At 36.7% G+C, this 243,793-nt stretch overlaps 22 protein-coding genes across 26 annotated transcripts; 4 read left to right on the forward strand and 18 right to left on the reverse strand.

Annotated features, from left to right (window-relative positions):
• The first annotated feature begins 3,501 nt into the window (after positions 1-3,501).
• Positions 3,502-4,252, forward strand: LOC105398765 (pupal cuticle protein 27-like). The gene is made up of 2 exons (XM_011570988.3): positions 3,502-3,593; positions 3,882-4,252. Exons 1-2 carry the CDS (start codon positions 3,585-3,587, stop codon positions 4,212-4,214), a joined length of 342 nt encoding a protein of 113 aa, XP_011569290.2. The 5' UTR covers positions 3,502-3,584; the 3' UTR covers positions 4,215-4,252.
• Positions 4,253-8,083: 3,831 nt separating this feature from the next.
• Positions 8,084-45,995, reverse strand: LOC105398771 (DNA-directed RNA polymerase II subunit RPB1). Its single transcript, XM_048629007.1, has 5 exons — positions 45,700-45,995; positions 39,773-39,832; positions 11,165-11,327; positions 10,559-10,680; positions 8,084-10,096 (listed from the first exon to the last, which is right to left on the reverse strand). Exons 2-5 carry the CDS (start codon positions 39,800-39,802, stop codon positions 9,335-9,337), a joined length of 1,077 nt encoding a protein of 358 aa, XP_048484964.1. The 5' UTR covers positions 39,803-39,832; positions 45,700-45,995; the 3' UTR covers positions 8,084-9,334.
• On the forward strand, positions 17,126-17,838 carry LOC125490272 (larval cuticle protein 65Ag1-like). The gene is made up of 2 exons (XM_048629009.1): positions 17,126-17,255; positions 17,445-17,838. Exons 1-2 carry the CDS (start codon positions 17,247-17,249, stop codon positions 17,787-17,789), a joined length of 354 nt encoding a protein of 117 aa, XP_048484966.1. The 5' UTR covers positions 17,126-17,246; the 3' UTR covers positions 17,790-17,838.
• Positions 45,996-51,124: 5,129 nt separating the features above from the next.
• LOC119694918 (protein lethal(3)malignant blood neoplasm 1) lies at positions 51,125-61,123 on the reverse strand. The gene is made up of 3 exons (XM_038122490.2): positions 60,951-61,123; positions 52,812-52,943; positions 51,125-52,356 (listed from the first exon to the last, which is right to left on the reverse strand). Exons 1-3 carry the CDS (start codon positions 61,093-61,095, stop codon positions 51,488-51,490), a joined length of 1,146 nt encoding a protein of 381 aa, XP_037978418.2. The 5' UTR covers positions 61,096-61,123; the 3' UTR covers positions 51,125-51,487.
• An 11,034-nt stretch (positions 61,124-72,157) lies between these two features.
• LOC119690473 (endocuticle structural glycoprotein SgAbd-5-like) lies at positions 72,158-75,461 on the reverse strand. Its single transcript, XM_038105619.2, has 3 exons — positions 75,334-75,461; positions 74,444-74,556; positions 72,158-73,232 (listed from the first exon to the last, which is right to left on the reverse strand). Exons 1-3 carry the CDS (start codon positions 75,343-75,345, stop codon positions 73,049-73,051), a joined length of 309 nt encoding a protein of 102 aa, XP_037961547.1. The 5' UTR covers positions 75,346-75,461; the 3' UTR covers positions 72,158-73,048.
• A 4,807-nt stretch (positions 75,462-80,268) lies between these two features.
• LOC119690484 (endocuticle structural glycoprotein SgAbd-5) lies at positions 80,269-82,095 on the reverse strand. The gene is made up of 3 exons (XM_038105679.2): positions 81,938-82,095; positions 81,267-81,382; positions 80,269-80,477 (listed from the first exon to the last, which is right to left on the reverse strand). The coding sequence occupies exons 1-3, from the start codon at positions 81,947-81,949 to the stop codon at positions 80,285-80,287; spliced, it is 321 nt and encodes a 106-aa protein (XP_037961607.2). The 5' UTR covers positions 81,950-82,095; the 3' UTR covers positions 80,269-80,284.
• Positions 82,096-82,490: 395 nt separating this feature from the next.
• LOC119690485 (larval cuticle protein 65Ab1) lies at positions 82,491-104,858 on the reverse strand. Its single transcript, XM_038105680.2, has 3 exons — positions 104,659-104,858; positions 87,432-87,547; positions 82,491-82,912 (listed from the first exon to the last, which is right to left on the reverse strand). The coding sequence occupies exons 1-3, from the start codon at positions 104,671-104,673 to the stop codon at positions 82,726-82,728; spliced, it is 318 nt and encodes a 105-aa protein (XP_037961608.2). The 5' UTR covers positions 104,674-104,858; the 3' UTR covers positions 82,491-82,725.
• A 6,229-nt stretch (positions 104,859-111,087) lies between these two features.
• LOC119690462 lies at positions 111,088-113,305 on the reverse strand. Its single transcript, XM_048629226.1, has 4 exons — positions 113,188-113,305; positions 112,690-112,811; positions 111,723-112,044; positions 111,088-111,302 (listed from the first exon to the last, which is right to left on the reverse strand). Exons 1-4 carry the CDS (start codon positions 113,194-113,196, stop codon positions 111,228-111,230), a joined length of 528 nt encoding a protein of 175 aa, XP_048485183.1. The 5' UTR covers positions 113,197-113,305; the 3' UTR covers positions 111,088-111,227.
• Positions 113,306-114,720: 1,415 nt separating this feature from the next.
• Positions 114,721-116,770, reverse strand: LOC119690470. The gene is made up of 2 exons (XM_038105605.2): positions 116,413-116,770; positions 114,721-115,049 (listed from the first exon to the last, which is right to left on the reverse strand). Exons 1-2 carry the CDS (start codon positions 116,589-116,591, stop codon positions 114,854-114,856), a joined length of 375 nt encoding a protein of 124 aa, XP_037961533.1. The 5' UTR covers positions 116,592-116,770; the 3' UTR covers positions 114,721-114,853.
• A 3,811-nt stretch (positions 116,771-120,581) lies between these two features.
• LOC119690471 (flexible cuticle protein 12) lies at positions 120,582-121,604 on the reverse strand. Its single transcript, XM_038105606.2, has 3 exons — positions 121,446-121,604; positions 121,074-121,204; positions 120,582-120,923 (listed from the first exon to the last, which is right to left on the reverse strand). The coding sequence occupies exons 1-3, from the start codon at positions 121,452-121,454 to the stop codon at positions 120,698-120,700; spliced, it is 366 nt and encodes a 121-aa protein (XP_037961534.2). The 5' UTR covers positions 121,455-121,604; the 3' UTR covers positions 120,582-120,697.
• Positions 121,605-124,427: 2,823 nt separating this feature from the next.
• Positions 124,428-125,492, reverse strand: LOC125490326 (flexible cuticle protein 12-like). Its single transcript, XM_048629239.1, has 3 exons — positions 125,370-125,492; positions 124,897-125,024; positions 124,428-124,771 (listed from the first exon to the last, which is right to left on the reverse strand). Exons 1-3 carry the CDS (start codon positions 125,376-125,378, stop codon positions 124,546-124,548), a joined length of 363 nt encoding a protein of 120 aa, XP_048485196.1. The 5' UTR covers positions 125,379-125,492; the 3' UTR covers positions 124,428-124,545.
• Positions 125,493-133,833: 8,341 nt separating this feature from the next.
• Positions 133,834-137,489, reverse strand: LOC125490327 (endocuticle structural glycoprotein SgAbd-5-like). 2 transcript variants are annotated; one of them, XM_048629241.1, is made up of 3 exons: positions 137,436-137,489; positions 135,699-135,823; positions 133,834-134,054 (listed from the first exon to the last, which is right to left on the reverse strand). In XM_048629241.1, the coding sequence occupies exons 1-3, from the start codon at positions 137,436-137,438 to the stop codon at positions 133,859-133,861; spliced, it is 324 nt and encodes a 107-aa protein (XP_048485198.1). In that variant the 5' UTR covers positions 137,439-137,489; the 3' UTR covers positions 133,834-133,858. The 2 variants fall into 2 exon arrangements, with proteins under 2 accessions (XP_048485198.1, XP_048485197.1); XM_048629240.1 differs by lacking the exon at positions 137,436-137,489 and adding an exon at positions 136,367-136,472.
• Positions 137,490-137,838: 349 nt separating this feature from the next.
• On the reverse strand, positions 137,839-139,985 carry LOC105384941 (endocuticle structural glycoprotein SgAbd-5). The gene is made up of 4 exons (XM_011555239.3): positions 139,853-139,985; positions 139,467-139,618; positions 138,810-139,032; positions 137,839-138,092 (listed from the first exon to the last, which is right to left on the reverse strand). Exons 1-4 carry the CDS (start codon positions 139,853-139,855, stop codon positions 138,039-138,041), a joined length of 432 nt encoding a protein of 143 aa, XP_011553541.3. The 5' UTR covers positions 139,856-139,985; the 3' UTR covers positions 137,839-138,038.
• A 957-nt stretch (positions 139,986-140,942) lies between these two features.
• On the reverse strand, positions 140,943-143,564 carry LOC105384940 (endocuticle structural glycoprotein SgAbd-5). Of its 2 annotated transcripts, XM_038105399.2 has the most exons (5): positions 143,414-143,564; positions 143,060-143,214; positions 141,851-142,061; positions 141,442-141,509; positions 140,943-141,050 (listed from the first exon to the last, which is right to left on the reverse strand). In XM_038105399.2, the coding sequence occupies exons 1-4, from the start codon at positions 143,414-143,416 to the stop codon at positions 141,459-141,461; spliced, it is 420 nt and encodes a 139-aa protein (XP_037961327.2). In that variant the 5' UTR covers positions 143,417-143,564; the 3' UTR covers positions 140,943-141,050; positions 141,442-141,458. The 2 variants fall into 2 exon arrangements, with proteins under 2 accessions (XP_037961327.2, XP_037961326.2); XM_038105398.2 differs by lacking the exon at positions 141,442-141,509.
• A 9,630-nt stretch (positions 143,565-153,194) lies between these two features.
• On the forward strand, positions 153,195-169,913 carry LOC125490324. 3 transcript variants are annotated; one of them, XM_048629233.1, is made up of 4 exons: positions 153,195-153,320; positions 154,400-154,509; positions 154,954-154,999; positions 155,414-155,622. In XM_048629233.1, the coding sequence occupies exons 1-4, from the start codon at positions 153,264-153,266 to the stop codon at positions 155,510-155,512; spliced, it is 312 nt and encodes a 103-aa protein (XP_048485190.1). In that variant the 5' UTR covers positions 153,195-153,263; the 3' UTR covers positions 155,513-155,622. The 3 variants fall into 3 exon arrangements, with proteins under 3 accessions (XP_048485190.1, XP_048485192.1, XP_048485191.1); XM_048629235.1 differs by lacking the exons at positions 154,400-154,509; positions 154,954-154,999; positions 155,414-155,622 and adding exons at positions 168,687-168,793; positions 169,245-169,290; positions 169,710-169,913 and having other exon boundaries at positions 153,292-153,320; XM_048629234.1 differs by lacking the exons at positions 153,195-153,320; positions 154,400-154,509; positions 154,954-154,999; positions 155,414-155,622 and adding exons at positions 168,031-168,145; positions 168,687-168,793; positions 169,245-169,290; positions 169,710-169,913.
• Positions 169,914-176,827: 6,914 nt separating this feature from the next.
• On the reverse strand, positions 176,828-183,573 carry LOC119694938 (endocuticle structural glycoprotein SgAbd-2). The gene is made up of 4 exons (XM_038122618.2): positions 183,483-183,573; positions 180,637-180,770; positions 177,840-177,994; positions 176,828-177,485 (listed from the first exon to the last, which is right to left on the reverse strand). Exons 1-4 carry the CDS (start codon positions 183,489-183,491, stop codon positions 177,340-177,342), a joined length of 444 nt encoding a protein of 147 aa, XP_037978546.2. The 5' UTR covers positions 183,492-183,573; the 3' UTR covers positions 176,828-177,339.
• A 4,575-nt stretch (positions 183,574-188,148) lies between these two features.
• On the reverse strand, positions 188,149-200,390 carry LOC119690469 (endocuticle structural glycoprotein ABD-4). The gene is made up of 4 exons (XM_038105603.2): positions 200,348-200,390; positions 197,841-197,971; positions 197,429-197,600; positions 188,149-188,323 (listed from the first exon to the last, which is right to left on the reverse strand). The coding sequence occupies exons 1-4, from the start codon at positions 200,348-200,350 to the stop codon at positions 188,198-188,200; spliced, it is 432 nt and encodes a 143-aa protein (XP_037961531.2). The 5' UTR covers positions 200,351-200,390; the 3' UTR covers positions 188,149-188,197.
• Positions 200,391-204,252: 3,862 nt separating this feature from the next.
• On the reverse strand, positions 204,253-210,741 carry LOC105393287 (larval cuticle protein LCP-22). Its single transcript, XM_011565019.3, has 4 exons — positions 210,636-210,741; positions 207,887-208,290; positions 205,360-205,612; positions 204,253-204,949 (listed from the first exon to the last, which is right to left on the reverse strand). The coding sequence occupies exons 1-4, from the start codon at positions 210,645-210,647 to the stop codon at positions 204,851-204,853; spliced, it is 768 nt and encodes a 255-aa protein (XP_011563321.1). The 5' UTR covers positions 210,648-210,741; the 3' UTR covers positions 204,253-204,850.
• Positions 210,742-214,571: 3,830 nt separating this feature from the next.
• On the reverse strand, positions 214,572-220,551 carry LOC119691912. Its single transcript, XM_048629076.1, has 2 exons — positions 216,904-220,551; positions 214,572-216,785 (listed from the first exon to the last, which is right to left on the reverse strand). The coding sequence occupies exons 1-2, from the start codon at positions 220,549-220,551 to the stop codon at positions 214,572-214,574; spliced, it is 5,862 nt and encodes a 1,953-aa protein (XP_048485033.1).
• Positions 220,552-222,635: 2,084 nt separating this feature from the next.
• Positions 222,636-224,731, reverse strand: LOC105393285 (flocculation protein FLO11-like). The gene is made up of 3 exons (XM_011565018.3): positions 224,503-224,731; positions 224,114-224,290; positions 222,636-223,203 (listed from the first exon to the last, which is right to left on the reverse strand). The coding sequence occupies exons 1-3, from the start codon at positions 224,664-224,666 to the stop codon at positions 222,783-222,785; spliced, it is 762 nt and encodes a 253-aa protein (XP_011563320.3). The 5' UTR covers positions 224,667-224,731; the 3' UTR covers positions 222,636-222,782.
• An 850-nt stretch (positions 224,732-225,581) lies between these two features.
• On the forward strand, positions 225,582-227,908 carry LOC105393284. The gene is made up of 3 exons (XM_038105601.2): positions 225,582-226,888; positions 226,993-227,077; positions 227,307-227,908. Exons 1-3 carry the CDS (start codon positions 225,657-225,659, stop codon positions 227,478-227,480), a joined length of 1,491 nt encoding a protein of 496 aa, XP_037961529.2. The 5' UTR covers positions 225,582-225,656; the 3' UTR covers positions 227,481-227,908.
• A 146-nt stretch (positions 227,909-228,054) lies between these two features.
• Positions 228,055-234,927, reverse strand: LOC105393283 (endocuticle structural glycoprotein ABD-4). The gene is made up of 4 exons (XM_011565016.3): positions 234,836-234,927; positions 229,980-230,107; positions 229,447-229,621; positions 228,055-228,423 (listed from the first exon to the last, which is right to left on the reverse strand). The coding sequence occupies exons 1-4, from the start codon at positions 234,836-234,838 to the stop codon at positions 228,334-228,336; spliced, it is 396 nt and encodes a 131-aa protein (XP_011563318.1). The 5' UTR covers positions 234,839-234,927; the 3' UTR covers positions 228,055-228,333.
• Positions 234,928-243,793: the final 8,866 nt, after the last annotated feature.

The raw sequence follows: 243,793 nt of genomic DNA on the forward strand, positions 1-243,793 counted from the left end.
CACAAGCAATGAAAAGTTTCCGTTCTAGATATTTCCAGATGTCAGTGGCAGCTGGAACGTTTTCATTGCTCGTGAGTGTAAATTATGATGTATGTTGTTTGTATTATTGTACTCTGTAAAGTAATATTTTCCGCGAGTTTCACTTTCCTTAAAAAAACCCGTGGGATAAAGCTTCCTAAAATACCAAATTTCATCAAAATCTATTTGGTCGTATAAGAATAAAAAACATCTTTCCACACATAGTACCTAGTCCTTTTAGCATTTGTTATTCTATGCTATTAGCTGTTGCCCTCAATGTTCGCCTTTCCTGAAAAATTTTCTCATTAGATTTTTCTTTAAAAAGTTCCAGTGACATAATATGGTGGTAGATCAAACTTTTCATTGCTCGTGACTCGTGAGTATATTAGTTGAATAGCATAGTAGTACATCGAAGTAGAAAAAAGTAATTTGTATCCCATAAATATGGTGGAGATGGGTTTCATACATACCTATACCATAGTCGGTCCAGCCCCTTCAGTTCCTTGCTCTCTTCAGTAGTGACGGTCATCTATCCGATTGGGTTATGTATCAGTTACATATATCTAAGAGTCATGGAGTAGAAAGAGCTCTACTTGGGCTAAGTGGTTCGCCAATATTCAGGCACTAGCCATTCCTTTGACTCCTTCGCAAATTATTGCTGATATTACCCAGAGAACGACACACTTCTCTAATAATTTTGTAAAACATCATATAATAATGTACATCCTAATGACGAAAATCCTACCCTATTTTTTTATATTCTACGAAAATGTACTGTATTTTATACTGTGATACTGTGTATACAGCTTACTATCGTCTTGATTATGGTCATAGAATAATAACTAGTGCTATGGTCTAGCGGGCAGACGCCTAATACTTATCTCTTGCTCCCATAATATAATGATTATAACTTTTTAAAGTTGTTTCTACCATAGAAGTAGGTAGGTATGGCTAATTTCGATTTGATTAAAACGTATTGTCGTACTGTTCATTGTTCTACATTGTAATACATTGTACCAAGATAAAGTCAGAAATTCAGGATTACAAATAGGAGTGAAAGAAAGGAATCCGTTCATATAGGACTGTATTATGTTTTTCTTGTGAAATCAAGCTGCACAGCATGGTTAACGAAAATAATAAATACCATCAGGCTCAGTTAAATACTAAGTTCATTCAACGCACAAACACATTGAGGTACCTCTATCACAGGTATACTACATTTTAGTTACTTACATTTAAACATTTAAATTTTAGGTTCACACATTTATACACATTTGACTTTTAGGTAGGTACCTATTTACATTAAATTTAAACATTTGATTTCTAGTAAAGTGGTGTACCTACTTCTACATACTTCAAGAGGAACTGTGGCAAATAAGAAATACTTAGTTACAAATCTAAAACGAAACTCAAACCAACACAATACTCTATCACTTTGTTGTATTTATTCTTATCCTCTTGCAGTTAGCCCTTCACTTGTGTACTGGGAAAGCGTATACTCCCGCGCTAGGTCCAGAGATGAAGGCAGACTGAAGTCTGGGCACGAGCCCATGCAGCGCGGGCAGCGCGCGCGGGATCACTCGCTCCTTCACTATCTCTTGAACGCAATCGTGGGCGAAAGCCACTCCAGCTGGCGCGGGGGAATTCTCCACTACGATTTGCAGAGGTGCCTGCAGGATTATGGGGGATTGTCCGTGGAAATATCCAACATCGTACGCAGGAGCGGCGAATACAGGTGTAGAAACCGGCCTGACCGGCTCCGGAATACGCTCTTCCACAATAACATGTGGGATCTCAGGGGCGACGAAGGCAGGCAGCTGTGGTGCTGCAGGGATGACCACAGTATCCAGACACGGCTCAGCGGCCAGCACGGGTGCTTCCGGGACGATCACCGCAGCGGGCGCTGGCTCCTCGTAGAACACGGTCGGCAGCTCGGGCTGGACGAAGGGAGGCAGCACCGGGGCCTCGGGGATGATGACGGGAGCGGGCGCCGGCGCCGGGACGAACGCGGGGGCGGGCTGCTCCACGATCACTGGCAACTCCGGCTGAACGAACGGAGGCAGTACGGGCGCTTCCGGGATAATGACAGAATCTAGGCAAGGCTCAGCCGCCAGCACGGGGGCTTCAGGAATCAGGACTGGAGCGGGAGCTACTTCTTCGAAGAATACAGTAGGCAGTTCAGGTTGAACGAAAGGAGGTAAAACGGGTGCTTCAGGAATGATGACTGGAGAGGGAGCCGGGGCCGGTACGTAGACAGGGGCGGGCTGCTCAACCGGGACAATAACTGGCAACTCCGGTTGCACGAAAGGAGGCAGCACAGGGGCTTCAGGAATAACTACAGTGTCGTAGCAAGGTTCAGCGGGCAGCTGAGGTGCCTCAGGAATGATGACAGCTGCGGGGGCGGGCTCCTCATAGAATACTGTGGGTAGTTCAGGCTGAACAAAAGGAGGTAAGATAGGTGCCTCAGGAATGATGACTGGAGCTGGGGCAGAGACGGGCGCGGGCTGCTCGACCGGGATGAACACGGGCAGTTCCGGCTGGACGAATGGGGGGAGAACGGGGGCTTCGGGCACGTAGACTGGCGCTACTTCTGGAGTGAGCACCACGTCTTGGACGCACGGCTCCGGCGCGGGCTCCACTACAGTGAGCGCGGGGAGCTCGGGTTGAGTGAATGGCGGCAGTACGGGGGCCTCAGGGATGACCACGGGCTTGATTTCTTCGACGAACCTCGGTGGCTCCGGCACCGCGACTGACAGGAATGCTGGCGGCGGGTAGGGCTTGTCTTGCAGCACTATGGCAGCGGGCTGGTGCTGGGGAGGCGCGGCGTATATTGGGGCTTGAGGTATGATGATACCACCATGTTGGTCGCAGTCCTTGCTGTCTCCATTCACGATATATTGAACGAGAGAAGGTTGCAGATAGTTTGGTATTCCATATGGCACATAGCCGCCTTGTACCGGGATGTCGGCACGGATGTTGGAGACTCTTGCGGCATGATGGTGTGGGAAGGACCTGAGGACACTTGCTGACGCGATGGCAGCGCTGAACAGAAATACTACGGCTCCGAGAGACACCTGAAAAAAGAGAAAATATGAATTATCTGTTTTTTAGATGAGTATATTTAATTTAGTTAATTTACAGTTCTCTTAGTATTCGCAATATTTAAATAGGTCAAGGGATAACTTGTATTAACTTACCATGATGCTTGATTTGCAGACAATGGTCGTTGAATGATGCTTTACAAGAATTCTGTTGATATTTTATACCAAAGAGTTAGCTAAACTAACCAGTAGTAGTGTGATTAACGATAATCCGGTTAAATAATTGAAGTTGAACCTGTCCAAAAATGTATCAACTCAATCGCAAGTACAAAATATAACTTATCTATTTAAAATTGCGAAATCAGATCAATTAAAGACATTATCATTAATAATATTGCACATTGTCTAGTTGTGAATGTATTTAAACCTTATCCAAATTTATTTTAGTATCATTCAAGGAAGTAAAGCAGAAGTAGAACACTTCACTATACAAAAGCTTATTAAAACTTAAATATCAACTTCAAAATGGTTAAGGTAAGACATTAGTTATGTTATACCATTCATTCACTGGAACTTATTATATATAACATATTATATTATCTCTTGATGTTCTTGAGAACACCTTCTACCATATTCCAGTTCATGGTAATTCTCTGCATTTCTCTCACATGAAATATTTCTTAAGCTTATCTCAAAATCAAAATCAAAAATTTATTCATTACATTCCTTTTAAGTTCGAGATCCTGTATTAGGGATGATGTTAGTCCTGATTATCTGCTCAATAACATCGAGATACTAACCATACCTTTTACCATATTCCAGTTCGTGGTACTCCTCTGCATCATGTCAGTGAGCTACGCGGTGGGCGCGCCCAGCTTCGCCGCCACCGCTGCGCGCCGCGCCCTGCCCGCCCTTCAGCACGAGGAGATCCACGACTCCTTCGGCCAGTACGCCCTGCGCTACGTCACGGCTGAGGGCACCATCGTGTCCCAGCGCGCCCGCCTGGTGCCCAGCGGCGCCGGCCATGTGCTGGTCACTGAGGGAGAGACTACCTTCATCGGCACTGACGGCAAGACGTACGTCACTCGCTTCACGGCCGGGCCCGAAGGACTCAAGGTGGAGGGCGACCATCTGCCTAAGGCTCCTGTTGTTTAGATTTTTGTAATAGGTTTTAACAAATTGATAATGCAATAAAATATGGTTTTCTATATAATGTTTTAGTTTTCAACTTATCCTAAGTGGCGTGCCTCCTAATCCTTTGCTGCTGTTCGTCCGTTTTTTATGAAGCCGGAGAAGCTCATGGGCACAGGCACACAATACCACATAAATAAATGATTATTTATTTGCATAAAAAGGTCCACCTCTATTACTCGTAGGTATATTTTGGCTAACATAGCTTCAGAAATTTACTTATGCATACCCTCCGCGTTATACCTACTTGTACAAAAACTACTTGTTTTGAACGTAGCAAGTCGATTAATTAAATTACAAAACAAATCATCTAGTAATAAAATAGTAATTTTATCTACCGCAAATCGATTTTATATGGTTCATATGCAAGTTTTCTATCAATATAAAAAGAAAAGATTTTTAACTAAGGACATCATTGATCACGGCGAACTCTAAAGAATCAACGGTAAGTTTTAAATTATTATATTTTTTGTCATCATACATAATATATTCTTACTTCTCAATGTAACTAATTACTTATGTCTAATAATTACTTTTATTTCCAGATGTATCGCTACATAGGACTGGTGCTGTGCGTGGCAGGCTTTGCCTACGGAAGACCTAACCTGGCCCTGCAAGCTTCGTCATACGCCTACGCCTATATGCCCGAAGGGACCATTATTGCACAACCGGAGAGCTTCAAGGCTTTGGAACTGCCTTTAGATATCCCTTACATGAGCCATGTAGACCCAAATCTGCCAGCTGAACGTCCTGTAGTCATTGGCGAACTGCCCAAGATAAGTGCTCCATTGATGATCGAACCTACCCCCATTGAGGTTAAGAGCGAGCCGATATCTGAACCAATCGAGCCAGCTGAGGAGACTGAGACATCAGAGCCAGCTGAGAAGCCAGAACTACCTGAGCCTGAAGAAAAACCCGAGCCAATTGAGGACTTTAAGCCGGAAGAAAAGCCAATGCCAGAAATGATCAAGCCAAACGAAAAGGTGATGATCGCTTTCAGACAGCTGGATTCCTCAACTTTCCAGAACTACTTCCCGTGGTGGTCGCAGCTCCAGACCATCCCCACCACCATCCAGAACAACTTGCAGACGTTCACGACCAACCTCCAGACTCTGCAGAACAGGCTGCCGACTCTTCAAAGCATCCAGAGCTACATCCCGTCGTTCAGTACTGGAGCTCGCGTCTACTACATCAGACCCACCGCGGCCGCCATTGCCCCGGCCCCGGTTGTGGTGTACAAGTAAAAATGAAAAATAATTGTTGTGAACTGAGTAGTAACTACGATTGGCCTATAAACTAATAAATTTCGGCATTTGAAGACATTTTTTAATGGTTTTCTTCTAATTTTGAATAGAAATAAACGCTAGGAGGATACATGATAAACCTGATAACACAGGGTGGGCCAGCGAAAAGTTTAAATTTAAAAAATTCACAGAAAAAAAACTATAAGAAATATTTCAAAAAATCTTTTTTTAATATAACGTCAGAAGTCGGGTTTTTTTTTTTGAAATAATAATAGTGTTCATATGACCACCTTCGTGACTTCGGCATTCTTCCAAACTTGCTTGTTAGTGTATTAGTCTACCCAATGGTCATCCATTCTTCGCCAACTGTTACTTTAACTTAAGTTAGGTATATTCCAAATTAGAAAAAGTTGAACTTTTAAGATACGAAATAGAATTTTTTTTAAAAAAAGGTACCTAGATTCAACAAATTACCTCAAAAATTACTTTACAATGGTAGGCAATAAAGTAGTGGTTAAAAAAATAATGTACAAAACTACTATTGTTTAATTGGTTTTAAATTTTACTTTTCATCATAATTAGTGTTCTCGGTAGGTATTTGAAATCATTAAATTCAATAAAAAATCATACAAGAATATTAAAATGACACTGACTAAATTAAACATACGAAGTAAATTAAAAATTTCATCATAAGTATAGTTTTGAATGTATGTACCGAATGTAACCTGTAGGCTGAAAAAATAAAGTAAAGTTCATTTCATTATAGGAGTTTAACAACTGATGGATTTTTCTCTAGAATCACTCAAGTAGTTTAATTTTGTTCTTTGTACCTATCTATTTTGATAAAGTATTCATGTTGGAGTTGATTGATGCCCACAACAACGGGGTTGATAGTTAATGATAATTGATAGTTTGATAGGGTGAGTGCCGAACCGCCGCGTGACGTATGATAATGAAAAGACGTCGAGATTGTCGCTAAGTCTAAGTAGGTCGACACGTTTAAGTAAATGCAAACTAATGCTTAGATGTTAACTCTAACAATTCATATATTTTGGTTTTAGTGACTTCAATATAAAAGGCTACTATCACAACAAAATTAAACAAGAACTTTTTATTCTATCTATCAGGTTGTCTAAATTAGATTTCTGCATTGGTAGGTATTAAAAAATACTCAAAGTAGTAATTAATGTGTATATTTCACTCATAACCCTTCAGCTTCTACTTGCCGAAATTATCTCCGTACCAGGGAGACAAAGTGGGCACACTCGGGGGCGGCGTGTTGGCACCGACTGGCGCGCGCACCGTGGTCGTCTGCACTGACGAGGCGTCACTGGTCACGTCGCTCCAGTTGAACTTGTGCTGACCACGCCCGCTCTGACCACGAGCCCTCGACGGCCTGTGAGGTACAACCTCAGGGGCACGCGCTGGCTCTACATTCCAAGAAGGTTCTGGCACACGAATAGGCTCCGGAATCCTCGGCTGCTCCTCAACCCAAGAGTTCTGTTGAACGCGAGCCTCAGGCTGGTATGACGCTACAAAAGGCGCCCTAGTTACTGGCGGAATACGAGGCCTCACGGTGTACCTCTCAGGCTCATGCCAAGTCTGCGGTGGCTGAGTGGGGCGAGGCACGTACGGGCCAGCAGTCGGGATGTTGGCGAACTCATCAGCGTTAATAGTTGGTAGGCGCGACGGGTACTGCGGGATGGCTGGCTGCTCGTTGGCGACCACGTCTTGCCATCTCTGCACGGAGGGTTTCGGGCGTGGAGGAACCGTCACAGATGGAACATCCTGGTTCAGCTCTTGGTTCCATCGGCTGATAGAATCAATGTACGAGTTCTGAGAATGCTGCACAGGAGCCGGTGAAGGCGGGTAGTAAGGCTCCTGTCTCTCTGGGATGACCACTGGCGCGATGGTTGGCACGACGACAGGCCTGGGAGTGGTGGTCGTGGTACGTCTCCTGCCGAAGTATTTCCCGAGGCTCTCCTCCCGGTTCTCGACGTGCGCGGGCTGGTCTCGACGGACCTGCTGGAAGTTGTACACCAGGTGGGGGTTCTTCCAGTAGTCCTTCTGGTAGATGTCGTCAGTCGCGTCGATGGGTGGGATCTCGGGCGGGCTGGCAGGTACGTAGGGCGGGACTACCCGCGACGGCTGAGAACCGAAGTTGTAGTTGGCATTTTGAGCCAATGCCGTCGCAAACAACGACAACACTAGAATTAACATAGTTCTGAAATCAAAAGGGAAGGGTTTATTACTAACTATCGTAAAGTAGAATATTGAAGGGTTTATTGTAAGTAGTAAACTATCGTAAAGTAGAATGTTGTTAAAACTAAATTGGTGTAGAATTATTTCGAAAATAATTTACAATAATCAATACAATAATAAAATGCCTAGTAAAACCAACCTGTTTTGTTGAATGTTCCTTTATTATTGCAGCCTTTGCATAAACTCTTTGTATTTTATATATCGCCGATTTCGGAATGTAATCAGGTAATGAACTTTTGTGGCAAAACTTAAAATACTTTATAAGGTATTTTTGCTAATGGGCAAACTAGAAAGTACTTAAATACGGTACGGTAATGGTAGTCATGATGCTTGCGTAATAAACTATTTATTAATTCTCTATAAGTATTACTTATACGAATGTGGTGAAAATCACCTATAACACATACAAATACCCTGTGCACAGATCGTTGATGCATGGGTTATAAATGAAAAAAAAAACACATTTTCGTTAATATTTTACTAAACGAATGGTTAACATTTATAGACAAATAGTTACAAGTAAGATAATTATTATGTTACAGTAAATTGTATAGTATCTAAATTAAATAAAAATATTAGCTCCCAGAAAGTCATTTCAACAAGTTGCCATTGATTTCCGAAAGCATAGGTAGTATGTATTTAAGTTTAACAAGTAAATAGTAAGAAGTTAAAAATAACAAAATACCGTAAGTGACTGGAAAAAAATGGCAAATTATTCGTAACAACTTTATAACATACACCGTTTATAAGAGAAGTTTACAGCATACTGTCTTAAAATAAAAACCTTTATAAGGAAACAATCTTCTATCTAAAGTTGCATCAAACTACTAAAGCCCATATAAAAGGCTTGTTTGGTCCCATTAAATTAGGCCTACGCATTTTGCCTTTGCAGCATGTTTAAACATTTTATGACATCACAAGAGTAAGGTTGATGGCCTTTGGAGACAAATGAGATAAGATATAATGCTTAATACGGCTCTTTGAAACAGTTCTTACCTTTTCCATTGTTAAAAAATCTTTTTATTTTACATACGCATCAATCAGTGGTAACTTCTTTCACTTACCTACGCCTAATAGCTAAATGACACATTGAGTGAATTATAATGATAAAGTTAATTATTGCGTGCATTCATGCATAAATGAAATATTAAAAAAGTGAATAATAATAATGGCACTGAATTATTTAACACGACGCGACGTAAATAGGTACGCCACACACTGGTGTGGTGGGATCATAATTATTGTTATGTTATCGTATAAAATACCATTTGGTGTAAATTGTGCTATTGAAAGTACATACCTAATTCTATAAGTAGTTATAAAATAATACAATTTATTACACAATTGGCTAAGTTCGCTTCGTTCGAATATACACAATCGTTTGTATTTGCTTTAAAATACTGATAAATAATAAATTAGAGTCTCACTGGTTATAGACTACTACGGCCGTTCACCGATATGCCTACATTCAGCAGTTATACGTTTTGTTTCGAATTAGCTTTGCTATTCTCTCTGAGCAACGACTTCAACTAGCTGTCTATGTCTCGGTGATCACAAGCCGACATGTATTTGTCTGCATCAGTTGATAGGTCGAGGGTCGTAGGGGGTGGCGTCGTGGCCGACGTACCGGTTGTTCTTACGCACTTTGAACCCCTCATCCGGGGACGAGTTGTAATATATGACCCGCCTGATGCCAAACGGGTCCACGTACCCGAAGCTGCCAGTCCTCTCGTCTTGTTCTCCGCTGACTTCTTCGTGATACTGCTTTGGTAAGTAATATCGGAAGCCGTTTCTCCTGAAGGCTATTCCGTCGTAGTTGGGGTACTGTGGAGTGTATCCGTCCCCGATGTTGGAGGGCCGGTGTCGCCGCAACCAATCGTCCGAGTGTCGATAAGAGTTGGGATTGTAAATATCCAGCCTCTTGTAAGGAGTGCTGTCGCTTCCGTAATAATGATCCTCTATGGAGTTCTTGTTTGAAGGATCGAAGTCTAGAGAGTTTGGTGACGGAGAGGCTTCGTCTGCCGTGATGGGCGAGACTGTTGGCTTGAAGTTGAATGGAGATGAGTTGTCGATTGAGTTTGGCGAGACTTCGACATGTGGTCTGGCTGTCGAGCTGTGGTAGGGTGTCGGGGGGGTGATGGAGACCTCTGCCGGGTACCGACGCGGCGGCCCGTAGGTAGGAGAGGGCGGCGCGTAGGTCACCGAGGGTGGTGTGTAGGTGGTGGGCGTGATCCGGCCTGAAGGGGAGAACCTGGCCTGGCCGCGGTTCCGCTGCACGGGCGCGTGGGTCACTCCGTAGCCGGGGTCTGCTGGTGCTGACTTCGCAATCTTTATGGATTCCTGGAATGTAATATAAGAAATTTTAGCATTACCACATTTACCACAGAATAATACCTACTTAATTAGGTTGTTACTAGTAACTTGCATTAGCTGAGCCCCTAAAATATTTCAACTCTGATGTCGCAGTACGTCACTATTGCCATATTCTTTAACATTCCATATAATAATATAATATTTATATAATATGTGGCGACATCTCTCACACGGCCATCCGACTCCAAGCTAGGCAGAGCCTGTGTTATGGGTATCGGGTAGCTGATATATCTACACAAATACATAGATAGATACATATTAAATATAAATATCAACACTCAAGACCCGAGAACAAATATGTATCTGTGTTTAAACAAATATCTGCCCCGGCCGGGAATCGAACCCGGGACTTTCAGCACAAGAGTCAGAGTTGCTAACCGCTGACTAACGCCATCCGGTCGTCTACTAGTCTAGTAAACAGGTACGTACTCCGATAGGTCTGTTAACCCCCACGTAGACGGTCTTGGACTTGTAGACGCGGTAGCCCTGGTCGTCGGCGATGTAGTCCTGCAGCCGCAGCATGCCGTCCGCGCCCACCCACCCCGTCGTGCCTGGAACATGGGGAAATTAGGCAAATATAGCATCCGTCTCAATTTACAATCGCCTTAAATGGTGTGATTTATAATTGGTTGTAGTTTTTATACTTTTAAGATTGTTATAGTTGTCTGTATAAGCCAGTAAAAGATTTTTTTTGGCGAGGCTTAGCAGGCAACAGGCCTGCGAGCTCGGCCTCGCCATAAAAACTTCTCCCGTGGGGGTTCCAGGATAAAAAGTAGCTTATGAACTAATCCAGGGAGTCATCTTACTGCAGACAAAAATTTATGAAAATAACACATCTTTTTGAGCTGGTTTCAATTAAAGTATGGTTATCAATCATATCTGTCATCAATATGGTGGTCAATTAAAGTGTGTGTTGTTGTTTTTTTTTTCCTTTCAGTGAAATGTCCTCTTCAGTATTTAAAGTACTTCGCCTTCATCAAATATCACCGACGGAAACCTAATAATAAATCTAATTCTTTCAACTCATGATCTCACCAACAACAGATCCATCCTTCAGCCGCCTCTCCTTGCGGTACTGTCCGTTGTGCGTCTGGTACAGGAAGTATCGGTCGTCATCCTCGTCCGTCTGAATGTGGAACTGGTCAGGGTCCTGCCGCGCGCTGTAGCCGTCCAGCGCCGCCAGGCAGCACGAGCACAGCTGGAGGAGACGAGACCAAGGGTTAACACAATACCATACTTATACTAGTAGGTATAGCTGGAGGAGACCAGACCGGGGTTAACACAATACAATACGTGATCCGACAGAGAACTAAAGTCATCGACATAGTTTTGAGTGTGGCAGTGGGCTGGTCCAATGATAACCGATGGGGTAAAGGGGGTTGGAGTGGAGGCCGCGACTAGGCAAACGTAGTGTAGTATGCCCTCCGGTTATATGGGGTGAATTGATTGGGAAATAATTGTACAATATTATGTATTGTTATGCGTTTTGTTATCTAAACGTGTCGTAGGTTAAAGGTAAATCGCCATGTCACATAATTATGTACCATGGAAATAGATGGAAATTAAAGTACTTAATTGTTTTCATACGTGATCTTGTATTTTGTGTTGTATGTCTTTCCGCAATAATTACTTGTCCTAAGGCTAGTTTTTGTCTCTATTTAAAAAACATCCACTAAGGTAACTAGTGACAAAATTCCTCAAGACTTATATCATTGTTCCACAAAATCGAACCAGTTTGCATGATGTCATTGCAACAACAAGCGGTTTTATGAAAATGAATTGTAATTAAAAACTTCGATGATGGCAAATATTTCAATTAATGTTTTGATTTATAGAAATGAGAAGCAATATTTCTTCATTAAAGAACCATAAAAGCAAACGATTGTTATTACTACACATGGAATTTAGTTTGATTCTACTTATTGGCTGATAGCCGCGAGGTCGGAGAGGGTCTTGGGTGTAATGTACGACTTATATTTTTTGTAAGTTGTTGAATAAAATATGTTTGTTGAAAAGAAGTGTATGTTTTGATTATAGGGTCTACCTTTACAACCTAACTAAAGACAATTATCTTATCACATATAGGTACTAAATTGCTTTAGCTGTACAAAAATCAGCATGTGAAATATTGAAATTGAAATAAAAAATACGTTGAGTACATATGTACCCTAGATCTTTCCAAATGACGATTAATAACATCAATCTAGAATAAACCTAGATATGGATATGGATATGCTAAAATGAGAGACAATAAGGTAATTGAACTTAAATATGTAGACCGACGGTTTCCTAACCATGATCCTGTTAATTTCCTGTAATGTAATCATACTTTCTTACTGGTTTTATTTTGGTAATAAATTGCGGTAATCAGGTGCTAATATCAAACACCTACATACCGCGCAATGGTATAACGAGTTATGGAATTCCAATAATTTGATCTGATTTGCTCATTACGGTGTAAGCATAAATGTCTCATTTACATCCAATCTCCATGAAATGAGTGATGAATAGCGTTGTGTAACGTATTTATCGCGAAATATACATGTTTTATATTTCGCGATAATGTTTTATATTCACATGCTCGTAAAGTATGTATGTTTAAGATAACTGATTATGTCTGACTTCCGCTCTGGAAATACCTCAATAAATATAAATTTACTTCAATAAATAGAGAATTAAGTACTTACACTCACAAATAAAAGAAAAGACGGAGCGGAATGAACATGTATTTTTAATACTAGTTTTTGACAAAAAAAAATGTATATCTAAATAGCAGTATTCATCAACGTATCCTGGGAATATAAACTTAACTATAGGTACTTAGCTATCACCCATAATATAATTTTTCATTGAACCCAAGTGCTTAAACCATAGGATTCTGATAACAAACCTGCACAATGGATTAGAACAAGGCTGCAGTAACTAATAGTTACTTCAATAAGCACGGGTTAGGCGAGCGTGGGAGCCGGGTTGTACCTACGTACCTACAGACAGACTGACAAGTGTAGTTTATTAGTGGATGCCAAGGGCGCGCCGGTAGCGGGCGGTGCGAAATATTGCTATGACACCTGTTAACTTAAAGTAATGAAGAGTAAATTAATAATAAATTCTAGTAGACTCATTTGTATAAGAAATATGTTTTCCATCCCTAAAGCGTTAACTTTTAGGATCGAAAACATAATTATTTTAGTAAGACATCAAACAAATAAATTCATATTTTTAACCGACTTCAAAAAAAGGAGGAGGTTCTCAATTCGTCGGGATCTTTTTTTTTAATATTTTTTATGTATGTTCACCGATTACTTCGCCGTTTATGGACCGATTTTGAAAATTCTTTTTTGTTGTATTGTGTTGAGATTCCTGGTGGTCCCATTTTTTTTCAGAATTTTATCTCACCCCCTAGGGTGGGTAAAGGGGTAAAAACAGGGTATTAATTTCCATTTTGGGCACCTATTAACCGATTCTAATGAAATTTAGAACGTAAATATAGTTCTTATAACAAAAAAAACATGATGGTGACCTGGAGCTGATCTGATGATGGAAACGGAAGGCAGTTAAAGGAACTCCTCCTTGCATCTTACTTTTGATTGAATATTATTGAAAATTAACTAAAAACAATAAAATAAAATAATAATTTAGAAAATAAAAAACCGACTTCAAAAACCACTAAAATGTAAGAAATAATTTACACACAATTTTTTTTGGTTTTTTGAAGTCGGTTTTTTATTTTTTTAAATTATATGAGTATACTTTTAGGGTCTTACTACAAAATTGGTAGGCATACCTACTAAGCCGAATAGGGGTGACTCAAGGGGTCATTCTGAACACACCCATATATAGCTACACCTGCATTTATGTAGGTACCTACTGTTTTGTTTTGACGCTTCCAGCTCAGTGCCACCATTTGGGATGTTCATGAACCGTATAAAATCGGGCGTGTTATTGTGGGAAACAATGGGACCTACAAATTAAGTGACGGATTCAGTAATTCGCTAAACAATAGTTGTTAACTGAGGCCTGAAGGCCGAGTGTCGCAACATGCGTGGCGTGTGCACAATGTTCCGAGAACACGGAAAATGTATCTACATTAGACACGGGTACGATACAGTGGGGTTATTTTAGCAAGTCCATAAACGAACGAACGTTACCCTTTGAGGCATTGAGGTATGTTAAAGGCAACGAGATGGAGTAGTGGTTAGCGCAGCGTAGCAGCTTGGTTTTTTGTAAGCTAGAGTGACCCATCTATATATAATATTTCTATATATACTATTATTATCATGGTAGAAGCGTAGCAGTCTCAATAATTCTAATTAAAATGCAGCCGATACTGAGAAGAGCTTTTTTTAATGAATGACTTAGGTTTGCTGAAATCGGCTAGTATAACTTAGTTTACTTAACCTGTGGAGGAGGTGGCAGAGTGTAATGGCGCACCTTAAAGCTTAGTCTAGCCATGGATTAAGTATTAAATGACTCATGATACGTTAATAGGTAGCTACATGAAAATTTATCCGTAGTAAGCAACTCTTTCCCACGTTGAATAAAACGAAAATGCATAACCAAACATATGCTGCATCAGGAAATCGTCAAGCCAGGTGACGACACCTACTACAACCTTATTCATGGTTAGACAGATGAAGATGGAATACCAATGTCGTACTCATCAGATTTCCCGCCTTCATCCTTAGCATGGAACCTTCTACGTGGGAGGGGAACTAAAGACCTACGCGGAAACCAACACACTAAGTCCAATTGCAAATTAATGAAGATATCTAGATTCGCATGCCTGCCTTGTGTCGCTTTGCATTTGTAAGCATCTTCACAATGAAGCGAAATAATTAGCTTTGCCAACTTGTGGTGTCATGGAGAACAACTACACGGATATATATATACTAATGTATCTTTACAATACGCATGACCAATTTTACCAAATAATAGGGTATTAGCATCCCGATTATTATACATTTTGAAGCTGCTACAAACGTGCCCCAAATCATCCGTAAATTGACCAAAACAGGCGTGCAGGTTGGTGGCCAAAGGAGGTTGAAGGTGTTTTGAAAACAAAAGCGTTATGGTGGCCTAGTCCCCCATACAAGGGCCTTCCAAGCATTTAATGGTATTTTCTATGGCTATGTACCTATGAGGTATGAGTTGTAAACACGGCAAGCGTGAATAATCCTCACTCGTGAATTGATTTTCAATTGGGCGACCACTTATGAAAGACGTCATTCGAACCAAGACAATGAGACTAGCCGTTCTATAAATAGGTCATGTAATTATTAATGTGGAATGTTAATATCTGTCTACATTAGGGTGGTTACTGACCAAATACTGTGAAGATTTGACTGAGACAAAGTTCAAAGAAGATCCGTTTTTTTTGATACAGATATATGTAGTAACAGATTACAGATCTGTGTAGAGAGGTAGACAAATTATTGACAATATATGAACCATATCTACATTTACTTTTATAATTATGTATATATCCTGCGGAGATACCCAGTAGCACTCGCAATAATAATAATTACGTAATGTAAACAGGTTATTGCATAAATTACGTAAGATAAACAACCACTTTTAGATACTGTAACCATAAACGGCGGCGGTGGTTGTGGCTTTATAAGTGACGAGAGGAACAGCCGCGGTGGATCAACTCAGGGAACGTCTTTATCATAATACCTCTACATAAGAAGTATTAAAATAAGCTTACAACAGCTGATGAGTTTGTATGTGTAAGCAAATGATGATGATTTTTTCAGGAATATGGAATACAGAAATTATCATGATTTCAAATTTATGGAACCGTTTGTAGACACTTTCGATGTCTTCATTATTGCTGTACCTAAAAATATTGAGTCAAAGTAACAAAAGCCAGGATGGGGTTCAAAACTATTTGGTAAATGAAATAGTTGATCAGTTGTTTATACAACGCTTCAGAAATACCTACCATGATTTTTATTTCAGTTGCAGAAGTTGTTGGAAAAAGAAAAGTTTACAGTTTGAATTTGGTTTGAATTTAGTATGACATAATATTATTATGATCTATGGAAACTGTCTTCGCCCCCTTCGCCCCGTGTTCTAGCTGTCGTGTGTGTTGCACAAAATAAATATTATTATTTATCAGAAATCTCAAGTCTTGTAGGAATTGCAAGTACAATTCCTACAAAACCTCAACAGAAGTTATTTAAATGCTAAAAATCTCTAAGAAATAATAGAACTTATTAAATAGTAGTAAGTAGATACTTTTTAACTTGATGAAGGTATATAGCATTTTCATTAGCTCATGGTACAAGGTACATGGGAAGCGGTAATTCAAAATACACGCCTCTTTGTGTTCGGAAATTAAAAAAGATAAAAAAATCGCATTCAAAAGTCTGACAATCCACATAATGGGCAGTGACCTTACAATTATTTCTATGTGACTGTTGATTAACAATCAACTGGGTATTCATTAATACAAAGTTTACATGTGTTATGGGAATTGGCAAAACCAACGAGGTGTTTTTATGAGGAAGGATGAAAATGATGAATTACCTAGAAACTTGTGGCAAAAAGTTATGTTTAACAACGTAATAGCTTATTTTGCCGTAAACAAATATGCAAAAATAATCTCCTGACGTGTATCTTAAAACAATAATATGTATATCTAAGTATAAACCAACAGTATATTTGTATAGAGATTAGGTACCTACCTAGTTATTTTTAGCTTTAGAAGCTTCCAGGACGTAGTAGGCAAGGCGGATATGATGATAATACATAAAAATATAGTTAGATATTCAAAATAACGTATGGTATCTATTCATTTTGATCATCCAGAATTTTATTGCACAGGTCATCTTTATAATTCTAGTTGCAGGATCTACCGTGGCTTGAGGCGCGGTATCATTACGGTTATGAGGCGACTTGCATAGAAAATTACATCTAATTAATTAATGCCCTTTTGTGATCTCATTAAGGATTCTGGTTTAAGAGATTACGAAATAATACAGGTAACTATAGCAATTACCTTTTTGATGATATATATAAATTGGCCTGCCAATATTGAAGCATTATCAGTCAGCTGTCTCAGCAGTACAGAGCATCTTCAGTTCTTCCATCAACCTCCACTACCAAATTCAACATGAAATTCGTGAGTTTTCTTTTACATACTCGTAGTATTAGCCAAGCATATACTTCACATCTCAATAATAGCATTCTCCAATTCGAAAAACCCAACAGCACCACATTGATCTTTTAAAATCCTTCAAAGTAGCAATCACAGATTTCTCAAACCCAACAGCCATTCTCAACATCAACCTCATAAAATCCTCAATTCCAGGTAATCGTAGCCGTGTGCCTAGTAGCAGCAGCGTGCGCCGCGCCCGCCGGCCCGGCCGAGACCGCCGCGCGCCGCGCCCTGCCCGCCCTGCAGCACGAGGAGATCCACGACGCCTTCGGCCAGTACGCCCTGCGCTACGTCACGGCTGAGGGCACCATCGTCTCCGAGCGTGGCCGCCTGGTGCCCACCGCTGAGGGATCCCACGTCCTGGTCTACGACGGAGAGACCACACAGATCGGAGCTGATGGAAAGGTCTACGTGACTAAGTACACCGCCGGTCTGGACGGCTTCAAGGTCGAGGGCGACCATCTGCCCAAGGCCCCCGAGGTGCCCGTCGTTGTTTAAGCGTGATGAGAGTTATGAATGATCTTGTAAATACAATTTTGTAGCAAATTAATTTTTGGTATTTTCTTTAATTCTACATCACATTAAGTGTTATAAAACTAAATAGTTTATAGCCGTTTACAGACATTGATCAAACAAGAATGTTTTGTGACTCTGAATTCTAAGCTGCTAAAAAATGTATAATTTTATAGCTTCCTTGAAAAGCTTAATTAAACACCCATCATATAGGTATCCTAAAGCTGACTAATTGTTTTATTAGCATGCTGGAGCACAGACCGCAATAAAAACATTTATGTCTCGGAGGAGGTTATTTTCTCAGAATGTCTCAAGTTTAGGTGTAAGCGATGTCGATGACGCGATAGTCGTGATTCACTGCACACCACTTAGATTACCATAAATAGTCACGAATTAGCTCAGCTCGGGGTTCCGCCATGTTGCCCTGTTTGGACAGAATGTTCAATTTAACTTGTCCCTATAAAAGTCTAAAAAAGCTAGACTATTCTCTGTCCATTATATTATTGGTTTTTTGACATTAGAAATCCCATACATATTTGATGACTAAACAAAGGAAAACCAACTTTATAAATAAAAAAGATCTTCGTCTTCAACAAAGAAACTCTTTCTAAACAAGTATCGAAAATTATTATTTTATATTGCCATGTATACACGTATTTATTTATTTTATTGCGTACTTTTATAAGCGTAACCACTATAAATAATAATTGATAAATTATGCCGGTGACAAAATTGCGTCTCTAGCACCAACATGCATTGCAGTGGAGTCTAAAGTAAACTTTTGCGAGTAGAATGTCCCAGTGGACACGTGTCAGTAACCAGAGTACATTAGAAGACTCGGTCTGGCGCCGGACTAACACCCACTGTGTCGCATTGCGAATGTACTTGGAATTACCAGGCCTAATACAGGACAGGACCAAGATGCCTATTCTGCATGGGCACAAAGCAATTACGAACGAGATACAGTGAGGAATCTGATTCTAAACCCAGATACATTTTCTGAAACTTCCTTGACACTAGTGGGTTTAAAGAGGAGCTATACAAGTATACATATAAGTATTTATTTTAGCCATGAAGGCCCATGGAAATATACAACTTTTTAGCGGAAGCTATTCAATTTTACACCTATGCAGTTAGAAACACAACGATGTACTTATTTGACCATCGTTGTCTTTGATTACGGGTTGTTAAAGTGACGCTGGCACTTTGACAGCCAACGAGCCAACGTGTTGGTCGCAGTAAGAGGTTTAGCTAATGTACCTTACCTTTTGGTGTTTGCAGTATCAGTGGGTGGATGTAGGCAGCGCTAAATGCTGAACAGTTACTTGAATCTAAATTCACTAGGACTTGTAGACTTGCACCATACACATAGTACAGGTTATAGCTAAATAAGATATAGGTAACAGATAAATACTTAACTCAGATCTATTCAAATATTATGCACAATGTGTTTCGCATGAATTAATAGTTAAGGTCGTGATGTAAAGTACTAGGTAGTCTAACATTATACCTACTATGTATTATTTAATAGTGTTAAGTTTTGAAAAAAAAGCAAAGCATTTCGGAAATCATTACAAAACAGTTAAATCGACGTTAAGCTGCTGAATAATAAAAATGATTGATAGCTAAAAGATTTCTAGTAAAATATTTCAATAAGCTTCTAAGTTCTATTTGAAAATATTCATTGAAGCAAAAAAATCTCATACTTCCGCGTGGCCAACCAATTCAACGTCCACCTTATCATTTATTCAAATTCGCATATCGCAATTAACAATTAAAATATCAGTTGCCAGAATAATTACTGTGACAGAGTGGTATGTGGAATGAGATCAGCGGCAGCGCTCGCAACTATTCGTGTGGGAGACATTCGTACTCGTTTACATTCATTTCCATTGACTTTGAATTTCGTGACAGTTAAACTGTAACAAGAGCGGGTTATTTGTGTTTTTGTAAGGACTGGATTGTGTGTTTATGCGTTTTCTGCCACGTGGGAGGGACGCCTACGAGACAAGTGCGGCAAATCCGCATTGCGCTGTATGTATTAGTTTCCTTCATTACAGTTTGGCTTTAGGAAATTATTCACATTTATGTTAGATTGAAACGTAGCCCTTATTTCGACGCATGGTTGCAAACATAATTAATAAAAAATATTAAAGATAAATTAATAATTAGGTACCTACTTATGCTTGTTGACATTCAAACGACTAATTAAATGATCATTGAACTTCACACCTCCACACAAGTGTCTGTACTAGTTTTGAAACAAAAGCCGGTCGTCGCGTATTCACCACTGGTTACGTACGTTATTGCGCTGACTACAGTATATCGGAGATTTGAGGAACCAGGTTACTAGGTTTTAGTTTTTGTAAGATAAACCTAATATTCAACTACTTTATATGACAGGGTGACCGTGAAAGTATAGAACGAAAGAAAGGGGCTCTTTCTGAAAAAATAGATGTTTTTTTACTAAAAGTTACATAGATAGATATAGGTACTTAGATACAATGAAGAAGTACCTACTAAGGCGGATAGCAGGCCAGATTACGTGTTCCTAGATGTAACCGAAGTGATAATTTGCGAATGCTCCACAAACCTGATGCTTATGTATTGGATACCGTTAGCGCTTGTGGAATGCATTTCAATGGCTCTGGTTTCCTATTAGCGAAGCCATGCAGATTTCCGATTGTGCAATTCTATCAAGATTTTCTATCTCTTCACTTGACATCGCAAAAAAGGTGTGAAATCATATCACGTCACTTTAGTAAGCAAGTTTAAATATTAAAAAGTTGTTATTAATTAGACGAATATGGCTGGAGATGTTGGTCTAAAATATTCCTAAACAGACCTCGAACTAATAGTGTAAATAAATATTTAGGTTTTTTTTACCCTAAAATTTACGGCCAAGCCGGATAATGTATGAATGTTTAAGTACTTACATCCAAAGTTCCGTCCAGAAGATCTAAAAAAGGTCATGTGCTTATTGTGTAGGCAATTAGAAAAGTGAATACCCTTTACACATTAGGAGTATTAGGACAGAGGTTCCAAAGTAGAAACTGTTAGAAAGTTTTGCATTGAACTTCAAAGAAGGTTCACAGAGGCTTGGAAAAAAACCCATTAGACATGTTTTCCCTATTAAGGTTGCGACTAGTTACATACGTTTGACTTATATGGTTATAGCTCTTAAACGTATTTTTTCCTACTCAATAGCTGGAAATTCTAAAACGAATCTTGATTTCCTACTTGATTTCTGGAATTGAAAGCATTCAACTGACTATTTATAGATATATTTTATATTTATATTTTTGGCCTAGTGTGTTATTTAGTACACTATACAATACACTATTCTGAAAAAAATATCGTATGTAAAGTTTATTCAAGTTTATTCATTTGATTTTAACATAGTTTCAGAGTTCCTGTTCACATAACATAATGTTAATTTAATTACCATTTAAGAAAAACTGGACTTAAAAGTAATGTTTCCGCAAAAAGTAGACGTTCATTAGTAAGTTAATTAATCAGACGTCAACGTTCGTTCAATTTCCGAAAACTTTAGATAATTACTTGTTCTTTTTGACTATTAAAGCTATGTTTTATCTAATTAATGGCTGTTTTTATCATAAAATGATTGAATAAGATGAGCTTTAGTCATAATAATTTGACTGCTTACATAACTCAACATAACTAAATTATTAGGTAATTTAAAAAAAAATATAATGTTCTCAAATTTTAAAATAGTACATACGTATATGCATACATTATGCTCACGGCTGTAATCCCCGAAGGGGTAGTTAGAGGCTGTAATCCCCGAAGGGGTAGTTAGAGGCTGTTATCCCCGAAGGGGTAATTAGAGGTGCTTTTCGCTGTACATTTGTACTCACTTGATAGGTTGCGACCTTGTGGGCCGTATCGTATACACGTATAATATTGTATTAAAATAGAGTTTAACTACATACCAACATTAAGTAATGGATAAATAATAATCAAGTATACATATTTGTGACTGTGTAAATAATTCAATCCGGCTTTTTGTAACAGTAAATTTATGCAAATACCTAACTAAAATCATATCACTTATTAAGCTTCTAACACACAACACTTCAGAAACCTAATTATCTCCGGCCTGCAAAAGCGTAACAAAAGCGATGACAACAAAAGTGGCAGCAACAAAGAAACTATAGAAAATAAAGATAGATGCAACTGCAGAGATTGCTGAGAGGTTACTCTATACTGATGAAGAACTTGTGAACGAAAGCTACTACTACGTACGTACTAGTGAGATAGAGTCGTGGCTCACGCAGAGTTCCGTCATATGGAGTGACCCCGTGATGCCTCATGGTGATAGATGCCAGTGCGGAGATTGCTGCAACTGCGCTGGTAATGAAACCTGGAAGTGCGTCGGGTTCACTGCCACTCGTAGGGCTGCCAAGTGAATCCAAAATACCATAAATACGAGTGTTTCTGAGAATGTTTGTTTCCACATCAATAAAGGCGTGGATCTATAACTATCCTTGTTATTCTTTCAGGTACATAAGATCAATAAGGTTTTTATTCCAGAAATCTCACGGGAAAACCTTTCAAAGTAAAAAATATTGCGGGAAAAGCTTTGAAGGAAATAATGAAAAATATTGCCATCGGTTGAAGAATTTATGCTTTTCCCAAGGAGCACACTATTTGACTATAGACGAGACGAGATAGAAAGCAATGATATTTTTAATTTATAACCTTTTTAGTAGCCCTACATGTAGTAATATTAATCGCTAGGTATATCGCAATGAAAGTGATTCGCTACATTGTGCTCACACGGGACGAAAGTTCTGACATAACCTTTGTACTAAAAGGCTAAATTAACTAGACCTCTCGTGACTATGGGAAACGATATAACAAAGGTTTCATCTTGAATTGTAAAGCTTCACAAGTTCAGTATTACTTTACGAGTAATTACATTTATGCAATCCATCTCCCTTGATGGTTTTAATCTGAGATTTCACTTGGTTTAAGCTCTCTTGGGCATTGTTTTAAATTGTACCTACATAGAATTAGCCTCTTTATGGGGTATTTGGTGTGTTGTTATAATTGTATTACAGCATTAATTGACTGTCTGGGAGCAATGAAATACGTAACTCCATTGGCTAAGTACTTATAGTTAATTGCTTTTTAGAGTAAATATTATAAACAAAAACTTTTAGTAACATGTTTTCTTAACGAGCTTTTAGGTAGGTACATACTGGATGTACGTAAATATAGATAACAGCTACGATGGGTTTGAAAACGCAGAGCAGGGGGCAATTTTTTCATTTTTCACTTACTGTCGAGTTAGCGAAAATTCCTTACAGACGACATAAATCTAAATATTGTAGGTATGTATCTCGAGATATGTCGTGAGTAGAGATGATGTTGAGGGAGCAAAAACCTTGGGTTTTTCGGTTCCTAAAGTTGTCATAAGTTATTTTGCCTATTATATGCCATATTATCCTAACTAATATTATAAATGCGAAAGTAACTGTGTCTGTCTGTCTTTCTGTTACTCTTTCACGCCAAAACTACTGAACGGATTTGAATGAAATTTGGTATACATATAGTCTAGACCCAGGGAAAGAACATAGGCAACTTTTTATCCCCGAATTCCCACGGGAAAACTTTTTAATGCGAAGCGAAGCGCGCGGGAACAGCTAGTATTATACAGGGTGGCCCAAAGAGTGACGTCCAAAGGAAAATGTTTGATTCCTTAGGTCAAGGGGTAGCCAAATCACCCCCATGTATGTTCAGCAATTTTTAGTAGTTTAGGAGTTATGATTTTTTTTCCAATTTTTCTACGAAAATCGACCTCAGTGGATTAATTATGTTTTATTATTTTTTGTATAACTTTTTTAAAGCATTTTTTATTTTTGTGTCATCCTCTTAAGTTGTTCTTTTAACCATAAAAGTTTCAGCTTCCTAGCTGTAATGTAAGTTAGTAATTTTTTTATCGAAAGTTCGAATTATATCATCGAGCAAGACCCAAGTAACATTTTTGGTTTTAGAAAGGTTTTGAAAAGGTTCTAGAACCTTTGTATGGAAATCAACTCGTGAGACTTAGAAGGCTCGATAACCTTATATTAACCTTATATTAACCTCCTGAGTGCAAAAAGGGCCCACGTTTTAGAACCTTTCTGAGAGCTACAGCAAAACCTATAGCTCAAACCCAGAACCTTTTGAACTAATAACACAGAACCTAAATAAAACCTTCACAACCTCAATTTAACGTTAACATAACCTTGGAAGACAGCTTTTAAGTTCTAAATTAGTCCTGGATGTAACTCTACTATAACTTGTAACACATTTGATGGATATTTGTAATGCCTTTCCAATACTCTCGGGTTTTAAAATGTTTCTGTGTAAGATTTTATAATAATTATAATAAATGGCGCCATTACCTGACACTTTCCAAGACTCAAAATGGCTAACTTGTAAGTGTTGTATTAATAAAAAATATAGTAAGTAGTTAGGCTGAAGTCAGGAAATATGAAAACCTTGTGCGACTAGCACTTTATTGTGATACTTTCGGATAATAGTTCTGTATAAGTGACGGGCCTTTTGTAAATAATAAATTTGAAGATATTTTAATTTAAAAAAATAGATAATATTTTATGTTTGGTGTAAAGTTATATTAGAAATAAAAGTACTGTCTATATAAAAAACATATATTTGGAATAGTATAGCAAACGCTGCTGAATTTTCCCCTAATTAATTAAAATGTATCTTTTTGCCGAGTATTTTTTTTTATTTCAGTGAAAAAATATGGCGGCCGTTAGGAAATTACTAAAAAGCATTAAACATATTTTGAGGATGCCTCTAAAGCTTTAAAATATTCTTGAATGACTTAAATCATGCCTTTAGCTTATAGCCAGTGCTTAATGATTTTGGTTTTCACCAAGTAGTCCTAATTTGTTTGCCTAGACAACTCTCATCAACCTAAAGGTTTCAGATAGGTTTTTAAAAATACTTATAAGTGATTTCAATATTCCATAACTTTATGGTTGTATCAACGTTAAAAATTTAACCTTAAGCTCTCACTTTAGCATAATGCTAGCTTTTCTAGAACTTTTTCAGGAGTCTACGACAACTACAAGATCCTAGAACTATATGCTCTTGAAATACATGTTAAAATAACGTTAATATAAACTCTTATCAGCAGCTCCAAGGTTGTATTAGTAAACAATTAGTTTTAGGACTTAGTAATCATTCTCAAGTACTCAATATGACCAGATAGCAAAGCATTAACCTTTTCACAACCCTTATAAAACCTAAAGGCATTTCTTACAACCTAAGCTCGAATGAAATGTTACTTGGGGACTGCTCTGAATTTTCTACTTGAAATTAAAAATGGAAAAAGATATTCTCATGGTCCCTTATTAATTTTAAAAACTTCGCAAGGTTCCATAATTACATAAAAATAAAAATAAACTATTGCTTAATAGGGTATTATTTGCAGAAAAAAGCCTTATACACAACCTACATCTACGCAAGAAAATTTCTTGCGTAGATGTAGGTTGTGTATTGCTATGGGAGGTCGCCATTTTGAAAATTTATTGTGAGTAAATGTGTAAAATAATTATTAGAGTTTATTTACTTATTATTAATAATAAAATTATCTCATAAATCTTACTACTCAGACTAAAACATTTTTCTAAGAATTTACATTCAAAAATGTAACTTAAATAAAAAAAAAGTAAATAATTTAATTTTTTCTTTAATTTGATACATTTTCTAACTTAATTAGTCCTTAGTAATGACATAACAGGAATATTTCAACTTTCTGAAACAATTTACTAATTAGGTAATTTCCACCCAGGTACCTTTGAAGGCTTTTTTCTGCAAATAATACCCTATGAAGCAATCGTTTATTTTTATTTTTATGTAATTTTGGAACCTTGCGGAGTTTTTAAAATTAATAAGGCACCATGAGAATATCTTTTTCCATTTTTAATTTCAAGTAGAAAATTCAGAGCAGTCTAGCTCGATGATATAATTCGAACTTTCGATAAAAAAATAACTAACTTACATTACAGCTAGGAAGCTGAAACTTTTATGGTTAAAAGAACAACTTAAGAGGATGACACAAAAATAAAAAATGCTTTAAAAAAGTTATACAAAAAATAATAAAACATAATTAATCCACTGAGGTCGATTTTCGTAGAAAAATTGGAAAAAAAATCATAACTCCTAAACTACTAAAAATTGCTGAACATACATGGGGGTGATTTGGCTACCCCTTGACCTAAGGAATCAAACATTTTCCTTTGGACGTCACTCTTTGGGCCACCCTGTATAATTTTCAGTCATTTTTAACCTCAGTTATGTTGTAAGCAATATAAAGCAGATTTAATAAAAAAAAAGTGCTCTTATTTATTTTGGACGAGTACGGAATTATTCATGAACCTTGCAGAATGCAGCCTTGTGTACTTAGATTTTGGGTCAGTAGTCAGTCACAAACTCACGTCCGGTTAGCAGTTGCTAACTTATTCTTGCACGCTCGATCTAGGTTTTGTCAACAAGTCGAGATTATGTCTAGACATCATTATCAAACTTCACTCTCTACATAATCATACGTATCAAAATCAACATAAATTAAGTAAATAAAATTTTAAAAGCTAGAATATTACATTTTTTTAAATAAAACTACAGTAACGTAGTACTTAATGGTAACTTATATTATGTATTTCTAACTACGAACTATTTTGGAATACAAATATTAACATAGACATATTATGCATGTCTCGGGCACAATATTTAGGGAATTCGAACTTTTTACTTAATTTGGTGAATTAACAAACAAAATTGTCTCGTAACTCGTTACGTTGATAAGTGAAGCGCGCGCGCATCTACATACGTCGACAGCTCCAATCGGAAGTCCGAGCGGACTCCATTTTTATTGGACGTTACAGTGACGCAACGGGTTACACAACTGCGACAGTTTGACATGTTCCTAAATATGTGGCGCATGCGCACTTTCTACTCAGAGCTGACTGGATTAAAAACAATGTCGTCTATGACATGTCTAGTTACAGAGTCGCTCGACATCGGTATTTGTATGAGTATCGTTTCTGCATTCCACACCCGTAATTACAATGATGGATGTATTATATGTCTATAGTCGTACTATGACGATTATAAATCGAAAATAAATAATTGATGAGTTATTTGTTTCGGTAGTTATAAAAGCTTCCATATCATTGCGATTACATCATGTTACTGTTGTGGAATATTAAACCGCATGATTAAGTTAGTCATAGATAATTGAGTAAAATTAGTTTGTCGGTTAAGTATTTACGGACAATTTTATTGTATCAAATTATACGAAGCGGAGGTTTTCATTCCAGACAACAACTTTGTGAGGGGATTTATAAGGAGTACCAATCTTACAACACAAAGAAGTAACAAGAACAAGATTTAATTTGCAGATTTTTCTTGTTTGGTGTAATCGAGTTACCAAAACGGGCGCTGTAAGGGCGAGTCGGTAACTTTCACCCACGCCTAGTGATGGCTGCGTCCACTTTGTGTATGTTTACATTATACTCTTTTCGGCTGGTTTTATTATACCTACGTTTGCAATGGATTTTGTATTTTCCTCGAGTGTCTCTACTTCAGTTCCATACACGGCATATCGAAAACGTTCATTACCTGTATGGAACCAGTCCCATAAAAGTAAATAAAACTAGGTACTTGTATGGAAATGAAAAATACTTGTTTGGAACTGTTTCCAGAACTCCAGTTCCAAAGACAGCCGAAGCGATAATTTCAAAGGCGATAGTCCCATAACACCCATGATTTTACCAACCAGTCAAAAAACCGAAAGGCCGAAACTACAAAACACAACCACAACACTGCACGGGAAGGTCCAAGTCCATGTCGTCAAACGTCGCGACTTCCTTACGTAACGGCGTCGTGACCCGCGGGTCGTGGCTACAGGATCGAACCTTGTGGGAAACACCCGCGGTACAGACCTATCTCTTAGTTCAAAAGATTGTGAAGATAGTATTTAAGAAATGATAAGTTTGGCGAATGTTGTGAATTGTCTCAGTTTTGTGATACGAGACATTTGAATGAATTTTTTTTGGTAATTTATCTAATAAGAGAAATATACAAGTATATCCTTCATTCATACCTTCAGCAATTAAATCATTTAATACTTAAATAATTGTTTAAAACTTGTATATATTATGAAATGAGTTTTGTCTTAAAAAATATTTTTCGTTTATCTTTTGGTAGGTTCATGTTCTGACCTCCATTGACCACGACGTAATAAGTAGTTAGTTAGAATTTGTCTCATACTTTTTAGCACGCACCAAATGGGTTCATGATCACGATAATACATCTAATTGTAATATGACATTGAAATGCTTTTACACTTGTTCAGCCTTGTGCCTCATGTAACATGCAGAGCGAAAGAATGTAGTGGCCATTTTTCAAATCTATTTAGAGATAGGAGTACTTAGCAACTGTAAAAGTGAATCCTACATTAAATACCTAAATGGAAGATGTTAAATTATACCTATGTGCAGTGCAAATGTTGCATGTGGTAAGTAATAGATGTGCCTTCGTTAGTTATTGAATTACTAAACAAACCAAATAGTTATCAAACTATTGTTAACTAAACTTCAATGTTACAACTGAATAGGTGATATCTTATTTATACTTATTTAAATAATTGTCACAATGAAAATAACGCTGATGTTATTTCTCATCGATATTATTGAAATACGCCATTAACACAATTTCTGTCTATTAACTAGTGGGAAAGTATGTTAAGATTTGCATAAAGCTAAAAAAGCTAATTTTTACACTTTAGGAGTGGCAAATTAAAACCTAACCTGTATTTAATATCGAACGCCTGAGGATACATCAGTATTATAATATGTCCATCGATTCATTCTATTTTGTCATGCTGAAGCGCTTTTATGAAAAAGGTATTAAATTAGTTATTCCGACAAAAAGAGAAAAGGACACTCCCAGAAAATATGACTCACAACATTATTTAAAACTATTCATGACACCAAACACGCCATTAATTAGAATTAACATCCTATATGTTTATCTAGCACTAATGCTTTATTATCATATGCATTACATTGACCCGGAAAATACATGTATTAAATTTACTAGGATACCAGACACCCATAATAAAACAGTATCAGGCTAGGGCCAGACGTTTTAAAAGTGGGTGGATGCACAGTTGCCGATAAAATCTATAAATCATTTATGTGTTTGTCAGGTTACGAGATGTGACCTACTGGTGTTTCTTTCGAAAACGCATCGATTAGCCCAAAATCAAAACATGGTGGTTAACTTGAACGAGTTTTTTTTACTTCGTGTTGCAAAACTATGTGGTTTCGTCTGTCGCCTGGGGCCCGTTCCATATACGTAACATTTGTATATTTTTTTAGTAAAATAGTATCACGATATCACAAGATTTGATGGATGTCTTGAAAGGGTTTTTCGTAAAGCTTCCGAAGAGTATAGGTAGGTATACTATAAAAGTCATTCCGAATTCACACTGGTTTTCAGGGTTTCTCGTGGAAATTCCGGGACAAAACAGCCTAAAGATTATATAACATCCTATCTGTATGTCATATTTTACAGGTTTTTTTAAATTTTATTATAATAGGTCCCAAACTGCGGTTACAGTTAAAGTAAAGTTGCTAGTTTAAATAGTTGATAATAAACAGCATTAATTGTACTCGCTCACGTGCCGAAAGTATTTGGTAATGTTCCGTCATATTATGATTATGTATGGATCGATTACGTTTATATGCAGTGGTTAGGTGTTGTGCAGTGTTATTAAAATCCTTCTGTATATTATGTGTTTTAATTGATTTATAGATAATTTACTTTTCGATTCGCGGATTTAGTGACTTATGCACGATGTTTGATATTTTTCATAGAAGAGTGCTTGTTTTGTACTCGATCATAATTAGTAAATTCAAATCAATAAGTAGCAATCTTCATGGCACTGAGTTTGAATTGAAATTAGCCTACACTTACAGTATCTAGTTACTGCGATGTGGGCGGAGATGGATCGCAGGTGTCATGCCAAGTTTGATCGCACGTGGGTAATTCAGGAACCTTGTCTGATTAAGCTATTGTCGGTAATCCTTGAGGGAAAATGTATTTTTTATCATACCGTATTACAGACATTAACTGATGTTTACCTTAGTAAATCGAAACCATACATGAATTATTAATTGTACACTTATGTACCTACCTGTCATGGAACATATTACACCATGCCGTATATACTATAGGCCATATTAAATCTAGATTTAATGTTAAATCTCGATTTAAGCCATACATTTATATAGATTGACGTTTCTTAAATCGCGATTTCACAATAAATCTAGATTTAATATGTTTGTGCATGTCGTCCTAAGAGATTAGTAAAGGCACGAGTCACAATAAACTTAATAGAAGATAGAGCAGGTGCCATACATTAATATTCCGTTGATTTGGACAGAGATAGACTGGCTGGTAACATGACAATAGGAAAAGCACGCAGGATCGTGACTTGCGCGCACAATGCAAGTCACTCTTAGATGCGCTTGCCTTAGACCTTCATGTATTTTGCGTGTCACTAATAATACACAAGTATATTATGTACAAGGGAACTCGCTAAGCGTAACACTTCATAATTTGTGCCGTGGTTCAATTATGATTTGTTAAAGTGCATTTTAAAGAGTGATTTTTGAATTTTAGATGTCCACTGTATAAATAATAATTCTATTGCTGTTATATGTCATTTTGTGTGTGTAAGATACTCATAATAAAATATTCAAGAAATTGATAACTATCCTTACATGCTATGTAAAAAGATATATGATACATAATTTATTTTTTACAACTACTAATTACACTGTAATTAGGAGTTTACAGTTTATTTCATACAAAAGACATCAACGCGCGTCAAAGTTCTTTGATATCTGACCCCTGTTTGATGAGTTTACTCACTAATCATGTATTTAGTTATTCAGAAATCCCATCAATTACTAAAAAAATCTAAAATAATAATTACCTAACTATAACAACCAATACATAAATATTTTGTTATTGAATTATTTTGCACAGTGCCGCCCGCCCCGTTGCGCCAAAAAGTAAAAGTTGATCGATATCGGCTTCGCTTCGGTGAATTTCGGTAACAATCGGGAGTTGTCGGCTTACGCTTGGCCTTGACCGACATCCGCGGTCATCGGTACCGATCGCCGGAGGGTCACTCACTAAGTTTCAAGTGCATGCTTTTTTGCGCTCCCGCGACTTTCAAGTGAAAAAATTAATGATTTGATCGCAGTTCATGAGCGGTGGTAGCTCAGTCGGGTAAGCGCCCGCTTCTCACGCAAGAGATGCGGGTTCGAATCCCGGCGCTGACATGTACCAATGAGTTCTTTTCTGAATTTAAGTACAATGTATACCATCGCTATTACGGTGAAGGAAAACATCGTGAGGAAACCTGCATATCTAGATTTCGCACATCTAGATATGTGAACCCACCAACCTGCAGTGGACCAGCGTGGTGGGAAATGGTCCAAGCTTAGGAAGGCAGTTTAGACCTTGGGGATATGCACAAAGGTTCCATTCGAGAGAGCCAGGTGCAGGTACTGACACCCCCACAGAGAATAGAATAGAATAGAATAGATCGCAGTTCGTTGCGTTACGGGTTACAGGTCATTAGGTACACAGTGGAATTTAAAAGCAATAAATTTAACATTTATATAGCCAGAGGTCAATGTGTAAAATTTACTTATTTTAAAGAGGATACGAAAATTATAACAAATTTTGTTGAGATAAAGATAGCTAATGGTTATCATTATACATTTTCGAATGGTACATAAATAATGTGTACCATATCCTTTTATGTGTGACAAAAAACACTATACACAAACAAAATTGTAATCTAATAATTTATAAGTTACTTAGTAGAAGATGTATTGGAAACTCTTGTGCATATTTTAAATTACATTATGCCTTCGTTAAAACGTCCCCGCATCAAACATTGTTATCTGTGATCAAAGCCGTAGATACTATTGACTGATATTTGTAGCAATCGCATTATGCCAGCACGCAATATTGCCACAGATCGCAGGTAATATTGTGGAAACGGCTGGACTCTACCTTAAAGCTTAAAATCGCCTGAAGTATAATTATTATTATTTCGTTTATTTTCCAAAAACATATTGTAATAGGTACATAAGTTTACAACAAAAATCTGCCGCTTAAACGGTTTATTTGTGTGGCAAGTGCAGTCAGAAGATGTGCATTAAACAATTTTTGTTGGCTATAGTTATAAAATTTCCCCAGTGTTCACAAAAAAGTTGTAATAGTAGTAAGTAGTATACATAGGTTGAATACCCATACTGGCCCGCATGGTGGAGTAGGAGTAGTACCCTTCCTTCATTAGAAAGAGACCTGTCCCCAAGCAGTAAGGACGTGATGAGTTGTGATGATGATGATGATGAAATAAAATAAAACATGGCACAAGTTCTGGTTTTAGTCTGTTGAAACTGAACAGAAAGCATAATGATTTATTGACATCATCCGGTTGATTAGTTAGACAGCAATGTTTTAATGTTATATAATTTGAACCATAAATGGAGTAAGGAAAACTTGGAACGACGTGAGATGTGTGTAATTAGGCGGTTTGATGTAATCAAAGCTTATAAAGCGTTTAACATACCTTTTGTATAATGTAAATGAAAAATATTTCACGGGAGTACATAACTTCACACATCCTGTATTTCTTCTATGTTATTTCTGTTTTTAGCAGCATTTCAATTTCACCTTCTTAACATTTCATGTCTTCAATTCAAGGAGCCTTTTTTGTTCAAACATTTCACACCGAGCATAAATTCTCCTTGGAATTTACTTTTTTCCTCTACTAATTAAAGTACTTTTTCATATTTCAGAAGAAAAAACAAATGGCAAGTGCTTGAACAACTAACTAGGAACCAGAATATTAGTGTAATAAATTTCATAGACTCAATCGCACTTTAAGATTCGATAGTTTCTAGCCTGTCGAAATCACTTGGTTTGGCAACTAGGCTACAGATGTATTAGCAAGTACTTGACTATCGGTATAATATGAGATACGAGTTTCTAGCAAAATTAGTGGGTGTATCCTAATGGTCAATTCCTACGCTGGTCCAGTACAATCGTATCAGAGTAACGATACTTTATAGTGAAGAGCTAAGAACCACTTGCACAAACATATTATTAAATCGAGATTTAGTGTCAAATCTCGATTTAAGAAACGTCATCCATATAAATTTATGGCTTAAATCCACAGCTTTAAGATTTACTCTTATTTGGCAAAACAAGAAGTTTAGGAGAACTGCTGGGCTCGCCAAATTTCTATCCAGTTACATTAAAAGTACGTAGGTATTGCATTTTGATAACTCTGCAATATTTCACCTTACACTCAAGAAAATGTTTTTTTACGAATAAAACAAAAGATTTATATTCAAACTATCTGGAGCATTTTACTATCCTCGACGTCCATACTATACTAATAAGATACTGTTTTTCACAACATTGCTGGTTAGTCTATAGCCTTTCAGATACTAGGGCTGCCATTTTTCACCAACTCATGGTTATTGCAAGAAACTTTAGATATTTATTGTTTTAGTACTATTCATGAACAAAATATACAAATGCACAAGCAAAAAACTCATAACGTGCATTTCTACTTACCTGTTTTTTTTATGATTTTCTTTCTATTCGTACTCAAAATAGCTTCCAATTCAATAATACTGACGCTGTAAAATTATTATCATCATTACTATCAACGAGTCATCGAGTGCATCGTGTGGCAGCCCTGGGCAACTCTCAAGAGATTCGTGCATTACGAAAGGCACAAATCGGCCGGCCGCTTGCTCCACATTCGCTTTGTCTTACGATACCGGCCGGCACTGCCCTGCTTCAATATACACCAGCGACGCAATGTATGACATTTATGTACTTACTTAACTTCGTTACAGGCGGAATAATATTACTATTAAGCGGTCTTGCATGCATCCTATGCTTATCTGTGTCCTTTATTTTTACTATTTCATAACACCCTTACAAGTTTAAAGTAGGCCTCTTTTGTTCCGCTTAATGTGATACTTATGAGCACCCTGCTACGTCCTTTGTCATAAGATGGATGTGGTGACAAGTGGCCAAAAGATACCCAATAGATTCGTTTGAATTAAATCACTAACTACTGACATTATGCATGAATTAATTTATTTTAAGGTATAAAAAACAAGTTTCTTACGTCTAAAGCCTAAGCCCTATAAGGTCTAGCATCGTTTTTGCCAATCTCCCGGAGAGCCCACGCGTCACCCTGGCCTTCAGTACTTGTCGTCCTACGGACTTGGATTACGCTATTGTGAAACAATTTTGTGAGTCATGTGTTTTGGCCAAAATGTACACACGATGCTGTTCGCAACCGCTGGCTTTGCATCAAGGATTATGAGCTACAACTCTGTATCCGACGTTTAGACAGTCAAAGGAAATAAATCTTTATGTTCTTAGAATGGTGTTGTAACTTGTCTTAGAGCTCAATCTCAGTACGTAGATGCAAAAAAGTTATTCTCATAGAATATACAAAAAATATGCAACCCGAAATTGGTGCCAAAAATTAAAACATATTAAAAAAATTTAGATCTGCTTTTGAGACATCAATAATTATATTAATTACATTAGTTGTATACGTTGGAGTACATAATATTGCACTATATAATATTATTTTCCAATGACACGGCAGAATTGAATGTCCAACTTCCGAGCATACACCGCCGCGACCGTCGGCCAGGGGCGTATTTACCCTAGGGCTAAAAGGGCTACAGCCCGGGGCGGCAGGCGGCGAAGGGCGCCCCAGGGGCGGCCGGTAGGCCGCCCTTAGACTTTAGGTTGGAGGATTAAAAAAACACAGAACAATATTTTAGGACGTAAGCCTAGAACGGCCCAGAGCCATCTTTCCACAAATTGATTTCATGTTTTGAGAAATTTTATTAAAAGTACGAAATGTAGTCAAAAAAAAATCCGCCTCGATATTTTTTGGAGGAAATCTAAAGAAAAAAAAATGCCACACTCAGTCATCCTGCACAAGTTTATTTCTAAACGTTCTAAAATGAACTAGATATCCAGAAAAATCTTTTTTTTTTTCGGAAGTTAAATATCATCTTGCTCAGTGGATACCATTATCTATGCAAAGCTATCACCACAATGCGGCTGTGCCATTTCAAAAAACAGTAACAGCCAAGAGACAAAATTTTCAGGAGAGCCAAAAAACGTTTTTGTCCCTTCATTTCAATGCCCTGGTAAAACTATGAAACATATCTCAACGAATGTAAGCTTAAAAGAAGCGTCAGAACCAAGGCTTTACATACAATACATACATACATTTAATACAATTACATACATTTAAATATGACTAATATTGTTGCTGTAATGCACAAAAGAAAACACTAACTAGGTTTTAAATGGTTTTCTCACCCTAAAACCGCCCTCACTGATCATTTCATAACCTAGTAAGAGCCATTATTGTGTAATTTAAGACAAGTTAAGTATATTGAAATTGCAATAATTACGTTATAATTTATATGTTTTTTCATTTTTTATATGTTTGGGATCCTTCACATAATACCTATAAATTAAATTTTGCAGCACTTTTACACGACCGCACTATAAGTAATAGCTGAAATACCGGCATATTTTTAAGTTTGTTTTTTTTTGTTTTATCTATATTAACTAAATCGCCATATTAAGAAGGCATGTCTGACATGAATATTATTTATGGCTGCCTTAGAACTGCTGAATTAGACGATGTATAATGTATATTACAGAAAAATCTATGTTTTTATTTTTATATTGACGAAGCATGTTGTGGATTATTTATTGTTTGAATTTTTATATATATTTTTTTTTTGCATGATTGTATTTTGAAATTATCTTAATAAATAAAAATAAATTAGACAATATTTCCTAAATTTTGAGCTAAAATTAGTTTACTATGTTTGAGTTTTTTTTTGGTTTATGCAAAATAGGGCTAGTAGAAAGGTTCTGACGAGAAAGGTCTCTATGGCTTTTATAATGAAGACAAAATTTCCTTATGTTCTACTTTTAATTCAACTCGCTAGGTCTCATTGGTTCAAAGATACAGGTTCTGAAATATCTGATATTTTTTTTCGAAAAAAGTTTTTGTAATAATGTAAGTATGCCATTTGTGACTTCCTAAAATTAACGGGCGAAAATTTACCTTTGCTGACCATTTCAAAACCTAGTATGAGCCATTGACCATTTTAAAACACAGTAAGTCATTTCCACTTACTACGAGTATGTTTTAAAATGGTTGGTGGCTCTTACTATGTTTTAAAATGGTTTTCGTGGCATTTTTGATATCGCAGGGTGGAGTTACTAGGTTTTAAGAATTTTTATTTTCGTTTCTAAGCGGTTATTTGATATTCTGAAAATGCAGTTTTGTGCGCAATCGCTTAAAATAATGTATAAATCAAAGACCCGTTTTTTTTTAAAGTTGGCGCTTACTAGGTTTTGAAATGGCATAGCCGAATGTTCTTTTACATTGATGTAGGTCGGTAGGTACTCTACACTTCTTCTTTCGTGTCAGTGAACATGCGATTTTTTTAATTTGTCCAGACCAAAAAGAAGCAACTTTGATAGTAGCATTCTGGTTGGCCTGGAGTAAGTCTTCCCGAGTGGAGTGGTGGTGGTAGGGCACAGGGGACAGGAGAGTAAATGCTCTATAGTCTGGGGGGCGGTGCCAGTGCCACAGTCGCATAGGTTGGTACCAACGGTATAGCCCCACTTGCAAATATTGTCCTTGCAGCAGCATACCTCTGCTCGCAACCGATTTAGAGTCTTCCAAATGTGCCAGGGAAGACTGTTACCGGGAGCAAGTTTTTCCTCAAGAGGTAGGAAAGGATCATGGGGCTGCTTTTCCTCCCAGAGCCTTAGCCTTGCGTTTTGTGGGTTTTCATCCATTAAGGACACCTCACTATTTAGGAACGCTTTGCGGCTCTTTAGGCGGGAAGGTGTGGCAGTATGTGAGTTAAGTGGATGTCTGGAGTCGCATTCTTGTTTGGCTTTCTCAACAGAACATGCCACTTTTCGCCGTATGCTAGGGGGTGCTATCCCAGCCAGAGAGTAGATTTTGTAGAGCGGTGTCGGTTTGAGGCATCCCGTTACTATACGAACTGTGTCGTTAAGAGCAAAATCTACTTCTCTAGCATGCGCGGACCTTGCCCATATGGGGCAGGCAAATTCGGCAGCTGAGAACCAGTGCTAGGCTACTTGTTCGTAGAATTTGCGGAGAGGCGACTCAGCTGGTAGACGTAAGCGGTCGCAGAAGGTTGTTTCGGGAGCTGACTTTCTTCTTGGCAGTGGGTTTTGTACGTGAGGGATCTATCCAGGGTCACTCCGAGGTATTTTGGTAACGACCAGTGCTGGATTTTTAAAGTAAGAAAGCCGGCCTTTGTTCTTTTCTGAACCGGTGGAATAGTATACTTTTTTTGAAAAAAAATTGCCTCACTCAGTCGCCTTGCACAAATTTATTTCTAAACGTTCTGAAATGTACTCTATCCAGAAAATTCTATTTTTTTGTTCAAAAGATATCATTATTTATGCAAATCTATCACCACAATGTTCTTATACATATATTATGTAGGTCGGTAGGTACTAAACACTGCTCTTTTTGTTATCTTTCATTCCTTGATGGGGCGGAAAACTACAGGAGCCCAGGGCGCGCAATCTTTAAATACGCCCCTGCCGTCGGCGCCAGATATTAACCGCGATTTGTGCAAGTCGCTCTTGAGAAGTCATTGTTTGGTTTTTTCTCAACTCGAGCTCCACTTAATTGGGTTGAGTAGGCGCTAATATTTACTTCGACGCGAAGCTAAAGTGTTAAACGTTGTAGTTGCTTGTGTTAATGAAATGCAATTAATTTCATGAATAGTTTTATTTATTATATATAATACATATTGCAACAGCCTACATTGTAACAAAATCGGCGGTGGAAGACAAAGCCCAAGGTGTAAAAAATATGCTTCCTACGTATGTAGGTAGTAGGTAGGTATGTAGGTAATGAAGGTTTTATTTGAAGCACTATAATCTCAAACAACTGAAAACTGCAATGCCATTATTAGGTACCTATGTTCTGTTAAATTGTTTTTAAAGAGCATTATTTTTAATTTTGAGGCTTCATACCAGTTATCAAAGTAAACAAAATGTAATTCCAGTTTTATTGCTTCATTCGGTGTGAATGGTTATTCGTTATTGTTTTATCGACGATCAGTTCGCCGGTTCACTTTCACTCTCGAGATGCGAACAACAGCTGCTCACATCTCGCATCAGGCGCCGCCCTTCCTGACTTCCACTAAACCAGCTCTACGCATATTACATCATATCCTTCGTATAAAGTTATTCAAATAAGACTAAATACTTAATTACTAGACCTAAAAGTCTAGGTAAAGAAAGTCAATTTAGGTACTTGTAAATCTATTCAACATCAAAATAACCAGGCCTTTTCTTTTTCACAATGACTTTACAAACTTGCTGCCCTTGGCTGTATAAGCATCTGTATTTAGTACCTCCGGGCTCTTCTTTACGTCTGGCTCGGTCTAGAACTGGACCGATGAAACCGCACCAATTATCGATACAAGAGAACTTAAGCTGAACAATCCTGTCATCTGTCTTTAGCAGGACTTGGTCACTGACGGTTTTAGTCGTATAGTTCAGACCCTTTGTGTGAGGCACATAGGCGTTCAAATCGCATGTCACGTAATGCAAGTTATCTTCTTCACAGAGAAACTCATCTTGCGACAGAACGTTCTGATCACTTCTCCGAGCTCTTTCAGCCACGTCAATGAGTTCCGCGTAAGATCTTGCGTCTTTATTCTTTGTGCAAACGCGATAACTGTCCGAATAGACTAAACAATCGACTAAATAGAAAGACTTGTCCACTATGTTCTTAGATAGGAAAAGTAATTTATCGATGTTCTTCAAGTGATTGTATCTGATCGATTCACATTGGTAATCGACTGATTTTACAACGTAACATTGTTTGAGATCGAAGGTGGGCGCTACTATTTGTGTTAAGGAGTATAGTTTGAACTGCTGGCACCCCCGAGCGTTGGTGCAGTTGTAGAATAGGGCATTCTCGCGGGGAATGTAGACGTCATGCCAGGGGGTTCCTGGGTCTATGTCTATGTTCCGACGTGACACTAAAGGCTTAGTTTCACACTGTGGCTCTTGACCCTGTAATTAGATTTATGTTTACGTTTTTAGCTCGTTTATTTTGATTTTATATAGGTACTAAATCGTGATGAAAGATTTGTTCACATTAGTAGTCATATTAAGTGAAATTGACATGATTAAATAAGAGGTGCCTATCAAAAAGATAACCAGACATGTTTAAATACCTGATCAATTACGCACACTACTTCCCTATTGTAAACCTGAAAATGAAGAGTATTTTATGTAGTTGTGAAGTTTTAATGATCAATTGATCAGAATCATTAACTTATTATGTAATAACTAACCATATAAACTGTAAGCTTACCGAATAGACATTTGGAAGAATACAATAAAGGATGACTAAACAGTAAAAAGTGAAATTCATTTTGTTTGATAATACTTCACAGTTGCAACATGTTGAGTGGCCGACGGCGATGTCAGTAGTAGCAAGCAGATAGCTGCGTATGTAAGTTGTAAAAAATTTACTGCTCACCGGATCATTGAGAATAAATTAATTGCTAAATTGAAAATGATTGTTTCCGACGCCTACTTCGACGCCGAGTTAGATAAGTTTTAATAACGGATATTTCATTTGTGTTTTCTTTTGTTTTCTTACGTATGAAGAAGAAGAGACTTGACTTGGTTCATCCGAATTCTCTTAGTAGTATTATAAAGTATGTTTTATTGAATGCCAGAACTGAGTTACTCACCATTAGCAAGAGGAGGTCTTGTGTAAACATCTTTCATCACAGTGACGAGTAGCGTAGATCCTGAAAATAATGAATATAGCTATTACATTTCATATAATACAGTTATGTTAAATAGTCATTAATTACAGATAGAAATTATATATTTCACTCATGTTTATCGAGAGTATATGTATATCATAGCCACGATGTTATATTTATATGATGAGTAGACCTTTCACCACTTGTTTGCGGATTAATGTCGTTTCCAATAAAATTAGATTAAAGATTTAGCCCCAAAAAACTAAACCTAAACCATAATGTACTTATAGCTGCCAATAACCATAATCTATTTAAGCTTTAGTGCTCTTAGAGGTCCCATGAGTTAGGAAAGTTCTCACAGGTAGAGTCTGTTAGCAATGCTCTACATAGCAAGGTTACCGTGGGTGTTCGGCACTCGAGCTGTGGCATTGAACCAACTTGCTAATATACAAGTTACGTACTAGTTTAATGTGCTACTGGGTTATGAAAAATTAAGTAGATTCAATTTAGTTGTCAACAGATTGTAATTACTAATAATAAAATGTAAGATAGTGATCTAAAAATTTATTAATAAATGTTTTTTGAGTATTCAATAAGAAAACATGAACATAATATGCATTTAATTATTAATTGAGAGTGGCAATGGAATGAGTAAAGATACAGTTTTTACCGAGGTATATTCAGAAATTATATTCTCGGGTCTTGGATGTGCCCGTAAAATGGCAATAGGCTCGCCCCCTGTTACATTGGGACTAACATAACACTCTGGCGAAAAGTGGGTGCAGCAATGCACCTCTGCCTACCCCGCAAGGGAGTACATTAGTACAAGGCGTGAGTGCGTGTTTTTTTTTTTTATATTCAGAAATTACAGCTGTAAAAATAGTCGTACTATTTTTTAGACGTGCATGATATACATAATATATTGAAAAAAACTTCAACCTTTTTTACAGTGATCAGATTCCTATCTCACGTATTTAGATAAAAAAAACAATGGATCATCTCTAAACGAAATAAAGGAACTGTCTCCTTTTTCGGTATTCTCATAATCGCAATCCAATTTCCCGAAAACCAACGCTGCATACGTTTAACATTCAGAACACGGCAGCGACGGACAATCGTAATTAAATTCACTTTACTATGGTGAAGCTCATTTATAGAAAGTGTCGTATACAATAAGACATTGAACGATAGTGAAACTGTGTACGTTTTCTGCATACACTAAACACTTATATTGATGACAAGTAAACGTAATATGCGAGAATTTGATGGATTGGACCGCCTAAATTGTCCATACAGTGGTTATACCTCGTTTAGACTAAGATGATTCCTGTGTTCTTATTGAGACGTTTTGAGTTTGGCGGTTTTAGAGATCCCATAGTAAAGTTCTATAGATTTTATCTATCGACTTATTGTATGGGTCGTATCGAATGAAATGTAAAGAATTCACTCAGTTTTCGAAAAATTGTGAAATGTTACAAGAATCATCTCAGCTGATACGAGGTTTAGTAGGTAGGTGGTTTAATTATGAATAGTGTGATAGTGATGTCGATTCTGAAGGCAGAAATTCTAATTTTAACGCTGTCAAACTAAAAAATTTGCTAACATAAAGTGACATTTACGGAAACAATCATAGAGTCGAATTTTAAACAAAGAAATTAAGGTTTTGACAGCTCTAAATTTAGAATTTCTGCCTTCAGAATCGACATCAGTATTTGCTTTTTAGCTGTTGCACTAACTAGAGTTTCAAAATTGTACCTACCATAATTTGTAAAGATAGGAAACTACGCTTAGACAGGGAAAGGAAACGCGGTTCAGAAACCTAATACATGTTGCACTATAACTAGCAGCGGTTTTCTTCTACACCGCAAAGGATACATAAATCTGAAGTTGGTGTACAGATGCAGTTGACTACTTGCGTAATTTTTTAAAAGGTGTTTTTCGTTTCCATAGATTTGATCGACATAAAGTTTGCTACAAGATATAGTTTTAGGAAATAATACAAGAGCAACACATTTTTAAATTACATCTAAAATTAATGCATGTGTGCCAAATGTCAACCTAGGTATGTATACCTACCTGCATATTGTCATAGTCCATTGCAAAATATTGAAGAAGTTTTCAAGTGTAACGGTAACTAATTACACAATAGTGTGTTTAGATGCATTTACAATTTGTCACGTGGGCACGGTGTGTTAGCTTCTGTTGGGGCCTAATGTGCAAAAAGGTTACTTTACCTTTACAAAACACAACCGAAAGAAAGCTGTCATACAATGGGTACGTTTAATGCAGTAGGTTTTAACCTAGTACAGGGGCTGCAGCTTAAATTTATATCTATTTATTTATTTTATTTTATATTTATTAGAATTTAACAGCGATAACATTAGTGTAACAACAGCGATAACATTAGTGTGACAAGTACATATCAAATACATGGCCAATAATAGGATTCACTTAAATTAATTGTAGTATATTATATCTAGGTTGGATATAAAACTGTTCTTAAATCTATCTGTCTATTTTCATTTTCATAGTCATGGAGCGCTCCGATAGATTTTCGTTAGCTAGAGTGACCCCGAACCGGTCCGTTCTCTAGCCACAGTTTGTTTATGATGTCCGGTGACTAAGTAGTAGCTTTGTCCCGAGAGCTTTGCAAAGTCTTAAAAGGCTTTTTCGTGGGAATTTCTAGGTAAATGGATTTCAATGTGTTATTTTAGAAAAAAATAGTAACAACCTGAAAATTGTATTTTTAATGTGTAAGTAAATGCAATTTTGATGTTTTATATTATGAGTCCGTGGGAACTCGAAATAAATGAATTATTATTATTATTAGCAAGTGATAAAGTATGTAGGTATTAGGTGTGAGATATTATTATTATGACGTGAGTACAAAAGTTAATAGTGCCGCCGGGCGGTTTACTTGTTACTTCGGCCGCTACGTTAGTTACTCGTATACATTAATTACATACATTATGCACATTATGTGTTTTATACATTTTTTGTTTTTCATTATGTGTATATACTGTTAATTTACTTGTCAACATTATTTTTATTTTGTTAACGCTAAACAAAGAACATTATGAGCTTTTCCATCCTAACATGTTGTATACATATTAGGATGGAAAAGCTCATAATGTTCTTTCTGTGTTTTTATATCACTGATAATAATGATAAGATATGCGTCTGTAAATTGATTGATATCATTAATAAAAGTCGCGGTCTAACTTTGTAACACAAAAAGTCATACTAAGTTATATATCACCCGATTTATCAAAGTGTTACTACTTATCGCTAAAGATATCAAATAATCATTTATAATAATGTGAGGCTATCGATCTATCGTTAGTTTTTTAAAACAGATACCCAAGATTTTTTTATTTGTATAGGTACCTTTACCTACCTAGATAGATGTGAGTTTCTTACGCACATTCATGATTCGGAAGGCAAAAATGACACAACGTATGGTAAAATAATTTTATGAATTTATCTTTTGATAAATAACATAAAAAATCTAAACGAATCAGTTAATTTGAGTGTTACTATGGATACGATGGCAAATACGCACTTTCGTCTCTCCTTGGGGGTTAAATTCAAAAATCTCGGATCAGTGACCAGACCAGCATCCTAAATATTACGAGACGTTAAAAATAAATTCGAGCAATAAGTGTTAGTTTCAAAGAAGGTGGACAGGTCTGTCTAATATGGAGCTCGCTTCTTGCCTTTTCTGTTGATTATGAGGATATTGAACTTGCAACTGAATAAGAGAAACAGAATAGTGTTAATGAACTTCTAGAATTTACATTTAACGGAATATTGTCTGAGCTTTGGTTGGTAGGATAGTGATAAGATGATAACAGATATTACTTTCAATTGATTAAATGCTATCTTTAGATAGATAGATATAATATACACTTTATTTGTACACCAAAAAATAATAGTAAAATTAACAAGTTGTAACAAAATTAGGGTACAAAAGGCGGTCTTATCACAAAAATCTCTGCCAGACAACCTTTGCATGGAGGGAATGAGAGATTAAAATTGGGTGCAGTGTACATGTTAAAAAGCTTTAGCTATTGTTATCGGGAAATCAGGTGAAAAGTTGTTGAACACCTTACTAAAAACCATGACTTTTCTAAGCATTTTCCAGGTTTATAGCCAAAATTCGGGCTTATAACCCACGCTACAAAAACCTAATCGAAACAATGCAACAACGCATTTCCATAATAAATGAGTAACTTCGGTAACACATTACACGTTCATAACATAACCGTTTAGCATCGGCGAAATATGGGTTGTATTAAACTGATTGATTAGAATGACTTAAGTAACTACTTCCGAATTACTCAGCACGTATAATAGGAAGGAGCGGTCAAGTGTGAACTCTTGCGGAGCTGACCAATTAGAATCCTACAAGGTTTTTCATACTACAGTGCAGTGAAGTGAAAAGATGGCATGCTGCACGCCACTTGATAAAGCCGCGTTCACTATTATCCATAACCTAACTTGAACCTAGAGTGTAAACTACCGAAAAAAAAAAGCTTAGAAAAACATCATTTTTTAATATTTTACCGTATTGTTGAATGCTGAATTTATCGCAATCAAAATGTGTATAAGTAATGGTGCAAATTTTACCCATCATTTTAAAAGAGTCTCCCGTGGGAATGCCCTAATTATGCAGAATTTATGATGGTGAAAGTATTTTGGAGTTTGTTCAGTATTTTTTACTGCATTTGTTACTACCTACATTACGTACATACATAAAACTTTTCAATATAATTATATAGTACTTATGATGATTATTAGGTATAATTGAACTATTTTTTTTCAAGAACTGTAGCTTAAAATTTTAGTCAAATTTAGAATCTGTTACATCACGACCCATTACGTCCCCACTGCTGGGGCACGGGTCTCCTTCCAATCAAGGAAGGGTTTAGGCCTAGTCCACCACGCTGGCCAAGTGCGGGTTGGTGGACCCCAATACAAGCAAGCTTGTGCTGAGAGAGTTGTCGGGTAAGTGGGCAACCCAACTGTCAGATGTTTTCAAGTCGCCCGAAGGCCTCTGACTAGGCTTAACGACTGCTGCCGAAGCAGCAACCGGGACCCACGGCTTAACGTGCCGTCCGAAGCACGGAAGCGTCCAGAAAAGCACCACTTGAAATTGGTCACCCATCCAATGACTGACCGTGTCAGTTGTTGCTTAACCTCAGCGATCAGTTACGATTACTGAGGCCCGCTCGACTACGGACGCTTCTAATCTGTTACAATTAGTCAATTGTTTTCCATCAATGTGAACGTCGCTTTAGTAAGTTAAATGAAGTAGGTTTAATGTAGATGTTCTCAGTGACATACTGGCCACTTAGACAAACAATTAAATGCACCTTATGAATATTAAAATGGTTATTATAAGACGAGGTCTGTCCTAGAAATGTGAGGATGATTAGTGCAAGCAATTTATTATGAGGTTGTAGCTCTGTAATGCCATCTTGTTTTAATACTCATCATGATGCATGACATAAAATAAACACATCTGAAATATTTTACTGGAAGCTATTGTGTGCTTATTATTGCTGAAAATTTCACAAACGTTTAATTGCATTAATTTGTTTAATCTTAGGGTTAGGCCGATTGTAAAAGTTTGCAGATTGGCCTATAATATACCTCCCTTATAATTCTCTCCTCCTTCTCCTCCCTCATTTATACAAATTTAAATGACTTTATAATTATTATTATTATCATCAGATCTAGGCATATGTGACATTTTCGTGGTTATATTAAGTTGTTTTCAGTCATGATTTTCAGTGTTTTAGTTGCGGAGTAGGTAGCATGGATCATTATTTAATCAATTAGTAATACTTATAGTAATTTAGTTAATGATGCTGTTATAAATCTTCAGGTTGTGCTGAAATACTTACTAAAAGACGATCGGATACCATTCAAACTTGACCATTAATCCTGAAAAAAGGAAACACAAAACAAATACCTTCACAAAGCGGATTTTCGAAATTCAAAATTTACTAAAGCAGAACTAACACTTCTTTTGTGCCAGTGAAAAGCATAATTCACCGGGTGTCAAAGAAGGTACAAAGTGGAATGAGTTTCTTCACTGTTTCCATTCCAAAACAAAAGAATAAAGTTCGCGTTGTCTATGACATCGGGTCGAGCGGCGCGTGTGGCGCATGCGCGTGGCTGAGTGAGACTAGCCAGCTTCAGTTTACCGCCAAAACGTGCGATCGCGATTGCGCTACCCATTCATGCTGGGATTATGCAACTCTATCCTGTTTATGATAGTGCTTTGTTTTGGTCAGAGATGTCGGATTAAGGCCGCCGCCGCGCCGCCTCCGCCGCTGCAGTAAAGGCTGCTGAAGAGGATTCGTTTCAATTGTAATTGCTGTAGTATTCATTTATCATTAAATGTTTATGACCTTTATTGATACGTTATGATTGATTTCAAGATTACTAGTTAGTAGATAGATTATATTGTATTATATGCCTTGAATGTTTCAGTAAATGAATGATCATCAATCCTTGTAGGAGGAGATTGACAGACATAGCGTTCATGAGATGATGAGTCAGTCAGTTTTTTTTTCATAATTTTAACTCTTATCCAGTTTGTAACGTAAACATTGGTTAATAAAAACCTTTAATAAGTAAAAAAGTGTTTTTAGGTATTTTTGGCTACATTTCTTACACTTTTTAAATACACTCACGGGCAATGGCAAGGAGCAATTTGGTGATAAAAGATAAAGATAAGATAAATACTCTTTATTGCACACAAACAGAAACAGTTTCATAAACATAGACAAGAAAATAAATAGTACAATCGGCGGACTTATTACTAAAAGTGATCTCTTCCAGACAACCACATTGAAAGGAAATCGATAGTATAAAGAAAGGGGTAATGTGTGACAAGGCAAGAGATAATACGACATAATTACTTACTACTGATTACTTACTGATTTTCTCATTGGAACTTTTTCATTGCTCGTGAGTGTACATTTGCAATCTGCACGAGTTTTATTTTCTTTCTTTTTCCGCTAGAACTGATAACGGTCCACTGTATAAATAATATTATATTATGTGCCCCTAGCCCAAGCAGGTACTTGGATCATGGGTGTTAAATGTTGGGTATTAAAAGTATCCTACACTCCATCGTTCTCGTACAACTCCATCTCTTGAGTGATGCTGATTACATCTTGTGAGATCAATGATCTAATACATAATCCTCCACACCTTTAACGTTAATAACATATTCGAGTGTTAGTATGTTAGAACTTTATTCACGCATGTAGTTAGTGGTATGTAACAAAGATGGCGCTATTTAATGTGTTAAAAGAAAATGTTTTTTGAGACTTGAGACTATCAAGGAAAGTTTTATATTATATTAAAAGATAAGAGGAAAATAGGAGATGGTTTTTGTAGAAATTAATAAACTACCTCTCTCTCTCTCTCAGCCTTCTGTAGTCCACTGTTGGACATAGGCCTCTCCTAACGATCGCCACCCCAAACGGTCACCCGCCATCTGCATCCAGCGGCTTCCCGCTACCTTCCGCAGATCATCAGACCAACGGGTTGGGGGGCGACCGACACGCCGTTTGCCGACACGGGGTCTCCACTCCAGAACCTTTCTACTCCAGCGGTCGTCGGCTCTGCGGGCTACGTGGCCAGCCCATTGCCACTTCAGCGTGCTAATCCTTTTGGCTATGTCGGTAACTTTAGTTCTCCTGCGGATTTCTTCATTACGAATCCTATCTCGCAGGGACACGCCTAACATAGCCCTTTCCATAGCACGCTGAGCAACTCTGAGCTTGTGGATAAGCCCTTTGGTGAAGCACCACGTCTCGGCTCCGTAAGTCATCACTGGCAAAACGCACTGATTGAAAACTTTTGTTTTCAGACACTGAGGTATGTTTTCAGTGAAGATGTGTCGTAATTTCCCGAACGCTGCCCATCCGAGTTGGATTCTACGAGCTACCTCTTTATCGAAGTTGGATTTACCTAATCGGATCACTTGTCCTAGGTAGGGATACTGATCGACAACTTCGATGGTGACACCTCCTACAGTTACGGGCGATGATGAAACATGTTCGTTCGACATGACCTTTGTCTTGTCCATGTTCATTTTCAGCCCAACTTGTTTAGAGGCATCATTGAGGTCTGTGAGCATTTCGCCTAACTCCTCCAGCGTTTCCGCCATAATCACTATGTCATCAGCAAATCGTAGATGAGAGATATATTCGCCATTGACGTTAATGCCCAGTCTTTTCCACTCTACAAGCTTAAAAACATCTTCCAGTGCACAGGTGAACAGTTTCGGAGAAATAACATCTCCCTGTCTCACGCCCCTTTGCAACTGGATCGGTTTTGTGCTATGTTCGTGTAATCGAACTGACATTGTGGCAGCATTGTACATACATCTCAACACCTCGATATAGCGATAGTCTATATGGCACCGCTGAAGGGATTGAAGCATCGCCCAGAGCTCAATAGAATCAAAGGCTTTCTCATAGTCCACAAACGCTAGACATAAAGGTAGATTATACTCCTCGGTCTTCTGTATAACCTGCCGAAGCGTGTGTATATGATCTATGGTACTATAGCCTTTTCGGAACCCGGCTTGTTCGGGTGGCTGGAAGTCGTCGAGTCTTTGCTCGAGACGATTCGTAATAACCCTCGAAAACAGCTTGTACACATGGCTCAGAAGTGCAATGGGTCTATAATTCTTCAATAGGGCTTTGTTGCCTTTCTTGAAGAACAAAGTCACTACACTTCTGCTCCATGCCTCCGGGCTTGTGCCTTCGAGTATGACGGAATTAAACAGCCTCCGAAGTGCTATTAAAATCGGTCTACCGCCGGCTTTCAGAAGTTCTGTCGTTATTCCATCGTCTCCCGGAGCTTTGTTGTTTTTTAAGCTGTTTGAGAGCTATACTAATCTCGTCTAGACTGACGTCCGGAATATCTTCGGTATAGTGTCGGGTGAGTGGCGCTCGGCTGTCATGAGCACCGCTGGTAATAGGGTTTTGTGTTGTGGTGTATAACTGTCCGTAGAATCTCTCAATTTCTCCCAGAATTTCGGGCACTGATGAAACGGTGTTGCCAGTGTCGGTCTTCAGTTGGGTCAACAGAGTCTGCCGAACAGGTCGATCTCTAGCAAAGACTTTGGAGCCCTTGTTTTGCTCTATTGCGTCTTGAATGCGCTTGCAATTGTAGCGTCTCATATCGCAACGTCTTGCTTTGGCGATCTGTCTGTTTAGACGTCTGTATTCGACCATATCAACTGAAGACTGCAACCTCATTTCTCTCCGTTCTCTTATGAGACTCAGAGTCCCATCTGAGAGTTTTTGAGGTCCTCGGTTGGTTCGGGACGAAAAATATTTCGATCCTACCTCTCGGACAGTTTCCATAAACCTATTATTTAAATCGTCAACTGTAACGCAATTCTCTAAACATATCAGGCGGTCGCAAAGCTCAGACTGAAAGCTTTCGGGATCCTGGATTTGAGCAGGAGTAGGACGGAGCGTGGACTTCATTAGACGGGAGCGTTCTATTTTGCAGTTTATATTCAAAGTGCCTCTTACGAGTCGGTGATCGCTGCCGGTCTTAACCCTACTGATCACTGAGACATCATTGAATATGTGCTTCTTATCCGTCAATATGAAGTCGATCTCGTTTTTAGTCTTCCCATCGGGGCTAATCCACGTCCACTTCCTTTGTGGCTTCTTCTTGTAGAAGGAGTTCATCATATAGAGGCCCTCCTTCTCCAAGAAGTCAGCCAGCATTTGCCCACGATGGTTCCGGACTCCAAATCCATGTGACCCCACTTTCGTCTCGCCGCCTTCTTGTTTTCCGAGTTTCGCGTTAAAGTCTCCCATCACCACCGTGAAATGAGTAGTGAGCTTACGCAGGGCAGACGATACGTCTTCATACGCAAGTTCGACCTCATCATCGGTGTGCTTAGATGTGGGTGCGTAAACCTGTATGACCTTCATTGAGTATCGTTTAGATATTCTCAGGATGAGGTACGCAACCCGTGTCGACACACTTCCGATTTCAACGATGTTGTTGACGAGGGACTTGTTGACGATGAACCCGACACCCCCTTGGGACAGTTGGTCGCCCTCCCGGTGGTACAGCAAGTTTCCGGACTGGAGAATTTCCGTATCCTCTCCCTCTCGTCGGACTTCGGATAACCCTATAATGTCCCACATAAACTACCTAGGTACCTATAAATACATTATTTTTACTGGCTACCTGCAACATATTATTATAGACTGAAAGACAGATTGAGGATGTTTCAACAGAATTTCGTTGGAATCTTTCAGAAGTTAAAGGAAACACGTCGTTTTTCATTACAACTTTTTTCCTGAAATATAATATAATATATTATATATGTCGCAGGCATCTGGTTTAATCTCCTGTTTGATTGAACCGCTAGCCCGTTCATTGGATGACGCTATTCAGTTGTATGACTAGGCCGAACGTTGATTGTACAAGCGTCACAAAACGTCCAACTAGTTAGCGGACTTAAAATCAGTCAGGTGGTGAATAAAACTAATATGGCGTCTAACAGCGAACAGCTGACACAAAAATCACTTGTATTGTTATTGTTTGCAAATAAATTAGTTTTAAAGTGCGTTATTTATGTTAAAATAGTGTGACAACATGGATTTACCTATTATTACACCGCCGGCGGATAGTTTCAAAGAAAAAAATGTGCTGAAACTGGATAATTATGAACAACAATATCAAGGTACGTTTATTGTTATTGTTTAGTTAATTTGTGAGATGAGGGCTTTGTAACATAGTCTTTTTGTTGACTCTTGTCTGGTCATGTTCATCCTAACCAGACATTACAAAGTTGCTATACTATATCCCATTTAACGACTTCGCTGAATAACGTTCAGTCAAGACGTTGGATGTTACAGTCAACCACTTGACGAGTTGTTCTTTAGTCATTCAACTAAGTAGTGTCATCCAATGAACGGGCTAGCGGTTCAATCAAACAGGAGATTAAACCAGATGCCTGCGACATGTATATAAGACGACCGAATGGCGTAGTGGTTAGTGACCCTGACTACTGAGCTGAATGTTCCGGGTTCGATTCCCGGCTGAGACAGATATTTGTTTAAACACAGATATTAGTTCTCGGGTCTTGGATGTGCCCGTAAAATGGCAATAGGCCCGCCCCTATTACATTGGGACTAACAGAACACTCTGGCGAAAAGTGGGTGCAGCAATGCACCTCTGCCTACCCCGCAAGGGAGTACATTAGTACAAGGCGTGAGTGTGTGTGTGTGTGTATAATATAATTTATTTTATCAAAAAAAACAGAACGATTTCTTTTAACATATTTATTACCAAATTAAAGTAGTAAATAAACTAAAGTTCACATGTAATAAAATTTTGGCTTATGGGATTATGTATACTCTTTTGGCATAATAGTATATTATGTAATAATTATGTTTGATATTTCTTATATTTTATTGTGGCCGAATAATTTTAATAATCTGACAGCATTTAGCGTTTTCTCGAGAGCTTTTTCAGCTTGTAATATGTAGATATGACTTAACTTATTAAGACAATATTTACAAAGGCAGTGTTTAAACTTAGAACTAAATAAGGTAACTTAACAACTAAGTACTAAATACTTTTAACAAATCAAGGTACATTAGTTACTGGTAACGTTGGTTCACGGATTCTGACCTATCTCCTAGACTCGGTTGGATAGTACAGCCATTTGAATTCGTATCCTTTAAGTCCGTACTTCTCATCCTTTTCCGTTTCCTCCTTGGGTACTTCTTCGGACACCAGATCAAGGACTTCTTGTGTGATGACAGGACGGAACCCGTTCTCGTCAGCCTCATAATCCACTCGGGTCCTCACGCCATTGCGTCCTGTCACAAAGTAGTATCCCTTTTTCGCGCCATTCGTGTATCCTTCTTCATGATGACCGTGGAACCCTACAGTGTAGTTGAAAGTGTACAGTAACGTTTTAACTTCACTCTTCGACACGCCCTGAGGCAAGCCTTCCTTCTCGCCAGGTTTTCGAGCGTAGATATCGGTGTTTTTGTCTACGATTTGCATTTGCGCTGAAATGAGCTGCGGCTTGGTTGGCTGACCACCTTGCGGTCTACCCCCTTGTTGACCTCCCTGGAAGCTTCCTCCTTGACTTCCACCTTGCTGACCGCCTTGAGCTCCACCGAATTGTCCTTGAGGGCCACCGGGTTGCGCCCCGTACGCCTGCTCTTGAGAGTTGAACTGCTTAGGATTGCGCTCTCCGCCTCTTGGTGGCGTCTGTGGCGGGAAGTCTTGGTCTGCTGCTTGTTGGGAGCCGGGCTGGGAGGGGTAGGGCGCGTCGAGGTCCGTGCTGGGCGGCCGCGGGTAGTTCTGTGCTGTGTTGGGAGCTGGCGGGGGGTTGGTGCGGGGCGGCGGGGTGGGCGCGGGGATGGAGCAGCTGGAGCAGGTGCGCGCGGGGGACGCGGGGCCGGGGCCCTGCACGGGGGGCGGCGGGGCACGCGGGGCGGAGGGTGCTGCGGGCGGTAGCGGCAGTGCCTTTGCCTTTTTTTCTGAAGCTGAAAACGAAATGGTTTTATTTAAAGGAACAGGTTTATACTAAAACATTTCAACAATTATATTCCCTGGTTAAAGTTAAAGGATTTCACATAAGGTTAAAGGATTTCACATAAGAAATGAATAAATTCATGTATATAGTAAGTTTGGGCTGAGATAGTTGTCAGGTAAATGGGCAATACGACTGTCAGAAGTTTTCAAGTTGCCCGAATGGCTCAGGCTTATCGAGTGCTTCCGAAACAGCACCCGTGTAGCCAATGCTTAAGGTCACCGCACAATGTGTAACGTAAATGGTCGTCTCTTTTTCTTCTATCAACTAGTAGAACGTGAGCTGGCAAACGCCTGGTTGACAAAAAGAAAAAAGGCGATCCATTTACGTTACGCTTTTATGTGCTGAGTCGCTTATCGCGAATTTCTTAAGACTGCATACTACCAAGCCATAGACAACACTACTCACGTGGCATCCGTCGTATGTTCTTCATGGAGAGGATCTTGAAGTTCCCGTCCTCGTCGGTGGCGTACACCGTCACGTGGTACACGCCGTCCGCCGTCAGGAACCCGAACTCGCCCATTATGATGCCGTTCTCGTCTGGAATTCAATAAGATTTGACATTTAGTTTAGATGTTTTTAACAGCATGAGGATTTGATCGCGCACGCGGGATTGCTCTACACGCGTTCATACAAGTATTTGTTGTAATGCGTGGAATATGTACGCAAGACGCAGGAAAATAGTGCCATCCCGCGTGCGCGCATTAAATTACGAACATTTTCGTTCGCATTTTGTTAACTGTCAAACCATTTTAGGCCTGTGTCACTCCGCGCGTGGGCGGCGCAGGCGCCTGCCGCCTCGAGGGGGCAAATCTAGTCGGCTGCCGCAAGCGGAAGACACGCGCGCGCTATTTGTTCCTATTTCGTACTAGTTTATAAATGTCGTATTTAGGTATTTATTAAAATTTATGAATATAAAAATGGACATAAAAAGAAAAAAAGCAGCAAAAAAATACTGTGCCGTATTTAATTGCTTAAATACGGATCGTGATCCAAATTTTTTTTTTTTTAGATTACCAAAAGATGCTGATAGGTAAAAGTAATCTAAGTATTTTATTGATTTCTTCTACGTTCCTTATTTGAAATGAAATTAATCCGAACTACAAACCCTTTTTTTCTCCATGTTGAACAAAGTCTATTCCAATTTTGTTTTCGTTAAAGTATTAAATTTACAGACACAACTACCTTCAAAATGTATTAATGAATCGATTATAAAATGTGCGCTGAGTGGGATTAGTGCTTAACGAAACTAACACGTTCTGTATCATAATATAACATGTTTCCACAAAATTAAATGTTTTAGGTACTTAGATTCATACATATTTTATGTACTTCAAGATATCTATAACTATGAAATTGTTATTGTTTTTACTGGTTATTTCCAATAGAAAAAAAGTTTGGAATAGCTTTGTATTCTAAATTCAAATTAATTTTGTTTTAAAACATGACATTCTTTTTACAAAGGCAGTCCGTTGCTTAGTAAACCTTGTAGTCTGTGGTGCTGAGGCAACCCTAAGGTGGCTTCTTTTTCAATGCGTATAACCACGTATAACTTATTATGCACCGTAGTCCAGTGAAATAAGGCGCATATTTTTTTTTTTTTTTTTTTTTTTTTTTAAAGATTTTATTATCACTCCACAGACTTTATGTCCGTGCCTTTTTGAGAGATCAATATATTGTGAGAGTTTGGTTGTTTTTTATCTTCATCTTTTAACTACTCACTACTCAATGTGGAAGCTTATAATATATATATTTTATCTTTTATATATATATACCTATATATTATTAATAATTTTTTTTTTTTGCACTCCTGGAGGAAAATCTACACAGACACCTGGGAAGGGGACCCAGGTAGTGTCGGCCTTTAACCGACTAAAAACCCCCAGTTGTGCATTTCTTGTTTTTTTTTTTTTTTTTTTTTTCTTTTTTTTTTTCTTTGTTTCACACAGTCACACTTACAATTATAATGGCAACAAACATTTGAAGGGTAGGGCCAGTGTCAGCTGTCTTCAGAGAACTTAACAGACGCCTGTCAGTGGCCACACACTCCTTTTGTCATCGCTGTTGTTTTGCCTGGTGTTAATGTGTGACAGTGTTCTTAAAACTATCTTAATTTTATTGGTTAGTTCTTATACAGATAATATTAATTCATGATATACTATACAATACCTACATATCAAAACTATACAATACATGCTATATACTATACATATCAAAACTATAAAAAACATGCAATACTGTTTGGCCGTCAATATAAAATTAAAATCAAAATTCTCCTATTCCGCTCCATTTTGCGTTGCCAAAAGCCTTGATTGCTGGGCAACGACCTCTTTGTCCCGATTTTTTATTGCCATCTTTAGGTTGTACTCGAGGATCCGTTTCTTCGGTGCTGTTATTGCCGTTTTAGCGAGGTTGCCGATAGCGTCCTCGGTGTCATCCGCATAGTAGGTGCAGGCGGAGGTGTGCCTCGACAGCGCCACTACTGCGTGAGGTATGCTATCGTGCAACTTTATTTTGTCTTTTGTTTTTATGATAATGACGGATTCGTACGTCAATCCCTGTGCTTCGTGTATGGTTAAGACGCGTGATCCCATTCCTTCTCCAAACCCTTGGCTGGTCAGGGTCTCTTTTTCTTCCTGTGTATGCGTCAGGAATAGAGTGTTGGTTTGGGATTTTGGAATTGCTGCGTCTGTAAACCTTTTCAGCTGCAGGGATTGGATACGCGCTGTGGCTGCGTATATGCCTGAGTATACTTCTCTTAGGGCGTATGCAACATCCATGGGGTTTCTGTATGAGCACAACAGCTCCTGGGTGATGTTTGCTACCAGTGTTGGGCGACTGTACCTTAGTTCGAATAGGTTCTCTCTGTCTATGTACGGTAGCTGGTTGATGTCTCCGATTAGAGCAATATCACTGGCACGGGACAGGCGGGCGGCAATTACGATTGCCCCGAAATGGTTCATCAGGGCCTCGTCAATTATCAGGCGTTGGCATCCGACATGTTCTCTAAAGCCGTTTACTAGGACTGATGCCATCGTACGTACCCTAGTTCTAACCATGTCCCCGATCCTATGCGCTAGCCTGTTTCGTATATCGACGGCCGCCTCAGTTGTCGTGGTGATAATGGTGTCTTTGCTCACATCGAAGTTATTTACCACCCAGGTTGTCTTCCCACATCCAGGTACCCCGTTCACCCAAGCGATGGTGGGCATCGTCCAGCTATTCCAGGTAGCGTTAATGGTTTCCGCTTTTGCTAGGATTTTGTCCTCTAGCATAATCCTGGTACACTGAGCTACGACCACCATTTGGTTGTTGTGTGGGAGAGTGAGTTTCGGGATGTTGCGTTCCCAGGGCACGAATCCGCATTCCTCGCTATAAGCCGCCATATACGCTCCAGTCATTTTGCCTCTGAGGACTTGGCAACTACTGTTATCGTATATGCAGGCTTCGGCCTCCTCGAGTAAAACTTTTAGCCGGCTTTCGTTCTCTTGCCTGTAGGTCTGCATGATCGTTTTGCAGGACAAGAGATTTACCTGCTTTGTGGCGGTTGTAATTGCCATAAATTCGATGGCGGCATTCTCTAGATGGTCGTTTGAGGTGGTAGCTGTTTTCAGCTTCGGTGGGACCACCTGGCCCATATCCGCTCGTGTAATTTTCCTCTGGGCAAGCCTTTTTCCAGTTTTAGGTTCTCTGGAGATTTGGCGCCTCTCGGGTGTCCTCTGTGGTTTTCCTATAAGGCTTGAGGCAGCTGCTTTAAAAGCCTGGAGGAACCCTTGGACACGCCCTTGCGATGTTAAATTGTGCATCCTCCTTTCCATGTTCCGTTGTTCTGAAGCGGCGACAGCCCCAGCGGTCATCCTCTCCTGTAGGCGTTCAGATCCGGTGACCAAGTATTCGGCTTGTTGGTGGCAGTTGTCAATGCCCCTCGCAAGTATATGACCTTTGAGAAAGCTTAGATCTTCGCCTCTGTCCTCGTACACCACTATTTCATGATGTTTTGAGGCTTTTAGGCAACCCAGCTGGTCAACAATTTCGCCTTTCCTATACTCGATCACCATTGCGTCTACGCTTATTATCCTGGGGACGTTACTGTCTAGCGCTATCTCTCCAAGCTTACTGAGCCATGAGCATGCCTGAACGAACGGGGTGTCGTCGGCCCACTCGAATAGTGCGATGGTCTTGTTACGCCATCGCACTAGTCGGCAGGGCTGATTTCCCACTAGGGTTACTGGCAATGCGTCGTAGGCTTTACGCTTCATGGTAGCCTTCGATGTGCTCCCATTTAGGAGAGAGGCTAGGCCGGGTGATATGGCCACGCTCTTTCGCGCCCCTGAGATACAGAAGCTGATGCCGAGTCTTTCACTGCTTCCGTCCATGAACAGAGCCACGCTTCGGAGTCTTAGTCTAGCTTCTCCTTTTTCTCCACAATCCAACAGCTGATGTGTTGCTGTTTCTTTAGGAGTTGCTTGTGGTGGTGCTGTGATGGTTGTGACTGAGGCTTGAAATACTGGTATTGATTGCGGGTCGGGGCGGGGTATGGTGCTGTTTCTCCTGGCTGCTACTCTGAAGACACGATCTGAATATGATAGAAAATGAGGTCTATGCTTGGTGTCTGCCAGAATATCTTTTAATTCTGACTCCACCAAATTCCTGTCTATCAATGTCTCCAGATCTTGTCTTGCAGCAAGGAAACGGGGGCAGTCGAGAATTATATGCCAGACCGATTCAATGATGTTGGGGTCGCATTCACATTCTGGGCTTTCTTTGAGTTTAAATCTGTACAAATACTCTCCCATCCCCCCATGTCCAGTCAGCATTTGTACGTGAGCAGGGGTCAGTTTGGCACTTCGCGTAATCCGGTAAGCTTGGTTGACATCCGGTAAGAATTTACGCGTGACTGCTCCTGTACTGGATGTCGCATATCGGTCTTGCCATTTCCGGACCGATTCCTCTCTGATCTTTTTCCTGACATAGGACAGGGGGACTTTGTCATAGTCGTGGGAGGTGCTTTGTAGAGCTGCCGTTTTGGCGAGCTCATCGGCTCTTTCGTTCCCGGCAGTTCCAATGTGTGCCCTCAGCCAGAACATTTTTATCTCCCTGCCCTCGCACACGACCCTCGCAATGTTTTCCTTTATGCTTCTTGCCAGGGGGTGGCTCAGTTTCGGATTTCGGAGCAGATCGAGTGATGATCTCGAGTCGCTCAAGATGTTCACTTTGTTATCCGTACTAGAGCTCACCAGTCTTGTTGCCCTGTGAAGGGCATAAAGTTCCGATTGGAAGACCGTGCACGACGGGTGGAGACCAAAAGTCTCGGACAGTTTTTCTTTTCCATCCTCCCACCAACTTAGGGCGGCGCCGACTTTTCCCTCTATCTTGCTTCCATCCGTGAAGATTTGGGAACCGGTATGCAACGAGTTGGTGTTTTCAAAGAACTCGTAGTTGGTAGAGGTAAGTGTGGACGGATGTGGTAAGTCCAGGTACCCTACTTTCCGTTCGAGCTCTTTGCCTGGCGGGAGGTAGTCGGTTGACAAAAGTTTTTTGGATTTGTACAGATTTGCTGCCTCCTGTATTCTGAGATCGAGAGGCAGCAATCCCGATAGTGCCAGTGCAGATGTGAGCGACACTGTTCGGTAGGCTTTGCATATTTTCTGCGCGAAACCTCTTTAAGGCGCATATTCCATAAAAAAATAATTGGTAGGTAAGTAAATAAAAACGTGTGCGGCTGGAACGCGATCTAAATTAGATCTTATTGCTTATGGGATGGAGTCATATTTCTTTGCAAGCCATTGCGAAGATGGACTTCTGTACCTGGTACTAGTTATTATTCTGTGATTCAACCTAATGACAACCATTGTACCCAAGAATAAAGTCACAAATCTTCTAACCGAACCAATTCAAAATAAGAGCTCAGTAGTAGAAGTGGGGTGTTATATGTCGAGACGTTTCTTTTGCACTGACACTCCATGCTAGTTCGTATTAAAATATCGTTTACCATGTTTCGTTTGAGCTACGATCACACGACACCACGGTATCGGAACAAACCACGGTTCGTTTCGTTTGTTATTCCATTTTGATAGGCGCTTAAAAACTAAACAAGAATTATCGTTGTTTAACTACTATTTATGTATTAATGACTAGTGCTGGGGTGCATGTAAGGAACCTCCCCGAAGTACACCCTTGGCTATAAGATTGGCGAATCCTTTCACAACATCGAAAACCCTAGTCCAGCCCTAGCGTTGGCTTAAAATTTAATGATTAAATTAGTTGAATATAGGTTTTATAAATAATAGCCCGCAGAGCCGACGACCGCTGGAGTAGAAAGGTTCTGGAGTGGAGACCCCGTGTCGGCAAACGGCGTGTCGGTCGCCCCCCAACCCGTTGGTCTGATGATCTGCGGAAGGTAGCGGGAAGCCGCTGGATGCAGATGGCGGGTGACCGTTTGGGGTGGCGATCGTTAGGAGAGGCCTATGTCCAACAGTGGACTACAGAAGGCTGAGAGAGAGAGAGGTTTTATAAGAGGGTGTTGCGGTTAGTAGTAGTAGTGTCTATTAAAATGATGATTCTGCGATGTGTAATATTCTATAAATAAAATGAGCGAATTTAAATGACCAAAAACCTAAACTTATGACATGTGTAGGAAGTGGTTTGAACAAATTTACACATAAAACATCATATTCGTTTTGCTCAAAATTTGATTTGTTTTTAATGATGTTCCTAGTCATAAAGATATGGAAGCACGCAGGGTGCTGCAAAGGGGTGACTCAGAAGGTCATTCTAAACTATTTTTATTTCATAACCTTTCAAAATGTACAAAATAAATTTAGCTGATCCATACAAAGTTTTTGGTCATATAACTTGTTAAAATTGCATACATATGTATATTATGTACTGTATCCCCAAAGGGGTAGTCAGAGGTGACTTTAGGCCGTAAAATTTTTGCAATTAAAAGTTAATTTTTTGTTGATACCTTCAGAGAATTGCTTTGCCACACAAATTCAATTTTTAAGATAAAATAAGGAAACAAACACATCTTCACCAGGTGTTAAAAGAGCCGGTGTTTATGTTCTGACGTGTACAATATTAACGGATACCAAAATGATATTATAATAAAGCCAAATTTATGCTAATTCAAAACAACGTATGGATGAGCTTGTAACCTGTTGAGCCAATGTCCGTCTGTGGATTTCCGAATTAATACCCAAATTGTAGAAAAAAATCCTGGTAGCTCGTTCTGTATAAAATTTATATAAAAATTTATGTGTTCGAAATGTAAATCTTAGTTGTCGTTGTCTCACTTCAAACGTGATACAGAAGTTATTGTACATACAGAGGCCATGTATTTCTATTTTTGCATTAAGTTTACCTATTCATCATATTAAATAGATCCTTTATTTAATTACTGGTTATAAGAAACAAAAACTTTCAAGATATAACTGACTCTTAATAACTCTAAAACCTTTTTTTTTCTTAGTATGTTGGTGACAAACAATAGTAAATGTAAAACTAAATTACACTGTAGTCCCCCTAGCAAAATAAGTTACACCTGTGTCAGTTGTTGACTGCACTGTTTACGCTGGACAATCTGGACATTATGAAAGGCTCAGTTGGTACAGTTACTACACCACGTGTGTTAAAAATTTATATATGTTTTTTTTTAAGTAGCCATATTAGTGTCCCACTGCTGGCCAAAATGTTTAGCTTAATCTTAGTTTTATTATGACTCATACAACTGGTATCGATCAGACGAACGATTGATACAAATGCCGATGATTTATAGTTTTTCAATTAATAATAAAGATGCATTATTCACCTTCAGTCGGCGTGTCGTCGTCTTGTAAATTAAAATTAATAAGTCAAAAAGTTTACAGCCAATTAATAATCTATAAAAATAACATCTCGTGTGATTTAATATTATTGGATTTCAAATCGTGTCACATAAAATTATTATTTTGTGAGGTAAATACTCCTCCGCATTTACTGTAAGCTTTTTTGTACATCTGTAAAGCGGGTTCATTATTTCTGTTCACTGATTATCAAGTCAACTAAACATTTAAGTAGTTCAATTTCTTTCAAATGACACACAATGTGAGGTTTTTCATATTATCATGAAATAAGAACAAAATATGATATACCTATTCAACCAACTGATTAAAATCGGTAGGCCCGCCCGTAATATAGAGTATTTTAACGTAGGGCTACATTTTTCAAGGTCAGAAAAACCCGGATCTACATAAATTCCATAAATTTATCGGTTAATCACTAAACCTTGTTTTCAATAGTAAATTAAAATTTAAAAATATTATCATCTTGCCTTATCATAATTATAAAAGAAGCGAAGAAATGCAAAATTTTAAGTAAACATAGAGGTTCATTTATATTGGCCAGTAGTAAGAATAAGTCAGTACTAAAAACTCTTCAACTCTTCAGGAAACAAACGTACAGGAAGTTTTAAAAAGTAAATCTGAATTTCTTAAAACTACAAGGTACAGACTGCAGTTTATCTACATACTTAGAAATGTTTTCTAGGCATTCATTTTACAACTTTACCTTTCTTTTCATGCCGGTGCTGCTCTCCATCGATTTCGAAGCCAAACTCGTAAGGTCTGGTCTCATCTGTGTACTTGCTGGCTCCTTGTACTTGAAGGAACAACGCTGCTAGCGCCAGCGCCGTTAGCCGGTGGATAAGGGACATCTGGAATGTACATTTAATACAATTTAGAACGTTTCTTATGAAAATAGATATATAGGTTGGCTTTGTTGTTGTTTTTGCGCTTTAAAAAAAAATTCAGAAAATACATAAAACATCTTACTGCATAAGAACTCTGATAAGAAAATGGGAAAGATAAAAATTATATTATTATATTATATAATAGTTATATGGTATGTATTATTATGTAATATAGTATGTACTTCTATGTAAGTATATTTGTAATATTATAGTTAGTGTGTAGAATATTAATGAATCTACATTTCCTTTTAACATGTACACTACACCCAATCTCATGTCTTATTCCCTCCATCCAAAGGTTGTCTGGCAGAGATCACTTTTAGTGATAAGACCGCCTTTTGTACCCTAATTAAGTTGTAATTTGTTATTCATATGATTCTTTGTTGGTGTGCAAATAAAGCGTATTCTATCTATCTATCTATTATGCATGTTTTTTTTGTTAACAATACTAGATTTACTAGACTACACTACTAAAATTTAATATTTACGATATGACATGAATTCCTAGTTAACATCTTCAGCAATATGAGATATGTATTAATAACAAAGGAAAAACATATTTTCCGCCTCATACTTATCAACCGTGCTTATAAACCTAAATATCAAGTCCTCAACTAATAATAATATTTTTATCTTGGAATAGTTTCCATACAAAAGACATCAACGCGCTCTGAAGAACTTTAATTTTGCCGCACGGTGTGATATTCAACCGACACGTGGATAATATCTGTGTATGTATGGAAATTGTGGCTGAATCTCAACATTTTTATATAAGATTTTTTAAATTAATTTTATTTCTACATAGGTACCCCAAACTCATATTACTAAGCAAGTATATAGCTCATATTTTGTTAGAAATATGACTTTTTGAAGTTGTTTTTATGGATGTAATAAAATGATTGGTAAGTGCTGTTCCACCTTAAAATTAAACACTTCTAAAAGATTAGTTTATTAAAAGATATGCTTATTTTTTATAGTTAGTAGGTATATTTTATGAGTCGTATATTAAACAAGCAATACATTTATCGCGGTGAATGCAGTTTTATAGGTGTAAATAAATAAATACAGAGCGGTGGTGGCGTAATGGATAAGGCCTCGTCCTCTCAATCGAGAGACCGTGGGTTCAAATCCTGGCCTGTACCAATGAATTATTTTAATTGTATTTTCAATTAAGGAGTTTAAAAAACATCGTGAGGAAACCTGCACATCTAGATTCTAGATGTGTATCCTAAGTGCATTATCCCGAAAACGGCGATATGGTTAGCAACCTATCACGTGAGTACAAATGTGCTGCGAAAAGTGGAGGGCTCGCTTTGTGAGCCACCTCTGACTACCCCTTCGGGGATTACAGTCGTGAGTGCATATATATGTAAAATAAAAATACGCAATTAAGTAATTCAGTTATGCCGTAGACAAAACTATATGATACGCACATAACATGGTTATGATTATTTGTAGATCCAAAGGGCAATTACCAGCGCTAGTTAATACACAAAAATAAGACAATGTCTTAGTTTTTGTGATCAGGCCCAAGTATGGAGAAACGTTGGACCTTTCGGCACCAATCAATAAACACTCACTGTTTTCATTTTGAAGTGTACTTGTGTAAATATTTTCTAATGCATATAAAGATACTTGGTAATTGCAAGATTGAATCTACACCAAACATAATTTATATTGTTAGATTTTTTTATTGATCTGGATGAATGTACCAGTCACGGTCACTGACACGCAAAAATAAGACGTAGACTAATTTAGTTGGTAATACATATTTATAAATATTTATTATGTTTAAACTACTATTTGAAGCGTTATTTAACTAGTTTTATCTTATTCTTATAGCAAATTTCAATTAAAGTAGATATTTAACACATAAATAACCTATTTACCATGCATATTATGTACATTAATTTGATTCGAATTGTCATATGCTTACGAATTGTATACTAATGTATAACCACGGCTAATTTTCAATGAAGAATTATTATAAATAAGTAAAAAACATACCGGTTAATAGATTTGCGATGAAGTTTTTTTGAGATGAAATATTGTTTTTGAAATCTATATTTGCATTTTATTACCAAGCAGAGTCATACTGACTTCTTTAAAGTATTTGGTGACGTAAGTGTTTTATTTTTATTGGTAGATATACGCTAAATGTATTTATTTCTATGACCTATTTAAATTATTATAATTTTTTTTTTTTTTTTTGTATGCGCTCTCTCATATCTTATAGAACTACCTATACTCGTTTTACGACGGGCATGTGGTACGTTCCAAAACAACCAATTTAAGATAAAGTTCATGTTTGGATACAGAACTGCCGAAGACTAGGAGTAAATTTAAAAAACCATAAAACTGGTATAATAAATAAAAATCATTGCCTGATAAATTGTATTTATAGAATAGTTGCGAATGTTACTGAACAAAATCATAATATAAAAAAAATAAAATTAAACTGTTTATTTTAAGAAAATAAGTACTTTTTGAATTACAAGATCCAAGGACTTAATCTACTTACAAGGAAAGTAGATTAAGTCCTAAAAATTAAGCTGTTCAGCATCATCAATATAGGAATTATTTAATAGAAGGGGAAAATGTATGGAGCTTTTAGTAAAAACTAATGTTAAAGTTAATCAACGTGATTTTATATTATTGAAACAACGTTCCTTTGTGCGCTTTATCTTAAAATCGTAGATAAACTTTCGATACCTACCATTTTGGAAACCGGCTAAAAGTCAATAATAATATCTACTCCACGTCAGTTTTTCCCACAACAAGTGCTAATCAAGGCTAAGTATTTTTGGAATTTGCGTAATTTATAAAAAAAGTGATCAAGACATTTTATTATTTGCATTGCTTCACTTACTGACTTTGACAGATGAATGAATAAACACTCATCCCAAACTCATCCACATTTCAAAATTATTTCATTGCTAAATAGGGCCACCGGCCGCCAATTAAAAAAAATTACTACATTTTCTTTTCTATGGAGCTTTTCCAAAAAGTGCGAATACCAAATCTGGACATTCACATTTTAAAACTAATAACCTAGACCTAAAACCTTCATTTTGAGTTTACCTCTGTCCTTTTGGAAAGACTTCAGGACCCATTATGTGATCTATGGCTCTACCCATAAACCTTTAGAAGCATAAGATAAGCTTAAATGTTAATTTAAACTTAAAATTTTTGCTTAAAAAGTTAGGGTTACTGGATTAACAAGTTATACTACTTTTAAATATTAAGTATCTGTTGTTGAGATGATTTACATTTGTAGATACTTAACCATTGTGGGATGAACCAGTTAAACATGATTGGATTAATGTTCAAATAATTAACTACGTATTTTCATATTCTCTCTTATTATAGTATGATGTGTACGATTATAATTTTTATATTTTAACAGCTGTTTCCGCGAAGCTTCGCCCCTAAAAGTTTTCCCGTGGGAATTCCGGGATAAAAAGTAGCCTCTGTTTTTTCTCAGGGTCTATCTTCTTCTTATCGTGTCGACGACAAACCAACAAAGTCGCTGAATAATACATGCCCAGAACTGGGCCTCAGGGTCTATACCATATTTCATTCAAATCCGTTCTGTAGTTTTGGCGTGAAATAGTAACAGACAGACAGACAGACGGACAGACAGACAGACTCGGTTACTTTCGCATTTATAATATTAGTTAGGATAACGACTTTCATAGATCTCTCTGAAAGTTTGACAATGGTAACAAAGGAAAAGTTTCTGATGTTTTTTTTAACGAAATACACTCGCAAGTAATGAAAAAGTTCCAGTGATATAGCGCATGTCAATCTTTTTACTTGGGTTTAGAATAGTTTGCAATGACAAATAAAAGCCATTATTTTATTTTACTTTATTTCATGGGCAGAAATTTACAGGCTGCCCTACGGTGAACGGATTTATTGCAGACATAACAGACGTAGTTAATTAATTGCTCGGTTAAGACTTCAAATTTGAGTATAAAACCTTACAGTATCCATAATTCAGTCACTCACATGGCTGTATTTCATATTTAATTTGAAATTCTTAAATGAAAAACTGGACTTTTATTGTATTGTATATAGCTAGGTACAGTTATAATAGTTTGAACTATGTTTATTTAATCCTAATAAAAACTGGACTATTGTCTTTCTGTTTTAATTTGGTATATTACTCAAGTTTTATTTACACAAACAAACCTAGGCAATTATGTATCAATGACACAAAAGTTTGTCTACAAGTAAAAAAGTAAATACTTACTCGGTTGTTTTATAAAATCCACGAAAGCCGCAACGAGTGACATACATGACACTATGTTATTTCTGACTTATATGAAATAAAGAGACGTATAGAGCTAACGAGTCAAAGTTTGACATGTGCAAGGTTTCATTAATATAGTTCTTACCGTTTTTGGAATTTACTTTGAGGCCCAAGTTATTTTTTAATTTTATAAAAACAGTGGAATTTCCATGGTTTGTTAGTTGTTATATATTTAAGTTATCGTGGAATTTGTAATTTAGTATTGTTTTGTTTACCTTTTAGGTTATTTGTAGGTGGTATTTGTTGTGGTCTCCCGGCCGGGAGGTGAGGAACTGGCGCCGTTGCGCAACACTGAGCACGCGACTGTGACCGAAACCTGGCTGGACGTAATTTTATTGACGACGTGTCATAGAGCAAATAGACTCGCAGATGAGACACGTGAAAAAAAAAACGATTTGATCAGGTTCAGTCTTTGCCATTTGGCAACGGAATTATGGTAAGTACTCCTAAGATAAGCGTTTGGCACTAAGTTATATAACTATGAACAAAATTTTTGGTTCATTGAAACTGAATATAATGTAGCCATACTTACATATTTTTTGTATATAGCTGTATACTGTCACATCATACATCAGTAAATGAGCACTAGTAGTTCGCATTAAAGTATGCGAATTACATTATTAGCAAAAAATAAAGCCTATACTTACAGGCCCTCGAGTGGCATCATAAAATTCGTCTAAATCCGTCAAGACAATCCGAATATTGATTTGAATTACGAGGAACATAAATTTTGCAGATTACGCGATTAAATTTGAAGTGGCACTTCTGCGATGTTGTTCTATAACATTAGTTCAGATCTTAGGTTCCCTACTGTTTTATCTCAGGATCTAAGTATTTAAATACAATCCACGATCACGTGTTGACAATAAATTGTTATTTAATTACCAATAGTGTTTATATTTAAGTCGATTTCATTAATACTTTTGGATGTCAACGACTGCACTGAATTGATTTTAGATCACTATTGATAAAATAGGTTCACACAAAATTTAAAGAAGATAAAGTATTTTCTAATAAAATAAATACACATGGATAATTTCAATAATAATATTAATTACAATATTATGTAGCAAATTATTATAATCTTTACCTAAGCACTGACTTAAAATACTTCCTCTAATTCATTAACTGACTTGCTTAAAGAAGAATGGCGAAACCTGACCCGCTTTGCATAAGTTAGCAGCCACTCACCAAACCTATTTTAAGTTATTGATAAAAATGTCTATTATCAGGGAAAAATATTTAAAAAAATCTAAACCATGGGGTTCTTGAGATATTAGGGTTCAAAAGTAAATTAATTAAATATATTTTTTTCGTTAAATAAGATTTTGCTGAATGGTACACGCACAAATAAGTTTTATAATCTAAATCATGGGATTCCCAATTCATAGCGCATCACAAAATGTATTACATGATTTTATTTATGCAAATAATATCATAATTATTTTTGCACATTTCACACTCAGAAACCTATTTTTATAAAGAGACCAATTTCAAAAATTATTTCATTCTATTCAAGTTTCCGTTATCCCGAAGTAACATAAAATACTTTTTAGCCAGGAATTCCCACGGAAACACTTTTAAAATCAATTTTTAGCTCGAGGGTAACATCTAGTACAGTAGAAAGACTTGATCTTTCAGCACCTATATCTTCGTTCTCCCATGTCTCATAATAATAAAATTAATACCAGTATATGCTGTAGTCACGGACTACACATCAGTGTATGTTTCATCAATGGCCGCTCTGGGTCATGGCGCCATAGAGAAATGGCCATTCTCCTTTATATTGGTTGACGTTTTTTAAAGCGAGATTTGACACTAAATCTAGATTTAATATGTTTGTGCAAGTGGCCCTTCGCCATTTAATTGTTATCTAGCTTATTGCTTATTGCTAGATAACAAAGCCTGTGCCTTAAGTGATTGTCTAGGTTAGGGCTACATAAACTTGACCTGGACAATAGCAATATATGACGGTAAAAATATGACAACATTATATTAACTTCTTTACCAGTATCAAAGCTTCAGATTCCTCTAACTCTATATTGGTTATTAGATACTATAATTTGTAGCCAAATTCAGTAGCAAATAAAAAGAGTGATAATACTAAGGTTAGAACTGTCAAACAAAATATAATTATGCCGTAACCATCTTTTATGTTCCGCTGAACACTTAGCATATTTTTGGTAAAGGTCAATATTCTCGATTTGTTTATTTATTAAATTACAAAATGTACATTTGCGTTTGTAAGATGCGTACTTGGGCTGATCAATAATGCTAAATTTAATTGAAGCTCGAAAAAGACGAAGAATTTAAGGTGTGCGTTTTTTTCTATTTGTAAATTTGTATCTATTCATTCATTAATTAACATGTTGTGATGTTTTACTTCCTGGTACAATTTTTGTGAATGTAAATTGATTATTAAAGTAACCATAAAATATATTATTGCTTTTAAATAGTGTGTTTGCATTATCTTGTTCTACTCAAAGTAAAAATTATAGTAATAATGTTTAGGTTGTCATAAAATATTAGTTTCTAAGAGTTGTAAATTTAGTTAGGTTTACTATTTATTGGTTCCTTGACCTGCAGTTAACGTCTATTAACGTTGTTTGTTTGTCCTTGTAATAGGTCTGCATTGCAGTTATCTTTTTACTAAAACATACTCTAAATCTGATGATTTGCAAAATGATGCATTCAATCGTTGCTTTTTGAGTAGTGTTTGGCGTTTAAAAATATACAAGAGAGACAATTATAGCAACTACCATTTTCACAACTCATTATAACAGAATGAAAGTGTTCCTTGAATTGCAACATTCGCCCAAAATGTTTAAATTTCACTTTCTAGGCATGAAAATGTTCCACCTGCCATTGCCATGTACTCTGTGAAACTTTTTCATTGCAGGCGAGTGTATAAATATCAAACACAGTGTAATATTTACAAATTGATCGTATACAATTGTGATTTTGTTGTAATAAATACATATTATTATAAAAATAGATGTTGTTCCTAAGTTAATCTTAGCAAATCATTTGTTTTATTCATGAAATTGGAAATAATTCAGGAACTGAAGTCAGTCACGATCGACGGCGCACGTTTTCACAGTACTCACAAGCTATTTCAAGGCGCTGCATCTTGACAATTTAACTGCCTATTGTATTTAAATAATCGTAATTGATCTATGTATTTATTGCAACGTTTTGGCATTTATTGAGTTATTATCGATTAGAAATCTTTATTAAAACTACATTTAGGTATCTGTTATGTACACATAAGTAAATATGAACAGCACCGAATGCCGTAGTGGTTAGTAACCCTGACTACTGAGCCGGAGGTCCCGGGTTCGATTACCGGCTGGGGCAAATATTTGTTTAAGCACAGATATTTGTTCTCGGGTCATGATAAAACGTAGTGTTACTTGCTCTTTGGTCACGAAATGACAGGTTGTGATGTCAGAAAGGTTGAAAATAACTAATGTCACTCTGACATATTTTATCTATTCACGTAGCTTTGTTGTCATTAGTTAAATGTCAAATGATTGCTTTCTACCCGTGTGACATCACAGAAATGATAATTTTTAAACAAATATGACTGACACCGTTTTTGCCTGTTTATGAAAAGTAGAACTTTTTATTTAAAGTTTTGCGATTTGCAAGGTTCAAAAAAAGAATTATATATATATATATATAATTCTTTTTTTGAACCTTGCAAATCGAATATATATATCAAATATATATATAAAAAAATATAAAATATATGGCAAAAGGTAATAATGCATTAAAATTTCACGTTTTAGATCCTTGTTGACATGTATTTTAATAACTTTAGTGACGTAGTTTTAATTCTTTAATGATTTTATTTTGACGCACTTGAAGTTTAATAATAGCAATATTTTACTTACACGTGCTAGTGGTAGAGTATGGCAATCAGGCGCACAAAAACTAAGATGTTGCCGAACTAAATGTGTTTACTGTGAAGTGTAACATAATGTAGTACTAAGTACAGCACCACGCCGGTAGATGGCAGCAAAACTCGTTTATGCTATTGCTGCAGCTACTGTAATTTGTTATTTTCAAAAATATGTTTTATAATTAAGTCTAGATGTTATTTAAGTCTGATTTCTATTTAAGTTTGACTAGCTGCAAAAGATAAAAGAACTAAACGGCGACTATTATAAGGATGTATAGTACCTACTAAGAAAGTAAAAAAAACTCTCCGCAAAATATTTTCCATACAAAAGACATCAACGCATCCCTTAAACAAAAGTTCGGCGTCAAAAACAGATATTCTTTCTTAAAAAAAAATGCTTATGGCACTTTATATAGATTGGCTTGTTATCAACACGCTTAGTAAATAGGAAGCCCGTGTGTAGCAAAACTTTGCTGTGTGTTTTAATGCATTTCTTGAACGCATAATCTACAATATCTACCTACATCATCAAATAATTACATCAGTCTGTAATCTTCAACTGCTATTAGGTATTATATTCGTCTACCAAAGAGCGTCACAGCATTTTGCCCCCTCATCCTTTTTTTTCTTTACTTTTTTTTTACGAGGGGGAAATCTCTAGAAAGATCCCCGCCGCCCTCAGGGGAGGAAGGCGGGATATGTGGGATTTTTACCCACTAAAATCCCCTCGGTGGCGGCAAGTGGCTCCGGGATCTCCAGGGGAACGCACCGAAGCCACCTAACATGGTGCCGCAGCTCTTCACCGGGAGACTCAAGGTTTCCCCTCTCCTTCGCAGCCTGCGCGGCTGTACATGGCCACATGCACAGCCGCTCTTCCCGGGGCCGCTATTATGCGGCGGCTCGGACCCCCGTCCTCACCACCCACAGCCCCTAACCTCCTTTTGGTCACCTTCTACGACCAACATTGCCCCCCTCATCCTACCTATACCGGTTAACTTGTCGAATAAAATCGGTTCAGTGGTCCAGAGGGCGTTCCACGTTTCATGTCATGGTCATCGGTTATTAGGCATAATATTATACTTGCTACTTCAGCTTGCAGATTTATTAGCTATGTGGATTTTTGAGCTTCTAATCGTGGCCACATGAAGGCTAGAGACCACCAAATGTATGCAAATTGATCATAGTTAATTTGTTTTTGTGGTTTTTCCTACTGACTCTGAAGTGCATCTTGACCGAAACTGATGTAAAAGGTCAAGTTAACTTATGTTTTATTTAGCCTGTCAGTTGTATGATTGATCAAATATGTTAGGTAACTATCTAGTTATTGTTATAAAAAAAAATATCATCAGCTGCCGTGCCTACTTAGTTTGGAGGTTTGATCATTGAGGTTTTACCGAGCAAAGCATTTGACAACGTATGTAGATTTTGTAGTACATCCAGGTGGAAAATGAATGTAGCCATGCGCGTCTGGTCACCAAGACAGTTTACCACAGAGTTATTAGCAAATTGCTGTAAAAAGTTGTACAGTATATGTAGTATAATAAGTTCAACAAATGTATGTAATTCATGTTTCAACAGATTATTGCTTACTTTAAGATGAAAAAATAATATTATTGACTATTATAAGTTGCAAAAAAAGAGATTTTTGTGGATTTTCTAGAAATTGAAAATGACATTCAATATATAATTATTATGATGACGGTAGTGTGACGATTGCAAGCTTGCACGGCTTGCTTGCATCATTTGTGTAATTTCAAGACTGTATAATGGTATTTACCTATGAATATAACTACAATGCAAACACATTAATGGATTTCACACCTCGGCACGGGCACGGGGTATTAGAGGTGCAATATTGAAGAGGATTTTGGTTTCAACCATAGAGGGCCATCATACTGTATTTCTACAACAATGTTTCAGTATGTTATTCAATGCTCTGTCAGCGGACAGTGTTTTAAAACAATTAAACCTACTTATAACACTATAAAAATTAAAACCATTTGATAGGTTTAGGCCTAGTATCACCATAGTCTGTTAGATCATTAATACCCCTGTTACATCATCAGTATTTATAAGTGTCATCTTAAAAAAACCGAATTGACAGATGTGTCAAAAGTCAACCACTAATCCGTAACCACTAAACCTATATATCCCTTGTTATGGCGTAACAGTGATATTGATGTTCTAACAGAGTACTTATGGTGAAACAAGGGCTTATTTGTAATTTCATACTATCCAAAGTTTGGTTCTATGAGTGCAGCCAAAGAGTAATGCTACGTTGACTTACAGTGCCGCGGCTATCGGACTCTATCGGACTTCAGTGGTGGCGGACTTTACTGCTGAACGTTTTAAAACCCACAAACACCATTTTATACCTACGATAAAAAAAATAAGACCGATCGAAGCTCACTAGGTATGCCTATGCACGCAATATCTCGCCTTCATCTTTGTTTAGTTTCTGATATCCTCAAAATATAATTAAATTTACCTACTGTTGTTGTTCTTTTATTAATCAAAATTAATAACGTGACTGCAATTATCTTATGCTTATGTTGTTTTCGATATTGTAAGGTATGTTTGAAAGGTTAATTTGAATAAGTTTAAAAAATGACGTGAGTTACAATATTTTTATGCGAATTAAATTAAATATTCATGTTAATGTGTGTACCTAACTATATAATTAATCTATTGTGCGCAGAAGATATAATTTTGTGCATCAAAGTAAATAATAAACTTTACTAGCCACTTACTCAGATATGTTATTAACAGTAAGTATATAGGAAAATATGAATAGAATCATACACACATTTAGGTTTGTAATTATATATTTACATTCTGAATATAACTTGCTTACCTACTTACATTAAATTAATGATAACCTTCAAAGCGCACTTCGTCTAAGCACAATGAGTTTGACATTTGTACAATAACATGTAAGTACTTGAATTTTAAGGCCGTATTACTATCGTGTTATGCGAAGATTTCTCAAATAGATAATATTAAGTATGTGATTAAGTAATTCTTCATAACTTATTTTCATGTATAAAATATAAACATTAATTAATTTTATTATATAAAAGTACAAAATAATCGAAGACGAAGTGGTTATGGCACAGAATTGTAAGTGAAAAGTAGAAAATTGGATTGCAGTTTTTATAGTCTGAAATGTTGTCGAGATCGAGAGGCAGTTCGGTGTTTTAATGCCAATAAGATAAACCTTCATGGGTATAGAATGGTGGAGCATAAAATCCACAAGAAACCAATACAAGTAATGTGAACATACAATTTATAGTACGGAATTTTTAGAAGAAACACTAATATACAAAACTATAAAATACAATTAGATATTCGTTTATCTTATAGTATTTCCTAGCTGCAGTTGATTTAGTAAACAGTACGCTAGCACTTCACATAATAATAGAAAATACATCAGCAGTAACGTTACTTACTAACTACAATCTTATTTTCCTATCATCATTGAGACTGTTCAAACGTAACCACAAACCAACGCACCTAAGAAACATTGAGCAGAAAGTTTTAAAATTATCATAAAACCTTGTTACACCGAGTAGAAAGGCGAGACAGTATCTTCAGCCGATCTCCGACCAATCAATCAGCAATTGACCGATAGCTCGCCCGAGGACACTGTCACGCCACTCTACTCGTTAGATGTAATCAGGGTATTACTCTAACTGAATTTACTTCGATATGGAGGTCTTAGGTTGGAATCCGTTGGGTCCGGCGGTAAACGTGACGGTGTAGTGTTTGCCGTCGGGAGCCACATAGGAGTACTGCCCCGTCACGGTGAGGGCTGCGTCTTCCGACTGAGGGTTGTCGATCTTGCCCTCCTCTTGTCTCGAGGTGCCGTCGCTGGTCTCGTAACTGTAAGGAGTATGTGGATTAGTTTTGTACATTTAGTCAATGTGTTTCTAAAAATGTATGTATTTAAACCATTTCTATGCTACAAACGAAGAATTATTCTTGTGTAACAAAAAACTATCGTCGGTGTAGGTAAATTTAACATACATAGAGTCGTGGTTTGTGCAGCAGCTTTCGCATAGCGAAACTTATGGTATTTCGTATGATAGAGCGTCCTCTGTCGTTGTTTGTGGTGCATTATGTATAAATGTACTTAAAAATAAAACTTTACAGCAATTTTATCGTGAAAAAAATCTTACATTATGTTCAAAATAAATTATGTTTTATTTAGTTTTACGAGATTGACGAATTTGTTTTTTTAATCGAGTGAAGAAAGTTTTTTTCTTGGCGTATTAATCTTAAGATCATTTTTCATTCGTGTCTATTAACAGCCGTTAAACGGCGCAAATAAATAGTTTTAATATTTAAATGGCAGTATTATGCGCTTTATTATATTTATAATTAAATACTTAAATACAAACAATGCCAAAGCTCTATTGTTAGTTTTTCCGCAGAAACATGCAAGGTAATATAATTAGTTGTTATTGCAACATCATAACAGAATTATCCACTGTTAAATAACTTTAATAATAAAGGTTAGCAGTTCTACTTGTTGCTAAGTAATACTTTGCCTATGTACTGATCAAGGCATGTATAAGGTAAAAAATCGTTGAATATTACTTTAGCCATAGGACAAATATTTCATAAATATCAATTAGAAGCTGCTTCTTCATTCTTGTAAAAGCAAACTATGCTATAAAATATGTTTAAACATCAAGCATATAAATTCGCGACTAATGAAAAAGTTCCAGGAACATAGCACTAAATCACTCCTAAACGGAATGGCGGCTTAATGACGGCTTCTGCAATACTGATGTACATTTAACAGTGCATCAGAATATTACCAACTAAAAACTTAAATATTATATTCAAATTTTTTGTCGGAATTCTGTTGGTATTGGGGTTCACCAACCCGCACTGACCAGGGTGGTGTACTAGGCTTAAAACCCTTCGTTCATTGGAAGGAGTACCGTGCCCTAGCAGTGGGTACGTGATGGGTCGTGATAATGATGATGATTCTGTTAGTGAACTTTTTCACTCCTCTCCAGTATAATTCCACTTCACACAACAACAACAACAAAAACAACAACAACAACAACAACTGCGAAACTCACGCGAAGCTGTATCCGTCGGGCTGCACGTCGCTGTCGAAGCGCAGGATCTGCACGTCCTGCCCGCCCTGCGGCGCGCCCGCCGCCGCCGCCGCCAGGACGCACACTAGGGCCACCTGGGGGAGAACGGGACATTAAGTAATACTAAATATTTTTATACGTTGTGGTAATCGCTACACATTAAAGATAACCTACATAACGTTAAAACACTTGGACGCTCAGCACTAAAAGTAGCATAACTTTTAATTCGCTTGATTTTAATGAAATGTGGCTAAAAACAAAACTAATCTATGACCCAAAAAAAACAACTGTTTTAGACCTACGCTATCACAGATACACAGATACCTAGACACGGTGAACTTATAACACCCCTCTAATTCGTCGGTTTTAAAAACAAATCGGATTTGCACAGTGCACATCCAACTATCCGCCCTACGGCGAACCCGCGCTCTCAGCCGCCTGTTGCACAGGCCCTAATTAGATAAATAATATCTGCAGCCAAGGGATTGTGATGCACCAAAATGTCATCCTGTCCTGCCATAATGTCCTCATCAACTTAATGATCCAAGTAGAAACGAAAATATTTAACAGATAAATTGGTCCCGACATTTAAACCCGTAGCGTTGTGTTAAACTAAACAAATACATCAGTTCTATTACAGAAACAGATGCTACACTGCTTTAAGCGTCCAATAGGTGGTTGAGATCACATTGGGGTCACTAGCTGACCCCGTCGGGTCTAGTCGAGTGACACCTCGCCCATTGTTCCTTGAAGTGGCTATTTTAAACAAAGATACACCATACACCGCCTGGGTCACAGTTCAACTCAATTTCGCAATATGTCGAATTATAAATAAACAGCCTAGAAATGAATATTAAAATGTTTGGACTCACGTATTTAAACATTTTGTTGGGTACCGTCGTGAGCACAAACTAACGAATGAGTTAACTAATGTATGAGCATCATTTTATATGTTTTCCTTGGTGCAAGCGGCGTAGATGCAGTGACGTCACGCAAGGATGGACGTTAGAATTACTCTTGGTGCTATTTTGACGAAAGACCTCTGATTGAGATTCGGATAATGGTTTGATATTGTTCATGTAGTGACATTACCTAAAGTTGTAAATATAATAATAGTAATAAGAAAGAGGGTGATTCTGGGGCGGGTCATTCTTCAAAACATTTTTTGTTCTACGAATTAGCTTACTATCTGCTTTTTGTATCACCATGAAGATAATCTAGACAATACGCCACAGTGACAAATACTAGTTTACAGTAAGTGACACGTTAAAAAGAAGAAGACTGGATGTATCACGAAAGTTCCATCCCAATTTTTTCATGGTAGAGATTGTAAACGTACCTACATGTGTGTTTATAATTAAAATGATCTAGGTGTGAAGCAATAATGTCCAAATCAATAGGATTTCAGATTGTGATATAATTATTTTAAAATTTACAAAGTGTGTTTTTGCAATAATTAATTGTTGTTGTTTATAGCGCCACGGTTACATTCTAGGACGAGTCTCGACCATCATGATCACGCTCAGATACAGCAACAAGATACACCTTATAATAGAGATCCTTGGTAGGTATCTAAATATATTTTTTTTATACATAATTTTTTTTATGTTTGTCTTTGATTAGAAATCAAGTTCTTTAGGTATTTATAATTATTAAGCGGTGTTAAACAAAGGCAATGAATAAAAATAAAACGGACGACGTGCGGAAATCAATAGACGTAACGAAAATGTTCCAGAATGGTTATACCTATGTAACTTTTATGGGAGGTGGATCTTTTTCATTGCTCGTCAGTGTCTTTATCTTTCTCTATAGGTAATGAAGGCTGACGACTTGCGAAAGGTGGCTGGATATGATTGGATGCGGAAAGCTAAAGATCGCATCCATGGCGTGCTTTGGGAGAGGCCTACGTCCAGCAGTGGACTGCTATAGGCTAAATGAAGGGTTGGAAACTTAACCATACTTCTCGAATGGAATTTATTCGAGCGGAAAACATTTGAACTCTCAGCAATCACTACGAATTTAGAGGTACTAACTATAGTTCGAAAGCGCTTTGTGCCCCTGAATAGTTCAAAATAAAATTTTTGTTCGTTTACTGAATAAGTACTAAATATTAATCATCAGTTTTCTAATCAGATAATATGTGTATTTAGATACGTGTATCGGTCATGGTCATTTTTGACATATTTAGTAATAATTCTGACTTAGTACATAAGATAAAGTTGTATGTATTCATGCATTCTTAATATTACAGCCTTATTACAATACAGTATTATTGGATGCAGGTATGTAAATTTTTTGGGTCAAAGTATCAGTTTCTAGTTTTAGACCAGATTATTGTGTCAGTAGGGCACAAAAACAATATACCTAAATGCGATATCACTCTATTTTTGCAGGGATTTGTTCTACCATTATTAAATATAAATAAACACTTAGAAACACTACTCAGATAAATGTGTATTTGTGTATGTAAGTAGATATTAAATTAAATTTCCTAACAAATAAAACAATAAGACCATTAATGGCGACCTTCTTGCCGATTTCGTTTCGTACTTGACCGTTTTATTTTTTGCACCTCTCATCACGAGGTGCATCGCATTACCATAATGGCGATGTGATTCCGAAACGTGAACCATTCATTACTCACTGACGGTGGCCCGGGATGTGTACCTAGTTGCTCCGTCTGACTAACCGATGTCGTAGGGCTATGTTACTCATGTATGTAGATACTAAACATAACTTAATCTGTACCCTAGTACGGTGCAAGACGCGCACGTCCAGGCAAAAGCATTTTGTGGGATTAAGATTGGAGTTTATACATTGATAGATGATACGTAAAAAGAAGAAATGAACAAAGTATGCAGACCTTAGGCAGACGGTTTAAGTGGGTTAACTTATGCGCCGCTGCCGACGCCGATGCCAAGGGGGCTATTCTCGCTCGAGACAGCCAGAAGTTATGCAAAGCTGTCATCCAATAGACGGGCTTAGTGCAACGAGACAGAGCCGTGGTTAGCGAAGCAGCATACTGAAGTATCGTTTTCCTGAAACTAGGCTGACCTTTCTAACCAATGACACGATACGACGATTGACCAATCTCTAAAAGTATGTATTTGTGGACGCCTGTAAACTGTTTGCCTTATCATGATTAACACCTCCTCTGCCAATAAAAACTTCGAAACAGTGTTTTGTCAATACTGTAGCCGGTTATTTATAGCGCGGGTCCACGGGCAGACAGTTAGTTATACGTTCAGGATTACTTTAGAAACTTGTCTAAGGTCTATGAGTAAAGCAAGTAGGTACCTAGTACTCGAGTGACGTATCAGTTGTAAATGATATACCTAAATGCTTATTTTGGACTTTTGGCAGTCAACAACTGATATCTGATCTCACTGGCCACCACGGTGACAAATCCTAGTTCAGATCTAGTGTTTTTTACCCACACGATGAGAAAAAGTCTTCATTTGCCATTATTTTAGAACAGTTTGTACAAGAATAAGTAATAGTTTTTATGTAATTACATGATAAAGTCATAGCGTCGGTTAATACGATAAAAAAACTCCATCTCTAAAGCATAATGCAATATCAATTTTAATTGCAATTTGAATAGCTACTTACTAAAGGTTAAATAGGATGTGACATTAAAACCTCAGTTTTACTGTGTCATAAACTCCGCAAGAATCAATCACAGAAGATACTCGAAGTTTGTATGTACGTAGGTACTAAAACTTGCACAATAATTGCGCAGTGCCCATACGCTGCTTACTACAACGTTATCAACTAGATTGTATTAATATTATAAATGTCAAAGTTTGTAAGTACAGGATTTAAAGATGTAAGTATGTTTCTTTTTCAGAGGAAAACGGAATGAGAATATTTTCGTGAAATTTTGCATTTTAGAAGACACCCTGGATTAACGTCTATGTTACTTTCCCATCCTAATTCCTGACCATATCCCACCACTAAATCAATGCACATAAAAAGTGAAAAATAAAGTTATAAAAATAAACATGCGACTTTAATTTTATCCACCAACAAAATAATTAACACAGATAAACATGTTCACAAGTTTTTCATTCCAACACAACAATTAAATGTATCTTCGGTCACTTCGCAGTAATAAATATTAATTAATTAAATCAACAAAAAGTGGTTGTTGTCAATTTAAAACCGTTGGATTTCCCATTTACATTCTTCGAATGCAGCCAGGAAATAATTCAGACTTTCTAGATATTGGTGACAAGATTTAAAGTGACTTTTAATTTCACCAATTCGAAAAAAGGTATCTGTGAAATTGGGTGAGGTGACATACCATTGCATTGACTCAACGTAATTTCCTTTTACAGCGTTTTTACTCCTCTCAAACACATTATAATTTTTTATATCTTAACAAAAATAAGTATTTATGAAACTACAAAAGACGCTAATCAAATGAGTTCAGATCACACTATAATCATTTATTGGCAATTGTCTTAAGTTTTTATTATTCGACGCTTATTGATACTGGAAATTCAAAGACAGTAAACTTATCTAGGAACTTTAGCTATTCATAAAACGCCAGGCACTTTGTGAATAAAATGATTAGAGTTGAACGACTATGATAATTATTACTGGCTAAGACTGGAGTTAATAAAATTTGCCAAGTTCTCAATTCAACTATATCAGCAGAAGAGACAAGATTATGAATCATGCCTTCGTCACACCAAGTCAAGTCCTCTACCAGCAATTTCTAATCGAAAGAAAAGCCTACATTGTTAGAAATAGTATCTATACAAACAAGGTGCATTCCTATCCAAAATCAGTCGCTGAAGCCGTATCGTCCGGAGGACATTAGGGTAAATGCTTAATATATTATAAATGTCTCCTTACATAAAATTTAAGTAATCATCAAGACGTAAGCAGGTAATATTAAAAACATGAGTTCAAGTCAGTTTCTTAATAAGGTAACTTAATCTGATGGATCACTCAATTATTGTCACTTCACGTAACTTAATGAGATAATGAATGATATAATATATGAAACTTTCTCGGCTAAGGGCGTGGAAACAAAATGCACGCAAAAACTGTATAATGTAGTAATGTCTCAAGTGTCTGATGCGTTTTTCGATTTTAATGTATATTTTCCTTAATGTTACCTGCCTGTTATATAGATACACTCACGAGCAATGAATAAGTTCCAATAAAAATAGCATCTAATTACTCCTAAACGAAAAAGTAATACTTAATGACGCCGTCAGCAATATTCAACTACATTGAACAGGCATCATATTACCATAATAATCAAATAAATAAATTCCTTGTTTTGAAAATTTGGGGTCATTCGGTGTCAATATTTTGTAAAGGGAACTTTTTCATGGCTTGTGAGTGTATTTTATTTAGTTCTTTTAAATACTCAGGTACAGTGCTTCAAAATTGATAATGCGCATAGAAATCTTTGACAGATCGGTTGTTTTCGATTATGTGACACATGATATTGACTCCTATTTCTTTCGAACAAGGCGCAAAGTGCAAGTGTTTTTTTAAGGCTCTTACGATTTAATGATTCGGGTGTGAAGATCTGCATGTGCATTATTAATTTTGGACAAGTGTACTACTTTTGTCAATCGAAAAGTAGTGCATTGTGCGTCAGACACAACGTTTGTTGTTATATTTATTCTAACGTTACTAACATAAACCGTGTCTACTAACAATCTCTGTGTCTTGTTACGTGAATAAATTATATTAATTAATAATAATAATAGAGGAATAGGGCACAAGTTATTTGGCTATTTCAGGTAATATTCCCAATAGGTAATTGAATAAAAAAATCAATCTAACAATTTAAACTATTTATTGTCCGTGCTGAGGAACCAGCTGGAGGGTGGGCCTGTACCCTTTCTCGTCGGCGGTGAATTCGACAAGGTACTCCTGTCCGTCGGGGGCCACGAACGAGTAGGACCCTTTTACACCGATGCCCTGGTACTCGCCGACTGTGATCAACTCCGCTTCCTCCTTGCGGGATGTTCCATCGCTAGTTTTGAATCTAGAATTGAGAAAATTCGATTAGAATAATAATTATATGTAGACGTATAGATTGTACGTTAGACGGAAAATTGGAGGTGATATAGGTAAGTAGGTACATGAGTATTATTTGTTTTAATGTATTACATTTAGGGCCTGTTTCACGATGACTGGATAATTTCCACCTCGTATATCCTTCCTATTCCAGAAATTGTGTTACAGGCCCTTAATGTCATCTATAATTATGCACGGAAGAATGAGTAGGGGACCCTGATGTACATTGTACACGAATTACTCCTAGTTTAGGGACCCTGGTAACTAAATGTAAAAAGCCTTTGATGTTGAATAAAGATTTTTGAATTTGAATGTATGCACGTCTACCTGTTATGAACAGGGTGAATTCAATTCAGCTACGTTGTGAAAAGGTTTAAGGATGTCTTGCACAACAAAGTTACTTAATCAAAATTAAATCTATGACCTCTTGCTCTGACTTTATACTGTCAGAGCAAGAGACAAACTATTTAATTTTGTTTAACTTTGTTGTGCAGGACGCCCTAAGTATATTAGTTATATTATCATATCTTAATCACGTTTTAATATCTAACTCAGTCAAAGTTATTACCTGCATAAGATAGATAGATAGATATAATATTCTTTATTTGTACACAAGAACAGATTTTACAAAAGCTTATAAGTAAACAAACACATAGGTACAAAAAAGGCGGTCTTATCACTAAAAGCTATTTTTTCAAGACAACCTATGGGTGGAAAAATATTTATGTTCAGGTAGGATAAATTAGAAGAAACTTACTCAAAATGATATCCTTTCGGGTCCACAAAGCTGGTCTCCGTCAGTACCTCCACCTCGGGCTTGGCTGGCTCTTGAGCACACACAATCGCCACTGCAGCCGCCACCAATAGCAGTTTCTGAAAGTATCAATGTACCTATAGTATAGAGTAAGTAGAAATAGCTTAGAATTAATAGAGCAACAAATATAGTCTTAGAATAATAATATGCGAACAGAATGGAGGGTCAGATAAAAAATAGCAAACGATCTCAGTTTTTTTTTACATAATAAAATGTATCCGCCTAACTAAACCAGTAAAGGTTCTTCTAAAAATATTAAACTCTACCCGTAATTAAATTTTTATAATTAATTGAAAAAGTATAATATCATTACCATTATGTCCGCTATTTTGGTTCTATATGTCAGCAAATATCAAAAATGAGGGATGAGTTTTAAATTGTAGTTATTCATATTTGCATTAATTAACGGAAAGTAAAACTTAATAAACATAGTTTTATCTAGATACTACTTTAACAGTTAGACCCTGATCAACTCATTCATGAAGTACCACGATTATATATAAATGTAATATATCTAAGACACTCTGGTCTTATGGTAGTTATTTCTACAAGCACAAAAGTGCTTAAGTTATTATATACGAAATGTAAAACCTTATACTTTTTAAAATACTTACAAATCCGAACATGTTGAAAGCGGCTCCTCACGTTTTGTCTCCTATTTTAAAGTTTTAACCGATGTAACTGATTTGTAAAACATGGCTATTCTCCTTAAATACACATCTATTGTTTGCTTATAAACATCGATTGGCACAGACTAAGAAACAGGCACAGCGTGATAAAATTGCATTTGAAACTTTTTCACAGTAACAACTTTCCACTACTACATAATGATTGCATTTTGGTCGTATGAACCTTACTGTGACAAGGGGGCAAGAGTCATCTTCAATTGGTGATGCGAGTACGTAACGTAGGTGATAATTTCTTTGAAATCTTTTCGTATATAAACGTGAGATTTCATTGAACATCCCGCAGTTTGTGTAGGTATCCATATCAATAAAGAATCCTAGCGATTTTCTTCACCAATATTATGCAGGGTTTTTTTTCTATAGATGTACTCGTATGATGAATAGAAAGTTAGATACAGATTCATACTTAACTGAGTCTGGATACTTAACACTTTTTTCACTTATACACTCTACTGGATATTGATAATTAAAACAACAGAAATGTGGTTAATAAATTAATTTAATAACTAGATTTAAAGCCTAGACTTTCATCATTTACAATTATACTGACTCTGACATTTCCAGTTTTTTTCAGTCTTTCAAAATAAAATCATACCATGACGAATTCCTTAATAAGATAGCATTAAACTAAATTCAATAAATATTATTTACTGTACACTACTGGCTGGTAACAATCACTTTTAAGATGCCATCTTGGCATGCGTTCGATTTTCGAATTACGATTTTACTTTTTTAATAACAGTTCTGTAGCCTCGTTTGCCAGCTTTGTATGACATTTCATAGAGTTGCCCCTTGTCGTCGTACCAACGGACTGTTCCTAGGACGTCTAGGGCAGCTTGGTCGGTGCCTGGATTCTGGATGCCACCCTCTTCAGTACGCGATGACCCGTCACTATTGGCATAGCTGGAAAAAAGGGAAAATATCATGTTTATGTATATTTTATATTATGTACTAATAGATAGTAAGTACACTAAATTCATGGTACTTTTAAGTAGACCATCGAACGGATGATTGTTCAATATACAACAGTGCCAATGATCTTATTAGATTCAGACGTAAAATATAAGTATTTAAAACGGTTGATTGATTGACAGACAATAACGACACAGTACAATTCTGTTTAACTTGATCTACATAAGAATCATACTGTCTGTCACTAAATTGTATTTTCTCGTTAGTTAATTTTAAGTATTAAGTAGACACATATCCCAAACGGCATCGGCTGTATGATTTAATTGTAGAATGACGTAAACGAATAAATATCTTGTCTTTTGAGGACACCAACGGTGAAGATGATATCACTATTAAATTAAAGTTGTCCCAAAAAATATTAGCTTTTTGGGATTTTAAAAGTGTAGAGTGGGAGTTATCCAGATGAGTTAATGGTGGAACTAAAAGATACATAATTATTATTCTTGGCTTTTACAAAAGAAGGATAAAACGTTCCTAGATATTTCTTGATTACTTATAACTATTAACCTACCTTCCCATGAGGTATAAAGTTTTATACCTAGGTATACTATAACCTACTGTTATGTCAAAATAATAATAAAAAATAGAACAACATTAATTGATAACAATGCAAGTATGAAGTGATGAACACTACGAGTAATTTTGGGTAAAATTGCCAGATGTCTATATTCCACAAATACCTCACAATCTTATATAAACTCACTCTCTTCCATCCAAAGGTTGTCTGGTAGAGATTGCTATAAGCAATAAGGCCGCTTCTTTGTACTATTTTATTTTTTAGTTGTGTTTTTTGGAATTTTGTTCTTGTTGCAAATAAAGTGTATATATTATGCGATATTGCCAGTTGTGTGGTATTCATTAGGTATAATTCATTCGATTATAACGTTATGCCGAAAATTATGATACTTTCCTTTCACTTCATGATATTTATTTCTATTATCAAGATATAAATAAATTGAATAAAGGAGGTGTAAGGTAACATTGACCGATATTTTAATGATATCTACCTGCCATAAACTGGTTACACATAAAAAATCTAGGTTTGTGTGATTTATCTATGTAAATTTAAATTTTATTTATGTAAATAATTGTATGTAAATTGAAATTAAAGAATACAAGCCAGTAAAAAAAAAAAAAAAAAAATTTAAAGTTCCATCAATAAGGCCCAAAAAACTTAAAATCATCCTCACCTTTATTTTTACTGAATATAAAAATAGTCAATAAGTCTACTGAAAATTCGGTTATAAGAATTATATGCCTATTTTACACATTACAAAAACGTCAAGTAAACAGGAATAATCCATAATCATCCAGAAATATTAAAGTTTTCTCCCGTTTAGTTGTTTCATCTATCCATCGATAGATGAAACAACTAAATGCAATGTGCACATAAAATCTAAGTCAAAGTGGGACATCCTCGTGGCATAACGCCAATGTCCGCCCGCGGAAGGATTTAAGAACAGTTTGCTTTCCCTCAAAACAATGGCGACAAACACGGCCGTATAATGCAGCACGTATGATCAATAAATAATCGTATTTACATGAACTTGGCATTCCGTCACTCGAGCTGTGCTAATATTATGGCCCGATCTAGTCTCCGTACGTAGTGTGACTTTGAACTAGCGCGCGTACGAGTATGAGTCATAATGGGAATCTTTTCAAGAGTGACTTTTTTGTTTAAACAGAGGAAATACAGATAATTCATAGGTTTCATTGCGCACATTCCTTGGATATTACGCTTATACAATGTCTGCCAGCAAACTACACATAAAATAGTACCTATTGTAAACAAAGTGAAGGAAGGTATGGGCTGCGATGGAAGCTATAATTATGAGGATTCATAGTTCATCGCATCTAAAGCTTTTTAATTATTTTTTAAACTTGCTTAAAGTTGAAGAAATGATATAACGGTATTTAGTTATATACCTTAACTTATTAACATTGGGTAAAAATTAAGGTTACTATACTTTTCCACGAGGAAAGACAGCTGATACAAGCAAAAACTTCCCTTATTCGAATGTAATAAGGGTTCTGTCAGATGTCTTTCCCCGTGAAACAAGGTATAAACTGTTTAACCTTGGCAATGATCGCTATCGTAGACTGTTACGTAGGTCGACGAAAATGTTGATAAGTACTAGCAAAATGATCTGGTATTCCAGGAAATATACAGTAGTGATGTAACGAATATTCGCATTCGCATTCGCATTCGCGAATATTCGCACTTTTTTGGATATTCGCATTCGCATTCGCATTCGCAAAATTTGGTGCGAATGTTTTGCGAATATCAGTAGGGTACTTTTTAGAAAAAAACTATTTGAAAATAATGGTTAACAAAGGTTAGCAAAGTCAAAATCCATTCGTCGATAAGTAACTTTTTTATTACAAGTCACTCTCTTAATCAAATTAACAGTCTAACTTTATCATATTTATTTACTTTGGAAAATGAAACTTTAGATATAGGTAGTTAATAGTTTCATAAGACCTAAACATAAATAGCTTCTTTAAGCAATCAAAAAGGGTATTTTTACAATATAGTGTCACTGCAAGACAGCCATAGATTTAAATAAGGTACGTGCGCCAAAGATGGCCCTATTCCTAAAATGGCCCACTTACAAAATTTAAATCTTCTAAACGCCCGGATAAGTTGAAATTTTGCTCTAATGTTTGGTTAGTGGCATAGAAAAAATGGCTTACGATTTACAACCCAATGTTTACAAACTTTTTAGTAGTATTTCTTTAAAATAACAAACTATTATCGTTTTTTTTTTCGATACAGACTTTCGTAGGTTCAAGGGCATTCTGAAGAAGCTAAGCGTTGTTTGTATTCTTTATGTTTTTCAATAAATTTCATTAGGTCTCGTCACCGTGAAAACTTCATATGAAGGCCCACCACACGCGTTACCAAGATGGCCCGGGCCTTACAGGACTATACAATATCATAGTTTCTTTGGATTTTTTTTTTTTATAAACCTAATAAAGCCCACTAAAAATCTGTGTAGATTTTCCTCCAGGAGTGCAAAAAAAAAAAAAATTATTAATAATATATAGGTATATATATATATATAAAAGATAAAATATATATATTATAAGCTTCCACATTGAGTAGTGAGTAGTTAAAAGATGAAGACAAAAAACAACCAAACTCTCACAATATATTGATCTCTCAAAAAGGCACGGACATAAAGTCTGTGGAGTGATAATAAAATCTTTAAAAAAAAAAAAAAAAAAAAAGCCCACTAAAAATTGAAGCATTGTTTTTCACTCTAAATAATTGTTAGAATAACAGAAAAACATTTTTATTATTTTAATATCATTACAGACTTTTGTATTGAATGTAGATTTAGTTTTGCTAATCCACCGTACTATTAACGAAAATCGATAGTAATTGATTAATTAACAAAGAAGCTCATATTTTTGTTTAAGTTTTACGTAAAATGGTATGGTTTTTGTTCTGATAGAATTTATAAATTACTTACTTGACTAATATCGGGCCATGATAAGTGCCTATGTTCCTAAGAAGGCCCACATTAGAGGTTTTCAAAAATGATTGTTTCCGTAAAGAAGCTTGATTTAATCTGATGATTTATTTGTTGATTAATATTCAAAAATAAATGGAGAATATATTAATCAAGTTTATTTTCTTACATTGTTTAATTTTTTTTATTTATTTAATTATTGCAAAAAATGGGCCTTACAAGGCGCACGTACGGTGGCCTGCGCCTAAAAGTACACAGGCGGAGTTTTTAAAATAGCGATCCCTGATGATGAAGGGACCAGCTACATGTGTTATAAATCCGGGGACGTGTTGTGTGTGATGTGTGTAACAGTGGTGTTTATGTGGATGTGCTTGAGCAGCATGGGAGCTTGAGATCGCTATTTTAAAAAGTCCGTCTCGTGTAAGTCGCCCTCAGAAACCGCACACAGTCGCGATGTGTCGTAACAGTTACGGAGCTAAATAAAGTGTAACTACTTCAAAAAAAACTGCGACTAGTATTGGCTAGTCTCATTCGGAATGCGCCTAGAACGGAACGTACCTCGTTCAGAACAAGACTGCCACGAAACCATACAAATGACGTCAAATTTGAACACAAATTGAATATTCGCATTCGCATTCGCATTCGCGAATATCGATATCAGATATTCGCATTCGCATTCGCATTCGCGAATGTCCAAAAACACACATTCGCTACATCACTAATATACAGTACTTAGGAATCAAATATATAATATCTTTAAATAATACTGAATAAAATATCATCTTTAATTCACACTTTCCTAGCCCGCTCCTATGTAAGCAGACAGGATCCGATACCGCTCATTGGCTGCCAATGTCCGAGAGGAACCAGATCACAGGTTTACTCACAACAACAAACACCCGAACGGGCATTACTGTGCGTACGTTGTTAAGTTGACGCTGTTTCTTAGATCTAAAATAAAGGTGTATACTTACTGGAAGCTGTAAGAGTTGGGCATGTTGGCCATCTCCATCTGGAGTACTTGAGGGTCGGCCGGGTCCGCCCCCGCCGCGCCGCACAGCGCCGGCGCAAGGGCAGACGCGACTAATATCTGGAATAGTCGGGAGACCAGGTTAGATTTAGAGCCAACCATAACCATTAGGCAAATGAAGTGTCAAGGAAAATTTTAACTACTGGTTGCAAGTTTTGACCTATGGTTGAGTTAACTACTGGCTCTTATAAAATAAGAGTACCTATATCGAGGCGATAATGCTACTGGAAGATGCACTAAAGAAGCATCTGCGAGTGACGTATCCACTGTGTTTTGTATGATGCTATTCTGACTGGCTAATCTTTTCACCACGGTGATGAACTCTAAACTAGTGTTTGAACTGACACCCTTAAGAAGAAGAAGATGCATCATAAAAAGTACATTGCTATGGTTTTTCTGAGACCAGACGTTACATTTGTAACGGAACATAGTCCGTCCGTAGCAGACTTATACATTATTACAATATTTATGTATAGATGGGCGAAATTTTTATTATAAGCAAAATAAGACTATACGCTGGTTGGAAAACACAACCATACCGAGATGTAGAAATGCCACACTAGTGCCATCTATTGGGTTAGACTCGATGACGCATTTCCTTATATGGTAATGTTCGGGGGGTGTTGTGTCGTTCGAATCGACAGATACCTAGAATAAGTACAAGTCTTATTGTTGACGCTTAGAGTTTAAAGAGATATCATACTAGATTCGATTATATTATGTTTCAACCGTTTATACGGCTCTGTTAATTATTGTTTGATTATTGAAATGAATGACGCCATAGTGATAAGTTATTATTATGAGGATCAGATTTGCACAACACTAATTTACGCGACACTTTACGTACTACGCCTCCTTGACGCTCAACTGAGTATCTTTTAGTTCTAATTAATCGAATCAGGACTTGAAATTAGTAAATACTAGTTAAATAATAATAATATTAATTATCAATAATTATAGAACAATAGTCCATCGGTTTATTACCTTAAAAATATTTAATAGTTGTGTTATTGTCTAGCTCAGTGGCGCCACCTGTAGTCTAGGATCTTGGGGATGGAGTTGAATCGATAAAGTTCGATGGATGAACCGGAAAAGAAAGAAAAAAAAAAAAAAGGAGAGGGAGTGGATGGTCAGGAGAGGCGATAAATAGATTTCGGGAAGAAAACTCGCCCTTGGTCTTCCCGCGGGATTTCGTGTGATAACATCAAGCCTTTGCATTTTAGAGTTTTATTTAAAGGGAAAAGGGGATAGAGAATGTATTTTTATAAGTGTGTGGATACGGTGGATTGCAGCTTCGACCAGCCGGCGGCGGCGCAACAAGGAACCTCAGCTAAGTGTCGATTGGATTTTATAATAACCACTATTTCGAGGTATCACAGCATATTATTATCTATATTCCACTCCATTCATAATATCAAAATATCTATTTATTTTGTTCTGGTTTCAAAATTCGAATATTTCCTTAACCTAAAAATCCACTTGTTCCCCATTATTAATTGTTCAGCAACTTGGCCATTTTGAAATTGAAGGCTGCTAGGGTATCTAGGTTTATTAGGAGAGACCCAAGGAAACCACCTTTTACTTCATCAATCAGCCTTAAAGATTCTATCACATAAAACAATCAATTTACAAGCATAAGTACATTCGACTATGGGAAAATTACCCCACTTGTTTCATCAAGCTATGTTTGTTTACCTGGAAGGAATAAACTTAGTTACTTATATCAATATAGTACAGATATTGAATAGTATGTTCTATTGAGATGATGGCTAATGAGTCAAGTATTTAAGTATGTTACTTTTACTCACAGCAATCTATCTACCTGAAATTGTTTCACCCAGCAGTCTTTGCATACCCAGTAAAGAACAGTAATTAGCATAATACAGACCATTAGGTGTACCTATGTTTCATTGTGGTGGATCATAACCTATGTTCCAACATATTTGGTTTACAACCTTACTAGGCTTGCACAACAATCTGAATAAGTACCTAAGTAATAATAATGGATGATTCATCAGATATATAACATAATTATGTGGAATCCTATTCAGTGATAAGTGCTTGCAATTTAAGTAAATCTATTAGGTAACATATTAGATCATTCTGAAATTGTTTAGGTAACAAGAAGATTCATATTCCTAGGTAGTCGGTACTTATTTACTTATCTCCTGAGATACACTATATAAACTTATTTCTACCAACTCCATCTAGTTCTCATGTAAGCATGTACTTATCTATTCAGTCTTGAAACCAGAATGAAGAATATGCTTCAGGTTATTCATATTAAGCTATGAATCTATTTAGCAAAATTATATTCTTATTTGAATCAGCATTCCTATTTAGTACTTAAGTAATTTAAAATCTACAGCTAGCTCGACCTACTTTGATTCTCTAAGAGTGGTTATTATAAACATTACTTATTACTTGTATTCTTAATATTTGAAATGATTTTAAACATTTTTCCACCGGGATGAAAATTGGCCGGACCATATTTTCATAAAATACTATGTTTCTACTTGAATAATTATTGTGTGTACTTGTGTGATTCACTAGTTTAATGATTCTCTATGGTTTTATTATGGGTTTAGCTACACTTGGTAAATTCAGGTATTTGAAGTATTGTTTATCATAAAAGAAAAAAACATACTTAACAATTAGGCAGCAACAAAACCAACAAACATTTAAGTGTTGTATTGTTTGCAAAATAAATCTACTTTCAAAACATTAGTTCAGAACTAAGAAACCCAGATTCTTAATTTATACTTACTTACTAGGTACTTGATACTAGGAACATTGTGTAAAATGTGGGGTTGTATAAAATGCATTTCATCTTCAAACCACTTAGATGCTAAGCAGTTAGGTTTAGACTGTGGGAGAGTAGGTTATTGAATTGAAAACATGCTATCCTTTTGTATCTCATGTGTGGTGAATGTTATTGATGTATAGTTAGTGGATCTAGGCCTCTTACTCATTGATGTGATAGATATGATTTTGGTATTTACTTATCCACCTAAGTATGTAAAGTTTGCTTTATTGGAATTCAATAGGTATTTACTTCAGTACCTCAATTACTAGTTATGTATCAGAAAACAGAATAGAATTCATGTAATTTAGTAAGTATTCCTTTTATTCAATGGTTATATTGGCCATAACTTGTACCTGACTGACTGTGACTAAGACAATTCTTATATATTCAGCAAGTTAATGATAATTTATAATACTTAAAAACCTGCATTATACCCTTTTATTAATATAAATAAAGATTGATTTTGCTTTGGAAAAGATGTTAAGAATATTAAACAAAATTAATAAATAATAGGGTCAATGAGTCAGTTGCCGACCTAGTTGAGCACCAACTTTACTTTTACTAAAGTTATCTACTTGTCTGATTAAATAAAATAAATACCTTCAATTAGATACTTATACCCGTAGGGTCAATGTGTTGGATGGCGGCCATAGGAGCACTAACAATATTTTAAGTTAACTGAAATATTTGGAAAAGATAAAATAAATATTTCTATAGTGAATATTCATGCAATTTTACTTTTGAAGGTTAAATGGATATCATTGGCTATATATTATTGACTGTGACCATGACAATTTTTACATATTAAGTGATTAGTAATAATTTATTATACTTATTATTCTCCTTTAATTCTGCTAATATAAATAATTATTGATTTGGGTTTGGATAAGATGTTGATAATATTAAACAAAATTTATAATTAGGGTCATTGAGGCGATTGGCGACCATAAGAGTTTCAACTGTATTCTATTCTAAATAAAATTTATTAAGTTTTGAATAAGATAGGAAAATATTTTCATAGTACATGAGTTACTTACTACCGATAAATAAATTGAAATGACTTCTTATCAGCTTGGGTAAAGGAAAGCAGTTGCTGAATTGGATTCTTCTTACAAACTGACCAATATACATACTATATACAGGAGGAGATGATGACAGTTAGCTATTAATAAGTAATGATGAGCTTGACTGTGATGAAGTTAATTAGAGGCAGGGAAACCACCTCGAACAACTTGTAGGTACCATGGTAGACACAAGCCAGCATCGATAAAGTATTAATTGTCACATAACTCTGAGATCTACAATATAGAGATACATTTGAGTGATTGCTCTTGACACAAGCTGAAATGGGAGATAGTAATTATATTCTAATTATGTCCATTATTGGAAGACATTGTACTGTGACGATACTCATGAGTAGACTCAGGAAATATCCGTGTCGAATAAATGTATAAGTAGACTCAGGGAATATCCGTGTCGAAAATACAAGAGTAGGCTCAGGAAATATCCGTGCCGAATAACTATTACACATTATGGATACATAAGATATCCGTGCCAAATAACTATTACACATTTTTTAGTAGACTCAGGAAATATCCGTGTCGAATAAATGTATAAGTAGACTCAGGGAATATCCGTGTCGAAAATACAAGAGTAGGCTCAGGAAATATCCGTGCCGAATAATTATTGCATATTATGGATACAGAAGTAGGCTCAGGAACTATCCGTGCCGAATAACTATTACACATTATTGATACATTAAGTAGACTCAGGAAGTGTCCGTGTCGAATAAATGCATAAGTAGACTCAGGAAATATCCGTGTCGAATAAATGCTTAAGTAGGCTCAGGAGATATCCGTGCTGAATTGTGAAGCTGAATAAAATATTATTAACATCATCTGGATCCCAATCAATAGATCCTTTCCTAGGGACTGACTGACAAAAAAAAAATAGTTTGAATAGAGCCAGTGGGCTAGAGAAGGTAGATGGGTCTGGTGGACGGATCTGGTCGTCCTTCATAGGGTGTGCGAGGCGGGGCGCACCTTCTATTCAAATTAAAAACCCTTTTTTATAGATAATTTTGTATATATTTAAATTACTTTTGTTTAATTAAATCATGTATGTTTTAAGAAATAACTATTGCTTGAGCTTTGTTCTGTTGTCCTAACAAATAGATAAACTAGGGATTATGAACTAGGGTTCTAGGGATTAGTGCTAGGGTAGGGATTCTCTCAACCTCCTAAAAGAACTTGAGTTACTTCGGAAATGTAGAGTCCTAACCGCTAGACTAGACGATCACGTATTGGCCAAACGAATAATGCAAAACACGTATAGCGTTACAAGACTTCTTTTCAGTTCCGTTTCAGTTTAGTTAGGGCGAAAAATAAGTCTCAAATAGGTAGGTTAGAGTCCGAAGGTTCACTACAGGGGGGGGTATATTACAATTGGTGCCGTGACCAGGATAGGGTGATCAGAATTATTAGAAACAGGATCTGGTTATTAGGAACGTTATTTTATTTGTGTGTTGCATTATTCAAAAACTTAAAAGGCTTTTAGCCTACAATTGTTGCCGTGAAACGGAAGGAGATTGAGAGAAAACGTTAATAGAAAAATCATATGTGTAGGCGTACAATAAAATAGGCATTTAGAGGAAAAAAAATAATAATAATATAATGTGTACACTTAGGTAATACATTTTGTTTGAACCATTTAAAAGGTCAATAACTGGTAACTTTACCCTTTACATAAAAAAAATAAAAAAAAACTTAGCATAATATTTGTATACTTGTATACATTTTGCTTGAAACATTTGAAGTGCCGATATGTGGTACTTTTACCCTATTGTATACAAATTGTTGCATTCAAACTTAGTGTGCTTAAAATACGTGTAGGTTGCCTACAAATGCATTAGTAAAACAATCAAATAGGTTATAGGTAGCGTCCTGTCATTATTATTTTGGTAAAGACATGACATTGTGATTTAGAAGCTGCGCACACTTTACATGGTTCATTTATACCGATCTTACCATGGTGCACTTGAAACTGGTAGGTTTGGCGCATGGATGTTGCGTCATTTTCTGTAATTATTTCATTAAATTAATAAAGGAAAAGGGGTACCTATAGTAAAATAAAGTAGGTACCTACTAAGTAAACGAGGATAAACTAGTAAGGTCAAAGACCGTTCGAAGTTAGCGTGGTAGGTAGCTATAACTAACAGATGTTTTGGTGAATGCAAACTTTAGTAAGTACCTAAGTACTTGTTTACCTATTTAATTTTTTCTACGACTACGATTGTCTAGGCAATAGATTTTTTGTTATTTATACATACATATACACATATTATAGGTAGATAGTAGACACATTTTAATAAGTGTCAGTTTCACAGCGGCGGATGAGATATATCTACTCATGGCAAATTTATTTTGATTGTGTGCATCCGATTTTAGGTTTAATTCCAAGTGTACTGTCTGTCTACTGTTATTTTATACTTCTACTTACCTTTAAATAAAAGGTAAATAAGGATACAACAGGAAGAAGTTAGCTAGCTGTATTTGATGTTCGAACCTGATTACCTGTAGATATCAATGATTAATTGCAGTTCAAGAGTTTTAACACAGGTGGCGCTGGTATACATATTAAAATATTTTGCATTGTATAATTTTATTTTCTTACTCATTTATTTAGGTAGTCCGTTATGTGGGTTTAATTAAACCATAAAGGAAGAGTGTTGTTATAGGTTTGGTGTATGTTTATATGCTGATATATTTATACTTTCAACGCTAGAGAAAGGGGTGTAATGAGAATTAGTTATGTATGACAAATAAATTTTGCCAGCATAGGAAAGATAGGATTAGTGTTGGGTCTTATGTCAAGGTGACTTTTACCCACGATAGAGGGGATTGGTGTCATGAAGGTATTGGTATGTATGTAGGTGAGTTCTAGATACCTGACGTGTAGGTACCTTACGGACAAAGGAAAGGGCTGTTATAAGTTTAGCGAATATTATTGTTATGAGTTTTGTGGATTTTAGTAATAGTATATTCAGCTTTCGTGGGGTTAACTGAATATGTATATAGTTACCGCATTCGTGTCGACAAAATTAAAGACTGTTTTGTACAGGTTCAATGACCTTCATGTATGTACCTATTTAATTAGGCAATGATAGGTAATGTTACTTCTTATTATAATGTCAGTGACAAACAGCTGTCCAGCTCCAGTGATTGTCACTAAGGTGTTTGTCACCGTGGTTAAAAGATTATGTAGTGGGATCAGTTGTCGGTGGCTGTTTGCCGATGCCGAAGGCACTGTTCGTGTGTTGGGTACAGTGGATATGTCACTCCTTTCGTTGTACCTACTTCAATGGCATGTATGTAGTAGGTATGCGTTTTGCTAATACGCAGGTATAGGTAATTAGGTATATAATTGGAACTAGGAGGGGAAATCGATACCTAGCATGTGGAGAAAGAGAGGTTATGATATTATGATCTTATGTTTCTACATGTATGTAAATACTTAGCTGGCTACACTACCGAATGTTGTGGTGGATAGTGACCTTGACTACTGTCTCGAGTTCGATCCTCGGGTTTTTGGTGTTCAATGTGTGTTGTGGTGTTAAATTTATGTGCATGGAGATTGTGGAGGTGGCTCTCTGTTGTTGGGGAATTGGAGGAGGTTCGTGTCCTGCAGTGTATACCTAAATACAGGCTGCGCGTGAGTGCGTGCTAGCTACATATAGTATAGGTACTGGATTGCTAATTGCGTGTAGGTGCGATTGAGTATGGATTGATATTGTGAATAATGTGCACGACATTAGGGATATTATGAGATAGAGGAATGATAAGATTACGGTGTAAATAAAATGAGCTAGTGAAGGAAACTATGTTCGTATTTACATACTTACTTATATCTGATTTTATCAATGTGTTAAATTAGGGTGGCTTGGGTTCATCATCATCATCGGCCGTAACATCATTAGATTAAAAGTTACACACAAATAGGTATTCATAGGGTTACTTCAATGTCGTCATCACATATAGGGGGTGTTTAGGACTGTTCCCAGGAGAGGAAGCTGGAAGGCATAAGATAGTGGGGGTGAGCCTAGTGAATGTATGTTACAGTTCTTTAAAAATAGCTTGATTAGAATGACAGCTGTCAAATCCATACATTTTATTTGTCACTTCTTCGCTTTCAAGGGAAACCCAACTTTATTTAGCAGGCATAAGTCAAAGTCAAATGGTTTCATCATCAGCCAATAATCGTCCACTGCTGGACATAGGCCTCTCCCAAGGAGCGCCACAACACTCGGTCCTCGGCCTTCCTCATCCAACCACTACCCGCCACCCGCCTATGGTCGTCGGTCCGGCGGGCAGGAGGGCGTCCCACGCTGCGCTTGCCTGTTCGTGGTCTCCACTTGAGAACTCGTCTACCCCAACGGTTATCGGTTCTTCGGCAGATATGACCAGCCCACTGCCACTTCAGCTTGCATATTTTGACAGCTATGTCGGTAATCAAATGGTTTAGTCGACGTAAAACTTTACAATTATTTGTCGATAGTCATCTACCAGGAAGATCTGTCAATCAAACGTGGTATATTTTAAAGGGCTCATGCTATATTTTATAAACTATAATATGTGTATTAGATTATAATGATGTGTTAGATTATGATGGCCAAGATTCATAATCATCGGGCGGTTCAACATAATATTAGGTAAATGTCACAGAATAGGTATCCTTAGGGCTGCTCCGATTTTATAATCATCATCATCATCATCAGTAGGGGGTGTTTACGAATAGGTGACATAAGAGAGTGGGGGTGTCTCTTAAAGTGAGTAAATATGGGCTGCTCCAATTTTATAATCATCATCATCATCATCAATAGGGGGTGTTTACGAATAGGTGACATAAGAGAGTGGGGGTGTCTCTTAAAGTGAGTAAATATGGGCTGCCCCAATTTTATAATCATCATCATCATCAGTAGGGTGTGTTTAGGAATATGTGACATATGAGAGTGGGGGTGTGTCTTAAAATTAGTAAATATGGTTTAAAAATGTAGGAATGTTTATGAATGAGAGTGTAGTGAGGTGATTGAATTGAGTCAATCAATACTATAAAATAGGAAAGACGGTCGTGATGTGAATGTGGGTTAAGTATTGTTCTGTTGTTACACACGTGGGGGTGAGAGTATTCATCTACAGGAATAGATAAGAGCTTAGGTTATTTGACAATTTGAATGCATTTTAAATTTGACTGTCTTGGAGTGAACGAATGTGCCTAACTTACCTAAGTATTTCATCAACATAGATAAATATTTTAGAGTTGTTTAATTTTGGGGGTGATACACCATTTAAATCATTGGTACTCAACCTTTTTTATGTAAGGGCCACAAACACGTTTAAGTCATTGTACGCGGGCCGCAGGTTGAGTATAGCTGATTTAAATTCTCATTGCACTCCTTTAAATAACTAATTGATTTTGTAAAGGATTTTGGGTTAAACTAAAAGTTATGGATTGGAATAGGATTATTGTTATTATGATTAGTGATTAGGAGAGTGGATAAATTCTTAAATCAAGGGGGTGTGTTGTGTACTTACACAAGAGGGATAGTAAATAAGTTTCTACTTGGATTTAAGTTTAGGTACAGGTTATCTGAAGGTACAGTGATGATGGTCACACCGTGTAACCGTGTCATTTATTCATTGGCCCTGTAAATTTTATACTTTTGGGCGCGCTAATGTCGGTGACTATACTTTGGTATGGTAATGAAATGGAATGTAGTTTTGGAGTACTTCTTCCTATACTTAATAACTTTACCGTGATAGATTACATTTTATAATATATATTTTTTTGTGAAGGTGATAAGTGATGGTTTTTAAATACATACCTACTGCTGAACAGTTCGGATAAACTACTGATAGGCATATAAGACATTTGCCGAGCTTCTATAAGGGGGCTATCAAATGAGTTATCTAGTAGCATTGCTTATTGGATAATGATATCTTTGTCGTTTTTATTGTCTCGACCGACTAAGACTTTCTGCGATGGTCTACAGTGCGGGCTTTCAACGATCTCATATTTGAGAAGGGAATAGTGTGACTTTGGATCTCAACTCAAATATTTTTCATTAATGAGTTATTATTGATTTGCATAAATCACAAAGACATTGAGAAGGAACTAATTTAAATGTCACTCAATGCGCCGATCGTTCTAAGAAAGTACTGTGAGACATATAGAGCGTCTGGTGAGCTTCTATAAGGGGGCTATCAGATGAGTTATTCATTAGGCTAAAAATACAAGCCTCTTGAATAATGATACTTTTGTCGCCTTCGCGGGAGTGCTGGTTTGGTGGGGCGATATTAATCTGCAGTGGGGGATTCGAAGTTGTTCCGTGTTCGAGGTAGCGAAGGGCACAACGACTGTTATCTCGAATACTTTGTCTACGCTTACCACTGGTTACAATTTTAGTGTGCCGTAATTTATTAATTAATATTTACGTAACTAAGCTATAATTAAGAAGTACTTCCAGAGATGCATTTCTTTTCGTTAAAAGTTTCGTTCAGTTATTTGTTTTTCTTATAAACTTTTATCCTGTTGTCACTATAGCTTACAGGTTTACATAAAGCTAGGTAGGTTTAGTAAATGCTGAAGGTGATAAGACCCAGGGATTCTTAAATTTACCTTACAAAATTCTGTTGATAAAAGTGTTGTGAAGGTGTTGAAGTGGAGTTAATCCAAGTAGAAAAGTAAAACGATTCGGGTAAACCACTGATAGGCACATAGGGCATTTGGTGAGCTTCTATAAGGGGGCTATCGAATGAGTTGTTCAACAGGACTACTGATAGTGTAAGCCTATTGGATAATGATACCTGTGTCGTAGATGGTGTCTGCTTGACTGGACATTCGGTGAGGATCTACAGTGAGGGCTCTAATCGATCACATATTTGAGAGGGGATATGGGTCTCAACTCAAGTATTTAGTTTAACTTTGTTACTTAGGTTCTTTTCTTAATTGCAAAGACATTGGGAAGAAAACAGTAAGCAATTCACCCAATGCATCGATCGTATGGAGAAATCACTGAGAAACATATAAGGCGTTTGATGAATTCTTATAAGAGAGTTATCAAATGAGTTGCCTGATAGGATTGATTATGTGCACGCCTGTCGGGTAATGACACCTTTGTTGTCCTCATTGGGTGCGCTGGCCGAGTGGGTGGCATCTATCTGCAGTAAGGGGCCTCGAACTCGTTGCATATTCGAGATAGCGAAGGGTACAGCGACTGTTACCTCGAATATCCTGGTTTTAATATTACTAAGTGACAATAAAACACTGGTTACAATACTATGAATTAAGTAAATTTAATATGAGAGTATTGGGGTTTATCACCTTCACTAAGATATAGAGTTATCATTGTCTATCAAGTTAAGTAGGTAAATTTTTATCCAATTGCATTTCCTAAAAATTTAGGGGGTGGTTGTAACGAAACTTATTTGTATTGTAAGGTTCTGATATTAGTTTGTTATTTTCATGTACCGTTATTCATGTATAATGTATAAGTCTTAGATAGGTAAATTTTTATCCAATTGCATTTCCTAAAAATTTAGGGGGTGGTTGTAACGGAACATAGTCCGTCCGTAGCAGACTTATACATTATTACAATATTTATGTATAGATGGGCGAAATTTTTATTATAAGCAAAATAAGACTATACGCTGGTTGGAAAACACAACCATACCGAGATGTAGAAATGCCACACTAGTGCCATCTATTGGGTTAGACTCGATGACGCATTTCCTTATATGGTAATGTTCGGGGGGTGTTGTGTCGTTCGAATCGACAGATACCTAGAATAAGTACAAGTCTTATTGTTGACGCTTAGAGTTTAAAGAGATATCATACTAGATTCGATTATATTATGTTTCAACCGTTTATACGGCTCTGTTAATTATTGTTTGATTATTGAAATGAATGACGCCATAGTGATAAGTTATTATTATGAGGATCAGATTTGCACAACACTAATTTACGCGACACTTTACGTACTACGCCTCCTTGACGCTCAACTGAGTATCTTTTAGTTCTAATTAATCGAATCAGGACTTGAAATTAGTAAATACTAGTTAAATAATAATAATATTAATTATCAATAATTATAGAACAATAGTCCATCGGTTTATTACCTTAAAAATATTTAATAGTTGTGTTATTGTCTAGCTCAGTGGCGCCACCTGTAGTCTAGGATCTTGGGGATGGAGTTGAATCGATAAAGTTCGATGGATGAACCGGAAAAGAAAGAAAAAAAAAAAAAAGGAGAGGGAGTGGATGGTCAGGAGAGGCGATAAATAGATTTCGGGAAGAAAACTCGCCCTTGGTCTTCCCGCGGGATTTCGTGTGATAACATCAAGCCTTTGCATTTTAGAGTTTTATTTAAAGGGAAAAGGGGATAGAGAATGTATTTTTATAAGTGTGTGGATACGGTGGATTGCAGCTTCGACCAGCCGGCGGCGGCGCAACAAGGAACCTCAGCTAAGTGTCGATTGGATTTTATAATAACCACTATTTCGAGGTATCACAGCATATTATTATCTATATTCCACTCCATTCATAATATCAAAATATCTATTTATTTTGTTCTGGTTTCAAAATTCGAATATTTCCTTAACCTAAAAATCCACTTGTTCCCCATTATTAATTGTTCAGCAACTTGGCCATTTTGAAATTGAAGGCTGCTAGGGTATCTAGGTTTATTAGGAGAGACCCAAGGAAACCACCTTTTACTTCATCAATCAGCCTTAAAGATTCTATCACATAAAACAATCAATTTACAAGCATAAGTACATTCGACTATGGGAAAATTACCCCACTTGTTTCATCAAGCTATGTTTGTTTACCTGGAAGGAATAAACTTAGTTACTTATATCAATATAGTACAGATATTGAATAGTATGTTCTATTGAGATGATGGCTAATGAGTCAAGTATTTAAGTATGTTACTTTTACTCACAGCAATCTATCTACCTGAAATTGTTTCACCCAGCAGTCTTTGCATACCCAGTAAAGAACAGTAATTAGCATAATACAGACCATTAGGTGTACCTATGTTTCATTGTGGTGGATCATAACCTATGTTCCAACATATTTGGTTTACAACCTTACTAGGCTTGCACAACAATCTGAATAAGTACCTAAGTAATAATAATGGATGATTCATCAGATATATAACATAATTATGTGGAATCCTATTCAGTGATAAGTGCTTGCAATTTAAGTAAATCTATTAGGTAACATATTAGATCATTCTGAAATTGTTTAGGTAACAAGAAGATTCATATTCCTAGGTAGTCGGTACTTATTTACTTATCTCCTGAGATACACTATATAAACTTATTTCTACCAACTCCATCTAGTTCTCATGTAAGCATGTACTTATCTATTCAGTCTTGAAACCAGAATGAAGAATATGCTTCAGGTTATTCATATTAAGCTATGAATCTATTTAGCAAAATTATATTCTTATTTGAATCAGCATTCCTATTTAGTACTTAAGTAATTTAAAATCTACAGCTAGCTCGACCTACTTTGATTCTCTAAGAGTGGTTATTATAAACATTACTTATTACTTGTATTCTTAATATTTGAAATGATTTTAAACATTTTTCCACCGGGATGAAAATTGGCCGGACCATATTTTCATAAAATACTATGTTTCTACTTGAATAATTATTGTGTGTACTTGTGTGATTCACTAGTTTAATGATTCTCTATGGTTTTATTATGGGTTTAGCTACACTTGGTAAATTCAGGTATTTGAAGTATTGTTTATCATAAAAGAAAAAAACATACTTAACAATTAGGCAGCAACAAAACCAACAAACATTTAAGTGTTGTATTGTTTGCAAAATAAATCTACTTTCAAAACATTAGTTCAGAACTAAGAAACCCAGATTCTTAATTTATACTTACTTACTAGGTACTTGATACTAGGAACATTGTGTAAAATGTGGGGTTGTATAAAATGCATTTCATCTTCAAACCACTTAGATGCTAAGCAGTTAGGTTTAGACTGTGGGAGAGTAGGTTATTGAATTGAAAACATGCTATCCTTTTGTATCTCATGTGTGGTGAATGTTATTGATGTATAGTTAGTGGATCTAGGCCTCTTACTCATTGATGTGATAGATATGATTTTGGTATTTACTTATCCACCTAAGTATGTAAAGTTTGCTTTATTGGAATTCAATAGGTATTTACTTCAGTACCTCAATTACTAGTTATGTATCAGAAAACAGAATAGAATTCATGTAATTTAGTAAGTATTCCTTTTATTCAATGGTTATATTGGCCATAACTTGTACCTGACTGACTGTGACTAAGACAATTCTTATATATTCAGCAAGTTAATGATAATTTATAATACTTAAAAACCTGCATTATACCCTTTTATTAATATAAATAAAGATTGATTTTGCTTTGGAAAAGATGTTAAGAATATTAAACAAAATTAATAAATAATAGGGTCAATGAGTCAGTTGCCGACCTAGTTGAGCACCAACTTTACTTTTACTAAAGTTATCTACTTGTCTGATTAAATAAAATAAATACCTTCAATTAGATACTTATACCCGTAGGGTCAATGTGTTGGATGGCGGCCATAGGAGCACTAACAATATTTTAAGTTAACTGAAATATTTGGAAAAGATAAAATAAATATTTCTATAGTGAATATTCATGCAATTTTACTTTTGAAGGTTAAATGGATATCATTGGCTATATATTATTGACTGTGACCATGACAATTTTTACATATTAAGTGATTAGTAATAATTTATTATACTTATTATTCTCCTTTAATTCTGCTAATATAAATAATTATTGATTTGGGTTTGGATAAGATGTTGATAATATTAAACAAAATTTATAATTAGGGTCATTGAGGCGATTGGCGACCATAAGAGTTTCAACTGTATTCTATTCTAAATAAAATTTATTAAGTTTTGAATAAGATAGGAAAATATTTTCATAGTACATGAGTTACTTACTACCGATAAATAAATTGAAATGACTTCTTATCAGCTTGGGTAAAGGAAAGCAGTTGCTGAATTGGATTCTTCTTACAAACTGACCAATATACATACTATATACAGGAGGAGATGATGACAGTTAGCTATTAATAAGTAATGATGAGCTTGACTGTGATGAAGTTAATTAGAGGCAGGGAAACCACCTCGAACAACTTGTAGGTACCATGGTAGACACAAGCCAGCATCGATAAAGTATTAATTGTCACATAACTCTGAGATCTACAATATAGAGATACATTTGAGTGATTGCTCTTGACACAAGCTGAAATGGGAGATAGTAATTATATTCTAATTATGTCCATTATTGGAAGACATTGTACTGTGACGATACTCATGAGTAGACTCAGGAAATATCCGTGTCGAATAAATGTATAAGTAGACTCAGGGAATATCCGTGTCGAAAATACAAGAGTAGGCTCAGGAAATATCCGTGCCGAATAACTATTACACATTATGGATACATAAGATATCCGTGCCAAATAACTATTACACATTTTTTAGTAGACTCAGGAAATATCCGTGTCGAATAAATGTATAAGTAGACTCAGGGAATATCCGTGTCGAAAATACAAGAGTAGGCTCAGGAAATATCCGTGCCGAATAATTATTGCATATTATGGATACAGAAGTAGGCTCAGGAACTATCCGTGCCGAATAACTATTACACATTATTGATACATTAAGTAGACTCAGGAAGTGTCCGTGTCGAATAAATGCATAAGTAGACTCAGGAAATATCCGTGTCGAATAAATGCTTAAGTAGGCTCAGGAGATATCCGTGCTGAATTGTGAAGCTGAATAAAATATTATTAACATCATCTGGATCCCAATCAATAGATCCTTTCCTAGGGACTGACTGACAAAAAAAAAATAGTTTGAATAGAGCCAGTGGGCTAGAGAAGGTAGATGGGTCTGGTGGACGGATCTGGTCGTCCTTCATAGGGTGTGCGAGGCGGGGCGCACCTTCTATTCAAATTAAAAACCCTTTTTTATAGATAATTTTGTATATATTTAAATTACTTTTGTTTAATTAAATCATGTATGTTTTAAGAAATAACTATTGCTTGAGCTTTGTTCTGTTGTCCTAACAAATAGATAAACTAGGGATTATGAACTAGGGTTCTAGGGATTAGTGCTAGGGTAGGGATTCTCTCAACCTCCTAAAAGAACTTGAGTTACTTCGGAAATGTAGAGTCCTAACCGCTAGACTAGACGATCACGTATTGGCCAAACGAATAATGCAAAACACGTATAGCGTTACAAGACTTCTTTTCAGTTCCGTTTCAGTTTAGTTAGGGCGAAAAATAAGTCTCAAATAGGTAGGTTAGAGTCCGAAGGTTCACTACAGGGGGGGGTATATTACACATTGATAAAGTAACACTTTGCAATAATAAATATTTTTCACATAAACTCTACCATATCATATTTACGTGCAGTAGATAATGACAATAATAATGTATGTGATTTTCACAATATTAAATATTAACAAACATAAATATGAATTAAAGTTGTAATGCCTCTGGTGGTGTTAGGGTGACGTGTTTATGGTAATGTTTTGTTTATTTATATTATTTTGATATGGTGTAGTTTTTATTACAATCTATCTTTTTCTAAACGAATGAGGTAATCTTATAAGTTGACCTTTAAATAAAGAATGCAACACATGTTTTTTAGATCTTATTAGGATTCCTACATTTCACGACATCTAATATTTTGTAACGGATTATTATTCAGAATTGCATTTCACGTGTTCCAAACTTCCAAAGCCATTGCACAATTTCTATTATTATGCATTCGACATATGCAATTCTGCATGACATATTTTCAAATGAATCTATTCGTTGACATCACTAGCTTCATATACAATTGTAATTAAATAGGTAAAGTTAATTTCCTGCTAAAGCTATAATTAACATTATTAGTAACGGTCCTTCTACTTGCTTCTATGCTCTGATATTTAGACTTCTGTAGTCAGAACCCATAATTTTTCTAGCTAATTATGAAAATGCTACTAAGTATGTAAGTATATAAAATAAATCAAAAATCCTTCGCTAAGTAAACTTTGCATGACAAATGACAAGTCAATAGGCGATCACACTCGCGACTCTACAATATGGTATTTACAACTATACGACCAATAAACATACCACATAGAACACATACACACAGACACACACACACAATAACTAAACCAAATCCTAGCAATTGCAACACTAATGCAAAGGTCACCGAAGCCTTATTAAACACAATTTCACTGACACTCAATCCTTAAGTTGCCGACACTGACTTACCAGTGATAGCAGCATTTCGTTAAAAGAGTCGCCGGCGGCTTCCTGTATACTTCTTGATCGAATGTGACTGGATTGTCTCTCTGGGTGGTTTTATATCGAGTTGGACTCTCCCGGCGGTTCTCTCAACTACACCTCTGCACTACAGTCGACATCGCCCGCCAATCGACATATGAATGGATTAGGATTTCCAACTGCTACGTTTAGGAATCGCCAGTGCCTAATAAGGCAGTTTAGCGCTCGCGGTCTAATCACATAAACAAAGGAAGCTAGATTTTCTGGCCAATTTCAGATGGACGTAAGTGGGAGAATATTTGATAGGCTATCGCCCTAGACTATTACTCATTATGTATTTATCATAACAATATGTTGTGCATCCTGTTTAGTATCCTTTTGTTGAGTAAAATAGCGCTATTAGACGTAGGTAGTTAATTGATGTGAGTACATGACGTGTATTTTCAGGTAAAACCCCGTGAAAACTTTTTCATGACTTTTCATAATTTATAGAGTTGATAATTTGAGTAAAGATAGTATGTAGCCACATTTTGACGATCGAAAGGTGTAGTGGTTATTGACCCTGACTGCTATGCGTAAGTTCCCGGGTTCGATCTTCGGCTAGGGCAGATATTGATTAAAAGACAGATGTAAGTACTCGGGTCTTAATGTTTGTTGTTATAATAATGTATAATTTGTGTAGATATATCAGCTGTCCAACACCCATATCACAGGCTCTGTTTGGGATCGGATCGCCGTGTGTGAGATCTCCCCACATATTATAAGTAATTCTTGTTTTAAACATTACCTGATTCAATGAAATTCGTGTAATGAAAATGAAAATTGCTTTGTTTTCTACGTGAGTAATGGTAACAGAAAGAGTAGGTAACAAGTGAAAACTAGGCAGGAACTAGATTTGAGACTAGACACGCTAGATACGTAATACGCTTCATAAGATAAATTACCTACGATAAAACGCATTAGTAAACACCGTGCGTTAGTTTTATGGCCTTCTGTTGAACATTTTGGTATTTATTACATCATATCCGGATTTTCAGGACATGCCTACACTCCGTTACATTCAAGATAGTCCATTGTATTTGGGTATATGCTTAGAGGATGTTGTGGTAGAGTAGGCTGAAAGGGGGTGACTCAGATCACTTAAATTTTTCCATGAGGTGTTTTCAAGATGATATTTGTAGAGAAAAAAAGGAGATTTTCTTCCGATAAGCTGCTAGCAAAGCTAGACCTGTCAATGTCATTGATTGGCATTTGGTAAGAAAAGAAGAAGGTTATAAACAAAGTGTAAACAAAAAAAAATACAGGTCATGTATACCTTCACGCTATCTGTCGGACCTTTGAAAAAGATATTAGTGACATCTACGTGTCCTTGAAAATACCTAATTACTTTAAAACACTCACGTGATCAACAATGTTTCTATATAAGTATTATACTTGTAGAACAAAAATTGTTTTAATGACTTATTGAGTCACCCCCTATCGGCTTACTATTATTTTTTTTACACCATGTGTATACACATTTCCATATAAGTCGGTGGGTAATACCATGAATAGTTACATGAACATTATGTATTATTATTTACTTGTGGTCGAGATCTCACTATTATGTGAGGTGCATACTTATTTAAGTTTTGTAGGTAGGTATGTGCTGTTTGACAATATTATTATGTGCTGTTAAGTTAACCTTTAACTGCCGACGTGGTCTAAACGCGCCACTAACAACGATGTTACGTCTGAGAGACGTAGATATTTGAAAAATCATTTAAAAATAAAGTATTCGTTTTATTTAATTTATAACAACCCATAAAAATACTATAGTTAAATGGCTTATAATATATGGATAGTCAATATAATAATTAGTTAATTTAACAACAAATCAGCCTGTATTGATGAGACCCCAAATTTTATTTGAACATTTTTAGGAACTTTTATTAGACATATATATTTTTTTATTTATACACATATCAGAAGACTTTTTCTTATAATTTTACTCTTTTATAACTAATAAAATAAAATAAAAAAGAATCAGCACAAAAACTTAACGAACAAAAAAACTGACACACAATCAAGTTAGCATATTTATGGCTTGCAGCTATTGCATATTTGTAGGAAACATGTAAGGCACATGGGTTTCTTGCAGAGACAACATGAATATTTTGTGCGTCTTTTTAGTCGACTTGGACAAATTGCACAGGTCTTTCGAATACCCAGCTGTTTTTGAGCATTAGCTCGAGCAGGAGGCGGTGAGGGCATATCTGTAGGGCCAATAACTCATTCAATGGAACAACGTAGTTCTCGCGGTGGTCTGATATTTCATCGCCTCACATGACCTGTTTCCTTTCTCTCAGTTTCCCTTGATTATCAATTGCTTGATTTTTATAATCACTAGATAGTGTCCTCTTTTTTGATCCTGAACTACTACTTTCAGACATTCTGTAGGAATAAAACATATGATAATTACGATGTGACGACCTCAAGACACTAAGGTAGTACATACATTTACAACGTGGTGACGACCAAGAGACGTATCAAGTTTTGAACATAAACACTGTACTTACGTCTGTGAGACGTCTCGAGGTCCGCATAAAGCACCTGTGCACGCGCCGTAAGCGGGACGCCTACAGCAAGTAGAACACGCGGGGGGAGGAGGGTACTGAGCCGCGGGACCTTGGTAACGCTTCAGGTGAAAAAATATTGACAAAATAAAAACGCGGCCGTCTGTGAGACAGGTAGGTCGGCAGTTAAAGGTTAATAATATTATTTGTCGTAGACTGAATAACTCAGTGGTTAATGAATCTGACTGCGTTTTGGGTTTAATTCCAAACCGGGCGGGGTTCTTTAATATTACAATCATGATTGTGATATGTTTATGTTTGTTATCGTTGAAATAATTTCAAATTGAATATTTAATTATAATCTATTTTTATGCACCTACTTAACTAGCCAATCGGTAGGTAAATACAACATTTCATGATTACCATAACATATTGTAGTTTTAACTGAATACGAAAGTAATCTTTTTTACAGGGATATAAAGAAAGTGCAAAAACAGGGATATTATGAAAAAATAAATGTCAATTAAAAAGTTGCAAAGATGAATGTCGTTGCGATATTTCGCAAGCAAAGGCGATATACTGAGGTCACTCCAGTTTTTCTAAGGAAAGTTTCGATGCGCTGCTGCTTTGCTAATCACGACTCTTTGTCGTTGCATTAAACACACGGATTACATGACGATTTTTTCGTTTTTTAAGGCTAGCTAGAGTGACCTCTGGTACTCGCAAAATCGCACGATAAAGCCGTTATTTGGGAAAGCCAAAGCATGTTTGCTTTAAAAAGTTTAGCCAAGTTGCTGAATCTAAGACTTCATTATCATCAGCCTAGAGCTGTACTACTCAGCAGGTGCAAGAAATCCCGCTCATAATGCTAACAAGCTAATGAGATTTTAGTAAAGTTAAAATAAGTTCACTACTGAATGATATTTTTTATCTACTGAGTGATATCAAGTTTAAAAAAATAGATATTAAAGGTATGCCAAGCAATTAAAGGTATGCCTACCTAAAGTAGGAATCTTAATAATATAACCTGTACGGAGCACAACATAATAATACCTACGTCAACTAATACGTAATGTTTTATGTACAATATGTACAACACAATACTATTAAAATCCATAATATTCTTCCTGTAAAATGATACCATAAGCCTTTTATGGTCAATTATATTAATGAGTATGACTGAATCACTCATAAAAGTAATTCCTTTAAAGAAAATATGCGCATTTTATCTTTAAGTATACACATTAGATGAATCAATACTTACACATCTAGGTATTTTTGTAAAATTATCAGCTGATAATAATTATAATTCTTAGGAAGTACCTATGTATCAACGAACGCAATCGGCACGATTAATACCAAGATATAGAATTATTAACACCGCTCGATTTTTTATAGTTTTCACGTACTAATACTGGGAATTCAGAATAATGAACATAGACATACTAGTGCGTTTTATCTTAAAATACGTACGTCAGCAATTATTATTGCTTTACTTATTCCATTATTAGTGTTGGTCACGTCTTAATTAGAAGCCCACCTTCGATGTAGTCGTTGGCTTGTTTGCCCAGCACCACGCTTCATTGCTTAAACTAATTTACCGTAACGTATGCAGTTCGTGCCGGTTTATGTGTGTTTGTTTGTTTGTTTCTCTAGGTAGGATGTTATAAGGAATTGTTTTTGTAAGTTTGCGTTAGGACTAAGATAAATAAGTTTTGTGAAGTGCCTAGTCAAGTTTGTATAAGAAATTTTTGTTTCTGGATTTGGTGTAGTAGGTATATTTAAATGTACAGTTGCAGTCAGATGTTTATTTGAATAAATACAACTTCCCAAACCTCCACAAAAATATTAGATTTTGCATGGGTTCTTTTTTGTGATCAACTTATTTCCATTCCCCTGACGATGAAGATGATGAAACATTTTCTTCAGATTCTGACTTGGATTTATCCTGTCCAGTTTTCTGAAAAGTATAAAATATATCAATAGGTACCTTTGTACATTAAAACTTAATTCGTAGTAAACGTGTAAATTTGAAGCACGCGCCGAAGACCAGCCGGTAATAAAGATATTGTAATTACTTACAATGGCATTAATGGTTTCTTTAGCACCCATCTTCTGGCCTAAAAACAACTCTTCTGTTGGAGAGTTTCTTGTATTGAACAACTTGTGACAGGGTGTTCAAGACGAAGTTCGGACTTGCCAGCCACATAAGAGCACATAACAGAGTGTAGCAAGAGTCGCTGTTGTCCGATACGACGAAGGGGACATCATCATCATCATCATCATATATTTCCATAATACGGTCGTCGTGGTTCATGCAATATTGGTAGAGTTAGAATTTTCTATAAATGGTATTTTATAACTTTGTGTGCCATACGGCTTCTGGTCTTTAAAACTTGGTGTGCTATGGTAGAAGACTGGTCTTGGTATATACTTTAAGGTTCCATACGCCTCAGAATTTGACTCACTGAAAATATTATTTACCACCTTTACTAAGTATTCTCCAAAATCTATGAAAGTAAAAAAGGGCTGAGTATCCTAAACCAACTTTTTCTATTTTTAACCGACTTCTAAAAAAGGAGGAGGTTTTCAATTCGTCTGTATGTATGTTTTTTTTTCTCAATACTTACCTACTGCTCTAAAAGCTCCGGTCTGATGGACCAATGACCTAGAAGAACAGAGTGTTATACTTACTCCATGGGAGAGGCCTATATCCATGAGAGGGCAACTACGAGCTGATGATAATGATGCATAACGGCAAAACATGTTATATTAATTTCTGCTCTCTGTTATAATAAAATAAAATAAATTTTAAATACTTAAAGGATTTACTAATCTGTAATCTTATCAGAACCTGTTCCTTGCTTTGTCACATCGCCAATGCCAATTAAAGTAATAAAAATGAAAAGATTTATTGTGAGGTAAAAGGGAGATACTTTCCCTTCCAGTTCAAAGTAATATGAATCCGCTTTAATCCCATTGATAAGGAGCAAGTGACCGAAGACTAGTGACTTCAACCAACTTTCTTTTCATTTATCTTTAAAAAGCCACAATAACTTACGTAAAAGGGTTTTGATTCGGTAATGTAGGAAATAACTCGTATGGATTTTCTGCAACGTAATCTTGAAGTATTGGTGAACCGAATACTCCGTCTACACAAGATAGCATAAAACTCTGAAAGGAATCATAAATATGTAGGTTTTTATTGCTTCGTCTCTTAATTCGTGATTATATTTAGGACAACTATATAGGTACTTAACTAAAATTGTTTTGATTGTTCAATTTCAAAATAATTAGGTATGGTTGAGGTTTTTTTTCACATTATACCTAAGTATATACAGAAACATAGCAAAATTATCTTGGATTGGAGTTCTATGAGTGATGAAAGGCACCGTAGGAGAACCTACATACACCTACATCTGCGTGCGTCTCATAAAGCTCTTCAAGTTTTTTTTAACACAAAATTGGGGATGATTCATTTTAATACACCCACACTACTAGATAGGAATTATTAGGAATATCCAAAGTGGTTTTAACAAAGTCACTGTATCAATTTTCAAAATCAATAACTAACTTATTTTCTTATAAGTTTATAAGACACTATCCACTCTAGCACTAGCTAGTAAAATAGTGTATCATTTTCTATGCAAATACTTTTTTAATACTCAGTAAGCAAAGTACTACAGTAACTAGGTATAATATTAATTAGTCACATCTTAAGCAAATAAAGTATTTATTTCTGCTCTCTTAAAACGTTTACTAAAATTATAATTACGTACAACATGATAAAAAAGGGAGTCACAGGACATATTATTATTTAAAATTACATAAATCGTCGGCTCTTGCTTTTTAAAAACTAAACAATACAATTTCACACAATGCAGAAGATACAATAGGAGGCTTAATATTGCTAGAAGCGACCTCTGCCTGTAAACCTATGGGTTGATGAATAACTTTTTGAGTAAATGAGAAATATATATATAAATATATTATATATTTATATTATCCGCCAAGAAGACTTGCTACTACTCGCGGGTCCACGCCCAGTCGATTGCTTAAATCGTTTTCAAACGTCGTCTGAAAAATAAAGAAACGTTCATTTGTTTATAAAATAGCACTTTCAAGTATGTAGGTACACATAGTACAGTCGAAAAACTTCCTTACACATCGACTATTTCCATTGTCTGTCGTAGGTCCCATGACATTAAATTTTTTAACTGTATGCTACACTATTTTGATGCAGTTTTTTAAAACTGGATTCCTTTCACTTTTATCCTCATAGTGCCATAACAGCGTGCTGATTCGATCACGCACGCGGGATTGCCCCACACGCGTTCATACAAGTATTCATTGTAACGCATGGAATATGTACGCGAGACGCGGGAAAATGGCGTGCCATCCCGCGTGCGTGATGAAATCCGCATGCTGTTAAAAACAGCGTTACTCTAATCTCGATTTTCCTCAATTATACCTATAGTTAGGTATATCAAGACTCACAGTTTCATAGTCTTCAGTGGTCGTGCTGGCTCCTTCAGTCGATGATGGATACTCTGAGCTTCCGGAATCATCTCCTTGATTGGCGGGTTTTTTTGGGATGTCCTTGGTAGAATTATCATTATCTGCCAGGTGATTTTTTGTAGTAACCTCATTTATTCGATTGTTTATTCGTACGACGGCAGGCACTGTGTGCGTCACGACTTGTGAATTATCATCAGAGTACACTTCTTGTGTTTTAGCTTGAGCTAATTTGTAAGGTATTACGTTTACTGATGCTAGGTGCTTGACCAAATTGCCCATGTTGTATGGGTTGGTAATGGGTCTAAAAATAAATCAGACAGAGACAGACAGACACAGTTACTTTCGCATTTATAATATTAGTTAGGATTATGTGGAATGGTTAGACAAACAAAAAGAAATTAATTGAAGTAATTTCAATTGTTTGCCAGCAAATAGGGTAGTGTTGCAAGTCATCCCAGGTCATGATTTATTATCATTAGCCAATAATTAAATATGAGCAAAAATTATGTATATATAAATATAAACACTCACACCTTGTACTAATGTACTCCCTTGCGGGGTAGGCAGAGGTGCATTGCTGCACCCACTTTTTGCCAGTGTTTATGTTAGTCCCAATGTAATAGGGGGCGGGCCTATTGCCATTTTACGGGCACATCCAAGACCCGAGAACAAATATCTGTGTTTAAACAAATATCTGCCCCGGCCGGGAATCGAACCCGGGACCTTCGGCACAAGAGTCAGCGTTGCTAACCGCTGCGCCATCCGGTCGTCAAAAATTATGTCTATCTATCTATCTATCTAATAATGATTTTTTAACATATTGACTGGAATGACCCGACCCATATATCAGGGATATGTTGAAGATCTAGGTTAATTTCTCTCAACTTTGCAACAGCAGTGGGGTACAATACAATAATAGGCATAAAATAATAATAATGAAACTTACCTAGTAAACTGTAATAAACTCAGTCTATTATTTGTCCGTATGTAAAATGGAGTTACAAAGCTTGATTGATCCATGGGAATAACATGGGCTGACGTTGTAGCGAACAGAAAAATCCATAAAACCTGAAATAAATACAGTGAAATTTGGATAAGTAAGGAACCTCTACAGATAGTACCTATTTACTCATGTTGAGGTCTAGAGACTTTATTTAACATTAAAGAATAACCTCAGTAACTTGGTCAAATCAAACTTAACTATCTCTATAAAAAAATTGTCGTTTGGTCGATTTAAATCATTTTATACCTATTTTCTGGGCCAAATTCTTATAAAATACATATAAAACAATTTTCATAGTGTACCTACTTAAGAAGAATAAGAATAAGAATAATATTTATTCAGATAACTATAGGTAGTATTTTAACAATAGGGCAACTCTTAATGCTAAAGGTAGATATGAAATACTGCTCTGAACTAGGAAATAACAGACTTGTCACTTACCTTAACCATTTTTAAATCAAAACAATAACAATTTCAAAATAAACAAACAACGATTGATACGTATTTCAAACACAAAGTTCCAAGTTGATATATTAGTTGTCTGGTGTTTGCTGTTTCCTTCTACATAATACGGTTAACATAAAGATGAGGTTATCCTTAACAAAAACGTGTATTTATTTATTTACTACATATGAACATAAGAACTACCATTTGTTTAACTTTTATATTTCAGTAGATACATATTAAAGTTGGTTGTTTGAAATCTATAAAAGTTTACGTTTTCTCACATACAAAGAGACTATCATAAAACTTTTCCCAGATAATGTATGCAGATGACAGAAAAACCTAAACTTTTTTGTTTTCCTACATTGCAAAACGCGTAATAGTGGCTCTGGCATAATTATGCTGGGTACAACAAATCTAGGTAAGTTCAATTGGTCCAGGGGCAGTCTGAGCTTTAAGTGGCTGTTGCTGATACATTAACATTCGTCACATACTTTCTTTACTTCATCATCAGGTTATTTGATCTCTAGTCACTTATCAAACTTAGTAATTTTTTAATATTTGTTATTTTTTATGCTGTATGCAATAATTTAGTTAACGTAAGTCATGAAACGCAACTTATTAAGTAACGAATGTGAACGAGTCCTTATGATACTGTTTCATTCAGTTTTTTTGTCAGATAAGCTCAGTCTTTATAATTGGTTTTGATCAAAATATAAAAAAGCACAGGTAGTTACCAAAGTGTGTTTGTAATAGTCAGGGCCTTACAACTGATATTTGGTTTGCAGTATTAATTCGCAGATAATAAATACTAAGGGTCTGTTTCACAATGTCTGGTTAGTGGCTACCTGTCGGATAAAATACATGCTGTCACTCTCTGTGATTATTTTATAGACAGTGACAGCATGTATTTTATCCGACAGGTAGCCACTAACCAGACATTGTGAAACAGACCCTAAATAATATAATGTAATGTTATTATAGAAGGTAATTAGCTACTACGGAAAAATAAACTTCCGGAAAATGTTATGGGTACTTGCTGATATACTAACAACTTAATATTTTTCTTTCTTATTTACAATTTAAAATAGTTATTTAGAATCAGTTCAAGATAATTATAATTACAGAGCAGGAAAAAGCTCTAATTAATGAATCTATACCTAGAACAATACTTGGTTTTAACATAATTGTAATACCAAAACAATATAGAAAGGTACAAAAAAGTATTGGATCCGATCGTCCCTCCTGCCAGTGATAACGTGTGGTGCACTAACCTGAATTCTGATTGGTTGATCTGAAGGTTGGTTGCGTCCATCTATTTTCTATATGGAGAACTATGTACGATTGGGGTACGGCGAATCATATCGGAAGCTATAATATAATATATGTCACAGGAAAAATATCTCTATAAAAGACGACAATATCATGGAAGCCGCCTTAAAAGCCTTATCATGTAGCAGTGAACGTCTGAACATTAATGAAATTTTGCCTTACATAAGTTCATTAAATAAAGTGAAAAAAAGAACACAATTTACTTAAAAAAATATAATATATTATTACAAAAAAATGCTATCAAAATAAACATTTCACAAAAATTACAACACGTTCTGATTTTTCACTACTTTAGAATTTTCATTTTCAGATGCTGGGAACGCGATAAATTTTATTTTCTCTTCTTGACCGGAGAAGCTGAGCGGCTCCTGATGCGGAGAGGTATAGCCTTCGGCTGGTTAGCCTTCTTGGGTGCCGCCACACTCACGTTGCTTAGAGCCGGCGCGGCGAGGCCCGACATCTCGTTGAGGCGGTATCGGTTACCGGCGGCGTGAAGCAACCCTAATTTGGCTCCTCGGGTCAATGCTCTGGAAACAATAACAATATCATTAAATTTTACACTCACATGCAATGAAAAAGTTCGACCTGCCATTGACGGTGCATTGAGACGTTCCATATTATCACTGAAACTTTTACATTGCTCGTAAGTGTAGTTTGTTTCTGCGTGTGTTTCGTATCTATGATTAGGGATAAAAAGTCTAAACGGTATAAGGCCTCAATCATTGTTAGTAGCAACGAGTCATCAAAGTTATAATTTGCTACTAAAAATAACAGAATGTTTCTATATCGGCTGCGTATGGTGTTTCAGAACCTATTTGTGTTGTCGTTGAAATATAATAAAGTGTATAGCATTATAATAAAGTAATTACCTATCATATTTACACATTGTGTAACTTCAAAGTTCTTGTAAAATAATGGATTTGGAATAGGGGAAAATTAAAAGAGAAACAGAAATCAGAAGGAATAGAGATTTAAAAAGTCCAGTGTTAAGAAAACATCATAAATTCTTAGGGATCGAAGCCATGACAATCGCTCTTACTTGGGGCGTACTTGGTGCAGAGGATCTCCCTCGCAGTGCAGCATGGTAATGCTTTGGAACCTTTGGGTCGGGTGCGTCCTGGGGCGGGCTATGAGTATTTTAACTTATGCATGTTTGCTGACTTATTTATTTTATTTGTTAATGGACAAAGCATATCGCGGATGAAATTATATATTTTTTTCTATTTTTATGACGAAACATGTGGTGGATTATTTTATATGGCATTGTTAATTTCAAATTGGACTTGCATGAGTAATAAACAGAAGTGTTTAAAAATTATGAATTGTATGCACTTAAAATTGATAAACTCATCATCAGCCTATAGCAGTCCACTGCTGGACGTAGACTCTCCCAAATCACGGACTTGATGCTTTCCACCACCATCATCATCATCATCCACCACCAGCCACCTTCCGCAAGTCATCACCGCATCTTGCCGGAGCCCCAGTCAAAAAACACTGTTCATGCATAATTTATAATAGCATACAGTCATATTTAATATCGCGCCTGAAAATGTTTATTATTAAAACAACACGATGAAGTCTTTGCTAAGTGAAAGATTTTTCAAACATAATTTAAATGTTCCTAATAGTCTTAATAAACAGTCTTTCACTAGATACTAAAATATTATAACGAGTACCTATCTGGTATTATTTTGGTGACTAACGAAACTATGAACAAACTCATAATCTCACAAACGCCGTATCTTTTCCGTCATGGCCGTGGTTCTTCATTCTTCTGCATATCTTTTCACAACGCTACTCTCTAGGTAGTAATAATGTAGTGTTGGTCAGCAATATGCAGAAGAATGAATAACCACGCGAACCACAAACTATCACAGCAGCTATTACCTGCTAACATTCAGGCTCAGCTTAGGATCTGCAATGTTGTACTCCATCTTGATATATTTTATGATCGTCCTGGCGGTCCAGCCTGTGTTTTTGGTCAGATTCTTGATAGCTACTAGGACTAATTTCCCGGTCACATTTTCTTTACCCTTTTTCTTATTGTTATTGTCCTTTTTTCCCATGACCCTGACGGGGAATTTATTGTTCCGAAATATTAGTAGGTAGCTGTATTTTAAGTTAAAATGAGAATCAATAAAAACAGGCCTTGAATTGTAAATTATTATATATAATTTTAATGCATTTCAAGCTTTGTTCTAAAATCAAGTCTTTATTTATCTGTGTCTAAAATGTCGAAATGACGGCACAGCGTAAGAATGTAGCATAGATAATTATACATTTTATTTCACAACTTTGTTTGACTTTGACCAAAAATATTTCTCAGAATAATAATATAGGTTGTCTTTAGAGCAGAGTGATGGCCAAGGAACATAAAACTTCTCTAACGAGAAGATGGTGGCTTATAAAAGTGGGTACTGACCAACGCAATGGACTGTAATGTAACATTCCCAGCGAGTATGTGACAACCGGGTGAAGCACTCAACGCTCGAAGCAAGCAACGAGGGCTCGTTGCTCGCTGGTTTCCCCGTAACACTACGTACTGGAAGCACGGATATTCGCTCTGTAACATGTTACATTACACGTCGTAACGTTGGTCAGTACCCACCTTAAAAGTCGCGTCATGTAAAGTGTACGGTGTCGTACATAATTATTTATTATTAATATTAATTAGATATTTCTGATAGTAGTTTTCGCTTAGTCAGCTTTTTCTAGTGTCCATCTGAAGTGGAATGAATCATTTTCTGGATTCCATTCAATACCAAGGGTTTTTTGCGTCTCGTCATTTTTAAAGTTGAAGTTGTTTTTTGGTGCGATCTGGTCTTTGTTTAAGTTTTCAAGTAGCGACGGATGGTTCCCCGACCATTTTCTTAAGTTCAAGCCTCCTCTTTGTAGTAAGTTGATGAGGTCATGTTGAAGTTGTACGGCTTCCTCAAGGGAGTGGTGCCAGAAAACAGATCCTCGATACTGCAAAACGACCTTCAATCAACTACGTCACGAGATGCAGGACCTCGGGCACTATAACAACATACTGCTGTCCCCACACGTACACCTGAGTTCCAGCAGGAAGAAGCGAGGGTTGATCAACGCAGGAGGATACATTGCCAACAATCTCTTTGGCATATTAGATCAGCACTTCACCGACAAGTACCAGAACGACATCGAAGCGGTTCAAAACAACGAGGACTACTTGTTAGATCTAATCAAAAACCAAACGTCCATTGTAAAGCTACAAAACTCAGTCTTAAAGAGAAATGAAGTGCACATACAGCAACAATTTGAAATCATAGACGAATTCATCAATCAGACTAACTCAAACTTGATAACTGTCAAAGAAGATATAGAGATAGCAATGGCGACCAGCTACTTCAACTCTGCTGCAATGTCTGCCTACATGCTCATACAAAACTTAAAGAAGATACAAGAGATGCTCTACAACACTCTCACCGACGTATACAAAGGTCACATCGACGTACACCTCATCACTCCTACCAACTTGATACAGCAGTTAACATACATATCAGGACAACTTCCAAAGACGCTATCACTGCCTATCAACGACATTGAAAAGGATATTCGAGACCTCTACAAACTTCTCTACGTGAAAGCCAGAGTAACTGGAAGCTACTTCATCTTTGAGATGCATCTGCCACTTATATCAGATGAGGAGTTCAACATCATGCATATTATTCCTCTACCTATGAAAATGTCTCAAGAAACAGTTGTTGTCAAGACGAGTACCGAATATCTAGGTGTAAACTTCAAGAAAAATACCTACATATCACTTACGGGTGACAACTTGAGAAGGTGTACGAAACAAAAAGACGATAGCTACTTATGTCACAACAACATTCCTGTCTACAACTTACACAACGACAAAACGCCATGCGAAGCAACTTTACTCGGACATCCGTCAACCGTCAACATTGCCATGTGACGTCACACGCACGACATGTAAGGAAGAATGGAAGGAACTTCATGCACCGAACACCTGGCTGGCGATCTGCTGCGGCTCGTGCAGCTTACAAACCATCTGCAATACTGAAATATCGTCTTACATGTTAACAGCGTCGGCCATCGTCACGATAATTCAAATAACGATAATTTGATAAAACAAGGATGTATTCTACAGTCGAACGAGCTAACAATTTACGCTAACAACAAATACACAAGCAAAGCAAAGATAAGCTATGACATAATGCTACCCGAGACAATGAACTCAAATGTAAACAACATCGTGAACTTGACCTATACTAAGGTTCCCTACAAGCTGACATCGCAAAACGCTGACATATTGAAATTGGAACAGCAATTAGCGCATCAAACAGAAAGCGAACGCACACTACCAACGCGGATTACGAGTCATGACATTCACCAATATGTCATTGGATACTCTGCCCTATTCCTGGTGCTACTTGCTGGTGGTATTTGGATGGGGAAGAAGCTCCGCTGCAAACCAAGAGAGACCAAAGGAACAAGACCAGACAAAGATGAAATTGAACTGAGACAAATCAGGACGACATCCCAACTGGAGGCTGCGAGACGACCGGACAACCGCGCCACGGGACCAAGAAGACCTGATGACGCCGACCAGACGCAGCGAGACTTCATTATTGGAGCAAACAATTTAGCATTTAACTTTGACTAGCATTTGATTCTATTACCTAATGAAATATTTAATTTAGCATAACTTCTTACTTACTTTATTACTTAAGTACTTGGTACTTTTCTCTCGATATCTTATCTTTTACTTATTTTGTTTTTTGTTTTCTCCCTTCGGGTGCCCAAGATGTACGGTGTCGTACATAAATTCGCTGACTAGGTACATAACTGCAGTTCATTGCTACGATGACGCAAATACCTTAATTCTATTTATAGCTGCATTCTTTACATATTAATTCAATTGCAATAATAACTAACTACTGAGCAGTTCATATTACTTAACTTATCGAGAGAAACTTACCGAATCTTTCTATACTTATAACTTACGTGTATCGTGTTGTGGTGATTATAATAAACCTGGATAATATCACGGATCTTTCATCTTCTACCAACCTACAAACTTAAGTGTGCGGTAACACCGTACATAAAGCGTTTGTTTCTCACGATAGAAAAGCGAGTTCAAATCGGATGTTTGGAATGTTAATAATATGTAAACCATCGGTCTTACGGTGAGGGAAAACATCGTGAGTAAATCTGCATATTTACATAGTTGAGTAAACCCACAAAGCCACCAGACCGCGTGGTGGGCAATGGAAACTTAGGATGAGCGCTTAAATCTTGGGGGCATAATAGTTCCATGGAGGGATCCTATCATATTTGAGTACGAGTAATTTAAAAGCCTTGTATGGAACGATTTCTGAATTTATTTATGAAGTATTAATGTTCCTTGCTAAATAGAATAGAATTAAATTAAAATATTTATATATTGTTGGCATAGTGACTTCATAGACATAAAAGGGATCATACTTCAACACATTATAATAATAAGGATTATATTTTATAAACTAGCATTTCCCTCGAGCTTCACTTCACCTTGAAAGATTTTCCCGTGGGTATTCTGCGAAAAATTTAAGCCTGTATGTTCCGATGATTCTAAGCTTTAAGTTTTATCAAAATCCGTTTAGTTTTGGTAAGTATAACAAACCTACTTACAAATTTTCACGGAAGGTTTATCTATTGTAAATTAGTTATTTCATACAAATGTTTTTTCCCGCTGAGTAAGAATGGTGGAAATTTCAGGAATTCCTTTCTTAGTGCTTAACTATACTACCTACGGAACCTACATGCCAAGTTTCATGATTGCAGCTTGAGTTTTTTGGGCTGTGCGTTGATGCCCAATCAGTCACTTTCTTCTTTTATACCTATATACAGACATATTATTATTATGGTAGATGTTCAGAAACCAAATAGATACCTATATTAATATCTCTTATTATCCTATTTATGGATGGAGACAGTAAATGAATACATGTACCCAGTTAAATTACACTTCAGCATAGCACCCGGATGATGATTCCGCCCTAAAAGTCCACCAACAAAATCAAACAAAAACATACGATTCGGTGTTATTTAATCAGAGCACTTTTCAATACTTTCTTCAACATAAAATTTGTACACTTTTAATTCAATTGGACTAGTATTTTCTTATTCTAATGTTGCTTTTTTTAATTTAACCGAGGAGGGAGGCGACGACAGCCGGGGGCACTCCGCCGCCGGGGCCCTGCTCGATGGTGGGCTGGTAGCCGTTGTCGTCGGCCAGGTAGGTGACGGTGTAGGTGACTCCGTCGGGACCCACCCACGAGTAGGACCCGCGGACCACCAGCGACTCGTTCTCCTGTCCGGCGTTCTTTAGCTCTCCGGTCTCGTCGTGCCTCTGCCCGTTGGATTGCTCGTACCTGATGGCGGGAAGTGAGTTAGTCTATGGGTTTTATTGAGCTTTAAATGTTAATTCTGTTTTTGTTGCTTTGTTGGACTGCTTTTGAATATGGAGCCAAAGATCTAGAAGATCACCTACTATCTCTAATTTCTAAGGCGCATCGACTTACCCGTATCTGTATTGTCCGAGACCGATGTTGTCAGACTCATACCGCAGGGTCTGTACGTCGTCGTAGGCCTGCCTGGCGGACCTGTCCTGGGGCGCCGCCGCCGCTACCGCCACTAGAGCAAGGACTACGAACTGCGAACAAAACAATACGATAGAGCTCTTGCACTCCATCAGGCACTCAGGGTGCGTCAAGAATGATGATGACTCAAGGCCCTTGTCCACTGCATCATTAACATGTCGAAATCCGTGTCACATCCTAGCAATTTCAAGGATGCATTTAAGATCACTTTGTCACAAAAAATCCATTGCACTGAAGGTAATCATCCTGCGGTGTCGCAACACTTCATTTAGTCACATTTAAATCACAACTAACCAATTTCATGTTGATTTTGGAGTGATCGGGTGCTCTGAATCGAGGTAACTTGAGGAATGTGTAGCCATAGATCTGGGCTCATCTTTTTATACTCGTTAGAATATGGCATTTCGACACGCGGTCGGGCGCTGCGGCGCCGCCACTTCAAAAGCTGCGAAGGTAAGCTGTGTATCGGCTGAGGACACCGTTTACGTCTTTCCAAATATATTTGTCTAATTATATGTTTTTATTTTTTTGAATCAGTTGAGCGGTGGTTAGATTTGATTGATGAATTAATAGTGTAGTGAAATTAGACGTTAACAATGCAAAATGCAATCACAGTAATTTTTCAATCAACTTATCAAAGTGTTAGATTGTTTTTGACGAAATTTACTAACACTCCAGTCATTTTAAACATACCACATGAAAAAGTCCTCTGAGCGCTTTAGCGATGTTTCAGATTTTTTGCATCTAAAATTACAGTACTATAACTAAACTAATGATTTATAGTAGATAAATACCTACCTTCATTGATAGGTACTCTGAATTCATAGGTCCTACAAAAAAATAATGGAGTGTTTTTTTTAAATTGTAGCTTTACTTACCGCATCACGATTGCTATCAGGCAAGGAAATACGGAAGTGTTCCATTCCTGCACGTAAGCACTCAGGTATTGTAATACTTTTAATTAACAACTACTTATGGATATAGGTAAGACTATCACAGGCAAAATATTGACGTGCAATAAAATATGCAAATATTTTTTTATTCAGGAAACAAACAGTCACTTACTAAGTAATAATTTAACAAACATTTTTGTAGATAGACCTGGAGTTCCATAAAAAGATACACAAATATTACATTAATTCACACTACATACGCTTACACTTAAAGAATTATAATAAAAGTTTAAGTTTAGGTTAACAATAAATTTAGTAAATATAGGTACCTATATTATAATAACATTTATGTTTAACGAAACTCATCACATTTTTTTTAAATCTTTCTAAAACTTCTTTTTTGTATTGGCTTAAGGATAAATCAAAAATGTCAACATCAGTGAGATGCTTGTTGTAGCTATCTGCAGTTCGTCAAAAAAAGTATTTTTTGCATAGTTAGTGCTGCAACAGCTTGAAAAAAAGATAAATTTTGTACGAGAAGCGATTCGTGGTACTTTAATTCTACTTTGTTTAGTAAAGGAATTGAATCTACATGGTTGTTTATTAATTTATATAAGAAAATTGAATCTAAGTAAGATCGTCTGATTTCAAGGGAAATTATATTGTGTCGCTCACCTGAGATTTTGTAGTCTTGAAAACAGTTACCTAATCGGTAGTCTAATGATTTTAAAAATTTGTTTTGTATTTTTTTCTAATCTATCAATGTGAATCCTGTACTGAGAGTTCCATATCACGCTAGAAAAATCTAAAATGCTTCTGACGTATGAGTAATACAGTGTTATAAGTGTAGCAGCACGATTGAACGGTTTTGATACTCAAAAAAAAATCCAAGACTCCTATATGCTTTTAGAACAATGTTGTCAATGTGAATATTAAAATGCATTTTAGAACCGAGAGTCACGCCGATCCCTTATTTGGTTAACACGTCTTAATACTCTGTCAGAAAAATGGTAATCGTACAATATAGGATTATGTTTACGTGAAAAGGAGATTTCTCCGGATTTAAATGTAAATGGTTTTGATTACAGTAGTCTAGGAAAGAATCGAGATCAAATTGTAATTGGTTGCAGTCTTCTAATGTAAGTATAGCTTTATAATTTTAGTATCATCTGCATACAAAAGATGAAGTGAGTTATGCAAAAAGTTATCAATATCATTTATAAATAAACCAAATAGGAATGGGCCCAAATGCGATCCCTGCGGGACTCCTGATTCAATGGTAAGGGTCCTGGAAATATATCCTTTCAACGATACAGCTTGGCTCCTATTGCTAATATATGATTTTCGCAGTTTACACACCTACTAAAATTGTAACTTACACACAATGAATTAAAAATTTTGCAATGTTACTATAACTAGTTAATGAAGTTTTCTCCTGTTATTTACTTTATGTTTAACTTTTCGGCCCTCCAAGTCTATAAGTTTAGATTTAAGATAGCATGTATATTTTGTTTCCATATGACTGTTTGAAGCCAAAATAAAACAAAATAAAATAAAATAAAAATATAAGACGATATCCACCGAAACAGATTTCCGTGTATACCGATCTTTAATAATTTTTTTACAAGAATTTTATGATTTATTTTATCAAAACCTTTAGAAATATCGGTATAAATAATAATAATAATAATAAATAAATCTTTTATTAATCCCATAAAAAGTGCACAGTATACATGATACCCCAAACAACACAGTTGTTTCTCGGGGTTAATTAAAAGTATACACGGCATGCACCTGGCAACCAGCATCAAGAGCATTAAGAATATAATCTGTATAAGTAATTAAATTAGTTTTTACACTTCGGCCTCGAAAGAATCCGTGCTGGTTTGGTGAGATATGTGGTGATATGGTTTTTATTAATTCGTGTGACACAATTTTTTCAAATATTTTCATTAATATATTTTCAAATTGATTTATTTATGCTAAGGTCAGATTTTTCAATAGTAGAGATAAATGCATGACAATAAGAAACCTCGTAATCGTTAGTAATAGCTTATTACAATTATACGAGATATCATGGTGTTTTACGCTGGTCTACGGCAAGGTCCAGTTATGCAACTTACGTGCCAAGTTTCATGATGGTAGCTTGAGCCGTTTGGACTGTGCGTTGATGCCCAGTCACTTTCTTCTTTTATATAAATATACAGATAGATGATGGTAGATGTTCAGAAGCGAAATATATATATATATATATATATATATATTAATATCCCTTACTATCATAATTATTAACGGAGACAGTAAATGACTACATGTACCCACTTAACCTACTCTTCAAACTAGCACCCATAAAAATAAAAATAAAAAAATCAAACAAAACATATACAATTCGGTATTATTTAATCAGAGCACTTTTCTATACTTTCTTCAACATAAAATTTGTACACTTTTTATTCAATTGGACTAGTATTTTCTTATTCTACTGTTGCTTTTTTTTTAAGTTAACCGAGCATGGTGGCGAGGACATTCGCGGGCACTCCGGCGCCAGGACCCTGCTCGATGGTGGGCTGGTAGCCGTTGTTGTCGGCCAGGTAGGTGACGGTGTAGGTGACTCCGTCGGGACCCACCCACGAGTAGGAACCGCGGACTACCAGCGACTCGTTCTCCTGTCCGGCGTTCTTCAGCTCTCCGGTCTCGTCGTGCCTCTGCCCGTTGGATTGCTCGTACCTGGTGGCGGGAAGTGGATTTTATTGAGATTTTAATGTTCATTCTGTTTTGTTGCTTTGTTTGTACGACTGGTTTTGAATATGGAGCCAATTACTATCTCTAATTTCTAAGGCGATGCGACTTACCCGTATCTGTATTGTCCGAGGCCGATGTTGTCGAACTCATACCGCAGGATCTGTACGCCGTAGGCCTGTCGGGCCGACCTGTCCTGGGGCGCCGCCGCCGTCACCGCCACTAGAGCAAGGACTACGAACTGCGAACAAACATATATATGACATATAAGAATATTGTATACCAATTACCAACTAGTTTTAAGTCTTTTTTCTAAAAGATAGCTCAGAAGTTTCTTGATTCCGTTCTTCTCCTTAAAACAGAAAGAGCCCCTTAGTTTGTAAAAATTGTCGTTCATCAGAAAATTTTATATTTATACGATAAATAAAAACATTTGACTTTGACTTTGACTTTGACTTTGACTTTGACTTTGACTTTGACTTTGACTTTGACTTTGACTTTGACTTTGACTTTGACTTTGACTTTGAATTTAATGATCCTGCGGTGTCACAACACTTCATTTTGTCACATAAAAATCACAACTAACCAATTTCATGTTGATTTTGGAGTGATCGGGTGCTCTGAATCGAGGTAACTTGAGGAATGTGTGGCGATAGATCTGGGCTCATCTTTTTATACTCGTTAGAATATGGATATAGTATGCATTTTTTTTCAAATCAAATCAAATCAATTATTTTATTGCCATCAAGTGTACATTTTTGAATATATAAGTAGAATTTATGCATTTCAACACGCGTTCGGGGCGCTGCGGGACCGCCACTTCAAAAGCCAGCTGTGTATCGGCTGAGGACATCGTTTACGTCTTTCCAAATATATTTGTCTAATTATATGTTTTTATTTTTCTGAATCAGTTGAGCGGTGGTTAGATTTGATTGATGGATTAATAGTGTAGTGAAATTAGACGTTAACAATGCAAAATGCAATCACAGTAATTTTTCAATCAACTTGCAACAACAACAGTGTTAGATTATTTTTGACGAAAGTTACTAATACTCCAGTTATATGAAACATACCACATCGTAATGTCCCCTAACAGTACCTAGTGTATTCTGAAAATTGCAAACCCTGAAAACCTTGCTTATAATGCGCTTCAGCGATGTTTCAGATTTGTAGCGGCTAAAATTACACTGATTATTTTTAGATAAATACCTACCTTCATTGATAGGTACTCTGAATTCATGTCTAATAGCTAATAGGTAGGTCCTATAAAAAATTAACGGGGTTGTATTTTTAAAATTGTAGCTTTACTTACCGCATCACGATTGCTTTCAATTGGTAAGGTAATACGGAAGCGTACGTACGTACTTTTAATTAAGAACTACTTAAAAGTAAGACCATCATAAGCAAAATATTGACGTGCAATAAAATATTTAAATATTGATTTCCAAATTGATTTAGGTAGGTTAGTTATAGCTTTTTACAATTTGTATACGAGATATTAAGGTGTTTTACGCTGGTCATTCGTAATTTTTTTCTTGGGCAAGTTCCAGTTATGCAGAAAAGATACCTACATGTACAAAGGGTACTTGGACTTTACATTCGTAAACGGAAGCGATGCAGTTTGTGATTCATGGGATGGAAATGAGTAAACAGGACCGATGGCTCCCGCCACAAGCATAATAGAAACAATGTAAGTAATGTTTTTTTAAAGTAGCCATATATATTGTGTCCAACCAAAAAGAAGCTACTAGGGTAGCTTCTTATTTACATGTCGTATCAGCTGTACTTATTTATATGAACGTACGGGTCCAGTGCACCCTGACTAGTCAATGACTCACGCTATCTATCTAAACTATATAATTCTTTCACCAGCCCTGCCTAGACCTGCCCTAAACCCACAACTCTAGTGTTAGTCACCAACACGCTAAAAATAAGATTATGTGCCTAATCTCCACATTCATGTACGTACAGACACTAGTAGGTATGTGTACAAATAGAAGAATAATAGATAGCTTATTTCACATTATACATAGATAGTCTCAAATATTGACTTGACATATAACGATTTGACATACCATCAACGATTCTACGCGATAGGGTAATCTACAACGGACGAGTACATAATCTACCTCAAAACGAATATTGAAGTGAGAGGCTTTGTCAAGCATCATGAATGACGGTCCAAGGATGTTGTAGTTTTTCTCTAGTTTTCAAGTTGTCTAATAACTTTACTTTGCATATCTTTTTTGTAATTAAGTACTACCAGCATGGCTGGGGTTTGGTTGCTCAATAATTGAGGGGATTGTAAAAAAGAACCTGATCCTGATGACAAGAAACTGTTAAAGAGATTTTGTTATGAAAGTTATCAGCTATTGTCGAACAAGAAGTATAAAACAAGTTTTTATGTATATCAAGTTTTGATACATATTCAACCAACTTTAAGTTTGTAACTACTGAGCTTCGACAAAACATATATGTTCGTTAATATGGCTAATAGTTTTTTAGGGCAAAGCGGGCTACCCCCGGCAACCACTTGTATACTTTTTATTTAACCAAATCTAATATCAAAGCTCTGTTGTGTGTTACTGCTTCCCTTATAGAGACTTTTCACATCTCGCACTTTAAAACACGTGGTTTAAACAATAAAAAAAACAACAACTTGTTTATATATTTTATAAAAATATATTTGCTATTGTCGCTGCATTATTTAAACATAGCATTTCATGTACCTAGTATTTTGAATCAAACATCCGGTTAGTTATATATTAACGAATTTCGTCAGCTTCAGCGGGCGTCCAGTGGTGGTCCGCGGTCTTGGCCAGTTTTGAACCTATTTTCTCTCCTTCATCCCGATGTCCGTGGGTATTACCGTATCTGAAAAAATATATTATTTTATATAAATGTTATTATAATGCTTAAAACAATTATTAAATGAAAACCCCAAACACAAAAACATTTAAATATCAACTATGGGATAACAATACCATTTACCCAATGGACTATTTAAAGTATGTATGTATGACGGATAGCCAGTGCATAGCCTGCTGAATGAAATTACACTACATTGCACTAGATTACACATATATTCTTTACGGGAACACCCAAATATTCCGAAAAACTTTTTTCCGAATTTGATAACCCCGAATATGTAATTTACGAAATATTGCAATACCGATTTTTTTAAATACCGAGTTATAATAATCACGAAAATTATAATTTCGAATATTATAATCACGAATATTGATATTACGATTGTTAAATATACGAATGTTAAAAAATACGATTACTTTAATATACGAAAAATAAAATACCGATTTATTATAATCACGAAAAAGTCAAATCCCGATCGGAAATATGATAATTCGTGATTTTGACAAAAAAACATAAACGTCTTTAAAACTTTAGAACCAAAACCAAAAGATAGGTGCGACGACGAGCAAAGCGAGGAGGAGCGTGTTAGGTGCACATAGATATCGAAAAACAAAGCGGAGCGCAGCGAAGCGGAGCGGAGCGTTTCAAATATAGAGCAAAACAATTGTTAGGATTTTTATGGTGTTTAAACTTAAAAACCTTAGGACCTAAACCTAAAGATAGGTGCGACGACGAGCAAAGCGAGGAGGAGCGTGTTAGGTGCACATAGATATCGAAAAACAAAGCGGAGCGCAGCGAAGCGGAGCGGAGCGTTTCAAATATAGAGCAAAACAATTGTTAGGATTTTTATGGTGTTTAAACTTAAAAACCTTAGGACCTAAACCTAAAGATAGGTGCGACGACGAGCAAAGCGAGGAGGAGCGTGTTAGGTGCACATTGATATCGAAAAACAAAGCGGAGCGCAGCGAAGCGGAGCGGAGCGTTTCACATAATATAGCTTAAAAAATATTGTTTTTATACGCATTATGCTGCATTATTCATAATAGATAACCATTTCTTGTTAACTAAGAAACATTCGGGAATTTGTATTTTCGGAATATTAAAACTTCGGGATTCGTAATTTAAATAATTCGATATAATAAAAATCGTACTTTTGAAACATCGAAATAATAATATTCGGAAAATTGACTTTCGTCATTTTAATGAATGTGTTGTTTGAAATTTCGTTTATTAACTATTCGTGATTTTCGTTATTCGAAAACTTAAAATTCGGGATTGTGAATTATTCGGAACTATGAAATTCGAAATTTAAAAAATCGTTATTTTCATATTCGTAAAAAAGTAATTCGGAATTATGTAGTGTACCCATTCTTTACCTACCATCCTACTATTAAATAAAAATGACAAAGATATTTGTACCCTTACCCATAGCTGCTGACGTCTACTTGGTCATAAGGACTGGCCTGCTTCACTTGTCCCTCCTGCGGGTAGGCAGCGCACGCGACCAGCACCGCCGCCAGGGATAGTAGCAACACCTGGGAGAAAAAAACATAAATGTTTCATGTGATGTGATCTACAGATTTTAATCACTAATCATTTTAGTAGTTAGTTTATCATTAATTAGTTTATATGACTTTCGTTAAATATAGTCGTCGGTACAATTTTTTTTTAGTTTGTTCCTTTGAGCTTTGGGACCAAGTGACAGTAAAGCAACGCACCAATGGAGCCTCATCTTAACGGGGTCCGCAAGGCAGACGTATTTCCTATAGGAATACACAACAAGACAGAGTTACTCTATACTGACGAAAAACAAACGAACGAGAGCTGTCGTGCAATCTGCACATTTAATACAACGGGACAGAGCCGTGACTCGTGCAGCAGCGTTCCTACGTTTTCCGTGATATAGAATAAGAGTAAGTTCGCTTATCGCAACGGAAGCTTAAATTACACGTGTCTCATTTAGATGTAGATATCTAAGATATTTGCATATTTTGAGGACACTTTGTGTTGAATGTCGATAACATCGATACAGAGCTTCTTCTTCGGGAGATCCCAATTCTGACTGAGATTTTAAGCCGCGTTGGCTTAGAACTTAGGCTATAACGATAAAAACTACAAAAGGTCTTTCACTTACCAATTTCATGTTGATGAAAAATTCTTTTGTGCTAGGAAATTTTTTAAGATCTTGTCTTTTATACCTGTTTTTGTGTTTATTTAAATGATATTTCTTAAGTTTTCTGGTTTCTGTGCAAAATTTGCATTGTAAATGTCGACTTTGAATTTGATAAATGTGTTATACTTATTTTGATATAATTAAGTAGTCGTTTCTTAATGAAACATGATATAATACTTAAAATTAGATTGGATGTTATTTAATTTTAGCATTGTCAATGTCATTACTTAAAGAGCAATAAGTAGATACCTAAGGCGCTCCGCTCACTGCACCAGAGTCGAGGCGGAGTCGCGGCGGAGGCGATAAAAAGCGCTCCTACCGTATGTTTTCTATATGCGAGCCCACTTTGACGCTCACTGGAGAAGTCGAGGCGGTGGCTCGGCGCGGGCGAGGTACAGGCGAGGCGAGTACTTGACATTGTAAATGAGCCATTATTCATTGCGCCCTAAAGCCACTGCGACGCCGCCGCCGCGCCGCCTCGACTCTAGTAGGTAGTGAGCGGAGCTGTCTACAGTGCTTAAAATTAAATATTTTTGTGTTTACAGAATCACTCCTAATTGTCACTCGTTCAACCCGAGTCCGTTGTCTTTGTTATACGGGCCGATGCGATCCGTTTGCAAGTATAGATAATTCTGGCAAAAACTTCACATAGCAGTGGGACACTTACTAATTAGTGTCTTGTAGCAATACTTTAATTTAAAATGCAAAAAGGGGTAAATACTTTAGCTAATTAATTTGCCAAATGTATGCAGATAGATGTAAAGGTTAGTCGGCGTAAAACCTGCGTATCAAGCCGGTACTACCGGTGTACTGCGTAGTCGGGATTGAACAGCTGCCGTACCACCACTGACAGATAAGCGATTCAGAATCCATAAGCATCGTAGCTCGCCTGTCAAACATCTGTCAGATACATTGACAAAGGAATAAAGAGAGTACCTGGCATAAAAATCGGTACTTAAAAATATATCGTAGTCTCTTTTTAACTTATTGGTGTTATCCTACGTAAAAAAGGACAACAGTAGTTTTGTCTTTGCCTAAAATTACAACATTGCGACCGGTCGCCATGTTGATTGACATCCAAACACAAGGTACTTCAGTTGTCAAACAATTTGTTTGTTTACATTTTTCAAGAAAAAAGCCGCCATTTTAATTGAAACCAAAGTTTAGGTAGGCGCAATTTTTTCGTGGATATGCCATGTCCTCTCTTTATTCCTTTGTCAATGGTCAGATACATACAAGTAACATCAGATTTGACAAGCGAGCGACGCTGCTTATGGATTTTTATTACGAATGTTCGGTGGTGGTAACCCCACACAACTTTTCAAACGTAATGAAGTGCCAAACTCAGCGCTGAGTAACGCGTACATATATAGATAAGCACACGACAATACAGATATAGGTCTTTGGTAATGCCCTATCAGTTCATTTACTTCTACCTTAGCGATGTTATGGGATTTTGTGATAAATTTATATCATTACAGTGTTAAAATAGATATTAATTTGTCACCCATGATTGCGTGCAATGATGTTTAGGTGCATCGGTAGAGGTTTTAATTTAAATTCTATGTTATTTAAGTTTCAATAAAATTCTTACACGTACAACGCATTTAATCATGTTATTAAATAATAAATAAAATCTAGGAAACGTCTTGCAAATGCCTGCAGGTGTAGGCTACTCATAATGTTTTAACATTTTTGTGTGGTTGTGGGAACATCCATCATCAGATGCGGCCTTTAGCGTTTTCAATAGGTGTAATTCGACAGATGATGCACTTTTGCACTTCAAAATACTTAAATTAGCCACTGTATCTATCGAGGTAGAGTCTAAAAACGTTTGCGTTGGAAGCTTCCAAATAATTAAGCGGACGCACCACGTTTCATAGTCCGTAATCACGTGGAAAAGGCCAAGGTTTTCATTTTACGTACGTTTGTGTTCAATTGGTTTGTAATGGGTTGTATCATATGAGAACTGAGCACGCCTACTGATCCGCCTGCTAGTTGTTACGAGTATTACAAAGACTGATTAGTTGCATTTAAAGAATAATCATTTTATGTCTATCTATGTTTTGAAATTACACAATACTTAAATTTTACGTTCTGGTTACAAAGATTGAATGATTTGTCGATTTGAATGCTTACAAGTTTCAAATAAATTTTACGACAAAACTAATATCGTGTAAAACTACCTAATCTTTAATTTATAGCACGCTCGGTGGTCCATATCTGTGTTTGACCCAATAACCTCTGAACTACTTGCACCAGCATCTTGCTCAAATTTCTGATACTCGTATATAGCTTTCTTTCCTAACAAATTGCCAAATTGGGTATAATAAAATCAAATTTAAAGCATCTCGCTGGTGAATTGCAGCGCCTGTTCCCACCAAACTGCCTCCTGATTCAGAAATGCTCTGTTTCTGAAACACTATCGAGATTGCGACCTCTGCAAGTCTGCAAATCTCGAGCGATCGCCTTCGCACGGTAATAACCTACGTTCTAAGATTGAGAAATGATGAATCGGGTATCGGTTACGTCACAGAGTGTTGAACCTCAGAGCTCGGCGCTGACCTCCGACACCCATCGCTTTCCTCCACTGCACGTGATGTCACATATTTCAGACTCAATCCAAGTATCACGACCGTTTGTCCCACAGATGTGCCAATAGTTGTGGCTATTCTACTTTTAAAAGTCACCTGTCATTTGTCATGAAAAATCTAGGTTCTGAATGACAGCTTTTGTTAACAGCGACTATCCTTCTTGATGTTGACACAGTATCCAATTGTATTTAAATTGGAAAGAGCGTTTATAATAGAAAGCCCGCAAGCTCTTGGAAAGCTCACACAATAATCCCAATATGCAATAGAAAGAATGCAATCAGAAGGAATGTGCATGGCCAATTATATATTATTTTGGCTAATCGGCTTTCTTACATCATCCATACTTACTAGTTTTCTTTGATTCGGTACAAGGTTAAGAGAATGAATGAGTGAATAGTGTTGACATTTCGTATGCTAAAAGCTCTTACGTCCTACATATTTTATTATTTCACCGTAGTAGTAGTAAGATTAATTTACTCAATGATTAATACTACATATTTTTTTTAAAGTCCATAGTTTTCTAACATTATCTTGTTATAATTATTTTGGGTACGAACTTAGTGCATGAAACAAATTGATAGGAATCAGAACAGACGTTTATATGTTTCACAGAAATGACACACACCATCAAGATTAACGTACGGGAAACATTTGCATGGCTTTACATCTGATAGTCAGCTTATGTAACTCTATTGTATTGTATTGTATAAGTTTATTGTCAGGGCGTGATCGATAACTATTGGACAAGCCAACTCAAATAAAAGGCATGCAAATGTAATCGAGACATTATTGTGAACAAAATCAATTGGCTCAAGATTAGTTTAGTGATAAAAACCTCGGTATAACTTTCAAAATATTGTTTTTAATTATTACAAACCTTTAAGTATGAGATGTAACTTCAATTGTACCATGATTTCACATCATGACATCTGTGGATGTTCCTTTCGACACCTTCAACTCACAAATTATAGTACTTGACGAGGATATATTTCGACACGCTATCTGCAATATAAATAATTATAGAGTATCATCCCTCTAAGCGAGCAATCAAGTAATCAGTAATAAAAAGGTACTTTTAGTACTTGACATAGACTCGGGTACCCTCGGCAACATAGGTACTCTAAAAAGATTTCCTGATGGGATCATTTCTCACTGTTATTATTATTAGTAGTTTTATTATGATTATCCATGGTAACTTTTAGTGCAACGTGGTACGCTAATATTTTATTGATTGCATAATTTTATAGTTCAGATCCGTTGGTTTTATAGACTCGTTAAAATTTTGTGCAATGTGGTGACTGTTGATGTCTTAAAATTTTATACCTAAAATATTTCTTTATACATAAAGAAACAGCACTTTCATTCTGAATGAAATAACTTATTTGAAACTTATAAATTAAAACCAGAAAACATACTTAGAAAATATTTATTTAAACACTAAACAATCCTTCTATCATTGAGTCTAGTATCGCCTTCGCTAGGTAACGGCTGGAAGCCCTTATCATCTGCGACATAGAGCACAGAGTACCTCCGGCCCTGGGGGTCGGTGTAGCCGTACTCGCCCCTGACCACCCACACGTCGTTCACTACGCCGCCGTCCTCGCGTCTGTACGTGCCGTCTGAAGTCTCGTATCTGCAACATTGAATAGGGTTGAAGAGAGATTATATTCCAATGTCATTCTTGTAAAAAGTGGTTAAGAATAATGAACTGAATACCCCCATTTGCCTGTTTACCAATTTTGTTATAATAATATCTAGTGGATCCTGACGCCACTGCATATTTAATATAGCAGGACAAAAATACTTAGTTTTTTTTTTCGATGTCCTACTTATTGCATTCCAGGTAGGGTTTCGTTCCCGTCTTCCCGGGAATTCCCGTTCCCGGGAATTCCCGGGAAATTCGTCTTTCCCGAAACCGGGAAAAATAATAGCATTCCCGGGAATTCCCGGGTTTTACTTTTCATCGATTCTATGCTATATTTTCATCTTTATTTATCTGTTTCTCCTACCTAAAACTTATCAAAAGTCATAATCTACCACTATTTCACAAAGGCCCCGTCATTTCGCAAAGATAAATGACTCATCTACATCACTTTGTTTCACCTCTGATTCAATATTTTCATCTTTATTTATCTGTTTGTCCTACCGCCAGCCTAAAACCAAACAACAGATCGGCTTTTACATATATGTGACCAAAGAGTATGTAAAAGCTAACGCTAGTGGCGCCTGATATATTATATTTTTTATGTCCCCGTTTTGTGTCCGCGTTTATTTTTATAAAATTACTAACGCATAGAAAAAACCAAAATAAGAAGTAGGTTGAGCAATAAATCGTTGAATTAATTAATTTTTCTAAAGCATTAGCGTGTAATGTACAAGTGTAATGAATTTTGTATTTTAATTAATGTCATATAATAATATTATTTTCCTTTTCATTAAAATACCTTTGTTATTGTTTAATTTACAATTAAGAAAAACAAATGATTTTGCTTGTAAAACAAATAATTATAATTTTGGTTATAAATTTATCTGACTGTTGCTTTTTTCTACCTATACGAGTAATAAAAATATATTTGACTTACTTAATTGTGTTCTAATAGACTTTTAATACCCGAAAATAGCAAAAACTAGCATTTTACACAAATTCCCGTTTCCCGGGAATTCCCGGGAAATCTTGAAAAAAATTCCCGTTTCCCGGGAACAGAAAAATGTCGGGAAAAACGAAACCCTAATTCCAGGTGTTAAATTTTAGAGGTTTCGTCCCGTATGCGAAGTTATGTAGAAAACTCAACAATATGGCAATCTTTAACGGCTTCAATAGCATGAAAAGTATGTATGTTGTTGTAGTACATTACAAAAGAACAATAGATCTCTGTTACCGTATTTACATAATCTACAAGAGCTGAATTAATTAGGTAGAGCAATGGTCTATGATTCGTTATTATGACACTTGACATTTTAAGGTTTGACCCCTTGTTACCAAAGGTCGTGAGATATTTTTCTGGCTAAGATTTAGTAGAATTGTTGCGACTACTAATAATAAATTATTGCGACTCACTAAACAAAATAACAGAGATATCGAATTAACAGGATGATTTGTTTTGTCCCAATTAATCCAAAAAGTGATGGATTAATAGTATTGCATTATAGGTATTGTGTTAAATATTCACGCCATTATTTTAACATGTATTTTCCAGTAAATTATAATTGAACTTTAAGTAGGTCTGTGTATTTACCATAAATTATTATATCTATTATTAACAAAACTTGATCTTACTCAAAACTGTAGCTTCCGTGACCATTATTGTTGAATGTGTATTTTAGCAGATCCGTATCACTAAGACTTCTCGCTGTGCTTGTTTTGAGAACTGCGGCCACGAAGAATACCAGGAGTACCTGAATCTGCAAACAATATTTTAAATATATGTCAAGGCCTAAAACCTGTGGTTTTTGTTTTGGTAGTAGTTGTCGGTTTCACAACTGAGAATTTCAAATTAAGCAGAAGTTTAATATGGAATGCAGCGCTGTGATTGGTTGAATTTGTCTTTGAGTAGGAAATAAGAAGTTCATGCTTAGATAGATTTACTCAAGTGAAAAAATGGATATAAGTGACACTTAATGAGAACTCTTAATTAATGTTAATAAAGTGAAGTGATCTAAACACTTCCGCGTGCATAATAGTATGTTTATACATGATTAAAATTTATAAAATCGACATTGACATTAAATATTAAAGCTTGAAGATGTTACAACCTTGACCTTTATGACAAAAATATTATACTAATAATTTTAGTTCTAATAAAATTTGATGCGGATTTAACCCTGAAGTTATGTGGTGAGTTATAAACTCATAATGCGTAACAAGCAATTTTTATGTAATAAAGTTAAGTGCTGTCCTTCACTTTGAACAGATCTAAACGTTAATTTAAACTGTTGCAATCTTACCAATCTCATAATTTTATTTTGCGTAGTTTTATTAACGAACGAACATAAAAATACAAGGCGGACACTACCTTACAGATTTAATTTACAAAAGAAAATGGTCCAAAGTATGTGAGAAATAAATAATATTAAGTATTGAATACTTAATGAATTTGGAATCAAGTTTATAAATCGATAGTAAAGTAAGCTACTTTGTTATATTAAAAACCAAAAATGGCTTTGTAGAATTCATACTAAACGACAGTATGTATTAACATAACTAGAATTTAATCCAGGATGTTTTCTACTAATGATTTGAAGGCCATTTTAGTAACGTAAAAACGGCTAAAGTGAAAGAAATATGGTTATAAAGGACATTACAGTGCCACAAACTTATCTGTTCCGGTGACAGCTCGCGTAAATGTGTAATACTTCTTCATTTTATAAGATTTAAGTTTGCCAATAGTGGTAATTCGCTCTTGTGGTTTCAATAAACCCGTCTAACCTATATCAATATATATATTCATTAGTAAATAATGAGATATATTGATCAATTTAGTTTGCTCTCACCGGAACAGATAAGTTTGTCGCACTGTAAATTGTATTGACAACCACTTAATTAAACTATTATAACTTTCCAAGCTATAAAGTTTAAATAAAAAGAAAGATGTTTATTATATATAAACAATAGATGTTTATTTAAATAAAAAGAAAGATGTTTATTATAATAAATAATAATAATAAATTTTTATGTTTTCATCTTCCGGTAGGTCTGAAAATAAGTACCAGTTATCAAAGGATAGTGTTATTGTATTGGTACTGTTTTTTTTTTATCTCCGAAACTGTTAGTGTATAATTTAGGCATAGCATAATGAACATTATTAAAGATGCCATTCGTCTCGAAATGAGTGGCTGACCTTCAGTATAATAATATAAATATAAGTCAATGCCTACGGCTTATTATGTTGAGATTCCCTTAAACATTGAGTTTGTAAATTTTATGCGAGATCAATCCAATTACATTTTGAACAGCCCAAATTTTAGTTATAATTATTACTTAAACATCTAACAAAAATAATGTTTCAAAACTTACCATTTCTTGTTCTGAATGTAGGTAGGCGTTTCTTACTAACTAGTGTTTAAGGCTTTGACTGCGGTTTGAGGAGCGCAGCCCACACTTTAATACTTCCACTGTCACCTATTTCCAGTTTCTAGACCACGTTAGGTCTGGACCTCATTCCTGGGATTACAATGTGGGGGAGGGTGTCGTTGACATCATTATAGACTGTTCAATATACGCCGTAGATAGAGTTTATATTGTTTGTTCTTCTGTATAATAAAGTAGGAAAACTTCTATATTTTTTTTAACAATTGTTAACCATCATAACTTTCATAAGTGATGTTTAAAAAGATTTTTAATTTTAATTACGTAAGGTTTGTCCTTTCGCTTGAAGTGAGAATACCAAAATATTGATTGAGTAATAAAACAATCGTCATTGTAGGAGCGAATTTAATCTTTTGAGATCCATTACACAATACTTTTGTCGTTGTTGATCAATACATTTTGGTGTAGGTACATCTCATTTTTTGTTACACTATGGGTAGATAGAGATTTACTTATGGGCACTTCTTATCAATGTTAATGGTACTTCCATAGCGAGGTAATAATGCTCAAACCGATGTTTTCATATATTTTCTATCCAAGCAGAGTGGCCACCACATGACTGGACACGCCAGATTGAGGAATACCCTGAAAACAGCAAGATTTAATCTTATTTTACATATTCTTATACTTACTTCGATTTTGATTAGGATTTAGTGCCTATTCTATTCTATTCTATTCTCTGTGGGGGTGTTAGTACCTGCACCTGGCTCTCTCGAGTGGAACCTTTGTGCATACCCTCAAGGTCTAAACTGCCTTCCTAAGCTTGGACCATTTCCCACCACTCTAGTCCACTGCGGGTTGGTGGGTTCACATATCTAGATGTGCTAAATCTAGATATGCAGGTTTCCTCACGATGTTTCCCTTGACCGTAAGAGCGATGGTATACATTGTACTCAAGTTAAGTACGTCAGCGTCGGGATTTGAGCCCGCATCTCTTGCGTGAGAAGCGGGCGCTTACCCGACTGAGCTACCACCGCTCTAACTTAGTGCCTGTTCCACCATATCTGCATCATGCTTTTACTCTCTGAAATATTGTTTTAGATATGAACATTACCTATTATTTTTGTTGTTATTTAAATATTTTTTAAGAAATTTGAGAAACAGGCAAAAATATATTTTACAAAAGTTTGTATCACAGCACATAACTTTTATTTTACGAACTACTGTGTTCATCCTAAGTTAAACCAAATCCGATTTAAATGTTGATGAGAATCAATGACAATCTACAAAATGCGAATTATAACTTAACAAATATGCCGGAATAATAATAGTTAATACATATATTATATTATATGTACTCACAGGCGCTTGCAGCGTCGGTATTTCTTCAGCATCTACATTTATCTGGACGACATCCTCAGGAGACACCACAGTCGGGTGGTACCCAGTTTTGTCAGCGACATACGTGACAAAGTACTTCTTCCCATCGTCAGCTACGAAGGAGTAGAACCCTTCCACAATATACGAGCCGTCGTCGTCCAGCCGGCCAGACTCTGAGCGCTCGATGTCGTTTGTTGTGTGGAACCTGTAAACAATCGTAATAAAAATATATAATAAAGCACAATTCTCATTTTAGTAAATCTAACCTGACGCAATACGAAAGTATCAAATTAATTTATTCAATCACAGCGTTACAAGTGCCTTAACGTATTTGGTGAAAACCGGATACTATATATACATATTATTATTACGAATAGTTCATCTCAAATTTAATAGGTATAATAATAAATGAGTTGTGAAATAAAAAAAAAATAATAAGTATTCAAAAAAACAAAAAGAATAGGTGCTTGTTATTGATTAAGGACATCCCAAAGCCAAAATCTGACCTTGGGCGGAATTTTATCAAATTTCCCAATATGCGGTTTTACAGCATTCATTGATGTCACTCACCCTGTATATATTGGTTGTCTATTCTGCGCGACCACTGATAACATTGTCCCTTGTATAAAAAACACTTACTTGAATCTATATTGCCTGAGTCCGCTGTTATCATTCTCGTACTCGGTGGTTCTCGCTTTCGCTTCAGATGACTCTCTCGCGTCCTCCGCACTAAGTGCGTTTCTCTCCAAAGATAAAATAACAATAAACGAAATGAAATATGAGATCTTCATCTGGAATACAATAAAGTATATGCATTGTATTCATCATACAGTTATGTTTTTGATAAAAGTATAGTCATACATGCGGAACTATTAGTGGCAGACGAATTTGGTTAGGTTTACCGTGAATTAAGAACACTGATAAAATTACTCCCGGTAGAGACATCTTGCATGATGATCTAAGCATCAGTGCTCATTATGTGTAAGTAAACAAAATAAATATGTTACAATTGCAGATAAACTTACCATTTAGAATATAGGTTCACTTATGCAGTATGCGCTTAACTTTTGCTCTTAAAGTATTTAAATGAAACTAGTTTAGCCGCCTGGGACCCTGGTGATCAATGTCGGCCAACAGGTAATATTACGAGCTGTGAAGCCTCAACCGCAGTTTATACCTAGTCGCCATTATTATAAAGAAACAAACAAAATTGAAATCTTTTTTTGTTATTTATTACTTGTTTGTGAGCACAGAGACCGCCCTTTTCAGGCTTCCTATGCTATAAATAAGTATAAACGAGGTCAGTGTGAACGTCCCTTACGTTATAAAATCGAGCACAAGAAACGTGAAATAATCACGAATGATCAATCAATAAGTAAGTTTGTTTGAGAGAATAGATCAGGTCTGGATCTGAGGTAAAGTGGTGTTTGAACCTGGCAATAGAAAGTGAGAAGTCAACTGGTGCAATGGTATTAATAGTGGTACCAAATGCTTACAGTATGCACCTGGGTAAAGGCACCTATCTAAATGAAGCAGCCTCTCGGCGCCTGCTCCGCGGTAAAATTGAACAAGTCACATATGGTCGACTTTAACAAAATAAATAGTCATTGCATTTCAAAAAAAAAATGCAGTGTGCACTTCTTTTCCAAGTTTTTCTTATTTATAATGTTCACTTCTACAATTTTTATCACTAGTGTAAACCCCGCAGGATTGTTGATTGCTAATGTGTTAATGCCAGTGCGGATAATGAGATCTCATAGTTGATGGCTGGCAGATGCACGACTAGTGCATCCTCCTAGTTAATATTTCCCTCACGGTGACAGACCCTGGTCTAGCTTAGGAGAATATTCTAATTCAATTTCTGAATATTCTATTATTCAGTTGCCTTGGTCCAGCTACCTGCTGAGAGAGAGAGACATGTAGAAAGTTTTGAGGGTATGACACTCTTTAACTGAGCCTTCCATCTAGCAAACAAGTGGTGGCTTGTGAATAAAATTATCTATGACCTGTTTTTATTATATTCAGCACTAGACTTTGCAAATATGATAGCTGTGGCAATGGTGATGTGATAAATGTAGGGATATACTAGGTATACTAAAAATTAAATACTTCAAGTTTGTATTAACAAAAGCTTTATTTTACTTTTTAATGTTAGTAAATTGTTTATCCGCCTAGGAGCGAAGCCACCACGTTTGGAGGAAGAGCCGAAATCACAACGATATCCTGAAAATATAACGATAGTTATAGCTTCTACTCATTTGCCGAGCCTTGCCGAGGTAGGCTAATCATTATACAAAAAGAAAATAAATTATTATTATTATTGACTTAAATCACTGCACAAAGGGAGTAGTGAATATTATACGAAATTTAAATAGCCTTTACAATACATTATGTCCATTTTTCAATTTTAGTGTATAGATATTACTTAGATGTAAATTAAATGTTTTTGAATGGACTAGAATATAAACTAACAACATCTTTCTTTTACCACATACGCTATTTTGACATATTCTATATAATATATTGCATGTAGTAAATCATATAGCATTGGGTTTAGAAATTAGTATACAATAAATCCTTAGTAAATGAGATGGTTCAAATAATAATGATGTACCGATGATTTCCAAGCTGTTATCCCAGAAGTGTCGCGATAGCATGACTAGTGATGCTTTGAGGAACACCCTGAAAAGTTAAACATGAAAGGGTAACAAAGGTTAATATGAAAAATCTATGAAATTACACACATTGCACAGGCTAGAGTATTTGAGTATTAGCTTTTGGTGTGCAGATAAGTAATAATCTTAAACAGGATGATGGTGGATTGATCGTGTGTTGGATTATGGATAAGAAGTACGCCTATAGCAGTATACAGAAAGAACGCTTGTTACAAGCGCCGATAGAGTTTTCTATGAAGATTTTGTAAGCACTTATCAATGCAGTTTCGGAAATAGTATGAAACTGACAGCTTGGCGCAGGTAACCTTTAGCCAGCTTTCTTTCTGTATATAGTTTTTTGTCACTTACAGGAACGGGTGGTGATATCTCTTCCTCAATCCTCGTCACCTCAGGTACATCAATAACAGTCGGGTGGTAGCCAGTTTTATCAGCTACGTACGCAACATAGTACTTCTTTCCATCGGTTGCTGTGAACGAATAGAACCCTTCCACAACAAAAGTGCCGTCGTCTTGCAGTTTGGCTTCTTCCGAGCGCTCGATATCATTTGACGTTCGGAAACTGGAATGAAAAAAAACGCAAACTTTATGAAGACTTTAGCTATCTATTGAGTATAATCTCCCATTTATACTATAAAACAACTGAATATTCTGAACGTAAAATATGAAGGTATACCTAGTAATACATATACCTACGAAGAAAAATCTATCTATTTATCGTTAACCAATCAGGTTGGACCTGATTGATTGGTACGTATTTTTATTGCAAGTTCATTAACTTGCTAGGTAGAAGAAATGCCAATATGCTCTAGATATTTTATTTATTTATAAGAAAAAAATGTTTTGTCGGTGCGGGCTCCTTTCTTGATTGAATTGTAAAAAGGACGTACCAGTTTTGCAGTGCTCATAGCAACACATAAATGCAAGGAATTATAGGTCCTTTCGGACGTAACGAGTACCTACATTTTTATTAAATACTAAATGTAATTTCGCACATTTATTTGGTTAAAATTGGTCTAATTTTATGAAAAGCACTCCAAGGAGGATCACAATAATATACATTATTTTATAAATTATAATGGAAACGCAGTAATAAGATATCTATTTCAACAACGCTAGATGATTCTATAAGAAAACCGTAGGCTGATAAATGAAACTCATCAATCATGAAAAAGTCACGCATATCATGGCATTAGGACAGGACATTGACATTTATCTATGAGCCTACGATGATTTTATACCGAATGGATTTGACTAGAGACTGCTCTAAAATGCTTCAGATTGACTACACTGGTAAAAGAGATCAGCTAGGTGATTCTGTAAGAAATTCATCGAAGACTCATCGTTGTAGTATCGTTGTCATTATCAAGTGTATAATTTCGAAATAGACATTCACGAGCAATTAAAAAGTTCTAGTAACATTTAGAAGTTTTTCATTGCACGCACGTGAGTGTAAATCATAGAATACTACTGTACTTGTCATTTTATGGTGTAAATGAATCTACAATGTCGTTTTACAGAATCATCTCGTAGTAGTTTAATGAAATATACTTGACTTACTTGAATTTATATTCTCCTAGTCCACTATTGTCATTTTCGTACTCGATCGTTTTTGCTTTTGCATCAGAGGATTCTTTATTTTCCTCAGCTCCTAGTACATTTGTATCCCAGTATGATAATATTAAAACAAATGAAGCTAAATGTGTCAGTTTCGCCTGAAATAAAAACAAACGCATACAAATTGTGTATTTTATTAAAATTTATTTTACAATAACTTTAAACTCTTTACTTTAAAGTAATCAAAGGAGAGTTTTTAATGATATTTCACTTCTTTTATTACTATGAGGTACTCGTATTATTAACCACAATCAGAGTTCGTGTTTCTTAAAACCGATTGTATTTGCAAAAGCTTACCATTTTATAAAATCCCTTTTGTTATGCACTTCACTGTTTCCTCTCGGAATATTTATATCGAACTTGTTTTGCCGACTAGGTCCTGGCAGTCAATGTCGACCCGAGCCAAGTCTTCGAACTCGCTTATACCGGAGTTTATACCTACAAACCATAATAAAAAAAAAACTAAATTGAAGAAGTATTATACAGGTTTGTAATTACAGAAGCTTCCCTCTTCAGTCTTCCTATGGACAAGGCAGCGGGTGCAATCAAGTATATTTACTGACGATTCGCGCGCACGCTTTTGATACTACATAAGCTGGAAGGCACATAAGAGGCGACACTTGTAGTCAAATGTAACTCTTATGAAGTATACATTTAAAGACACCATACTTCAGTCAAAGTGGTTTACAAATGCTCCTACTATACACATACTTTTTGATGTTTGTACGATTATAGGTAATTGCAATCGTGAACCAATCATGAATCACCTAAGGACATTAATTTGAAACGGATAACCAACTAACATTTAACTAGTTTTTGTACTTTGTAGAGGAAATATTTGTATGAAAATCTATTTATTCTATATAACAATAAAAAATAAATGGCGACTATGGCGAGGCTTAGTCTTTGTTCGAGGTACTTGCCAGCCCTTGGGTCATCACTTACCTACGTATCCCAAGAGTCGATCAGCCGTGTTCCTTTTTTCATCAAATAAGTATGCATTTTTTCCCCTGACCCCACTCAAAAGGCGCAAACGCGTAACCCAGTCCTAGAGCTGCGTCTTTGCGCCCCCTGTCAGACTCGGCCACCGCCGCCGCCGCCGCCGGCACCCACCTAGTAAGTAAGCGCCCTACGCACGTATTGGACGTCTTTTCATGAATGTATAGAGGAACAGGCGCGGGCGTCGGCAAAGCTGATGAAATGGACGCACTCGTGTGAATTTCTATTCAGATTCAGTTACAATTAGCTACAGGGACTAACATAACACTCTGGCGAAAAGTGGGTGCAGCAATGCACCTCTGCCTACCCCGCAATGGAGTACATTAGTACAAGATGTGGCTGGCTGCTGTACATGGCAGACACTGAGGCAACAATGCTAACAACCTAGTATCTGCAACACCCTGTATATAAAATAATATAAGTACTTAATTTGATGATTCTCCGATAGTATTCTAAAGATTCATCAAATTGGCTATTGTCAATAAGTAGGCCACGTTATGTCATAATGCGAAAACCTTTTTGATCTTTGGGTGCGGCACCCATATTTGTACTTGTACTTGATTTATGACTGTGTCCCAAAAATGGAAGCGAAAGTTATAATTGGTGACAGATTCTTGTCAACACTAAATGCGTTTTTTTTGTTATTACAACATAAATGAATATGATTCTCCGACTTTTTGTGGTTTGCATTGGATGTTAACATAAGAGTATTCACTCTGCGTTAGACTTATCTATTTAAACGCGCGTTTTTTCACGCGTTTTTTTAAAATTAAAGGTACTAGGGTAAACTACCCAATTATTGACACTTTAAGACGAGTCGTCTGCAAAACTGGCCATAAATACGCATAAAATATTAGTATTGTGGTATTTTTTTCTGTAGCGGTCTCAGGTGTATATTCATTTATAATATTTTTGACAAAACAATGACCCTATAGTCTTAGTTTTTTATTATCAGCTATAAATTTGAAAGAACCCCTATTTCCCAATTATTGACACGAGTTTTCCAATTTATGACACCTCCTGTACCAATTATTGACATGCTTGATATTAGGTAATAAAAACCGTTTTTAACAGGAATTAAACCTTTAGGAGGGTACCATGGGTCCGGTTCTCTATTTGATATATCATGGTGATATATTGAAACACCATAAGTGTCACATACCATAAGTCGTCAGCTAGTTTGATTCTCTAGTTTGAGATCTCAAGATACAGGGTTACCTAGTTTGGGAGTCAGGGTTTTCATGTTTTATGTTTACTCTGCTTGTTTTCAATAAAGATTATTTATTATTTATTATTATTATTATTAGTTATCTGACATACCATATGTACTGCATCTAATACTGATGCTAGCAGACTAGTCCCACTGAGTTAGGCTGCTTCGTCTCATGATCTCCTGGGCATTTAATTCTCAAAGGTTCCAGCCAGTGCGTCCTGCCGCTGATGCCATATGGTTCAGAAACGTGGTCACGGCTGGGCTAACAGGTCCACCGATATAAAGTCGTAATGCAGACTGAAATGGGGTAATCAATCCATCAGATAACCAATGTGAGATGCCAATAGGCCAGCCACCCAAGAAGAAAAACAGTTGGAGTAATCGAGTTCTCGAGTGGAGGTAACGAACTGGCAAGCGTGACATAGAACGCCTTTTGGCCGTCAGGACCAAGGCTGATCTTAGACATGTACCTGGTAAGTAGGTGCTGGAAGAGAAAGGCCAAAGAAAAAGTGTGGTGTAGCTTTGTCGCATTTGTATTGATGAAGACATCATGAATCATGAATATGCCTCTGATATCTCCAGTTTATGCTCGCAGAACTACACGTAGCCTCCTTGAGTGTTGGCCTGTAGATAAACATGTTCAAGACTAAGGTAATGTCCAGTTTCCCAATCGAAACGCTACAGCTGGATATCATTAAATTTTGTGAATCTTAACACTATCTTGATCATTGTTTACCCGCCGGGTCAGAATCCCAGTTTTAACAGATTACGAGGTGGATTCAGCTGGGTGGGAAGTGTGCAGGACACTTTTGGCCAGGCAAAATGATGACAGGTGGACGTAGAGCAGTTGGCAGGCCACCTGCCACTGATAGTCAGACGACTTCGTATAGGTTGCAGGAAGGCAGTGAGAAGTGAAGCAGGAAAAGTTATTTTTTGAGTGTCATAGTATAGTAAGCTCCCATAAAAATATTTATCGTTTATGAGACTAATTATTGACACTTTGCCTATATATAGACATGTCAATAATAGGGAAATTGATTACTGACACTATGTCGATAATTGGATTTCACTGTATTGACACTGTGTCATGAATTGGAAATTCGTGTGGAATAAATGATTAAATAGTGTTAACGTGATCATTATAGGATATACTACCGGAAAAGGCAAAAATATTAACATGAAAACAAAAAACATTCTTTCCAATTATTGACCCAATATGTCAATATTAGGAAAATATACCGAAAGTGCTACCTATAATTGACACCACCTAAATTCGAAGTTAAAACCGAAAATAAGTGGTTTTTGAGGTAAGAAATGGAAAAGGAATTTTGTTCACTTTTCAGTCCAAATAACAAATTTATCATTTTTTAAAAGAAATACTAGCAAATTTCTTCCTAAAGTAGCCACTGTCCTTTGCAAAAAGCGATCCAAGATGGCGGAATTTGAAGAAGCAACTGAGAGGCACGAATTGTCTATGTTTTATTGGTCAGCCATTGCTGTAAAAAGGACTGCCGAGTGTTACCATTACAGAATAACTATTACTGCTGCATTCAAAGATAAATATAACTAAATAGAACGAAGCGTTGTCTTGTTTTCTTTAATTATTCCGCGCTGTGTCAATAAATGGAGGGGTGTCAACAATAGGGTAGCTTACCCTATTACTTTCTGTAAGAATCATAAGTTAGAAAATACACTCACAGGCAATGAAAAGGTTCCACTGAGAAAAGTACCAAATTACTCCTAAACGGAAAAAGGTATTTTAATAACGCCTACACTGCATTTAACAGAGCATCAGGACATTACCAACTAAAAATGTTAAATTAAGTCTCTGAAAAACTTGAGGTTGTTTGATGTCGAAATTTTGTAAGTGGAAATATTTCATTGCCCGTGAGTGTAATTATTCAAAATTACACTGAATCAATAAAAAGTATTTCTATATTTAATTGTGATTGTGCGAATCCCTACTACTTACCTATCCCTGAATACATTATACATACCCATTCAATTCAATACATAATGTAGTTACAATTAACTGTATTTATGTCATTAATTTTAGACATTATGTGTTCTCTATATGTATATGCGAGCCAACATTAACCTCAGGTCGGCAACAGTCATCATCTAGTTACGCAACCTGTGACCTTTGACTGTGAACAGGTTAAGTGACGTGTTGACCTTGACGGCATTTCTTTTACAACACTTTATCTAATATTTCATACCATTTTACTGATCACCCGTACAGAAAACAAACATCAGTTAAATGGATTTTCTGAAATGGAATTACTGCTTTGATTGACCATTTAAGTATGTAAAATTATTAAAGGATCTTTTCGGTATGATGGATCGTAAAAATTGAGCAATCCATTATAGGTTAACATGCAATTTTTCAAACGTGGGCTTTTAAGTGTTTGCTTAACACTTAAAAACGTTACAAATTGGTGTATTTATGAAGCATTATTTTAAATAATTCAAATTATCAAAATACTTTGTCGAAATAAGCGCGTTAGCGCGTTGAACTCTTTCGTATGTAAATAATGAAGTGGACTTCAATGGAGCTCACTATTCGTACTTATTTAAAAAAATTAAATATTACTTAACATGACATGTCATGAAAACGACTGAATGGCGTAGTGGTTAGTGACCCTGACTACTGAGCCGAAGGTCCCGGGTTCGATTCCCGGCTGGGGCAGATATTTGTTTAAACACAGATATTTGTTCTCGGGTCATGGATGTGCCCGTAAAATGGCAATAGGCCCGCACCCTATTACATTGGGACTAACATAACACTGGCGAAAAGTGGGTGCAGCAATTCAACTCTGCCTACCCTGCAAGGGAGTATATTAGTACAAGGTGTGAGTGTTTGTAAAAAAAACATGTCATGTAAATAAACACTGTCGGTAATCAGATTCATAAACCAGATTCTGTTAAAGAGCAAAACATGATCTCTTTTAATAAAACAGCGAATATGGATTGCAATCACGCTCAAGAATGCTAAGAAGTAAGTTTATCAAATTAAGTGAAGTAAATAATTGATATAAAAAAGAAAAAAAACATTGAATAATCTATAAATAACAGTCACGCGATCCATTTCATACAGCGACATCTTACGGGCAGGGACCAAGTTACTAGGTAAGCTCGCAAAGCTGCCAGACCTTCGTAATCGGCTAAATTAAGATAAATCGATTCTTACTACACAAGGCTTTGAGACATTAGTTTCAGCTTGATACTAAAGATGGCTGTTATGGATTGCAGATTAAAATAGTGTATAATTTTCTATTTAAAACTAGGGAAGAGTGACTTTCTAAAGCATACAATTTGTTAAAAAATATTGAAATAATCCATCCGATATAAATTGCGTTCTTTAAAGTATGAATAAAAAAAAATAACAAAAGTATTCTCTCCTATAGATTTAGGTTCTGGAATATTATTTCCTTTCAATTGACCAGCCACAGGCTACAACTATATTATCACCATCAAGATCAACTAGAGGAGAGTCACAGCACTGTGTGCAGAGGGCTTTCCACGCCACGTTCATGGTCACCACCACTCGTTCACTGGCTAACCCACCCGGTCATAGATTCTTTGACATGTACCTACGAGTATCAGGGGCCACTACTTTTATTTTAATCGTTTCATTTGTATTTTTCTGATAACTTGAATTACATATGCACAAACTTTACTAACCCATAACAGCAAAACAAAAGTGTTTTAAATATACTGTGTACTTGTGTAGATATGTGGCATCATAGTTCCCTAACGAATGAACGGATTTTAGTTTAAGTTGTCCCATTCAGATCAGAAATATTTGAGATTTCTTTAAGAAGTCGCTAATTCAAGAAAAAATAAACAATGAACGAATTTATGGCAATGCCTTATGGCATATCATTAGCGCCCAGGGTTTTTATTAAACTCATTAATAAGCTTCTAACATACATTCTGTGTAAAAAATCCAACTTTTGATCCGTATACGCCAAAAAAATATCCAATCATCTATTTTTTAAACGCTGTTTTCTGAGTTGTGTTTGGTACTCGCGGCGATTTTTCCTTATTGTCTTCTATCTATTATCTTGTATCGTTTCTGAAGGAACATGTTTTATTGATATAATCCCAATACTTTTTACACTGAGTAGTACATGAAACTCTTACCCTCTGACAGTGACAGCAACAATTTGATTCGACAGATAACATTTATTTGACTATTGAAAAGTCAGCCCTAAGATAAATTTTGGGTTTAATTTGGATCTTCCACGGTGGACCAACGTCATTGACGACAGCGATTAAAATTCGAACTATATAGGTATAATATAATAATTTATTCAAATAAAAATGTTCTGAATTTTGTTTACATTCTTTATGTCGTCAAGTTAGCCTAACAGAGATCCGATCTGCTCGGCCGGGATCCCAGAAGTAACGGGCGGGCTATCGCTCTGAAAATAAAAAAGTACATAATTATTATAAAAAAAGATGCCTTCGTTCTTGTTGTTCTTATAAGAAATTTCATTCAGTTAATTTTTATAAAAAGTTGTGTTGTGTGTAGGGGAATCCCATTGCTTAGGTATCCAAATTTCAAAACAATAAGACGAGCGCAACTCGTCGCGCACGTCGTGAGAGAGTGTGTGGTTATAGCTTTCTAAGCTTCACATCCTAATCCCTCATAGTACATAACTACCTAAAAAAATAAAAACAAAGAAGCTAGAAATTTAGCTAAGTTGCTACAATCATATTATAATAAACATAGATAAAATACTTACAAGAGCGACTGAAGCTTGAGCAGAATTGCCATTTCCGGTATACCTAAAATAAACAATATAGGTACTTTAAAAAAACTGAAAGCAACAATAACCAATCCTGATACATGTGCGTAAAATGGTAGGTATAGGTAGTAGTAAAGATTATAGGTAGGCGCATTGATGATTTAGTTATTTATTCAATATTTTATTGCACACATATAACATAATTAATTTAAGTGTAAAAAAGGAGGACATAATGCTAAATTCATTTCCTACCAGTCAACCTACAGGAAGTACAGGAAAACCAGTACCAGAAAGGTGCAAAAAAGGTATATGAAAGGAGAAATAACTAAATATAGGCTATCACGGTAATTTGATGATGATAAAATGTGTTTCTCCTTACTCGTTGTTGAATCCCGCGGGTTGCACGTCGGACACGACGGACTGGGCGGGCGCGGCGTCGGCGCCCTGGCTGCACGCGGCGGCGACCACGCAGGCGGCTAGTAGTACCTGCGCCAGACAGACACAAATATACGTCTCTGAAAGTCTCCGAAGGTCATAAGGGGAATAATTCGTACCTACATCAGATAAAGTTAGGTATAGATCTGAAGATTTTAGAATAACACCTGAGATGACCAGTGACCATAATATAATGTTGACGATGGAGAGCTTTGGGGCTACCACAGCCGAATATTGGCTATTAAGAATCCGTAAGCAGCGACGCTCTCTTGACAAATCTCATGTAACTTGTATGGATTTGACTGATGTTTGACAGGCGAGCAACGTTTCTTATCTATTTTTAATTGTTAATATGTCGGTGGTGGTACGGTAGCTGTTGGTACCAGATATAGAAGTGGCTCCTTGAGTCGCTACCCCCCGGGAGCTGCTGCACTCGGCAACCGCTGACGCAGAAGTCCGGGAAGTAATCGACTCAGAATACCAGAAAGAATTTAGACCCATAAAAAACCATTTATTTGTCTTTGGTATTATCTGTTACCAAGCATGGAATGAATCTATTGACAATGATGGTGATTTTATGTCTCAATATGTAGGACTGTATGTAATTGTTAAACTATATTTAATATTTAAAACACTCTTACCAGGAATTTCATGTTGAAGATGTGTGGTCCTGTGATATCCAAACACAACAGATGCATTGTCTCAGAATGCCGGCATTTTTATATCAAGTCGTAAACTTGCTGAATTTAATGTCAACTAATTATATGTAATTTAACTAGCGATTCTATAAATAAGTCGACCTTGTTTACGACTAGCATTTTCAAAAATATACTTACGAAAATCTTGAGTATCTGAATACCTACTCTGGGTTACCAGATTAAAATATTTTATACTTAGATATATTCTAAATAACACTAGGAGGTACATAAAAATATGTACATGTTAGAACCCAACAGCAACATTTCACATAATCATCGCACATAACCCAGTGGAATGAGCCTCACATAATCTCTATGTATATTATTTATTGTTGTATTGTATTTGTTATTTACAAAATTTTGCCGTATGAATGTCCAGGGTTTCTGGAATTCTTAAAGTAGCTCGCGAGCTAATGTTTAGGGCTATCAAATACAGCTCACTTTGATAGCCCTAACCATTAGCTCGCGAGCTACTTTAAGAATTCCACAAACCCTGCACATTCATACCGCAAAATTTAAACAAACAGATTAAAAAAGCATTTATTTCCTCATTCATTATCCTTAAATATTTTCGATCTGCTGCTATCATATCCTTAAATACAAGTCGGGTCACATTTATCTTCCTACTATTTGTCAGTGTTCTCACAGCTTCCCGTAGCTCTGCTCGGTCTGGGCGGGGTACGCGAGTACTCCAGGGAGCGCTGGCCGCGACGGGCCGGGGATGGCGGGCGCCATGGGGAGCACGTAGCCCTGGAAACCAATGACAGTCAGCGAAACTGGGGACATTACCCTGGAAACCAATGACAGTCACCGATACCGGAAAACTATGCACCTTGCTTTAGACGGCAGATGTGACAGGAAGTGTGGGAGTAAGTAAATGATAAAGAATGCCTTTCTTTTGGGCCAGAATAAGAACATTTTGATCAAGTGTTTCAGAAAGAACCTTCACTGTTTTATAGACTAAGGATGCATTTAGGACAAAGGATAGGGGCCAGAGTAATTAAATTTTAAATTATGTCCTACAATTATTTTTAAAATTCAATTACTCTAATAAACGAAGTAGGCAATGTATTCATCACATCGTCACAGGACTGTCGTAGGTATTTTGGGTATTTATGGAGGGTTTTAGTCTACTGCTCCCGCGGGGACCAGCCGTATTGGGAGAGTGTTCTATTATATTTTTAGCGTTTTTTCGTTTAGTGGAGAAGGTCGATAGTTGCTAATGTTCAGTAGGTTGATTGGTTGTTAAGAATGTTTTAATGTCAACTTTGTTTTTCTTCTTAGGCTGATTGTTTTTTTTTCTGTTCCTTTTTTCTTTCAGATTCTGTATCCGAGCTCTTTACTTTCTCTGGTGATTCAGGTAAGATCCTTTTCTTTCTGATTTGAGTTTCATTTAGTGTTTGAGAATCTCTCTCTTTGTTTGGTAGAGTTATTATTTTTCCATGACGTATAGCAGCTCTGTTTCCCAGCTCTATTTGGCGGTTCAATTTTTTTTAAATTCTTGGCCCTCTTGTAGTACTTTTTTCGTGAAAAATCTGTGAGTTATGTAGTTGTTTTTTATTATTTAGAAGCTCGATTGTTTTGCCCAAAGTTGTGAGTGTCAGTATGACTTATCTTGTCGCTTCTTTTTCCAAGTCGTCTTATTTTAATGAAGTTTAAATATTATATACATATTTAATCCATCAATTCACGATGTGCACAAATTCTTTGGCACAGAAGACAGTTTTCATCGCTAGCAACTTCTAACGGTCACTTCACAATTTTTTGGTTTTCCGACCTCGACTTTTTCCTAGTTATATCAAATTAACAGGGAAAAAATAAAGATTTTACGGAGACTTGTTGTTTATGCGAGCACACCAGCGCCCTCTCCCCTGAGGTAAACCGAGATTAGGTATTCAGATTATCAAGACTTTCGTAAGTATATTTTTGAAAATGCTAGTCGAAAACAAGACTTATTTATAGAATTGCTAGATAAATTACATATAAGTAGTTGACATTAAATTCAGCAACTTTACGACTTGATATAAAAATGCCGGCATTCTGAGAGAATGCATCTTTTGTGTTCGGATATCACAGGACCACACATCTTCAACATGAAATTCCTGGTAAGAGTTTTTTTAAATATTCGTTTAAAAAAATGCAAAAAGAATCTACTTGAACAATTGCATACAGTCCTACATATTAATGAGACATAAAATCATCATCATTGTCAATACTGATTAATTCCATGCTTTGCAATTCTCCTCTCTCTCTCATTCTCCATAATAAAAAAGTCACGTGACCAACAAAGTTTCTATGGAAAATGTTTTTTTTTTTCGCGAATTTTGAAATTCTGATTTCAGTTTCGGGCTGAGATATCCATGCTGCACATGTAGGTCGGCTTAGTATACCCTTTTTGCAACACCCTGTATATCTGGTACAAACAGCTACCATACCAGCACCGACATATTAACAATGGACAACATTTCATTTTCTTTACCCTATATTTTTATTAGCTATTCGGAAAGTTTTTAAAAAATTAGAGGATCCGTATTTTTTTATTTTGTGTATAGGTACATTAATTTTTGCATGTTATTTTTAGAGAGGTCATCTCTTAATACGTACTAATCATTTTATTTGATAAATAAGAAAAAAACAGTCAGAAAGTGTCAGAACAGAATTTATGAAAATGACACAAATAAACAACAACATCACGATAAAACGTCAACGTCAATCAAAAATGAAAGTGACAGTTACTTTGTTTTTAAATCTATAGGCTTTGATCAAAATGCATCGCACCTGATGCATGACGTCATCAGCATTTTTTTACTATTTTATTATTTTCTCGAAAATGATACGTCCAAAAATCTCGAAATGGTTTTCGATTTATAGCAGCTTTAGGTTTTTGAAATGTTGTCCATTAAAAATAGATAAGAATCGTTGCTCGCCTGTAAAACATCAGACAAATTGATACAAGCTACATGAGATTTGACAAGAGAGTGACGCTGCTCATGGATTCTTAATATAGCCAATATTCGGCTGAGGTAGCCCCAAAGCTCCCCAGCGTCAACATTATATGTTCAGGTGTTATTCTCCTTTAAACCTTCAGACCTATACCTACCTCTGTCTTATGTAGGTACGAATTATACTCCCTCATGACCTTCGGAAACCTTCAGAGAGCTATATTTGTGTCTGTCTGGCGCAGGTACTACTAGCGGTCTGCTTGGTCGCCGTCGCGTGCGGGCAGGGCGCCGACGCCGCCGGGCCGCCGCCTCACACAATAGCATCTTTCTTTGGGCGACACACCAGAAACGTGTAAGGGGAAACACATTTTATCATCATCATCATCATCATCCAATCACCATTATAGTCTGTATTTAGTTATCGAGCGCACATTCGTATCATTCAGATTCGAAAGGGGTATACTTTTTTGCACCTTTCTACTGGTTTTCCTGTACTACCTGTAGGTTGACTGGTAGAAAATGAATTTAGCATTATGTCCTCCTTTTATATACACTTAAATTATTATGTTATGTTTGTGCAATAAAATATTGAATAAATAACTAAATCATCAATGCGCCTACCTATAATCCATCACTGCTGGACATATCATGTGTCTCCCAAGGAGCGCCACACTCCTTCCTTAGCCGTCCTAACCCAGCCACGACCGCTGCGTGTCTGAAGTTCTTTGTTTCCTTAAGGCTGGAGGGCACATCAGGATTGGTTTCAGTTTTTTTTAAAGTATATTGTTTATTTTAGGTATGAAAGCGAAGATGGCAATTTGGCTCAAGCTTCAGGCGTTCTTGTAAGTAATTAATTTTTGTTTATTATAATGTGATTGTAGCAGCTTAGCTTAATTTCTAGCTTCTTTGTTTTTATTTATTTAGTTATGTACTATGAGGGATTAGGATGTGAAGCTTAGAAAGCTGTAACCACACACTCTCTCACGACGTGCGTGACGAGTTGCGCTCGTCTTATTGTTTTGAAATTTAGATACCTAAGCAATGAAGGTAAATAACATCAATATATATGACACTCTGACATTATTCGTACTATTTCGTACCCTTTACAGATCGAATCTGTATGGATTCCCCTATAGTACATCATTAGCACAGCTTTTAAAAAAAATGAACTGAATAAACCTTCTTATAAGAACAACAAGAAAGAAGGTATCTATTATATATATTCTTTATAAAAATTATGTACTAATTTTTTTCAGAGCCACAGCCTGCGCGTTACCCGGGCAGTGGCCAGAGTCAGAGGAGTCCCTGGAGGGGTGGATGCTGAGTTGAAAGGCGAGATAAAGAATGTAATGTAATGTGTTTTTTATCATTAAAAAATACCTAGGTACATTGAAACTGAAACTGTAAACAAAATTTAAAAAAACATTTTTATTTCAATAATAAATTAATATAAAGCTCGATTTTTAATCGCTGTCGTTATTTACGTTGGTCCACAATGGAAGATCCAAAAAAACCCAATTTTTTTTTTAGAGATTTATTTCCAATAGTGACATTTATTTCTTAAGTCTAATTATAAGTTGATTCTAACAGTGCAAGTATAGAAGTAAAGAAAGACAGGGTAATCGCAATCGCGGTGATTACGGGGAACGAAGCACGTTTTGCAATTCAGCATACTCGTGACCGCGGGCGACGCATGTCGCGGTGTCGGGGCATGCGGCGTCAGCGCGACGCTAGGCGAGCGCGAGCGTAACACCTCCCCGCGAAGATCACCAACTATTTGAGGGTGGTTCTCGAAAATGTCGCTGTCACGAAGTGTGGATCAACTTTCGCTTTGTCCTAGATTTCAGCGTATATCCCTTCTGGTACGTTTGATGTCTCTGAAGGTTACGCAGAATAAGTGCCATGATTAATGCACTTGCACTATAGAGAATGGCTAACATCGAAATAGTGGTGTGGTACAGGCTGTAGCTGTTCAGCTGTACCTACGTGATAAAGTTCTGCTTGGGTTATTTGTTGTTAATATATATTATCGCGCCACCAATTTAAATCTTCCAAAATTAAAGTTAAAGGATTGGTTTTGGCTTCATAATTATTCTTTTTTTTGTAATGCTAAGAATTTCTGTCATTCTAGTATTTTTCTGTATAAATATTCGTATTTAACTGCTGGACAGGCTGCGATCAGAACACCAATTAATTGAACAAACTCTCTAATAGTACACTTTCTAAGGTCGATTAACTTTTCGAGTAACTGCGCAATATGATTGCGTTTGTCTCATGGCAATGAAATCGATAAAGCTTCTGTATTGAATATGAAACCCAGGAATTTTCATATTTGCGAAGAGGATAAAGAGCTCTTTTCGTAATTGACTACGGAACCCAAACAGTGCAATAGCAATAGTTTAACCCCCTTATACATCATCGCTAAAACGGCAATAACAGCACCGAAGAAACGGATCCTCGAGTACAACCTAAAGATGGCAATAAAAAATCGGGACAAAGAGGTCGTTGCCCAGCAATCAAGGCTTTTGGCAACGCAAAATGGAGCGGAATAGGAGAATTTTGATTTTAATTTTATATTGACGGCCAAACCGTATTGCATGTATTTTATAGTTTTGTTATGTATAGTATATAGCATGTATTGTATAGTTTTGATATGTAGGTATTGTATAGTATATCATGAATTAATATTATCTGTATAAGAACTAACCAATAAAATTAAGATAGTTTTAAGAACACTGTCACACATTAACACCAGGCAAAACAACAGCGATGACAAAAGGAGTGTGTGGCCACTGACAGGCGTCTGTTAAGTTCTCTGAAGACAGCTGACACTGGCCCTACCCTTCAAATGTTTGTTGTCATTATAATTGTAAGTGTGACTGTGTGAAACAAAGAAAAAAAAAAAAAAAAAAAAAAAAACAAGAAATGCACAACTGGGGGTTTTTAGTCGGTTAAAGGCCGACACTACCTGGGTCCCCTTCCCAGGTGTCTGTGTAGATTGTCCTCCAGGAGTGCAAAAAAAAATAATTTATTAATAATATATAGGTATACATATATAAAAGATAAAATATATATATTATAAGCTTCCACATTGAGTAGTGAGTAGTGAGTAGTTAAAAGATGAAGACAAAAAACAACCAAACTCTCACAATATATTGATCTCTCAAAAAGGCACGGACATAAAGTCTGTGGAGTGATAATAAAATCTTTAAAAAAAAAAACCCCCTTACACATAAAAAAGTTCGTGGACGCTTTAGCTATTGAACTGTTTTTTCCCTCTCTGTCAAAGATCAAATTGCTCTCATATGTAAGAGTTTCATGTACTACTCTGTGTAAAGAGTATTGGGATTATATGTATCCATAAAACATGTTCCTTCAGAAACGATACAAGATAATAGATAGAAGACAATAAGGAAAAATCGCCGCGAGTACCAAACACAACTCAGAAAACAGCGTTTAAAAAATAGATGATTGGATACTTTTTTGGCGTATGCGTATCAAAATTTGGATGAATAACAATCATTTTTTGTTTTATTGATCTAATCCTGATACTTTTTACACAGAATGTATGTTAGAAGCTTTTTAATGATTTTAGTAAAAACCCTGGGCGCTAATGACAGGCCATAAGGCATTGCCATAAATTCGTTAATTGTTTATTTTTTCTTGAATTAGCGACTTCTTAAAGAAATCTAAAATATTTCCGATCTAAATGGGACAACTTAAACTAAAATCCGTTCATTCGTTAAGGAACTACGAAGCCACATACATACCCAAGTACACGGGTTAAAACAAGTGCGTCATTTGATTCTTAGGTAAATTAATGAAGGAGAAACTGAATGAAGGAGGATTGACTTACAAAGCGAGATTCAGCAATTCCGTAATAATTTTATGTTAGACTCCGAGTAGTATCGTCGATTATCGTGGTTGGGCTGATAAATTTGTTCCATGTTTTACGATCAATTATATCGGATCCTAGTAATGACTGCGGACCGTACTCCATTTAAAATCAACGGCCAATCAATTGAAGATGTTGACACCTTCACCTACCTGGGAAGCAAAATCACACCAAATGGTGGAACTGACGAGGATATCGGCAACCGCATCAACAAAGCCCGTGGAGCTTTTGCCATGTTAAGCCCAGTGTGGAGGTCTTCCGCATTCCGTCTCCAAACCAAGATCCGCCTGTTCAACGCGTGCGTAAAGACCGTTCTCCTCTACGGTTGCGAAACTTGGAAGAAAACGGTTCAAACCACGAACAAGCTACAGGTTTTCGTAAACAGATGCTTACGCAGTATCCTAGGGATCCGTTGGTTTGACTTTGTCTCCAACGAGGAACTTTGGCGCAGAACACATCAAAAACCTGTAGCAGAAACCGTAAAAGAACGCAAATGGAGATGGATAGGACACGTTCTAAGGCGTACTGAAGACGTCCCAAAGGAAGCGCTGACATGGCACCCCGAGGGCGGTAAACGAAGACTCGGCAGACCGCGAGAGACATGGCAGCGCTCTGTGAAAAAGGAAATGGGCCAGGCGGGGATGTCTTGGGCGGATGTCTCTGAGCTGGCCCAAGATCGTAAAGAATGGCGGCGCTTCACTTCGGCCCTTTGCTCCCCAGCGGAGATTGGGAATAACTGGAACTAACTGGATATCGGATCCTGTCATTTTATTAGATTTATGACTGAAAAGGTCATTTCTTTTCAATCTTTTGAATAACGGCAGGTGATAAATTAGCTGTCACTTTGTGAAGTTACTGCTTTTGCAACGTTCCTATTCTCGCATAGGCTTAATTGCGGTGAAAAAAAATATTAAATCGACCATCGCTGCTTTTTGAAGCTTTAATAAAATATTTTAATTTATTTTTTTATTGCAACTTCTTTCATATTTTTTTTATTCTTATTTTTTTTAAATATCGTACCTAGATTGAGTAAACTCCGTATTTTTTTTTTATTATTTATTAACACCGATGCATTTTTTTTTCACTTCTACGTGTTCTAGTTGATTCGTGCCATACTCTAAAATACTTACCCAAATAAATGTCAGTTAGCACAGCATAGCCATTTTGCCTCTACAACGCATATATTTCAAATCCTTCAAGTTGTTACAACCACGTGGGAGATTCGATCCGCGCCCTTATTATGCAACGTGCATGTAAGTAAACTGTATAAACCTAATAGTTCTGACTCATTCCGCTGGATGTAGCAATAGGACCTTTACTCCGACGATGTCCGTCAAAAGCATTTAGAATTGAGTTTATGGCTGAGAATTACCAAATGTAGAATGGGGACTACCGTTTTTTTGCTCACCAGTTGGCGCCACTGTTGACTGAGGTCAAGAGGTACCATAGCTGTCAAACTTATCAAAGGCGACTTTATCAAATTGGCGCGAAATAAAGTTTTAAAATCTTGAATCTCATAAGCTTATTAATTATAAAATTACTATAATCATAACGAGTTACTATGCCGTAATGTTGTGCAGATCCGTTATGTTCGGAAAGAAAAGGAGGACATATGTTACCAAGTGATAAAACTGTAAAAAAAAAAGTGGCTTGTGAATCAATGATTATCTGACGATCTCGTGTTTGTGAAAATCATTACTACCAATTCCAGAAAGAACATAATGTAAATAAGAATTAGGCAGTGTAGACGACCGAATGGCGTAGTGGTTAGTGACCCTGACTACTGAGCCGAAGGTCCCGGGTTCGATTCCCGGCTGGGGCAGATATTTGTTAAAACACAGATATTTGTACTCGGGTCTTGGGTGTTGATATTTATATTTAGTACTTATCTATCTATCTATGTATTTGTGTAAATATATCAGCTGTCCGACACCCATAACACAGGTTCTGCCTAGCTTGGGGTCGGATGGCCGTGTGTGAGATGTCCCCACATATTATATATATATATATATATATTTAATAAATACAATAAAAATAAAATAATAACACACTTATTTAACTTTTATTTATCACTGCTATACAAAAAAAATAACACATTAGTAATCCGGGTACATTACATAAATCCGAATTACTTTTTTACGAATATGAAAATAACGATTTTTAAAATTACGAATTTCATAATTCCGAATAATTCACAATCCCGAATTTTAAGTTTCCGAATAACGAAAATCACGAATAGTTAATAAACGAAATTTCAAACAACATATTTATTAAAATGACGAAAGTCAATTTTCCGAATATTATTATTTCGATGTTTTAAAAGTACGACTTTTTATTATATCGAATTGTTAAAATTACGAATCCCGAAGTTTTAATATTCCGAAAATACAAATTCCCGAATGTATATTAGTTAACAAGAAATAGTTATTAAGAATAGTGTGTTTATTAACAGCATAATCCGTATACAATTTAACAATATTTTTTAAGCTATATTATTTGAGACGCTCCGCTCCGCTTCACTGCGCTCCGCTTTGTTTTCGATATCTATGTGCACCTAACACGCTCCTCCTCGCTTTGCTCGTCGTCGCACCTATCTTTAGGTTTAGGTCCTAAGGTTTTTAAGGTTAAACACCATAAAATTCCGAGCAATTGTTTTGCTCTATATTTGAAACGCTCCGCTCCGCTTCGCTGCGCTCCGCTTCGTTTTTCGATATCTATGTGCACCTAACACGCTCCTCCTCGCTTTGCTCGTCGTCGCACCTATCTTTAGGTTTTGGGTCTAAGGTTTTTAAGACGTTTATGTTTTTTTTTGTCAAAATCACGAATTATCACATTTTCGATCGGGATTTGAATTTTTCGTGATTATAATAAATCGGTATTTTATTTTTCGTAAGCTTAAGCAATCGTATTTTTTAACGTTCGTGTATTTGACAATCGTAATAAGAAATCTTCGTGATTATAATATTCGAAATTATAATTTACGTGATTTTTAGAATTCGGCATTTTAAAAAATCGGTATTGCAATATTTCGTAAATAACATATTCGGTGTTTTCAAATTCGGAAAAAAGTTTTTCGGAATATTTGGGTGTTCCCTAGTAATCCACACAATGAATGCTGGTTGAGTTGTTAGTTGAAACTAAATAATGGTAGTATTACTATTCTATTATTTGTGGGGGTGTCAGTACCTGCACCTGGCTCACTCGAATGGAGCCTTTGTGCATATCGCCTTAACTCCACTCCTAAGCTTGTACCATTTCCTACCACGCTGGTCCACTGCAGGTTGGTTTCGAAAATCTAGATGTGCAGGTTTTATGACAATGTTTTCATTCATCGTAAGAGCGATGGTATACACTGTACATAAATTCCAAAGTACTCATTGGTGACAATATCTAGATCTGGAGTTTCATATTTAGTGTTCACACTACTATACAAAGTTTCTGAAGGCCACTCAACAGTATACACGAATCATTTTGTTGTATGATGCTGTCCTCTACGTTTCCAACCAAGTTACTGTTATGGTCATAGTGTTGGTGTCTGTAAAAAGAAAAAACATAGCTGTTACCTAAGCAAACAAGCATACACTTCGTTAAAAATAAGTTTGTAAATAGTAAACAAACTAACCTCTGAATTAGCTGCTCTTTGGGAACGCTTATTTTTGCGCCTCTTTTCTTTAATTCAGCTTCCAAAGCGTGCACATTCATCGACAAATAATCCATATTTGCGATATTTCGCGAAAAGAGATCACTTTTCAACAGGGAAATGAACGAAAATATAATTTATCACGAAGCCCGCCAAACAAAATATATGAAACTTAAAAATGTCACTTGACCTCAGTCAAAACCAGCGCCCCTAGCGGCAAATTCACACGCGTTAGCTCCCATTCAATCGAATGACTGAAAGTAAAGTGGCTAAATTTGGCATACACTTAAGTTGGTTAATCCGTTGGCTATAACATCATTCATGGCATAGACGTGCAATAAAATAAAAATCAAAGAAACTCTTATTTTTAAAAATCTGCACGTGTAGTAGTTATTTGAAAAGTGTTTGCTCAGTTTTAACTTATTTCAGGGGATAATATAGATAAGTTATTTTTTTAATTACTTAGAATTTATAATGCCTTTGTTCGTGCATCGAGCAATAACCATTCTCCACTGAGCACAGCCTCTTTAAAAGAAATTGTAATTAGATAACCCTTCTGATAAGCCTGCATGGTTATTGAAAATTCAGTATTCTAGTTTTATCTACAACGAAGTTACAGGTGGTCGAAAATGGCCTGAATTGCTTCGAGAAAAGGATGGTACGGCCGTGCCGCTTTTTTGCTCGACTTCGTGGGGGCACGCCCCAGATGAGCTATTTTTTTATTACTTAGAATTGATAATATTTCCTTTGTTCATGCATCGAGCTCTTACCATTCTTTACTGAGCACAGCCTCTTTAAAAGAAATTCTAGACAAAAATCTTTATATAATTTAGATGAGTTATTAGACGTAGATATTAGAGAGTACTATATGATATAATTAAAGTAGGCTCATATTACGCAAATAGCGAAGTAATACTAGTTTTTAAGTTCTAGTCTAGTTTAGTATCTAAGTATATTACCTATTCAAACTATTCACAATCCCAAATTTATTCCACGAATCCGTTGTTCCACCCCTACCTTATGTATGATTACGTGTACATGGAGACAGAATGTCCGAAGTTCAATCCATGGTATGCAAGCCAACCCGCATCAACCTGACCATGGAAGCCCACGAGCAACTCGACGAGAAACACTACACCTTGAGTTTCCCAAGGAGAGTCCACATATCCTGCAGTCAAGACGAATTCCACAACCTCCAAGGAAGCTCCTGAATTCGCGATCTCAAACCGAAACGATAGAATCAAAGGCCAAGTAGCTGATAAAATTTTACCAAATATTCCCTGAAAACTGGAATACCTCTAGACCAGATGGACTAACCCTGCAACTGCACTCGATAAATCTGGAAGCTCTACATGCAACCAAAACGAAACTGTCATTGCGAACCCCAGTTCAACCCGAACAAATAACGGGCTACAGCCTGTACCACACCACTATACCGATGTACGCTATTCCCTTCAGTGCAAGTGCACTAATCATTGCACTGATTCTTCGTAACCGTCATAACAAAGCAAAGATTGCTTAAAGGAAAGATAACCCAGAGACATCAAACGTACCAGAAGGGATATACGCTGAAATCCAGGACAAAGCGAAAGTCGATCCACACTTCGTGACAGCGACATTTTCGAGAACCACCCTTAAATAGTTGGTGATCTTCGCGGGGAGGTGTTACGCTCGCGCTCACCTAGCGTTGCGCTGACGCCGCATGCCCCGATACCGCGACATGTGTCGCCCGCGGCCACGAGTATGCTGAATTGCAAAACGTGCTTCGTTCCCCGGAATCACCGCGATTGCGATTACCCTGTCTTCACTTCTATACTTGCACTGTTAGAGTCAACTTATAATTAGACTTAATAAATAAATGTCACTATTGGAAATAAATCTCTAAGATAAATTTAGGGTTTTTTTGGATCTTCCACTGTGGACCAACGTAAATAACGACAGCTATTAAAAATCGAACTTTATATTAATTTATTCAAATAAAAATGTTTTTTAAATTTTGTTTACAGTTTCATTTTCAATGGTAGGAATTTATTAATAATAAAATCATATTACAATACATTCTTTATCTCGTCAAGTTAGCCTAACAGAACTCGGATTTGCTCTTTCTCGATGTCTTTGACCGATCGGGTAACGGGCATGCTGTGGCTCTGAAATAAAAAGTACATAATAAAATTATTATAAAGAACATGTAATAGATACTCTCGTTCTTGTTGTTCTTATAAGAACGTCCATTCAGTTTTCATTATTTATAAAAAGCAGATTCGATCCGTAAAGGATACTAAATATACCTACATTGCTTAGGTATCCATATTTATTTCAAAACAATAAGACGAGCGCAACTCGTCGCGCACGTCGTGAGAGAGTGTGTGGTTATAGCTTTCTAAGCTTCACATCCTAATCCCTCATAGTACATAACTAAATAAATGAAAACAAAGAACCTAGAAATTAAGCTAAGTTACTACAATCATAGTATAATAAATATAGCTGAATTACTTACAAGAGAGCCTGAAGCTTGAGCAGAATTTCCATTTCCGGTTTCATACCTAAAATAAATAATATAGGTACTTTAAAAAAACTGAAAGCAACAATAACCAATCCTGATGTGCGTAAAATTTTAATTTATCATCTGCAAGCAGAAGTAAAAAAATACAAATGAATCTCTTAAAGAAGCTATAACCGTTGTTGTACACGAGTTCTCCGGTAGAGACCACGACCAGGAAAACGTAGTGGACCAAACGCCCTCCAGCCTTAAGGAAACAAAGAACCTCAGACACGTAGCGGTCGTGGCTGGGTTACGATGGCTAAGGAAGGAGTGTGGCGTTCCTTGGGAGACACATGATATGTCCAGCAGTGATTGATTATAGGTAGGCGCATTGATGATTTAGTTATTTATTCAATACTTTATTGCACAAACATAAAATAATAATATGAGTGTACAAAAGGAGCACTTAATGCTAAATTCATTTCCTACCAGTCAACCTACAGGAAGTACAGGAAAACCAGTACCAGAAAGGTGCAAAAAAGGTATATGAAAGAAGAAATAACTAAATATAGGCTATCATGGTAATTTGATGATGATGATAAAATGTGTTTCTCCTTACCCGTTGTTGAATCCCGCGGGTTGCACGTTGGACACGCCGGACTGGGCGGGCGCGGCGTCGGCGCCCTGGCTGCACGCGGCGGCGACCACGCAGGCGGCTAGTAGTACCTGCGCCAGACAGACACAAATATACGTCTCTGAAAGTCTCCGAAGGTTATAAGGGGAATAACTCGTACCTACATCAGACAAAGTTAGGTATAGCTCTATATAGGAGAATAACGCCTGGGATGACCACTGAGCAGTGACGATAATATAATGTTGACGATGGAGAGCTTTGGGGCTACCACAGCCGAATATTGGCTATTAAGAATGCGTAAGCAGCGTCGCTCCCTTGACAAATCTCATGTAACTTGTATGGATTTGACTGATGTTTCACAGGCGAACAACGCTTCTTATCGGTGGTGGTACGGTAGCTGTTGGTACCAGATATAGAAGTGGCTCCTTGAGTCGCTACCCCCCCGGGAGCTGCTTCTGTCGGCAACCGCTGACGCAGAAGTCCGGGAAGTAATCGACTCAGAATACCAGAAAAAAATTAGACCCATAAATAAACCATTTATATGTGTCTTTAGTATCATCGTTACTTAACATGGAATGAATCTATTGACAATGATGGTGATTGTATGTCTCAATATGTAGGACTGTATGTAATTGTTCAACTATATTTAATATTTAAAACACTCTTACCAGGAATTTCATGTTGAAGATGTGTGGTCCTGTGATATCCGAACACAACAGATGCATTCCCTCAGAATGCCGGCATTTTTATATCAAGTCGTAAACTTGCTGAATTTAATGTCAACTAATTATATGTAATTTAACTAGCAATTCTATAAATAAGTCGACCTTGTTTTCGACTAGCATTTTCAAAAATATACTTACGAAAATCTTGAGTATCTGAATACCAAATCTGGGTTACCAGATTAAAATATTTTATACTTAAATATATTCTACATAAAACTAGGAGGTACATAAAAATATGTACATGTTATAACCCAACATTTCACATAATCATCGCATATAGCCCAGGGGAATGAGCCTCACAAAATCTCTATGTATATTATTTATTGTAAAGAGCTGTACTTTGATAGCCCTAAACATTAGCTCGCGAGCTACTTTAAGAATTCCAGAAACCCTGCACATTCATACGGAAAAAAATTGTAAATAACAAACATATAGATTAGAAAAGCATTTATTTCCTCATTCATTATCCTTAAATATTTTCGATCTGCTGCTATCATATCCTTAAATACAAGTCGGGTCACATTTATCTCCCTACTATTTGTCAGTGTTCCCACAGCTTCCCGTAGCTCTGCTCGGTCTGGGCGGGGTGCGCGAGTACTGCAGGGAGCGCTGGCCGCGACGGGCCGGGGATGGCGGGCGCCATGGGGAGCACGTAGCCCTGGAAACCAATGACAGTCAGCGAAACTGGGGACATTACCCTGGAAACCAATGACAGTCAGCGAAACTGGGGACATTACCCTGGAAACCAATGACAGTCAGCGAAACTGGGGACATTACCCTGGAAACCAATGACAGTCAGCGAAACTGGGGACATTACCCTGGAAACCAATGACAGTGAAACTGGGGACATAACCCTGGAAACAAATGACAGTCAGCGAAACTGGGGACATTACCCTGGAAACCAATGACAGTCAGCGAAACTGGGGAAATTACCCTGGAAACAAATGACAGTGAAACTGGGGACATAACCCTGGAAACAAATGACAGTCAGCGAAACTGGGGACATTACCCTGGAAACCAATGACAGTCAGCGAAACTGGGGACAGTACCCTGGAAACCAATGACAGTCAGCGAAACTGGGGACATTACCCTGGAAACCAATGACAGTCAGCGAAACTGGGGACATTACCCTGGAAACCAATGACAGTCAGCGAAACTGGGGACATTACCCTGGAAACAAATGACAGTCACCAAAACTGGGGACATTACCCTGGAAACAAATGAAAGTTAGTGAAACTGGGGACATTACCCTGGAAACAAATGAAAGTTAGTGAAACTGGGGACATTACCCTGGAAACAAATGACAGTCACCGAAACCGGAAAACTATGCACCTTGCTTTAGACGGCAGATGTGACAGGAAGTGTGGGGGTAAGTAAATGATAAAAAATGCCTTACTTTTGGGCCAGAATAAGAACATTTTGATCAAGTGTTTCAGAAAGAATCTTCACTGTTTTATAGACTAAGTATGCATTTAGGACAAAGGATAGGGGCCGGAGTAATTAAATTTTAAATTATGTTCTACAATTATTTTTAAACTTCAATTACTCTAATAAACGAAGTAGGCAATGTATTCATCACATCGTCACAGGACTGTCGTAGGTATTTTGGGTATTTATGGAGGGTTTTAGTCTACTTCTCCCGCGGGGACCAGCCGTATTGGGAGAGTGTTCTATTATATTTTTAGCGTTTTTTCGTTTAGTGGAGAAGGCCGATGGTTGCTAATGTTCAGTAGGTTGATTGGTTGTTAGGAATGTTTTAATGTCAACTTTGTTTTTCTTCTTAGGCTGATTGTTATTTTTTTCTGTTCCTCTTTTCTTTCAGATTCTGTATCCGAGCTCTTTACTTTCTCTGGTGATTCAGGTAAGTTCCTTTTCTTTCTGTTTTGAGTTTCATTTAGTGTTTGAGCATATATCTCTCTTTGTTTGGTAGAGTTATTATTTTTCCATGACGTATAGCAGCTCTGTTTCCCAGCTCTATTTGGCAGTTCAATTTTTTTTTAATTCTTGGCCCTCTTGTCGTACTTTTTTCGTGAAAAATCTGTGAGTTATCTAGTTGTTTTTTATTCTTTAGAAGCTCGATTGTTTTGCCCAAAGTTGTGAGTGTCAGTATGACTTATCTTGTCGCTTCTTTTTCCAAGTTGTCTTATTTTCATGAAGTTTAAATATTATATAGGTACATATTTAATCCATCAATTCACGATGTGCACAAATTCTTTGGCACAGAAGACAGTTTTCATCGCTAGCAACTTGTAACGGTCACTTCACTATTTTTTGGTTTTCCGACCTCCACTTTTTCCTAGTTATATCAAATTAACAGGGAAAAAATAAAGATTTTACGGAGACTTGTTGTTTATGCGAGCACACCAGCGCCCTCTCCCCTGAGGTAAACCGAGATTAGGTATTCAGATTATCAAGACTTTCGTAAGTATATTTTTGAAAATGCTAGTCGAAAACAAGACTTATTTATAGAATTGCTAGATAAATTACATATAAGTAGTTGACATTAAATTCAGCAACTTTACGACTTGATATAAAAATGCCGGCATTCTGAGAGAATGCATCTGTTGTGTTCGGATATCGCAGGACCACACATCTTCAACATGAAATTCCTGGTAAGAGTTTTTAAAAACATTCGTGTAAAAAAGTGCAAAAAGAATCTACTTGAACAATTACATACAGTCCTACATATTAATGAGACATAAAATCATTATCATTATCAATACTGATTCATTCCATGCTTGGCAACAGATAGTACCAAAGACACATGAATGGTTTATTTTTGGTCCAAATTTTTTCTGGTATTCTGAGTCGATTACTTCCCGGACATCTGCGTCAGCGGTTGCCGAGAGCAGCAGCTCCCGGGGGGGGTAGCGACTCAACGAGCCACTTCTATATCAACCAAACCATACTAACAGCTACCGTACACCAACCGACATATTAACAATTAAAAATAGATAAGAAGCGTTGCTCGCATGTAAAACATCAACTGAGGTAGCCCCAAAGCTCCCCAGCGTCAACATTATATGTTCAAGTGTAATTCTCCTTAAAACCTTCAGACCTATACCTAACTATGTCTTATGTAGGTACGAATTATACTCCCTTATGACCCACGGAAACCCTTCAGAGACCTATATTTGTGTCTGTCTGGCGCAGGTACTACTAGCGGTCTGCTTGGTCGCCGTCGCGTGCGTGCAGGGCGCCGACGCCGCCGGGCCGCCGCCTCTCACATCAACTCTCATTAAGCGACACACCAGAAACGTGTAAGGGGAAACACATTTTATCATCATCATCATCATCATCATCATCATCCAATCACCATTATAGTCTGTATTTAGTTATCGAGCGCACATTCGTATCATTCAGATTCGAAAGGGGTATACTTTTTTGCACCTTTCTACTGGTTTTCCTTTACTACCTGTAGGTTGACTGGTAGAAAATGAATTTAGCATTATGTCCTCCTTTTATATACACTTAAATTATTATGTTATGTTTGTGAAATAAAACATTGAATAAATAACTAAATCATCAATGCACCTACCTATAATCAATCACTGCTGGACATACCATGTGTCTCCCAAGGAGCGCAACACTCCTTCCTTAGCCGTCCTAACCCAGCCACGACCGCTACTAGTCTGAGGTTCTTTGTTTCCTTAAGGCTGGAGGGCACATCAGGATTGGTTTCAGTTTTTTATAGTATATTGTTTATTTTAGGTATGAAAGCGAAGATGGCAGTTTGGCTCAAGCTTCAGGCGTTCTTGTAAGTAATTAATTTTTGTTTATTATAATGTGATTGTAGCAGCTTAGCTAAATTTCTAGCTTCTTTGTTTTTATTTATTTAGTTATGTACTATGAGGGATTAGGATGTGAAGCTTAGAAAGCTGTAACCACACACTCTCTCACGACGTGCGCGACGAGTTGCGCTCGTCTTATTGTTTTGAAATTTGGATACCTAAGCAATGAAGGTATATAACATCAATATATTTTATATATGACACTCTGACATTATTCGTACTATTTCGTACCCTTTACAGATCGAATCTGTATGGATTCCCCTATAGTACATCATTAGCACAGCTTTAAAAAAAAATGAACTGAATGAACCTTCTTATAAGAACAACAAGAAAGAAGGTATCTATTCTATATTCTTTATAATAATTATGTACTTATTTTTTTCAGAGCCACAGCCTGCGCGTTACCCGGTCAGGAGTCCCTGCAGAGGTGCTTGCTGTGATGCGTGGCGGCTAACTTGACGAGATAAAGAATCTATTGTAATGTGTTTTTTATCATTAAAAAATACCTACATTGAAACTGAAATTGTAAACAAAATTTTAAAAATCATTTTTATTTCAATAATAAATTAATATAAAGCTCGATTTTTAATCGCTGTCGTTATTTACGTTGGTCCACAGTGGAAGATCCAAAAAAACCCAAATTTTTTCTTAGAGATTTATTTCCAATAGTGACATTTATTTCTTAAGTCTAATTATAAGTTGACTTTAACAGTGCAAGTATAGAAGTAAAGACAGGGTAATCGCAATCGCGGTGATTCCGGGGAACGAAGCACGTTTTGCAATTCAGCATACTCGTGACCGCGGGCGACGCATGTCGCGGTATCGAGGCATGCGTCGTCAGCGCAACGCTAGACGAGTGCGAGCGTAACACCTCCCCCCGAAGATCAAAACTATTTGAGGGTGGTTCTCGAAAATGTTGCTGTCACGAAGTGTGGATCGACTTTCACTTTGTCCTGGATTTCAGCGTATTTCCCTTCTGATACGTTTGATGTCTCTGGGTTATCTTTCCTTTAAGCAATCGTTTCTTTGTAAAGACGGTTACGAAGAATCAGGATTAGTGCACTTGCACTGAAGAGAATAGCGTACATCGGTACAGTGGTGTGGTACAGGCTGTAGCCTGCAGGATATGTGGTACACGTAATCATTCTCATGAATTGATGCATAAGGTAAGGGTGGAACAACGGATTCGTAGAATTAATTTGGGATTATGAATAGTTTGAATAAGGAATATACTTAGAGACATTCGGAAACTTAAAAACTAGTATTACTTCGCTATTTGCGAAATATGAGCCTACTTTTATTTTATCATAGTACTCTCTAATATCTACGTCTAATAACTCATCTAAATTAAAAAAAGATTTTTGGCTAGAATTTCTTTTAAAGAGGCTGTGCTCAGTGAAGAATGGTAAGAGCTCGATGCATGAACAAAGGCTAATATAATATCAATTCTAAGCTCATCTGGGGGCACGGCAGTGCCCCCACCAAGTCGAGCAAAAAAGCGGCACGGCCGTACCATCCTTTTCTCGAAGCAATTCAGGCCATTTTCGACCCCCTGTAACTTCGTTGTGGATAAAAGTAGAAGACTGAATTTTCAATAACCAAGCAGGCATTGTAAAGACACGGTATATTTCAAATTTCATTCAATTTGAACCAGTAGTTTAAGAATTATAATGGGTCAAAGTTTCTTAATTTTTTCACTGACTCACTCACTCACTCACTCACTCACTCACTCACCGATCATAAAAATTCTAAGGCACTTCTAGCAGACCTAGACGCTTCAAATTTGGAATATAAGTAGTGTTTGGTGTATGAACCAAGGAAAAACTAAAATATTTGTAAATACTCGAGTAACATTTTTCAATTTTGGTCCAGTTTTCGAGATAGGTACATAACTGCTTAAATAATTTCATAATCACATATCTGGGGGCACATCAAACCGGAGCCGGTCGCCGTTGGTGAGGCAACACTCGAAGTTGTGCAAGAATATGTCTACCTCGGGCAGGCCTGTGTCACTCCGCGCGTGGGCGGCGCAGGCGCCAGCCTGGCGCCTGCCGCGTCGAGTGGGCAAATCTAGTCGGCTGCCGCAAGCGGAAGACGATACACGCGCGCGCTATTTGTTCCTATTTCGTACTAGTTTATAAATGTCGTATTTAGGTATTTATTAAAATTTATGAATAGAAAAATGGACATAAAAAGAAAAAAAGCAGCAAAAAAATACTGTGCCGTATTTAATTGCTTAAATACGGATCGTGATCCAAATTTAATTTTTTTTAGATTACCAAAAGATGCTGACAGGTAAAACTAATCTAAGTATTTTATTGATTTCTTCTACGTTCCTTATTTGAAATGAAATTAATCCGAACTACAAACCCTTTTTTTCCCCATGTTGAACAAAGTCTATTCCAATTTTTTTTTTAAAGTATTAAATTTACAGACACAACTACCTTCAAAATGTATTAATGAATCGATTATAAAATGTGAGCTGAGTGGGATTCGTGCTCAACTAAACTAAAACAGAACATCATGATCAATTTCATCTCAATATTATCACACATTATGAAGAAAAAAAACATTTTTTGACTGAAGTAAATGTTTTACGTAGATATAGGTACCTATCTACCTCTTTCTTTTACTTTTACTTCAAATAATAGATCTATGAATAGGTCTTTAACTATTAAATTGCCGTAGCTTCAACTAGTCATTTCCAATAGAAAATAAGTTTGGAATAGCTTTGTATTCTAAATTCAAATTATTTTGTTTTAATATCATGACATTCTTTTTACAAACTCAGTCCGTTGCTTAGTAAACGTTGAAGTCTGTGGTGCTGAGGCAACCCTAAGGTGGCTTCTTTTTCAATGCGTATAACCACGTATAACTTATTATGCACCGTAGTCCAGTGAAATAAGGCGCATATTCCCTCAAAAATAAATTGGTAGGTAAGTAAATAAAAACGTGTGCGGCTGGAGCGCGATCTAAATTAGATCTTATTGCTTATGGGATGGAGTCATATTTCTTTGATAGCCATTGCGAAGATGGACTTCTGTACCTGGTACTAGTTATTATTCTGTGCCTCGGGCAGACTATTCGGCTAGGCAGAAGCAACTTCGACAAGGAGGCTGCAAGGCGCATCCAACTGGGTTGGGCTGCATTCGGGAAACTTCGTCACATATTCTCCTCGGCCATTCCTCAGAGCCTGAAGACAAAAGTCTTCAACCAGTGCGTCCTGCCAGTGATGACGTATGGTGCAGAGACGTGGACACTGACGGTAGGACTGGTCCACCGATTTAAAGTCGCTCAGCGTGCTATGGAGAGAGCTATGCTTGGGGTTTCTCTGATGGATCGTAACAGAAATGAGGTTATCCGTCAGAGGACTAAGGTTACCGACATAGCTGTCAAAATATGCAAGCTGAAGTGGCAGTGGGCTGGTCATATCTGCCGAAGAACCGATAACCGTTGGGGTAGACGAGTTCTCGAGTGGAGACCACGAACAGGCAAACGCAGCGTGGGACGCCCTCCTGCCCGCTGGACTGACGACCTTAGGCGGGTGGCGGGTAGTGGTTGGATGAGGAAGGCCGAGGACCGAGTGTTGTGGCGCTCCTTGGGAGAGGCCTATGTCCAGCAGTGGATGATTATTGGCTGATGATGATGATGATGATGATATCTGGGGGCACGGCAGTGCCCCCACCAAGTAAATATAGGCGCACGGTAGTGCCCCTGCCAAATCGAGCAAAAGATTCGCGTCATGCAAATTAAATCCGCAAAGGATGGATTACCTACTACGGACAAATTACATCAGGCTACCAGTGCTACCACTTATAGTGAAATTTTCTTAATGTACAATGAACTAAGGTTGAAATTTAATTAGGGAAATTTGATGCAGTACGAAGTATCAAAGTTACGTTTATTCATTACGTACATTCCGTAGCCAAAAATAAAGATTCTTGATTCTTACCTTAAGTTTGCGATTGATGTAGGTAGGCAACCTACCAAACTAAGTTAACGCACCTAATCTCTAATCATTAATCCCACGGAATTCTGACAATTATCAATTTTTGACATGTCAGAGATCACAAACCTTTTTTGGCTGGGTACTTTTTTCAATACGAGTCTGAACATCAGTTGTATCCGGACAATTTTCTATATTATATTTTTAAATACTTTTTAGAAAATTACTTTACGGTCTTTACGTTACGCGCCTTCCGGGGAAGGGCCAGGTTGTGGCTCCATAAAGTTTATAAAAATCAACAGACGATCACAACGCGAAAGGTCAACAATAAGAAACAGGCCAAGTGCCAGTTGGACTCGCTTACTGAGGGTTCCATACAAGTCTACTTACCTGAGATATTTTTCTTTTTAATTTCATCATTATGTACATCTATACGGAATAATTATTAGCTTGATATCTTTAACCGTTTCTAAGAAAAAGGGTGGTGACAGACAGACGGACAACATTAAGCGTTCCTTTTTTCCTTTTGAGGTACGGAACCCTAAAAAAGAATTGTAATAATCGGATCAATCGTTTCCGAGATATTCGTGGACAAACATACATACCTACCAACAAACATAAAAACATACTTATACAATTAAACAAATCATATTTGTTTATTAGGCTTAATATATTTATTGTCATATATGAATATGGTGCAGTTCCAATAATCTTACATACCTACATACCGAACATATTATTATGTACTTACCGAATGGGAGGTTTTCAACCATAGACAACGTCCATAGACAAAACCCGACAATAGATGGCGCTAGTAAATCTTCATACTGAACAGGACTGCATATTTTTTTATAGCCGGCATGGATTCGAGTCCTTTCAGCCAATACAAAAATCCATGTTTATTCCACAGAATAATACTATGATTAAATAGTTTGCCTACAAGTTGCCTATTAGGCAAATATTGCCAAATACAAATGATTTCGTAGCATAACTGGTATTTGTTGAGAACGTGCAAACTAATAATAATAAATTGCTGTTATATGTAGTTATACATAATATTAAGTGTGAACTAGTTGAGATCATCTGCATTCTCTGTCCATGTCCGAGGCGCGACCGCCGTGTGTAAGTATCATAATTATTCTGAGGCACGTTGGAAGTAATGATTTCTCTATGGTAGAGCAGACATTAGTAGGTGGATACTTAGTTTTCTCTACCCACACCACAAAACTAAAGTTTTCCGACTCTCTGAATAGCATTTATAGTAGACTCAGAGTAGATATGTCGTCGTGTTGTATTGTAGCTTACTGTAGAGAAAGGGGGTGCACAAAATTCCACAAAACGAAACAAGACGGGCAAAATGGATGGAAGCATTAAAAGAATTAAAGCCTGGATTAAACATAAAAAAGCATTCAAGAATATGCCCCGGCCACTTCAAACCATCAGACTACCTCTTAGGTAATACTACTTACTTATTCTTGCTCATTCAGTAGGTAGGTAATTAAAAAAGAAGCTGTTCCAAGTGTATTTTTTTGGGATTATTCAATCAAAAGAAGACCCAACCCAAAAAAAAACCTATGTTTTGCTTTGCGTTTTCGCAGCTCGTCTTTCAGGCGTACAGTTGACCATGATCCATAGTCTTTTCCCATGATTGTTTCAAGGTCCGGAGTACAGGCAGGGGTAAATCGTAATGGCAAGCAAGAGTCCAGGGGGAGTGCAAAGGTCGGTCGGGTATAGAAGTCACAAAAGTCCAAAAGAATAGGCAGAGTCGTCGAAATTATCACAAAACACAGCACCGGAGACATTCGCGTAGCTACAAGAGAAACCGAATGACATAACATTTGTTTTGTAGTAGGTCTGTGACATTTGTCATCTCCGTTTCCTCAGAAGAATGTAGCTCACTACTAAAAACGACAGGCCGAATGCCATCTATTGGTCGATTTTGGAACTACTGGAAAATCTCCCATTGAGAATCTTTTATTTGAAATCGATTAAAAAGGTTTGTTATCCCTGAATTTAGTAGCAAGTGATGCCAAGCTAAAGAATAAAATAAAGTTATTAAAATTAATTCGATACAATGGTCGTGAGTCGTTATTTTACTAAATATTATAAATGCGAAAGTTTGTGAGTATGTGTGTATGTGTGTATCTTTGTTACTTCTTCAGGTCAAAACGGCTTAACCGATTTTAATGAAATTTGGAATGGAGTTAGCTGACACCCTGGATTAACACATAGGCTACTTTTTATCGCGAAATTCCCACGGGAAAACTAATCAAGGTGAAGCGAAGCTCGTGGCAACAGCTAGTATTGAAATATTTGTTATTTTTGTATTACCTACTTCACTTGAGCAAGTAAATATTTAGATTTATTTTTTTGTATGAAAACATAAAAAAAATTTACTGAAATGGATACAATTTTTTCCTTTTTCGGTGAAGAGCTTTTTAGTGGTATCACTAATGAAATGTCAGAATTCCGCGGAATTAAAAATTAGAGTTATACGATATACGTACCTAGAAGGTACCGAAAAGAAAAAAAAGTAGAACTGTCTACAAAATACAAAATGAAATGAGATCCCATCAAAAACAATACTTGTCAAAAAAAACCAAGTCTCGTAACTCAGTTGTTCTACGGTAAAAAGTTGTGAGATCCATGTAATACCAAGTCTTATCCACGCACGCATCTCAATCTTTAAAATATTTAATGTTTTATATAAATAATATATTGACTTGGTCATCGCACTAAATAATTTAATTGCGTTACGAGACTTGGTTTTTTTTGACAAGTATTGTTTTTGATCTATATTATCCCCTAAAATAAGTTAAAACTGAGCAAACACTTTTCAAATAACTACTACATTTTTTAAATTACTTACTAGCTTTTTAGGGTTCCGTAGCCAAAATGGCAAAAACGGAACCCTTATAGTTTCGTCATGTCCGTCTGTCCGTCTGTCCGTCTGTCACAGCCGATTTACTCGGAAACTATAAGTACTACAGTGATGAAATTTGATGGGAATATGTGTTGTATGAACCGCTACAAAAATATGACACTAAATAGTAAAAAAAAGAATTGGGGGTGGGGCCCCCCATACATGTAACTGAGGGATGAAATTTTTTTTTTCGATGTACATACCCGTGTGGGGTATCAATGGAAAGGTCTTTTAAAATGATATAAAGTTTTCTAAAAAACATTTTTCTTAAAGTGAACGGTTTTTGAGATATCAGCTCTCAAAGTCGTAAAAAGTATGTCCCCCCCCCTCTATTTTTATAACTACGGGGTATAAAATTCTAAAAAAAATAGAGGTGATGCATGCTAATTAACTCTTTCAACGATTTTTGGTTTGATCAAAGTATCTCTTATAGTTTTTGAGATAGGTTGATTTAACTGTAATATTATATTTGCTGCTACGGAACCCTTTGTGCGCGAGCCCGACTCGCACTTGGCCGGTTTTTTCATGTTGATTTACTTATACTAATAGTAGTATTTTGTAAAGTAGTTGTTTTATGATTCTTCGTGCGGTTTTGAGTAGGAGCCCTATTGTCAATACAATAAGGACACAAATGTTATGTTAAAGTATGAGTTTTTATTGTTTCTCATATGTAGTAGCTCTTAAATATAAAATAAAATCACAGTAACAGATCGCTATCTTATGGCATTCAGCCTAGTTCATATTATTGAGAATTGTCTCACATAAATTTTCCAAGACATCATTGAATTGAGTATCATAAAAAAATTCGCGCTTTGGTCGGTGGTTCCTTTCAAGCCCACTTTAACTATTTAAATGATACAATACTCGTAACAGCATATTTCATACAATATCGTAAGAATGAAAAAAATACAAGAAAAGTACGAAACGAGAAGGTAAAACAATATATACCTACTAGATACTACGAAGGAAAAAAACATCGAAACATAGAGAAGTAAAAAAGGAGGAAGAATTTAAATCTAAAAACGAAGCGAAAAACTTTTCAATATTTTTTCTTTTTCTTGTCAGCGCTATTCGACCTCATTTTCTTTCCAGCCAGCCTGCATTGTATCATTTAAGCCGTTTGAACTTTAGGGCGGTAGATTCCATTTATCCACGGAAGGGCTGCTGGAAGGGCTGGGCTGGCTGGTACTGCTGCGGCTGCGGCGGCTGAGAGGCAATGTACTGGAGCGCGCGCTGGATGGCCTCCGGGATGGGGGGCGGGGTGGGGAGGTGCGCGCCTTGGGCCTGGAAACCTGGGGATGGGAATAGTAGAATAAGTTTTTCAGTCATTCAATTGGTTTCCATAAAAGAACGGAAGTAGTAATTATTGGTCTTAATACATTAATACGATTATCGTTATGATTATTAATATGTCGTTACCAAATAAAATTATCCTGAAATCTCATAGAAAATTATATCTCAAAACAAATCCACCACCAGAATAGCTATAGTAGTGAAAGTACTGTATTGTTGTTACGTTAATCTGATAAATAGAAGTTTTATTTATTTATTTTGGAACTAAATTACTCTTAGGCTTTACCTGAATACCAAATACAACTCCTGTTCTTGCTTCTTTTTTTTCAAAGCTCAGTATCCTATACACATACCGTTCTCATCAGCGGTGTAGGTGAGCGTGATGGGGATGCCCTCGGGCGAGGTGTAGGAGTAGGAGCCCTGCGCGACCTGCGCCTCCTGGTCCTTCACGCCGGCGTTCTTGAGGTAGCCCTGCTCCTGCGCCGCGATGCCGTTGCCCGTCTCGTAGCTTAGAAGAGAGGTTAGGGTTGTCAACAGTGGCGTGGGAAATTTAAATGATTTGAGTTATTATTGTCAAGTGCCGATTTTTAAAAATAAGAGTTTCATTGGTTTTATTTTATTGCGCGTCTCTGCTTTGAATGATGTGATAGCCAACAGATTAACCAACTTAAGTGTATGCCAATAATTAGTTAATTTCGAATATTATCTAAGATTATTTTGTATATATAATAAGATATAATTTCGTATGTCAGTGTCAGTACTAGGGGATAAGTAGACAAAAGTAAGTACCTACCTATAGTAAGAAGTAAACACTACCTAGATACAGTATCATTAAGCTTTGCTCTACACTAAAACAATGTAAACGATGATACCGAGAGCTTCCCAGCGCATTGCTCAACTGAGGATGTTCTCTAAGCATTGCAACTGATCAATGATAGCATGATGTATGAGCACCTTATTCCAACTTGTTCATAAAACGCGGCATAAATCACGAGGCTCGTTTGAATTGTTCTACACAGTGAGACAATAAGGCGTATTATCACAAATGCAAGGCTGCAGGCGCCCTCTGAAGCTGTAAAGAGCAAATCTAATGAGGGGTTTCAACAAAACGTTTTCGGATCGTGCAACCGATGTAACATTGTCAAACTTGGGAATGTAGTGCTCTCTTAATAGAATATATTTTGATCCCGCTTGCGAAACTTTAATATGAGACTTATACAAACCTATTTACTATTTAAATCGTTATTGATATAGCTTGATATGTAGAGGTAAGGTGACCAATACACCTTTATCATGACTGTAAATAGTATATTGGATACTTTCAAATTTTGATTTTAATAATGGAGTAATAATTGTATGTTATTGTTAGGTACATAGATATAAATCAAGAAAACATAATTTATTATCTAACAATGAATCGGCGGAGAATCGCGATCGTTGGACTAAATATAAGGATGCCTTTTCCCATCAACAGGACAAAATTTAAAAAAAAAGTTGAATAACAGGAACTCAACATAATTTTTATTTATAATAATACATACCTAGTGTGATAAGCTGAATCCCAAAATTGAATAGCTCCTCAGAAATTGAGAGTAAGTAGATCGATCTAACGAGTATATGATTAAAGGTGCTGCAATTCAATCGTTTTGAATTCACGCTTATTGACGCTCATTCAACCACATGCATTCAAGCTGCAGCTTATCGAGCCAGAGAGTTGTGTCATAATAAGATCTTTCTTCGAAATTAGCCACTTTACATTCAGCCTTTCGATTGAATTCTACATTTGGTAATTCTCAGCCATAAACTCAATTCTAAATGCTTTTGACGGACATCGGAGTAAAGGTCCTATTGCTACATCCAGCGGAATGAGTCAGAACTATTAGGTTTATAAAGTTTACTTACATGCACGTTGCATAATAAGGGCGCGGATCGAATCTCCCACGTGGTTATAACATCTTGAAGGATTTGAAATATATGCGTTGTAGAGGCAATATATATGGCTATGCTGTGCTAACTGACATTTATTTGGGTAAGTGCGAATTTCTCCATAGTCGATTATGTAACCGGCAGGGTTTGGTTAATCAATTATACGTCATTTCCATTTAAAATTCTTGACAGATGTGTCAAAAGTCAACCACTAATACCTGGTTATGCTCTAACCGACTATGGAGAAATTGGCACTAAGTATTTTAGAGTATGGCACGAACCAATTAGAACACGTAGAAGTGATTTTTCTTTTACATCGGTGCATATAAATGAAATATTTTTTACGGAGACATTTAACACGATATTGTGAAATAAACAAGCAGTTTACTCAATCTAGGTACGAAAATTAAGTAAAATAGGGATAAAATAAATATGACACAGATAAATTAAAATATTTTATTAAAACTTCAATAGGCAGCGATGGTCGATTTAATATTTCCACCGCAATTAAGCCTATGCGAGAATAGAAGCGTTACAAAAGCAGCAACTTCACAAAATGACAGCTAATTTATCACCTGCCGTTATTCAAAACATTGGAAAGAAATGACCTTTTCAGCCATAAATCTAATAAAATGTCAGGAATATGAAACCGATATAATTGATCGTAAAACATGGAACAAATTTATCAGCCCAACCACGATAATCGACGATGCTACTCGGAGTCTAACATAAAATTATTACGGAATTACTGAATCTCGCTTTCAAAGTCAATCGCAAAGTTTCTCCTTCATTCCTTTACCTAAGAATCAAATGACGCACTTGTTTTAAGCTTACTCTGGAAAAAACGCGCGTCGCAAACCAAGCTGGGGGGCTATTCTCATCTACCCTCACCTGTCAGTAGCGCAATAATAATAGTGACCATTTTTTCATCAAATCCAACACCCAACTCAAAACTCGAGCGGTTTAGAATCAGCTACCAGAGCCGCGAGCACAGGATTCGAAACCTCCGTTTACGATGCGTATCGTCAAATGTCACTGTCAAAATGTAAGGCAAATTTGTTAGTTCCAACAGTGGTATTTGTTTTTTCCATATGTTTGTGTAGATTCTAAAATAGTATCGAATCCTGTGCCTGCGGCTCTGAAGGGCTAGAATGGAGCGACAAAAGTTTTGCATCGCGGTCACTCACATCGGGCAGCCCCAAGAAACTATTCCTCTGTATTCACCTGTACTGGTAGGAGCCGTCGAAGTTGACCTCCTGCTGCTGGCGCACGATGGGGATGACCTGCCCCTGCGGGCTGTACTGCTGGAACTGCGGCGCCGCCAGCGCCACCGCCACCAGCGCCGAGAGGACCACGAACTGTGGAGGCAATGGAGGTATGTTAATCATCTATTCTATTCTCTGTGGAGGTGTAAGCACCTGGATGTTAATCATCATTATCATATAAAAGTCCACTGCTGGACGTAGGCTTCTCCCAAAGCACGCCACTGGATGCGATCTATAGCTTTACGTTATAATGTTAATCAGGTAAATAATAAATAAATTAATGTTTATTTCAGTAACTATACTGAATCTAGGAGTATATGTGATTGGAGCAATCCTTTTTGTACTCTCTCGGGCAATGGAAAAGTTCCATCTGCCATTGATGTTCCATATGTCACTGGAACTTTTTCATTGCTGCATGCTAAATGCTTGCATCAGAAAGTTAATTTCTGAGTGTATGAACATGTTGATGCCAATACGTGATTTAAAGTTTATCAATGATACCTCTATAAAGAAATTGTGAGCAATATTTTACGAATTCAAGTTCATCTACCGCATAAAATATTCATCTTATTATAATAACAATCTCACTTTTAAGTTTACGAAATAAGTGATACATTTAAATTCTACATCGATCCATCTATGTAGATCTGATTTCATTATATCCTATAAATAATTTATCATTTTGTTTACAAACTTCATAAATCACAGGATATTGACCTTACTTGTAGTAGGTATGTTTTTTGTTGATGTGAATTACACAATATAACAAGATTAAGAACATTTTAGTGTATACCCACGCCCCTAAAGTTGCACTAATATATATATTTCATCATTGCGGTCATCACAAGGCTTGGTGCATCGTTCTTTAGAATACGAAACCCACAGTTCACAGTTTAGGTTTCAAATAAGTCTTTCACAATTTAATCGTCGCTGAACTTTACGATTTCGTAGGTTGAACATAAGAAATCATACAAATAAATCAAACTTCTATTAAATTGCTTGAAACCTTAATTGCAATTTAGAGTAAGTGTAAAACTTTACTAAAAGTCAGTAAACTAGTAAGAATCTGCATCTAAATTTAGTGCTTTGAATAACTTAACTGCTCTATTAGCTTTGGTCGTATCGACGTTTTATCAACCGTAAGCAAGTAACTAAGCAGATCTTCCACCGAGATAGGATAACTACTTCATGCACCGAACAAACAAAACAATATGCATTCATTACCATATCTTAGTACTGTCAGCACAGTATTGAACAAACAGTTGGGATGCTAATAATTTACAAGTCTATACTGATGATTGTAATCAAGTCATAAGTATAATACTCTACACCCTTACTGTACTGTAGTAAGGATAAACACAGTTGATCGAGATTCTAGATTATAAGTGTGAGAATAAGAAGTGTATGCTGTTTTTAGTGTGTAATTGTAGCCTTTTTGACAAAGGACGTGCTATTGTTTTACATATAATGCAAAGGTATTGTTTTGGGTATACTATTGGATGTGTTATTGTCTTGTCATGATAGTTAAATAATTAAACTGTTACAACAAAGGCTGTTTTATCAGATATGATGTGCGATAGTCTAGCGTTTTATCTTGGATATCCTCGCCTATTTATTTAAATGTAATATTTAAAATATGATTTTTGTTTATTGATAAATTAAAAATGGTGTAGTTGCCATATTTTAGAATATGACCCAAATCCTAATAGAATGAGCACATCTAATTCAGGACTCCAGTTAAAGTCTCGATCATGTGAAAATTTATAAACTCTAATTGATCATTTATCTTAAGTGTGTTTAACATTTAAATAAGAAAGGTAAATTGATTTAGATCACCGCTACTTGTTCAAGATTACGAAGTCTTAAGATCTATTGTGTATTGTGATGCTCTGAATTGGGACAGGCCTTTGTAATATCAAGTCACTGTATGATTGATTTGAAATGAAAGAGAATAATGGGGATACAATAACAGTCATAATGTTAATGTTAACTTGGAAAGCTTAAACAGATGCCGGAAAATTAAACAAGATCATGACCTACAACATCTTATGACAACAAGACTTATGACGACAAGCTGTCGCAATGAGGATTATTGAGGATATGGTGAAGGGTATGTTGGCTATAACTTTTGTTTATGAGCAGCAAATGCGGTCTTATATCCAAAAAGAAAATTATTCCAGAAAACCTTTGATTTGGGAAAATTTTACTGCACATACTTGAATATGTGTACAGGCAACGAAAAAGATGTGAGTGCTGCCCCAGTACCAGAGATTGGAAATTGCATTTGTAAACAACATTAGTGCTTGTGTTAATGAATTGAATTAACATTCTCCCATTCAGTCATAAAGATCACAATTATTTAATATCATCAATCCAAATGTTGTTGTTAGTATCTCAGAATGACAAGGTTTGTAACTTTATATTAGAAACAACCTGTATATATTTTTTATGTTTTTCATACAAAATATTAATTTGTTTCATGATAGTTTGAATATGCTGAATTTGAAATGAAATCAGGATTCATTTAATGACCAAGTATCAAAAAGATTAAAGAATTAAAACGATAAGAGAACTTAATCATGAATATACGAGAATCTAAGGGTAATTTAGTTATTAATTATGAATTATGTACTATATTTTTGATAAATCATGGTTTTTATATCAAAAATAATGCACCTCACATTTCCTTTTCTAGGCTATAAAGTTTAATATCATACCCTATCCATAGTATAAGTATTTCACTTTTGAACTTTAAAAAAATAACCGCAAAGCTAGCCTGAACTTTAGGTAAATAAAAACACTTACCGATCTCATAATGTGTTTTTGTAAATTAAGGAGATAGGAAGGATGATCACTGATTCGTGTTTGAGGCGTGAATGATTTTTCAGCTCAGCGCCGTTGGCTTATATACTGGGGGCGAGCGGCGCGGGCGCCGGTCGTGAAATTGGAGTAACATGGCCGACCTTACCCGCCCGCCCTGCGGTCAACTTATTTTGCGATAATTTGTATAAGTGAAAATATTTTTTGGTTTTCAACCCTTGTCAAATGAAGTTTCGGTGTTTTGTAGGTATAGTGTAGTTTGAATGGTATTTAGGGAACATTTACTAGGGTTCTAAACAGTGGAACTTCATACCTGTTGTATTAATGATAGTGATTCGGTGATAAACGATATGTTAAGAAGAAAATACATAGTTCTTACCCATTCTTACCTCTTTTTTTGACATACACATTACGTTAAACCTACATTATACAGGGTGTTGCAAAAAGGGTATACGAAGCCGAAACCTACATGTACAGCATGTTATATCTAATCCCGAAAATGAAACCAGAATTTTAAAATACACGAAAAAAAAGTCCTGTATTAAACCTATGTAACTTAATTATTTTGATAATTGTGAATTTAAAGATTGCTGTGACCTCATTAAAAATGATTCGTGAATATTTTGAAACAAACAATAGAATCGCTTCATCTTTTGCACCTACTTATGTTGACATACTCGTAGACATAGATAAAGATACGATGCCCTATCACATAGAATAGAATTATTAACATTACAAGCATAAAATCTAAGGTACTGATCTTATGAGTCAGAATGAAGTTATATGTATGCTACATACATGTGCATACTGCATACATACTTTGCATCGAACCTGCATCATCATGATAGCGTATTACTTGAAATATTTACGATCAATTAATTATACGTAGCCTCTTTCATTACAACCTCTCATTATCTCACGGAGGGAAACAATATGCAGAAACTTGATTTTGCCGCGAAGTTTCAAATTACGAATCAAAATACAAAGGTTTACACGCCCTGAGGCATCTCACATCTTACAATTTACCTATTTGCAGCTTATAACTGTACAGGTGCCTCTGTAAATGGATATTATACCCACCAGTATAAAGCTGTATTTTTTTTAAATACTTATCGTACTTATTTTACACTGAAAGGTGCCATACGATTAACGGAGGTATTTGGATCTTGAGTTCCGTAGCTTAAAACGAACTAATAAGATTTGGATGTGTTTTTTAATATATAGAAAGAAAGAAACATTTATTTGACACAGGGAAACAGAACAATAAAAACAGGAAAAGAAACAACAACAAAATACAGAAAATAATACAACAGACATAAATTATGATGGAAATTTAGTTACACTACGAAGCATCAAAATTGGTTAATTATTCCAAGAGGCACGTTGGTAGTAAACACGTTCTAATGACTGGGACACAATATTATCACCGTAGCAGCAAGACTATCCAGGCTGTACCGGTTACAAGGCATAGTTGAAACGACACTTAGGGAGGCCGCCGTACCGTACACCATAATATTACTAGTAAAACATAGGATAGCTATTGCAAATTTTCATTGAACTACATCCCCTCTTGTATACACAATGGTGGAACCAAGTGTACATGCTCGTGGGATCAAATACCATCCCATTATAATATGTCGTGATAGTTTCTAGAATGACTTATCGAGTGTTTGGTATTGAGACCTCACGTGGTGGGTGGTCCAACGGTGTGAAGGAAATTTTACAGCACTTTTATGAGCTTTGCCGTAAATGAGCCATTTTGAGTTATTTTATTGTAAGAAACATGCTGTTAAGTTTTTCTGTAGGTGTGTTTTGTTTATATTCAGTTAAAAGGATTGTAATATAGGATTAGATTAAATGTAAATCTTGAGTACTTCCATATTAAAATAGTACCTAGGTACCTATATTGCTATAATAATTCTTAGACAATAGACTTTTCAATAAGTGTTTTAAAATGATGTGAGGTTGAGGTTGAATGTTGAACTCAGCAGGTTAAATCATAAAATTTTATAGAGCATACAACATAAATAAGTTATAGGTTAAACCTTATCTCAGTTAAAAAAATATGCAAAAATGTGTAAATGTCACACATAATGAACACTTTGGATTAGGAATATCGAAGACCAATTTTTGTTGGTTTCGTTGAGAGGGGCCTAGTAGAGTACAATTACGCCGATACAGTTACGTACTGTTGATTATTTACACATCCTACACTTACAAATAATACACCCTAGCAAGATTGCTTTGGAAAAAACCCACACACGAGCAATGAAATATATGTGAAACGGTATTGGCACTTGGAACTTTTTCAATGCTCGTGAGTGTGTATGCGTTTTGTATTAAGTTACATTAAGTTGCTATACTTTACTGTATCTTACGGAATATATTATTATCTAGGCACATGTCATGCTAAATTTACCTTAATTTACTTTACTTGCTTAGTTGATTGACAGTCGATGATTAGATTTAAATCGGTGTAACATTTAGTTATACTTAACATTTAATTGACAACCTAAATAATGTTTATAATATATATCGCACACACCTAGTAGAACAATGTGTATGTGAAAACAATTTACCTACTTTCCATCCCTTGTAAAAAGTGACGTACTTAACTAACTTATATATTTTTTATGAAGAAGCAAAGTTTTCAATAATTTCTAAAAGTCGATGAAAAAAAAAATTGTTTGTAACCCACTAAATCATATTGATGTCTAAAGCCTTTTTTAACATGCTATATTGTGTATACTTAGGTATGTTATTAACAATAACGCATATTTAATTTTCGGAGATACTTAACAAGCTTAGCAACGCATTCATCTTCATCACATAAAAGTCGATCATTAGACTTAATAGTCTATTATTATTAAAATGTATAATACATATTTATATCGATGACATTTTATCTATTTGGGTTAATTGTATTCATACATCAAACATTTCGACCCATCTTGTGTCCGTCGATCATGAATTATGAAACTGTATCAAGGCGTTTAGTGAATATTTTAAATACAAAACGGCGTCCCCTCGGACATTATTGCTAAAGAACGGAAATAATGTTGTTAAAAAGGTCGTCAGCTTTTCATCCGATTTGTATTAATTTCCTAATCAGCCCTCTGGGCATAATATGGCTGGCTAGACATCCCATGCTGAACATATACCGATATAAAAAGTTCCAGTGACATATTCATTGTCCATGAGTGTACATACGGTCATCCATCTTTCACCTGCAACTTATTTCCTCTCTAGTTCAAAGTCAAAGTCAAAAAAATTTATTCATCATACAAACATAAAATTTTCTGATGAACGTCAATTTTTACAAATTACTCTCCGTTCGGATAAGGGGGGGCTCTTTCTGTCTAAGGAGAAGAACGGAGGCAAGAAACTCCTGAGCCATCTTTTAAAAAAAAAGACTTAAAACTAGTTGGTATACAATACATATAAGCTTAATAATTATTATTATAATAATATGAGCAGAGCTAACTACTTATCAATTTTATAATAAGCTTTTTTATAGAGTTTCTCTTTAATGTAACACTTAAACTTATTCTCTGGCATTAGAGCAACTTCTGTTGGAAGCTTATTATAAAATCTAATACAGTAGTTAGTTTTTTTTATATAATGGGGCAGGCGGAAATAAAAAAGCTTGTAATTTTATACTTTTAAAGGTATGAAACTCAAGGGAAATAAACCAAAGCACTGACCGCTATTGATAAGTATTTTATTTATAACCTTTCATGCAGAAATATTTTAATCTCTATACAAAATGTGCATAATTATTATAACATACATTTTAAATTAGTGTATAAAATATCATAATAAAAAAAAATAATACACTATTTCAAAGAACTCAAACATACCGTAAAATTATGTAAATTTTATACAGTTTTTTACTATAAAAAATAATTTGATACATTGATAGTAATTGCTTACAGTTTTATTTTTTATAATGAATGAGATCAATCTGTGTGTAAAATGAATGTTCACACGGTAACTGCCTTCTAACAATTTACAATTGGGTGTATTTATCAACAATATTATTTACCTATACAGTTTAAGTACTAAGTAGTCTTGGTTACCTACAGATACTTCTCTACTACTCTAGCCTCCAGTAATCCTACTTTATTATTTAGTGGTCAGTATTAAGCATTACCAATCTTAAAAAAATACTAGCTCTATATACGGCGTCGGTATTAGGTACATCAAGAAATGAAAGAACTGGCTTGCGACTGCTGTGTTGTGAGACAGCGGTGGCGGACTACACCGAAAAGAGCAAGGCTCTTAAATTTACGAATACGAATACATTTTTAATTATTCCTACACGAAAACATAAGGGATAGGGACGGTCACTACGCCTAAAAGCATACAGGCAGAGACTTTGCTTATTACTAGAACGTACTGGGTTTATACGTAGTTCAGTGGACGTGTAGAGTAATGTGTGTGGCAGTGGCGTATACTCGTATGTGGAATGTGTTTGTGTTTGAAGATGTGGATGTGTTTGAGCAACATATTAGCTTGTCATCGCTTTTTAAGACTCCGCCTCTATACTTGACGCAGGCGACTGTCAATGTATCCCAACCCCAACTGACCCAACAAAAGAAAAACGCAGAAAGATTTGTAATTTTTGTATTTGCATATTTTTTTTAAAGATTTGGTAGATAATTTCATTACCTAACTCTTATGAATTTATTCGTGACGTACTAAAATCTTTTAGGCTGAAATGGCTTATTCTGAGGTTGTGTATCCGTAGGGGGCAAAGTCTTCAAATACTCGAGAGCCTTCAAAATTGCCGGAGGAATCGGTGGTGGAGTCGGCAGATGGTCACCCTGAAAAAAAAAGGATTTTTGAGGACGACTGGTTAGTGTTGTGGTTAGAATGTCCCGGGTTTGATGCCCGATCAGGGCAGATATTCGCTTAAAGACAGAGATATTTGTAATCAGGTCTTGGGTGTTCAATGATTTTGCTGTGTGGTATCTCCAACTCGGCTGTCAAGCGTGGAGATTATAGCAATAACCCTCCAATCTTGGAAGAGGCGAGATTACAGAAATATACATATTATAATTAAGTAACCAAGGGGCGACTTTAACGTAACAGTTGCAATCAAAAACTGTTCATGTAGGTACAGTAAAATGTCATCGGGTTTACGCAAGCAATACCGCACCTATTGCCAAGTCTCTGCCTACTTGGTCGTTACTCATCTTGAAAGGCGATCATACACTTATTAATTGGGATCTAGTCAACTAGTCATGGCCAAGTTATTGTTTGACCTACGTCTGTAGGTAAACTAGCGCTCACAGTAATTTGATTTAATAGTTTCGCTATAAAACTGTGTGTAGTTCAGAATTGATGCCCCAATGCGTTTATCCGTTAATTTGTCATGATTGTCCATTTTATTGACATTTTGCAGCCATTCCAGTTTTTCAGTGCTAGACAAAGGCCTCTCGTGCTTACTCCCTATGTCTCTGTTGTTTTATATTGGAAGAGGTTATTGAAGCTGCTGTTTCGGTAAAAGTGTTTTAATCTTCCACTTTAACTACCAATGTAGGGAAATGTTTCTGTGCCGACATATCACGAAAGTGGATTATGATTGCCTGTTTGCGCTTGTACCTACATGAATAACCACCTTACGTTATGTACTGCAGCATCTGAAGTAATTTCATAGAGTACTGCTTCCACTAAGTTTATTTTTTATGAACTATAAAATACGATTTAAGTACATATTGTTCAGAAGATATGCTAATAAGCAGTTAGCTTATCAACCATTGTGGATGAGCGATAACAGGATAATTTAGCCTTTTGTTAGGCAGTGGTCAATGTATGGCCGCCACATTAAGAAGTTTATGCTGAGAATGATGGTCTAAGTCTAAGGCAAGACTGAAATTCAGTACCTATTATTTTGTTTAATATATAAAAAATGTTTCATGTCGTAAAAAAATAACTTTGTAAAATTGGTCGTATCATAGGTATTATATTTTTTTCCCAAGTGTTTACTTAAATAATATATTTTGACACAACTACCAGATTTCTTCCTAATTTCAAGTAAGTTTTAAATAAATTCTAGGTAGGTAGGTGTGTTCGCACTATAGCGCATCGACCCCATGCAATGCCTTTCGCAACATAATGATGCAGCTTGTGAAGTATTTTTCGATATCCGTTCACACCACGCCTATTTCATGTGGCATATTTTGTATATTTAAACAAGTCTAGACTAGACCTATTCTATTAATTTATTCTTACATAAGAATGTATGAAATACCGTCTTGATTTATTCTTGCTTAAGGGATCCAAAGTTATTTCAATAGCCTGTTCCTGTGAGGTTTGATGTGGTTGTGACACAAAATTTCGTCTTAAAATACACTCACGGGCAATGAAAAGTTTCCACTAAGAAAAGCACCAAATTACTCGTAAACGGAAAATACTACGTCCCTCGAGCTATAATCCTCCAAAATTCAAACTGAATAGAAACTATTTTTGATGATGCCAAAAAATAGTCGTGAAATAGTCATAAATAGTCGTGTTTTCCAAAAAAATAGTCGTATCATACTTTCGGAGTTAGAGCTATACTTTATGGAGGATTATAGCTGGAGGTCTCCAGCTATAATCCTCCAGTCTCTTCTGAACGAACGGTAAGGCCTATCGACTTGGTTAAGGTCTCAAAAAATAGTCGTGAAATAGTCGTAATGACATGCCAAATTTCAGAAATAGTCGTCAAAAGATAGCAGAGATATAAAGGTACTTTGCTGCAGCCCTGGTGGAGGATTATAGCTGGAGGTTTTGAAAATATCGAATATCTTTGGAACTACTATGACTATCGGTTTGAATTATGTCTCAAAAAATAGTCGTGAAATAGTCGCTTCTATTTATTATAATTTTAAGCTTGATAAAAGCTGTTAAATAATTATATCTGCTGTTAAATAATAATTATAAGACGTGCACCTTCTGTGGCTTCCTTCAAAGAAGGGGTCAAAAGGCACTACCTAAAGTCTCTGCCTTAGTTGAATATATTATTGCTGTATATCATGTATCATTCTGTGTAGGTATATGTATATAGTATTATATGGGTATATATATATTGTATTTATTTTGTTGCTTTATTTGTTTATTTAGTATATGTAGTGTTTATGTAGTGTATTATACTCTTGCACCACAACTACCTCTAATCCTATTTTTTAATTTATATAACTCTCTTCCATCCAAAGGTTGTCTGGTAGAGATTGCTATAAGCAATAAGGCCGCCTTTTTGTACTGTTGTTATTTTTAAGTTTTATTTTGTATTGATTCTGTTTTTTTTGGTGCAAATAAAGAGGATTGTATTGTATTGTATTGTATTGTATATCAAATTCTTCATACAAATCAAAGTGGACGAGAATGCCAAAGCAAGCCAGTACACAAAAATAATAGCACCGTAGCATTGAAGTACTCATGTCGAATTTATCTATAAATCATTTATTTCGTCATACTTTGCATCAATAGTATCTAAATTAATCTTGGGTATGACATTTTATTGCTTTTGCTCTTAGCCTTTACCTTACTGTGTACAGAGAAAACGTATGCCTATACACGCACACATTAATCTCTGTTATCTTGACAAACGATAGCGATGACGACTACGGCGATGTAGTACCTAGGTCAGTTATTGTCATCCCTTACTAAGCCCTTACTATCCCGTGATCAGACAAATATTGCTATCCTTGTCTCCTTTCTAACCGGCATGCATCGCACGCATAGAACGCGTGAGCGACCGCATAACATCTTGACAAGCTATAGCAAACCGGTATTTATTACGTCCCTTATGTGACCGCCGCCGCGCGCCGCCACCGGTGAAGTTGGGGTTAGTATTTTGCATGTTTTGTTTGATAATTTGTTTACAGTTTAGTGCAAACTATGGTCACGATCGGTGTTATTGTTGGTTGTTAAAATATTGTGAGTGCTCTATACGCAAATGAATATTCAAGATGTTATATTCTAAAAGATATTAGTGGATGCAGATAAGAGTGTTTAGTGAGTTAGAGTTAGAGTAACTATGTTTGAATATTGCAAGTAAGTATCCTTTTTAATACTTAATATCAAAGCAAGCCATCCCATTTTGTTATGCTCAGCTTATTTATTAACATGATTTTTTATTGAAGTAACGTAGCCAAATTATTTTTTAAATATCTATGCTTAATATGTATGGGGATTGTTATTAAATTAGCAATTTTACACTATGAGCGAGTAAATTGTGCATACATGCAATCAAGGCATTCATGTACATATCTTAGTAGATACGAAAATATGTGGGTATCATCGATTACCTACATATGGTAGTCCTGGTTAAATGTGGATATTTACCCCTCAATAGCAAAAAAGACGTTATTGTTTGTATTTCTGAATGAAACTAGGCAAATAAATATATGTATTAAAAAAAAATATGTGTAACCTACCTATAAGCCTACCCATTATTATTTCAGGTGAAAACACAGCCTATCGATGTAATGCGCCGATAAATTATCATGACTCCATTGATGTAATGCGCTTAAAAACTGCAATGGCTCCGAATACATGATTACCAGATAACAAATCCTGGGTAAGAATTTATCACTATTTTCATATGGTATTGTGCTTATGCTAGGCCTATACAGTGTTGTGGTGCTGAAGTTGATAAAGATATAACAGCCAATTTACTTGTCAAAACTCATTTGTACCTATCAGCTACAAGCGACAAAAACGTGTTTCTGAACTAAATACCTATGTAATTCACTAAGTAATTCACACCCTGTGAAATTTCATACAAGTTTCAAACGCACCGTCCGACCAAACCGGTTTTGGACAAAAGCCAAATTGTTTTCTCAGCTATCTCTTTCGCTCAAAAACAATAGAGGTCGGTTATGGGACATATATATTGAAAAAGGCGAATACACTAATGAACAGTATTTCTACTCTACCCTTTTCGCACAAAAGTTCGCAGTTTCAAGTAATTGTTGCAATAAGTTACTGATAAGAACTTTTACTCCACTGTTTGCTGTGGTCTCCAAATGACAATAAATTACCAAACAAATAGTCTAGGTGAAATAACGTTATTACTACTCGTATCTACCTACTCGTATATCATAATATATATATGTATATAATATTTAAAAAAAAAACAAATATTTTTATTAATAAGACGTTAATTTGCCTTTTTTTTTTTCAGCGCAGCTAACGTGTGTTCTTCAATAACGTCGCAAGCTACAGTGACTGTTGATAATTTTTGCAAGTTCTACACCTACAGGATTCAGTTATCTGGGCATTATAGATACCCTATAATCACCTACGAAGTTATTTAGGTATATTTATTAAAACCATTATACAAGGTGTGGCAAAAAGGGTATACTAAGCTGAAAGCTACATGTGCAGCATGGTATATCTAAGCCCGAAACTGAAAACAGAATTTAAATATTCGCTAAAAAATATATCATTTTTCATAGAAACTTAGTTGGTCACGTGACTTTTTACTATGGAGAATAAAAATAATTAAATCCTAATCTACCTAAAGATTGTTTAGTGAATAACTTAAGTATAAATAAAAGTACTTTCGGCCTGTGATGGTAATTAAATGAGTTATATTTCATTATGACAATAACTGTGATTATACTTACCTAAACCTACTAATGAACAATCTGTGATTACTTTAAATTAAGTTTATTATGATATAGGGCTAGATTTTTTTTTTTAATAGTGAAATAACTACATATTTAAGTTTATACCATGTTTTTTTTATTGAACTACATCAATATTATATTATTACTTAGCAATAAACCAACTGTGATTATTTTAAATTAAACTAAATATGTTTATAGGTAATAGTCAAATAATACTGAGATAATTGTATGAAACCTAATCTACCTAAAGATTGTTTAATGAATAACTTAAGCATAAATAAAAGTACTTTCGGCCTGTGATTGTAATTAAATGAGTTATATTTCAAACACCGTATTTTATTCTTATCGCTTGAGTACCATGTACTGCGTCTTCAAGAAAACTAATCCCAATTTCACCGGCGGAGGTGGCAGCCACATCAACGCTAATAAAAAAACAAGAACAGCACTATTTGTGTGATCCCGGGATAGTAAGGGACGTAATCAATACCGCTTTGCCATCGCTTGTCAAGATGCAACCGATGACACGTTCGCTCACGCGTTTTATGCGTGCGATGCATGGCGGTTAGAAAAGAGACAAGGATAGCAATATTTGTCTGATTACGGGATAGTAAGGGATGACAATAACTGACCTAGGTTACCTAGGTACTACATCGCGGTAGTCGTCAACGCTATCGTTTGTCAAGATAACAGAGATAAATGTGTGCGTGTATAGGCATACGTTTTCTCTGTACACAGTAAGGTAAAGGCTAAGAGCAAAAGCAATAAAATGTCATACCAAAGATTAGTTTAGATACTTTTGATGCAAAGTATGACAAAATAAATGATTTATAGATAATTTCGGCACGAGTACTTCAATGCTACGGTGCTATTATTTTTGTGTACTGGCTCGCTTTTGCATTCTCGTCCACTTTGATTTGTATGAAGAATTTGATATCATTATTTAACAGCTTTTATCAAGCTTAAAATTATAATAAATAGAAGCGACTATTTCACGACTATTTTTTGAGACATAATTCAAACCGATAGTCATAGTAGTTCCAAAGATATTCGATATTTTCAAAACCTCCAGCTATAATCCTCCACCAGGGCTGCAGCAAAGTACCTTTATATCTCTGCTATCTTTTGACGACTATTTCTGAAATTTGGCTTGTCATTACGACTATTTCACGACTATTTTTTGAGACCTTAACCAAGTCGATAGGCCTTACCGTTTGTTCTGCAGAGGCTGGAGGATTATAGCTGGAGACCTCCAGCTATAATCCTCCATAAAGTATACCTCTAACTCCGAAAGTATGATACGACTATTTTTTTGGAAAACACGACTATTTATGACTATTTCACGACTATTTTTTGGCATCATCAGAAATAGTTTCTATTGAGTTTAAATTTTGGAGGATTATAGCTGGAGGCACGTAAAATACTAGCTTAATGATGCCTTCTGCAACATTGAAGTACATTTAACTAAGCATTAGGATATCAACAACTAAAAACGATAGTATTTCGTTCAAATTTTAATTTAAATATTTGTAAAAATTGGGGCTGTTTGGTGTCGACATTTTGTGAGTGGAACTGTTTCTTTGCCCGTGAGTGTATTATATATACACATTTACAATACCTATTTATAATTGTCATGTGAATTGTCCCTGTAGATCTAGATAGATGTAGATCGCCTAGAAACCATTAATCAAATTTTAATAACATTTGTGAAGAATATTAAAATTTTACATCATCGTTAAGCCTTTGAGAGCAAAAATAGTACCTAAAAGATAATCTTTTTGGTACGGATCAGATTTAACAATTCACATTATTTTATTCTTAATTCGTATTTCAAGGCAAGCTTGGTCTATTTAATCGAGTTTAGTATTTTTCTTAGACATTAACGGTCAGATTACCACATACAGTCATAGTTTACGTGTGATTTATAAGTCGTTGGGCAAAAGCTACAATACGCTTTAACAGAAAGAGCCACAGGCTAAAATGTAAATGGTTAGTTCATTTATTAGCTAGGTTTTATCTTTGTAATGTGTTTATCTCATTGGTCAATCGTAACATTGAACTAATTATAGCAAGTTGTGGTTTTGATGACGATACATAAGTAATTTATGATAGTAATGGTTTCAAATAAGAAAATATTATACTTTAAAGTAGCAAAAAAATAATATGAAATTGCTGATGATCTGTGCAAAACGTAACCTTGCAGTATAATTATTATTGTTAAAATAAGAAAATATGTAATAAAATGGATGCAAAAAACTGCAGCATTACATCACGACCCGTTTTTTCTCGTTCAGTTGTGGAAGAAAAGTGTCAAGGTCCGTTATTCGCAGATACAACTCATCACACACTTTAGTAAGTGTTAAAATTATCTTTTTTGTTTATAGCCAGACTGCCATGTGACCAGAGTACCTGTAGGGTGACTCTAGATGTAAAAAACGGACGAACGGGAGTTGTCATGCAATCAGTACGTTTAATGCAACGAGATAGAACAGCGGCTTGCGCAGCAGCGTTTTTGAAACTTTGTTTTTTGTAAACTAGAGTGAACCCTTTTCTGATTGCCAGCACTGAGATTGTGCGTACTGTTGGCGGTATCCTTTACCGATGAAAACTGATAAAAATGAATTGTAAAGAGTTTTAAAAGTCGTCGGTTGAGTTGAGTTATTAACTTTTTCACACTTTGTTTTTAATATTATTCTCAACATGAATATAACAATTTTTTAAGTATATATTTGTTTTAATAATTTAAGAAATGTAATAACTACACTAAAGAACAATAGACAACCTCTTTAGTGACTTAAATTTTATATCGTAAGTTACTTTAATAATGCAGTAAGTACGTAAATAGTGCATTATTAAGATAGACCCATATTTAATAAATACATTTAAATAATACATTTCAATAAATATAAATTATAATTATATAAATAATAATACATTTAAAATGAATGCTTACTGACAAGTAGCTTCAATTACAATATGAAAATTATCATGTGTTATCAATTAGGTACGGCTATTAATATCCTTCATTAGTTGAACCAATCGTGTTCTACACATTTTAGCTTCGCAATAACTATCCAAGCTTGTATCCTGTTGCTTTTGAGCTGCCTTATTGTGCGTCTGTCTATTAGGTATCTGTACTTGTTTCTCCCATCAAACACCTGACCGTTCGTGTAAAATTTCGATGCATTATGAGTATTATGAAACTTAAAATGCTTAAATTACTTATTTAGTCTTACTTCATAACCTATGAGCAAAAAAAACTTACATACATATTCAGTTTTAGTTAGTTGGATCTAATCTAATTTGGCAGCTCACTCTACAATTGTTTTAGAAATGCTGATTTGATTTGAATAGGGTCGTTGATACTAGGACTTTTATGAGTAATGCACATATTCATTATATTATTACTAGTAGGTATTTTAAATAGTCATTAATTATGTTTATTATGTTATAAATATATTAATTGATGTATGCAGAAGCGTCCGTAGTCGAGCGGGCCTCAGTGATCGTAACTGATCACTGAGGTTAAGCAACAACTGGCATGGTCAGCCATTGGATGGGTGACCAATTTCAAGTGGTGCTTTTCTGGACGCTTCCGTGCTTCGGACGGCACGTTAAGCCGTGGGTCCCGGTTGCTGCCTCGGCAGCAGTCGTTAAGCCTAGTCAGAGGCCTTCGGGCGGCTTGAAAACATCTGACAGTAGGGTTGCCCACTTACCCGACAACTCTCTCAGCACAAGCTTGCGTGCTTGCTTGTGTTGGGGTCCACCAACCCGCACTAGGCCAGCGTGGTGGACTAGGCCTAAACCCTTCCTTCATTGGAAGGAGACCCGTGCCCCAGCAGTGGGGACGTGATGGGTCGTGATGCATGCATCTTGCACTTGTATGTTCTCACTTACACAGATAAATATGTAATATAATAACAAAACAGTTTTGTGGGACATTAACTGTAAAAGCTAAATAAAATATGTACTTTAATAAATAAATAATACACCTGTAAATTTTACTTGATTTTCAAGTTGCTGTCATAATGAAAGTTGCTCATTATAACATTACCGAATTTACCGAAACACCACGTTGATATTCCATCCAGTGTTTCCCATTTGGAAACTTACCCTCTTATTCATATTAAAAGTTACAGGACGTTTTAGCTATTAAACTATTTTCTCCCTCTTTGTCAAAGAACAATTTCTTCCTTCTCCGAAAGGGACAAAACAGTTAAATAGCTAAAAAGTCCTGTAACTTTTTTATGAACAACGGAGTAAATGTTTTTTTGAAGCCGAGTAGGTATTTTATAAAGCAAAATGTTGAAATACCTGAGGTTGGAATCCATTTTCGTCCGCAATATACGACAACGCTATAACAGCGCCATCTGGCGCCTTATAGCTGAACTTCCCCTCGGCCACCTGCACCTCCTTGCCCTCCCCTTGGCCGAAGTTCTTCACATAACCAGACTCCTCGGCATTTATCTCGTTGCCTGTTTCGTATCTGAAAAAAACATCAGTCATGCTCTGAAAGTAGGGGTAATTTGCCAGAAAAGAGGCATGAATATTGTTCCTATTTTCACTGCGCTCAGGTGCCAAACCCCCGCCTTAAGTACTAATTACGCCGCTTGCACCCATTTCATTTGCAAATAAAGAGCAACGCAGATTCGAGTGTACTACATTCTAAAAAACATAGAGTTAAAAATCGTACGTATAGTATAAAAATTCTAAGAAAAGAACTTACAGCCATTTATAAGACCCGTCCACGTTAGGCCCTTCAAACTCTTGTTTGAGTATCGGTATGGGGTCAGTACCCTTCTGAACTTGAGGTTGGGCAAAAACAGTCACCAACATCGCAGACATAACTATAAGAATCTGAAACAAAAGCGCCTGTTTAAAATTACTTAGCAAAGCACTGGTTTAGCGAGTTACGTATACTTGTATTCTCAGGCATATGCGCTTGGTGTATAAAAGTTGGATTTTGTACTTGTTAAATAAAATAAATTAAAGGTTTTATTTTATAAATTTTAAAGTATTTTGTTATTATTCCCATGCTTCTCTCATCTCAACAACAGATTTAAGAAGACATGAATCGTAAAGCAAACATATTTATGTATTTGCTATTTAAAACCAAGTAGGAAGGCAGTGTTTCATCAATTCTTGTAGTAAAATCGTATGAACAACAAATATTTAAAAAAATCAAGTACCTAAGTTAGCATTTTTTTAAATAATAATTTGTTTTAATTACTTACAAGCCTACAAATTTTGCTTCTTTATAATACGTATCTACCTACCTACTTATAAATTTTTCATGCAATCTATATGACATCAATTTCTACACTCACACAATAAAGTGTTCATAATAGACCGAAGACATAAAAATTGATTGAAGTGTTCAGTCGGATGTGTTTTTCATACATACGTACGTAACGGAGGAAGGCATTGTGCACGTTTAGAAATATATGGTTTGTCGTGAACAATGCAATAATCTGAGCATGTGCGTGGCGAACCCACGTAACGTCTCAGGGGGGTTACTTTATACTGACGAAAAACAAACAACCGAGAGCTGAGCTAGGAAATAGAGTCGTGGTTCGCACAGCAGCGCTCCAAAACTTCGTTGCTCGTCCTAAAGAGTGACCCCCCAGGAAGAAGATATTTGACTACCACGGGAATCTTACTGGCCTGTAGTTTATGTACCTATCTATGACATGTGTACTGATTTCAAACTTAAAGTGAAGTTAAGATTTATCCAAAACGTTTGTAAAAAGCACGGGCCAAAAGGGCTAAGTAAAAAAAAATGGAAAATACTACACTCTTATTATACACGAATTGGCTGGGCGTAATATACAATCTTACACATAGTATCGTACATAAACGTAGGTGATCATAATAAATTATTTAAATAGGTTGACATATTTTATAAATATACAATTTTAAGTCAAATGTAGAAATTAACACAATATAGTTATGCACAAATAATCTGAAGTGTCGTAGTAAAAAGTGTCATACAAAAGACATCAACGCGTTTACAGAACTTACTTTTAACTTTACTAGTTTTGACTTCGGTCAGTTACCACAATTTTAATAAATTTATAAAAAAATTGATACAGAAAGTAAAATTTACACACATAAATACCAAATCTGGTAACAAACTTACCAGTACGTACTAAATACCGTAAATTTATCTGATTATGACATTATCATCGCGACAGGCTCTCAAGGGATGCTTGTTTTATGCAAAGCGGTTTGTGAAACGAATCCCGCACGACCGCGGCATTTTGCACATAAAAGTGATATATTTATAATAACGACACTTCCGTGATATTCTCAACAATATCTTATTTAGGACATGTTTTTAAAATAAAATTGTTGCAGTTACTTTCTGAACGACACACATTTTGAAGTGACAGCATCAGAATTTTTCCTTTTAAAGCTCAGTTTGAAAATCAACGCTGGCCATTTTGAGCCAATACTTATTATGATTTTTACACTGAAATAATAAATTCCACTTTTGAAATACTGACACCAAATAACCCATTTTTTATTTTAAAATAGGAACAAAGTATTAATGTTTTTGGTTAGTAATATCCAGAAGCTCAAAAGCCATCGTCTTTCTTGGTTTGGGCATGTCATGAGAAGAGAACATGATTATGCTACAAAAAAAGTGTTGAAAATCAGACCTGAAGGAAGGCGTGAGAGAGGAAGACCAAGAAAGACGTGGCTTGATTGCGTGAAAGAAAATATGAGAGAGTGTGGAGTGAATGACATATCCTCATTCACTCCATAGAGGATAGGGTAAAAGAAAAGATCCCAACGAATTGAGAATCTCCTCCTTTTTTTGAAGTCGGTTAAAAATGGCGTGACATGACGCACAATGCCGACCCTAAATAGTGAAAAGGCTAGAAAGAAGAAGAAGCAGAGTAATATCCATGTACTTCAATCTTCGAAAAGGCGCACTTAAGCTAGCCTTTTCCGTTTATGAGTAATTTGGTGATTTTCTCACTGGATTTTTTTTTATTGCAAGTGACTGTGTTAAAAAGTGTAAGTTAGTTTTGGTATAATATTACTTAATATAAATGTTTTTACGTAGCATAATATGTATTAGATATCAAAGATTGATTGATGGATTATGATTGATAGACATTCATGCTAAATAGTGAAAACAAAACCAATTTTAACGCAAATGTTTCTTTTCCAACCATAACATCCCTTCAAACAAAAGCAAAGACAAAACTTAACATTTATTCGTACCATGATAACGCAGGGGTGATCAACCTGGGGTCTGGATGCCAACACTCTTGCACTTTGTGTGTGCTTTGTGACATAGAGCCCGCTTATATAGTGGCTTCCTTACCTATGAACTTCGCCGACCTGTGGACCCAGCCATGCATCTTTACCTGCAGGACTATTCTGTTACTCGGTTGATATCAGCAACTTGAATCTCAACAAATACTTATACTAAGGTGATACCTATGACCCCCGATAAATATTGTAAAAATATATATATTTAACGCCCATACTCAATTTGATGAAACGCCAGTATAGGTATCTAATAATAAAACATAATAATGCTTCCGTCACGATAAAAATGCGCTTATTTTAGTTCAGAGAAATATTGCAATGCAACAGACACATTTTTCTAGGGGTAAAAATATTGTGTGTGGTTGTGTATTTATCCACCTAAATATATAAAGATAAACAATAATACATGTATGTCAATTTATAATATGCATCAGTTGATAGTGACGTTGTTAGATTCTCACTTTAAAATAGCTTCCTTTCCGGAATAAGCGAAATAGTACAGTCCACGGTAGACTAAACTGCATATCCCTTCAGGTATGTTACTTCAGCTTATCAATTTGTATACTTTTACCTCATAGTTGACTGTACCAGCGAACTTTACGAGTAGAGTGCGAATGCAGTGTCCTATCTATTGTGTTAGTTTGATGTTTGACTTTTGGAGTGATTTAGATTTAGGGATTATTATCTTGTGCATTGTTAGACACTCGTGTATGATACCTATGTGCATAACTTACTGTGGTGTTTGTGAACATAGACACATGCGCATAAATTGCGTTAAGAAATGATGGCTTAAGGGATAGTTTTGTTATATTGTCGGAATAAAATATTACAGTTATATTAGAAAGAATGAAATAAATACATTTATTCAGTGCACTGAACACATACATTCATACTAATATCATAAAATAAACGCGTTTTTTTTTATTTTTAATTAATCTTTCGTATAGTATAAAATATACTTTTTTTATGAAATGACAAATAACGAAACCATTTTCATGGATTCGCAGACACTGAAGGCGCAAGAGCCTTCAGTTTCAAAACAAATACGCGACAGCCCCCAACTAAGGTATAATTATGAGAGCTGACCCTGAAACTAGTTCACCGGGTCACTAAATAGTCTAAATATGTTCTATGTTCTTTATATGTCCAACTCCTAACTTATAGATTCAGAGTTAGAATTAAGTCCCTATTGTAATTTCAAATATGACAGCATGTTGTGAATGAATAAATAAATGAATGAAATAAAATGATTGGAGTTCATACGATCGCTACTGTGTGCTATGTAAGACATGTAGTTTAAACTTTAACCCACGATGACAGTACCTACATCTATCATCAACATCATATCAATCTAGATACTAATTCAGATTGCATGTATCAAGTTGTCTAGGTTATTAATATGTACATTGAACAAAAACATTTAAATATAAAATAATGCAAATTCCTCATTATCCAGTGACCGGTACACTCCTACACCCATCTGCATTTCGCAACGATATGAAAATATTCCAAGGCACATATTAAAGGATTAATCAAATTGCAAAAAGTTGCAGGCTCCACTCGGACAAGCTAGAATAAAGAGCTGGTACAGACGTTGGGAAATAAGCCTCAAGTACAATCGAATTCAAAATTCGATACGGGTTTTGTCTTTTGCTAGCTCCTCTTAAAATATTGAATCGCTTCGTATCGGTGGTGCTTAGTGTCCTGCCAAAATAACTTCTTATAAGTTCCTATAACTAAGTACATAGATGGTGTCCCGACTTTTAGGACACCCTGTATATTAATTTTGATTGAAACACTTTTTTGCCATTTTTGCTAGGGTTTGTTATTAACAATAGTTAGTTAGTATACAATCTATATTAAACTTAATTGATCATGGTGACTTTATCACACAGTACTAAAGTTTAAAACATAGTAAAACTATGTATATCTTATAATACTAAAAAAATAGATTCAAAAGATTCTTTGTCCGCTTTGGTTTTTGAGCTCGAGTGTACCGTTTCGTCCAGTGAGTAAAGTACCAAACTCAGTGAATCCTGTTTTGCGTGTTGGCATTTGATGATGTTCAACTAAATGCTCATTTCCTCAAATCTGCATTTATATGGGGAAGTAAAAGCTATCTTTCGGCAATATGCCAAGTATTTCAAGAAGATCATAGATAGTGCAAAAACTAAACAAACCCTTATTTAAAATGATTATTGTTTTATATTATAATTGTATTTAACTTAGAGAGATTCTTGTCTAGGTGTCGTACAGTCCTTGTCCCTAATATTACAGTGGTAACTGTTTATTGGCAACTAAAATTGTGATTTGTTGAACCTTTAAATTTTACTGCCAATTACTGCTTAATATACCTACATATTATTACATAAATAATACATTTTGTGTGCCTTACTTAATATTCAAACAATAAATAAAAATATTTTGGCCGGTATGATGGACCAGGCATGTGAACTGTGATCAGCAGTCTGAATAAAACGTTTTATTTGATTTAATAACAATGCGGTGTGACACTGGACATACATACATAGCTATTTTTTTAATTAAATTACACCATAACAACAGTATCTTTGAACGTTGTTATATATTAGTTTCGTCTTAGAATGCACCCATTCTGAGGACAGCATAGATAATGAAAAAAATATGCTCTTATTTTAGCCGGCTTCAAAAAGGATGTTCTCAGTTTTTTGCTCTTTTGATTAAGTTTTTTAACATTTCTAGTATCTTATTACCGCTTTATTACTTTATATTATACTGTATTTGTGCAATTGTTTTTTTTCTTATTTATGTTTATTATCTCATCTTTAATATTTATTTTAGTTTTGTTAGTGATACATTTTGTGCGTATATATTATAGTGCGATACATTATCCGTAAAGCCGTAACATTATCCGTATGTTTTTAAACATTGTGCTACCACAAAAAACTTTAAACACTGTTTAACAAGTGTTTAAAACAAAATTTGACAGATTTCGTAGGCGTTTGACAGCGCTAAACATTTGTTAAATACTGTCTAAGTTTTTGTGGTAAGGCCCTGAGTGTTAGTCTATGTTTTTAACGAAATTTATTTATCAGTCAGTTCAAAACTGACAACTATCATTTTACCTAATAGTTAATAGAACCAATGTGTTCAGCTAGGTGACTCTGTTTTATTTATAAATTCGTCGATGATTAAATTTAATGAGGGATGTTTATTAGTGTCAATGAAAGATTGAAAAAGTTAGCATTTTTCATCGGCTGTACTAGCGTTCAACGTGAACTTGTCGATGAATTTCACACTCAACTAACAGGCTGTTCGCAAATATATTCGCAATTATATTATAACAAGAGGCTTTTTTGACAGCTGCTGCAAGTGAGTTTTCGTATAAAGCTGCGTACAAACCGCCCAACGAATGCCCAACGAACGCCCAAGGATGGATATTTATCATACATAATACAGGGCAGATGGCAGCAACGAAGGTCAACGAAATCCGTTCGTTGGCGTTCGTTTGGCCGGTCTGTACGCAGCTTAAGACGAAAATACTAAGTATCAGCTCGTCAAAATTAGATGCTCACATCTAATTTTGACGAGCGAGCCAACTGGTGTGAGTGAGCCAACAAAAAATCTCTGTTCTGAGGGTTTGATAGTTTTTTTTACTGTGACGCCATCTATTTCTCCTACAAAACTGTCGCATGTAGGTAAGTAGTTAGGTGTTTCTATTGAAAGTTGCGTTATGTATATTTGAACTTGCTACTTGCTATTGAGAATTGCCTTTCAAATTTCATGAATATTCGTTTCTTGTATAATACAAATAATTTATATTTCTAAAAATATAATGGAATCAGGGAAAGGTAAGTCCATAAACTAAACACAAAAACTTATAACATGTTTTTATTCACAATGTGAAAAATCTTTTTAAAATATAGGTATTTACAAAAGTATAAAATAAAATAGCGTAAACTTATAAGAACGGCGTCTCACAGATACACAAAAACGTGTATTTTGACCTCCTCTCTCATCATCATCACAAAACATCATAGAATATAAATCAAAACAAAATGCTGAACACAATCTTGAGTTATTTTCATATACCAACTAGAAATTGAAAGAATTCACGTGTGGCATTATACAGTCAATGAAAACGAGTAATGTTAACACTTACAAATTAATCAATACACTACGAGTATCGAAAAGGTTAATATTGATATCACTTACTATTCTTCATCAAAATACAGAGTAAGGTGCAGGCAGATTTAAGTAAATTCACACTAAAAGTGTTTATAATTTACAAATACTTATCGAGTTCACAATTTCCAGTAAACTTACTGATTGATAAATAAATATGACACTTTAATCAGGATCTGTCGCGGACTTTCTAGTTGGATTAGAGTTGAATCTTCATATTTGGACGGTAGAGTCCAGACACTCGATTCATCGCTTTCACTATACAAGTCCGTAGCTCTACTTTATGGTTTACTGTTGGTAGTAGAGACCTTTGTAGTCGTAGGCGGCTTTTGTTTCTTGTAGCTTGGCGGCCTCGGGGTTGTTCTTAGCTTCTATCGCGTCACGCTCCTGAAAATGAAATAAAATGTTTTGTTATGGCTAGTTACAAAACAAGAATGATTACATTAGATGTACTGAACAAAATGAAAATGTTCATGATGCACATGACTTCATAATATATGCCTATTTTTTACAATTCTAATTTTTATTCTCTGTGGAGGAACATTTTTGCATATGCCCAAATTGCCCAAGGTCTACAATGGCTTCTAAAGCTTGGACCATTTCCCACTACGATGTTCCTCTGCCCTGTTTACGGCTCTGCCTAGCTTCACACATACACACAGATTTATAATTGCCAAAAAATGCCTTGCAAAGCAATTTCTTTAACAAAACATACTTTATCCACTCAATAAACTCATAAAACCCTAAACCCTCAGTCACTCAACACTAACTCTATAAAAACCAAAACGACTACTAACCGCATTAGCCTTAATTCCGGCGTAGATCAGATCCAGACCCTTCTGGATTTCCGGGGACACGGGGGGAGGGGTGGGGATGTGGTCTCCCTTGACCTGGAAGCCGAACTCGTCGGCGGTGTACTCCACGGTGATGACCTGGCCGTCGGGCGCGGTGTAGGAGTAGGACCCCGACTGGACCAGCGCGTTGTGGTCTTGACCGACGTTCTTCAGGTATCCTGACTCCTCGGCTTGGATGTGGTTGCCGGTTTCGTATCTGTGGAAGGAGGATATGGGGTATGGTTAGTGGTGTACGGTGTTTGATCACCTATGTAGTGGACAAAAGGGGTTCAAAAGTAAGAAAGATAAGAAATAAGTAAGATAGAGAACTAATTATTAAACTGATGTTAATATTATGAAAACATACGCGAACATTAGACGACCGAATGGCGTAGTGGTTAGTGACCCTGACTACTGAGCCGATGGTCCCGGGTTCGATTCCCGGCTGGGGCAGATATTTGTTTAAATACAGATATTTGTTCTGGGGTCTTGGATGTGCCCGTAAAATGGCAATAGGCCCGCCCCCTATCACATTGGGACTAACATACACTCTGGCGAAAAGTGGGTGCAGCAATGCACCTCTGCCTACCCCGCAAGGGAGTACATTAGTACAAGGCGTGAGTGCGTGTTTTTTTTTTTTTTACATACGCGAACAATGAAAAAGTTTCAATGACAATAGCACCAAATTGATCCTGTACGGAAAAGGCTAGCTTAATGACGCCATCTGCAATATTGAAGTACATTTAATAGCGCATCAGAATATTACCAACTGAAATCGTTAATATTCCGTTCAAATTATATTATGTTAAATAAAAATTGGGGCTATTTAGTGCAGGCATTTTTTTATGGAACTTATTCATTGCTCGCGAATGTATAAATATCAAAGTTTGAATCATATATGGTACCGAAATAGTAAGGTGCCTGATATATTGCATTTTAATCATGTGGTTACGTGTTGTGTTGCGGTATATGTACGAAGTAGGTGCCAATTATTACACTGGCAGTATGACTAGTAGCAGATCGAAAATGACTGCTCCAGGCAGCTGGAATTTTCCATTATTTCGTAAAATATAGGTAATTTAAGCCAATTTCTACACACTGCTAAACAAAAATCATTCCGACTAGTAACAAGTAAAAGTAGACTTTTGTATACCTGTACAAATCTGAACTAGAGTTTTAATGTTTAGTGAAGCTATTAAAAGAGTTGGGTAATAGCATAACTGCACCCATAAATGAATGTTAAATCATGCGTCAAGGTGTGTTTAATACTTCCGTATCAATCAGCAAATATTATGTAGGTAGTTGTAGTTGGTGATGTGAACTTTATCTCCAACTTATATGACACCAATTGAGGTGCTAGAAAGGAGCCTCCTCAATCGTCGTTCTGTTACAACCCTAATCTTTTAGTAATTACTGCTCATGCAGCTTTGGTATATTTCCAAACAGGCATGCACATGGTAAGGTAAGTTTTGTTTGCAGTCAGCGGCAGCGATCAGCTCTGCTGAACAGTCCTCTCATCGCGGTGGCAAACCGTAGTCTAGGCCCAGTGTTTGTCAAACTCTAATAAAAATCCTCATTATTTTTTTAAAGATTAACATTTTATGATAATAGTAGTAGCAGTATGTTTTAAGTATCCAATTACAGTTGTTAACAACTGAACGTTTTCTCCGGTAACTCCGGTATTTCGCAACTAAAAGTGCATCTCACAAAACGCTGCTCCATTTTAGAGGCATGAGTAAGACACAACGCAACACTTAAAAGTAATTTCAAAGGAGCACTATTATCACAGTGTACTTTCACAGAACTCTAGACTGTTCAGATATACCTACTATAGTAATGGGAAAGTCACAGGCCGTCACAGCATCAGAATCTTACTTATTTATAGGTACTTATATATTTAGTGCAAATAATTCGATATTAACAGACTTAAACATATATACCTATAGGGAGGTAGTACGTTATTAATTTTTTTGAGGTAAAAAGAGGTTCTATAGGTACTAAACTCATACAGTATAATGTTGTATGTAGTACCACCTGTCCGGGTAGGAAGGTAGGTACATACAAAATTATGTTTATTTTTTTCGAACAGGAACAGAAAATAAGAAGTGATGAAGTGTAAGTATTATTCTGTGGTGCATGATGACTAAGATGTCCGTTTGCAGAGCAGGTTACATAACCACAAGCCGCCCGCCACGAAATAACAGTGACCCTGACCGACAAAATTTCTCCCGTGCCAGCCATGTCTCACAAATTACCATACCGAGAACGAAAGCTCTTAAAATAGCCACCGGATGGTTTTGACAAGATGTAAACGTAATCGGTGCTAATTAATCTCAAAACAAGTTTAAACGATTAATCTTTCACGTTTGAGAACTACTTAATTATTGTAATTTTTCTGATAAAAGCTTCGAGAGGGGCCCTTTATCTACCTACAAAACGTATTGTGTTGGCATAACAGGTAAAACTAGATCCGAAGTTCATGAATACTTACGCAGTCTTGTAGCTTCCATCAGTGCCTTGTTCCTTGTCGAACCTGATGATGGGCACGAAGGTGGTGGTCTCGAGCTGAACCTTGGGCCTGAAGTCATCTATCTTCTGCTGCTGCTGCTGCTGCTGTTGCTGCCTGTAGTCGGTCTGCTGCTGCTGCCGGAGGTCCTGCTGCTGCCGGAAGTCCTGGTGCTGTTGCCGGTGGTCCTGCTGGAAGTTGGACAACTCCTGCTGCTGTTGTTGTCTGAAGTCCTGCTGTTGTTGTCTGCGGTTCTCCTGGAAGGCATTGTAGTTTTGTTCCGCAGGCTGCAGGTCCTCGGCCTGCGCCTCAACCTTTGCCTGAACTGCCTGAGCAGCCTTCCTCTGTGGCTGTGCCGCCGCCAACGCCAGCACACCCGATAATACCACCTGAAAAACAACAAATACAAAAGTCAGTTTTTTCGAATGCCATAACGATAGCGCAATACAAGATTAGCTCTTGGGAGTTGCATTGTGAATAATGATGGAATGATGTTGGACAAAAGAGTCTAATCATATTCCCAATGACGCAAGATAAGTCGGGAGGAAACAATGAGTTGATCCGCCGCGCTTGTGAAACCGAAACCTCGGCGGCGAAAGTAGCCCGAACACGTATCTCCGGTATCCACACATTTACATCTTCCATACAACACTATTGTCTTAAATCTGTAAGTCCAGATGCGCCGTTGAAGCATCTCTACACATTACATAATGTTGTCAATTGATACCTCTCGCCAGTTTTACGAGTTTACAGCGAAACAAAAACCGTATGCAGAATGAGCTGTTGCGCCAGATATTGTTCGATAGCTTTCGTGGTTATTGCAAATTTATGTAGTGACATCCCTGACCCAAATGATATTGATTCATGCATACGCAAATTAAATGAGCTAATTTTGGTCAGAGACGTATTTGATCACGCTTTCGTGAGCGTTTCAGTTGATTGCAGACGTCTAAAAAATAGTAACTATTACGAATGATACGAAGGTAATTTTATGTTTAATTCAATAAAGATCATTTCTTTTTATGGATGTGCAATTGTGTAATGGCTATAACAGTGTTATTAAACATTTGCTTGCTCCATCGGCTATTCAGTTGTGCGTAATATGATCGATTTGTATAGAATGGACGGAATTACGTTGACGTCTTAGATAACAGGAACTATTTTTAAACGAACTGCACCCTTTCTAGATTAATTCATGTAATGAATAACTATATTTAGCTACACTTAGGCCCTGTTTCACAATGTCTGGTGGCTGTCACTCTCTGTTATTATTTTTTGACAGTGACAGCATATTAGAATTAAATTAAATCCCACAAGTAGCCACTAACCATACATTGTGAAACAAGCCCTTAGTAATTAAACCTTTTAGAGACACTAATAATAAAAATAGTTTACACAAGCCGAGACTCGAATTACTCGCAAACCTACGGTAATTACCGGCTAAACTGTTTGAGCTTTAGGAATGGTTCGTGCTACCGGCATCTTAAGTACGGTAATCTTATTTTATTTTTATTTAATTCCTACATTCTAACCGTAACAGAAACATGGTAAAAATTTAGTTTTGGTTTATTTTCATACATAACAAAAGTATATGAATACATTTCCTCTGTAGGTTATGTAGCCTACATACACGTTGTAGCTAGCCTCTAGGGCTGAGTAGCCTATGCGTGACCCAGTAAGGTGTATTACTTAACATCACTTGTACTAATGAGACGATTGTATAACGAATACATTGAACTCTTATTCTGTAGGTGAGCTTGATGTAATTTCTTGTTTATTTTTCGTACTAACAAATATTGCGCGTCGTGAACTCGTATTGAAAAGTAAAGTTCAGAGGCAGGTCATTTTGGTGATCTGATTCTTTTTTGCCAAAGCTTAAGTCGTTGTTTTAGTTTTTTTTTTGTAATTATACATTATACACCTAATAATAGGGTTTTTTACACTTACTGCAATTATAAGGTTCCGTGCAGAATTTTCATTTTATACTAGCTAGGACTTCTGGGATTCTTATATAATTTTTCCTAATCGACCAGCATGTTATAAATAAACATCCGTTTTAAGTTATTCATTTTAGAAAAATTTGAATGACGATCAATAGACCAATACGCATAACAAGTTCACCAATCCATCCTTCTGATTTAACCTCATTTCGAATCGTAACTTCACGCATGTACGCCAAAGAGCGGGTGTTTAATAAGCATAAAGTAAAGGTGGGTAGGAATATGTCAAAGTTGAACGCATACGCCCACTGACCTATTTGGGAGTTGCATCAGAGAGCCGATCCTTACACGCCGGCAACCACTATGAAATCCGGCGCAGATGATACCTATCTCATTTGTAATTCAACGCAAATAAAACCAAATAGAGCTACACCTATAAATATTACGATTGAATTAAACTTTTCCACAACTTGTGCCCTTGAATATTTCTATTAGCATTTTCTTTAAAATACGTCCATCACAGAATTTGGTTTATGAATAATAATATGCAAGTTATTGAATCTTTTAAGTCCTTGCATACATGGATGAATGTCCCTTGGTTTTAAAATCTATAAAAGTTTGGAAAGCTCTTAAAATTAAAATTCAAATACTTACAAAGTAAGTACTTAACAACCCCTTTTATAATTTTCACAAAACCTTTCTCCAAAGTTCCTATAAATTTCGCATACAGGAAGTGGTCCCAATTCCAGGCGAACTTAAAAATCAAAAGAAGCTCGTAAATTTTCGGAACTTACCAGAAGCTTCATGTTGTGTATGTGTGAAGTGGCACTATGGAAGGGTCTCGAAACTGTGTCAGCATTATAGTGAGGCGGTTGCTTTTATACCGCACCCCTGCCAGGCGCTCTTTCGCCGCCGGCTCTGGTAGAGAGGGCACAGTCGCAATTTACTATCACTATTTTACTATTTTTAAAACTAGAGATCACCGATATTTTATTGTGCGTATTTAGGGTGAACTCATATCTATAAACACAATAATAATAAAAATGACGAATTGAGTTGGCAAAGCTTTTATTCTGTGCATTTAGGCACTATTTATTAGCTACTCTAGCTTTTTCGCGCGAGCATCGCACATTTCATATCGCTTTTCTAGGGTTTACGGCGGGGATTCCGGTATAGTAAGAGAGCAATTGAGGAAAATAAAGCTTGTAGGTATAAAAAATAGGTGCAGTAGATTTTGTATTTATTCGTTATTAAATCTTTATAATATTACCTATAGTGTAAAATATGATAGAGTTATTGAAAATTGCAGTAAAAATTTAACTATGTAACGATAAATTCTCTTCGTCATACAAAACAAATTTCACATATTTCAGCGGCCTTATTACTAAAAATAATCTCTCTTTCAGACAACATACAAATTAATTACTTATTAATAATACAATATAAATAAATCATTATTTACTGGTTTATTCTACTCAGGATAAGTTAAATTTATTTTTGAAGGATGGTAGAGAGGGTGCAAATGTCATATCCTTGGGCAGAAAGTTCGTATGTAATAAGGCAGTTAGGAACTCAGACTATTTTGCTTTTAGATTTAGATTTTTATTGACATCGAAAACTGTTTATACATGTACAAAGACTGTACCTCCTCTACACGGTCACTACTCTTCGCTATCTGACTTTCATTCTAGTAGATGAATCCTAGTATCAAATCCGATTCAGATCCCATTGTCAATATCAGATACACAGCATTTATGGGTACCGAAGAACCGAATCTCTACTAACGATATCGATTACGTCACGTAAGATCCATATTTTTCCATTGTGTGTGTATGTGTATGTATGACAAATTTTACGTAACTTTGCAGTCAATTACCTCTAGCAGTTTTTGTACGTGTCAAAACTTTTTTATTTATTTAAGTGCAATGCCAAATAATAATCAAACTTTTGTTTTTGTATTTGAATGGATGAAACATAAATAATATTTAGATCTTAAATCATCAGATAAAGATAGTATAACGAAAGTAAAACAGCTGATAATTTTAAGCGATTGAACTGATTCTATGACTCATGAGTCTAATGGATGCGTTACAATATATTGCTTGCTGATACACTTTGTTTACACGGGAGCTAGGCTAGCTGACCTGCGGCTGCGAACAAGAATCTGAAACAAATATTCAACTCTAGAGATCCACGTAAAATAATGTTACCCCCTACAAGAAAATAATAAAATAGCTATATTATCAGATTTAGTGCCAATTTCTCCATAGTCGGTTATCTAACCGACAGGGATTGATTTATTAATTATACGTCATCTCCATATAAAATTCATGACAGATGTGTCAAAAGTCAAGCACTACTCCCTGGTTATGCTCTATCCGACTATCGATAAATATCCGGCACTTAGGGAGATTGTCTTGATTTTTGACAAGCTTCTCCAACAGCTTAGTTTTGATTTCTGCTATACATTTTTCTGCTATACCTCTATGTAGATAAAAAAGAGTCACACTTTCTTTAACTCTAACTATGTATTATGTCCGTAAACACCGTTACTTAACGTTTAACACACCCAGACTTTATAAGTACGAGTAATCCTACTAACAGCTAAATTGTTGTAAGTATATTTTCTCCGGGGTTTTTGCTACACATGCATACATTGTCGATCGATTATATGTCCGATTACATGTTGTTATCAATTTTCATATCGGATTGTGCAATTTATATGAGGGTGGAACTCACTTCTTATAAACATTGCGTTCCGCGAAGATGTTTCCATACTTTCTTTGTGTATTCTGACTCGCTCTAACTCTAGAGTAGTGACAGTAGCTCTATGCTGTTCATTAAAGAGTTCTGGTGCAACAGAAGCGTGATCGCGACACGCAAGGACTCGCGGCTCAGTGGGCAGGCAAAAAGAACCACTCCCATCGTTTGAGTGATTGATTGGTCGTACAAAATTACCGGTTTCCATGGCGGAGGAAAAATTGAGCAATATGTTAAGATTATTGAAAATTAAATCGAGTAAGTAGGTAAGCGACATCATGCGAGCCGAATATTTATCACATTTAATTGATATCTCCAGCTGAGTTTTTCACCATCTCCTCGGTAAGGCACTGGTTTTAATCCTGATATGGGATATAACAATGTGTTCTTTTGAATTCAAGCACAATGGTGTGATACACGTTTTTACGTGGAAAGAAAACGAAATCCTTGTTAACTTTTTCTCAGGTTTGTAAAATACTAAAAAAAAGGTTCTTGAATTTCAATATATAAAGTAAGACACATACTTACTACTTATGGTAGCTATTCTGAATGCACCAATTTCAAAAGCATAGCACAGGCGCGAGATTCTTTGGAAATTCTACTTTATCTTATTTTCATATTCGTTTTTTTGTTATTATATTGTTGTTGACGACGAATGCTGAAAACAATACGCAACGCGGTAAACAATGCCAAAAACGGCCATGTTTATGCTGCGCTAAACAGATAGAGCTTGCGTGACCAATTCCGCCTGGGTCTTATTTTTTGTGAAAATTTGATTGTTTTATTTACCTTTTTTCTGTTTAAAATCATGATGATTACGTTTATTTTGTTCATGTACATAAGTTATTAACTAGTTTTAAGTTCAATAAAGAGATATTGATGATTGTGCAATGTTAGAAATTACTTAGTAAAATGTAAGGAAAATTGTTATAACTTTTTAGTTTATGTACCTAGAGTAGGTGTGTTTTATTTCCCTGCTAGATTATTCAGTAATTAAGTTGATTAAAACGTTAAAATGTACATAGATTAAGTCTTTATAATAAATAAATGCGTTTGAAACAGTAAAGGGAAGCAAAAGAGGGCAATAAAAAATGATTAAAAAACAAGGTTCGTCTGTGCGGCATAGCTTCGAGGTAGCTAAGCAACCATTTCGCTAGGTAGAAATCGTACTACGCCAGCCGAACAGAGGAACAATAAGAAGACTAGAAGAAGCCTGAAAACACTTCTGCCTCCCTTTCTGCTCACTTTTCAAGAAAGAAACTGGAGTTTTACTTCTGCCCCGGTCACCTACCTAAGCCTAGGTATTCAACAACCTTAAGAAGCAAGTTCAAGTGGATTACGGCCATCGGTTAACTTCGTTTTGCAACTGTAAGCAATCCGCTACAGTTCATGGTCCTTCGAGCCGGATTGTTCCTCTGTTCGGCTGGCGTAGTACGATTTCTACCTAGCGAAATGGTTGCTTAGCTACCTCGAAGCTATGCCGCACAGACGAACCTTGTTTTTTAATCATTTTTTATTGCCCTCTTTTGCTTCCCTTTACTGTTTCAAACGCATTTATTTATTATAAAGACTTAATCTATGTACATTTTAACGTTTTAATCAACTTAATTACTGAATAATCTAGCAGGGAAATAAAACACACCTACTCTAGGTACATAAACTAAAAAGTTATAACAATTTTCCTTACATTTTACTAAGTAATTTCTAACATTGCACAATCATCAATATCTCTTTATTGAACTTAAAACTAGTTAATAACTTATGTACATGAACAAAATAAACGTAATCATCATGATTTTAAACAGAAAAAAGGTAAATAAAACAATCAAATTTTCACAAAAAATAAGACCCAGGCGGAATTGGTCACGCAAGCGCTATCTGTTTAGCGCAGCATAAACATGGCCGTTTTTGGCATTGTTTACCGCGTTGCGTATTGTTTTCAGCATTCGTCGTCAACAGTCTCCCCCTCGTTACGTAGTAACCGGTTCCAGGTTCTGGCGGCAGGATGCTGAAGTCATATCGGGTGGTGCTGTAGTCGTCAGGATGATCAGCCTCGTTGCAGGTCTTCGCAGGATGCCGTGCTTGGTTCTCACGTCGACGATTCTTACTGTGCCGTCTGGTCCAGGGTGTGTCGCGACGATCTCGCCTCTAGGCCACGTACCACGTGGTAGTGAAGAGTCCACGATTAGTACGATGTCACCGACCTTTGGGTTAGTGTAAGGTCGGCCTGGGTGGCGGCGTGGCAGCAGTGTAGGTAGGTACTCCTTCGTCCATCGTGCCCAGAAGTGATCCGCTAGGAGTTGGCAGGTCTTCCACGTCGCAGTACCAACAAGAGAACTATTGTGAAATGTTCCCAGTGTCGGCAGACCACATGATTTTCCAATCAGAAAGTGGTTAGGTGTTAGTGCTTCCTCTGCGTCTGGGTCTAGACTTATTTCAGTGAGTGGCCTTGAGTTTACCACATGTTCGACTTCCAGGAGTAGTGTGTGAAGCACCTCTTCTTTGGGCGAACTTTCATTCAGAGTTGCTGCTAGTGCTGTCTTCACGGAGCGTACGAGGCGTTCCCAGGCTCCGCCCATGTGTGGGGCCCCGGGAGGGATGAATTTCCACGTGATTCCGTAGTTTTCAGTTTCTCGTACTAAGTCTGTTTGTGATAGACTTTTCAGCTGTTCTTGAAGTTCTTTGTTCGCGCCCACAAAGTTAGTTCCGTTGTCGCTGTATATTGTTGCAGGGGTTGATCTGCGGGCAGCCATTCGCCTCAGCGCCAGTATCATAGAGTCGGTTGAGAGTGAGTTGGCCAACTCTAGATGGATTGCGCGCGTAGTCAGGCATGTGAATAATGCACCCCAGCGTTTTTCATGACGTCTTCCAACTGTCACAGTCATTGGGCCAAAGTAGTCCACGGCGGTACATGTGAAGGGCCGTTGATACCTATTTAGTCTTTCTTTAGGTAGGTCGCCCAGGGGAGCACTCTGTGGTTTCTGTCGGCGTATTTTGCACGTTAGGCATTCTCTTGTTATCTTCTTCACGGAGTTACGTAATTTCGTCACGTAGTATCGTTGTCTTATCTCATTCATGACTGTTTGATGGTTGCCATGGTGAAGTTGTCGGTGTTTCTCCTCGATGAGTAGGAGCGTGACGTAGTGACTTCCATCGAGCACGGCGGGGTTCTTGTAGTCGTGAGGTAGGTATGGAGCGGCGCCGACTCTCGTTGATAGGTATATTATGTCGTCTTCAGTTTTCAGCGTGAGCGTCAGGTTTTTCAGTTTTGAGCTTTTAGGTATTTTGGTGTTATTTTTCAGGTGATGTTTTTCGCTCTTGAAGCAGTCGTCTTGTATCTTGCGGATTAGGTATTTTTCAGCTTTGTTTAGGTATTCTTGCGTAAGTATCACGTAATTTATTGTGCTTCGTTGTTGAGTAGGAACAATTTTGCGCGGGATGGCTTTGGCAGTCTTCTTGATACGCCAAGTGGTATCTTGTGTAATTTTCTTAGTTACTTGAATTTGATTTTTTCTTGATTTAATTAGTTTCTTGAATATGTCGACGGCTTGAAACACGCGGGCGGTCGCTCGTAGCAGTCGCGTGAATTTTGAAAACTTTTCAGGTTTGATGAGCTGTTCTTCAGTGTTGATGACGTGCAGGGCGCAGTTTGGTTTTTCTTCACCTGTAGTAGGTATGTTGGGAGAGCTCTTGTCTTCTGGCCATTCTGATTCGTCACAGTAGAGGAACGATGGGCCTGTGAACCATCTGTGTTGTATGTCGAAGTGAGAGGGCGCGTTTCGTGTAGCGTCGTCTGCGACATTCTGAGCAGTAGGTATCCATCTCCACTGAGTCGGCTTCGTGTGATCTTCAATTTCGGCTAGTCGGTGTGCGACGAAGGGCTTGAATGTTCTCGGGTCCGACTTTATCCATGCGAGGACAGTTCTCGAGTCGGTCCAGTAGGTAGACTTGTTTATTGTTAAGTCCGTTTCCTTTGTTACTGTGGCGGCTAGGCGGCAGCCCAGTAGTGCGGCTTGCAGTTCTAAGCGTGGGATAGACACGGGCTTGAGTGGTGCCACCCGTGACTTTCCTGACAACAGCTTTACTTCGACGTGGCCATCGGGGTGTATTGCTCGCCAGTATATTGCTGTTGCATATGCCTTTTCACTCGCGTCGCAGAATACGTGAATTTCGCCTTCAGTTAGCTTGGTTGTAGTGCATCTAGGTATATTCAGGTCTTGTAGCTTTTTCAGGTCTTGCAGCCATGTTTTCCATTTTCTTTCTTCGTTTTCTTTCAGGGGATCCGATGCCCGTGCGGCATACATCTTGTAGCATAGCTCTTCCTTGTACAGTTATCGGCGAGGCCAGCCCGAGCGGGTCGAACACGGACATTACTGCGCTTGTTGCCTCGCGTTTCGTTGGCGGTCTCGTGCCCTCTATGGCGTCAGACGGTGTGTTTCGCAGGTTCAGCGTGAAGTTGAGTTGATCTGAAGACACGTTCCATCGGAGTCCCAGTGTTTTCTCGACTTGTTCGCTATCTTTTCCCAGGTCGATAAAACCGTTGTTTCGCACGTCTTCGGGGAACTGTTCTAATATCTGTGGCCTGTTGCTAGCCCATCCTCTGAGTAGAAATCCGCCTTGTTTGTGTATGTAGTCGACTTCTGAGATGACACGTTTCGCGGTTTCTTCAGACTGAAAACTTTGTAGGTAGTCGTCCATGTAGTGGTTGCGTTCTATGGCTTGTACCGCTTCCGGGTATTTTTCTTTGAAGTCGGCTGCGTTGCGATTTTTTGCATATATTGCGGTGCACGGTGACGATGCTGCGCCGAATATGAGTGATTTCATTCGATATTCTTTCGGCTTCTCGCTGTCCTTTTCTCTCCACAGGAATCTGAGACTATCTCTGTCTTGCTCGCACACTTGAATGCGGAGGAACATTTCCTTGATGTCACTCACGACTGCTATCGGTCCCTCTCTGAATCGCAGTAGTACTCCGAATAATGATTGCAGTAGGTCGGGTCCAGTCAGTAGCGCGTCATTTAGACATTTTCCGCTACTTCTTGCGGCTGCGTCGAACACCAGGCGAACCTTCCCTTTCTGTGGATGCACGACGGCGAAATGAGGTAAGTACCAGGTTCTCGGTGATGTAGACGGTCCAGGTACTGGTTCAGCGTAGTCACTGTCGAGTAAGTTTCTTATTTGCTTCTCATACTCGCATTTCAGCTTTTCATCTTTCTTCAGTCGTTTTTCTATACCGATTAGTCGCTTCATTGCATTTTCGCGGTTGTTTGGCATAGTTTCATTCGGAGTTCTCCATAATAGACCTGCTTCGAGTCGGCCTTCGGGTAGTCGTCGGCATGTTGCTTCCAGTATCTCGTTGGCTTTCTTCTCGGGGTCATTTGAAGGCGTTTTGGGAGTTACGCCTAGAGACTCGATGCTGAAGTGATGTTTGATTAGCTCGTCCATCTTGTCTTCGCGAGTTGTTCGTATGTGGTTCACGGCTATCACTGGTCTTGTGCTGAATGTTGCACAACCATGTAATGTCCAGCCTAGTCTTGTGAGTGAGGCTACAGGTTTGTTTCGGTCTCCGGATTTCACGTCTTGTGATATGATTAGATGCCAGTTGTCTTGTCCAATCACTATTCTCGGCCGCACGTTGTCGTAGGTAATCACGTCGGCGATGTCGGACAGGTGCGGACAGTCTTCTATTAGTGTGTGTGGCACCATTTGTGACGAAATGCTCAGCTTCGAAATCGTGTAGGCATTCATTTTTTCAATGTTTCGTGCGTATCTTCCTTGAATCTTCAGTTTCAGTCGCCTTGAGTCGGGCTCGTTCATTCGATGTCCGCCGATGCCTTCTATGCATAGACCTTCCTTTGGACCGGTGGCTCCGATGCAGTCGGCCACTTCTTCCTCTATGAGTGTGATGGTGGCTCCTTCATCCAGCAGGGCGTAGACTTCAGTAGTATTCTTCGGGCCGTATAACTTCAGCGGCACTATCTTCAGGTATCCTTTCATGGTGCACAGGGTGTTCACTGAGTGCGTCTGCTTGTCTTTAGCTTGCTGTGGTGTATTCGTGGGTTGTGTGTCTTTAGGCTCGGTCGACTCCTTCTCGCCTTCCTTGTCTCGGTGGAGAAGCCTGTGATGTGATCCTCTGCACCCGTTTTTTCCACATGGTTTCGCGCGGCAGTTGAAACCCCGGTGTGTGGAGCTCAGGCATCGAAAACACACGTATGCCTTCTCGGCAACCTCCCATTTTTCTTCCAGTGGTAGCTTCATAAATTTCTTGCATGATTTCAGAGCGTGTTTGTCACTGCAGACTGGGCACTCTTGATTGTCCTTCCGAGAGGTCAACATAACTTGGTGGTATTCTTCATCGTCGTCGATGATCGACTCGTTCTCGGACTCGGCACTGCTGTCGCTTATTTCTTCTTCATAGTTGTCCGCTCTTGTCATGTGCACTTTGTTCTTCATGCGGTTGCGCAGTGGTTCTCTCTCCTTCTTGATGTATGGTCGGCTCTCGAACTCGCAGGCTTCGAATTGATCGGCGGTCCGGTTCAGGAAAGACGTGAGCGCGAGTAATACTGGCCATTCTCGTGCTTCTTCTGCGGCTTTATATTCAAACCACTTGAATCTGATCATGATGCTCATCTTCGATAATATCTTCTCATATATGTCTTCAGAGTGTAGCATGTGTGTGCGCTTCGTAAGTTGAATGGTGTTCACCACGTTGGCTACGACCCCGGCGAAGTGAGCGAGGTTGCGAGCGTCGTCAGACAGCGGCTTCATTTTCTCGATGATTTCTAGTTCGCTTCTTATCAGTCTTAGTGGTTGACCGAATCTTCGTTGTAATGTGTCGATGATAAGCTTCGGATTTGTATCGTTGAATAACATCGAACGTACTGCTTCTTTAGCTTTTCCTTGTATGGCTTTTCTGAGCCTCGCGATGTTCTCGATCTCGCTGAAGTACATCTCTGTATCTCTGTATGTCGCTCTGAATGCGATCCAGTCGCTCGGCTCCCCGGTGAATGTATGCAGCTCACTCATGTACCGGGGTGCGATCGGCGGCGGCTGATGATGATGAACTTGTCCATCATATGGGGTGGCGCGTGTGTGTGGCGCCGTAGGTTTGCCGTTGTAGAGACGTGGCGGTTCTGACATGTGGGGTGCCTGTTCACAGTATCTTCCGTACTCCAGTCGCTCCCCCTCGTGTCGTCTTGCCGATGTGTGAGCTTCCACGTGTGATGTTGGAAGTGAAGTGAAGCGCTTCGCTGTTGATTCCTCGACCCATTTGTCAATATGGCTCGATCGTCCGGCCTGGCCATGAGGCTCGTCGTTGTCCTCCTCCAGGTCGCTCAGATCTGTCTCGGATTCCAGGTGAATCAGCTCCAGCCTCATCTTGGCTAGCTCCTGTTCAGCTTGCGCCTTCTTCGCTTCTTGTCGCTTGATCTCGATCATCTGTTCGATTTCCTTCCTTCTTCTTATTGTCTTCGATGTCGAGGCGTGCGACGTTGGCCTCCTTCGAGGTACCACAGTGTGCTCTGACCCGGCCCTCTTCTCGTGATGGGTCGGTGCAGTCATCTCTCTCTCCATTGGCTTGTTGCTGGTACTTTGCTTGCTGGCCGGCTCGTCGAGTTTGGCAGTCGACTTGGCTGAGTTTCTTGACGTTCTTGAGGTTCCCGTTGCCCCGGACGTGCCCGTGGTACCGGACGTGCCCGTGGTGCCGGACGTGCCCGTGGTGCCGGACGTGCCCGTGGTGCCGGACGTGCCCGTGGTGCCGGACGTGCCCGTGGTGCCGGACGTGCCCGTGGTGCCGGTGGCCTCCGTGGATCTGGTGGCGTCGGTTGTTGCTGTCGATGCTGACTCTGCCGGCGAGTTGTTCGTTGTGCCTGCTCTCTCGCGAGTTTCGACGGCTCTCCCTTCAGCGGTGGGGGTCGTGTTCCGACTGGTCTTCGCTCGTGTGTTCATCATGTCGCCGTTATGCTTGATGTGGGCTCCACTTGATGTCCCTCGGCGATCTTCTCACGTACAAGGCGAAGGCAGTCTACTTGGATCGACCGCACCGCTTCAAAAGCGTTAATTGCAAATACGCAACGTCAAGGTGTTACGTAATGCAACCGCGCTGAGCGCGTAGTTTCTCGAACACTCCGCCTCTTCTGTGGGACGCTTAGCAATATACGAGCCGATAGAGTGGCAACGTAATCGCATCAGCGTAGGCTTCGAATCGTCCTCTTCACAGCGTATTACTCCCAGTAATCGCTTATAGGCTTGATTCTCCTCCTCTTCAGCTGCTGGTCTCCTCCTCTTCGATGAAGCTTCTTGGTTGCAGAATCCGGCACTCGAAGGACCATGAACTGTAGCGGATTGCTTACAATTGCAAAACGAAGTTAACCGATGGCCGTAATCCACTTGAACTTGCTTCTTAAGGTTGTTGAATACCTAGGCTTAGGTAGGTGACCGGGGCAGAAGTAAAACTCCAGTTTCTTTCTTGAAAAGTGAGCAGAAAGGGAGGCAGAAGTGTTTTCAGGCTTCTTCTAGTCTTCTTATTGTTCCTCTGTTCGGCTGGCGTAGTACGATTTCTACCTAGCGAAATGGTTGCTTAGCTACCTCGAAGCTATGCCGCACAGACGAACCTTGTTTTTTAATCATTTTTTATTGCCCTCTTCTGCCTCCCTTTCTGCTCACTTTTCAAGAAAGAAACTGGAGTTTTACTTCTGCCCCGGTCACCTACCTAAGCCTAGGTATTCAACAACCTTAAGAAGCAAGTTCAAGTGGATTACGGCCATCGGTTAACTTCGTTTTGCAACTGTAAGCAATCCGCTACAATTGTACTTATTGAAACATGTTAACTATCAACTTTTGAAGCAAATCTCTCCGGCTCAAGCATATCGTAAAACGTAGTCACCTATTACGAGATTGTATAGTAATACTGTGCATTAGACGCGGTCAAACGTCTATGGAGGTCACTGACACCGAATCAGCTGATTGCAAACGCCAACTAGATGGTTCGGTTAAAGTAAAGTGAGAACTTAAATAATAATTATGCTCTCAATTTTGGAGAAAATACTTTTTTGAATATTTTTTTGTTTCCATTATTTATATATTTGACATTATGTAAAAATATCCTTATACCAGTAATTAAATCTGATTTTGGTCTGACATATAATAGAAACTACTTTATTAGCAATCGCCACTTAACGCTTCAGTTTTCAAAAAGAGGACATTGAAGCCTATAGCTTTTAGTTTTAATTGTTTTTTTATTGCCGACACATTCGTAGGTATCTATGCAAATAGTTACCGATATTAAAAACTTTCGTTAATTTTGAATACTTACTGACATTTTGATATTGAGAGATAAAGGTGTGCGTTTATCGAGAAAACGTTGAACTTTTAATAATTAATATGACTATTATAATAAAATTGATTGTCATAACTCATATGACACTTTTTATTGCATAAAAGGTATTGTAATAAAATTTATATTTTACATAACTCATACATAGATTTAACCGATTGTTTCCATTCAAGTTTTCATTTTATGGTAATATTGATGAAAAACAAACCTTTTTTAGTATAAAATGGATCCGTTTAAAAAAAAGACACATTGGAGTGATCGTGAGTGATAGTTGCACAATGCGGAGTGAGTGGGGTGCGCGGGCGCAGCGCGCAGCGCTAGCGACATTCCGAGTAGGAGACGCTCTGACTGATCTTGACATTTGTAACGAACCAATCATTTTATTTGCCTTCAATTTTACGAAGCACGCAACATGCTTGCTAACAAGCTATTGGAATTTGGTTAGAGCATGTCAATAACGTTAAAAACACCCGCGAGTTTGACAACGATGCCCCAACTCATTGCAACTGCATAGCTAATTCAGTGCTTAATTTGTTTTTCTTGTATGCTTTGGTTTAACTATTCAAATTGGTTCTGAGATCACAATGCCATCTTGAATTGCGTTTTCGTTGTTTTTCAAGAGCAAATCTCGAGCAAACGAGCAGTTTAAAAAATTTGCTTACAGACTAATATGTTTGCTGTGCGTACGAAAAAAAACACGAAACGTTTTTTTTGTGTTTTATTTATAAATAGACTTATAAAATATGGATATCACATGGCAAATAGTTTTTTTTATTTAATTAAAGCGTTTATTATTGTTTGATGCATTACCACAACCTCCTTAGTCAACTTTACAATAAAAGTCGTTTTAAGCTGTCGTAGTAGACGTTACTTCAGCTTCGGTTGTAGATGCAGCTGGCGCGGAAGTAGTAGACGAACTTTCCTCAGCTGAGCTGGAAGAAGAAGACTCAGTGGAAACAGCTGCCGTTGTTGGTTCATCAGCTTTAGTCGCTGCAGTGGTCGAAGACTCTGCACTCGCGGCCTCTGTAGTGGACACTTCAGCAGTTCCAGTTGGCGCTACAGCGCTTGAGGCTGGCTTAGATGCTTCCTTTGTCGGCTTTGGTGCAGCCTTGGTGATGGCCACTGGGGCTGACGGGGCGCTGGCACTGTCGGAGGCCTTCAGAGCGCGTCCAGACTTGTCCTTAGTTCCGAATGAGAAGCTGAGCGGAGACGGCGGGGTCGGAATGTGGGAGCCAACGGGTTGGAAGCCGTTTTCGTCGGCAATGTAACTGAAATTTGTTGAGAAAATATTTATATAATTAGGTACTACATGTTTTCATCACTAATGATTAATATGCTGGTATGGTTTCCTGTTAAATGATTTTCCTGTTGACCTACTGTTTATTTATTTTGATTCGGTCATGTGAATTATGCAGAAAAATCGTGGGTTACTTGACCTTTTTTGTTTATCATATTTTTTCATAATATTGAGCAGAAGCAGAAATGAAATTTACCAGAAACAGATACAAATTATTAAAATGTTTACCTTTCTCTACTAACGTTATTGCAATTTAAACCTCTTAAGTACATATCAATAATTAAGCCCTTACAAACCCTGACCTATAAGAAAGTTACAGACACATAACACAATAGATGATTCATACAACAATATGTAGTGTAGGCTGATAAAATTATTATAGGTAGGTATGTAATTACTATAATAGAGTTCACAAATGGATGGGTACTATGGCAGCATTGACAGCTCTACACGATAGAACATCCACGAAAGGGGCATGTCTGAGTGACGTAACGTTTTTTATACATAAGGGGCTTAGACCTACAGGGGATATGCACAAATATTACATTCAAGAGAGCCAGGTACTCACACCAGAATTACAGAATGGAGGCCCTTTAATAGTCGCCTTTTGGCTTGTTATACCACTCTTGTAACATGCTGCTGATGCATTATAACATTGCAATTTAAGGTTATGTAAATTTTTATGCTCAATGAGGCTCGCTTTAGGCACACTGACTGCCTGACTGGTGACTGACTCTGGGGTAGGTCATCACCACTCTAATATCCTAATTAATTACACCTTCCGAGTATAGCGGCAAGACAGTAACACGAGTGCTAGACCGAAGATACTGTCTCGCCACTGTACTCAGTACAAATCAGGGTATAAGAAGAACAGGGTATACCTCAGGCTGATGAGCGTGCCGTCAGGAGCAGTGTAGGAGTACGACCCGCGCTGCACGTGGATCTCATCACTCGAGCTGTCATTCTCTTCACCGCTGCCGCCGGAGCGCGCCTCCACTTTTGGCAGCACTTTGTTGTAGGACTCCTCCTCCCATTTGATACCGTTGCCAGTCTCGTAGCTGGAAGTAAAGAGGATGTTATGCCCTACAATATACACTCAAAAGAGACGAGTCACAATTTGTAATAGTAACTTCACTGAATCAAAAACTAAAAACATATATTTTAAGGCATATTATAGCTAAGTCAAGTCATATTTTGTCTACATAATACTGCTTCCGTATAAAACTCCGTACAATCAACGAAGTTATTTCCAATGACAATTACAACTCACCTAAACTTGAAAGTTCCGTTTGCCTCAACTTCCTCGGACTGAGAAAGAATTGGTATCACAGTTGTGTGATCTTTCTCCAGCGGAACCACCCCAGTAGGAGACGGCGGGGGAGCCCCCGACACACTGGCCAATAAGAAAACAAAACCCGCTACTTGATGAAACATTTTGTTCAATTGTTTCTTTGACTGTCACCCAAAAAGTTGACGGTTGAATGATGAACCAGGAGAGCCGGGCTGTTTTATGTAAGACTCGCATATTGACAGTACCCTCCCCCCGCGCCCTTCCGGTCTTAGTTGTCGCTAAATACTTCAACCTTAGCACTTGACTGGTCGCTGGCTTGCACAAGCGAGGTGTCAACAAAACGTCATTAACGCGACGTGACGAATCACTGCTCCCGCTCGGGATGACAAGGTTGCCCGAGAGTTCCGCCAAAATTTGGCATAACTGCCTCTACCTATGGATATGGCTCATAAATAGGTAGGTACTTACTATCCAAAAGTAACAATAAAGCTACATTGAAAGTAACATTCAGTTATAATTGTTGACCGTTTACTACTAGTAATAGACAATACAATAATGACTCACTCTCTATCTGACGATGGTCATACCTGTAGATATCTGTAGAAGGTCGCTTCTAGAATAATGCATAGGAAATGAAAGAGGAAATTTCAGCACAGTGAATCGAACCCGGTACCTTTGGCTGTGGCCACAACTGTTATTATTTATTATTATTATTTAATACTTTATTGCACAAATATAACATAAGTGTACAAAAGGAGGACTTAATGTTTGTCAGCGCTAAATTTTACTGTCGTTTCATATATTTTAGTCATAAAATGAAAAAGAATGTCTAGATAAAGGTTATTGTGGAATAGAAATCATTTGTTTTCAAATTAAATTGAAATAAATAATAATATGTTTTTCTTAACCACTATTCAATACTTCACTTATTTATGCTCATTTCCTATACTTATATTCGCAGGCTATATACGAAGTAAGATAGTTATAAAGTGCTTCTTAAGAAATTAATGACTTGTTGTCAAACAAGTAAATTTTATTATGAATATAAAATAGACGAAGTCCGCATCATTTCATTAGCTCGCATCATCGTGAAGAACGTTGATGGTGTGTTGTGTAATTTGATTATTTTTAATATGTTTTTAGTTAAAGTATTTATACCCGCTTTATTTTTATTACTAGCGATACCTAAATATTGTAAATCTCAAGATGTAGAGCCAACAAGATACAGTTTTAACCATCCTCCTTTAGACGAAGATACAGAATACGTCCGAAGCGTTAATGGTGATAGTATTCAAGATGAAACTGAGAAACAACTTGAGATAAAACAAAGTGAATCATCATCACAATATGTGCCAATTGTCAAGCTGACCACAGGAAGTGATGTCGAGGAGGTAAGCAAAATTCAAACTTTAGCTGGAAAACCTAAAAAATACAGAAAAATTGTGCGCAACAAGAAACTTGTAAGGAGCAATTTACAAATACCAGTGGCTGTTATCTACGATAATCCTGATGATATACCAAGCACCATAGGTAATATTCCACCTCAATCTAAGGGTGCCATTCTAAAAAACGAACTGGAAGTGGAAATTGCACCTACGACTACTCCTAGTTTTTCAGAAACCACAACTGAGGGTAATTTAAAAGATAATGAAGCAACAAAGTCAGAGCCAGAGCTAACGCTGTCTACTGAGGCTACACCAAAACCCAAAAGAGTCAAGGTTCAAAGACGGCGTAAAGTAGTTAAGAAGCCAATTGCTGCAGAACAAGATTTAGTTACAGTCACTGAAAGAACATCAAATGACAATAGAAGGCGCAGACCAATAAACAAAGAAACAAATGAAAGTGAAAGGATTGTTCAGAGAAATCCAGTTCGATCTGAAAATGTCAGAAGTTTAAAAGAGCAAACTACAACTCCTAGGATTCAGTCTAGCGCCAGGTCTACTGTTAGACGAGTAACTACAGCTGCACCGCAAGTAACTGAAAGTGAAAGAAATGTTCAGAAGAATCAATTTACCTCTAGATCTGGAAATGTCAGAACTTTGCAGGAACAAACTACAGCTACACCTTCTATCATCCAGTCTAGCACCAGACCTACTTCCAGACAAACCATTACAGCTGTTCCTCCCACTAGTCAATCTACAAGTACAATTAGAAATACTGTCAGACAGTCCACATTGGCTTCTCCTACAACCGTGACAAGCGACGTGAAAAGGAAAACTGAAAATGGTAGAGAAAGATTATTTATCCAATCTAGAATACAAGAAGGTGATCAAAATACTAAGAGGACCAGAAGCAAAGACCCGGTTGTGCCAATTGTCGAATCTAGAAACATTGTGTATTCCCACTCCGGTGACTTTCACTACAGGTACTAATCATCGAAAAGTTCTTGTAATACCTTCTACAATACTCATAGCAATTAAACACTACATTTAAAAGTATTCCAAATTAATATTTGAATCAATATTTCAGCTATCTCTCTGGTGATGGCACAAGGGCGTTTGAAGATTCAGCAAACGAGAAAAACTCCGAGGTAGTTGGCGGATTCTCGTACAAAGTAAGTTACTAAGCCCAGTTTTTCCCTTGACTTGTAATCTGTGCCATGAACATGTTAAGTAGAACTGTTTTCCTCAACAACCTAAGTTCTTGTTCACTTCCGTAACTGATGTTGTAAATGTTGTAATATTGTATTGATAATACATTAATTAATCCTAAACATAATAATAATACTACATAATGTAGGTACTTATATCGACATAAAATAAATAATCATTATAATTTTTCAGGACAAAGACGGTCAAGACATAAGCCTGACGTATGAAGCAGGTGTGGACGGCTACCGGCCGGTCGGTGCCCACTTGCCGACGCCACCGCCCATCCCCCCAGCAATCGCGAGAGCTCTCAAGTATTTGGCCACAAAATCTACCCCAGCTTATGACACGGCAACAGAAAGTTTGTAAAAATACCCTTGATAGTTCAAATCAAATTCAAGGATACTGTCCTTGAATTTGTCCTTTCGCCAGAAAGTCCAGACGTCAACATTTATCATAAATTGTTAAAATATTTATTAAAAAAAAGCTTATGTTCAAACTAGCGAAACTTTTTAATTTATATCTTTGGAAATGTCAAAAAGTCCAGTAAAAAATAGATCCAGCTGACCTAACTTGTTTTATAAACTAGTATCTATAGGTATATAAAATGGAGAGGCCTTTTACTGAGGTTAAAGTGAAGTCACATTCTGATCGAACATTTGAACATTTATGTTAATTAGCTTTATTTATAGTAGCGTATCGTGTAGGCCCATATTTCTCATCATTGCCCTTGGACGCTCACTTTGACAAACTCGTTGTGAGATCTTTAGCTTTTATTAAGACAATAATACGATAAACAACTTGTTTTATTTTAATGACCTAGGATAGACCACCTGCAACAGGATAAAAATGGATAGTATCAGTAGGTATCTATTTAAAAAAAAGGGATTTTTCCACCAATCACGCTTTTAGTCGTACTCGTATGAATAAAAACAAATTCACGTGCAATGCATCTTTGGCGCACTGGTTTGCTTTATTACAATAAATAATAAATAATGTACAAACATTTTCTTCGTCTTCATCGTCACTATCACAGTTCATTCATTTTTATTTGATTTTCTCGTTGCGTATTTTGTACAAAAGTTTATTTGACACCGTGTAAACAGCATGATATGGAGTGAGGCTAGGTAGGGGTGCTGTTTACTGGACGATGTTGTGTTACTTCGGGCAGGTCCTGGGTAGCGGCAGTCAGTCTGGTGGTGGGTCGTGTGTCGTGAGTATTCTAGTTCCTGGGCGGAGGGAGCGTCGCTAGGTAGTCCAAAGCCTTCTGTATTGCGGGCGGGATCGGGGGAGGGGTCGGTAGATGCGCTCCCTGGAATTACAAAATGTTACAAAATGATTTAAAGGACATAATGTTATTGTTTTTATAGCAAGGTGCTACATATTACATCTACCATACCAATATGTTGAATGTTGTAGGATTGTGCTAATTAATATGATCTTGTTTATAAAAAATACTTAATTAAGTTTACAAGAAGACTTAAATAAAACTTGAATATTTATGTACCTAATATTTAGCACATACAAAAGGTGTAAGTTTATGTTAAGTATAAAAATCGAGGCATACCATGTCCCGTTCCTATATATCCGACATTTCATGTTAAGAAATAATATGTATCAAAAATTTAATCAGTTAAATCGTCATGTAAACTTAATTACATGTTGGAAACAAGATGATATTAGCACAATCCTACAACATTCAACCTATTGGTATGCAAGGTCAGGCACTGCGCATATCAATGGAGCTTCAAACGGATACGTTTAAGTTAAACTCATCTTCAGAAAGAATAGTGTCGTCTTTGTACAGTGGCGAACATTTTAGATGACCTAGACATATTGTTTTAAGGAGGACATTGGCCTACTTTTAAATGTATGACGTCTTATTTGGCTAGCAGCAGTTACGTTAGGTCTTGAAATAAGTACCTGAAAAACCTAGGTTTTATTTTATTGACTATTTAAATATTGGCAAAACTGACTAATTGGATGAGCCATGCGTATAATATAGTTATTATGAAGCCTGTATATTCAGTTAAAAACTGCACCAACCTACCGTTTGATTCTTAAATTATAGGAAGCTATATTGTTAGTTACCCAAAGTTTCCATTCAAACTTCCCATTCCTTATTAGAAAGCATAATACTTTGTCACGCACTTGAGTATAATATTTAACCCCAATCGGCCATAGTATTATATGGATTGCATCTTGTTTTGAACTTTAACCCTTGAGTTAAGGGCAAACACCAATGATATAATTCGAGTAGCCAGTTAAGGGTTACAGTAATTCACGAGTCATTAATTTCCACAAGAGTCACAAGACACACAACAGAAGCCCTCACCTCAGGCTTGAACCCTCCCTCGTCATCAGCGATGTAGTTGAGGCTGATCTGAGTGCCGTCGGGGGCGGTGTAGCTGTAGGCTCCCTGCGCGATGATGACGTCACTCGCGTCGGGTCCACTGGCCTTCTTCAGGGTCCCCGTCTCTTCGGCCTTGATGCCGTTCTCTGCTTCGAAGCTGGAACCAGTAGGAAGATGAGGTTAATGTGTTTGTAGCGTGTTGGTTATTAGCAGAAGATTTTTAATTAGACCAGTTACTGTTGTGTTATTTGGTTTTAATTAATATATTAAAGTGGTAAGTTAAAGATATACTAGGAATTGTATAGAGTGGAGAGTTAAACACAGGTTTTAGCATTTTTTATACGAAAAGTAATATGGTATCATGTACGTGTGTGTGTAGGATATCACATCTCTCCAATATTTAATGCACTCTCTTCACATATCTGATTGTAAACATATCAAACAGCAACAGTCAATAGATTTCTGATAGGAAGCATCTTCTTACAGAGAGTAAGACCCTCTTTATCTATACATACCTGTATCTGTAGGAGCCATCGACTTGTTGGTCGAAGTCCTGTTTGATGATGGCCACGACCTGGTCGCCGCCCGGCTTCTGTGGCGCCGCCGCCGCCAGCGCCACCACGCCTGTCAACACTAGCACCCACTGGAAATATAACAAATTAAAACCATTTAACAAACGGCATTTTAATACGAACTGGATTGAGATTGAGTGTAAGTTCAAAAGAAACGTCTCGACATATAACACCCTACTTCTACCACTAAGCTCTTATTTTGAATTTATTCGATTAGAAAATTTGTGACTTTATTAATTGGTACAATGGTTGCCATCAGGCCCCATAGCATGAATTTTCATCGTGAACGTGAAGTAGAGTTCATCGAGTACCTAATTTTGTATGAAAATATGAACAGCGCCCCTGGTGGTCGGTAGCAGAACTAAAATTTCCCTACAAAATTCATCGAGTAATTTCACGTCGCGTTCATGATAAAAAATCATGCTAAGGGGTCAGGTCGAACTAAAACTGAATGACAGTAATCAAAATTCCATTAAATAAATAAATAAAATAAATAAATAATAACATCTTCATCGGATATTTTGAATTTAAACTTCTAAAACCAGTGCCTTACAATAACGCAAATAGCAAAGTCGCGCATTTGATATCTTGGAATTTATAAGCGCCTATCAAAATGGCATAGCAAACGAAACGGACCGTGGTTTGCCTGTCGTGTGATCTTGGCTCAAACGAAATATGGTTAATTTTTTTTTGGTTTTTTTCAATATCGGTAGCGACTCCGAAAGCACAAATTTTAAGCCTAAAATCATTATGTAGGTATTAAAAGTTACATTGTTTTTACATTATAACTAGTTCAAAATTTGACTAGGTAACGCTGTGTTAACGCTGTGTCCCAAAAGGTGCTAATACTTAGTCTGCCATATATATATATACATTTTATGCATAGAACAACGCAGATGAAGTCGGGTAGGCTAGGTGAAGTAACACGAATACCTACAGGGAAACACCGGGCATAGATAAATTTATAAGATTGGGATAGATAAGTTAGATGTTTTGATCTCTTTCGCTGAGTTGCAGAAAGGCACTTTAAGCTAATGTCGGCATTAAATCTATGTCTGTCTCTTTCTGTCCGTATACTGTCAAAGCAAGACAGGTATACATTTAAGGTCATCATTAGCTTAAAGTTACTTTATTAGCGTTTATTTAATAAACTACAGTCTAATTTAATTCTCATCTCTAATTTAACTTCCCCCGCTGCACTCTAGGTCCACCTCGCCTTAATTAGTAATTTTCCAATTAATAAAAATCCCCTGTACCGCCAGTTTTCCGTTTTTCTACTCTTTACTGGACACTATGTATGTGACACAGTCATAATAAACAAAATAATATGATTTAACTTGTTCTACGCATCATTACTCGACGACCCCGGAGTCATATCAAAAGTAAATAATGACATTGGTAAGTACATAATATAGCGAAATACATAGTTGCAGTTACTCGATGTGTTAACAATACGGTGAACTTACTGCTAGTACCCATCTATAACTAAATCTACTGATAAGTAGAGGTACGGTGGCCTGCGCCTAAAAGTATACAGGCGGAGTTTTTAAAATAGCGATCTCAAGCTCACATGCTGCTCAAACACATCCACATAAACACCACTGCTACACACATCACACACAACACGTCCCCGTATTTATAACAGATGTAGCTGGTCCCTTCATCATCAGGGATCGCTATTTTAAAAACTCCGCCTGTATACTTTTATGCGCAGGACACCGTACATATTATGGAAGACACATTTAATTTGTCCAAACCGTATAAAAATACCAATTATTAAAATCCAAAAAAATTACCTATCTGGCTGAACTGTCATTTATTTTTCGAGATTTCCTCTGACCCAGAGGGATTGTATTTACTACCAATAACTACCTGCTTAGATACTACAATATTAAAGTAGGTAAGTACCTAGTTAATTTAATTTCATAAAAAAAAATCTAATCTCTTTATTTATTTATTTAACTCTTTATTGTACAAATATTACTTAAAGGTATTGTTGTAAAATGCGTACTAAGTGACTGCAAGTACAAATACCATCTTGGATCTTCGACCTTCGTCCGCCTGATTGCACAGGGAGCACACTACAGGTCTTAGGTTTCAATATAAACCTAGTGCTAATATCAGATTTCTAAGGTCTATTGTTAATGCATCAAAGCTTGGCTATTGAGATGTCACTTGTGCATTGGTGCTATATGTACCTATTATTATGGAGATTTAATAGGTTTTAATTATAGCTTTTATATTTTTACAAATACTTACATACTTGAGTTTATTGAGCTGTAATGAACAATTATTTTGATGTGTTAATACGCAGCATTATGTTACAGGTATTCGTTATAAACTTACTTAATTGCTTTGACTCTTATCTATTGTTTTTTGTGAGTTTACAACAAACGAATATTTTTTAACCTTTATACTAGTTACCTATCAATACCTATAAAAAAATCCTGAAAAAAGCTTATATTTAATTTTCTATGTCTATAGAAAATGAAAGTCCCAAAATGAAAGTGGCGGGCTCGTCCCTCGGAGAGGCACTTTGCGCCGACATTAATACCGCCTCGCAGGCCCGTGATCTCCTTCTTTGACGAATTCAACAATATTGGAATACTTTGTTTGTATTTACCTGCGACAGACGCCGGGCGGGCCCGTTTCATTTAGACAAGGTCCTTCGTATCGTTATAATATGTACTTACGTAGTGTCTTTTTTTAGCAATAGCTTTTATGTCTAACCAGATATGCACCCAAACATCCGATCTCTAGAACGACTTCTGAGATTTGGAAGATAATCTGAATGTTTCGCAAGCGCAGCTCTAATGAGGTCCGTGGGAGTTGATAGCGAGCACAATATCACACAATATGTCTCCGAAAACACAATGTCCGCCGGCAAAAAGCCGCGCGTGTAAGTAATTAGGCACTCGCACTTCACACTGCGCAGGGGCGGACTCAGGAACTATAACACCTGAAATTATTTTTTTTATTCAACATTTACTTACTGAAATACTGAATAGGTTTTGCCAACCAATATGGTTTCTCTAGTGAATCTGTAGAGCTGACGCCCTAATGATGCAAAAGAAGAGTAACTTAGATGGTTTAATTTGTTCCTAAGTTGAATGTTATCTAGGCACCTTTTTTATTATTAACTCTAACATTTCGTCACCTAACATTAATTAGCCTTTACATCCAACTACTTATTTCAAAATCATCTTCAACATTAAATGCCTGTACCTGTTTAAACACGAAACTTGAGAATATGCTTCGACATTACCTAGCAGTACCTACTCATGCTCAATTGTATTTCAGTGCAAATAGCGAGCCCCGAGGCGCCATTAGCACAAAACCCTGCCAATGAGGTTACAGTTACACGGTTAATCTTCCAATAATGAGGCGAGGTAATTTCTACAACAAAATGCGATTCAGAAAAGGGCGCTTACGAAAACGGTCTCAAACATCGGTGTACTTGTCACTGCGGCAAAGAGCGCATGGTTGTAAAGGTTAGGCATTGTAATGGTATAGATGCACCGGTGATTGCACCACCACGCTAACCTGGGCTCGTCCTATACTTACACTAAATAGACACCTATATTTAAGCTAGTCGTCAGTCCACACGTGACTTTATTTGAGCGCGATGTGTGTCTCTTATCAATAGGTGGTATCTTATATGGCTACTATATGCAAACTTATCGGTGTTTCTGTAAGTTTGTAGCAAGTGTAAACGATTGCAATAAGTAAGTTAAATTAGGATTAAGAACGTAATGATACTTTTTTGAATATCCACACTATTATGGTTCATAATATATTGTGAGCAGCAGCTATGTATTCATGACCATTGAGCTATACATGTTCATGACACTCAGTTAAATGTCAAAGGGTCTATGTATCCATATACAGATGACACGATAGTTACGTTAGGTAGAGGATATTTAGTTATGATATTTCTTCAGGAACACCTTTATAATACATCGGACCATCGGTATGCTCATGATTTTTTCATCACGGTTGGGTACACCATACAAAAGTTTCTGAAATTTCATGCATCAGCTGGGAATCAACCCTATATCAGGAAAAGTTTCAAAATGTACATAAATATAAATTAAATGATCAACGGGCAGATGGGTATTTAATGATAAAATTTCTACGATTATACGAATAATATTAATGGAGTCAAGACAATTATTTAAGCAACCTATGCACATTAAATGCAGTTCTAAGAACGAGTTTGTACAAGAAGGTCCGAAGATTACCTTCCTCAGTTTTGGTCGCGTATTTGGCAACCCGTTCATTAGTTTGAGGGGTCAACATGTTGATGATCCTTCTATTGAATACAAGGATGAGCTTATAAGGAGCCGCGGTAAGCTACAGTTCAGCGCTAGTACAAACATTATAAAAACTAGTCTTCAATTTGCTTGATATTTGCAAATGTGAATTGAATTACCCTTTGGTAAGTAATAAATACAGATGACTTCCATTAATGCAATGCATTCATTACGAGGACACATCATGTTTATTATAAGAATAAATTCTTATTGGTATTACGGAAGAGAATTGCGAAATTATAACATTTATAGAACCTATATTGATGCCTTATTTACTACTATTGATGAACCACACAATTTGTTACTTTTAACCGGAAAAGCAAATGTCGGCTACCGAATCAATCAGCCCAAGGGCTTTTGTAAAAATATAAGGGTAGTTTGAGTAAAAAAAATAGAGCAATTATCACAAATGAACAGAACTAAATCTACGATAACGATCTTTGAATTAATTAATAATTCCACATAACAAAAAAGCTTCCGACTTACCATCTCGAGTCCTATGTACGTTTGTGGCACGTTATCCCGACTGATCACTTGTTATAGTGTCGTGCGACGGAGTGTTGGAGCGAACATAATCGCAGGTCCCTTATATACAGTCGCGAGTTTGTCTAGGCATTGCACGGGGGAGGCTGTGCAATGTGCAGGGCCGGACTTGGCAAGCGAAAACTTAAATTAAACGTCTTATGCCGAATTGAAAGAAAATGTGGCTAATACGGACATTAAATCTATGTCTGTCTCTTTCTGTCCATGTACTGCAATTCAAGCAATTAAGGTTGACATTAGCTTTAGCATCGACAACTTCCGACTCAGTGTTAGCTTACTACAACTATACACTGATAGCCACTGAGAGGAACCTGCACCTTTTTAGACCATGCTCAAGTCTTATAGGGTTCGATCCCTGGCAGGGTAGATATTTGTTTAGAGACATATATATTTATAATCGGGTCTTGGGTGTAAATACATAATTATATTGTATCTATGTAATGCTGTTTTGTAAAATCTTTCAAACTATAAAACGGTGACATGAAAATTCATAAAAATATCGGCCATTCTTAAAATACGTAAAACTTAATTTTAACTAAGTAATTAAATATTAAAACCAGCGAAGTGTTACGCCTGCCAAGTCTTCACTTTACGAGTTGTGATATTTCATATTTCAGTACATGGCTCTTACAAAGACATACCTACCTACGTTTTAGTCTTATTGCAAGCAAATATTTGTATGAATTTTAGTGGATTGTTATCACTACAGTACCGTCCGTTCACACGCGGCTAAATAACAGAACTATGGGCGTTATTGTGCCTCAATGTTATTGTGGAGGTCTCTTGTTTGTATTTTTTTATATTGTACTTACACTACATTTTCTTGATTTGAACCAACGAGCAGGTAGGTACTGTCGAATGCGTTTAGGCGCCTAATTATTGTTGAAAGCTATAAAGAAAGGTGAAATTGCAATTACGAAAAGATCCTGTAAGTATAAGTAAATATTAATGTTGGTGTTGCCAACAAATACATACGCGACTAATGAAAACGTACCAGTGACATAGCACTAAATTACTCCTAAACGGAAAAGACTAGGCTAATGACGTCGCCGCCGTCTGTAATATTGAAATAAATTTATCAGCATAACTAAAAAAGTAAATATTTTGTTTAGAATTTAATTTAATTGTTTTAAATAATTGGGGCCATTTGGTGTCGGCATTTTGTGAGTGCAACTTTTTCATTGCTCGCGAGTGTTTTATATTAGAATGAATGTATAGAAAGTGTCATTTCACATATTATGAAGGATGGTGTTGTAAGAGTGAGAAATAAAAGGGCAGCCCCATGTGGTCTGCCTATCAAACACCTCCCCTAACAACATTTTAGGGTCCGGTCCGTGGCAATAACAGAAGCTTAACAACAGAAACTGATAACTGTTTGACTCTTTGTCCGTTAGTATGGTATGTCATAGACAACTGACTTATTCCAAAACCAGGTCATCTCGGTAACTTGGAAAATAGATTAAAATTTATTTATGATTAAAGTTTAAAGATCGGGGAGATTTTGATAATTAATTACTATATTAAACTTAGAGCTGTTTTCAATTAAAATCAAAATAAGTCAATTACCAAATTAACAGGGTAAGGGCCATGGTGAATGGTCAGATAAAAGTTATCTGGGGGATAGTTTTTATGCTGTTACGTCTGAATGTTTTTATTATATTAGACAGTGACAGCAACAATTTTATTCCCCAGATAATGTTTATAAAAAATAACTTTTCGACTGAAATGTAAAGTAATATTAATGTAATGAAATAATTAATTTGCTGATCAATGACGTAAAACAGAAATAGACCAGAATTTTATAGTTCAGACCTTTGTTGTTAGATGGCGCTGCTTGACGCGCTCTACATCGCGGTATGGTTTGACTTAACTCAGCTGCATATATGTTAGACGTCTTACTGATACATATTAAATCTATTTTTATAGATGATGATGATGATTTTTTGGTAGGGTAATATCACTCCTGTTAATTCAGCTGTGATCCCTTACCCCTTATGTGTATCTAAATAACTAAATTTGATCAACTGTTGTTCAAATGATGAAATATTATTTGAAACTCAGATTGAATGAGATTGAGAAACTTACATGAGATCCGTTAGGTGTGTTTTGAACTTTCAATAATTCTTGACTGCTTCGACATATAGATACGGTTTTCGTATCATTGTTTAGCTTATTTCAAATACGTTTTAATGAATACATAAAAATACCATCAAAAGAGGGCTATTTTCAACGTTATTCAAGTAAATGTAAATTTATACTGTTTTTTTTGGAAAAAATAACTAGATAAGGTGCTTGTAACTTATTTTATGTAACTTTTTAGCAGTTGTGCAAATTTTTATTGGATAGAGATTTTTTGCGCATAAAATCATTTTATTTCATGTCCGTATGATTTTTGATGAAAAATACCTACATATCTAAAACTTTAAAATGGCCGCTATTTCTAGAATATTGAGATTTGACCCCATATATGGGGGTGTTTTCTCGATGAAATCACTCGTAGAATACACCCTTAAAGTTTGTCGGGTTCGAAAAACAACACGTTGTATAAGGAAAATAAAAATTATAAGAAAAACATTGCAGCTAACATAAATATGGCTCACTGTTAACTGAATTAAATAAATAATAATAATAAAAGGGTAGGGCTCCGACTTCTACTGACTGGGGGAACACGTGTGCTGAGACAAGCCCCGCTCTTGCATCCATCCCTTATTAAAAAAACACACACAAAAAAAACACACACTCACGCCTTGTACTAATGTACTCCCTTGCGGGGTAGGCAGAGGTGCATTGCTGCACCCACATTTCGCCAGAGTGTTATGTTAGTCCCAATGTAATAGGGGGCGGGCCTATTGCCATTTTACGGGCACATCCAAGACCCGAGAACAAATATCTGTGTTTAAACAAATATCTGCCCCAGCCGGGAATCGAACCCGGGACCATCGGCTCAGTAGTCAGGTCACTAACCACTACGCCATTCGGTCGTCTTATTATTAAACGCATAAAGACTGTTTTTGTCTACACACAAAGAACATTCATCTTTTTTTTTCTTGTGCTCAACAAACATTGACTTACTGCACCTAAACAATATTCGCCTACTGCACTACCTGCAGATTCAGAAAAATCTGTAAAAAATATCTTGAATATATGTAATGTGTAATAATATAGTACATGCGTATATCTGTAACATGAGATGAGGTATGGTGTACAGTGTATGACTGTGGTGGTGTGGTGAATTATTGCTTCATCTAAACATAAAGGGCCTTACCACAAAAACTTAGACAGTATTTAACAGATGTTTAGCATCGTCAAACGCATACAAAATCTGTCAAATTTCGTTTTAAACACTTGTTAAACAGTGTTTAAAGTTTGGTGTGTACAGTGTGGTAGTACAGTGTCCTTTTCTTAAACGGCATCCCGAAGTGTCCAAATTATACCAACTCATGAACTCATCGTTATATTTGACCTTTATATAAAATAATCACTTTGATATTATGAACAAAAATCTGATCGAATGTGAAAAATATGCAAATTCTAATGAAGGATTGCGAGGATCTGTTCTGATCTACTTGTCGGCCTCTTCTAATAATTTTAAGGTGTGAAAAAAATGCAATTATATATCAGTAGATTGAAAGATATTCAATATACTGGTATAATTGCACTATAGCCCATCAGATAACACAGTAATTCGATTTATATAGATAACCAATGAACATGTTTCTAAATTCCTTAAATCTTATATAACATTCCTTTTATAGATGTTCTTTAAATTTTTACAAAGATACAGTAGGTAGGTATATTAGGAAATTATATAGGTACGATAAATAATAGCCAAAGGCTTTTCTAAGTGTATCCTAAAATTACGGATAACGTAGAGCTATGTTACATTTTAATGAAACTCTCTTACAATTATTAAGTGTACCCAGTCCTACACAATTGTGAGCCGTAATATTTTATAACAGTCCACCTATAGCTAGTTTGTACGTCGTCGGCGCGGCTGACATTTGAGTGTGAGTGCCATCAGGCGATTACTCAGTACATTGCAATACTGACATTAACATTACCTACTTTGAACTTTGGAGGGCGCCCGCGATGAGCCCCGCGTCGGTATTTATATCTGAGACCTCTGAGAGGAAACAGTAGCTGGTCAAATGTCAGGCGAACTGGAGTAGGGTCATTCATGTAACATGTATGCGGGTAATAAAACTTAAGATGATTCGCTTGTTCCCGTGAGATATTCAGTTTCCTTTTTTGGAATTCCGCGGTTTTCGTACTAATATTTTCGTATCATTCTCATGTACAGTATGGTAAAAAATTATAGATGAACCCCTGAATTCATAAATGTCGGTTGTCAGCTAAAGGCATGCAAACGCCAACATGTTACTACATTATGCTACAATTTTGATTGTGTGACATACATAGAGAGTCTAAACTCGTTTGTTTCTATTATTATTATTATTAAATACTTTATTGCACAATAATAAAATTATGTACATAGGCGAACTTAATGCTAACAGCATTCTCTTCCAGCTAACCTTGGGTGTTGTGGAGAAAGTTATAGGTAGTGCGAAAGACTGAGAGGAAAGATAATTTTGTAAAAATACCTACAAACACTAAAATACACTTACTTGTATATAATACATGTATAATAAATATATACCTATAAGTATCTATAAGTTTCTAGCCAATTACTTAATCCATGTATTTAAACCCTTTGTAAGTTAAAAAAAAATTGGACTTAAACTTTGCTTACACTGCCTTATTACGAAGGGCAAGTGTTTAGTTGGTTATAATATCACTTTTTTAGATCACGTTTTGTGTCGTGTACCGAAGAAGACGACTACTAGGTACTTTAACGGTAGCGCAAAAGTCAACAACATTTTGTATGAACTATGACCCGCATACAAACTAGGAACCGGCGCCGGCGCCATCGTAAATTAAATAACTTGATAGATTAATAATACAATTTCTAAATTTGGATTCACAGCTCTTTGTAATTAAAATGATTGTAAAAAACACGAATAAGTTTTGAAAATAGACAGCGATAAACGGGTGGTTCACTTGCGAGTTACCTCTGACTAACCCTTCGGGGATTACAGTCATGAGCATATAATATATTATGGGTGTGTGAAGTGTTGAAGACTACATGCATTATGGTATGTAGGTACACTGTACATATACCCATTACTACTATTTACTATAAAACTAAAGGTTATGTCGAACAAGTGGGCGTTAAGTAAGTATTCGCTAAGTAGACCTACTGTCGTTATGTGTTGACATACCGTACACGACTGCCTACACAACATCAGTAAGTATTTTGATTATATTAACCATCACTACATCTAATCATATATCTGGATTAAAATTAGACCACCCCTGAGGGAAATCTACAAAGAATTATCAAAATCGTATTTTCAAAAAATAGAGTCGAATCGAATCCTATTTTAAAACATACCTACAGTCAAATTTAGTAGACTTCAAAGTTGGAGGAGGCCTACATTGAGGTCGCTTAAAAATAAGTTGTCATATCATTGATATTAGACATTGCTCGTTCACTTATGAACCTCTAGTATTTAGACACTATGCCAAGTATCAAGCAAAGGGCTCACCGGAGCTCACTTTGTAAGGGTTATTCTTATTTAATTATTATTATTATTTAATTAATCACATAAGGTTATTAATTTAATAATAATAAAACTCACATTACAAATAATCCATCCAATATTTATCAATAAAAATATTGCCTAGCAGCCTACATGTCTTTTAATCGTGTCGGCGAAACTGAAAGAGCGGTTGTCATTGTAAGGAAAGATTTTTTTATTACCTTAAAAATATAACCTTTTTTATATACAAAAGAGTTCAACGCGCAAATAAGTTAAATTCAATATTTAAAATAATTTGATGTTCGATTTATTGTGTGTTCTGTTTTAGCCTCCTTTCCGTTGAAAAGTCTACATACATAAATAGCAGAATGCACAAAAAAGCAGGATCAGTTCCTGTTAATTTCAGTATCTATAGATAAACCTGTAACAACAACTATTGAGTAGCTTCTTATTATTCATTTCAAACTATTTTAAGTTCATTAAGGGTAATTTCTTTAATGATCATATACAGCAAAAAGCTCGCTATCCAGTCGCCTTTGACTACCCTTTCGGAGATTATATTGGTGACCATATTTATGTATTACCTAGTTATTATAAAACATCGTGGATCACAGAGGACAGGCCCGGCGATGGTGCTACCACCGAGCTGAAATGCTAAGGTCAGTCGACACTCGTCACGATATCTCTCAACAGTCGGCCGATCAGCTGCCAAACTACTGAATTATTTCCGAGCTGACCTCTTAATGTCTTCATTTAACTCCGGGGTGTCGATTTTACATGATACGCATACCGTGCGTATGACACGCATGAGAAAATAAAGTGATTTCAATTTCAATAAGTCACAATAATAATATTTAATAAGTAGTAAACCAAGATGTCATTCATTATGACTGTGACAATAATAAAGCATTATATTTATTAGCTAGCTGACCCGCCGCGAGTTTCGCTTCGCCTTAGAATGTTTTCCTTTCCATGAAGGAAGTTTTCTCGTTCCTAAGGATTTTATTCTTCCCAATAAAAGTACCCACCTAATACTGTATGACATTCATAAGAACATTATTCACTATTTTATCACTACCATCAATTCCATCAGCAATTATTTGTATTTTATTCGACTTAAATGGCAATTTAAATTATTTATAATGGCCTCACGAAGAAAACAATTCACTGCTGCTGCCTTTTATATATCTTCCGAAAATCACATTAAAAGCAATACAGATTTGGTTTCAGTCTGATCGTTAAATGTATCCTTCCCGTTTGTATAAAATTCGATATTGCTATAACGGACACTAAGTAAAACTTTTTTTATTGAGAAGAATGGTCATAAGGTCCCCGACCTTAGCGAGTCAGCGATCCTGTGACCACGAATAAAGAAATATTTTATGAAAACGGTACCAAGATAGAAGCATTAGTCTTATGCACAGGATGATCAACTTATGTGAGTGTAACTACTCAATAGCTACTCACTTTTAAGTCTTATAACTTTACTCTTCTGCTGTCAATTCACTGCAACAACATATAAAGTTTATTTGTGTATAATGCACGTACTAACGAACACCCTAAACTGGCCTAAACCATAAGTCGTACTACTTGTGTCAAATTGTGTAGTCTGAATAATGGCGGACAGCAATATTCATTCCTATATGCTCATTCTATGAACAACAATCAAAAACTTTTAGTTAGAATCTCATCGTGTTTGAAATAAATCTACCGCCCTGTATTTGAGTTGATGCCCAAAAAGAAAACATAAGCGAAATGTCTTAGTCAGGAGGTATTCAACCCTTTATCGTAAAGTTAGGTCATCAACAAAGGCCTTCACTTAGGCCTTGACTTCTCCTTGCCGACTTGTATAGCCTCATAAATTCCAACGAAAAAGCCTTATAATGTATTTCGGGAACTGGGATTAAGTATGACCGCCCAAACTTTGAGGAAAACCCGTGAAGCAGATTCAGTTTTTTTTTTCAAATCTTACAAGGTACATAATGGTAGTGGGTTCCGCTCATCTCGCATAATCTTTATTGACCAAAACTCATTTCGCATAACTCGTATGGTCTAAACTTTTTTGGCCGAACCATCACTTTGCCTAGACTTATTTGGCATAAGGCTCGTTTCGTCTAAAACTCTTTAGGCACAATCTTTAAACACCTAAGTTTCGTTTGCTCAAATTTATGTTCGTCTATACCTATGTATAATCTTGTTTCTCGTAATGTTATCTTAATAAATAATACATTAAGTATGTAGTAAATGTACAAATTGTGGTATTTTTCTCCTACATCCCGAAAATCACGATATTGTATGATCAAAAAATCGAAAGTTAACGACCAATATAATTATTACAAACTCCATGAGATCGAAACCTAAAAATAGGTGCGACGACGAGCAAAGCGAGGAGGAGCGTGTTAGGTGCACATGTTCATCAAAACCAAAGCGGAGCGCAGCGAAGCGGAGCGGAGCGTTTTCCAAACAGCGGAAACAATACAAGGCAACAGTTTGCGCTATGTAGGGAGACGCTCCGTCAAAGTTAAAGCCAAACGAATATTATTACTTTGTATAAACCTAATAAACCTATGCCATAGCATTATTAGGCTATTCAAGATTTGGCCATACCATTATTAGGCTAAACAATGTTATGCGAAATAACTTTTTACTAAACTAGATTTATGCCATACGATTTTCGGCGTAACGAGACTTTGACCAAACGTTACTATGCAATACGAGATTAGGCAAATAAATCTTATGCCAAAAAAGGTAGAACCCTTTGCAACAAAGTAAATTTGAAATTGATTTTTGATAGTGCATAAACATTACAGTTTATATCCGTTGTAACTCTATAGCATTGATATTTACTTGTTACCATCTATAAGATAAATACTTAGCATTACTTACATAATATATCGATCGACGGCCGAGGCAGATCAGGACAGAAAATTGTGTATAAATACTGAGTCTTGGGTATACTTAGCCTTAATATTTAAATCCTCAATAGGTATCATACATATTGTCAGCAACACACACTCACGCCTTGTACTAATGCACTCCCTTGCGGGGTAGGCAGAGGTGCATTGCTGCACCCACTTTTCGCCAGTGTTATGTTTTAGTCCCAATGTAATAGGGGGCGAGCCTATTGCCATTTTACGGGCACATCCAAGACCCAAAAACAAATATCTGTGTTTTAAACAAATATCTGCCCCAGCCGGGAATCGAACCCGGGACCTTCGGCTCAGTAGTCAGGGTCACTAACCACTACGCCATTCGGCCGTCATATTGTCAGCATTTTAAAATTTTGAGATATTTATGGCCG

Source organism: Plutella xylostella, chromosome 22 (assembly GCF_932276165.1).
Source record: "Plutella xylostella chromosome 22, ilPluXylo3.1, whole genome shotgun sequence".
NCBI lineage: Eukaryota > Metazoa > Arthropoda > Insecta > Lepidoptera > Plutellidae > Plutella > Plutella xylostella.

Bases quoted from the DNA above. Each gene is read 5' to 3' on its own strand.
- LOC105398771 (XM_048629007.1), bottom strand. From the start codon at position 39,802: ATGTTTACACAAGACCTCCTCTTGCTAATG. The intron at 10,681-11,164 runs GTGAGATCATGA...CCCATGTTCCAG, and splicing joins GAAGGATGGATCTGTTGTTG to GCACGACGGGGTGGGTGGGC. The intron at 10,097-10,558 runs GTACGTACCTGT...ATTACATTCCAG, and splicing joins GGGTTAACAGACCTATCGGA to GAATCCATAAAGATTGCGAA.
- LOC119694918 (XM_038122490.2), bottom strand. From the start codon at position 61,095: ATGTCCCTTATCCACCGGCTAACGGCGCTGGCGCTAGCAGCGTTGTTC. The intron at 52,944-60,950 runs GTAAAGTTGTAA...ATTGAATTCCAG, and splicing joins GCACCGGCATGAAAAGAAAG to ACGAGAACGGCATCATAATG. The intron at 52,357-52,811 runs GTGAGTAGTGTT...TTTCGTTTTCAG, and splicing joins GAACATACGACGGATGCCAC to CTTCAGAAAAAAAGGCAAAG.
- LOC119690473 (XM_038105619.2), bottom strand. The intron at 73,233-74,443 runs GTGAGTTTCGCA...TACTCCTTACAG, and splicing joins CCCGACGGATACAGCTTCGC to TTACGAGACCAGCGACGGCA.
- LOC119690484 (XM_038105679.2), bottom strand. The intron at 80,478-81,266 runs GTAAGTTTCTTC...TCTCAATTCTAG, and splicing joins CCGAAAGGATATCATTTTGA to ATTCAAAACTAGCGATGGAA.
- LOC119690485 (XM_038105680.2), bottom strand. The intron at 82,913-87,431 runs GTAAGTATACAC...CCTTTTTTCCAG, and splicing joins CCCAACTCTTACAGCTTCCA to CTATGCCAATAGTGACGGGT.
- LOC119690462 (XM_048629226.1), bottom strand. The intron at 112,045-112,689 runs GTAAGTTTCATT...ATTTATTTTTAG, and splicing joins AGTTTATTACAGTTTACTAG to ACCCATTACCAACCCATACA. The intron at 111,303-111,722 runs GTGAGTCTTGAT...TTTATTTTTCAG, and splicing joins CCACTGAAGACTATGAAACT to ACGACGTTTGAAAACGATTT.
- LOC119690470 (XM_038105605.2), bottom strand. From the start codon at position 116,591: ATGGGAAAAAAGGACAATAACAATAAGAAAAAGGGTAAAGAAAATGTG. The intron at 115,050-116,412 runs GTAATAGCTGCT...TATTGTTTCCAG, and splicing joins CTGAGCCTGAATGTTAGCAG to AGCATTGACCCGAGGAGCCA.
- LOC119690471 (XM_038105606.2), bottom strand. The intron at 120,924-121,073 runs GTAAGTCGATGC...TCCCGCCATCAG, and splicing joins CTCGGACAATACAGATACGG to GTACGAGCAATCCAACGGGC.
- LOC125490326 (XM_048629239.1), bottom strand. The intron at 124,772-124,896 runs GTAAGTCGCATC...TCCCGCCACCAG, and splicing joins CTCGGACAATACAGATACGG to GTACGAGCAATCCAACGGGC.
- LOC125490327 (XM_048629240.1), bottom strand. The intron at 134,055-135,698 runs GTAAGATCAAGT...TCAATGTTGCAG, and splicing joins CACGGAAGCTACAGTTTTGA to ATACGAGACTTCAGACGGCA.
- LOC105384941 (XM_011555239.3), bottom strand. The intron at 139,033-139,466 runs GTAAGTGTTTTT...GATTGTTTACAG, and splicing joins CTCAGGCAATATAGATTCAA to GTTCCACACAACAAACGACA. The intron at 138,093-138,809 runs GTGAGTACATAT...TGCTGTTTTCAG, and splicing joins TACCGACGCTGCAAGCGCCT to GGTATTCCTCAATCTGGCGT.
- LOC105384940 (XM_038105398.2), bottom strand. The intron at 142,062-143,059 runs GTAAGTCAAGTA...TTTTCATTCCAG, and splicing joins CTAGGAGAATATAAATTCAA to TTTCCGAACGTCAAATGATA. The intron at 141,051-141,850 runs GTAAGTGACAAA...TTATATTTTCAG, and splicing joins AGATATCACCACCCGTTCCT to GATATCGTTGTGATTTCGGC.
- LOC125490324 (XM_048629233.1), top strand. From the start codon at position 153,264: ATGCATCTTTTGTGTTCGGATATCACAGGACCACACATCTTCAACATG. The intron at 153,321-154,399 runs GTAAGAGTTTTT...TGTCTGGCGCAG, and splicing joins TCTTCAACATGAAATTCCTG to GTACTACTAGCGGTCTGCTT. The intron at 154,510-154,953 runs GTAAGGGGAAAC...TGTTTATTTTAG, and splicing joins GGGCGACACACCAGAAACGT to GTATGAAAGCGAAGATGGCA.
- LOC119694938 (XM_038122618.2), bottom strand. The intron at 177,995-180,636 runs GTGAATACAGAG...CTCTCTTCTAAG, and splicing joins GACGGCTCCTACCAGTACAG to CTACGAGACGGGCAACGGCA. The intron at 177,486-177,839 runs GTATGTGTATAG...TCCCATCCCCAG, and splicing joins CTACACCGCTGATGAGAACG to GTTTCCAGGCCCAAGGCGCG.
- LOC119690469 (XM_038105603.2), bottom strand. The intron at 197,601-197,840 runs GTAAGTTCTTTT...TGTTTTTTTCAG, and splicing joins GACGGGTCTTATAAATGGCT to ATACGAAACAGGCAACGAGA. The intron at 188,324-197,428 runs GTATTTCAACAT...TTTTTTTTTCAG, and splicing joins AAAATGGATTCCAACCTCAG to GGTGACCATCTGCCGACTCC.
- LOC105393287 (XM_011565019.3), bottom strand. The intron at 205,613-207,886 runs GTAAGTATTCAT...CTCCTTCCACAG, and splicing joins GATGGAAGCTACAAGACTGC to ATACGAAACCGGCAACCACA. The intron at 204,950-205,359 runs GTTAGTAGTCGT...TTTCATTTTCAG, and splicing joins CCGGAATTAAGGCTAATGCG to GAGCGTGACGCGATAGAAGC.
- LOC119691912 (XM_048629076.1), bottom strand. From the start codon at position 220,551: ATGATGAACACACGAGCGAAGACCAGTCGGAACACGACCCCCACCGCT. The intron at 216,786-216,903 runs GTATGCCGCACG...ACTACAACCAAG, and splicing joins GAAGAGCTATGCTACAAGAT to CTAACTGAAGGCGAAATTCA.
- LOC105393285 (XM_011565018.3), bottom strand. From the start codon at position 224,666: ATGTTTCATCAAGTAGCGGGTTTTGTTTTCTTATTGGCCAGTGTGTCG. The intron at 224,291-224,502 runs GTGAGTTGTAAT...CTTTACTTCCAG, and splicing joins AACGGAACTTTCAAGTTTAG to CTACGAGACTGGCAACGGTA. The intron at 223,204-224,113 runs GTATACCCTGTT...AACAAATTTCAG, and splicing joins GGCACGCTCATCAGCCTGAG to TTACATTGCCGACGAAAACG.
- LOC105393284 (XM_038105601.2), top strand. From the start codon at position 225,657: ATGTTTTTAGTTAAAGTATTTATACCCGCTTTATTTTTATTACTAGCG. The intron at 226,889-226,992 runs GTACTAATCATC...TCAATATTTCAG, and splicing joins TCCGGTGACTTTCACTACAG to CTATCTCTCTGGTGATGGCA. The intron at 227,078-227,306 runs GTAAGTTACTAA...ATAATTTTTCAG, and splicing joins TTGGCGGATTCTCGTACAAA to GACAAAGACGGTCAAGACAT.
- LOC105393283 (XM_011565016.3), bottom strand. The intron at 229,622-229,979 runs GTATGTATAGAT...TACTGGTTCCAG, and splicing joins GATGGCTCCTACAGATACAG to CTTCGAAGCAGAGAACGGCA. The intron at 228,424-229,446 runs GTGAGGGCTTCT...TTGTAATTCCAG, and splicing joins AGGGAGGGTTCAAGCCTGAG to GGAGCGCATCTACCGACCCC.